The following is a 288358-nucleotide window of genomic DNA, read 5'->3' as shown; positions in this document are numbered from 1 at the left end:
ATCATGTTACCATGTGAGACTTTCCTAATGTTCAACATATACAAAGTAGATTAAAAACTTTCAAGGTGATATTAAAAATAAATAGAAGTTTGAAGAGAAGGACACAGGAGAATTCTATTGTTGACGTGACATTTAAAGTTCTAGGTAAATTTCCTTTGGCGTACCCTATGTGGTTACTGTATATGTTTTTGGTACACTGTATAGTGTATATATGTATACCTGATCTAGGAAAGGGAAAGAAAAACGAGGGTGTAAGATATCACAAGAAATGTATTCACTGCCTTATTATGTAACTGTACCCCTTTTGCACAACACCTTGTCAATAAAATTTAATTAATAAAAAAATAGAAGTTTGAGTGTTTTCTTTCCTCACTAAAATGGATTTTCTTGTGACAAGTCACTGATTTCTGCTGAACCCTGGACACATTTGTTATGGGAGTAGATTGCACTGAGGAAATACTTGATTTTATCAGAGGTTTTTGTGGACAGTTGTCTCCTTTGTAAAAGGAAAGCTATTAGGGAACAGAGATTGCATATATATATATATATGTATATGTATATATATTGCTAGATGTCACCCAACCCTGCAGCTTTAAACAAAATAGCTGCTCAGTAATGTCTTGCCAAGTGGACCATGAACACATACATGCATGAATAAATTCATGATTTCTTCCAGTAATCCACTGATGAGTATTTTAAAAGAAATTAGTTTAGTTGGGCATGACTCATTTTGGGCGATCCCAGGCTAGCTGCTATAGACCACTGTTTTTCTCCAAAGTGGTCATAAACTCTCTGTTTAATAATAATCCATTCTAAAATTCGTACAGGAAATTGGCTGTGTAAAATCTGCCCCCAAAGTGGGCCATCTACTTGTCTTCAGTTTTCCTCTTCAATTTGTCATGACTTAACCTTCACCACATGTCCAAGGTCATTCAATATCAGGCATGATGTGACTGTGTACTATAAGACTTGAGCTAATTCAACATTTGTCACCTAGTGGCTGATTGAGAACAGGGGATCAGGCCAGTGGAGTATTTTATATCTGAAACTATTTTTTCCAGTACTTTAGAACCCAGGGCTTCACCCATACTAGAGGTAAGCACTCATCACTAAGCCATACAGCCAGCCTTAGTCTCTAAAGTTTTTTTTTTGTTGGTGTGTGTGTGTGTGTGTGTGTGTGTGTGTGCATGTACATGCAAGTACACATGTGTTTGTGTGTGTTCATATTGGGCTTGAACTGGGGGTTACACACTGTCCTTTAGCTTTTTTGTTCAAGTCTGGTGCTCTACCACTTGAGCCATGCCCCCACTTTAACTTTTTGCTAGCTAACTGGATATAAAAGTCTCTTGGATTTATCTTCCTGGGCTGGCTTAGAACTGAGCTCCTTGGACCTTAGCCCCCTGGGTAGCTAGGATTACAGGCATGAGCACTAGCATCCGAGTTAATCTCTTAACTTTTTTCACAGTCAGTCCTCAAACTTTTTTTTGGCAGTTTGTGAGGCTTGAACTCAGGGCCTAGGCACTGTCCTTGAGCATGTTTGCTCGAGGCTAGCATCCAATCACTTTGAGCCATAGCTCCACTTCTGGTTTTGAGTAGTTAATTGGAGCTAAAAGTCTCAGCAGGACTTTTCTGCCTGGGCTGGCTTCAAACTGATCCTCAGATCTCAGCCTCCTGAGTAGCTAGGACTACAGGCATCAGGCCCTGGCGCCTGGCCCTATCAAACATTTTTGAGTGCATATCTTCAATGCATAAATATTTCTTTATTTACAAACTATGTACAAGTACTACTGTGCCAATTCTTACACATATTATATACAAAGAAAGGGTGATATTTTCCCAATCTACATAAATAGAATTCTGTATGAATGCCTTCTTCTTGCACCTGGCTCTCTCCTGGGGTAAACAGACCCCACTTGGAAAGCCCAGGCCTAGCACTTAAAATGTTCCTCACTTAGGGAAAGTTGCTGAGCACACTGAGCCGATCTGGCCTACACATAAAACAGGAAAGCTAACACCTACAGTTCAGTCTGCTCTGAGAATCAAATGAAGTAACATGTGTAAACGTGTATGTTAGTGCACAGAGCTGGTGCCCAACAAATGCGTGTCTCACATATAGTGTGTGATCTTTTTACTTAGAAGGCCATGTATACAAGAAGCTGTTCTGATCTCATTAAGAGCCTCCATGTTGATATATAGAAGGGTTTTTCTCCTAGCTGTAGCTGAAGATATAATTACTTGGAAATGATGAAAGGGAAAATCTAGGGTGAGAGAAGCAGTTGGTGGAGATAAGAAAAGGAGTAGGAGTTAATGAGCAGCTGAAGAAAACCAGCACCCAACTTAGACGAGAAACAAGTATATTTACTCAACTTTCTTGCCCTCTCGTGTATCTCCTGTAAGACAATTTTTACATTAAAGATGATGTTTTTTACAACATAGTTGTAAGTATTTTTAAATGTTTTATGTGATGTTTAAGATGTAGGGAAAAGGTAAAGAAAAACACAGCAAATGTATCCACCACTCAGCTCAAGAACATAACACTGAATGACAGGAAAGGAAAAAAGGCTAGAATGTAGGAATGGACCAGTTAAAGGAATGAGTGAGGATGAATGTGCTCCGTGTAGTTTGTATGTATGGAAATGGAACAATGAAACCTGTTGAGGTTATTTTAAGCAGGGGGAATGGGATAGGTGAAGAGTAATTGAAGTGAGGTCGATCAGAATACAATGAAAGAACGCATGTGTGGAAATGTTGCAATGAACCCCTCCTCTGTACAACTAATGTATGCTAATTAATAAATTTAGTCACAAAACAATACTAGGAACACCAGTCAATAACTTCCTGCTTCCTCTATCACCTCTTTGAACCTATTACTCATTTGAAATTTGTCACCCACATACTTCTGTATATTTCATACCATACATAGAAATCCCTAAGTAGCATATAGTATTATTTCAAGTGTTTATAAACAAAAATTTGCTCTGATAGTACTTTGGTTCATTAACTCTCTTTTACAACACACATATAAAGTGCTTACCTCCTATGTTCTTTATGCCAGGATTAATGATTATATCAGGGAAAATCTCTTCCTCTCCAACTGGAAAAATGTCAGCACAAAGCCCAGGAAAAATGATTCCTTCCAAGAGTTCTTCCCACTTTCACTTTCTGACTCCTCCAGAAAACCCACTGTTGTTCTGTCATCAGGAAGAGACCAATGAGGGACACTGAGACTCAAGGAAGGGGAGGCATTATTTCACATGGGAAGATGTATCATGAGTCTCGTGCTGTCCCCACAAAGAAGCAGGTCTTGACTCCTACATCTTCTGTACTCTTGACATTCTAGTTAGCAAAGTTTGGAATAGTGTGTGATTCTCTCCAGTCTATTGAGGGAGTTTGGCTACAGAAGCATGTGCTTAAGGAGACTCAGAGACCCTTCCAGTCCTGCCCGAGTTTGCAGTCAGGATGAGGATGGTAGGTTGGCTGCAGACACCTGCTTATGTGGCTCTGAGGCATGGGCTCCATTACTAGTTCTTGCTGTGAGAGTCCATTCCAAAGTGAAGACTGCCCAGGCCTCCCTTTGCACCTCCCACACATAGATCTGCATCTTGCGAAGTACCCAAGAAGTGTCACCAAATGGCACATCAGGGGCTCCTGAACGCATAGGGCCTCCTCAGGAGGGAAGCACCCCAGGCATTAGCATGGCTAGTTCCAGAAGGATATAGGAACCCTGGTCATACTTGGCTCAAAATCAGTGTTAAGGCTTCTGCTCACTTGATGAGTACACAACCACAGTTCCAAGCTGTACACCATTCTAGATTACTGCACAGGTGCTAGCTGCAAAGATCAAGTCCACCCTGCTCGTATCCTATGGATTAGGCAAATAAAAGTACTTCTGTATGTATGAAAAATTGATATCCTATTAATATTTCATTGCAACTGCCGGTCAGTTGCAAGGCCTTTCCAGCTTCCTTTCCCCGTTGGATTGGCCTTTGGGTCCCACTTTTGCTATAATCATTCATGCCAAGAAGCCCTGTGCTCTGGTACCATGGAACATATAGAAGAGCACAGACAACCCAGTGATTCGCCCAGATGTCAGGCTCGTAGCTACCTCAGAACAGCATCCATTTGGTTGGCTGAGCTTCCCAAAGGACACAAGTCAGAAGTTCAGCCCTAGACATAACCTGACTCTCTTTTCTACAGCTGGAGATTTGAATCAAAACATATTAATTATACAGCTTAATGAGATCTACTGTGGCATGCACACATCCATTGTCCATCCTTCTACCCTTTGTCCTCATCTTCCCCAAGGAATCCTTCCTGGTTATGGGTAGAGGTTTAGCAGTGGATCTGCTCACATCACACAGGTCCTGCCCACTAGGAACTATACAGCAGCACTCAGTAATCTTCAAAATCCCAACCAAACAGGCTGGGGACTTGGGACTTGTTGGCACCTGTTAAAGGGATGTGCAAGCCTCCAGATGGAAAGGACATTTCTTGCCTCCAGGTCATTTCCTGCTTCCTCTCTGACAACTACTAGATTCTTCTTCCGTCCCTTTCTGCCATGCAGTTGCCCTATTGTTCCTAGAAAAGCCTTCTCTACTCCCTCCATGTTTTAATTGCTCATATCCATAGAGGCCAAAGTTCTGGTTCCCTTGAGTCTGAGTTCCTCACTGAAGGACCTTGGAGCTGGTGCGCTTCCTGTCCACACTGCCTGGCTAGTGGCTGCTGTGCAAAACTCGAAGGTGGTCTGAGTGTCCACACTGCCTGGCTAGTGGCTGCTGTGCAAAACTCGAAGGTGGTCTGAGTGTCCACACTGCTCATCTCCCTCACTGTCACAGCCCCAACCTCTCTACATGCAGCCTTCCCCAGCCACACAGTCCTCCTGGTTGCGGCTCTGCTGAATGTCCCCAGTTACACCCACTGTCCTACATGGCTCATCAATACCTACACATGGCTTCCTCTGGGTGACCTGTGTGGTTCACCAGTACCTACACACGGCCCCCTCTGAATGACTTGTGTGGTTCAAGAATGCCTATGCAGGGCCCACTCTAAATCACCTGCATGGTTCAACAGTACCCACATACAGCACCCTCTGAATCAGTGTACAAAGATCAAACCATTTCTTTGTAAATAGAAAATACTACAAAGTAGAAAAGAAGAAACTAAAAATCACCCAACAGGTCTCCGTCACTGGATTAACATTGACATTTTGATATATTCTCTTCATTCTCTGTCTCTTTTCTTTGCATATGAATACCACATGTAGTTTTCAAAATTAGGATGATCCTGCATATGAGATTTTGTATCTCTCATTCCCCTCCCCCAGGCATGGCCGTAGAATAATATTCTTGTTCTTATCTTGGTTTCTTCATATGTGCCATCATTGTCAAAGCTCCTTCCCTTTACTATTGCCACCCATCTATATTCAAATCTCCCTTTATCTTTAATTCTCTGCCCCACAAAGCTAATCATTCTATTCTGTATTAATTTTGTTCCTATCAATACATTCAGCCTTTGTTACAAAGATCACTTAATTTATTCTTTGACATACTGCCGATAAAAACTGGTCTTGTGTTCCTGTTGATAACCTAAGTCCTAAACATCAGCAGTTCTGTCTCCATATGGCAGGTGCTTGGTAAATCTGGGCTGATTTTCAGGTTGCTTTATACTCTTTGATTCTAGTCCTCCCTCAGCTCTGTTGTTTCTAGGCAAAAGGGGAACATCTCAACTTCACAAAACATGGGTCTCAATACCAGCCCCATGGTGGCAGCATTTGGTAACATTTAGCATAGAAAATTATGGGCCTCAGTCTTACAGTTTTTAACTCAGTTATTCCTTTTGGTGGTGGGAATGAGTTCTGTTCTGCATTCAAGCGTGGTTCTCTGAGGCACTGATGTAGGGGTGGCAGAATCCTGGGCTTTTCTAGGCTTGGATTTAGTGAGATTGGAAAAGGTATACTAGGGCCTGAATGAAGAAAAATGCTCCTAACATACTAACTTCACAACTTCAAAATTAAAAATGGCCTTTAAGAGAAAAGTTAGGTTAGACAGGATGATAAATTAGTGACACTTCATTTCTAACATTAAATGGAAAGCAGTTTTTTCTGACATCATTACAGAAGCACAGTTCTTTCCATTTCCAAACTCAAACACACATGCACACACACACACATATGCACCATGTGCATGCACACACACACATGCTACCCTGACTGAGCAATAAATCACACACACACACACACACACACACACACACACACACACACACACACACCTTTTTTGCAAAAGGCTGGGAGTGTGGCTCAAGGGATGGCCTGGCATGCAAAAAATCCTAAGTTCAAACCCCAGTATCGCCTCCCTACCTAAAAATGACTTACTATTGTAAAGCCCTTGACTGATCAAGCTGTCAGACCTCAATCTTCTTTTAATGTGCAGCATTGCTTTACATTAACTTCTGCTTCAATAAAATCCAGTTTTAGCCAAAAATGAGAACAGATTTTTAAAAACAATAGATTAGATGTATAACTAGCAAAGATCTTCACCTATTCTGTTGGCTATCTTTTTAGCTTAGTGACAATTTCCTTCACTGTGCAGAAGCTTTTTAGCTTAATGTAGTCCCATTTGTCAATTCTTTTTCTTTTTTTGCCAAGTCCCTGGAGTTCTACTCAGGAATTTCCTGCCTATGCCAATAAGTTTTAGAATTTTCCCTATTCCTTCTTGTAGTATTTTAAGATGCCAGTTTTTACATTAAGGTCTTTGGCGCATCTTGTATTGAAATTGGTACGGGGTGAGAGACGGGTTCAATTTCAGTCTTCTGCATATGGAGGTCCAGTTCTCTTAGTACTATTTGTTGAAGAGGCTCTCCTTCCTCCAATGTATATTTTGGGTTTCTTCACCAAATATTAGTTGTCTGTAAGTTCATGGTTCATTTATGGTCTTCTAGTCTGTTCCATTGGCTTTTGGATCTGTTTTTGTGCCCAAATAAAGCTGTTTTTGTTATTATGGCCTTATGGCCTTATAGTATGACTTAAAGTCTGGTATTGTGATAACTCCAGCATACATATGTGTGTATATATACCACATATATATATATATATATATATATATATATATATACATATACACACTCAGAGTTTGTTCAGTTGCTCTCTTTGTGCTTCCGTATGACTTTTAATATTATCTTTTCTATCCCTCTGAAAAATGACTAACATTGGGATATTGATGTGGTATCGCATTAAACTTGTACCTTGCCTTTGGAAGTTTGGGCTTTTTTCTGTCTTGGGGCTTAAACTCAGGACCTAGGTGCTGTCTCTGAGTTTTTTTGCTCAAGGCTAGCACTCCTCCACTTTGAGCCACAGTGTCACTGCTGGTTTTCTGGTGGTTAATTGGAGATAAGAGTCTTGCAGACTCTCTTGCCTGGGCTAGCTTCAAACTGTGATCCTCAGATCTCAGCCTCCTGAGTAGCTAGGAAGTATGGCCATTTCCATGTTATTGATTTTACTAACCCAAGCACATAGGAGATCTTTCTGTCCTCTCATGTATTTTTAATATTTTTTCTTCAAAGTTTTATAGTTTTCATTACAAAATTCCTTTATCTCCTAGGTAAAGTTTAGGTTTAGTCTTAGGTGTTTTGGGTAGCTATTGTGAATCCAATACATCAGACAAAGGTCTAATAATAGCGACCTCACAAAACTAAAACCCCAAAGAATCAATAAGCCAATTCATAAATGAACAAAGAAGCTAAATAGATGCTTCTCAGGTGAAGTTCAAATGGTCAATAAATACAGGAAGAAATGTCTGACATCCCTTACCAGAAAGGAAATGCAAATCCAAACAATAGTGAGATCCCATCTCACTCTAGTCTTAATGGCCATCATGAGGAACATGACCAACAAAAAAATGCTGATGAAGAGGCAGGGGGAAGGGACCCTAATTTGCTGTGGTTGGGAATACAAAGTAGTGCAATCACTGTGGTAATCAGGGAGATTCCTCAAACTAGCTTATGACCCAGCAATACCACTTGGGCATTTATTCAAAAGATTGTAAATCAGTATTAAATAAAGGCATCTGCATATCCATGTTCACTGCTACACTGTTCACTGTAAGTAACTATTTCTTTTTCTTTTTCTTTTTCTTTTTCTTTTTTGCCAGTCCTGGGCCTTGGACTCAGGGTCTGAGCACTGTCTCTGGCTTCTCTTTGCTCAAGGCTAGCACTCTGCCACTTGAGCCACCACAGCGTCACTTCCGGCCATTTTCTATATATGTAGTGTTGGGGAATAGAACCCAGGGCTTCATGTATATGAGTCAAGCACTCTTGCCACTAGGCCATATTCCCGGCCCTGTAAGTAACTATTAGGGAAATTGCTCAGATGTCCAAATGTGCTACAACAGATAAATGGATCAAATATGTGTGTGTTTGTGTATATACACAAACATATGCATATACATACATATTTGTATACACACACATATATCCATTAGGAAGAATGGAATTGTGACATTTGCAGGGAGATGGATGAACAAATAGTACTAAGTGAAGTAATCCAGGCCCATAAAGACAATGGGGAACATGTTTTCTCTCCTATGTAGATCTTGTCCCCCAAATATAATCTTTCATGTAAACACAACAGGATCATATACATATCTACACAATCAAGCTGACTAAGGAATAAGATATGTGGAGTGAAACACCATACTATAAACACTTGAACAATTAATAACAGGAGTGGAGGAATGGACAAGGGAATATTGACCTTATACAGTCATAATACTCAATGTATGTATATGACAAAGGAAGTGGGGTGCGTGATGTGCCTGGTGAGGGAAGAGAAGGGGAAAGGAGAGAAGGATGAAGGAGTGACTCTGATTGAGATGCACTGGACACATATTGACAGGTTAAAATGTAAACCCCTTGTATAACCATTTGGAGATAAAAGTTTAAAAAATCACAGATTACAATCATTGTTAACTATCAACCCTCCATTACCTTATGTTTGATGTTCAAGTTCATATTAAAGGCCATGTGCCAGAGGATAAGAAGGAAACAGGATGTGGAATGCTACCCCAAGTCCCTCCTATGCTCCCACCATTTCTTCCTGGAAGCCCCCACCTGCTTAGATATTTAGTTGTGTGATTCTGGCAAATCACTTCCTGTCTGTGGTCTAACATCTCAGGGCCCAGCATCCTGGGACATCTCCTTCACTGTTCATACCTTTGTCACATGCCTGAGAAGTGTGATGATGGGAAGACAGATTCCATCTGTGGTTTTCAGTCTTTACTTCCACCCAGCCCTTTGGTTCCATGGGAGCTGGAAGACTTCCCACAGGAAGCTTTTCTTCCTTGGAAGTACCCTGGTCATCACCAGAGAGAGATCTGCTCTTCTGACTGCAAGCACCATTGTTCCCCCCCACTCTCACCCCCACCCCTACCCCACCATAGTGCTTCAACTCAAGCCTGGGCATCCTTGAAACAGCAGCACCAAAATGTACCTGGCTATAACTGTTAAGTGACAGTTCTAGTTCACACTGCAATGACAGGCCTCAGCAGGGTGCACTTGGAACAAAATAGGCATTGTCCTTCCTATGTCTTTTTTTTTTTTTAAAGCTTTTTTTCTTTGTCATAGTGTGGTACAGAGGGGTTACAGATTCATATGTAAGGCAGTGAGTACATTTCTTGTTCAACTTGTTACCTCCTCCCTCATTTTCCCCCTCACCTTCACCCTCCCCCTTCCCCTCTCCCCCCAAGAGTTGTGCAGTTGGAAGGAGCCTCTTTTCCCTTCCTGAAGATTGTCCTAGAAAGGTCCTTGGAATGGCTGGGGAGGGCACCGGCAGATACTGCAGTGGTGTTGGGCAGAGTGCAGCCAGTAGGCTGAGCATCTGACAATTCCAATAATGGCCAGCAAGGAAGGGCTCCAGCAAGGTCAGTGCCAGCACCCCATCTTCCCATCTCTGGTCCTAAGATGAAGCCCCTCTGCCATCTGTCCATACCAGAGTATGTGCTTGGAACCTTCTGGGCCAAGTGGACTCCACCAACCTCAGACCGGGGTGTGACTCACTTGAAAAATGTCAACCTAACTAGCTCACTTGGGGAGTCATTGTGAGATGCCCTGCACACTAACGACCCCTCTGTCGCTCCTCCCCACCTCCTGCGCATTAAAGCCCTTCCAAGCAAGTGCCAAGACCTGTGATTGGTTTTTAGAAGCTTCCTCCACAGGAATACCTCAATTCTGTATTTCCTAGGGAAAAAATGTGGTTTCTTCCTGTGGCTTGATGATCTTAGCTTGATTGTTGGAACAAAATCCAAGATTTGGTCTTGAGAGGTACTGGAAAACGCTGCCACTCTGTTCACAGGAGCAGAAACTGGGGCTCCAGAGGCTGTGCCTGCAGTCCTTAGCTCCCTGGACTTTCTGCATCTGACCCCCTGTAAGATCCACATTCTTGGAACTGTGCAGCACAGTGATGTTCTCTGTATTAAGTTTACCAGGGGAAACTGGTTGCTTAAAAGACTCTTAATGCTCCCTCACCACCCTTAAACCTGAGCTGACTTAGCAGGGTATTTTGTTACTTTGGATTGTTGTAGTACTGGGGATGAAATCCAGGCCTTGTGCATGCTGGTCAAACATTCTACCATCCCAGATCTAGGATGCCTAACATCTCTATTTCATAAGTAAGAGTCTCCTATCTTTATGTCAGTATTCCCCTGATAATATCAATGAAACTATCTAGCATGTTGTGCTTGGCACCCGGGGAGCACTAAATAACTATTTGCTGAATCTAATTGGAGTCTACGGGGATCCAATTGGAAGCCTTTACTCAGCTCTGTCTGCCTCTCTCTGTGAGAGACACATCATTGTTCCTTCAACACAAGGAGATGGTCAAACTGGGACAGGCCAATGTGTCACATACCAGGCTTCAAGATCAGTTCCACTGGACCAAACAAGGATAGACTCTTTGCTCTTCAAAATATACTAATGTCTATGACACACACAAGCCACTAGACAAGCATGCAGTTCACTCTGGGGTCATCTGTCCCTGAGGAGGCTTATTAAAATAGGAAACTATTTTTAAGCAAAATCATCAATCAAAAGTATTCTCCATTCTGGTATGGCTGCTTTCCACAGATAATAAAATTCCATCAATTTGCTCCAAAGAAAAAGTGACCTACATAACAATGACAGCATGAATAACAATTAATCCTCATTGAAATGTTCAAAAGCTAGAACTGCACAGAAGCCAAGATTCTAGGGAGTGTCAGCTCCTGCTATCTTGATGGTAAGCCTGGAAGAGATGAAAGAAGAGCTGTCTCCCTAGGACTTTCAGGGACCAGTCTCAGATCCCAAAAGACAGGTTCAAATGGAAGGTAGATGGAGCTGAACAAGAAAAAGCAAACAGAAACCACACAGACAATTGGTTCTGTGTCTTTCTGTATGCACAGTTCTCAGAAGAATTCTATAGATGGATTGAAGAATTGTTCAGACAACACCATCATGCCAAGTAAACACACCAGGGTGTGACTACAGCCCTGCCCTAACCCTTGGAGATGAAGTCAACCCAGACTATGCCCACGTGGTCACTTTGTCTTTGCAGTTCTTGGTGTGCTCCAGGTGTCCACAAGAGAATGAGAGTGTAACAAATGGTAAAGGGACTTGGACAATATAGGCCAAAACACCAGAGAAATGAGCCCAGATTTTGGCCTGGACCTGACAGGAGCCACTTTAGAACTCTCAACTTGTCATTTGACTTTGCATCTTTATTTTCCCATCTGTGAAACCAAAAGGCAATCAGCACTGAGATGTTGCCACTTGTCAGGATGGCTGTGGGTGCCCACCAGCTCCCTGAGAGAAGCAAGGTCAATAGTTTCTAGTAACACTAAGATTCCTGGTGTGGGTCACAGAAATCTAATGCCTCCATCATTATTTACCCAAGATAAATGAAAGCCTATGTTGGCACAACAACCTGAATATGAATGTTTAGAGAAGCTTTATTGGTAATCACCCCCAAGCTGAACTTAACCCAGATCCCAGTCCATGGGCCGTGAGTCAGCTGTGGCCCCTCCACACACTTACTGTGATTCAGGCGTAAGCCAGGTCCAGGCAGCTGAGGATGAACCCTAGATGCTATGGAGAAACAGCCAGATGTAAAGACCATGCACTCTTTGGGGCCATGCAGGAGACTCAAGGGACTCAGTACAAATCTGTGTGGTTATAGATGGTCAGGGGAGGACTGGACTCCAAAGAGAGAATTTGAAGCTGATGGACCTGTTCGCTATCTTGGTGGAGGTAGTGGTACTTGGCTCTATGCACTTCCCAAAATCCTGAACAAAAAGGAAAATGAGTTAAAAAAATAAATGTTTAGAAAATCAGCCACAGTTAGGAGCTCGTAACTCATACACATAATCCTAGATACTCAGCTCCCTGGACCTCCGACCTCAGGACACTCTGCTGTCCCTCTAGCTGGATCCTATAAGGCTACAACAGACATCAGGCTGGAACATGTCACCTTACCAGCACAGAGGGGGAAAAAGCCACAAATATTAACAACCAACTCTCCCTATCTCACCTATCTCCTCGCCATTCTCCTACCATCAAGCTGGCCAAGGCACCCAAGAACGTAAAGCCAGGAAAAGTGACTTGGTACCATGACCCAGTTTCCCTATGCCCCACACCTGAATGAATGCCTGCCTCTTCTTGATGCAACAACATCAAGAATGCCCACCCTTTCTACTCTCCTAAGCTGCCAAGCAAGCACAGAATGCCTGTTCAATTTGCATTTCAGATAAAGCACAAATAATGATCTGGCCATACATTTCTCCCATGCAATATCTGCTTGTCTTTTTATTTGCTGAATCCAGCAGTCCTGCCTCTCATTCACAGGGGAGTGGCCTCACCTGTTGCCACATCAGAAGGTAATCAGTCATACCTGCACGGAGCCACACACCCATATTGTCTGTTTTGTGGCCCATTCCTTGGAGGTTAAAGAATTAGGATTATTAGAAAACTTCTCTGGAACATAGGATAGGGACCAAAGAAGGGGCATAAAAGTCCAGCTACATCCTGTCTCAGGATGCAGCTGAACAGGAGACAGCTTGCTAGCATGTGTGAAGCCCTAGGATCTATAGCCAACATTGCAAAAGAGAAAAGAGGCAAGAAGGGAAAGCAAAGAATGCCATGAAAAGTTTCTCTCCTGTGAGAAGCTAGACCTTCAAGGCTGCTGGGCCTGGAGTAGATGGGAAAAGCTACATCAGCCTAAGAATGTCTCATGAGTATGCTGGAGGGCAGGCAGCTCTGAGACCATTCTGAGTTTCCCCCGAGGATGCTCTAGACCCTCTCACAAGGGCATTGGAGTACTCCTATGCAGTCCTCACATGGACTCTGCCAGCTCGCAGGATTCTGGGGCTTCCCTCGCTACTCCCAAGCAAATCTCCATGGTTGTTACTGACTCTGGAGCTCTGTGGTTACAGCAGGTGCTGAGGGTGGTCCACCCATGAGGCCTTCACAGTGCATTTCCTTTCTGGTACTTTTTATTTCACCACTAACAAAGAGGAAATCTGTCTGGAATCTGTACTCAAAGCTTCAGCACATGCCAAGCAGCTGTTCTTCATCTGCAAGGTGAACTGCACAGAGTCAAATGGAAGTCTCAGGGATTTCTCTGAGATTTGCTACAAGGATGTGGGAAGGGAATGATGGCTGCCTAAGACTGGCTCATCTCCCTTTCCTGTGTTGAGAGGTTAGATGAGAGTCTGCCAAAGGGCAGCATGTGCATGCCTACACACGTATGTGTGTGTGTGTGTGTGTGTGTGTGTGTGTGTGTGTTTCTCATCTAGTCTCATCCATTCATGACATTCACAAACACAAACTGAGACCTCTGAGTTCCAGGTACTGGGTTATGTGGGTTACAAAGATAAATACCACAGTGCCCTGGCACCAGCGGACATGGGCTGGGGCAGCTGCCGCAGCACAGACCAGACAATATGAGCAGGTTCCAAGGTCCTGCAGGGAAAGGACTGGAGCATTGGACTGGGTGCCTGAAGGAGTTGTTGTGGTCTGAATCTTGAAAGTCCCCCAAGTACCCATATGTTGAAGACTTGGTCCCCACACCATAGCACTATTGGCAGGTGGTGGAGTCTAGTGGGAGGCCATCAGGTCATTGAAGGTAATTCCTTTGAAGAGGATAGCAGGACTCCAGCCATTTCCTCTTCCTCTTTTTTTGATTTTTTTTTTTTTTTTTTTTTGGCCAGTCCTGGGCCTTGGACTCAGGGACTGAACACTGTCCCTGGCTTCTTTTTGCTCAAGGCTAGCACTCTGCCACTTGAGTCACAGTGCCACTTCTGGCCATTTTCTGTATATGTGGTGCTGGGGAATTGAACCCAGGGCCTCATGTATACGAGGCAAGCGCTCTTGCCTCTAGGCCTTATCCCCAGCCCCTCCTCTTCCTCTTTTTAAAATTCCTGTTAGGGGAACAGGCCTGAAGACCAATGGAACAGAATTGAAGACCTAGAATTGAACCCACAGAACTACACCTACTTAATCTTTGATAAAGGAGCTAAAACAATAGTATGGAAGAAAGATAGCCTCTTTAACAAGTGGTGCTGGCAAAACTGGCTCAACACATGCAACAAACTAAAACTAGATCCTTATATATCACCCTGCACCAAAATAAATTCCAAATGGATTAAAGACCTTGAAATCAAAACAGGCACCCTGAAAACACTAAAGGAAGGAGTAGGAGAAACACTTGGGCTCCTTGGCACAGGACAGAACTTCCTTAACAAAGACCCTGAAAGGCAACAAATCAAAGAAAGGTTGGACAAATGGGACTGCATCAAACTGCAGAGCTTCTGCACGGCAAAGGACATAGCACTCAAGATAAACAGAAAGCCCACAGACTGGGAGAAGATCTTTACCGGACATTCAACAGACAAAGGCCTCATCTTTAAAATATATGCAGAACTAAAAAAATTACCTTCTTCCAAAACAAAACCGCAAAGAACCAATAGCCCCCTCATCAAGTGGGCTAAAGACTTACAAAGAAACTTCTCTGATGAGGAAATGAGAATGGCCAATAGACATATGAAAAAATGCTCTACTTCACTGGCCATAAAGGAAATGCAAATCAAAACAACATTGAGATTACATCTCACCCCAGCAAGAATGTCATATATCAAGAAAACTAATAATAACAATTGTTGGAGGGGATGTGGCCAAAAGGGAACCTTACTTCATTGTTGGTGGGAATGTAAACTGGTTCAGCCACTCTGGCAAGCAGTGTGGAGATTCCTCAGAAGGCTAAATATAGAACTCCCCTATGACCCAGCAGCCCCACTGTTGGGTATCTATCCAAAAGCCCACAAACAAAATCACAGTAATGCCACCAGCACAACAATGTTCATTGCAGCACAATTTGTCATAGCGAGAATCTGGAACCAACCCAGATGCCCCTCCATAGATGAATGGATCAGGAAAATGTGGTACATATACACAATGGAATTTTATGCCTCTATCAGAAAGAATGACATTGTTCCATTTGTACGGAAATGGAAGGACTTGGAAAAAGTTATACTAAGTGAAGTGAGCCAGACCCAAAGAAACATGGACTCTATGGCCTCCCTTATTGGAAATAATTAGTACAGGTTTAGGCAAGTCATAGCAGAGCATCACAAGGCCCAATAGCTATACCCTTATGAACACATAAGATGATGCTAAGTGAAATGAACTCCATGTTATGGAAACAATTGATATATCACAGTTGTAACTACTTTCAACGTCCTATGTGTATGTGTAGTTTCTATTATTGATGATGTTCTTGTATCACCTTCCTATGGTTGTACCTACACTATCTCTGTAATCTTATCTGAGTATATTGGAAACCATGTTTACTGGTATTGGAAATAGGAAATTCAAAGGGAATACCAAATTTGAGAGACACAGGGTAAAAAAGAGAAATAACTACAAAAGCAATACTTGCAAAACTGTTTGGTGTAAGTGAACTGAACACCTGGGGGGGGAGGGAAAGGGGGGGAGGGAGGGGGGCATGAGGGACAAGGTAACAAACAGTACAAGAAATGTATCCAATGCCCAACGTATGAAACTGTAACCTCTCTGTACATCAGTTTGATAATAAAAATTTGAGAAAAAAAAATTCCTGTTAGGATGTACTGCTAAAAGCAACAGGGCTGCCCCATCAAAGACTGATGCCTCCAAAACTGTGAGCCTAATAAACCCTTGGTCTTTATAAACTGATTATAGCAGGCATTTGTTACAGCAAAGGAAAGCTAACTAGCAAAAGTCTTAAAGGATGGGCCAGGAGGAGACTGAAGAGGACAATGCTCCAGGCAGGGGACTCAGCAAGGGCAGGAACAGAGGCCAAAACAGGCTGTGGGGAAGGACTCTGGTGTGGTGTGTGAATCCAAATGGAGAATAGCAGGAGGTAGGAGTGGAAGTCCCAATGGTTTGTAGTGAAAAGCCAGGGCTCACCCAGCCTGGGCAGCGCTGGGGCGGAATTACAGCAGAGTCCCACCACCCATGATGCCCACATAGAGGCTACTCCTGTAGCTCAGCAGACTGTGGCCAGTTGGGAGGCCTTCAGGGCTAGGGTGCCCGGGCTTGGGCCAGGCCATGGCAGCAGCACGGAAAGGAGAGAAGCATTCAGGGGGCAACACCCAACAGAATGTGGGAGGTGAAGCAGAGGCAGCAGAACAACTCCAAGTCTCTGGATGGATTCAATGACTTTCCAGGTTTTTGGCATCGGGCTACTGGGAGGATGGGGCAATTGCTGCGTCACTGGTGTCAAGGAAGATATCATTATGCTTCATTTTTGCAAACTCCCCCTGGGGTCAGACCACAGGTTCCAAACCTATCATGTAAGCTGTAGAAATTTCAGATGCTTTGGGGTCTGCAGCCATTCAGCCTCCTCCAACATTTCAACTGGCTGTGGCTCAACCAAGGCTGCAGAAAGGCAGAAGCAAGTTAACAGGCTAGTGGTTACCATGGTGATATCCTGGAAGGCATAAGAGAAGTCAGGGGAAGTCTGGTAGAAGCAACAGGGCACCTAGCCCTTCTGGAATCTAGATCCCTTATCTGTTTGTCCAATGGTGGACCTACAAAAGAGCCACCATCCTCCAAGGGCCTGCTGAGGAGGAAAATCAGCAAGTACAGCTCAGTGACGCCGTCTACTGTTCTCTTCAGGAACTACATACCCAATCCACTTGTCAGCAGCACCTAGAGGCCAGGATTCCCACCCAGGGCACTGCTGATGGTCAATGAACAAGTCCACTGGGGCTCAGAACGGCTTCCCTGCTCTCAACATCTGAATTGATGGCAATGGAAAGAGGTCAGAGCCACTACAAGGGCTAAAAGGCTGGAGCTGGAAAGCAATGGGTATCTCAGAGATGGAGGGCTCCATAGTTACCACTGGGACTTTCTGCATCCTTAGGCAGGAGGTCAAGCCCATGCTGGGCACTCACTTTTATCATGAGAGCCTTGGCAGAAAAGATTCAGGAGCAGTACAAAGATCAGCAGACTCAGCCTACAGACCAAATCCAGCTGCCAGCTGTTTGTAGAACTCCCACTAAGAATGGGGTGTTAGTCAGCTTTCCATTTCTGTAACAACATACCTAAGACCATCATTCTTAAAACAGGAAAGGTTTATTTGGCTTCGGCTGGGTCTGTTTCTTTGGGCCCGTGACGAGGCAGCACACGGTGAGGAGCAAAGCTGTTCAGTTCTTGGTAGCTGGGAAACAGAAAGGAAAAGGGCTAGGTCCAATATCTTCAAGGGCACCTTCAAGTGACCTACTTCCTCCACCCTAGCGCCCCCCCCCCGCCCCGCCTTTTTAAAGGCTCTACCACCTCTCAAGAGCACCATGGATTGGGAACCACATTTTTCAATAATGAACCTTGGGAGACATCTAGGGTCCAAACTAGAACACATAGTTTTTACTTTATTTGGTTAAAAATAAAATCTGAAAGAAGAAGAAATGCTTGTGACTGAGACCACATGGTCAGCTAGGTTTGAAATACTGACTGGCCTTTCACAGAAATTTCTGATGCCAGAGAACAGCCAAGGCCCACCCGCCCAAAACTTAGTTCTAGGGTTCAGACCTGCCACTGCCATTGGTGAACATTCATCCAGCCAGAGGGGCCCTCGCTTTTGGCACAGGAATCCTGATGTGCCCCAAGAGCATCATGGGTTCACTGTGGAAGGATGAGGGTGGAGAGTAGCTGGGACTTTTTGTTTTGTTTTGTGTTGTTTTGTTTTGTTTTGTTTTGCCAGTCCTGGGGCATGGACTCAGGGCCTGAGCACTGTCCCTGGCTTCTTTTTGCTCAAGGCTAGCACTCTACCACTTGAGTCACAGTGCCACTTCTGGCTTTTTTCTATATAATGTGGTGCTGAGGAATCAAACCCATGGCTTCATGCATGCTAGGCAAGCACTCTACCACTAAGCCACATTCCCAGCCCAGGAGCTGGGATTCTGAGGTCAGATAGGCAGATCTGCCAGCTCCATTCTGCCCCACCCACCCCAGCAGTGCACGGGGCTGGCCCAGGACTTCAGCTGAAGATCCCCCAGGCCCAGGACGACTCACACAGATTATCAAAGTGACCTCCTTTCCTGCTACCATCCCTTCTCAGCAACTAAAAACTGCTGACAGCTCAGGAGTTTTGTTTTTTGATTTTTGTGAGCAACTGAATTTTGTTTTTTGGTTTTTTTTTTTTTTAAAGAAGAAGTCCTCAGCCCTTGCACTTTCTGAGTAGAAAGGAAGATGTTTGTAACATAAACAAGGAAAGGGTTCCATCCTTCAAGCATTTCTAGCCCCAACTCCTGTCTACAGTATCAGGTAGCATGTGACTAGAGAACCAGAGCTCCTAATGGTGCAGTGACCATGTACACACATTCTCAAGGCCAGAAGCTGGCTCCAGCTTTGCCCAAGATGGTGCTGGATGGGGGACAGAGGGTGTGCTGAGAAACATGGGACCCTAGACAAGATTCTATTGGTCAGTGCTCTGGTTTTTAAGGGGTGAGCAACCAGCTGTGCTGAAGAGGAAAAGACGTGGGGACCGAGCAGAGTGAGGGCCTGCAATTGTGGCTGGCAGCTCAGTCATATGCAAGGACAACATGCATTGCTGGCATATTATACGACAGATACATATCCACTTGTAGGCAATCCCTGATCAATGTTCATTTCCTCCTTGCTCCCTAGATTCCTAAAGGGGAGACAATCCCCGCCCAGACCCTTCCTCCCAGTGTGGACCAAAGGCATGGATGAGACAAGTCATCATTTGAAATGAAAATAACTCTTCCTATCTATCACCTCACATTTGTTAGGATGTGCAGTAGCAAATAAACATCCCAAAGATAAATGTGCTGTTGAGTTTGTACAGTATTTGTGGATGTGAAATGGCACAGCTGCTGTTGAAATAATACAAAGGTTCTCTAAAACATAAGAAATGGAACTTCCATATGGTCAGTCCATCCCACTTCTGGATATGAATCCAAAGGAAAGCAAATTAGAATTCCCAAGAGAATCTGCACTATGTTAATTGTACTCATATTCATCACCCACAGTAGCCAAGACACAGAAACAAACCATCCATTGTCAAATGAATGGATAAATTGTGGCACATATGTAAACAACCTTAAAATTCAACCTTAAAAAACCACTGTGACTTCATATATGAAGTCAATGACAACACTCAGAAAAAAAATAGTGACAGAAGGGCAAAGACTGCAGGTTTCTATTTATTTGAGTGCATAATTATCCTGACTTCTGTTGTTATAGCAAAGTACCTGAGGCTGGATGCTTTATAAAAGAAAAGATTTATTTGGAGAAGCTGCCTCTTTGCTTCATCTTGTAATAAAGCTCCATGGCAGATGGTATCATAATGGTTGGGGTAAGGGTGGAAGATGTCACATGGCAAGAGAGTGCCCAAGAGGGGTTCAAGGACCTTGGCTTGCTTGTTTTATAACCAGTCACCCGAAAAACTCAGTGACTCTGGAAGACCAGCATGAATCCCTTCAGAATCTGATTCCTCAATGGCCTAATCAACTTACACTATGCCTGCCTCTCAAAATTCCCACTATGTCTCAATAACACAAAATTGAGGACCAAGCATCTAGCATTAAATGTTTGGGGAACACACTCAAACCATTTGAACACTTCCCCAAACCACACAGTCAAAGTCATAGCAGCAGAGACTTGAACGGAGGTTGTCTGGGAGAGGGGGAAGGGGGAAGTGCTGCTCAGTGGGCACAGAGTCTCTATCATGCAACATGAATTTGTTCCCCAATGCTGCTGTACAGCATGGTGCCTATAGTAAAAAAAAAATTCTGCAATGCACTCCTGAAGAGTTAAGAGGATAGAATTTAGGCTAAGTATCCTTATCACCAAAATCACAAACAAGCAAGAACAGTGAGGTTCAAGGAAACTTGGAGAAGATGAATAGACTTATTGCCCTGACTGTGGCAATAGCATCAGAGACACAGGCAAGTGTCCAAACTCAAAGTGGAAAACTTAGTTCTGATGGGAACCTCAGCTGGAGCTGGCACCATGAGGAGCAGGACCCCACAGCTGTCTGTGTTTGTTTTACTGAGGGTCCTGGGGCTGTGGCCACCAGTGCTGGAGAAAGTATGAGTACTAGTATAGCCTCTTTGTAGCTCAGGCCTTTCTGTGAGTAGATGCCAATGTCTACACACTGATTAGAAACTAGACAACACTGTACTCATCACAACTAGGATACCTGGAAGCCAGAGCAGGACATGGGGGGCCATGGCTCCATGGCCTGCCAGAGAGGAGAGGGGACAAGTGCCTCTCGCCTAGCACTGTGGTTTTCAGTTGAGCTGGGCTGTCAACCCACATTTCCCCTTCATGAGCCAGAAAAGGGGTGATTGCCTGCTTCATGTGATCTGATCATAGTGAGTTTTGTATAAGTTCTCGTGGAATATCCAGATGTGGTACAGCTACCTGAAGAGCTACATGGGTAGTTAAAGACACATTTGGGGACACTGAGGCTATACATGGGAAGGAAGATGCAGGGTAAGAGCCTGTTGTCTTCTCTGAAGTTAAAATTTCAGAAGGCATCTATCATTTGAGTAAAATAACAGCACTTTCTTGTGTGTGTATTGTGCTAGTACTAAGGCTTAAACTCAGCTCTTCTAGATTTTTGATGGTTAATTAGAAATAAGTCTCACAAATTTTCCTGGTCAGGATGGCTTCAAACCATGATCCTCGGATCTTAACTTCCTAAGTAAATAGTATTACAGAGGTGAGCCACAGGCTCCCAACCTGAGCATGGGTTTAAATGAGCTCCAGCCCCATGTCCAACACAGAGCAAGCCCACAGTGGCTGGTGCAGCCCATGCAGCCAGAGGAGATCAGAAGTCTTCTTGCTGTGTGCAAGGCAATCATTGGGGTTCCTGAGACACTATGATGATGAGACTCTAGAAAAACACCATGAGAAACACAATCAGACATCAATGTGTCCCCAAACCCCAGAGCACCAGTAAGTAGATCTGTACAAATTCCAGGATGTGATTTTAGAACAATTTTACAGCAGTTTTTAAATTATGTGGCCTTTTAGCCCAAGATATGATGCAGGCTAGAAATCAGAGCAATAAATCAGAAAGGGTTTGTGTAAATCTCTTGTCACTAAACTATACATTAATTATCTAGGGAAGCCAAGGAGGTTAGAACTTCCCCTTGTCTTAAAAAAATGGCATATAACTGTAAAATTTATGGGGATCGGTGTGATAATTGGCCTTTTTAGGTTAAAAGGCAAATGCTGGACCTGACCTGACAAATGTTGGTACCTCTGCAGGAATGTTCATAGATCCTGGAGTCTGTCCTGGTTCATTTGCCTTGTTCATTTTGGATGGCCCAAACAGGGGAACTGTGGACACAGAGGTAAATCCAGGTCAAAAAATAGATGGGCAGGTACGAAGGCTCCTATCTGCCTTGCCAGGACAAACAAGTAGAGATGAATCCTCTCCCACCTCCATCACCACGGCCCCCACTCCAGGTACCCAGGCACCACACGTACACAGATGCCACACACAGGACATGGAGCCAGAGGCTCTGAGCCTCACCTTTACTGAGGTCATGTTTGTAATATGGCCTTGGGCATGCCACTGAGTCTTCTGAACTTGGTTTCCAAGTTATAGACACAGACCTGTCTCCAAAGAGATGTGAGAATGAATAAACCTGGATGTAGGTAAGAACTTTGTGAAGTGCAGTCAGTTTTTGAAAGGTGCTTTTGTTTTTAATTAAGACGAGCAGCTCTGCTTTGGACTGTGTAAGATGCTGTTTCTTGGTCCATCAACAGGAGGTGAGGTGCAGGAGATGAATAAAACCTGCTCCCTGGGGTGAGCTTTCTGGCCCTCATGGGCATCTAGGGCCAGAGACAACATCTGCAGCCACCTTAGAGTCACAGGGAGGGCAAAAGGTCTCTTTGCCCATGTTCACCTTGAAAACTGTCCTCCATCTTGCAAAGCAGCGGAGAAACCTATCTTATCAAAGATGAGCAATTCCAAACTGGTCTCCTGGTGGCTTCTTTCTGTCTTCCCTTCTTCACTCCTTTCTCTGTCTTCAGGAGCCTCCAGGCTGGACTCCTAGTCCCTAGAAGGCTGTGGAACAGCTGTACTATTTGCCTCAGGAGGAGGGCCTGGGACTTGGGAGTCTGAGCTGTGAGTCACTCCCTTCCGGCTTTTTCACCCACTGTTAGTAGGGACAGAAGAAATTATTAACTCCAGGAAACAAGCTAATTTGCATAGATGAACATAAATTATGGCTTCCAACAAAATTTTCTGACAGTGAGTAAAGGCAAAAGAAAACGTGTCTTTCTGTTCCTCTCCATCTGTTTTTCTTCTTCCCCTCCCACTATTTTCTTAAACACTCCAAAACGATTTTAAGCTTCCACAAAAAAAGTGTATGTTGGTGCATACATTATCCAAAGATGCACAGAATGTTTGGATATCGGGGTTACCCGAAGCCCTGCTTTCTTCCACTTCCCTCCGCCCCACCTTCTTTCCAAATTTATTTCCATCCTTTTCTCTGCAAAGTGGAAGACTTCAGAAGATACTCATTGTCTATCACCCACAGAACTGGAGGATTCTTGAGTTAAAGCAGCACAGCCCTCAGTGGGACAGGAAAATCCATGAGGGCAGAGGCCCTTTGTGTCAGCACTGTGTCTTAGGGTCTATGACTGGATAGACCAAAACCACTTCACAAGGACAAAAGACAAATAGGCTGGGCTTCCTGCTCCTGCCCCCTAGAGACCTTTCCCAGGAACACGTTGACCCAGCTGCTTAAAACCAACTTTTATGCCCCAGAAGACCCTTTCAAGCAGTGATCAGGCACAAAAGGGAGCACCAGAAGAACCAGCCTGGAGCCAGCACAGAGATCTGCCAGGCCCACACGGGCTGTGGCACTTGCAGCAGAGAGTCACCTGTCCCCATCTGAGCTGCTCCTGAAGGCAGGCAGCTCGGACGGCTCACAGGGCTGGCAACCATCCCAGAACAGAGGCCAAGGGCAAATCACTTCTTAATTACTGCTTACAGTGCGAGATTTTGTGTAGGCCTGGACAGTGGCCAGTCCCCCCAAACACAATGAGTCTCTTATCAGCCTGCAGCGAATTGATCCTGAAAATTGATCCTCGTCTGATCCATGGATTTTGTATGTAACTGGAGAAGTGGGAGTGACTGTCTCTAGCCACAGGCTCCTCTCTCACTGACGATAACTGAAGATGCCTGAAACTCTCTTTGCATGTTCTTCTCTCCACCTCACCACTCACCTCAGATGTTCAATGTTCAAGCCAAGCCCTCCTGATGAGGGGTCCTACCCTCATGGCCCACTCAGCCTGCCCTACCATATGACCAAGAAGCCAAGGGCAACCAGCTCCACCATTGCCTCCCACAGCCCTCTGCAGTAACACTGAAGCTTCGTGATCCATCTCCCACTGGGTTTTCACACACAAGTTTGTGAGGCCAGCAAGAAAGCCAAATCACGTGATCTTCCCACCAGACAGGAAAGAAACCGAGATTTAGAGAACAGAACCAAGAGAGAAAAACAAAACATCAGGGTAATTAATACACCTAGGATTATGCAACCAAGGATTCCCTACATCCCAGTGGCTTGGCTACAGGAGCTCATGCCCTGCTGACATCACAGTATCATGCAAACCAGCTGGCTTTATCGGTAGCTGTACTACAGGTGGACTCTTGGGATGGCACTGTTATCTGTGATGTTTCCCTACAGAGGCAAATGAGGAGAGTGGTGCAGATGGATTGACAGCCATGCCAGAAGCAAACACATCACTCACTCCACTCTGACAGGGTTCATTGGCCAGAACTAGTCACTTGATTGCTACCTGTAAGGAAGGCTGGGAAATCTGTTGTTTTTGTGTGACTAGGAGGTGGAAAAGCACATCTCTGAATCCAGCTACTACTGCACATGGAGCAATGGTGTTGACAGTTCTTTTTTTTTTTTTTTCGCCAGTCCTGGGCCTTGGACTCAGGGCCTGAGCACCATCCCTGGCTTCTTCCCGCTCAAGGCTAGCACTCTGCCACTTGAGCCACAGCGCCCCTTCTGGCCGTTTTCTGTATATGTGGTGCTGGGGAATCGAACCTAGGGCCTCGTGTATCCGAGGCAGGCACTCTCGCCACTAGGCTATATCCCCAGCCCTGTTGACAGTTCTTGATGTAGCTTCTTCATGTGTCAAGCTCTGTGCTAGAAGGGATCTCAGCATCTTCTCATTCAGTCCCCACAGTGGCTCATTAGGGTGATTCATTTTCCTTTTCCCTATGAGAATGTTCAGAGAATCTAGTGTTCTGCTTCTAAGTCCCTACTCTGCAAGAAGAGTGTATCTTCTTGTGTAAAATTCAAGTATTAGCCAGGCACCAGAGGCTCGTATCTATAATCTTAGTTACTCAGAAAACCTGAAGGATCATGGTTTGAAGTGGAAAAGTCCAAAAGACTGCTTCTCCAAATAACCAACAAAAAGCCAGGCTGGAGGCATGGCTTAAGTGGCAGATCTCCAACCATGAACAAGCAAGCCAAGGGAAGAGTAAAAAGCTCTGAGGCCCCAAGTTCAAGTCCCAATGTGTGTGTGTGTGTGTGTGTGTGTGTGTGTGTGTGTGTGTGTGTGTGTGTGAAGACAATAATCCCTTTTAACCATCCTGCATCTTATTCCTACCCCCCAATCTCCTCAACTCAGCATTCTCAATCTAATCAATATTTGCATATTTTTTGGAATTTTTTAAGACAGGGATTCCTTTACTATATGGTATAGGCTGACCTGGGCTTCTTTAATCTTCCTGCCTCAGCCTCCCCAGTGCTGAGATTACAGAAGTCCCCCACCATACCTGTTTTCTATGGATCTATTTGAACAACATATTTTACTCAAAGTGATCACCCAGTTGATTTACATTTTCTTTTAAAAAAATAGAACTAGCTGGGTGCTAGAGGCTCACACCTATAATCCTAGCTACTCAGGAAGCTGACATCTGAGGATTGTGGTTTGAAGCTAGCCCAAGCAGGAAAGTCCCCGTGTGAGACTCATCTCCAATTAACCACTCAGAAACCAAAGTGGTACTATGGCTCAAAGTGGTAGAGCACTAGTCTTGAGCAAAAGAGCTCAAGGACAGTGCCCAGGCCCTGAGTTCAAGCCCCATGACTAACAAAAAAAATAATAGAATTACATGATACATTGCACGTGCATATGTCTAACACAAACCTCCTTTTACAAAAACATGTAGTGTTTTTTCTACCAGATTACATAGCTCCACCACTTTGTTGGAATAGGTATATCCTCTAGAAGGTCTTGGCTAAAATGCAAATCCTTCACAAGGATATAATTGTAGCCATTCACACCTCATCTCAACACCATTTGTCACAGTAGAGCTGGACTCAGGAGAGACCGGGTACTAGGCAAGGTCATGGCTCCAACTTCCCAGAAGGCACTGCTGGGCCCACTGCCTGATCTGGAGACACTCTCAGCTGTGCCTTGAGACTGTCAAGACTCTCATCAAATCACTTGGGATGTGAGGAGCTGAGGGGACAAATGGACACTGAAAGTGGGTCTAGGTGATACCAACTTGAAGACAGTTTGAATACAGTGGCCCTTAAGGTCATCTCACATAATCTTTACACATCCATTTCTACCTTGCAGAAAGCCTGGAATTTCTCTCTCCAATTCACAGCTGGATACAGGAAGCAGAGGGCACGCAGCTGAGCTACAGAGCCTACGCTGTGCCTCCTGTGGGAGCCTACCTTCACAGGCCAGGGGATGGGGGTGGAAGATATACATCTTTGTTTCTTGTATCTCAAGCTTCTATGAAAGCGATCTGTTCCCTGAATCATCAGTAGTTTCAGAGAAGGTGAAGGCAGGGTCCCAACCATGACCATGACCCACAGAGGACCCAACACTTCACACATGAAAGGAACTCAACACACAGACAAGGCCAGGAGGAGCTTTTCATCATTTCAACAGTCTAACACTTTACTATTCTACCTGCAGCACAATGACTTTCTAAGTGATGTCTTCAGCTCCTTTATCAGTACATGTCAATCACAATGTTCTCTCTTATACCCTCCTTTACTCTTACTCTTTCTCTACATGCGGAAACTTGAGAAACTATTTAATAATCACTTTCATCTTTGCTATTTCTGAGTGTTTGTGCCTGGCTGGGCACAATGCCAGTCTCACCACAGGAATTCCTATGTTCCTTCATGCCATCCTAGCCAGTAGCTCTCCATATCCTCCCAGGACCCCCTGGTTGCTCACACTTGGGGTGCTCCCCACTCTGCAACCGCTGGGTCAAGCATACTGAGGGGAAACCACTCAACCCTCAATGCAGTTCTCTCTCTGGGGTCAGTACAGACATTCCACTTGCAGATAAAGGGGCTGAAGTTCACAGACCCTGGGATTGTGTAGTTGATTCTCAGTACTTATTGAAACAGGGAAGTGGTTGGGGGGTGATTAATGAAAACTCTACTTTTATATGCTTCACACTTTCGTAAGAAAAAATTGTGTATGTGTTGGGTGGGGGGAGTACTTGAGACTGAACTCAGATCCTTGCTTGCTAAGCAACTGTTCTATCATTTGAACCATACCCCAGTCAGTTTCTCTTAGCTTGCTTTATACATAGTCTGAGGTTAACTTTGCCTTAGCTGGTCTTAGACCACAATCCTCCTATCTCTAAATCCTGAGTAGCTGTGATGACAGGTTATTTGCCACCATGTCCTACCTAGAGCTGGGCATGGTGGTATATGCCTATAATCTCAGCACTCAGAACACTGTCAGTTTGGTCAGTGTCATTCTGGGCTACATAGTGAGATACTGTCTCAAAAACTTTTTTAATCTCTAAGCAAGAAAATTGGATCTACCTACTAGAATATCCTGAGAACCCAGTCTATAGTGGTGTTGAATAAATAATCATAGAGTGAAAAACAAATGAATAAAGAGACTAAACATTTAAAAAATGCCTGAAGTCTCTCAGGCACTGGCTAGCTGCGCTGTGAGCCAAACCTGTATGTACTTCTTCCAAAATCCACTCGCACATCTCACTGGGGAAACTACTGGCCACCACAGAGGAAGGAAGACTGACTGAGACTTCATTGCACTTTGGAAAAGAAATCCCTTTGCAGTGATCTTCACTGCATCCTGTCGCTCAAAACTCACCCCAGCACCAGAGCTAGCAGCTCACATGACCTCTGTCAGAAAGATGCCTTTTGTTCAATTTGAGTGCTTAATGATCAATGTGGGAGCTGCAGAGGTCACAGTAAAAACAAATCAATAAAATTTAGATCAATATTAATAGCTCTGAATGGTCAAGAGCTAACTCAGCTGCCTCTTCCTCTGTCTCTTCCTCTGTCTTCTTTCCTCACCAGACTTCCAAGAACAACGGCGCAGAGGCAGACCATAGATCTATCATGCAGAGCAGGGCATGGGAGCCAAAAAACCCCACTTCCAGCCCACACCAGATCTGACCTCTGGATGTGGACCCAAGGTTCTGCTGAGGTGAAAGCAACACAAAGTCTGCCCCAGCCAGGCACAGAAAGTGCTAGGTTATGTGGACTCCCTGCTCCCTGCTGCTCAGGGCCACTCCTCCACCTCTGCAGCCCTGAAGCCCTGTGACTACTCCATTTCTCCACACAGCCGGTTCTCAGGGAGCTGTGGCTGCAACCCACTCAAGGTCCCTTTCTGTCAATTAACTATTCTTCCTCTTTGCAACTCCAACCATCTCAGAGCTGAGGGAACTGAGGCGTTATGACTAAATGTAGTATATCAACCTTACATGGTTAATAGGTTCTTGCAGCCAGTTACAAATGATGGGTCTGGAGTGTACCCCCAAAGGCCTAGGTGTTGAAGGCATCACCTTCTGGTGCTTTGGGGAGATGGTGGGTCCTTTAAGAGGTGGAGCCTAGTAGGAGGAAATTAGGTCATTTAGGTGCATATCCTTGAAGAGGATGTTGGGATTTCTGCCCTTTCTCCAGGTTCCTTTCTTCCAAAGCAGACAATGGATCAGCAAGAGGGTTGGGTGCCCTAAGATTCTGCCCATACAATTGCTTGGGGAGAAACACAGTGATGGGAACTAGCATGAAAACTGAACAGCAATTGAGATGGCCTGGTGTCAACCCTTGCTGCTCTTGCGCTGACATGATCACTGTTATGATCAAGGTGCCCTCTGTACAACTCCTGGGAAGGAACATCACGGGCTGTGGAAGGTAAGCAGGACACAAAAGGGGTAGGAGTGGGGGTGAGGAGAGGAAGAGAATGGGACAAGTCATGGGCTAATATGGTCTGACCAGGGGGCTCTGTGCTAGAGTCCCTTGCTGACTGTGGACCCCCTTGACTGAGTAGCTGCTACTTGCTGGGCAGTCTTCTTCCATCCCTCATGCTTCTTTCAAAGAAGTCATTCTTAGCCTTATCAGAGCTGAAAGCTCCCTGTGGCTGATAACTTCTCTAAGAAGACACAGCTGGCAGGAGTTGATTACAAAAACTGTGGCCCCAGGCTAACCAAAAGCAGAGATTTACCCCATTCTGTAGCTCTTCCATGAAATACACATAGAAACACACACATATATATACATATACATGTATGTGTGTATATGTACAGGTATGCATAATAATGTATGTGGATATAGACAGATATACATATAGATATAGATATGTCGGTATGCTAGTGCTGGGGCTTGAACTGGTGGACTAGGCACTCTCTCAGCTTTTTTTGCTCAAGGCTGGTGCTCTATCACTTGAGCTACAGCTTCACTTCTGGCTTTTTAGTGGTTAACTGAACATTAGAGTCTCACAGACTTCTCTGTCTGTACTGGCTTCAAACGATGATCCTCATATCTCTGCTTCCCAAGTAGCTAGGATTAAAGATGTGAGCCAGCAGTACTCAAATTAAGAAGGCTGTTCTAACTCTTTCCTCATGTGCCCTAGCTTTTGGAAATGTTCTCTTTCTGTGCCAACTTTCAGTGGGGCCAAATTCTTCTTTCTTCTGATCCCTCTGTATCTCTTTCCGTGGTAGTTCCTGCTTTAAGCAGACTCAACACATGAAAATCTATCCCCAAAAAGTTTTAAAATGCAAAACAAGTGAGAGAAGAAATTATTCACGCACCCAGAAGCATCTGTGTCTTTACAACTATGGGATTCCCTAGTGTATTCAAGAATGAGACTCAATTTCCAAAATTTCACTTGACGCTCAACTTTTCAGGAACATGACTATTGTCAATTTATGAGAACCAAACCACTCTCTTTCCTGGCTTTTCTCCTGATACCAACATGCCAAAGAGTCAGAGTTGCTGAAAAATGAGTTACTCTACAAAAATGTTCTGGCAACTTTGCTTACAATGTCTTTTTAGCACACAATTCAAATAAACTTTCAAAATTTATGCATTGTAAAAGCAAAATAATGAGAGAGAAATAGCAAGCTCAAAAATACTTTGACAAGATGCATGGGATTTATTTTAGACTTTTCTTTTTTCTGGGGTCTGAATACTTTTTTTTCTGGATACATTTTCAACTTGAAATGTTATTATTGATTTTGCTCTAGACTTTATTGGTGTAGCACCTTCTTTTTGAATAGGTGAAACTTTATTTTAGTTATTCAGGTCCCCTAAAACTTTAGTTTGAGAATTTATGTGCCTATTAAACTTTGAAGGAGTTATATATTACACACTATAAATTTCACATACAGATTTTATGACAAATTTGAAAGTAAATAGAAAGCATTACTATCTTAAGAGCATGTGCACTCAATAAAATATTATAAATATATTTATGTTGGTGTCTCACTTTTTAAAAAATAAACCAAACTTAGTTTGATTTTTGATCTCTTAAAGACAACACCAAAATAAACTTCTCTGTCTTCTCCATGTTCTACCCCCTTACACCCCAGTCTCCCCACCAAGCGCATTGAAAACCAGGCTAATATCTAATTGCTAAGTGAAGGAGGACTACTTTGATTCACGTAGGCTTGCTGTACAGTATGACTACTTCTCCAAAAAGGACAGAAATGTTTTCTCCTTATCAAGCCAATATAACATTCACCCAGTTAATACCAGATTAAACACTTGACCATTACAGCTTGGAATCTTGCCGATGAGTTAAAAAGCAAAACCACATTTTTCTGCAGATGACTCCCAGCTGGCTGGTGCAAGGGCTCTGAGCACTGTCCAGAGAAAGAAGATATTTTTCATGCAAACGTCCACATGAAACAGGAAGGCTGGGAAGGTGGCAAGAAGGAGCTTTGTTTACATAATTACCTGCCTTAGCTACAAATCTAGATTAAAACTGCAATCTTCTGACACCCATCGGGCTCAGCTTCAGCCTCAATTCCACTGAGCCAACCATGGAGCTAAATAATTCAAACGAAACCATCTCTATTATTTAATTGTCTGGACATTCAGAGAGGATATTTTATAAGAAATAAAGATATGAAGAATTTTTTAAAAATAAAGATGAAGGACCCAAGAGAAAGTGAGGGACTGTTGATGGCCAGAAGGAAAATGAATTAGTAGTTGGTGGTTTTTGATGTTTACTGATGAGTTAGTGGAAGAACTAAGAACAAAAGGAACAATGTTACCAATATAACAAAGGTTGGCAAGGGTAAATGCCTGGTGATACTTCAGGAGCAAACTGAGGGCAGTTCACCAGCTGATCTTAAATGGGAACTGTCTGAACAGCAACCTGGCCTCTCAGTGTTTAGTTACAACTATCAGTGTGATGATGGAAGAGTTTCATATCCTCTGTGCTTTGTTTGGTCATAAGCCTAAACAATAGATGATGTATAGTGGGAGTAAGAAAAAGCGAATACAAACAGCTGAACCAACCAAGGTTTCTTTTTGGGGTTTTCCTTTGTTTTAGGTCCAAGACTGGGATTCAGTCTCTGACACTTGTGCTCATTGGCTGATACTCTACCAACTGAGCCATACCTCCAACCCCACCAACCAAAGTGTTTGAAGTAAGAGACACTGAGACCCAGTTGAAGAATTGGTTATGTGAGAAACTTGGATTTTTCCACTAGTGGGAACTTCTGTGTTTCTAAAGTACTTCTGTGTGTTAACCTTGAGAGTACAGGCCAGACATAAATGCTTCAAAAGCCTTAGCACTTAGTTTGTTTCCTATAGTAAAGAAAAATTCATTTGTGTTAAATTTGAACAAAGAGGAAATCACCTTTATAGACATAAAACTTTGTAAAGTATTTCCTTGTATTTGCAATTGTTAAGTGTACTACTTTGGCCCAGGAACGTTTTGCAGTCTTGTGGTTAGTTTCTATAACTTATGATTCAGAATTCATTATTTATAAACATCATAGGAAAGCGGGTATTAGATTATGATAGACAATAGTTGCCTTATTTTGACAAATATTGGATATTAGCGGCTAATGAATGAAAATACTGCATTATCACTTGTCAAATCATTGAAGTTCATTTGGGGTTGAAGACAAGAGCAACCCAATGTTGAGCTATGAATTATAATTTAAAAGTCTAATTTGCATTACAAGTACATTTCTTATCAACTCCCATACTTCTTTTGGTTTCCTTTATTTAATTAAAAAATTGTCCTCAGGGGCTGGGGATATGGCCTAGTGGCAAGAGTGCTTGCCTCGTATACATGATTCCCCAGCACCACATATACAGAAAATGGCCAGAAGTGGTGCTGTGGCTCAAGTGGCAGAGTGCTAGCCTTGAGCAAGAAGAAGCCAGGGACAGTGCTCAGGCCCTGAGTCCAAGCCCCAGGACTGGCCAAAAAAAAAAAAAATAATAATTGTCCTCAATCACTCCTCTGGAAGATCTGACAGTTAGATTTCATAAATTATGACTATTGGGTGTTCTTATAGAAAACAACATCTTAGTCTTAGAAATTGGAAGGTTGTAATAATCAAGGACCTCATTACTGACTATGTCATTTCTAGATAGTTTTGAATCTAGGTTAATAACAGCTTTTTTATAAAGCTCTACCTAAAATCTTGTGAACAGTGATTATTTTAAATATGTTAAAACTGTATCTTTGATTTGTTAGTTTTAAAGTTAGTTCAAGACTTTTACACTGCCAGTATTCTAGATTTGGTAAAAAATTAATGCTTTTTTAAAGTACTCATTAAGATATTTTTTCATATGTGTATCTGAAATTTGTAATAAAATCAATTTATTTTTAAAAATTCAACTAGCTACTTGCATTGGAGAATATATGGTAAATGAGAATTATAATTTTAAGTATATTTGTGATTCATTTTGTGTCATATATAAGAATTACTTATCATAAACCTTTAGCTACAACTTAATACTATAATGATTGGCTAATGAGATGATAGTCATGTTAGATGATGGCATTCTTGGCAGAAGGCAAGAATTCTAACACATTTGCTAATGTTACACTTTAAAAACAAATGCTGAATATTAATTTGCTAGCAGGTCTAAAAACTCTAACTGAACTTGTAATTTATTGTAGTAAGAAAATCATAATCATTTCAAAACTAGCAAAGGTATTATATGTTGGCATATTTTCTATTCATGTGTTCTTTGCATTTGATTTTTGAAGTCTCTGTACCAATTTTAATAAAGAGGAAATGGTAGTGGGAGTTTTTACAATACTGAATAGGACATTTTTTGTTCCCAGGACTGTCTTTGTTAATCTGGAAGTCAGAAAACAATTGCAAATTAAAAGATGAGCAAGTGCTATACTAGGTATTTGTTTTGGTTAATGAATGGAAATGTTCCTTGATTCTAATTTTGAGAGAGAGAGAAAGTATTTCACCTAGAATGTTTAGGAATTCTGAAGCAGGTAATTTAGTATTGGAGAATTTTATTTTTATAATTCTGTAGAAATGTAAATAAACATTACTGAGTGAAGGAAATGACATTTGTTTCACACCAAGAAGAGAAACTAGCCAAGTGCTAGCGGGTCATGCCTGTACTTCTAACTACCAGAAGCATGAGGTCTGAGGATCATAGTGTTGGGATCCGGCCCTTAGACTTGGTGAGGACTTGACGCCCTTCCCCCCAAGATCTTAGGGGAATGCAGAAGCAGGCTACTCTCTCTGGGTCAGAAACCAGAGAAACTGGCTTTGCACCCAGCCCCCCAACTCTCTAGCCAGCCCAGGCGTCTCCCAGACTAGCCAGCCCGGCGCCTACCTATCCCGCCCAGGCTGGGCGCTTTCGAGTGATGTTAGGTCAAGGGGATCAGGTGACACCTTTCAGCCTATCGGCATCCTGGCCAATCCCCTTCTCTAGGAATCATCCCCCCCGGTACCTTCGTCTTAATAAAGTTAGTTGGTTCTTGAAGCTGACTCCGAGACTTGCATATGTCTGACTTTGTCTATTGGTAAGGAGGCGGGCATGCTTTCTCGAATGGGCCACGCGCGCATTAGGACGGTACTGGCTCCCCCGCTCCACTCTAGCTTTACCTGCGGGCCGGGTGACTAGGGGAGAGGGTGTGAAAGGGAGTATAAAGAAGAGTAGCTGAGCCTTGTTCCCTACGCCGGGAGAGGCTACTGAGCCCGACATCAGAGCTTAAAGTCAGCCAGAGAAGGAAACTCTGTGAGACTCTTATCTCCAACTAATCACTAAAACAAGTGGTAGAGTACTAGCCTTGAGCAAAGAAGTTCAGGAATGGCACCCAGGCCCTGAATTCAAGCCCCAGTACTGGCACTAAAAAGAGAGGGGGGTGAGAGGGAGACAGTGAAGCTAGTGCTACAAGATTTTATATTTTTAATGAAGTTCCTTGTCCTTTCTTGTGTGTTTTAGTTGCTATTATTTAGTTGAGAAGTCCAGCATGTGATCAGACTAAGATGAGGAGTCATTCACAGAACTTTTTATTTCCTTGTTTTCTACCAGGAGCTCTTGTTTAAGAGAAGTGAGTTTCCTTTACCCACTCCCCTCACCTTGCTTTCTTAGCTGGCTCTCCACTACTCGAACCATGTCTCCAGTCCATTATTTTGCTGGTTACTTTGAAGATGGAACCTTGGAAGACTTTCTAGATGTCAAGCTCCTAAGCGGCTAGGATTACAAGCATTGAGCCACCAGCACCTGGCTGGTATCCTAATTTTGAAAGCTATCTAACACCTAAGTATATTGTCTAACTGCTACTCAAGTTAACGTACAAGAGTCAGATTGAGGTATATTATATACCTGCGGGGAAATGTTACAACACACCCTAGGCACCAACAATATATGCTAATAAAAACCTGTAAGAACTAAAAAAAAAAAAAGATCAGGGAGAAGCTTTGTTTTTTAGTTTGCCTGGCTCTTTATCAATTACATGTGTTTTGCAAGACAATAGGATCAGATGATCAGTAGAACATTCTTTTTTAAATTTTCTGTCCTGTAGAGAGATTTACAAATCTCACACTCAAAATTCATATAGGTTTCCCTTTCACTAAAATTTGCATTGTTCTTTTAAAGTGTATTTCCTATTTAGTCTCTTCCTCTGCCTTTCTATAAATAGTAACTAAAGATTGCATCATTTCACTTTTTACATTCCACAACTTTCTGATACAACTATTTCCATTTAGCTGTAAATCTTTTTTTTTTTTTTTATTGTCAAGGTGAAGTACAGAGGGGTTACAGTTACATATGTTAGGTACTAAGTACATTTCTTGTTCAACTTGTTACCCCCTCCCTCATTTTTCTTCCACCTTCCCTTTTCCCCAATCCCCCACCCCAAGTTATACAGTTAGTTTGCAACATATTGTCTTGTAAGTAATTGCTGTTGCATTGGTTTGTCGTTTACCCTTTATCTCACCATTTTAATGTTCCCCTTCCCTTCCCTAATTCAGACAGACATATATAAAATATTCAGGGTGCCAGAATCAAATACAGTGACAACAGAGGATAAATCATAGGGAAGATGGACAGAAGAAAAAAGAAATAATTTCACATAGTACATTAAAAACAACATCAATGATAAACCACTTGTTTCCATGTTTTGGAGATCATTTCTCTTATCATTTCTTCTGTGATCATATGTACATAGCTATTGAGCTATTGTGATAATCTGCTAGGACTATTCTAGACATATATTAATTATTACAAACAAGGAAAACCATAGAATTTATGTTTCTTTGGGTCTGGCTCATTTCACTTGGTATATTTTTTTCCTTCCATTTTCTTATGAATGGGGCAGTGTCATTCTTTTTAATAGCAGCAGAGAATTCCATTGTGTGTATATACCACAGTTTCTTGATCCATTCATCTACTGAAGGGCATCTGGATTGGTTCCATAGTTTAGCTATGGTAAATAATGCTGCTATGAACATAGTTGTGCTGGTAACTTTAGTATGGCCTTGTTTGTGATCCTTTGGGTAAATGTCTAGAAGTGGGATTACTGAGTCATAGGGGAGCTCTCACTGCTTTTCAGAGTGGTTGGACAAATTTACACTCCCACCAGCAGTGTAGTAGGGTTCCCGTTTGGCCACATTCTCGCTAGCATCTGTTGTTATTAGTTTTCTTGAAGATGTACATTCTTACTGGGGTGAGGTGGAATATCAATGTTGTTTTGATTTACATTTATTTTTAGGTTTAGCCTTAAATCTTAATCCTTTGGGGAAGTTATTTTTCCCTGAGAATTTCCTTTGTGGTCATTGTAGCCTGTATTAGTTTTGAAATTGTTGGCACTGGATAAATTCTAATGTCAAAATTGAATCAAGTAGAAATTACAGTATATATTTACTATGAGTTTTGTGGCAACATAAAGGACTTATGAAGATAACTATTCTCAAATTACTATGCTGAAATTCCAAAACATCTGAGTTTTGAATAATAATCACTTCATTCCCGTACTGAATCAATTACATAAGGAAAAAGGTTGACTGGTTAGTTTTGCTTGACTTTAAAAATAAGTGTTAGAACTGTCAATTTCTAAAAGTTTACTAAATATCCAGTGCAGTTAAACATACTCTTGTTTAAAAGTAGTTTTTTGCTAGTTTTTTTTTTAAATTGTCATAGGCAGCCAGGTGCCAGTGACTCACACCTATAATCCTAGCTATTCAAGATGCTGAGATATAATGATAAAGGTTTAAAGCCAGCCTTTGCAGTAAAGTGTGAAAGTCTTATCTCCAACTAAGCACCAAAAATCTAGAAGTGGAGCTGTGGTTCAAGTAGTAGAGATCCAGCCTTGAGTAAAAAAAAATTTGCCAAGGAAGAATGTCCTGGTCATGAGTTAAAATTATCCTTACTAAATGATCTGTGTGCTTAACATCTGTTAGCACTTTCCCTCCCTTTTTATCACCTATTTTCAGGAGTCAAAATTAGCCATAAACTGTATCCTGATCTGTCACTTGAAGGTTCCAGCTTTAAGGCTATATTGCCAAATTAAATTTGGCTCTTTTTCCTCTACCCATATAAATACTAAGAAAGGTGTACTTTAGAAAAGGTTTGTGCTGGGCTGGGGATATAGCCTAGTGGCAAGAGTGCCTGCCTCAGATACACGAGGCCCTAGGTTCGATTCCCCAGCACCACATATGCAGAAAACGGCCAGAAGCGGTGCTGTGGCTCAAGTGGCAGAGTGCTAGCCTTGAGCGGGAAGAAGCCAGGGACAGTGCTCAGGCCCTGAGTCCAAGGCCCAGGACTGGCCAAAAAAAAAAAAAAAAAAGAAAAGGTTTGTGCTACTTTTAGAACTCAAGCAATATCATTAATCCATATGTGGTCTAGTGATGAATAGATATTATTATGTGAGATTAAATGCCAATAGGTGGTAGAAGCAGGGAGTAACATGTGTTCTATGACATGTTCTTAGTATGTCATATTCTTTGTTCTGTGGATTGATAGCACTGGAATCTACAGTTTGAGCCTTTCCAGTTCATAAAAAGAGTTATTTTAAATATTTCTGGACAAATCATATTTTATATTTCTGGAAGAATACAAACAATATTAGAGATCACTTGAAATCAACTTGAAATGGTTTCAAGTTGATTTTTCTTTACAAACTTGTTTCCTCAGGGTATTTGATTGACAAGGCAAATCAGTGATCATATTTTTGTAATGCTTGAAATAACAACATTAAGTTTGTGATCGAAACTGTATTTTCTTGCTTTTGGAATATAATTCATACACATATAATTACTTGAATATTATTTGAGATCAATAACATACCAGGGCAATTCCCACTGATTTAGATGGTCCAATATAATCTCAGACAGCAGATTTGAAACATTAATGGTTTGTGTGTGCCCACACACACATGCATGCACAAGTAGATATTGGGGCTTGAACTCAAGACCTAGGTGCTGTCTTTTACCTATTCCTCTCAAGGCTGGAAGTCTACCACTGCTCCACTTTACGTTTTTTGGTGGTTAACTGGAGATGAGAGTCTCACAATCTTTCCTGTCTGAGCTGGCTTCAAACCATGGCCCTTAGACCTCAGTGTCCTGAGTAAAATAGGCATGAGCTAGGCTTGTCTTGTGAATTTTACCAGTTTTCTGTCATTATTTCACAGAAACAACAACTGGCACAACTTTTTAAGCTGTGGTTTTAGTCTCTGCTAGGTTATAATGTTTTGGACAGTCCTTTGTTAAACATAGTGTTTGTACTGGTTTAAATAAAATATTAATATAAAAAAGAACAAATACTCTAATTGAGAAGTTTTTCTGCTTTTATAAAGTGCCTTTACTTGGGTGCTTTACAACATCAGCCCGCTAGATCAGAAATAACGGTGATGAAAGAATATAAGGGGCATCTTCCAGTGTTTGCTCTCCTGAGGATGACCTTTAAGAGATTTATACATTGAAATGCCAAAAATCAGCATCATGTGTGAGCACTTAAAAATGCATGGCCCTCCTCAAGACTCAACACTCAAAATTCACAGGTATCAAGATTCACAGGTGATCTGGGTTCACCAAAACATTGAAGAACACTGCTGGCTCTAGAACCTAAAACAAAGAGTCTGTGTCTCATTCATCTCCGTATTCTACAGTATCAGCCAGATAGCTAACTGATACTTAGGACATGTTAGCTACACAGATAAGGAAGGGTGGGTGGATAGACAGACAGACAGACTGACTGAGGGACAGGTAGACTAATAGATGATTGATAGATTGAGTATATGAATGAGACCCATTGAGAACCACCTAAAATCCAGGTCACGGCTATTCTCACTCACTTTTCACTGTTATTGGAAAGCCCACTGAAATCTTCTCTCTAAGAATGTGCTCCAGTTGAGGCAGACCTATCACCAGCCATAGCACAGCAGTCCATTCTCTTTCCTTGGTCAATACCTGAGACTACTGGGTCAAGTGTGTTTCACAGGCCAATTCAATTAAAGAACCCATTTTACATATAGAGAACCCAGTGGGGTCAGCTGTGATGTGTTTGTTTCTCAACTACTTTGGAAATGAAATCATTCTGAGGAAATAAGCCAAGAAGGCCTTTACCTGCCCAAAGTAACCGTGTCTATTATTACCAACATGAACATAACAGCATTTTGGATTATCTAGATGTGAGGCCTGTGCTCCGTCCATGTTCATCAATATGGACCCTGCTACTTGTCTCCCATGGCATCAACAGGACAAAAGATGCATCACCTGAAAGGAAGGACTTTGTATAGAAACTGATCTTTCCAAATGGAAAATTCCACAGTTCTGGCTCCCATAGCATCACTCCATAACATCACCCATGATACCATGAGCCTGAATACTACAGCTCCCACAGATTTAGAACCCAGACATTCTGAATCTACAATAACCAAATGGCAATGGGAGGTCTAACTCCTCAGTCCTTGAAATTCCAACACCAATGAGCTAGAACAAAGCTTCCATCAGAAGTCCACTGATGCCGTCGGCTTTAGAACCTTTTCTCCACCTCTCAGTTGGAAGCCCTAAGTGTTTTGACTCATAGACACCTTTGAGAAAGAAAAAATAATCTGTGGCTCCCTGTCTCCCAGGAAAAAGGCACATCCACACGTTTTTGGCTTTCAATTTGAAGGGAACATATTCAGAGCTATTCATGGAGTCTCTGGGGTCCAGAAATTCTAGGTTAATAATCGCTAATTGAAATTCAAGCTGTGAGCCTTTTCTCTGGTCCTGTAAGCATTTTGTCTAACATTAGTGTCAATAACAGTTGTTTTAAAATTTTCTGTCTATATATAGAAATTAAAGAAGAGAGCACTCAGGAGGCAAAGGCAGAGTCATACTGGGCTACATCGTGAGCTCAAGGCCAGCCTGAACTACATGGAAGGCAGCCAACCAGCCAGCTAGCTGGGTGCTGGTGGCTCATGCCTGTAATCCTAGCTACTCAGGAGGCTGAGATCTGAGGCCGCAGTTCAAAGCCAGCTCAGGCAGGAAAGTCCATGAGACTCATATCTTCAATTAACCACCAGAAAACCAGAAGTGGCACTGTGGCTCAAGTGGTAGAGTGCTATCCTTAAGCTGAAGAGCTCAGGGACAGCACCCAGGCCCAGAGTTCAAGCCCCATGACCAACAGAAAAAAAGAGAGACAGATAGACAAAAAGAAAAGAAAGAGAAAGGAAGGAAAGAGAAAAAGAGAGAGAGGGAGAGAGAGAGGAAGGGAGGGAAGGAGGGAGGGAAAGAAAAAGAAACAGGAGTAGGGTGATGAAAAGGAAGAAAGGAAGGAAGGAAGGAAATAAAGTATAAAGGGGACTCACTATGCAAAATGTAAGCTATATAGATTGCAGTTGAGAAGAACCTGCATTTATGAGTCCTAGTCTGGTGCACTTTCCAAAGTCATCTAATCTCTTCTGAGACTGCTTTTCACCTCAACATACTATCTAATAAAGTCTTCAGATAACACATGACAAGGTACCAATATGCATTTTGGTCAGGTGCTTGATAAATGTCATTTCACTGTGCCTTTTTGAAGCCCCTTCAAAAAGCCTCCTTCCTGAAAGACTTGGAGTCCATCTTTAAGACATCCTTTTGCAAGAAGCCACTAATAGGCTTTATCAGAAATCCACACTGGCCCAAGTCATGAGTAAAGGAGCATGTGGTTCATACCACTCTTCACGTTTAAGACACCAGGGAAGCACCAAAGGCCATGCCTCAGGAGAAATGATACTAATACCAGAAGAGCCATTCAGACAGTGCCTTGCAGCTGGTGGGTATCTGGGCGCCTAATGACTAAAAGCCTGGGTTGCAATGTCAGGCACCAGGTCTGAGTTCCATTCCTTCTACTTACCATTTACAAAATACTATCACACACACACACACACACACACACACACACACACACACACACACACAACTTCTTTATCTGGAAGGAGAAAAATACCAATAATAGAACCTACCTCCTATGTGGCTGTGTAGATTGAATGGTCTACTTATCTAAAAACCTTAGTACAGAATGGGGTTCAGACCTTCAGACTTTCAGGCCCTTCTGCTCCAGAGAGGCCTCAAGAAGGGGAGGGTCACACACAGTGGTAATGGGAAGAATTCTGCATAGGGAAAAGAAGGGAGGGTCTAGTATCAGCTTTGACCATCATAGTGGAACTGCTAGGAGAGCAAGCCCTAAAAACTCAGGACACTGAATCATGATCAGATGATTGGATTGTGGGGTTCTCAGTCTGAAAAGGAGACCTGAGAGGTCTGACATGGGTTCTCTGAAGTCCCATAGTGAAGCATAAGAACCCAGAACTGAGCAGGAGCTGGCGTACAGTGGAAAGAGCAGCCCCTTGGGCTGGCAAGTGGGAGAACAAGGAGTCCAACAGCATCTTTAGGAATCTTCCTGGGGTTTAACCCTCTGACAAGAGTAGAGTTTCTTAAATCCATATTGCTCTAATGGCTCCTTTTTCTGACAGTTACAGACAGTGTGATCAATAAACACTTATTGATTCATTGATTTCTTCCTTGGCTAATGTTGCCAGGAATGAAACTATTTAAACAATGGCTGAGTATAGGGTTATGAACTACCCATCTCCCCACCTCTAAGGGACTGAAGCTTTAGCAGTCCATGCAGTGAGTGACTAGGTGATCTACGGTGACTGGGACAACAAAAGGTGGCTTGAATGATGACCCTGGCTGCAATCAACCAGGAGGATCGATGCACCTGCTTAATTCTCTAGAAAATCACCAGTCTTCAATTGTCCTCTGCCACCATGGGTTGGCTCTCCAAGGGGAGAATAAGGAAGTAGAGTGTGCCAAAGAGAAGGATGCAGAGCAAGGACATCTACCTCCCAAGCCCTGCCATCAGCAAATAAGATGAGATGAACTGCAGACTGAACCTGCTCAAACATTTATGATATGAAAGAGGGAGGGAACTGGGATGGGTGTGGAGCACAAGCCTATATTCTAGATGGGCACTTTAAAATTCTGTTAAATCTCCAATCCCCGAGGAGCCTGACCATTAAAATCTTGTCTTTGCAGGCCAAGAATAGATCAAGATTTATGCTTAGCCCTGGACAATCTTCTGTCTAGATGCTGTCTTGAGTAAGTGGTGCGATCTTGCTCTTCTGGCACAGACCAGTTTATGAGGCTAGAGTTCACAGGCAAAAGCACCTTAATCTATAAAAAAGGGGCAAATCAGCACTGCCCAGAACATTGGGTGGTGAAAGAAATCCACCACACTTCCCTAGAAAACATATGAAGAACACACCACCACAAGACAGTTGGTAGTCCCAGCACGGCTAGTGGCAGAAAGCTCTGGCCAAGAGTCACAAGCAGATTATGTAACCTGTCTGAACCTGAGGTTCCTTGTCTGAAAACCGAGGGCCCTAAGAAACACCAGCTCGTATGGCTGCTGTGAGGACCAACATGGGAACTTAGAATAGAGATGCACTCCATAGAAAGACTGCTTTTAAAGCCAGGATCCCCCAAACCTGGGGAGAGTACAAGGTGAAGGATTCACAACGAAACATTCTCCAATGAGAGTCCTCTCAGGGTGGCTGAGGAGCAGACATGAAGCTGTGAGAGTCTAAGCAGGGTACCTCTGGAGTACCTCTCCCAGTTGCCTAGCACATTGCCCAAGAGCAAGGAGACGACTTCCAAAACCAGTCTTCACAGCTGCCTATGGGTGACTGTGCAGGGCAGTTCAAACATCTTCAAGCAATCTGAGAGACAGGATGTCACTGCTGTCAGAAAGCCCCTCTGCTACTTGGCCATCCTCAGAAATGTGGCAAGGTGTCCTGAAGCTATGGCTTTTCAGAAAACCTACAGGAACCAGAGCCTTGGAACAAATGAAAAGGAAGAGGTAATTGGAATGGTCTGTGCTTGGAAAGATCAGACAGACACATCCAGCAAGGAGAACAGCACAGGTCATGATAGGACCCCCTTGTAATGCAGCTGCTACAGACAAGCATTTTAAGCCTGTCATAATCCTAGACAGCAGAATTTCCAAAAGTATGATCTGTCCTATGATGTCCTCCATTATGAAAGAATTGCCTTGAGCATTTGGGAATGGTGCACAATACAGTCCCTGTTTCACACTTAGAATGCTCAGAGAATAGCACCCAAGGGATCATATGAGAGGTTTTGTCTGCACCTGTGCAAGAAGCCGTGGCTGGCTTTTTGGTGGCAGCTCATGAACCACACGGTCATACCCCATTGGAGCTCTGCTATAAAACCACTAGCTCTGGCCTGGGAATCACCTCCTGGCTGCTTATTCAGCTCCATTTTTCCTCACTGCCAAACACAGACCAATCTCCAGCCTGTATATGCAGACTCACTCGCAGGACAGCAGCCCAGGACTCGGAGGAGAGGAATCAAAAGCCATCTCTCGGCCTCTTCCTGGACTGTGGTTTTGCCAGTTAAATCTTACAATCTCGAATTTACTTTATTAGCTTGCCCTCTTATAAAATGTACTTGAGCTAGGCACCAGTGGGTCATTCCTGTAATTCTAGCTACTGAGGAGATTAGAGGATTGGTTTCAAAGCCAGCCCAGGCAGAGTGTTTGTGAAGCTTTCATCTCCAGTTAGCCACCAAAACTGTAAGGATAGTGCAGGACCTGACTTCAAACCCTAGTATCACCACACACACAGAGACACACACAGTACTCAACAGTATAGTTCTTATAGCACTTGCCTGGCTATATAAGGAATCTTGAGTTCCATTCCCAGCATGGAAAAAAAAAGAGAGAGAGAGAGAAGCAAGGAAAGAAAAAAGATAAGAAAGCACATTCGGATGTTTTCAGAATAGAGTAAAATTAAACATGGTGGTGTATGCCAGAGCATACATGAGTTTGAGGGCAGTCTGGGTAGCAGAATGAGAGCCTGACTTAAGAAAAATAGTAGTATATGAGATATTCCATGCCCAACACTTCTTCTTGGCTATATTCCAGCCCCACCACCTCCTTTCAACCCACATGCCCCTCGGCACCAAAGGCAGCCTTGGTCAATTACCCAATTAACACCAGGCCCTGCTCAGATGTGTTGTCTAGGTGACTTGAAGCTTGACCAAAATTGTGGTGAAGATGACAAAATGTCATAAATCTCTAAGCCAGGCACTGGTGACTCATGACTACTGAGATGGTTTGAAGCCAGCACAGACAGAAAAGAGAGTCCAGAAGACTCTCTTATCTCAAATTAACCAGCAAAAAACCAGAGGTGGAGCTGTGGCTCAAATGGCAGAGCTCCAGCCTTGAGTGAAAAGGCCCAATAAGAGTGGGAGATTCAATTAAGAAAAGGGAAGGGGTGAGTCGGGGGATGAAAATGTTGAAGATGACACTGATCAAAATTCAGCATATTCATAAACTGCTTTGTTATATGGCACTGCCTTTGCATTACTTAAATATAATATTTTTTAAGTTTAAAGAGACATCAAGCATTCCAATCCCAGTCCAGGTGTGCGTGCATGCACGTATGCTTGCACACGCACGCACACACACAGACACACACACAGAAATAATAATGTCATTAATCTTGTCCTGCTTCTTTTTAATCTCCCTCCCAGGCTTTGGCCTGTAGAAACTTCATTTCTGCCTAAGGACTAAACGAAACTAAGCATATATACTTATGAATTATTTGCTGTGGTCTGTGTGAATTCAGCACTGACCTCACCAGCTAGGTGAGCTAGCAGAAGTTTCTGAGCTTTGATTTCCTTATCTGGTAAACTAAATCAGCCGCAGTGAAGAATATGGAGCTTCAGGAAGGCTAAGAGCAGGCAGCCCCAAGCAGTGGTCTCTGTGCTGAGAGTAAAAAGGAGGCTCAACACGGAATTGGAGGTTTACTCTCAAAAGACTGGAGCAGAGATAAGGTGCAGCTACGAAGGAAAGGTTGAACCCCATCTCTTAAAGAATGGAAATAGGGTCAAGGCGTGGCTCAGTGCTTGAGTCCTGACTAGCTGGTGCAAAGCCCTGGGCTCTGTATTAAGCCTTGCAAATACATGTCTTATGCACTGATTTTGAAAGCCAAAAACCTGGGGGAAAAATTTGTGGCTTTTTCAAGTAAAAATGTCTTAAAACCAGGAAGGGAAAACAATAATGGAAAATGAGAAAGAAGAACAGAGAGGAAAAACTGAATAAGAGATGGGATAGAAGGGGGAAAAAAAATCACCACATACCCCCCCCCCACACGTACACACACAGTCATATCAAACTATAAATGTCACTCATTATAAGTCACTCCATTTGTATTATAGAAAAATTAGAAATTAGATGTAAACCGAAGATAATTTCAAAACTTGGTACGACTTGGTTTCTGTCCTGCTAGGTGTTTGGAGGACCAAATGCTGTTTGTGAACAAAATGAAATAATACAATATACACTGCTTGGTAACTTCTTTTTTTTTTCCTGCAAATTGCTGTACTAGATACCACTGACATTGTCTGCTCTGATGGTGTTCTTGTTACTAGGTGAACCTTATCTGGATGGATGGCGACATTGTTAATCCATTCGTCCAATGGAACAACAAAGGCCTAGAAAACAAAATGTAAGAGATTGTGGACCAGGGCCTAGAACGCCCTGCCCCCTTCCTGAAACAGCAAATATTCTCTCATCTGGCTGTTCTTATGAGCTGTGGGACTCAGCAAGCTCTGAGGATCATTTCTATTCATCCTTATTACATAACATGAGGTGCTGAGAACACGTCTGCTTTGTGTTAAATGCTTTCTTACAATTCAAGGGTACCATTTCCTCCAAAAAGCCACTTCTTGCCAAATGGAATATTATTTTTCCCATTGGATTATATATGAAGGAAACCTATTATAAGGCTTCTTTATTTAAATGCCTGGGACACTTTTCAATGGCCATCTGGGACCACAGATAATGTTTCCTGAAGCAACAGTTGGCATGGAAAGCTGGGGCGTGTCCCCCTGGAGCTGCATCAGCCCTGCTTGAAGAAAGCACAGCCCCCTCTCCACTGAACGCCAGTATCCTTTACCCCTTCATACAATAGAGTGGGATTTACTGTCTGCTAACTGTGCTCAGCTTCACTGTAAACAAAAAATCCACAAGCACTTCTGCCACAGTAATTACATCATAAATGAAATAAATAGAAGAATCTGAGGGGAATTAAGCCCTATCAAGAGATTAGCACAATAGAGGATGCAGACGGGGAAAAGATGAAGAGCCCATCACTAGCATCTTATAGCCCAAGCAACTTGGCTTCTTCTCCCCAGGATAGAAAAGTAGAAGGCTTGGAGGAATGACTGCCTGATAGTAAGATGGCAGGAAGGAAATATGCAGCCACAACTGCAATCCCACACCCTGGGACCCCTTTTAGGAGCCTCGTTGCTCCCAGAACCGAGTATAGCAGCCCCCTTTTCCTGCTGAACTCAGGGTGCTTGGTCTGGGAGTCTCCACCTGTAAGTGCTTTAGGCTGGGTTTCCCTCCCCTGAGACTTCTGGCCTGAGTGCTTTGGATCAACGGGCTTGCCTAGCTCAATTCCTCCAGTTAGTGAGTTTGAATTCCTGAGCATGAACACCTAAGCAACAATTAACTGGGGCAAACTTTCTGTTTGACTTTTGGCAACAAACAAAGCAAGTAAATACAATGCTAGTGAGAGTTAGCAGGTTGGACTTCCAAACTTGTGGCATGAAAACTTTGGCTAAGAGCCCTGTAGAATTTTACTTTTAAAGGAATATCATTGCATGTTGTAAAAAAGCCACTAAAGAAGTTACAATAAAGCCCATGTTTTCAAAAGTTCTGTTAGCTCTACATATCATGCTGTCTCTAACAGCTAAAGCTGACGGGTCTCCTTGAAATGACTATTTGGCTGGGGTCAGCACACAGTTGAACTGCTCCTCCTTGTTTTGGTTTTGGTTTTGGTGTGGGTCCTAGGGCTTGAACTCAGGGCCTGGGCACTATCCCTGAGGATTTTTTTCTCAAGAAAAGTGCTCTATCACTTGAGCCACTTCTAGCTTTTTTTAGGCGGGGGGTAGTTAATTGGAGATAAGAGTCTCATGGACTTTCTTGCCCCGGCTGGTTTTGAACCATGATCATCAGATTTCAGATTCCTAAATAGCTAGGATTGCAGGTGTGAACCACTGGTGCCCAACTACTCTTTTTTGTTGTTTTTTAAATTATATATATATATTTTTTTTGGCCAGTCCTGGGCCTTGGACTCAGGGCCTGAGCACTGTCCCTGGCTTCTTCCAGCTCAAGGCTAGCACTCTGCCACTTGAGCCACAGCGCCGCTTCTGGCCATTTTCTGTATATGTGGTGCTGGGGAATCGAACCTAGGGCCTCATGTATCCGAGGCAGGCACTCTTGCCACTAGGCTATATCCCCAGCCCTATATTATTTATTATTTTAAAGTAGTTGTTCAAAGGGGTTACCATTCAACACATCAGTTTATAGCACAATGCATCTTGGTTGATGTCACCCCCATTATCATTCTCCCCATCCCTCCCAAACCCTTCTCTCGTTTTCTCAGTTTTCCTAGTTTCATAGGACACAAATTGACGGTTACGACTGCATTCTCCCCTACTTCCGCTCTTTGTTCATCTCCCCTTGCATTGGCCCTTCCCCCACATCTCCAGGGCCAGCTTCCTGGCATTTTCCCAGGTCCTCACAAGAGCTTCACAAATCCCACATGAGCAGATAGAGAAGCGAAGGCAGGCGTCCCTGCAGTGCAGGCCCAGGGCAAGCAGTGACTCCTATTCGGTGTTAGGTGGGCACTGTGGCTTCCTCACAATCCCTGTTCCAGCTGCCATGCACACTCACAAGTCCATGTCTGCATCCCAGCTCTTCTTGCCAAATTCTTGCACCCCACTGGCTCCCACAGCAGATAAGCTGTGGCCTCCAGGAAGAAAGCACCCATTCTCCCTCCTCAGCCAGCCTGGCCAGACCCCAGAGTGAGCCGGAGTCCTGACTCTCCCCCACACCAGGTGAAGACCAAAAAGCTCATATATTAACCTCTCCTAACTCCGCTCAGGCTGGATTATGTTCTCATTTGTGTGTGTGTGTGTGTGTGTGTGTGTGTGTGTGTGTGTGTGTGTGTGTGTGTGCATGTGCTAGTACTGTGGTTTGAACTTAGGGCCTCAAGCTCTTGCTGGCTCTCTTCCTCATTGCTGGGGCCTTCCACTTCGGCCAAAGCTCTATTCCAGCAATTTTCCTGATTAACTGAGATGGAGTCTCATATACTTTTCTGTCCAATATAACTTCAAGCTTTGATCTGCCAGGTCTCAACCTTCTAAGTAGCTAGTATTGTGGACATGAACCAGAAATTTGGCTGCACTGGTTATTTACAAAGTATGGTTTTCTTTATGATGAGATCCACCTGGCATCCTCCTAATTGTGCTTCCCCATGTCACTGGGGGAGATGTCGGGTGCACACTACTGTACCCAGCCATTGTGCTTCCCTCATAGCTGGGATAAGAGGTGCACTCCACTGAGGCCAGCCAATGGTTTGGTCTCTCAAACTACCCCCACACTTCAAACCACAGTCCCCCCACCCCATTCTCTACCTCCCAGGTAGCTAGGATTACAGGCTTGAACCACCAAACTCAGCTTGCCATAGTTTGTTTGTTGTTTGTTTGGTTTGGTTTAAGAAATTACCTTTGGGTAGAAGTGAACAGCTGGTACCCCATCCTGACAGAACACAGTGCACCGAGTTGATCTGGTTGTTGCCTGCAAGGCCCCAAGTTCAATCCCCAATACTAAAACAAAAGAAAAAAACTGTGGTAAGCCAGACATAGTAGCTCACACCTGTCATCTCAACCCCTCAGGAGGCAGAAATTGGGAGGATTTGGGTTCAAGGATAGCTGTGGTAAAATTTTCACAAGACTTCATCTTGAGTAATAAAAAGGTGGGTGTGGTGGTGCACACATGTCATCCCAGCTATGTGGAAAACTTAAATAAGAGGTTTAAGGTTCAGGCTGGCCTCAGCATAAGTCCATGGTATAAATTCAGTATCTTATTAGAAAAAAATAAGTAAGAACAAAGGAAGGTCTATAGGTATGGCTCAAATGCAAGGCCCTGAGGTCAAATTCCAGTACCACAGAAGAAAAAGCTCTATGTCAAAATACAAATAATTTCCTTGGATAACCATTTATAATTATAAATGTCAGTGACAAGTACAATCACAGTGTCATACAACGGTCACCCCAACTAGCTACAGGGTGCTATCTTATAAAACTACCCGAGAGGAGGGGGACATGAGGGACAAGGTAACAAACAGTACAAGAAATGTATCCAATGCCCAACGTATGAAACTGTAACCTCTCTGTACATCAGTTTGATAATAAAAATTTGAGAAAAAAAATAAAAAAATAAAAATGTACATGAAAGTCAGCATCATTTGATAAACTTTTAAATTTCACTTTAGTCATGTATAATGCATCAACAACACACCTAAAATTTTATATCAGGCTGATGTAACTCTAACCCCTCTGTAATTACCTTTATAATAACAATAAAAAATTAAAAATAAAAAACCAAAAGAAGAAGAAAAAAAAAACTACCCGAGAAGACAATTCCACATGGCTCCTTCCCATCCAGCTTATCATCACAAACATCATGTGAAGATTTTGGGAACATTATACAAGATGATGAGCTTGTTTCACTGAGCATAATATTGCTCAGACCTTTCATGTGGTGGTACGTATCAAGCTTTCATTTTTACGGCCTAGTAATGTTTGTGTGTGTGTGTGTGCATGCACGCGTGTGTGTGTGTGTGTGTGTGTGAACAATGCTGTATGACTCCTTGAGAGTATATACCAGAAGTGAAGCTGTAACATAATGTGGTAATTCTAGTTTTTCATAGAATTGTTCTACCCAATGTACTTCCTATCACTCTGACCAGTTGGTTCTGAGCAAGGGAAAGGAAAGAACCCAACACTGGAAGTGGACAAGGTACAAGTGGCTAGAGCTATGTTGAGAAGACCTGTAAAAAGAACTTCCAGAACAGGATCTCAGGGAGTGCAAGCAGGGGTGAGGACCCCCATTCTCCAAGCTTTCTACCTCAGCCTTGTAATGGGCCGTTCCAGTTCTGAAGGGTGGATGTTGCTAAGCATGGAGAAGTCTGGCAAAAGGAGAAGACTCTTTTTGGTAAGCCTTCTGAGAGCCAAGCAGAAGATACCTGTGTCCTGCTTCTCATGTGACAGCATGGATAAAAATCTCTTCAAATGCCATAAATCGTCTTGAAACAGCAATTGAATAAAACCTCTCGGAAGAGGAACTCAGAATGTGGAAGCGCTGAATTTCTCTAAGCCCCTGCTCCTCTTGGGGGTAAAGGGGGGACCAGCAGCTTCCCACACATGGCCTTCTCCTCCCGATCTTTGCCATGCTGTTTTGTGGAGCACTCCCCCACCACACAGCCACCCATCTACACTGGAGTCTCTGTACTGGAGAACTCTGCTCCAGTGTCGCCTCCCTCTCCACGGAGAAGCTTCCTGGCCCCAGGCTGGCCCCAACCTCCTCTGTGCTCCTCCTCCACTTTGTGCTTCTCCCCTGCAATGAGCTTCTTTCTCATCTCTGTATCCCCCACACCTAACACAGGACTGCACACAGAGTCAAAGCTCTAAATATTTTTGGATATGTAGACAACATTTCCAAAGCAAGTTTTGCTGACAACAGTATTAGGACTGTTTCTCAACCTCAGCAACTACTGCCCTCTGGGGCAGGATAAATCTTTGTTGGAAGTGTTGGCCAGCAAATGTCAGGGTGGGTAGCAGAGTGCCTGCCCTCTCACGAGATGGCAGGAGTACCTTTCCTTCCTGCACAACACCTTAAATGTTTCTAGGCTTGGCCAAATGTCCCTGGCTTGGGCCAGGGGACACAATCTCAGCTCTGTGCCAGCGCACCAGGGTTTGTCCTCTTAGACCTTCTAAAACAGCTAGGCCCAAATACAGAGTCCAGACAATATGTATGAGATCTCATCAGAAATATTCACAACACTTATCATCTTATGAATGATTCATAACTTTATATATCTTGTGAATAATTAAGAAATGTGCCTGGGAACCTCTTCCAACAGATCATCTGGTAGGAATCTTAAGTCATTTGCCATAAAATATTGACCTGGTCTGATTCATTATTTACAAAGCTCACTAAAGCTCCACATAAGGAAATTCTGCAACAAAACTGCTCAAAATCTTTTTTCAGGGACTTAGAAATCTTGGTGACCTGGGAAACAGTCTCTACAACAAAAGTTGACTGCTGTAGTCTCACTCTGAATGCCCCCTTAAAGGTCCATGTGTTAAAAGCTTGGTGGGGCTATTGGGAGGTGATGAGATCTTCAGGGAAGGGGCTCAAGTGGGAGGGCTTTCAGGTACTGGGGGCAACTGGGCACCAGTGGCTCATCACCCTATAATCCTAGCTACTCAGGAGTTTGAGGACTGAGGAATAAGGTTCAAAGCCAACTGAAGAAGAAAAGTATGGGAGACTCTTATGTTCAATTAGCCACCCCCCAAAAAAAGCTGGAAGAGGAGCTTCCGCTTAAGTGGTAGCGCATTAGCCTTGAGCAAAATAGCTCAGAGACAGTGCACAGGCCCTGAGTTCAAGATCCAGGACCAACATACACACACACACACACACACACACACACACACACACACACAGCCTACACAATTTCTAAGTTAATGGAGTCATGCCCACGAAGGAACAGTGCAAGCCACCCTTCCCTGTTCTCTTTTTCTCCCTGGCCATGAAGGGAATGGTTTTGCTCCATCCTCAGCCTCACCACGCTCAGCCTCACTATGGGTCTGAAGCAACAGGACCAACCATGGTCTGGAAGCTCGAATGCTATGGGCCAAGATAAACTATCTCTTTTTAAGTTAATTGTCTCTAGTATTTTTTTTCCAGTCCTGGGGCATGGGACTCAGGGCCTGAGCACTGTCCCTGAACTTTTTCTCAAGGCTAGCAACTCTACCACTTGAGCCACAGTACCATTTTCAGCCTTTTCTGTTTATGTGGTGCTGAGGAATCGAACCCAGGGCTTCATGCATGCTGGGCAAGCACTCTGCTGCTAAGCCACATTCTCAGCCCCTCTAGCATTTTATTGTAGTGATGGAAAAGCTGCCTGTGAACTTCATACAGGAGAATTTTTACCCAAGGCCCACTTAACAAAAGCGAAAGGTGTGATAAGGGTGAGGCTCTAAGAAGAGACAAAGAACAGGATTTAGCCCCCAGTAAACTAGGTCCCAATTAGAAGTAGGGATGGGAATGGGGGACATATCTGGATCAAACTCATTTCCTGTCCCTTGAGAGATTAACCACCATGAGAAGAACAAAGTACGTACCCAGGCATGACCCATAAAGAGCCACTCACTACAGGACTCAGGCTATGAGTGTGTCTGTGCTACTCCAGAGTGGGAGGTATCAGAAAAATAGTTGTGCTGGGTGCAGATGACTCATGCCTGTAACCCTAGCTCCGCAGAAGGCTGAGATCTGAATGAAGATCATGGTTGAAGCCACCGGACAGGAAAATCTGAGACTTTTATCTTCAATGAACCACCAAAACAGCTAGACCTGCGGTCTCTACCAAATTACACAGGTGACATTTGGGATGTGAGGGGAAAGGATAAATGGCTGGACTAGCATTTTTGTTTTTAAAAAAAAATCCAGATATTTTAATAGGCCCACTCTTTTAAATGCAAATCTACCCTACCTCTTTGGAATACAAGGCAGAGTCACCTTCTCCAGTGTCCATTCATATTTATTCATTCAAACCATATGTCCTAGGCTTCAATCATGACTCATGCCCTGTGCTGTGTATGAGAAATACAAATATCACTTCCATCCTAAAAAATCCCTTGTGTCTGAAGCCCTGGGAAGCAGAATTCTGAACCCTACAGTATCGGGGAGCCTCTGGCTAACCCTAGTCCCATGGAGCACAAAAGGGGCTGTAAAAAATATATATATCAGGTACTAGGCAGAGACACATAGCCCTGGACAAGACCACAACTCAGAGAACTACTTTTTGAGGTGACAGACAGATGAAGGTTCTAGAGAACGTAAGTGAAATCAACTCTGAGCCAACCCAGGGGTGAACTGGAATAGGCTAGTGGGGGAGTGGGCCTCGTGTTCGCATTGGTTGGGTACCTCAGGCCTCATCATTAGCAGCCGAGCTCAAGTTCCTGCAGTCTCTCACCCTGTTGATGACACTGCCCAAGACACCTGTGTTCTGCAGCTTGGTGGTGCTCAGGAGGGAGGCATAGCTGAGGGAGAGAACTTGGCACCTCTGCTTAATACAAGTTCCTTCCAGAATCAAGGACAAGCTGCTTCCACAGTCCTCCTGCCAGGTCACACGGCTCACCTGTCACCTCTCATCCTTTCCTCTCACACAAGCTGGCCTCTCTGTAGGCTCTATGTCCTTCCCTCTCTGAATGCACTCTCCCATAACAGATAGAGCCCTGTTCCAAGGGCCTTGACCATCACCCTCTCCCCAGAAGCTGCAGTAGAGACCACAGAGAGCTTTATAGCTCGGAGTCCTTTAGGAGGGTGTCTTCTTTTACAGCAGTATTAGAAGCTCTGGAAGGGCAGAGCAGCTGACAGGCCCTTCTGACTGACTTCCCTACAGGACATCAGTAGGCACCTTCATAAGTCCCTACTGATTTTACCTGCTCATCCTCCCCTCATTTCAATATCAGCCATGTTTAAGATGGCATGCAGCAGAGCAGAAACACAGGGAACTTCCCTGTGAATCAACTGGGGTCCACTAACTGTGTAGTGTAATCTTTCCCACTTCTTCTGGGCCTTGATTTTTCCCTCTCTAAAACGGGGACATAATGCCCAGCATCAATGCTCCTTTAAGAATTAAATGAGCTGTGAACGTGCCTGGCACACACTAGAGGATTCCTTTCCCCACCCCTTCCCTTGCTCACATCACTGAAATACTGACAGCCCCAGCAGCAGGGGTGTGGAGTAGGGTTCCGGGAAAGTGGCTGCCTGGGCCTCAGGGAAGCCCCTCTCAGAGAATCATGCCAGCCCTGAGAGCCCTGGAAGCCCAAGGCCGCTCCCAAGGCCACTCAGGATTTCTGGGTAACATCATCCACTGCTTTGGATCACACATCTGCCACAAGCCTATACCCACTGTCATGGGTTTAGCTGAGTCCTTCTAAAACTTCACATTAAAGGCCTAACACCAGAACTCAAAAATCTAACCTTATTTACAGAGGTAAAAATGAAGTAATTAAGGTGACCTCATTGGCCTGACCCAATATGACTGGCATCCTCCCACCATATGCCAAGGGTAGCTTTCCATGCCAGATAGCACTCCTTAGCAAAGGTTTATTCTGGCTCCTGTCTTCAAGAATTTCAGTGTATGGTCACTTGGCCCCATCACTCTGATCTTTGGGAAGGAAGCACATCCCCACAGGAGTAGAGTGGAGGAAGCTGCTTACCTCACAACAACCAGGAAACCAAATGAGACAGAGGAAGGGGATCCACTTGAGGGACATGCCTCCCCTAGGCCCCACCTCTTCAAAGTTCCTCCCCAGAGCACCACAAGCTGGTGACAGAGCTTCGAGCTTGTAGGCCTGTGGGGAACATTCACGATCCAAACCATCATATTGTGTGAAGATGTAGGCAGAGACCAACAAACCAAAGAAGCAACCCTCCAAAGCCAGAAAAAGGCCTGAAGCAGATGCCCTCCCAATCCTCCAAATAACCAAGCCTGCCAACACCTTTCCTCAGGCTTCTACCTCCTCACTAAGACCATGTATTTCTGTTGGTCAAGCCACCCAGCTGGTGGTACTTTGTACAGTAGTCCTAACAAGCTCTCTCTCTCCCTCTCTCTGACACACACACACACACACACACACACACACACACCTTATAAGTCTCCATAGAAACTGGGTCCTTTTAAAACAGGTAAAATCCCACCAGATACTGGTAGCTACCATGAAGCAAAGAGCAAGGGCTACTGGTGTTGGAGCTGAGGATCCTAGCTTGGCAGGAGAGGCCTATGGGCTAAGAGAAGGGAGGGTGCAGACGAGATGTTCTCACTGCAGACAGGACCTCCGTAGCAATAATAAGCTGCTATCATTTCTCTCAGTCTACCCACCTGAGAGGCTTTAATATTTCAGAAACACAAGTACCCAGCCCTACCCAAGCTGATTACTTCCCCCAAAGCCAAGTTGAAAGATGGCTTCAAGTAAAACTCTTGGCAGTTGCTCAAGGGTGACAGCTCCCTGAAAACAGAGTTCCAACACAGCCACAAAGCACAGCAGCACCATGACTGTGAGGCCCAAACTCCGTGAGCCCAGCTGGCCTCCTCTGCAGCCTGCTTCCTTGGATCTGCTTTGACTTGCCCATCCTGCCAGGCACTGGACCCAGGACTTGATGTGCAATCGCCCATCAATCCTCCCATGCTGCAGAGAAAAAGTATCTCAGGTTACAAAGGTTCCAGAAGCAGCCAGGTGGAATGGCCTGAAGCCAAGATGCTCACCTAGCTCTTATTCCCCAACCCAAGCCTTTCCCTACTAAATAAGCCATTTTTCTGGAAGGTTGTTCCAGGTGAAGGTGACATGAGAGCAAAGGCCCAGTGCCAGAGAAAAGAGCCACAAGGGTACAAAAAGGGCCAGAACACTTGGGATGAGCTCCAGTAGGGGGAAACTCACTTTTCAATTCTCAGCCTGCACTGCAAAGGGACCCTAAAGTTACAAAAAGCAATCCACATAGCTTGAGAAAGGCTTACAGACATCTAGAAGGTGAGAATCTTCCCTGATATTTTCCAGTCATGTCCATGGTGACAAATGCAGAGATGTGTGGTGGAAACACAATACTAAATTCTCAAGCCTTTTCAATGGAAAAGAAACCTCATGCACAAACCCACTGCTGAGGGAGGGAGAAGAGAAGAAAGGAAGGAGAGAAGGAGATGGAGGGAGGGGAAGGAGGGAAGAAAGCAAAAAGAAAGGGAAGGAAGGAGGGAGGGAGAAAAAAGGTAGCACCAGCTATGGAGGGCCTTTGTTTCTTCTGTCAGCCCAGCTACTAACGCCCTATCTCCACTGTCATCCCTTTTCTGTAAAAAGTCACTTTCTTGAACATGTGCTGGGTGCCTTGTCCGAGGAATGATTTCTGAGGTCACAGTCGCTCTTCAGGACATGTCCTTTCTCCAGGCCTCATTTTCCTCATTTGCAGGATGAAAACAGTAATAGCAATCTTGGGTCTGAGCACTGACCATGAATCAGGCTCAATAAATTCTTATCACTGAACCCCCATAACAACCCTTATAAGATAGGAGTTACCAATTATATCCTCCTTTTACAAACCAGAAATTGACTTAAATGTGGTCTGAGTGCACCTTTCAGGTTCATGCATTAAAACTGAATTCCTATTGTGGGGTTTTGAGAGGACATGAACTTATCTAACTAAGGCTTAGAGATTATTTGGATTAAAGAATGAAACTTTCATTGATGAATCCTGTTGGCTTTATAAGAAGAAGGAAACCCCTCTCTACATTACCTTTACAATAAAATTTATGTAAAAAAGGAAAGACCAGAAGAGATGCTAAGCTCCTCAACCTTGACCCTCCAAAACTGATCTAAATAAATATCTTTCCTTTATAACTCACCCAGCCTATGCGTCTGCAGTGTTTTTTTCTGTTGATATCAATATCCAGTATTCTATTATTGGAAAACCAACCTAGGATCTGGATTTGAATCCAAGGTAGCTCTACTTCAAAATCCAAGCTGGAATCACAATGCTATCATGAGGGTTAAATTAAATTAAATAGCACAAAGAGGGCCCTTTGTAAAAATGTCCAGTCAAAGTTGACTGGTCTATCTAGGGATCAAGATGGAGTCCTATCACACTGGACAGTGCCAAAGTAGAGCTCTGTGCTTGGCTCACATCAAAGCCAGAGAGTGCTGGGCTGCTAATGCCCCAGATGCTGCAACCATCTCTTCCTTGAGTATTGGTCTTTCTTGGAAATCTGGCCACAATCACAATGTCTCTGTCTCATAGGCTGAACCAAGAGGAGGCTAAAGAGTTTGCTGGATGTTTTACTTACTTCAGGAGCCAAAGCGCTCCATCAAGGTACCCCAACATCCCCCCCTGGTATGCATGAGCACACAGAGGCTGCTCTTGCTTAGATCTTGGAAAACAATAAGAAATGGGGCTGGGCAACTACACTAGGGTGGACTAGGCATGGGATTGCTCTATGCCATGTGATTGTCAGGGGACACCCTCATTAGATCTCACTGGACTACACTGGTCCCCAGAGGACCCCATTCTCCTACAGGGAAAAGCTCAATGACACCTCTGAAGCATGATAAGAACTGGAAATGTGTCCTTTTAGATCTTTTCCTTTCTGACATCACACTGCATTTGTACCAAACATTTAATTTTGAAAAGTTTCACCAGGCTGGGGAACAAGACAACAAGCTGAGAGCTAGATAGGAGTTTCCAAAGCTCAAGAGCTCACCTTGGCATATACACCTAGGTCAGGATCACTCACCCACCAGCTCCAAGGCAGACCTACTTACTTGTCTGAGTTTCTCAGGGTCTGTTGGGGGGGGGGCATGAGGGATGGCAAAGCCCCTTGTTTCAAGGTGACAATCAGAAGAGCACACAAAGATCTAATGGCCCTGACTGAGCAGCCTCTACCACAACTGTTCAACTCTTCAACATGGACAAAGAAAATGTTTACAACTGACAATGAAATGCTTCTTTCTATAACTAATGACAGCTAACAAAATAACTGGAAAAGGAGAAAAGTTTACAACTGAGAATCCTGCTTTCTTGGTTCTGCTCACCTCCTCTTGCTCTGTTTTTCTTCATTATCATCCACTTTCAATGACTATCTGATTTTAAACTTCCCATTAAAGTCAGAAAAAATGCTCTGTGTCCATTCCAAGTAGGGCTGATCCTCCCTTGGGCTAATCCTCCAGACATTTCATCTTAAACCCATGTTACTCCAGCTGCAGGACTCTCAGGAGAGCCTGGGCCAGGGCTGCTGCTGGGCCCAGAGAGAACAGACCTGCTTCCTGTCCAGTTTTGGAGTTGGGATACAGGAGACAGATACAGAAGCTCTGAGACATTTCTGCCCCTCCATAGCAACTCAAAAGACTCTGTAGCCCCTTGACACAGTATGGACCAACCTAGGTCCCAGCTCAGAGGCTGACAGCATCAGTTATCTCACCTAAAAATCTAGAGTAGGAAAGAGGGATTGCTGCACACAAGTGAAGACAGGAATCCTATCATGGGCCTTCAGATGTTCCTGAGAGAGCTACCACTGGCCTTTACTGACTGAGATGGTGAAAATGCAGGACCAACAGAGTAAGAGGTGAAAGCCAAGTGATTTAGTCAGTGATAAGTGGTGGAACCTGCATTTGACCCCATGTCAAACCAATTCTAAAATCCTGAGCCAACTCTAGAATCCTCATTCCTCTCAGTGGTCCACCCATCAGCAATGTCAAGTCTCTGTAGACAGACACACACGAGCGCATACTAAGTTGAAGATCAGTCACTTTGCCTGTTGTACCAAGTGTTCAAGGATGGAAGGTAGAGTGAATTTAAGTTACCTGACCTCTATTCCAAAGCAATTTAGACCTGGGCCACATACAGGATGCAGAAAGCCTCCTGTGGTTCCAAGAACACCCTATTTTGGGGGATAACTGTCACATCACACATCCTCATCATTTTTTTCTGGAAAGATAGGGATATTTCCTTTATTGTTGCTGTTTCTCAGATGAAGAGTAGCTGAGGACCAGCCTAAAGGCACAAGGACACCTTGTGTGCCCAAGCACACACATCCAAGCTTAACCCTTAACTCCTAGCAGGTTGGACCTGTTGGTTGACTGGACCAATCAAGGCAACATCCCCCATCCTCTCCTTATGTCACATCTCCTGCCCAAATATAGAAACTGATTTATTTCTCCAAAGCTTGGAGTAGCTGATCCCTTTCCTCTAGCTCTGCTCTAGTTGGAGGATGGCTAGCAAGAGTTTGATCTTGACTGATGAAGGTGAGTCAGGTCCTGTGCTAGCCACAGGGACAAACTGTCTCTCATGTGAACCCCACTGGTTGTCCCTGTTCTCTCATAGAGAGCCTCCAATACCTCTGCACCGTGGACCTTGCCCCTGGCCCAAGCCTCACTCAGTAAAGGAAACATAGGAAAGAGCTGACATTAATCATGTACCTGGGGAAGGGGCATTAAACCCAGCTCTTAAGCCTTACAGCCACATGGAGAGGACAGGAGTAACTGACTACCCATTTTATAGGAAAGAAAACTGGAGGTCCAGCCTTGGAGGCTGGTACAGCCAGTACAAGGATACAGGGCTCAGGCTCCAGCTGAAGTCTACTCTAAAACCCATTCACCAAGTACCATCCCATAGAGACAGTCCTACAGCCAGGCTTAGCAATATAATTTATGTGCTAAATGAAAATAAAGGGATGCTTATTTAAAAATAATTAATATTGGCACCAGTGGCTCATGCCTGTATTCCTAGCTACTTGAGAAACTGAGAACTGAGGGTTGTCAGACAGGAAAATTTGTGATGCTCTTATCTCCAATTAACCACCATAAAAAAAGCTAGAGTAGAGGTATGGCTCAAATTGTAGAGCTCCACCCTTGAACAATGAAAGCTAAGGAATAGCACTCAAGCCCTGAGTTCAAGCCCCAGAATTGGCATGCGCATGTGTGCACACACACAGAGGTAATTTCAACATAGTGATTGTGCAACACAAAATCTAGCATGGGGCCCTTTTGAGGGTGGGGACCTGGTATATCTGCACAGTTGGCATCTATGAAGCCAGCCTTACCTACTCTCAAAGAAAAAAAAGAGGAAACACAGGGACTGTGGTTTAAAACACATCACCAGTAGAATGGGAGCACAGAGAAGCCAGAGGTATTCCTACAGCCAGCAGTACATCCCAAGAGCTGAGGCCTAAAGAACACAGCCTCTGGGGGCAGGAGATGGGGTGAGGTGGGTGGGGCAGGCATGTGGGGCCAGAGGCACCACACCACAGCAGTGAGGGCTTACTGTCATTCACTAAGCCTGCAGAGAGCCTTTGGGTTTCTGAAGAACATTGACATTCTCCAGCAATTAAGTCAAATTAACATAATTCAAACAAAACCTCTAATTTTAGCTATGTGTAACAATTCCCCCTCAACAGAACAGACATCCCTGCCTCATTCCAGGAGCTCAATGCCAAAGAGAGACGGGAAGGAAACCAAGCCATTCCGACACAGGCCTTCTACCTAGGCAGGCACCAGATTGTTTCTATTTTCACTCAGAAGATGGCTCCTGGATGGCTTCTAGTCATCAGCAGATAAGTAGGCAGCTGATCCAGCTCCTCACAGATCTTACCACTATAAGTGGCTGCAAAGCCTAGTGGCCACAGCACCCCTAGGACCAGGCAAAGGATCCCAAATATGATGCTCGTGCATTGAGCTGGTCTGATGGCCTCAATCTTTCTGCCTGTGAGGTAAGAGGAACAATACCTAGCCTATGAGCTAAAAGAAGTGTGTGTGTGTGTGTGTGTGTGTGTGTGTGTGTGTGTGTGTGTGTATTCATGTGTGTGTTGCTCCTGTGGCTTAAATTCAGGGCCTGGTCCCTGTCCCTTAGCTTTTTCACCCAAAGCTAATGCTCTACCACTTAAGCCACAACTACACTTCCAGCTTTTGGGTAGGTAATTGGAGATAAGAGGCATGAACTTTCCTGCCCAGGCTGGCTTTTAACAGCAATCTTCAGCTGTCTGCCTCCTGAGTAGTTAGGATTACACCACCATGTAGCCACCAGCATGTAGCAAAGGGTTACTGAAGGACCAAAACAGTTGATGAAGGCAGGTGTGCTGGCTCACATCTATAAGCCAAGCACTCCGTAGAGTGGGACGAGAGGATTGGGAGTTGGAGGTCAGCTTAGGCTACAGAAGAAGACATTGACTTAAAAGAAAAAAGACTAAAAAGGTATTCGTGATTATCATTCTGCTTGTATGAGCTCAATGCAAATTGCCCATTGAACAAGCAATTGTTCAATCATTGTTCAATCAACCAACAGACTCCTGACTGCAGAGATACCCAGACAGTGTCCCTGTGCCTTACAAGAAAAACAAACTGAAGTCCAGAGGTTGGCAAACAGGGCACAAGGGCCTGACCCAGCCTACTGCCTGTTTTTAAATGGCTCATGACATGTGCATTAAAAAAACTATTTTTATTATAAAGGTGATATATAGAGGGGTTATAGTTACATAAGTTAGGTAAAGAGTACATTTCTTTTTGGACAATGTCACCCATTCCCTCTCTCTCCCGGTTTTACCCTCCCATTCACCTAAAGTTTTATAGTTCATTTTCAACATAGTGTCCAGTGAGTATCATTGCTCCATTTGCTCGCCCTCTGGACAGACTAGTAATGCTCATAAAATTCAAAAGAAAGAGCCATTTTTGTGTGATAGGGACAAGGAAAGCTTCTTAGAAGCTTTTTCTGGAGTATGTGCTCAGTTCGGCCTTAGGGAAGTCATTGCTGCTGCCCTGTGTGAAGACAAGCTTGCATGTAGACTGCCAAGCCCTTCCGCGGCTGTGTCCTGCACTATTGCATGTGCTGTGGCCAGATGTGGAGCAGAAGCTGTGTTCACAGCAGGTCACAGCAGCCAGGGCCAAGACACTAAACACATCTAAGCTGTGCACAGCAGCAAAGAGCAGGAATTGGGGTGCTGGGATGAACCTCAGTTTGGAACAACCCCTCCAGGGCATGCTTCCTTCCACCAGGCCTCAGAGAGGGCTTATTCTTCAGTACCCGCACCAGAGCTCCTTGGAAACTCCCTTATTTGCAGAGGTGTTGAGTGGGTCCTAAATAATTCAGGCCCTGCACCAGCAGTGCAGATGGGCACAGCCCTCTGCAGTACTGCGCTCGCTGTCTTTACGCAATGGGCGTGCTTCTAAGCACAGCCAGAGAACAAAGTCCCTCTCCTTCCCTGTTCCTCTTTCCACGATGCAAAGAATATGCTGTAAGACCTCAGATTTCTCACCAGAGTGTATGAGTGGGCCCCAGAGACCTGGTTCCAGGGCTTGCTTAGCCACTAAAAATAGCTGTGTGACCTGCACAAGCCATTTTCTTTTTTCACACAGCAGTTTCTTCATGACAGGAATGAAGTGTAGGATCTCCAAGGTTTCTTCTGAGACGCCATGTCTGACCTGTAGTTCCAGCTGCTCCTCAGGCTGAGGCAGGAGGATTGCTTGAGCCCAGGAATTGGAGCCCAGCCTGGGCAACATAGCAAGAAAGACCCCATCACACAAAAATAAAAGCCAATAAGTGTGTGTGTGTGTGTGTGTGTATGTGTGTGTGTGTGTGTGTGTGTGTGTGTGTACATGCACGCACTGGCACACTGGTACTGAACTCAGGGCCTTGTTCTCTTATATGGCCTTTTCCACTCAAGGCTGGCACTACTTGAGTCACACCTCCATGTCCAGATTTTTCCTGGTTAATTGGAGATATGAGTCTCAAAGACCTAACTGCTCAGGCTAGCTTTGAACCATGATCCTAAGATCTCAGCCTCCTGAGTAAGTAGGAGTACAAGTGTAAGCCATCAGCATCTGGCCAATAATTTTTTTAAGCTACCTGTCATCCAGTCTAGTGGGATGAAAGAGTCACAGAGAGGTGAAGTATTTTTCTCATGGTCACTCAGTTATTATCTGAGAGGTAGTTAGGACCTAATGTTTAGTTCCTAATGTTCCCATTTTAAACCACTGAGCTCTCCCTCTCCCACCCCTCTCTCCTATCTGTAGCTATGTCTATCTGTATCCATATCTACAGTGTGGGTTCTTTTTGGAGTAATACTTGTCTTCTCTCCCCAAAGTAGTTTGGAAGCTGATGTAAGTGGCAATGGTATTTTATCTCTCAGTCAAAGGAACGAGAACAATCAAGCTCTAGATTCTGTATTTTTTTAATGTTCTTTATGTTTAACCCCTCGACCTTCCCATTCCCCTCGTGCACACTCCATCCAGTACTCACAACAGTGCTGGAAGCAGTGGTTGTTCTCCAACTCTGGCTGACCTTAGGGCAGGCAGGCTCTTCACCTCCTGAGGTGAGGTAGATACTCACCTGGAACGGCTGTCTCCACACACTGGCCCAAGCCTGGAGGCCAAGCAGACCCAAGGGGCTAGTGAGCTTGTCATGACTTTCCTATTCTGGAGGGAGCAAATGCTGAAGCCAGCTGGGTCTGGCTGTTTTCCTGCTGGAAGCTGGATACAGTTGGTAGACGAGGAAAACAGAATTCCAATTTACAACACCCTACATATGCTACTGCCTGCTTGTTACAAAGCAGACTGGAGAGAGACCGTCCAAGATCTCCCCCAAGCTTTGTGTTCACTCAGGCTATGAAATGCACTTGGCCTTCCCGAGCCATCCTCTCCCTGGCCTGCCTAGAGGGTTGCTGAGGGTCACTAGAGTGAAGTCACAAAAGGCATGTAAGGACCATGGAATTCTGGGATCTCAGTTCCTGCTCAGGGTATGCCTCTGTAGCTCTAGGGCTCCTAGAACCCAGGCATTCAGAGCTGGTCTCCTGGAGATGTAGCCATGGAGAGGAGACAGCCTTCACTTTCCTGGGACTATTCTCTCCCACCCCTGCCCCATAGCCACTGGAGAAAACATGAAAGGTTTTCAGCATCTAGGCTTCCAAAAAATCAGGAAGCAATGCACTGAAGGGCAGACACTGAAATCCACAAAAAACTTCAGAACTAAGCATGGTGGCACATACCCCAAATTCTAGCACTCAGGAGGCAAAGGTGGCAGGATTGGGTTCAAGACCAGCCTAAACCACACAGCAAAACTCTGTCTCGAAAGAACAATGGGAAGGGTACTCAGTGATAGAAAGCTTGCACTTGCCTAGCATGTGTAAGGCCCTGAGTTGATCCCCAGCAAAGGAAAAAAAAATTTTTTAAAGAAAAGCAAAACAATCCTGAAAATGCTGGTTGAAACTGAGTAAGTAAAGCAGTTGGAATTTTGCCACACACACAAATAAAGATCAAATTCACCTCTGCTATTATTTGGATATAGAAATGTCCCCCAAAGGCCTATATGTTAAAGACTGCATCTCCAGGGGGGACATGGTGGAACCTTTAGGAAGTGGGCCTGGTGGGAAGCCCGTAGGCCATTAGTAACATGACCATAAGGAGGACTTGGGGGGCCCTAGCCCATTCAGTTGATTCTGCTTCCTGGCACATGAGGTGAGTGGTGTGCTCTGCTGTACACTCCCCATCACTGCCATCTGCTACCCTCGTCAAAGGCCCTAAAAGCAATGACTTTGCCTCGTCATAGACTCAAACCTCCAAAGCCAGGAGACAAAGAAATCCTTTTCTTTTGCTAAGTTAATTATCTCAGGTGTTTCATTATAGTAACACAAGGTTTGACTAACACAGCTTCTAAAAGTTAAGCATGTAAAAATCCAGGCAGTCAGCTGGGGGCTGGGGGCTCATGCCTGTAATCCTAGCTACCCAGGAGGCTAAGATCTGAGGATCCCGGTTCAAAGCCAACCAGGGCAGGAAAGTCTGAGACGTTTATCTCCAATTAACCACCAGAAACCCGAAAGTGTTGTTATGGTTCAAAGTGGTAAAGCACTAGCCTTGAGTTGAAGAGGTCAGGGACAGCACCCAGACCCAGAGTTCAAGCTCCACAACCTAAAAAAAAAAAAAAAATCTAGGGCATCTGGCAAAACGAATCACCTACCGTATAGAATGGCTGAGCTGCTGAGGAAAACAGATAGCTAGGGCCTCTTCCCTACCCCCCCATCCCCCCAGCAAAGTCAGAGCTGCCTGTGCTCTTTCAGGCTCCATAGGAAAAGGCTTCCTAAGCTTGTGACCTTGAAAGCAACTCAGTGATGGGTGGTGTGTGGCAGACCAGTCACCTTGCATTGCGAATCGCAGTCACACTCCTCCCTATGCTTTCCATCCTCCCAGAGGTCACTCATACAAACCCCAAAGCAAGAAGCACCTCGCCTCCTTAAAATGAGGCACACGGTCATGGGGTTCTGATTACACAGGCTCAGCCTTCAAAGACATACACCCAAGGCAGGTGGTGGTGAGACACAACCTCAAAAACAAAGTCAAAAGGGACTGGGGGTATAGCTCAAGATGTTCAAACCCTGAGCTCAAGTTCCAATAGTGGTAGGAAATAAAAGGCCTGGGAACCTTCCTGCAGCCACCATAGAGCAGCAGAATTGGAAGAAACCCTAGTGACCATCTCACTCAGACTCCTTCAGGGCAAGAATGATGGCCAGACTCAGGGGAGCTGCTTTGAGAGGAAGCTGGATCTTACAAGATGGCAAAGAGGATGCTGAGGTAGAAAGGAAGCAGCATGGATGAAGTGCCAGGCAAGAAAGCATAGAAAACATGATAACAGTGCCCCGGTAGCAGGCAGCTTGTACGTATTTCTCAAGGAAGGCTCTGATGTTACCCTTAAGGGAACTTGCCCATTTTGTGTTTTTAAGAGTGGTTCTCAAGCTGAGTGCAGGTGCTCACATCTGTAATCCTAGCTACTCAGGAGGCTGGGCCTTGAGGATCGTGGCCCTAAGTCAGCTCAGGGTGAAAGTCTGGGAGACTCTTATCTTCAAGTAACCCCAAAAAAGCCAAATCAGAGTTGTGACTCAAGTAGTAGAGCAACAACCTTGAGTAGAAACACCTAGTGAGAGCAAGAAGCCCTGAGTTCAAGTTCTAATACCACCCCCTTCCCACAAAGTGGCTCTGATAGGAAGGCCAAGAGCAGGGAAGGCCTCTAAAGAGGCTAACCTCCGTGACACAGAAGCAGGGTAGAGAACGGCGTTTCCACAGCAACACCCTTCCCAATTCTTCCTGAAGAATCTAGTGATGGGATGGCTATTAGCCTAGTAGAGAACTGTAAAGACTGTTTTTCCCAGCCACCCCTATAAAGCCCTGTGAAGGGGAAACACTGATATCTAGGTGTGATGTGCTACATTTCGGAGATGGGGCTATGGCTAAGTGGTGAAGCACCTGCCCAGCATGCATGAGGTACTGGGTTCCATCCCCAGCACTGTACAAAACTAAGTGCTAAAGTTCAATCACACTGCATATAGCTCAGATGCCCTTTAATGCAGATCTGCTCAAGCATAACATAAAAGGCTATGTGACATGTATGATGAGCAAGAAGACAATGCTTTTTGTTTTTAAGGACAAACTTACTTTGGTTTTCTCTGCTTAAAGCAGTTCAATGCACTCACTCAGGAATTCTGCAATACCATCATGGTTCCCATCACAGTGCCAACCATCAGTAACAGCATCATGTACTCGGCTACTCTCAGCTAGAGGAGAGTCACTGGCTGAGTCCATCATGTCTGTCCCTGTCAGGGCACTGAAGGCTAAACAAGCTCAGGATCAGCACTGTTCCCTGCCCTGCACCATGTGATCCATTGGGTACTCTCTCACGTGCAGAACATTATCAGTTGTAGAAACCAGCACAGCTTTTTTTTTTCTAAACAATTACTTATTTATTGTCAAAGTGACGTAGAGAGGGGATACAGTTTCACACATAAGGCAGTGGGTACATTTCTTGTACAATTTGTTACCTCCTCCCTCATTCCCCGCTCCCTCTTTTCCTCTCCCCCCCCCTCCATGAGTTGTTCAGTTGGTTTATACCAAATGGTTTTGTAAGCATTGCTTTTGGAGTCATTTTTTTTTATCCTTTGTCTCTCAATTTTGATATTCCCTTTCCCTTCCCTAGTTCTAATACCAGTACATACAGAATCTAGGGTACTCAGATGAGATACAGTGATAGCACAGGGACAACCACAGGAAGGGGTACAAGAGGATCATCAACAACAACAACAAAAAAGCTACGGTTTCACATAGCATGTTGAAAGTAATTACAACAGTGATATAACACTCATTTCCATAACATGGAGTTCATTTCACTTAGCATCATCTTATGTGTTCATAAGGGCATAGGTATTGGGCTCTTGTGATCCTCTGCTGTGACTTGCCTAAACCTGTGCTAATTATTCCCTATGAGGGAGACCATAGAGTCCATGTTTCTTTGGGTCTGGCTCACTTCACTTAGTATAATTTTTTCCAAGTCCTTCCATGTCCTTATGAATGGGACAATGTCATTCTTTCTGATAGAGGCATAAAATTCCATTGTGTATATGTACCACATTTTCCCGATCCATTCGTCTACTGAGGGACATCTGGGTTGGTTCCATATTTTAGCAATGACAAATTGTGCTCTGATGAACATTGTTAGCACAGCTCTTTAATAGCACCAAAATGGAAAAACCCACCATCTCTGTAAAGTCAATACCACCTCACAGACATTTCAGTTTCTCTGAGGTGGTTGTTTCTAATTCTTCTCTTCAATTCAGGTTGCTGATCGAGTTTATATTCCTTAATCATTTAAGAAACTGGCATCAGTACTAGATGAAGACTCCCAACTTCGGCATTGACCTTGGTGGTCCATGTCTCAAAAAGAACTTGCTGTATTTAAATTATGTGAAAGATGAGAATTTAGCCAAGTGAGATCAGACTTGTACCTCTTAAGTGTTATTTAGGGTTAACAAAGAAAACTTCAGTTACATTTTTAAAATCTTTATTTAGAGTTCAGGCATTTTCCCTGCCCCCACCTGTTCCCAGGTGTTCACAGCCTGTTGATGCTTGACTCTTGAATTTTTTTGGGGTGGTCACTCTGGGGCAGGAGATGGGTGAGAGTAGGAACTAAGGCACTAGACCTAGAATTTATTGAGTGTTTACTACAGACCAAGTATTTTACACATAGTACGTCATTCATTCCTCCCAAGCCCTACATGGCTTCCTGGCAGGTGGTATTCTCTTTGCCTTACACATGGGCAAAATGAATCTTAGAAAATAAGTAAGAAATTTGTCCAAAGTTACCTGGCTTCATCTTATAGCACTTCTTCTCATGACAGTCAAAATGAGCTCTGGCCGGGCGCTGGTGGCTCATGCCTGCCATCCTCAGTAGCGATCCTGCTACTCAGGAAGCTGACATCTGAGGATCACAGTTCAAAGCCAGGAAAGTCCATGAGACTCTTATCCAATAAACTACTCATAAAAGGCCAGAAGTGACACTGTGGCTCAAGTGGCAGAGGACTAGCCTTGAACAAAAGTAGCTTAGGGCCAGCACCCAGGCTGAATTCAAGCCCTGGGACTGGCACACACACAAAACGTGACCTGTAGATATACATTGAAGGTCTTCTGATTTTCTGATTACCTGGCCTTGAACATACTGGAATAGCATGGGCATTGAACTCTTACCTTGTTTCAGACTTGAATGCAGTGCTTAAACTGAGTTCTGATGGTGCAATAGGTATTAGTGCTTGAGGCTAAAGGCTCAGCATGCAGTGAAGTCTACACGCAATCCAAAGACATGAGGATGCTCAGAGCTTTGTCAACCCCAGCACATAGGGAGGAGAGAGGTAAAGTGGGAAAGGCAGCCATGGTGTGAGCTGGGAAGACTGGGAAGTCTAATAAGCCCAAACTCAGTCTAAGGACAATTAGGAAGGCATAGAAAGATTTGAAGGAGGGAATGTCAAGAACTGATTTACAGGAAGATGAGCTGAAATGTTTACCTACCTCTTCTTGAGCTGCATTATGCTAAATAAAATTCCTCTCTCTGTTCTTTCCACTACCCCTGTGTAATTGGCTCATTGTATTGGCCAAGACAGTCTCTTGGGACTCTCAGAGCTGAGTCTTTGCCCTAAACTCCAGAAATAAGATGACCAAGATCTCCAGAGAAAACTAAAATTATACAAAAGGAGACATCATCACAGACATACCAACGGGCTAGGCAGAGAATGATGTGACATTGTCACATTTGTGCCAACACTGGACACTGAGACAACCAAAATTACTTTATAATTCTATTGGACACCTGAACAGTATATAATTGTTTGTGTAACTGTGTGCATAATTGTGTGTATAATTGAAGTGAACAGTGGGGTGGTGAAAGAAAGCTATATCTTCTTCCTCCATAAGGATATTTCAATAGGTAATACCCAACATAGAAAATTCCAGAAGGAGCAATAAGTAGATTGAGCAATAGAGTTAAATGTCCAAATAAGTGTTTGGCCAGGGGAGAGGGCAATAAGGAGGCAGGATGGGAGAAAGACTGTTATTTTTCACCACCAGGATTGTAAAATTGTCTCTTAACTTTTTATGCATGTATATCTTAGGCTAAATAAAATTAGGAGGGAAAAGGGAATCAGGACAACAAAAAACTTGTCATGACCTCTGGGTCATGCAAATAGTATACTGAGAGCAAGGTACCGTGGTGTACACTTCTAATCCCAGTTGCTGGGAAACCTAAAGGCAGGGGCGGGGGGAGGATCAGGAGAGCTCATGAGCTCATGACACGCTAGACGACATAGTAGAACCATTCCTTGACCTTCCCAAATATATTATCCTGGTATTAAAAATAAAAAGATACGATTTGCATTTTTGGCCGCAGAATGGGGCATTAGGCCCAACACCCATTTTCAAGTTGGTTTACAACAAATGGCTTCACATGCCAAGACCCAACTGCCCTGACTCTCTGGGACCACAGTCCAGCTCCACTCTGAGCCAGGACATTCTGTTTACCTACTTGGCTCTCGTGGACACCACCTTGGACTTTGTGTTTGGGATGTGATGTCATCTATAAACCCCAGCTTTCTTCTCCAGAAGACTGAACTCTGATAAGCAGAACATCTTCTGTTGTTTCTTACTGTGTATCAATAATTTAATTGTTTAAGTTTTAACAAACATTATATGATTGTGGAAAAGAACTGAAAAGGAAATGTAATCCCCTAGAAACACATACATCAAAGACAACCTCTGTAGCTATGGAGCATGGCGGTGAGCCTGGAATGCCAGCACTGGAGGCTGAAATAGAAGGATCACAAGATCAAGGCCAGCCAGGGATACATGGCAAGACACCCCCCCCCCCCACACACACACAAAGCAACTAGCAAGCAAACAAACAAAAAATACCAGGAACATTTTGTGTACGGTATTTTCCTATTTAATTACATGTCACCTTGCCCCTCTGACCCTCAGTTGTTTTTTTTTCTGAGCAATTCAGATAAAGCTAGGTGTCATAATGCACACCTTTAGTTCCAGCTACTCGAGAGACTGAGCAGGAGGATCACTTGGGCCCACCAGTTCAAGGCCAGCCTGGGCCATATAATGAGACTGTCTCTTTAAAAAGTTGTCAGTGAATGAATAGCATGTCATCAAATGGGTGATGATATCAAAGCCCTTCTTTAAAAGTAAGTTAGTCCTACTCCCTCGAGTCCCGCTCAGGCCAGCTCTCACTTGCTCTCCCACAGGTCTGAACACCTACTAGTCAGTCTCAATTCTTGTGACGCCTGTCGATTTTGTCTTGTGCCTGTGTAATATTTAAGCCTGTCTGCACTCCAGAGTCTTGCTGGAGAGGGCAGAACTGAACCAACTGCTATCTCCTTCGACTCCAAGGCTAGCAGCTCCCCACCCCAGGTGTGGAAGCATATCTCCATAGCTCTTTCCCTAATCAGCTGAGAGCCCCCTAAAAGGGCTCATAATTTTCTTGCCAAGCTGTTGTTCCTTCTCCAGCACAAAGTAACCACTGAACACCAAGTCCCAAGCCAGCTCCATTTACATGGAGACACACGTGCACACACGTGCATGCCACAGGCTTACATAGAGAAATGCATATGCAACTATGCTCACATAGGTCCAAGGAAACTCCAGCATCATCCTGGATACCACCACCAGCCTTTGTATGCAAACAGGCCGATTCTACCACCCAGTGGTTCTCCACTTTGTCCTTGGCTCTCCCTCTAGTATCCCTGCCCACCTGGGCCCTGGCCAGCATGAGTATCAGTGTTTCCTACACCTTGATCACCACGGGCCTCCAGCTTCCTTGCTTCCCCATTGAACAAGGCATAGTCTTTCCACCTCAGACTTCCCCTTCATCTCTAAACCACCACTTCCTTCAGCCTACTCTCCTGCTCTGAGCGCAAAACTGACAGATCCCAACCTAGCTTTCTTTAAAAAAAAAAAAAAAAAAGTGCTAGTACTGGGGCTTGAACTCATGGCTTAGGCTCTGTCCCTTATCTTTTTTTATTCAAGGCTAGTATCCATCCTACTATCTTTTTACTGGTTAATAGGAGATAAGAATCTCATGGACTTTCCTTCCCAGTCTGGCTTCAAACCAAGATCTTCATATCTCAGCTTCCTGAGTAGCTAGGGTTACAGACATGAGCCATGGGCTCTCGGCTTCTAATCTGGCTTCCTACCACAGGCTACTCCTTGAGCTCAGTATCCTGTTACCCCCTCCATGGAGCCCCTTTTACATCCTAGAAGCTACCCTCATAGAGATCAGGAAGCCTCACAGGCCCAAGACCAGGCCTGTGTGACCAGGCTCACTCCTTTTGTTATCCAGACAGCCCACTAATCTTAAGTCATCACTCTAACTTCCCATTTCTTTGGGTGAACTGGATATGGAATAAAAAGCAGATACCATTGTCCTGCTTGCTCTCCTTTTCTATATCCCAGAGTTGCAGCTGCCCTTAGTTTAGCCACAGTTCACCAACTCATTATTGCAAGCCTCTCAGAACACATAACCCAATCTGGTCTACAGAGACTTCGCTTGAAGAGACTGCTGGTCCCAATCATCTGCACCCCATCCACCCCATCCCCAGAGGCAGGTGCACAGGGGGAGATGGGCAGCCCTATAGGTAACTCTTCTTCCTCCCTCCCTCCTTCCTGTCCTCCCCTCCCCCCACACACAGTGGTTCTGATATAAGCAAATGGATAGGCTGCTGAGACCATGTTTCTCTCAACTCTTTCCTGCACCTCTCCTTGCAGATCCGAGGCTGCCCCTTCCTGCTCACTATTAATGAAAAGCCAGGGCTATTGCAAGTCCATGTTCCAGTGCCTCCACTCCTCCACTAGCAAAGCTTCCTCATTCATCCCTGCCTCTCCTACTGGGGCCTCTTTGCTCATTGGCTATATTCCTCGGCTTGGGCACTTGCAAATGATCCAGACTACTTGCCTGCTTACAGGTAGGCAAAGAAGCCATGGGAATTCAAGAGCTTCCCTACCACAGCTGGGCTCTGCTCAAATCTATCTGTCCCCAATACACTAATACATGGCCTGACTCCTAGGCATTTGAGTCACCAAGGAGCTTAAGGCAATGCCCATCTTAAGGAATGACTCAAAGCTATGCATCCAATGTAGAAGCAAATGTGTTAGAGATCAGGAAAAATAGATCAGGGCAGAATGGTGTCACTCTGTGTTTACAGGTGCACATTAATAAATATAATTATTTGGAAAAATGTGGATTATGTAATAGAAAGAGACCCCTCTGACACAGAGAGTTAGGGGAAAATAAGCATTTTGCGAGACAGACTTATCAGAAGGAAAGCAGGTAATACCTAGGACTCAGTCTCCCTCCATTCTTCGTGGAGTCTTACAGAAAGCCAGGCACCCAGTCTCTGCAGTTGCCAAACAGGCTGTCTTGAAACATGTGGAAAAGCCCAAAGACACCCAATTACCCCTGCCCAAAGAGGCAGCTCATCTGTGCTGTGCTCTCACTTGGCCTTTTTCCACTCAAGTCTGGCACTCTACTACTTAAGCCACAGCACCACTTCTGGCTTTTTGCTGGTTAGTTGGAAATAAGAGTCTTATGAACTTTCCTGCTTGGGTTGGCTTCAAACAGCAATCCTCAGATCTCAGCCTCCTGAGCAGCTAGGATTACAGGTGTGAGCTACAGTGCTAATCTTCTCTGCAGTTTGGGCTCTCCTCTCAGTGCTCAGCATAGCTCTGAGCATCTTAAGAGTTATGATCAGTTCCTAGGAAGACCACCTCACATAGAGTCTGAGCATAGGCTTTAGGTCAGACCAGGGTGGGTTTGAGCCCAGCACTGGGATCAGCAAACAACTGAAGGAAACAGCAAGAATATGGAGTACTTGTGGGACACCATAGGCTTCTAAATGCAAAGTCTCCGTTGGTAAGCATAGAGGGCTGCCATTCAGCTCTCAAATGGATGAGAAGGCAACTCTAAGCGTCGATCACCTTGACTAGAAGACATCCTCTTTAGGAATAAGCATCCAGTCACGTTGGAAGCAAATGAAGAAAGAAGGAAATTGGTTAGCCATGAACTCTGCTTTGCTTTCACTTTAGTATCAGTAACGCAGTGTTCCTTTCTTGGAGAATAGGTTGAGCTTTGTGCTCCTAAAAGCCACAGTATCCCTATGAAAATTAAACTCACAATACCACATTCCATTCACTCAACGATATCCCATACCTATGGACATACAGTGACAAAGTTCTCAGAAAAATTAAGCTACACCATCTATCACTTGAACCACAACTTTACTTTCAGCTTTTTGTTGGCCAATTGGAGATTTGGGAGTCTGACAAACATTCCTGCCCAGACTGACTGGGAAACATGATCTTCAGATCTCCACCTAGGATTACAGGTGTGAGCCATGGGCACCTGACAGAACTTTTTGTTGTTGTTACCTGTTTGATATACAACTACAAATGCCATGCCAGACATTAACAAAGCTTGAAAATATCCAAACATCTCAACGTGATAGTCTGGATTTTTGTAATCTGCTATAATAAATCCTGTCAAATAGGAACTTCATCATTTTTTTCCTGAAAAATGAAGTGAAGATACGATTTAAAGCATCCTTTTCTTATTTGCCAATACTGAAATAATAATGTGCTAGTCTTCCCAGATGAGCACTGAGATTTCACACTACCAATGCAAGGCTGGGCATGAGTTTGAACATGCAATTTATCAGAAAGAATAAGTAACATACATTGTGCCAGGCAGGGCAGGTTTCCATCATTATAACGAACACCTGAGGTGATCAGCTTGTAAAAAAGGAAAGGTTCATTTGGGCTCAGTTTTGAAAGTTCTCAAACAATCTGTGACTGTTCAAAACTGATACTTTTGTCAGGTGCTAACGGCTCATGCCTGTAAATGCTAGCTACTCAGGAGGCTGAGATCTGAGGATCATGGCTTGACGCCAACCTGGGCAGGAAAGTCTCTAACAAACAACTCCGAAAAAAGTCAGAAGTGACACTGTGGCTCAAATGGTAGCGCACAAAGCCTGAGATCTGAGGAATCTCACTTTGAAGCCAGACCAGGTAGGAAAGTTTGTGAGACTCTCATCTCTAATTAACCACCAAAAAAAGCCAAAAGTGGGGCCGTGGCTCAAGTGGTAAAGCACCAGCCTTGAGCAGAAAGACTAATGGATAGTTCCCCCAGACCCTGAGTTCACATCCCAGTATTGGTACTAAAAAAGAAAAAGAAAATTAATCTCTTATATTGAGACCACAAAAGCAGAACTAGTGAGCAGGCAGCCTTTGCTGGGGGGCCTGGGCCTGGATAATGGTCCTCTTCTCAGCGAGGTCACTCACTCTGAGTTCCGAATTTCAGCTGCTGCCCCTCCTGTTTTGAGGGATACCTGGGAAGATCCAATGTCAGCAAACCATATAGTACTGGATATAACCGGTGTAGCATCACTACCCTCAAAACCTGGTCTAGCTTTTGGTTAGGAAGTGACAGGAGCTCCTAGGAAACACCTCCTCCCCCACCCGCAACCACCTCTGCCGCCTGGATGGAGGCTCTGGTGTAGTAATGGACAGAAACCAGCTCATCTTTCAGCCACTGCCAGAGCCACCCAGACCTGGAGAACAGAGCCTGCTTTCATTTATTAGGCTCCCCAGGTACTAAAATTAGAAGAAACGTCAAAGCAGGGTTACCCACATTGTGGTATATTTTAAAGGCTTACAACTAATAAATTAACACTTTCAATAATTCACACACAGTGCAACATAATTATGTAACTCAAGGGCTAGAAGCTTTATAAACAAATATCAATAATATACTAGTGAGGTATATGATTTAGCAACAGACCCCAGGTTTAGAGATATGGTGAACATCACTCTATCAATCCTGCCATTTAGCTCTTGGCCTGAATTTATAAAAATAATTGGAGAAAAGGAGTCTGAATTTGAGGCGCTGGCAAATGGAGGTCATGGGTCAACACGACTCCTGCTTCACTTCTTGCCTCAGCCTATCCATTCCCCACTTCCCATCCTTTGAACCACCAAACCTCCTGGACATAACTACCCCCGGCTCAGGCAGACTCTCCCCAATCTCCTCTGCACTTGCAATCACTAGATTGACCAGGCTCCACTGCAGTTCACACGCAGGGCCTCCTCAGGCGGCGAAGGAGAAGGGATGAGGGCTCTGTAGTGCCTGCTGCATGGCTCAGAGAGGCTGGCCGAACTGCCTACACAGCCAGGTGCTCTCTGCCTGAACCTTTTCACACTTCCTGCACCTTTCCTCTAGTCCCCTCCTTACAAAGCCTGGGCTCCTTGGAGCCCTGTGCAAACGCTGTGGTTCCAAACTGCTCAACCCACTTGACAGGGCAGCAGAGACCCTGCGAGGAGATTAACTGCCTGCCCGGTGGTAGATATTTCCACTGCCTGTTTGCACCTTGATACTGCTTTGCAAATGACTGGGGGTGAAAGCACTGTCTGAGTCCCTTCAGAAGCCCCCAAGAGCCACTCAGAGAACATAGTTTTCACTGCATCAGGAAGATATATCTGGACAAGCATAGATATCACATTAGTTCACTTATACAACTATTCATCCCACAAATATCCACTGCTCACCCCTTGCATGTCAAGCACTAAGCTGGGCACTGGGCACACAGTCAGGCACAGAATGTGAAATGATCTTCCCTTCATATTAGAGGATTTGTGCCTTATTCTGTCAACCTGTTTCATCCTCTGACAGAATGAGGCACAAGGACACAACTCTATCCCAGTGTATACACAAGTAGTCGCCTTAGTATCTTGTAAGTATGGCTGGGATGCTAGTCCTCTTCTGACTACATCTGTCTTCCGCTCTTGTACCCACTGCTTCGTCCCTAAATTCCACCCCTTCTCCATCTTCGGCCTCACTTTCCCTACAAACCTTCCTACCCTCCTCTCCTCTGAACCTTTAGCTCTGGATAAACATAAAAAATACACAGACTCTCATGCCCTAGGCTTTCTTAGCCTAGAAAGCTTCATTCCTAACATAAATGCTAGCTCTACACATGCCTTGCCTTTTGCTTCTTTCCACTGACACTTTAGAAGCAAGGGGACATCTCAAAAATGCTGTGATTTATTAAAACACACACACACACACACACACACACACACACACACACAAGCTTCAGCTACAAACAGCAAGTCCTGATACAGACATGTACTACCCAAAGAGAAAGCTGAATGAAGCCAAGGAAGCAGGTGATTTCCGAGCTTGGGTTCAGCCCAATCTCCTGTGTTGAGGTTTCTATCTGTGTCAGTGCGTCACAACATCAGCCTCCTCCGTCCCCCCTACAGCACCCCTTAGCAAGCACCTTCCCACACATCACCACCAACTGTAAATACTGCAACCTCCCTTACAGTTACAACCACAGTTCTTTCTACAAATGAGAGGGTGCCATCCTGCTCAGCCAGTTCTGGTGATGCAGGTTATCCATGGGCTAAGCACCTTGCCTTCTAGTAAACTCAGAGGGCCCCTGGCTCAGCCACATAGTCACATGAATTGTCAGGTCCCTGAATAAAAATGGAAGTTTTGCCCATAGGAAGTTCTTCCTTCGTGCTGGTAGAAAACCAGGAGACGGATTCCACAGCTACCCTGTTGTCTGTATGCTCAACTGCAATGATCTCAGTTGCTTGACTTCCATGCACTCTGCCTCTAACAATTACTTCAATGGTGAAAATGGGTCTTAGACTTCACCTTAGATGAACCATCAAGTTAGCACCCAGACCTCAGCTTTCCCAGTTCTGCATTTTTCTAAATGGCCCTTTGGAGCGAGGAAGGTGCAGCTCAGAGAGCTAGCAAAGCATGTCCAAGGCTGGGGGTTCAATCCTAGCACTTGAAATAAATAAAGTGCTCCTTTCTGCATTGCCCTTCTTTCTTCACCTTTCTTTTAGGGCTTCCTTCTTCTTGCAATTTTATATCATGCTATACATTCTAACTATTACATGACATGGCTGTCAAAACCATCCTAATGAATCAGAGAACTCACATCATTATGAAACACCAACAAAGCATACCTACACCATACCCATCATATATCCCATTCAAAGACTAGGTCCTAAGAGATTACATCGTGGTTAGCACTGTGGGTTTAGACTTCCTATGCTCAATTACAACACTCAGGATACTGCGTAAAATCATGAAAATCTGTATGGAAGATTTCTGAGCGCTTACTGACGCAGTATGCTGTGACCAGCTAGTAAAAAAAAACAAAACACAATTTGACAGTAGGTAACTATATTACCATCTAGCATTTTTAAGTGAATAAAGTTTAACAAGAACATACAGATAAAGAGCAGCGACATACAAAGAATATTAAAAGTGCTATTTTTATATGTTTGTATTATAAGCTGTCAGAATTCAGAGTTACATGACAGGACATTGCACAGAATTTTAGAAAGGAATCAAGGAAGAGAAGAGAGGAGAGTTTCATTTTGACAGTTGCTCAAAAAATTATCTGTACTATCAGAATCATCAAGGAGGAAGTTGGGGAGCAAAATGAAGCATTAAAAACATGCACTACATTTCAGAGAGAACTGCCTTGCTCTAAACACAAGTTCAGTAGTGGAACTAGAGAGCGCTCCTTCTCCACGAGAAGTTTACATTGCTGCCAAGAAAGTGGGTAAGCACCCATCACCATAGCCAGACTTCCCTCCCTGACCAAGAACGGCGGAGGCTGGAATTTCATACTCCAGCAGGCAACCTGGTGAGATTCTCCCTCTAAGTAGTACCAGCCCAAACTCTGATTCATGTGGGTTTGAGGAAGGTCTATCTTCAGTCTTGCTCAAGGAGTGGTGCCCTGGTGAAACTACTATTTACACACACAAAAGCAATCAAGAGAGATGAGGGCTGGGCTGGGAATGCAGCTTAAGGATAGGGGGTTCAACTGCTATGCACGAAGCCCTGGGTTCCTACCAGCACTAGGAAAGAGGAGACCAAGGCTTCTGTGTTTTGAGTGGGTATAAGTCTCAAACATGGATTGCTTCAGTGATGATCCTGGAGCAACTCTACCTCCAGGGTCCCATGTCTAGGAAAAGGCTAGATGTCATGGTCTTGAGACCTGTCAGTGAATCAACTGAAACCCACAGTGCCTCATTTTTAGAATGAGATCATATGGGAGGGAGTGGGACACGTTCCTTCTCAATTAAGGACAGTGCCTCTGCCCTGGAAGCCCCTGGTCCAGCTCCCAGGCCGAGAGACTGACAGGCAGGAGCCCACAGCAACTTCTTCAGGTTAAAATGGCTCTCTGCCGCTGGAGTGTAGCTTTACCTTCTACTGCCAGAATTCCTTCCACGCACCTCCAGCCTGCCACGCTGAGCCCTTCGGCTTGGAGCCATGGTGTCTCGAACCAGGCAGCGTTTCTAGTTCAAGTGGGTCTAGACACACTGTCTGCCTCAGGAGCAGGAAGACCCCAGACTCGGAAGGAAAGGAAGGGCTGAGACAGCAGCAGCTGCTCCGGGGGGCCTTGGGTCACTGGGGGCCAAATGCGTCCTACGCCCTGCCCTGACACCAGAAAGGCTACCTGGAGCCCTTGTCCGCCTAGGCCTTTGGGCCAAGCCAGAAAGGCCGGGCACCTGCTTCCAGAGGCATGTCCCTTCTCGGCCATCAGGGGCTCCTCTGAGTGACCCCAACATCAGATAGATGCTGTCCAGTGCCCGGGGCTGGGCGCCTTCCTTCCCGCGCCGCCGGCCAGCAGCGGCCGGCGAAGGGCGGAGAAGGGCAGGAGCCCCCGGGAACGGTTCTGGGGTCGCAGAGGAGCGGCCGGGCAGAGCCGCCCGGGAACCCCGACACGTCGCGGAGCCCGCTCCGGGGACGCTCGCGACCCCCAGCCGCGATGGTCTCCGAGAGAGGCCGCCAAAGTTGTCCTGATGCGCGGCCCGGGCTTCGGCTCCGCGCCCCGCGCTCCGCCCGCCGGCCCGGCCCGCAACGCCCCTCACCTTCTTCTTTCGGTCCCGGGAGCGGTTCCGCCGTTTCCTGTTGGATTCCTCCTTCTCCTTCTGCTCCTGGAGGGCCTGCGCCTCGATGTCTTTGATTTTCTTCAGCTGCTTGGCCGCCTGAGCCATGGCGGGTGGCGGCGCCCGGGTCCCCGCCTCCCGGACCCCTCACTCGGGGCGCCCCGGGTGGCGGCGACAGCCTCGGGAGGAGGGCGGGCGGGCAGGCTCGCCCCTCTGCAGAGGGGCCCCGCCGCGGGGAGGATGCTGCGGGCGGGCGGCGGCGCGGCGCGCGGCGGGCGAGGCGAGCCCCCCGTGGCGGCGGCGCCCTGGCCCCCGGATGGCGCCCCCCGCCGCGGCCCGAGCTCGCCAGCGGTGCCCCGGACGGGCTCTGGCACGGCCCGCCGGCTCCTGGCTCCGGCGCCCCTCCTGCGGCGGCGGCGGCGCGCGCGGGCGGGGGCGGGGAGGCGGCCCGTACTGCGGCGAGCGGCGGGCGGCCGGGAGGGGCGGGCTCGGGCCGCTCTCGCAGGAGGGCGCGGGGGCCGCTCGCCGCCCGGGCCCGGCCGGCGCGGCCAGACCGGGATGCTCGGCGCTCGGCGGCTGCACCGCGCGCGCCCGACTGCGGAGCAGGGCCCGGCCGGGCTGCTCCCCACTGCGGTGCTGCCGCCGTCGGGTCGCGGGAACAAAGCCGGCCGCGCTACTCCGCGCTGCGCGGGCGCCGCGGTGGCCCCGGGCTGCGGGCAGCGTCTCCGCGCCGGGGGGCGAGGGCAGGCTGCGGCGCGCGGCGCGCCCCGGCCCAGGCCATCTTGCGGATTCGCCAGGCTGCCGGCGGCCGCCGAAGCGCCACCCTCGCCGCGCCCCGAGCCCGGCCGGGCTCCGCCGCCGATCCCCGGCCGCGGCCCGCCGAGGGCGTGCGCTTCCCGGGCCGCTCGCGCACAGTCTGATTCGCCTCCATCGAACCCCGTGGCCCTTTCACTTGCGTATTCACCAGTTACAGGCAGAAAAGGTGTCCAGCGTTCAGGGCGCGTCTGCCTTTCCCTCTGACGGCCGTGGAGGTGGGTCTCGGCTTCGGGGACCCCCACCCCGTTTCCCGCGCTGACGCGCCCTCCCCCTCCGCGCTCCTGCTCCGGCCGGGTCGGCAGCGCGGGTCTCGCGGCCCGGAGGCGAAGGGGACGCGGCTGCAGCCCAGCCCACCACCCTCACCTGGAGCCGTCGCCTCGGTGGGCTTGCAGCCGCGTCCCCCCGCCCCCACCGGATGCGGGCTTTCCTTCGCTAGGGAGAGGGTTTGGGGAAACAATTTATAACACTTGGGGCGTTATTATGAACGGCCCGCTTCCTTCTGTGCGCCCCCAACTGAGGGCTCGGGGTGGACATTGAAGTGGTCATGGATGGCACTCCGGTCACACCGTGGGGGGAGCGCTTGAGGCTGTGCGCTGCCCTCCGCTCGCCCTCCCTCCACTCACACCCCGTACTGTGCAAACTCGGGGCGCAGCGGCACCCAACTGCCCGGCGGGGGCCTCCCTCGGCACCCCTCCCCCGCCATCACCTGACAGCCATGCCCCTGGCGGCCAGGAGCTGACCAGGGAGGGAGGTGCTGCCGAACCTCCGAACCGCCGCCTGAGAGCTGTCTTCTCCCAGGGCCGACCCCGCTCTTCTGTAGCTCTGCGCCTGAGTCACAAACACCAGCCCCATGTGCAATCTCAATGTTAAAGTAGCCACAATTTTTAAAATGTAAAGAAACCGGCAAGACTAATTTTGTAGTTATATTTTAACTCAGTACTTCTGAAATCGTATCATTTGACCGTGCAACTGATATAATGTGTTCCTAAGCCCTCAGAATTGGCTGCATTTTACACTTGCAGAATATGTAATTTTACACAGTCACATTTTAATTACTCAACAGTCAGCCACTCTACCGGACAGCCAGCCTCTAAGCTGTGCCCCCAGGCCGGCTCACCCATGACCCTGGCTGTAGTTGGCCTGCCCACAATGCACACACAGGCCCAGTACTTTATCCCCAGCACAGACCTCTTCTCTGAGCAGCCCAGTCTAGCTAACTCCAACATGTGCATAAGATCTTGATTGGTCTCTACTGCCCCAAGAGCCATAGATGGACACTGCTTTCCTTATCACACCATCTGCACCTGCCTTCTGTCACCCTTGCCCCAAGAATATGTCTACACTACTATGAGGTGTCGGGTTGACTGTCTCCCCCACTAGACTCCAAGCAGCAGGAGGGGGGGCGGGGGATGGACAGTATGGGGTTTTATGGATCCTTGCAATGTCAGCACCTCGGACAGCGCCTGGCACACAGTCTCTGGAAAAGGGAAACTCTTAGAAATAGGTTATTTCTTAAAGTACTCTTTGTAGTTATTTCTTTTTTCGTTGTTTTATCCCCTGTTGTCATTGTTTTTATGTATGTACCCCTTGTCTTGTATATATGTTTATCTGATTTGGGGGATAGGAAGGGGAATCACAGAAATGGTGAGGTAAAGGACAAAGGATCAACCAATGCAACAGTGATACAAAAAACTATGTTGGAAATAAACTTTACAACTGGGGGGGCTGGGAGAGGAGTAAGGGGTAGCAGCAGAAAACAAAGGAGAGGGTAACAATGTTCGACAAGAATACTCATTCCTTTTTACTTAGGAAACTGTAGACCCTCTGTACATCATTTTTACAATAAAATTTTAAAAAGAAATCAAGTCTACTATGTACTGACTTAGGGAATAAGAATAAAAATGACTTCACCTCCACTCCATCGAGCAGTGGCACTGTGACATCACAGCTAGTAAGTAGAGGGCCGGAATGTGAAGCGTGGCAGTATATTTGCAGTGTCCACACTCTTTGTCCACTTCCACACTCTTTGTCCACTTTGGGAAAGCACTGCACTTCCTGATCTACAATCAAGGATGCTGGTAATATCTTCTTTCCAGGGACTGTCCAGAGAACCAGGAGATGGAATGCACATGGTACGCTTTGCTGAAATAATGCCCTAGTTTCTCGGAGTGAGGGGAGCAGAGGCTGCAAAAGCTGAGCGCAGGCCCTTTCAGCTCCAAGATACTCATGTTTCCTGTTCATGTGAATCCTCACAGGATCCTTTTGAAAAATCAGTCAGAGACCGTCAGAGAAAACCATTAGGGATTGAGGTTCTGACTCATTGCCCCTCTGATCACCACTGAGGGGGGCAGCCAGGGTCCTCAATCCTCAGAAATCCTAATGAGCCAAGATGGAAGTGCTGCCATGCCCAGGGTCTCCTTGTAAGGTACCTCTCTGGAATATGATTAAACATTAGGAAGACTTCCAGCTGAGGCAAAGAATGGGAATGTTCTGACTGTTCTGAAGCTATTTGGTCCAACAGACTGTTCTAGATTCTAGAGGGATTTTCCAGGAGATGGTTAGCATGCTCCTGAGTTCCGATAGAAATAAGGAACCAGACACTAGCATGAAGGCCGCGACAGATGCTTCCTTGCTTCTGATGGGAATGTAACACAATCCTCTTCACAACACCCTTGCAGTAGAGCATCTTCACCCTTTACAGGCCTGGGCACTGCTAACTGGTCACCATGCATTTATTTCTCAAAAGAGAAGCATCCTGCTCTAGGTGAGGTGATGTATACTTGTAATCCAGAAGGAGGAGACAGGAGAATCTAGAGCTCAAGGGCAGCTTGAGTTATGTAATGAGACCATATCCTAACATCTCCTTCCCCCTAAGAAAGCATTCATTATGGTTAGGATGGGAGATGTCCCTTGCCCAGTGTCCCTTGAATAACAAATGCCCTATGAGAGGGCTTTTGGAAGTGTTTGAATCTTGAAGGCTCTAACTTCACAAATGGACTGATTCACTGAGTTCAAAATCTGAATAGACAGAGTGGTGGGGTCTGGTTGAAAAAAAGTGGGTCACTGGGGGTCTTTGAAGGCCATGTCTTTTCTTGGGCCCTTCCTGTTACTCCTCTTGGCTTCTTGGTTGCTGTAGGTGAGTTGCCTCCTCATCCACATACTCTTGCAGCTGTTAGGCCTCAGGCATCGAGCAAGGATCCAGCCAACCTCAGTCTGAAACTGTAAACCCAAATAAATCTTTCCTTTAAATTGTTTCTGAGGTATTTGTCACAGTGACACAAGTCTAATATGGCCACTTTTGCCATGAGGAGGCTGAGGCTGAGTGTATTTAAGGGAATTTTATGAGATCATACTCCAACAAGTCAGTCTGTCTTTGACCCCAGCTGACTTGCACAAAACCTGACCTAAGACTATCAGGTGACCGGTTTGGCCACTAACCTACCTAGATCTTCCAAAGTGTAGAAGTCATTGTGATTCCCTGAATTGGATAATAAAATAATATCAACAGGTGGGCAACCAAAGGTCCAATCCATTCCTCTGGAGTTGTAGACTCAACATGGCTTCAAGACTGGAAAGACAGTCCCACTGTGGTCACTTGAGACCCTCCTACCACCACAGTCATGTCTCTCAATAGGACTGTGAGGTATTCACAATGGGTTATTCACTCAGGGTCTTCCTGCCATTCCTGAGCCACAGTGTCCCACAAACACTCACAACACTTGTTTCAAACTCCAGGGTGAGAATGGCCACTCACCAGATGTTCAAGGAGTTTCCAGAAAGTGGATCTCAATTCTAGCACCAGAGGAGAGGAGCCCTTCTGCTTCATTCTCCATGGGAATCTTATTACTCTCATGATTTCTGTGTTTCAGCGGTATCTTTTCGTTCAGCTGGCTAACATAGCAAAGGGAAATCCATTTTATGTTTTTGCATTCTTCCTTACAATTTCCAACCGAGTCCAACCCCATTCTGTAAGTATGTAGATTATGCAACTCAAGCAACTTATGTTTTCAAAAGAAACATTATTAATAATTAATAAAGTTTCCCAAGATAAAAGCTGCCTCCTGAACTAAATATAAATAGCTCAAATATTCTGAATGTAACAACACTCCACTGAGCATATTTAGCCTCAATAACAACCCCACCAGGCAGCCACCATTATCACCACCCCTTTACAGATGGGGAAACCAAGGCACAGAGAAAATGAGTAACATGTTCAAGATCAATAGCCAGTCATTGTACCTGGCATTGAAACTGGGGTAGTCTTTAGAGTCTATGCTCTTGCTGATATGCCAAAATGAGCATCCTAAATTGAGGTTGAGCTTGGTGGGTCTCTCCTATCCTTGAGACTGTACTTCTAATCCCTTTTAAGAAAGAATGAGATAGAAAATACTTATCACCCTTGAGCCCTTTAAGTAGAGGCTGTGGCCCACTAACTTTGGGACTTGTATTAGTCTGTTCTATGTTGCTATAAGAACATAAATGAAGCTGAGTACTTAAAAAGAAAAGAAGTTTAGCCAAGTGTGATGATACACACCTATAATCCATGTACTTAGGAGGCCAAGGCAAGAGGATCAAAAATTTAAACCAAGCTTGGGCTGCATAGTAAAACTGTCTAAAAAAAGAAAATCCGAAGATCTAGTGGCTCCATCAGTCAGCCTCTGGTTGTATCACCAAGGGCAACATAGGGGGAGTAAGTACCAGAGGGAAATCTCACATCAAGATGGGAAGCCCACGAGCCAGAGGGGCTGGGCTTGTCCTTTCTAGTGTTAGGAGAATCAGAGCTCACTAATCTGCATGTAACTGGGGTTTGAACTCAGAGTCTCATGCTGATAAGCAGAAGCTCTACCATTTGAGCCCCATCATTGCCCCTCCCCACTTTTTGCCAGTTCTGACACTTGGATTCTGGGCCTAGGCACTGTCCCTGAGCTCCTTTTGCTCAAGGGTAGCACTCTACCACTTGAGCTTCAGCACTACTTTCAGATTTCTGGTGGTTAATTGGAGATTATAGTCTCAGTGACTTTCTTAAAACCGCGATCCTCAGATCTCAGCCTACTGAGTAGCTAAGATTACAGGTATGAGCCACCAATACCCAGCATCCCTACCCTTTTTACTTTGGTAACAATTCATATAGGGTCTCACTTCTTTTTGTTAACCAGATCAGCCTCAAACTTCTATCTTCTTATCTCCATCTCCTCTCTATCACCTCTTAATGCCTCCACAGTGGAGGCTGTTATAGTTTCAATATGATGATTCTTACAAGCTCATGTGTTAAATATTTGGACCTCAGGTAGTTGTACTATTTGGAGAGGCTCTATGGAAATTTCATAGGTAGGGCATAGATGGAGGAAGTAGTTTGCTGGGGACATATCCCCAGAGGCAGTATATCTTGTCTTGGAACCTCCCTGTCTCACTCTGCTTCCTGTCTACCATGGGGCACTCATCTCTACATGTTCCTGTAATCAGACAACCTTTCTCCCTATGAGCCCCAAATCAGCCAAGCCAAAGATAGTGGATTGGAACTTCTGAAAGCTGAGGCAAAATAAATAATTCCATCCTTGAAATTGGTTTCGGGAGTTACTTTATCACATCAATGAGAAGTCTAACACAGGGACCAGACTTCCAACGAGAACCTTTGGGTACCAATCCATTGTCAAATCATATCTTGACCATCATGATAAGGTTGCTTATCCAGTGCCACTTCCTGAAGGGGTTCAACTCAAGTCTGAGGCAGCATAGGTATAGAAAGCAGAGTGTGAAGCCAAATGGAAAACTCATGATTAAAGACACAAGGAATGACCTTTCCATCTCCCACAGAGAGGGGCTTTCTGGCTCTTGCTTTCCCAAGCTAGATGATACAGAACACTATCTTCCTGAATTGTGCACATCAGACATGCTGTGTACACTAATGCAGCACAGACATCCCACAAGCTGTGGCCTGTGTAATATTTGAATGTTTAAGAAGAGCTTTTACTCTCCCTGTGCTTATTCAAAATACTATCAGGAATTCATAGCAAAGGTGAATACTGAGCTCAAGAATTTCCTATTACCTGACCTGGGTTTACTTAGAAAGGCACTATATCATTTTAATGATTGTATTCTCCAGGGTAAAATCTGAAGAGATCAAAAAACATATAAGCCAAAGTGTTCAGAGAGAACAGAAAAATGGAGATATTTTTTACACCCCAAGAGTTCTGGAATAAAATTCATCTATTTTCTCACCTTGAGCTGGGCCTCAGAGGCTGTGGGAAATCTGGTTTGCTGCTCTTCTACTGTAATTCCAACTCATGTTCTACCTCCATTTCTGCTGAGCTTGACCATGATATTGCCCTCTATTTGTAGAAGAAATGGCAACTACTTCCCAGCCTCTCATTCCACCTCACCCACTTTACCAAAGATGTCCTCCTTTGTCCCTTTAGTTTATCCTTGGTCCATATGCAATCTTACCTCCTTTGAAAATAAGACACTCAGTGCTGAAGTGGAGCTCAGTGGCAAGACCCTTGTCTAATGAAGCAAGGTCTTGTATTCCATCAGCAGCACACAATAATAGTGATAATAATATAAAAATAACAATAATATATTATTATTATCACTATTATTATTATTATTGTAGCTCAATGCAAAAGTGTTTACCTAGCTTGAGAAAGGCCCAAGTTTCCACCTCCAACCCAGGAAAGGAAGAAAGAAAGAAAGAGAGAGAGAGACAGAGAGAGAGGGGGGGGAAGGAAGGAAGGAAGGAAGGAAGGAAGGAAGGAAGGAAGGAAGGAAGGAAGGAAGGAAGGAAGGAAGGAAGGAAGAAAGGAAGAAAGGAAGGAAAGAAGGACAGCCCTGATCACCTCATCACCATTCACTCCCATCCCTCAACCTCTAATTCTCTACAAGCCACAAATGACCTTATGACCATTCTCTCCCTTCAGAAAGAGTGATCAAGATTTCCTCACTTCATCCTTGGCGCAGGACGGAACTTCCTTAACAAAGACCCAGAAAGGCTACAAATCAAAGAAAGGTTGGACAAATGGGACTGCATCAAACTGCAGAGCTTCTGCACGGCAAAGGACATAGCTCACAAGATAAACAGAAAGCCTACAGACTGGGAGAAGAACTTTACCAGCCACTCAACGGACAAAGGCCACATATCTAAAATGTATGCAGAACTAAAAGAATTACCTTCCTCCAAAACAAAACCGCAAAGAACCAATAGCCCCCTCATCAAGACTTACAAAGATGTGGCTCAAGTGGCAGAGTGCTAGCCTTGAGCAAAAAGAAGCCAGGGACAGTGCTCAGGCCCTGAGTTCAAGGCTCAGGACTGGCCAAAAAAAAAAAAAAGACTTACAAAGAGACTTCTCTGATGAGGAAATGAGAATGGCCAAGAGACATATGAAAAAGTGCTCTACATCACTGGCCATAAAAGAAATGCAAATCAAAACAACATTGAGCGTATGAAACTGTAACCTCTCTGTACATCAGTTTTATAATAAAAACTTTAAAAAAAACAACATTAAGATTCCATCTCACCCCAGTAAGAATGTCCTATATCAAGAAAACTAACAATAACAATTGTTGGAGGGGATGTGGCCAAAAGGGAACCCTACTTCATTGTTGGTGGGAATGTAAACTGGTTCAGCCACTCTGGCAAGCAGTGTGGAGATTCCTCAGAAGGCTAAATATAGAACTCCCCTATGACCCAGCAGCCCCACTTTTGGGTATCTATCCAAAAGAACACAAACAAAATCACAGTAAAGCCACCAGCAGAACAATGTTCATCGCAGCGCAATTTGTCATAGCAAGAATCTGGAACCAACCCAGATGCCCCTCAGTAGACGAATGGATCAGGAAAATGTGGTACATATACACAATGGAATTTTATGCCTCTATCAGAAAGAATGACATTGCCCCATTTGTAAGGAAATGGAAGGACTTGGAAAAAGTTATACTAAGTGAAGTGAGCCAGACCCAAAGAAACATGGACTCTATGGTCTCCCTTATTGGGAATAATTAGTTCAGGTTTAGGCAAGTCATAGCAGAGGATCACAAGCGCCCAATAGCTATACCCTTATGAACACATAAGATGATGCTAAGTGAAATGAACTCCATGTTATGGAAACGATTGTTACTTCACAGTTGTAACTACTTTCAACATCCCATGTGTATCTGTAGCTTCTATTATTGATGATGTTCTTGTATCACCTTCCTGTGGTTGTATCTACACTATCTCTGTAATCTTATTTGAGTATATTGGAAACCATGTATACTGGTATTAGAACTAGGAAATTGAAAGGGAATATCAAAATTGAGAGACACAGGGTAAAAAAAGAAAAACAACTACAAAATCAATACTTGCACAAGGCTGGATTCACTTTGATCTAAGAGAACTGAACACCTCATGGGGGGAAGGGAAAGGGGGAAGAGGGGGTATGAGGGACGAGGTAACAAACAGTACAAGTAATGTATCCGATGCCTAACGTATGAAACTGTAACCTCTCTGTACATCAGTTTGATAATAAAAATTTGAAAAAAAATAAAGTTAGAATGTTTGAAAAAAAAAAGATTTCCTCACTTCAGTAATCCTGTCACCATTGCACAAAACCTACAGACACTTTTCTATCGTGATTGAACTCCCCTGGAGCACTGAACCTGGCTTCAGACCTCCTGCTTTCTTCTTGGTCTCATCTTTCTTGAGGTTTTGGGGAAAATCAAGAATAGACACTTCCATTCTGGACCTTTCTTCAGCTTATTCCTTCTCCCTCACTCTTGCCTACAACCAGCACACTTTGCTGAGGGACAAAGCTCCAGCTTTGTCTCCTAAACCAGAGTCATAGGGCTGCCCAGCTCTTAACTTTTGCCCCCTTCCCCATGGCTACCTGGATTGAAGTCTTCCTTCAAAAACAGTCTCCAAACTGTTCATGCAGTCAGGTCACCCACGTGTCCTCTTATATGTAGGTTTTTGACTCAATAGGAAGGGAGTGATGGGTAGATGGATGGATGGTAACAGCCCATATTCCCTGCCCATACCAACACACAATTTACTTCATTTAACTTAAATTTTAATTTTATTTAATAAATGTTGAGCACAAAATCTAAGGCCTCAAACATGCTAAGTATGAGCTCTAACACTGAGTGACACCCCTATCCCCTACCCATACATGATTTAAATTTGCCCACAATTAGGTGACATCACCACCTAGCTCTTTCTAACCTCTTCCCTGTCAGTGCCCCTCCCCAAAGGTTGACACCTGTCGCCTTACTTACACCTAAGCTTAGTATAACTGAATGCACACACAACACACTGTTTAATGTAATACTTCCTTTATTGTGTCCACGAGATTTCTCCATGTGGTTGCATAGATCAGCATGTCTTTTCCATCATGAGAATGAATATGTGACTTATTTTCCCATTCTCGGGTTCATAGACACGCACACTGTTTCCATTTGAGGTTGTTATGAATCCAGCCCTCATTTAGATTGAGCTGGTATCAGATACTTACGCAAGAGTTATGCCAATTTACACGCCCAGCAGCAATGTAAAAGAATCCCATTCTTCATCATCAGCACTCAGTATTGTCACTGATTTAGTTTAGACTTCCTGGTGGGTGAGCATTGCGACCCTATCAGAGTTTTGCTTTGGACTTTCCTAATAAATAAAGAAGTTAAACACCTTTTTATATACTTATTGATCACTTTAATACTCCCTTTTCATGAACTGTGTTTGCTTATATTTTCATTATTGAAGCTGAGAAAGTACTGTGTACTGGTGGCTCTTGCATATAATCCTAGCTATTCGGGAGACTGACATCTAAGGATCAAGGTTTGAAGTCAGTCCAAGCAGGCAAATCCATGAGACTCTTACCTTCAATTGACCAGCAAAAACCTGGAAGTGGTGGTGTGGCCCTGTGGTAGAGCACCAGCCTTGAGCACAAAAGGCAAGTAAGAGTGTGAGGATGTGGGCTGGGAATATGGCCTAGTGGGCAAGAGTGCTTGCCCCATATACATGAATCCATGGGTTCAATTCCTCAGCACCATATATATAGAAAAGGCCAGAAGAGGTGCTGTGGCTCAAGTGGCAGGGTGCTAGCCTTGAGCAAAAAGAAGCTAGGGACAGTGCTCAGGCCCTGAGTCCAAGCGCCAGGACTGGCAAAAAAAAAAAAAAAAAAAAAAAAGAGTGTGAGGATGTGAGTTCAAGCCCCAATACCAGTACCTAAAAAATATAGGAAAAATCAAGGCTCTTCCTATTCTTATGCACCACTCACACAATTGACAAAATACTTCACCTCTGGCTACCAACCAGACTTCTGGCAGACATCACCAGGATGTCTTGTATTTCAATTCAGTTCTGACGTTGTATCCATCTGGGGAATGGGTTATTCTTCTCCAATTATAAAGAATTAAAACACAAGAATACAAGTTTAGATTTTAGCAAGGAGGAGTCCCAGGCCATTTACTTCTCAGTATCTGGCAGGTCAGTATAACCTCCTGATCAGAGCTGCAGTAGGCCACCTTAGCCTCCCGTTCAAGGCTAAACAGTCTGAAGGCACTGTTTTAAAGAACAAAATGCCAAAAGACAGGGTGTATGATTTATTGCAAGAATCAAGCAAGCTGGAAATGAAAGAACAGACTTATCTAAAGAGAAAGGGTCCCAGAGCCATAAGACCCATGATGTCTTGCTGGGTTTTTCTTTATATCTTTTTAAAAATAACCCTCCCCTCCTCATATCTCTATCATAATTATGTCTTTCCCATATCGGTGGTGTAATGTGAGCATCTACATTGCATTTCCAACTTCCAAGCATGTTTGTTGGAAGCCTCAGACCATAGACAGGCTGACTCCATGGGACACACACACACACACACACACATGCACACGCCAACCCTGACACTCTTGTCTTTCCCCATGCTGCTCATACAGTTCTAAGTCTCTCCCAACACTTCTGCTTGGAGTTAGCATTGGACACCACAGGTGAAGTCCCTTAGATTTGCCTTTCTCCTGAAGTCCCAAGCTGTGACCTGTGCTTTTAACCAGTTGTCCATGAAGTAGGGGTTCCCACACTGTCTCTCTTAGGTTTGATTAATTTGCTACAGCCACTCTAAGGAGTCAGGGGAACATATGACTTCTCTTTGTGCATTTTGTAAAGGATGCCAGTGGAGTGATACCCAGGGTGGAACAGGCACACTGGATACAGCTTCCCCATCTTCCAGGTACCTTCATATGCCCCACCCTCTGGAAGCTCTTGGAACTGTCCTGGGATTTATAGAAGCTTCATTATGTAAGGATGATTGATGGCATTGTTGGCACAACAACCTTTAACCCTTCGCCCCTCTCTGGAGGTAGGGGTGCAGCTGAATAGTTAGCTAGTCTAAACACATGGCTGGTCGCTAAGCAGCCCACCCTCGCTGGTGAAGCTGCTCAGGAGCCTCACTCCCACTCCAGTCAATGGACTATAACAAAGGACACTCCCAAGGTCAGGAACTCTGACAGGAGGGGTCGCTTTCCTAGGATTCCACAGTGGGGGTTCACTATGCACGTCCCAGAAATCCCTTCTCACTCACCCCACTGGGCTCCCTTTTAGGAGTGCCAACATGGCTAGAGACACCCTCCCCCCAGTCACACTTGCCTTAATCACATGTCCTCTAAATTTCTGTCCTGGATCCTGGCCTTCTCTGTCCCCTTGTCTGCCCTGCTGCTGTCCTTCCTTGGGCCTCAGAAGTGTCACTGCCTCCCCCAGTGCAGTGCCTTGTTTTGGAGTTCATGGACAGGAACAGATGCCAGCATGGTCTCACCAGTAGGGACCAAGAGTTCAAGGTCAGGGTATGGGCTAGGTGGCTTATGCAGGGGGTTGGGAAAAGATGTGTTCTGAGCCTTGCCTGTTGCCTCCCATAGCTCAGGTATCCCTGTCTCCACATATTCTGCCTCCATGTAGGTCTGTAAATTTCCCTTTTATAGAAGGACAGTACCTGCTGGATAGAGCCCTTGTTAATTATCACGGCTTAATGTAACCATCAGCAATAACTCTTTTTTCTCAGATGATATATCTATAGATTATTATCTATAGGTTATACACAATTCCAAGCTCATATTTGCAGGTAAGGACAAAGGGACTCTGATAACAACATCTTTGGGGTCAATTAATTCAAACCCACAACATTTACTTTCTGCCTTTATTATAAATATCTTACTGGAAGGAATGACTCACACCTGTAATCTTAGTTACTCAGAAGCCTGAGATCTAAGGATCGTGGTTGGAAGCCAACCCAGGAAGACAACTCTACTCCAACTAACCGGCCAAAAGCTAGAAGTGAATATGGGGTCAGCTTCATCCTTGAATGGGAAAAACTAAGTTGAACAAGAGGCTCTAGTTCAAATCCCAATACTTGCACATGTATGTGCATTCTCTGTCTCTGTCTCTGTCTCTCTCTCTCACACACACACACACATCTACACACACACATGCACAAGCAATCTCTAGCAGTCTTTTCATATCACCGGTCAAATGAGGCAGAGGACCCTCAGGTGGCTCCTGAAGCTCCCAAAGGCTGACCTTTCCTGGCTTCTCCTAGGAGAGGGTGCACTGTCCCCAAACTGTGCAGTTACATTCTAGCAGAAGTTGTCTACCTGCTGTGCCATTAGGGAACCTGCAGAAAGTGCCTTCTCTCCTGCTCTGAGGGAATTTGTTTGTCATCTGCACTTCAGCTATCTATAGCAAAAGTCACCACCCTCTGTTGACCATTCCGTTCAGCTCTAGAGCCACACTGGGGCCCGCACTGGCCCACAGATGGTTTTTAGGACCGCCTGTGGGCCATGTATACATACTGCCTGGCTCTCTGCACTCATATGCACATCACACACCGCATGGTCACAAGGAATGATTAAGGGACCAGTGCCAGTGTCACCTGGGTAAGGTTGCTCTTAATAGCCTTTCCTATGTACTTTGTCTAAAATGTCACCTTCTATAGCCCCCACATTTCAACCACCTTCTCTGATCTTTGCCTCTATCGTCATGTGATGTCAACCATGACATTTCCCAACTAGCCTGTGAGCCCAGGGACAGGGCCTTGTCTACATACCTTGTCATTTCAGAGCCACAAGCAGACCCTGGCATCCATCAGGCTTTATGTTAATGCCATACAATCAACATAAATGATTCACTTATATTGACTTAGTGAATGAAAGCCACAACTGTTTTTGTGGGGTCTCTAGAGCATCCTATTATTGGTACTTGGTAGTATTTTTCTTTGTTTATTTTGATGAAGTATTTTTTAATGAGATTTGAAAATGTGCCCATCATGAAAAGCATTTCCACCGCCCCCCAGTGTCTGGTTTTTGCTCATTTGTTAGCAGACTCTTTTCTCCCTGATGCCTTCTCTTTCCTCCCAAGTATAGAAAGCCCTTCTGTTTCTTAACCTTCTTTTGCACCAGAAGCCATGTAATTTTTGCTCTCCTACTTAACTGTTTGGTATTTTAGGACATATTCGGAGAAACACAAATTCTTCCAAGGAGTTTTCTTTAAGAAGACTTTATGGATAAAAGGTTGAAAAGACCAAAAACATCAGCAAAAGGAAGACTAAAAGGGGAAGGGGGATTGTTTTATAGAAATGTTTTATTTTAATTTAATTTTTAAGGATTCAGATCCTAATGAATGTGAGACCAAAGAGGGCTTGAGCTTCTATGGAGGGTGTGAGGTACAATGAATAACACATCACAATGGGTGTAAGATACTAATGGGAGTTCAAGTTCACAGTGGGTGTAAGGTCCCAATTGGAATGAGGTTGCAATAATAGTGAGGTATTGGTTGGGATGTGAAGTAATAATAGTTGTTATCTCACAATGAGTGTGAGGTTCCAATATGTGTGAGGTCACAACAGGTATGAGGTCATAATAGTGTTTGAAGTCGCATGATTGTGGAGTCACTGTGCATGTGAGGTCCTTATTGATGAGAGGTCATAATATGTGTGAGGGGGATGTGAGATCAGAGTATGTAGAAGTTCCTAAGGAATCTGGAGCCAAAATGGGGGTGTAGTCCTAATGGATGTGAGGACACAATGGGTACAGAACCATAATGGATGAAGTGTCTATTGAACCTGAAGTAATAATGAATATGGAGTAAATAGGTGAAAGTTTCTACTAAGTGTGAGATTACAATGGACATGTGGTGATAATAGATATGAAGTCCTAATGAAAGTGTGGGATTACAGTGTGAGTGAGATCACAGTGGGATGGAGGTCCCATTGAGTGTCAGGTTTCTCAAGAGGGATGAGTTCATAATGAGTAGTAGATCACAATGGATATAGGGTCTCAATGGGTGTGAGGTAACAATGCATCTCCTATATACATATAGTCCTCAAAGAATTTAGTCATAAAGGAAGGATGTGATGCAGTGGGTTTGTGGTTCTAAAGATTGTTGTGAGGTCGCAATGTGCAGTAGGTTACAATGGTTGTGAGGTGACAATGTGTATAAGATCCTAACGGGCATTTAATCTAATGGTTTTGAGGTGCAAAGGGTATATGCTCTTAATGGGTTAAGAGGTATGAGGTCACAATACATGTGAAATCATAAAGGGCATAAATTCACAATGGATATGAAGTCCTAATGAAGGTAAGATCACAAAGTATTGAGTTCAAAATGAGTGTAATGTCACTTAGAGTATTGGTTCTAATGGATGTGTGGTTACCTTGGTGTGAGGCCAAGATAGGCAGGGGTTCCCAATACATAAGAAGTTATACTGGTGTAGGTCAACTGGTCTGAGTTCCTAAAATATATGTTAGGTCAAAATGGTCATTAGATCAAAGTGGATGTTAAGTTTTCACATCCATTATTACTGCATGCTCATTAGACCTCTTATCCATTACCATTATCATTTCATACTCATTTTGTCCTCACACCATTAGGATTGCACCTCCATTTTGGCCTCAGGTTTATTAGGATCTCACACTTACTCTGATCTCACATCTCCCACTCAGGCCTCACATACATTGTGACCTAACATATGGACATCATATGCACAGTAACCTCATAGTCATGTGACCTCAAACACTACTATGAACTCATACCCATTATGACCTCACACATTGAAACCTCAAACCCACTGTGAGATCACATCTATTATTACCTCATACCCCAATCAATACCCCATATTCACTGAGACCTTATTCTAATTGGGACCTTACACACACCACTGTGAACTCACCATAGGATGTTACATCCATTGATAATGTCATACTCATTTTACCTCATATCTTCCATAGAAATTCAAGCCCATTTGCTCTCATATTCAGGAGGATCTCATACCCATTGTGATGTCACACCCATTAGAACACTAAACCCATTCTGACTCATGCCCCTTGGGACATTACTCCCAATAGAGCTCACGCCCACTGTGACCTCACACATCCCCTTCTGGACCTCATGTCCTTTATCATCTTGCATCTCTATTAGGACTTTGAATCCATTGTGATTTCACACCCATTAGGACCTCAAGCCCATCATTAATTTATACCCATTATGAACCCATGTCCACTACGATCAAATGCCCATGGTGAACTCACAGTTCCTATTAGCTCCTCACACTTATGACCTCCTGTTCATAACAACCTCACACCTCTTTTGTGACCCAACACACATATTGACTTCACACCAATCATTAGCTCACATTCCCGTTATGACTTCATGCCCATAGTGACCTCACTTTCCCATTATAACCTCACATCAGCAGTAATGTCATATCCCTGTTGTGACCCCATGCCCATTGTGCCTTCACATTGCCATTGTGATCTCCAGTCCCCATTGTGATTTCATGTAGTGAGCTCACACCCTTATTTTGCCCTCACATCCCCATTGTGACTTAAGTTCCCATTATAACCTCAAACCTATTGTGCCCTCATATTGCTATGGTGACTTTACACCCTCATTCTGACTTTATACCCACTGTGACCTCAAATTCCCATTGTACCTTCAGATCCCCATTTTGAACTCACATTCTCATTGGGACTTCCTGCCAAGTGTGCCCTCATGTTATCATTGTGTGTGCACATCTCCATTGTAACCTTATGCCCCTTTGGCCCCAGGCCTATTATGCCATTTTGATCTCACATCTCACTGGGACCTCACATCCCTATTCTATGTTCATGCTCAAGACTTCACACCCTCAAGATTTCCTCCCCATTGTAATGTCCTCTCAGTTATAAATACACATTTGTTAGTGCCTCAGACCATTGTGAACTCAATCCTATGTGGATTAACAACAGTTAGGACCTCCCAACCTTTTCTTCCTCATACCTATTCTGGTCTTGCAGTGTACAGAAACTCATGATCATTATGTGACCTAATGCCAATTGTGACTTTGCAACCAGTAAGATGCAATGTACAGAAACTCATGATCATTATGACCTAATGCCAATTGTGACTTTGCAACCAGTAAGATGTTCCACCCATTGTGAGTGACCTCACACCAATTAAAGACATTACACATTTATCTCAAACTCATAATCATTAAGATATCTAATGATTTGGACTCACTCCCCAATTAAGTCCTGAAACCCTAATGGCCTTATATTTGTTGTGAGCTCACACTCACATGATGATCTCATTTTGAAGTTAAGTCTATTATGTCCTTACCCATTGTGATTGCATGCTCACTGTTACCTCACACCCACACCTTATGACCTCAAACCCATTGCGACCACGTACACAATAGAATCTCACATCCATTGCAACCCCACACCCACCTCTCATCCACTGTGAGCCCATACCTATCTTGACTTCACACCATGGTGAATTAATATCTATTAGGACCCACACTTACTGTGATGACACATTCTTGAACTCAATCTCATTGTAATCTTACCCTCATTAGGACTTCATTATGATTTCATGCCCATTGTTATATTACTACACATTTTATGATTTTATGATTTGACATGTATTGTGACCTTATAGTCATTAGGAGCCCCCCACCCCACCCCACACAACCCATTTGGACTCTACACCCTTAGGACTTCACAAGCATTATGACTAAATGCCCCTTAGGATCTTATAAACATTGCAACCTCATACCCATTATGACCTACTCCCATTGTTAGCACACACAACTCATTAGAGCAACATTCTCATTGTACCCACACCCATTATGACAAAGTGCCCCTGAGGGTCCTATATACATTGTAAATAAACACCCACATCAGTTATGATCTACTGCCCATTGTGACCTAAGCCCCATGGAGAACTTACCTGCCTTGTGACCTAATACATATTTTGACCCCAAACACAAAGTAAACACACACTCAATAGGACCTCAATCCCATTGTGACCTCACCCATACTATAATCTCACACTCTCATTAGGACTTCATATCCATTATCACTACAAGTTCGCTGTGACATCATACTCATTCAAAATTTACACCCATTACCTCACGTCATTATTACCTCATGCTCATTAGACCTCTCACTCGTACTCATTTTGTCCTCACACCCATTAGGATTGCAACCCCATTTTGGCCTTGAGTTTATTAGGATCTCATACCCAATCTGGCCTCACTCAGGCCTCACACACATTGTGACCTAACATCATATGGACCTCATATGCACAGTGACCTCACAGTCCTGTGACCTTAAACACTACTGTGACCTCATACCCATTGTGACCTCACACACATTGGAACCTCAAAGCCATTGTGAAATCACAACTATTATTATCTCACACCCCAATCAATATGTCACACTCACTGTAACCTCATTCCAATTAGGACCTTATACCTACTGTGAACTCATACCATCATCAATATCTTTACCCACTGTGATGTCATACTCATTGTTTATCTCACACCCTCCATAGACTCTCAAGCCCATCAGGATCACACACCCATTGCTACATCATGCGTATTAGGACATCAAACCCTTCCTGCATCCATTGCAATCTTACATCTCGATTGTGATCCTAAATCCATTGTGAACTCACATCCACGATAGCCTTAAGCCCATTGTGAATTTATACCCATTAGGAACTCATGCCCAGTAGGATCTCAGACTGATAGTGACTGCACAGATTCCATTAGATCCTCATAACAATTGTGACCTCTTGCCCATAGTCACCTCAGATCCTCATTGTGACCTAACACCCCTATGCCAATAGTAATAATCACATCCCACTTGTGACTCCATGACTATAGTGACTTCATGACAATAGTGATCTCACATCCCCATTGTAGCCTCATGCCCATTGTGACTTCATGCTGGTAGTGACCTTATACTCTTTGAACTCACATCTTCACTGGGACCTCATGCCTACTGTGCCCTCACATCATCATTGTGATCTCATTTTTTCATGGATAACTCATGTCCATTGTATCTTAATTGGAATAATGTTACAGTGTATGTGAGGTATTGATTGGGGTGTGAAATAATAATAGTTGTGATCTCACAATGGGTCTGAGGTTCCAATGTGCATGAGGTCACAATGGGTATGAGGTCATAATAGTGTTTGAGGTCATATGATTCTGAGGTCACTGTGCATGTAAGGTCCTTATTGATATAAGGTCATAGTGTGTGTGAGGTTCTAATGGGGGATGTGAGATCAGAGTGGGTATGAGGTCCCAATGTACCTAAGGTCAAAATGGGGGGCAGGCCTAACGGATGTGAGGGCACAATGGATATGAGATAGTGATGAGTGAGAGGTCTAATGAGCACAAGGCAATAATGGATTTGAGGTGAATATTAGATATGAAGTCCTAATGAATGTATGAGATTACAATATGAGTGAGGTCACAATGGGATTGAGGTCCTATAGAGTGTGATGTTACTGTATGTTTGGGGTCACAGTATGTATAGAGTTGCAATACATGTAAGTTCTCAGTGAGGATGGGTTCAAAGGGGCAGTAGGTCACAATGGATATGAGGTTTCAGTGGACGTGTGGTCACAATGTATATAGAATCCAATGAGGCATTTAGTCATAATGGGTGTGCAGTGAAATGGGTATGTGGTTCTAATGAGTGGTGTGAGATCACAATGCATGTGAGGTCATAATATGTAAAAGGTTATAAGCAGCCATTAGTCATAGTGGTTATAAAATGCAAAGAGTATGTGTTCCTAATGGGTTTTGTGGTCCTAATTGGTAAGAGGTCACAATACATGTGCTAAAATAGAGATTCATGTAACAATGGGGATGAAGTAACAATGGATGTGAAGTCCTGATGAGTATAAGATCACAATGGGATTAATTTCATGTGTGATGTCACAGTGAGTATAGGTTCTAATGGATGTGAGATCACCATGGTGTGAGATCAAGATAGGCATGGGCTCACAAAGGATATGAGTTTATACAAATTTAGGCATATTAACATGAATCCTAAAAAGTATGTGGGGTCACAACAAGCATGAGGTCAAAGTGGGTATGAAGTACTAGGGGATATAAGGTCACAATTGTTATGAGGTCCTAATAAGTATGTGGTCACAATTAGTTTGAGATCACAAGATGTGAGTCTGAAGTTGCAATGGGCATGGGATCCCAATGGCTAAGGTCATAATAAACTCTGATTCAAAATGATTTTGAGATCATAATGGGATTGTGAGCTTATAGAAGACATAAGGTCACCAGGATTTGAGGTCCTAACTTGGGGAGTGAATTCATATAGCTATGAGGACATAAATAAGTAAGATATCTAAATGAGTGTGAGGTTGAAATAAATGTGATATCTTAATGGGTGTGAGGTTAGAGTACATGTGGATTCACAATGAGTGGGGCATCCTATTGTTTGGGAAAAGATTGTTGGTCATGTATTTCTATAGGATGTGAGATGTGAATAGGTATGAGGAAGAAGCATTTAGAAGGTCCTAGTTGTTATGAGTTCACAATAGATTGAAGTTACAATTGATGTGAGGCCCAAATGCATATGTAGTTATAAGTGGTAGGAAATAATCATGGAGATGAGGCCCTGGTGGGTATGAAGTCACAGTTGATCTTAGATTACAGTGTGGAGGTAAGCTCACGATGAGCATGAGCCTTGAATAGGGATATAAGATCTTAACAGGGATGTGAGGTTCCAGTGAGTATTTGAGGGCATAATGGGGGTCTAAGGTCATAATAGGGCTATGAAATCACAATGGCAATGTGAGGACACAAAGAGTATGGGGCATGAGATCATAATGTAGATCAATGTGAGATCTCAATGATGACGTGACACCACAAATAGTCCTGATGTCCCAATGAGGATGTGAATTCACAGTGAAGATGTGAGTGTACAATAAGGATATGAGGTCACAATGGCATGAGGTCACAATGAGGTTGCAAGGTCAAAATCACAATGTGAGGGCACAATGGGATTGTGAGGGCACAATGGAAATGTGAGGTCACAATAAGTATTTTGGGCAAAATGTGGATGTTAGGCCACAATGAATCTGTGACACATGGGGTCACAACTGCCATGAGGTCACAATGAAGGTGTGAAGACACAAAAGTCACAATGAACCAATGAGGATGTGCGGGTACAATAGGAATGTGAGTCACTATGGACATGAGTTCTCAATGAGGATATGGGATGCAGTCCTGATGGGTGGGAGGACACAATTGTTATGAAATCATAATGGGTGAGAAGCCTAATGAGCATGACATAATAATGGGTGTGAGGTAATAGATGTGGGTTTCAAATTGGTGTGAGGTCACCATGAACATATATTGAAAATGGATACAAAGTCCTAATGAGTACGTGAGATTACAATGTGGCTGAGGTCCTAATGGGATTCAGGCCTATTGAATGTGAAGTTACTATGTGTTTGGGGTCACAATGTGTCTAAGCACCAGCCCAGAAACTATGCAAACATGTAGTCACGTAGAAGAAAGAAAACATTTTAATGTCAGCCGAAGCTGACAGGCTAGCTCTCCCAGGGTAGAGAGTAGCAGCCTGCTCTCAGACAGGGGTGTAGTTATCAAGGAGGCTGAAGGCAGAAGGGGCTGGGAGCAGGAAATCTTCTGTAGTCATAGCTGGGCACTGGAGATATCAGACAACCAGGGCAGGACATTCTATAGGTTATTTATAGCCAGGGAAAACATCCTATATCTGCCACATAGCCAGATAGCCAGATATAGCTGGACACTATAAATGGCCATGGGCCTGGGAATGGGCATCCTGACTGTGTTGCTGTCGATGCAGTTGGGGCTGGGGATACGTGCATTTTGGATGGGACTGGGCAACTGTGAAAACATTCTATATCTGGCACATAGCTGGGACAAGACCTTTTGTATCTGGACACTAAAAATAGCTGAGGGACTGGGATAGAGCGTCCTGACATGTTGTTGATGCTGTTGGGGCGGGGAGTACATACAGTTTGGTGAGAATGGGCAACTGCGTCCAGACCTGGTTTGTGGGTGACCCAAGATGAGGACTGCCAATATAAAATGGGGGTGAATATGCTAACAATGTGCACTAGATAGCAATCTAAGTGAGTTTTCTATGTGGGCAGTAGATTGAAATGAATGTGAAATGTCAAGGGAGTGTGTGGTCTCAATATCTATAGGATCCAAAGGGGCATTTAGTCATAATAGGTTTCATGAAGTGCAAGGGGTATGTGGTTTTATTGAGTGGTGTTAGGTCACAATGTTCAGTAAATCACAATGCATGTGAGATCACAATGTGTTTTCAATCTTTAAAAAATATATTTTATTATCTTTAAGTGGTTGTATATTGGAGTTGCCATTCAACAAAGCAGTTTATGACTACAGTGCATTACACCCCTTTCACTGTTCTCACCCACCTCTCCCAACACACCCCTCACCTTATTTTCTTAACATTTGTGGGATATACATTGCATTTTACTCCATTCTCACCCCCTTCTCCCTTCTTCTCTTCATTCACCTACCCATCTTCTTAACCCCACACCAAACCTTCTCAAGTACTTATTTACCACTGCCTATTTTGTTGAGCTATGATTTTGCCTTTCTAAGAAATTACACTGTTTGAGTTCTCCCCTAAATCTATCATATTCCACTTCATACATTTATGTACACTTACTACCCAAGGAATTCTCTTACATATTTATAAACCAATTCTAGCTCTACATATGAAAGAAAGCATGCAAACTCTGTCTTTCTAGGCCTTACTTGCTCACTTAACATAATTTTTTCAAGCCCTTCCATTTCTTTGTGAATGATGCACTATCATCCTTTCTATTGAATGAGTCAAATTCCATTGTGTATAAATACCACATTTTCTTGATACATTCATCTACCCAGGGATATCTGGACTAACTCCATACTTTGGCTATAGTGAGTAGTGCTGCAATAAACATGGTTGTGCTGGTGGCTTCATTGTCTCTTTATTTGTAATCTTTTTGTTAAATGCCCAGGAGTGGAATTGCTGGATCAGAGGGCATTTGTATGGTTAATTGTATGGTAGTTGTATGGGTAGTTTTATGTTATATTTAGGAACCTTCATACTGCTTTCTGAAGTGGTTGAACAAGTTTATATTCCCACCAATATTGTATTAGGGTTCCCTTTTGCCCATGTCCATGCTGGCATTTGTTATTGTTTGTATTCTTACTTGTAGCCATTTTAACTGGAGTGAGGTAGAATCCCAGTGTTGTTTTTATCGGCATTTCCTTTCTGGCTGGAGATGTTAAATATTTCTTCATGTGTCTATTGGCCATTCTTAATGCTTCTTCTGAGAAGTCTCATTTAACTCATTAGCCCATTTGTTAGTTGGGTTGTTGATTCTTTCAGGGTTTAGATTTTTAAGCTCTCTCTATTTTCTGAATATTAGCCCATTGTCTGATATATAGCTGGAAAAAATCTTTTCCATTCTGTAGGCTGTCATTTTAGCTTGATAGCTACATCCCTTGCCATGAAGAAGCTCTTTAGTTCGATGTAATTCCATTGATTCAAGTCTTTCTTTGATTTGCAGTGCTCCTGGTTCTTAATTTCCTGTGCCATGGAGTCCTAATGTTTCTTCTGTTCCTTCCTGTAATGTTTTTGGTCCATTTTAATTGATACTGGTGCAAAGTTTCTGCATGTGAATAACCAGTTTCCCCAGTAGACTGTCTTTCTTCAAGTCTATGTTTTTTGCTCCCTTATCAAATATTAGACAATCTGTGGGTTTATTTCTGTGTCTTTCATTCTTTTCCATTTTCCTCTGGCCTACTTTTGTAACTGCCAATCTATTTTCATTACTACAGCTTTGTAGTAGAGTTTGAAGTTTGGTATTGTTATACTTTTAGTGCTACTTGTTGTGCTCAGGATTGCTTTTGTGCCTTGGGGCTTTTGTGCTCCCACATGAATTTTGGAATCACTTTCTTTAACTCAGTGGAGAATATTGTTAGGGTTCTGATTGACATTGCAGTGAATTTGTAAATTGCTTTGGACAGTATTATCATTTTCAATCCAGGAGCATGGAAGTTCTTTCTACTTTCATTTATTTATTTATTTATTTGCCAGTCCTGGGGCTTGAACTCAGGGCCTGAGCACTGTCCCTGGTTTCTTTTTGCTCAAGGCTAGCACTTTGCCACTTGAGCCACAGTGCCACTTCTGGCTGTTTTCTATATATGTGGTGTTGAGGAATTGAACTCAGGGCTTCATGTATACGAAGCAAGCACTCTTGCCAGTAGGCCACATTCCCAGCCCCAGATCCTTTTAGCCCTTTTAGATTTCATTATAGAGTTCCTTAATATCCTTGGTAAAGTTAATTCGTAGAATTTTTTAGGCTATTGTAAATGAAGTTGTTTTTTTGATTTCAGCCTCAATCTTCTCACTATCAGCATACAGAAAAGCTACTGATGTTTGTGGACTGGTTTTATACCTTGTTACTTTGCCAAAGTTTTTAATCAGCTCTAGTAGCTTGGGGAATAGTCCAGAGGATTCTTTAAATATAGGATCATCTCAACTGCAAATAGGGATAGTTTTGCTTCTCTCCCTATTTGAATCTTCTTTATACCTTTCTCTCGTCTTATTGCTCTTGCTAGGAATTGCAGAACTATGTTGAAGAGGGGTAGAGAAAGTGAACATCCTTGTCTTGTTCCTGATTTTTTTTCACCATTAAGTATAATGTCGGCTGGATAGTCACCATAAACCACTTTAATATGTTGAGGAATAATCTTTACATTCCTAGCTTCTCTCCAGAGCTTGTATCATAAAAGGATGTTGTCAAAAGCTTTGTGTAGTCAAAAGCTTTTTCTGCATCTATTGAGATGGTAGTGTGGTTCTTCTCTTTACTTATATTGATGTGTTGTATATATTGAGCCCACTTTGCAACCCTGGGATAAATCCTGTCTGATGTGAAGTCACTATTGGCATGAGGTCATAATGAAGATTTGAAGTGACAAAATCAACATGAGATCCTAATTGTGTATGAGTTTGTAATGGGTTTTAAATCATAGTGACTGTGATATCCTCATAGGTGTGCAGCCACAAGATGTGTGAATATTTATGGTTGTGAGGTCACAGTGAACATGAGGTCCTAATGATTGTTAAGTCCTAATGGGTGTGAAGTCACAGTGGATATAAAGTTCTACTGGATATGAGATCACCATGGGCAGGAGTTTACAATTGGTGTGATGTCATGATGGGGTGAGGTCCTTATAGCTGTAAAGGACTACTGGGCTTGAAGTGTGGTGGGTGTGAAATTGTAATGGTGTGAGGTCACAGTTGAAATGAGCTTACAAAGTGTGTGAGTTCATGGTTGTAAGGAAACAGTGGGAGTGGAAATGCAGTGGATATAAGGTCTGATGGGGAATGAGGTCACAACTGTATGAAGCCATATGTGAATTATGTCTTCCTAATAAGTGTGATTCCATGAGGTCATATTGGGTGTCATGTCACAATGATATGAGATTGCAATGGGCTTTAGGACAGAATGAGAGAGAAAGAGAGAGATCCTAATGGGAGTGTGCACACACAAAGGGTATTATGCCACAGTGGGCATGAGGTCCTAATTAAGGTGTGAGATCATGTTAAGTGTCAGGTCAGAATGGGTTTGAGATTCTAATGTGTGTGAGATCACAATGAGTATGAGGACCTAAAGAGTGTGTGATCACAGTGTTTGTGAAATCTGAAATGGGACAGTAAGATCATAATGGGCATAAAGTTCTAATCTGTTATAATCTGTGTGAGGTCCCAGTGAGGGTGAGAGTTTACATGAGTGTGAGGACTCAATTAGCATGAGGTCTCAATGGATTTGTGGTTTTAACATAAGTGTGAGTTCACAGTGACTATAAGGTCACAATGGGTGTGTGGTGCTAATTGTGGTTGAGGTCATGATGGGCTTAGGTACTAATAGGTATAAGTCACAGAGGACATGAAGTCCTAATAACTATGAGAACACTATAGGAGTGAGATCATTATGAGCATCAAGTAGTCACAGTGGATTTAAGGTTACAATGGGTATACCATTCTAATGTTTGTGACATGAGATCCTAATGGATGGGAGACCCTAATGGTAGGAGATCCTAGAAGGTGTGAGTTCACAATGCATGTAAAACTTTAATCAGTATGAGATCACAATGAGTATGAGATCACAGTGAATGTGAGGTATAAATGAGGTTATATAATAGGCATGAAGCTATTCTGGTCACGAAGTCAGAGGAGGTAACAAGTGCTAAGGGATGTGATATCACAATGGAAAGTGAGCTCTTAATTTATATGAGGTCACAATGAATGTAAACTCCTAAAGGGGAATGTGAGGTCAAGGCTGGTGTAAGGTCACAGTGGGCTTGAGATCCTAATAACAATGCACAATCACAAAGGATGTGAAGTCACACTATATATGAATCACATGGGTATGAATGTGAGGCCACAGAGAATTTGGGTCATAATGGGTATGAGGGTTTAATGGAAGTTAAATCACTATGGGGTTGAGAACCTAATAGATATGAGCATGAGATCACTATTAACATGAGTGTTAGGTCACAATGGGTGTGAAGTCCCAGCAGGTGTAATTTTTACAAGTAACAATGAACATGAGGTCTCAATAGTTGTGAAGTCAAAAGGGTTTTGAAATCATAATGTTTGTTAAATCACAATGGGTATAAAGTCATAATGGATGTGAAGTCACAGCACTTATATGATCTAATTGGTGAGGTATTAATAAGTGTGAGTCCACTAATGTGTGAAGTAATAACAAACAGGAGGTCAACTGATATGAGGTTAAAATGGATGTAAAATCCTCGTGGGGGTGGCAGGACACAGTAGATGGAAGGCCACAAATGTTATGGCAAAACTGGAGTTGAAATCCTCAGTGAAGTATGAGGTCACAATGAGTTTGCTGTCATAATGGATGTGAGGTCATAGTGGGTATGAGGTCCTAATTTGGACATGTGATATTAATGGATGAGCTCACGAAGGTAAGAGGTCACACAAATGAGGTTCTAATGAATGTGAGGTCATAATGGGTATGTGTGTTCACAAAGGTTGTGAGACTACAATGTGCATCAGTAACTAATGGGAGTATAAAATCAAAATTGGTCACTAAATCACAAAATTGGTCATAAAAAGTGAGGTCACAATGGGTGTTTGTTGCTAAATGGTGTAATGTTGAAATTGGTATGAGGCCATTATGGGTATAAGATTCTAATTGCATAAAATCACAACGGATGTGAGATCCTAATTATAGGTCACAATAAATATGAAGTTACAATGGGTGAGAGTTGCTTTGGTTTTGAGGTCACAACATGTGTGAGGTCCTATGTGGATACAATGGCACAAGGGTGTAAAATCTAAATTGAAATGAAGTAACAATGTGTGTGAGATTCTATGAGGTCACTGTGGATACAAGATATGGAATAGGAGATATAAAATCATAATGGGCACAAGGACATGAGGTTGCAATGCTTATAAGACCCTAATGGTCATGGAACCTAATGGGTGTGAGATTCCAAAATGTGTCAGGCCATGGTCACTTTGTGGAGCCAGTGAGAATGAGGTCAATGGATATGAGTAGTTAATGTATGGTGTTAGGTCACAATTGGCTTATGGTCCTATGTGCATGAGGTCAGAGTGGTTGTGAAGTCCTAATGAGTATGAAAGTACAATGGGTTTGAGGTCACAGTAAGTGAAAGGTCACAGTTGGTGTTAGGTCCAGTAATGTCAGGTCCTATGGGTGTGAGATCACAGTGGGCATGTCCCAAAGGTCTTAATGAATGTGACGGTGTGAGGTCACATTATGTGAGAGATCACAATGGGCATGAGTTTCTTATGAGTGTGAGGTCACAATGGGTGAGGCCACAATAGTTGTGAAGTGTCAAATAAAGGATGCAAGACCCTAATAGATGTGAACTACTAATGGATGTGAGGTTACAATGCTTATTCCTTATAACCATGAGTTTCTAAAGGGTATGAGGTCCCATGGGGTAAATAAAGTCACAATAGGTATGTGGATGCAATGAGCAATTGATAAGTGATGTGATGTCACAACAGGCATGAGGTCACATAAACTGGGGTGAGGTTGCGATAAGTGTGAGTTCACATACAGTGTGAAGCCATATTGTATATGTGTACCTAATGGGGCTAGAGTGAGGTCACAGTGGGCTTGAGGTCATAATGAGTATCAACTCCTAATCATGTAACATCACAACAGGTTTGAGTTGAAATGAATGTGAATTTCCAGTGTGTTCTAGGGCCTCATGATCATGAGGTCACAATGGACTTTGGCTCCTTTAGAAAGTGTGAAGTCACAAGATTGTGACTTCCCACTAGATGTGAAGTTGCAGTGGATGTGAGGTCACAATGGCATGTGAGATTACAAGGGGCGTGACAGTCAAACTGGGATGGGAAATCACAAAGCATGTGGTCACAATGGATGTAAGGTCCTAATGAGTTGTGGTGGACTGGTGGATGTGAGGACCTAAGGGGTTCTTAAGTCACAATGGGTGTGAGGTCCTAATGAGAATGTGAGGACCAAATGAGAATAAGGTCAAAAAGAGGATGAGGTCAGAATGAGGTTGAAATCCTATTTGGGGTATGAGGGAGTATTTGGGGTATGATGGGTGTAAGGTCATAATAGGTTTGAAGTCCTAATCTGTGTGTGGTCATAATGGAAGTCCTAATGGATGTAAAGTCAAAATAGGTTTAAGTTTTGAATTGGTACAAAGGTAACAATGATTTTTATGTTTTATTTTTGTTAGTCATGGGGCTTGAACTCAGGGCTAGAGGGCGCTAGAAAGGTTTGAGGTCTTAAGAAGTGTGATATCACAATGGGTAGTTCACACCAACCATGAGATCCTAATAAGTGGGTGCTCACAATCGGCATGTGGTCATGATTGGCATGTGGTGCTGATGAGGTGAGAGGTGTTCATGGGTTTGAGGTACCAATGAATGTGAGTTCTTATTAGGGAATGTGAGACCACCTTGAGTGTAACTCAAGATGTTCATAAGATCCCAAATGAGTGTTGTGACAATGGGTCTAAGGTCTTAAAGTGTTACAGGGTATGAGATCATGGTTGGGGGTAAGGTCACAAAGGGGTGTGCATGCTCCCAATATGCATAAGGTCACTGTACATATGAGGTCCAAATGGGCAATATGCATGAAGTCACAATGAGATTGAAGGCACAATGACTGTGAGGTCACAATTGGTGTGGGGTCATAATAGCATGAGTGAAAATGTGCATAAGGTTCTAATGGGGTATGAGGGTACAATGAATATGAATATTGAATGTGAGGTCACAGTATGATTGAAGGCACAATGAGTGTGAGGTCACAACTGGTGTGAGAGCCTAATGTATGTGAGGTCAAAATGGATATGAGCTCATAAATGTTATAAGATTTTCATGGATGAGAGGTCCTAATGAGGAATGTGAGGTTACAGTGGGTAGGAGGTCATTGGACTTGAGAGCCTAATGGAAGTTTCACGACCACAATGGCATGAGGTCACAATGGTGTGAGCTTCTAATGGGGGTACTAGAAAAAAATGAATGTGAGGTCCAGAGAAATGTTTAAGGTCAAACTGTTAATGGGCATGAGTTATTCATGATGTTGAGATCCAAATAAATGAGAGATCACAACTGATCACAATCCTTATTGAGGTGAGATCACAGTGGGCATGAGATCAGAATGGTCACAGGTCCTAATGGAGTTGGGTTCATACTGGGAATGGAATAATAATGGGTGTGAGATTACAATGGGTGTGAAGTTTTAGTGGGGTAAGTTCGCCACTGATGTGAAGCACTAGTTGGCTTCAGGTCAAATAGTGTGTAGCCCTAATGGATGAGAGATCATAATGTTATAAAGTCACAATGTATATGAAGTGTAATGTATGTGAGATCATAATGGGTGTGAGTTCACAATGAGAATGTGGTCATATTGTGTGTAATGTCACAGTGAATGTGAAGTCACAATGATGTGAGGCTACAGGTGAATGAGGTCATAATATATGTGAATTCATAATACAGGAGAGGTCCTAAGAGAACCCGAGGTTACAGAAGGTTTAGATCTTAGATGATATGATGTTCGGTCACAGAGGGTTTATAGTGGGTGTGAGGATATAGTGTGTGTGAGGTCACAATGGGTATAAGGTCCAAATCTTGATTATGACACACTGGGTATGAGGATACAATGGGCATGAGATCCTACTGATTGTGTAAGATCCTAATATTTGTAAGGTCTAATGAGTATGAGATCACAATGAATATGAGGTCAAAAGTTGTATAAGGTTCTTATTGGTGTGTGTCTTCACACACAGGGGTGTGAGGATCTAATAAATGTACAGTGAATATGATGTCACAATAGTTGTGAGGTCACAATGGCTGTCAGGTCCTAATGGTGTGTGTTAATTCACAGTGAGAATAAGATCCTAATAAGCCTGAGGTCAGTGGGGTTGTAGTACTAATGGATATGGGATCATAATGACTGAGATCAAAGAGGTTTAGCTGCTACTGGGTGTGAAGTCACATGGGTATGAAGTCACAATGAGTGTTAGATCCTAATGAGCATGTGATCCTAATGGGTATGAAATAAAACATGTGCATGATCCTGATTATCGGGGTTTTTAGCCTCCCGTGCTCTCCTGTCCTGCGGGAGAGATGGGAAAACATGCCCCACCCAGACGAGCCAAGAAGAGGAAAGGGCAGACAGACTGCCCACACCCAGGCCCCCTTTCGTTGGAAGACAAACAGACAGTCCAGGAGCCAAGTCAGTGCTAAGACTCACCTTAATGATGGAAAGGAGCTGCTCTTAAACGGGTCAGAGAGTGGCGGAAGGGGAGGGGTATGTGCACCTATGTAGGGGCTGTGAAGGGACACCTGAGCTGTCTGTCAAGGGTGGAGAGCAGAGGGACCAACCTTAAGAGGCGGCCTAATTCTACGTCACAGCCCACAGGACAGCCTCTGGATTCGTGACCTACACGTGGTCCCAAGGCTGGGAGGCGGGGCCAGCTAGAACCGCCTTTCAGGTTCAGCAGAACCCGGAAGGCAGGCAGGGCTATCCACAGGGCCCCAGGGCTGGGAAAACAGGCAGGGCCAGCTAATTGCCTCCTAATGATGCAAGGCGTGCCCCACATCTCCCCCTTTTGTTTTTAATTAGCAGGAGAGCATGCCTGTCTTAGGTTGTCCCCCTCTGAGGATATTACCCATCATTGGCTACCACTCTAGCTCTTCAGGCAAACCTACCTGCAGGGCTGCCAGCCCAGTGGAAGAACTCAGGGCGGTGGGGAGAGGAATTGGCACTCAAGAGGAGGCCCTGTTATTTTTGCCTCATGCCTGTACACCCCGGTAGGCTGCACATTCTGGTAGGGGCCATGACCAACCTCATAGGGTTCCCAAATGGCTAACAGCAGCATGATGCTGCCAGACCACTGTTAACTGGACAGCTCTGGCTCATTGCTTAAGAAATAGGGGAAGCCTATTTACCCTAGCAAGGGTCAAGTGTAAACACAGAGGCAAATGTAAACACAGGGCAAATGTAAACACAAGGCAAATGTAAACACAAGGATCATGGGGGGGTCTCTCCCACAAGGGGGAGAGGGTAAGGAAGCCACCCATTTGGCTCAGTCTAGGGAAAATTGGAGTTCAGTTTGTTTCGGCGCTGCTCAGGATAACGCAGGCAGCATTCTCCTTCTCTGGCGGTGAGGTAGAAGCAGGCAGGGTCCTCCTCTCTGGCGGTGAGCAGGTCCAAACCCTGGCAGTTCTGGAGGTCCACAGCAGCCAAGATGCTAGCAACTTAATGCAAGTCATTAGTAAACAGTTTATTGTAAACATGAAGCAAGGTGCCAAGACCCTCAATGCCTATTTTCCCCCAACGGGAACCCCTAAGCTCAGCAACAGGGGAAAGGCAAAAGGGAGACAACAGTGCAGACTCCATTCCAGTTCTTTGGCAAAGCTGTAGGTGGTATTGCCACAGTGAAACATTGTGCCATAAAAGACACTGAGGTAGAGTCCAAGAAGCAAGCAGGGCCGGGCACTGGAAGGAAAGGAGGCTAGCTGTCTTCGTTGTTGTCCACCGCTGATACACGCAGGCAGGTTTCCCTTATTTACAGGGAGGAGCAGGAAGAAATCCACTATGGTCCTTTTTTCCTAGAGTTAAAGAGGAGAAGGCATACCTCAAGAGAAGGTGCTCTTGGGTAGTTATTCTGGTGAACAGTATTTTAGGTCTCTAGCAGGTATCCAGATTGGGCTTGGTTCCCCAATTGGAGAAACACATCCGAAGCCGCTTCCCACGCTAATAAGCGGGTCAGGACCTCGCCATGATCCAGTAAGGGGTCCTTCCATCAGACTTCCACCTTTAAATAAGGGGCCTGGTTTGACCAATGCCTCTGAAAAGCTGTCAGAGGTTGGTCTTTGGACAAATTTAAAATCTTTAATGTAAGCATGGCTGTCCTGAACTGGTCACGGGGGCTGCTCCCCTCCTTTTGTTTTAATAATTGGTCCTTTAGGATCTTGTTATGCCTCTCGATTATGGCTTGACCCCTTGGATTGTATGGTATTCCAGTGGTGTGTTTAATATTCCATATTTGAAAAAAATTTCTGTAATGGTTTGCTTATAAAGCAAGGCCCATTGTCTGTCTTTACCTGTAAGGGTATCTCCAGGATGGCAAAACATTGTAAGAAATGGCTCTCAGCATGCCGGGCCCTTTCACCTGAGTGGGAAGTTACCCAATAGGCGTGTGAGTGGGTGTCTATGGACATAAATATATATTTTAATTTTCCAAAGGGAGCATAGTGGGTTACATCAGTTTGCCAGATAACATTAGGCTTAAGGCCTCTGGGGTTAACTCCAGGAGATTGCAGAGGTGGGACCTGCAGAAATGGCATACATGATCTGCGTGTCCTTATGATCTTTTTTTAAGTCCTTTATAGGGACCAGGGGGAATCTTTGATGTAACCCTCTCCAGTTTAAAAGAGTATGCTCATGGAGTCCTTGAGCCATTTGAAAATGTTGAGGCTGTGCAGTGGCTGTAGCTATAATAGCCCCATTGGTAGCCAACTGATCAGCCATCTGGTTACCTCGTGCCAGATTCCCAGGTAGTTCTTGGTGTTCTCGGAGGTGCTGCAAAAAGATAGGCTCAGCCCATTCCTTTAGTAAAGACCGGACTTAGATCATTAAGGGAGTAATTGGATTTTTATCTAGTTTAATGTATGAGGACACTAGGGTTGGTAACAAATTAACTACATGCAAACTGTCAGAGAATAGGTTCATCGGCTGTTGGACATGGGTTAGTGCCAGGGCAACTGCATACAGCTCCTTAATCTGTGCAGACCCTGTAACTGGCTCAAAATAGTGGGTGCCCTCTTCTCTATTGGCAGGGGAGGAGGTGGAGTATACCACCGTGGCAGACCCCGCTTTTCCTCCATTAGTAAAAACATTTACAGCTTTAATAAGAGGTTTGGTAGAAAAAAGTGGGGGGGGGGGAGGGAGTCCACTATAACCTAGAAAATGAGGTCACCCATCTTGAAGTGCCATAATGGCAGTCCAACTTCCCCATGAAACCCTTTAAGGCACTAGACACCTGGTTATGGTTTCTTTTAACCCACTCAAAATCTGACAGCCGGTAGGGAATAACTAGCACATCAGGATCCCTCCCATAATGTCTCAGGGAAATATGCCTGCCCTTAATTACCAGGTCAGCTAGCTGGTCCAGCTGGGAGTAAACCCTGGGAGCCCCTCCTACCGATGCATGCACCCATTGGAGAGGCTCACCTGACTGAGTAATAGTGGTTGAGGAAAGCTCTGAGCCTGGAAGGATCCAAAGACAAAGGGGGCATTCGGGCCTATAACAAGCCAATTGTGCCATATTTAGGGCTGTCTGAATTTTTTGAAATATTACTTGATGTGATGGAGTTATAGTAATAACATCAGTGGGGGCTTTATCCTTTAAAGGGTCAAAAATCGGAAGCAGATCTTCTGTAGGCAGGTGAAGCCAAGGCCTTAACCAATTAATCTCACCTAACAGTTTTTGTAACTCCACCAATGTATAGGATGACTGGAAGGATAATTGAGGCTTAAGGGGGCAAACAGAGTCTAGCCTAAGCTCGGCCCCCAAAATCTTAAAGGGAGGTAAAGTCTGAACCTTGTCATCGGATATGTGCAATCCTCCCCTTTGTAGGAGTGTCTGAAGTTTCTTATAGGTGGCGCCCAACACTTGGGCATCTGCCGCCCCAATAATGATGTCATCCATATAAATGTATAAAATAATATCTGACTGGCCCTGAAGGGGTTGTAAGACTTGCAACACATAATGCTGACAGAAGGACAGACTGTTAGCCATGCCCTGAGGTAGTACCACCCACTCATATCTTTGGTCTGGCCCCTGGTAGTTAACCGAGGGGATAGAGAAGGCAAACTTCTCACGGTCCTGTGGGTTAGGAGGAATGGAAAAAAAGCAATCCTTGATGTCTATTACAATAAGAGTCAGATCCCGAGGAATGGAGGGGATCCACGGCAGCCCTTGCAAAGGGGTGCCTGCGGAAATCATCTGCTCATTAACTTTTCTCAGGTCCTGTAACATTCTCCATTACCTGTAGCCTTTTGTATAACAAATACAGGATTGTTCCAAGGACTTAACGAGGGTCTAATATGTCCTAGGGTCAATTGTTCTGATACTATTTCTCTTAATTTTTCTAGTTTGTTTAGGGGGAGTGGCCACTGTCCCACCCAAACCGGGGGGCCCAGGAGCCATCAAATGGCAGGGATGGTAGGAACAGTGACCCCTAGGATTGGGGGTGAGGCCTCAAAAGGGGAACGGGAATCTTCTGCCTCTTGGCCTCAAAAGGAGGAACGTCCTGATAGTTGCTAAAGTTACCTGACAGGCCACCATCTGTGGTGATAAAGGCCTCAGCTTCCCCCAAAATATCCTTTCCCAGTAGATTAGCTATTAAGCTGGACGCCACCAGGGGGAGTACTTCTCCCTGCCTACCATCTACATCCTTCCAGGCAAGCCAGTCCCTGGTTACTTCAGACCTAGCATCTCCTCCCACCCCCAACAACTGAGGCCCAGGGATCACCCTCCATTGTGGGGGAACCTCCTCTTTTATTAATATTGTCCAGTCTGCTCCGGTGCCAATCAAGCATCGGAAACTTTTCCCTGATATAAAGATGTCTATTTTTGGCCTAACTCCTGGGACTATTGGGACTGTCCAGTGGACCCCAGCCAGGTCACCGGACTGGTCGCCTTCTTTGGGTGACGGCGCTGGAGGGCGCCTCGCTACCAGTTTAAAGGCTTCCTCTCAATGTCAAATTTGGACCTACACTCCCTTTGCCAATGAAGTCCCTTCCTGCACCGGGGGCAGGGTGTTTTAGGTTGCCTCTTAGCCTGGCCTGAGGGGTGTCCTTGTGAGGCACCAGGTTTTACTTGGCCTGTAGGACACTCCCTCTTAAAGTGGCCCTGTTGGCCACACCCAAAACAGACCCCCTTGTGTGCTCCGCAGCAGGTGGCATGGGTGCATGAAGCCATCTGGGCCTGTAAGGCTGCAGCCAGCACTGTGACTGGTGGGCCTGACTACCAACTTCCTTGGTGGCAACTATCCACCCTTCCATAGATCTATCCTTCATCCCTGCACAGGCTAGTTTATGGTCTGTGGTCATTCCCTCCCAAACCAACATCTTAACAAACTGGTCCCTCAAGGGCCCAGGAGGGAACTTCCTTTGGAGGCTCTTTTCTACCCTGTAAAGGTGGCAAGGTCCTCCATAGCTCTTTGGGTAATTCCTGTTATCAGGGGCTCCGAGGGGCCCTCTAACCTTTTCCACGCTGCCAGTCCCAGGGCCAGCACCTGTTCTTTTTTTTAAAATTAATTTATTTTTTTATTAATTGAACATAAATTTTTTTACAAGGTGTTGTGCAAAGAGGGTGCAGTTACATAGTAGGGCAGTGTGCACATTTCTTGTGATATCTTACAACCTGTTTTCCCATCCCTTGTCTAGGTCAGGTAGACACATATGCAATATACAATGTATCAAGAACATACACAGTGTTCACAGACTTGGTCTCTACTGTCTCTCCGTCTCCCTTTGTTAACAGTCATATATCAGGGAGATCATGCCCCTTTGTTTTCTGTGTTCTAGGTTTGTCTCACTCAACATTATTTCTTCGAGTTCTGACTATTTCCCTGCGAATAACAATATTTCACCATTCCTAATCGCTATGTAGTATTCAATTGTGTATAAGTACCATATTTTTTGGATCCATTCGTCTGTGGAGGGGCATCTGGGTTGTTTCCATATTTTGGCTATTGTGAATTGTGCCACGATAAACATGGGAGTACAAATGTCTTTTTGTTATCTTGGGTTTTGCTGTTTAGGATAGATGCCTAGGAGTGGTATGACTGGGTCATAGGGTAGGTCTATATTGAACTTATTGAGAAACCTCCATACTGTTCTCCAAAGTGGTTGTACTAATTTGCACTCCCACCAACAGTGGAGAAGGGTTCCTCTTTCCCCACAGCCCCTCCAGCATTTGTTGTTTCCTGGGTTCAGAGTATAGGTCATTCTAACTGGGGTGAGGTGGTATCTCAGGGTTGTTTTTATTTGCATTTCCTTTACTAGCAGGGATGTTGAGCATTTCCTCATGTGTTTCTTTGCCATTTTTATATCTTCTCTTGTGAAGTCTCTCTTTAGCTCTTTTGCCCATTTCCTCATAGGTTTATTGGGCTTGGAGGGGCTTAGTTTTTTGAGTTCTCTGTAGATGACAGATATCAGGCCTTTGTCTGTTGCTGTGCTGGTAAATATCCTTTCCCATATCGTTGGCTGTCTTTCTATTTTGGTGGCTATGGCCTTAGCTGTGCAGAAACTTTTTAATTTGTAGTAGTCCCATTTGTTGAGTCTTTCCCCTATTTGTTGTGCCCCTGGGACTCTATTCAGGAAGTTCCTTCCTGTGCCTATAAGTTCTAGTGTCTTTCCTACTCTGTCCTTCAGTAGTTTCAAGGATTCAGGTCTGATGTTGAGGTCCTTGATCCATTTTGAGTTGATCTTGGTGCATGGTGATAGGCTTGGGTCTCCTTTGAGTTTTCTGCATATGGCTGCCCAGTTCTCCCAGCACCAGTAGCTGAAGAGGCTATGTTTATTCCATTGTATGTCTTTAGCTCCTTTGTCGAATATCAGTTGGCTGTAAGAGTGCGGTTTTATTTCTGGGTCTTCAATTCTAATCCACTGGTCTTCCGATCTGTTTTTATACCAATACCATGCTGTTTTTGTTATGATGGCCTTGTAGTAGAGCTTGAAGTCTGGTATTGTGATACCTCCTGCACTATTTTTTTTGCCTAGAATTGCTTTGGCTATTCTAGGTTTTTTGCTGTTCCATATGAATTTATGGATTGGTTTCTCTATTTCAGTGAAAAATGTGGCTGGGATTTTGATAGGTATTGCATTGAATTTGTATAACAATTTGGGCAATATGGCCATTTTCACTATATTGATTCTGCCTACCCATGAGCATGGGAGGTCTTTCCATCTCCTTGTGTCTTCTTTGATTTCCCTTATTAGATTTTTGTAGTTTTCATTGAATAGGTCCATCACGTCCTTGGTTAAGTTGATCCCTAGGTACTTTTTTTTGGCTACTGTAAATGGAATTGTTTCCATAATTTCCTTTTCTGTTTGTCTATTGCTGGTGTACAGAAAAGCTGCTGACATTTGTGGATTGATTTTGTATCCTGCTACTTTGCCAAATTGGTTTATTAGGTGTAGGAGTTTGGGTACTGAGTTTTTTGGGTCCTTCAGATATAAGATCATGTCGTCTGCGAATAGGGATAACTTGATTTCTTCCTTGCCTATGTGGATCCCTTTGATGTCCTCCTCTTGCCTTATTGCTATGGCTAGGGATTCCAGCACTATGTTGAACAGAAGTGGGGAGAGTGGGCATCCTTGTCTTGTTCCTGAGTTTAGGGGGAATGATTTAAGTTTCTCTCCATTTAATATGATATTAGCAGTTGGTCTGTTGTGTATGGCTTTTTTTTGTTTTGTTTTGAGGAATGTTCCATCTATTCCTGTTCTCTCCAAAGCTTTTAATAGGTATGGATGTTGTATTTTGTCAAAGGCTTTTTGGGCATGGACTGAGATAACAATGTAATTCTTAATTTTAGATCTGTTTATGTGGTGAATTACGTTGATCGATTTATGGATGTTGAACCATCCATGTGACTGAGGGATGAAGCCTACTTGGTCATGATGTATGATTTTCTTCATCAGTTTCTGGATCCTGTTAGCTAATATTTTATTGAGGAGCTTTGCGTCTGTGTTCATTAGTGATATTGGTCTGTAGTTCTCTTTTTTTGTTGGGTCTTTGCCTGGTTTGGGAATGAGTATGATATTGGCTTCGTAGAATGAGTTTGGGATTTTTCCCTCTGTTTCTATTTCGCGGAAGAGTTTGAGGAGTGTTGTTATTAGCTCCTCGCTAAAGGTTTTGTAGAATTCGTTGGTGAATCCATCTGGGCCTGGGCTTTTCTTAGTAGGGAGGTTCTTGATTACCTCCTGTATCTCACCGTAAGTTATTGGTTTATTTAGTTGATTTATTTCTTCTTGGTTCAGTTTGGGCAGTTTGTACTTCTCTAAGAATTGATCCATTTCTGTAAAATTATTGTTTTTTGCTGAGTAGAGGTTTTGGAAATAGCTCCTTATGATTGTTTGAATATCGTGTGTACTTGTTGTAATTTTTCCGGTGGAGTCCCTGATTTTACGTATATGAGACTCTTCTCTTCTTTTTTTTTGTAAGTCTTGCAAGGGGTCTGTCAATTTTGTTTATTTTCTCAAAGAACCAGCTTTTAGTCTTATTTATTTGTTGAATGGTCTTTCTATTTTCAATCAGATTTATCTCTTCTTTAATCTTTGTGATCTCTCCCCTCCTAGTCATTTTAGATTCTGTCATTTCTTGTTTCTCCAGTTGTTTTAGTTTCATCGTGAGGGTATTCACCTGCTCTGCTTCCATTCTTTTAATGTGGGCCCGCACCTGTTCTTGATAGGAGGCAGGGATAGCAGCCTTTTGGAGGCCTGTAGAGAATTGGTCATTGGACCCTGACAACATTCCAAAGGTTATGGGGACTGGGGGATCAGCAGCTTGGTTTCTCTCGGCCTGAGCATGGCACTCGTCATTAAAAAAAAAGCACACCATTTTAGGTACAGTGGTCCAGGAAGTACGGCCTTAGTTAAACTTTTCCAATCCTGGGTGGTGTACTGTTGATGAGCCAGACCTTGGAGGATGGTTTCAGCCCAGGATGAGTTAGGTCCATCCTCGGAAACTGCCTTTTTATGTTCTTTAAGATCCTGGGCTTCCCAGGGGTACCACCAGGCCAGCCTATTGCTTCCTGGGTTAGCATTCACTGGGAAGGCCATGCATGGTAAGCGTGAGCCGGGGCCATGATAGGGCTACTCATCGGGCTCTCCCAGGCTCCCACAGGGTGCTGGGGAGCCTCCAGCGGGGGAGGGGTACGGCAGAGGCCATCCTCCACCTTGCCCATCTGCCATGTGTTCTGGGGCAGGGGCGCTTGGCTCGGGACCTGGGGGATTTGGCCCAGGCTCCTCCCTTCCCTCCTGGGCAGTGGGAGGGCTGTCTCTCCCCCTCCATGATGTTCCTTGCAGATGCTTCCCCAGCTGAGTTGCTCTCCCTTAAGGGGCCTGGGGAGAGGCAAGTCCTAAGGGCAGAGAGGATTGAGTAGAGTCCAGGAGGGAGCTCCTCTCCCAAGCTAACTTCCCTCCATCTCACCATTTGTTCTACTCCATCCCAAGTAACTAGGCTGAAAAGGTTGGTGGACACCACCCAGGGTGCAGCGTGCTTAAACACTTCCCAGACCCTCCTGGCCTGGAAGTCCGAGACCTCCAAACCTACGTTTTGGAGCATGAAGGTCAACGCTTTGAGCGCTTGATCATCATGCTGAGTTTTGAGCCTGCCCCATCTTTTCGGGGGTACCCTCACCTTGGAACTTGATTGGCTTGGCCCACCGATAGTTTCACCTCCTACGTCCTCCTTGCCCCACATTGGGTGCCAGTTATCAGGGTTTTTAGCCTTCCGTGCTCTCCTGTCCTGTGGGAGAGATGGGAAAACACGCCCCACCAGGACGAACCAAGAAAAGGAAAGGGCAGACAGACTGCCCACACCCAGCCCCCCTTTCGTCGGAGGACAAACAGTCCGGGAGCCAACTCAGTGCTAAGACTCACTTTAATGATGGAAAGGAGCTGCTCTTAAACGGGTCAGAGAGCGGCAGAAGGGGAGGGGTACGTGCACCTATGTAGAGGCTGTGAAGGGATGCCTGAGCTGTCTGTCAAGGGTGGAGAGCCGAGGGACCAACCCTAAGAGGCGGCCTAAATCTATGTCACAGCCCACAGGACCGCCTCCGGATTCACGACCAGGCACCATCTTGGCTACACGTGGTCCCAAGGCTGGGAGGCGGGGCCAGCTAGAACCGCCTTTCCGGTTCCCTAGAACCTGGAAGGCAGGTGGGGCTATCCATGGGGCCCCAGGGATGGGAAAACAGGAGGGGCCAGCTAATTGCCTCTTAATAATGCAAGGTGTGCCCCACACCTGATGAGAAGTATGAAGCCAAAATGGATGTCAGTACCTAATGGGTTTGAGATTAGAGTGGGTATTAGTCCTAAAGAATGTGAGGTCCTAAAGGGTGTGAGGTCACAATACATAGGTATCTTAGGTCATAATGGGCATAAAGTTGCAGTGGGTGTGTGGTCGCAACAGGCTTGTGGTCATAACTGGTTTGAAGTCACAATGTGTGTGACAGTGTAACAGTGGGTATAATGTCATACATGCTGTCATAATGGGCATTAGGCACTGGTGGGTGTTGGTCAATAGGCATGAGGTCCTATCAGGTATTTGAGGTCCCAATGGGCATGAGGTCAAAATGGGTGTGAATTTCTAATGGGCATGAGGTCACAATGGGTGTGAGCTTCTAATGTGCATGTGGACCCAATGGGTTTGTGGTCCCGATGGGTATTAGGTCCTAATAGGGATATGGTATACGGTCACAACTGGCATGAATCTTAATAGGTAATATCATGTGGGTGTCAGTTCCAAATGAGAGTATTGGTATGACATCCTAATGAGTGAGTCTCTAATGTGTGTGAAGTCACAATGAGTGTGACGTCACAATGGGTGATAGGTATTCATAGATGTGAAGCCACATTGGGCTCTAGGTCACTATGTATATGATATCCTGAGGGGTGGGAGGTCCTAATACGGATGAAGTCACACTGAATGTGGGGTCACCATGGGAATGAAGCCTGAATGTGGAATGTAGTCAAAATGGGCATGAAACCACATGGGCATGAAGACACAATGGATGTGAGATCCTATGATTATGAGGTCATCGTGGGTGCGAGGTCATAATGGATAGAAGGTAGAAATAGGTGTGAGGTCACAGTGAGTGTGATGTCACAAAGTCTGTTTCATAATAGGTGTATGCCTAATGGATATGTAGTTCACAATGGGAAAGATGACAAAATAGGTGTGAAATTCTGAGAGTGCAAGACCCAATGATAGTAAGGTCCTCTTGGTTGTAGTGTCACAATGGGTTTGTGGTCACAATGAGCATGAGGTCGAAATGGATGTGATACCCTAATGGGAAATGAGGTCAAAATATGCATGAGGTCACAATGATCACAACAGGGTCCTAGTTGGAGCTATGTAGTCACAATGTTCATGAGGTCATAATGCATCTCAGGCTCCAGACTGACAGGTTTAGTAACCTATCAAGTATGCCCATCATCTGTGGGGAGGGACTTCACCTTCCCCCACCATGAAAACATGATGCCAGATCTTAAATAGACATGCTCAAGTACCAGCAGAACTTTTCCATCTAGGGAATAGGCCCCAACCTTCCATATAGGGTATACTTAGAGCCCACTCAGATGTGGGTGAGTCAAGCCATTTAGGAAGTTAAGGCAGAATCAGAGCATTCGCGACATGCAAAGCTTTCCTAAGGCTATGACATCTGCACATCTCTGAAGCAGAGGCCTCCTAGCTCACCTTGAGCTGGGCACCTGCATTCAATGAATTGCCTCTCTCACCTCTAGGCTTTTCATCACTGGGTGGAGAATTCCCTCCACCCAGCCATAGGCACTAGGGTGGCTGCAAGAAGTGACTTAGACTCAGCCTCCCTACCTCATTAGGACGTTCTGACAAATGTGAGGTCACAGTGGGTATGAGTTCAGAATGCATTGAGATCCTAATCATTGTGATGTTACAGTGAATACGTGTCTAATGGGTGTGAGGGTACAAAGAATGTGAGGACATAGTGATTTTGAGTTCACAGTAGGCCAAGGTCCTAACTGATAGGAGGTCACAATTGATGTGAAGCCAAATGGCAATGAAGTTATAATGAGTGTGAGGTCACAATGGGTGTGAGTACATAAAAGAGCTATGAAATCATAGTTGGTGTTAGTTTATAATGAACATGTCACAATGAGAAATGGTAACCAGTCGTGATGAGGTCACATTAGGTATAGTAATTGTGAAGTTCTAATGAGAGTGTGCAGTCACAATGGCTGTGAGGTACACACTGAGATCTCAAAGGGTGTGAGCCACAGTGTCTGCAGTGCCCATGTTCCTGAGGTCCTAATGGCTGTGAGGTAGCAATGGGTGTGAGGTCACAATGGGCATGAGCTTCTAATAGGGGTGTAAAGCTACTGCATTAAGGACTGTGAGATTACTATGCTTGTAAAAACCTAATGGGTATGAAGTCATAATGCATATGAGGGTCTAGTAAATGTTAAGACACAGATTACAGTGGGTGTGAGATCAAAATGAGCATGAGTACAAAATGAGTATGAAGTACTGATAGGAGTATAAGCTCAGAGGGGAGTGGTCACAATAAGTGAGAGGTCACAATGGGTACTAGGGCCTGATGGTGTAAGGTGCAATGACTATGGGGTCTAATGTCTGTGAATTCTCAAAGGGTGTGTGAAGTCACAATGGGGGAGGTTACATTGGTCATGAGTCACAGAGGAATGAACCCATAATGGGCATGAAGTCACAATGAATGAGTTTCTAATGAGTGTGAGATCCCAATGAATTTTGAGGCCTTAATGGTAGTGGCGAATGTCATAGTGGGCAAGGTCCTAATGGTGTCAGAACATGTTTGGCAAGAGGATATAATGGTCATGAAAACAGGTGTGAGATTTGAATAGGCAGAGATCCTGACAGTTGTGATATCACAAAAGGTATGAGGATACAATAAGTGTGAATTTCTAACTGGTGTGAGGTCAAAAGACTATGAAGACCTACCGAATGTTGTCATAATGGATGTGAGTTCGCAAAGAGTATAAACTCCTCTATTGTAGGTGAGGTACAATAAACATGAGGTCCTAATAAGTTTTAAAAGGTGTGATGTTACAGTGGGCATGAGGTCCTAATGGACATGAAGTCACAGTGAGTGTAGAGTCATAATGGGGGCATGAGTTCCTAATTGGGTGTTTGTGGTGACAGTATTTGGGAGATCCTAAGGGGTGTGAGATGTTGATGGTCATGAGTTCACAAATGAATGTGACATCATAATCAGTGTGGAGTTCTCATTAGTGTGAGATTATGGTGTGTAGTCCTAATTGGTGTGACAGTGCAGTGTGGTTGAGAATATAATGGGCTTCAGGGTGTAGTGGATGTGAGTTCACAATGGGTATGAGATCATGGTTGGGGGTAAGGTCACAAAGGGCTGTGCATGCTCCCGATATGCATGAGGTCACTGTACATATGAGGTCCAAATGGGTAATATGCATGAAGTCACAGTGGATATGAGATCACAACGAGTGTGAGTTCCTATTTTAGTCCACAGTGGGCCTATGTTATTCATTGAGGGTGTGTATGAGGTGTGACATGACATTGTAATGAAGGCACATTGAATGTGAGGTCCTATACAGAGTAGGAAAAAATGATAATGGGGGTGTGATATCAATGGCTGTGAGATTACAAGGGGTATGAGGTTCTAACCAGTGTGAGGTAACATGGGCCTGAGGTATTAATAGGGGTTGTGAGGTCCTAATGTGTGTTAGGCTACAATGAGTGTTAGGTCATAATATGTGTGAGGTCACAATATTTATGAGGTCCTAATTGGCAAAGGTACTAGCAAGTGTTAGTTCTCAGTGGGCATGAGGTCCTAACAGATAAGAAGTTACAATTGGTGTGTGGTCACAACGAGTGTGAGGTTCTAATTTGTGTGAAGTCATAATGAGAGTGAGTTCACAAATTGCACAAGATTACAATGAACTTAATGAAGTCACATTAGATGTGACGTCACATTAGGCATGAAATCCTAAGACATATAAACCCATAATTGGTGTGAAGACACTATGGAAAGGAGGTCCTAATGGTTGTGAGGTCACAATGGTATGACTCCTAATGAGCATGAAGTTATAGTAGATGTTATGTCTCAGGGGACTGAGGTAACAGTGAGTATGAGATTCTAAGGAGCATGATGTCATAGTAGATATGAGGTCCTAAGAGAAGTGTGAGATCACTGTATAAATAATGAATGAGAGTTCACAGTGAGATTGAATTCACAATGAGCGTGAGGTCACTATTGGTGTGGGGTCAAAATGAGCATGAGCGAAAATGGGTGTAGGGTTCTAATGGGGTATGAGGGTACAATGAATATGAATACTGAATGTGAGGTCATAGTGAGATTGAAGGCACAATGAGTGTGAGGTCACAACTGGCGTGAGAGCTGAGTGTATGTGAGGTCAAAATGGATATGAGCTCATAAATGTCATAAGATTTTCATGGATGAGAGGTCCTAATGAGGAATGTGAGGTTACAGTGGGTAGGAGGTCATTGGACTTGAGAGCCTAATGGAAGTTTCACGATTACAATGGGCATGAGGTCACAATGGTGTGAGCTTCTAATGGGGGTACTAGATCAAAATGAATGTGAAGTCCAGAGAAATGTTTAAGGTCAAACTATAATGGGCATGAGTTATTAATGATGTTGAGGTCCAAATAAATGAGAGATCACAACTGATGACAATTCTTATTCAGGTGAGATCACAGTGGGCATGAGATCAGAATGGTCACAGGTCCTAATGGAGTTGGGTTCATACTGGGAATGGAATAAAAATGTGTGTGATATTACAATCTGTGTGAAGTTTTTGTGAGGTAAGTTCACTACTGGTGTGAAGTACTAGTTGCCTGAGGTCAAATAGTGTGTAGCCCTAATGGATGAGAGATCATAAATGTTATCAAGTCACAATGTACATGAGGTGTAATGTATGTGAGATCATAATGGGTGTGAGCTCACAATGGGAATGTGGTCATATTGTGTGTAATGTCACAGTGAATGTGGAGTCACAATGATGTGAGGTTACAGGTGAATGAGGTCATAATAGATGTGACTTTATAATGCAGGTGAGGTCCTAAGAGAACCTGAGGTTACAGAGGGCTTAGATCTTAGATGATGTGATGTTAAGTCACAGAAGGTATATAGTGGGTGTGAGGATATAGTGGGTGTGAGGTCACAGTGGGTATGAGGTCCAAATCTGCATGATGACACACTGGGTATGAGGATACAATGGGCATGAGATCCTACTGATTGTGTAAGATCCTAATATTTGTAAGGTCTAATGAGTATGAGATCACAATGAATATGAGGTCATGCGGCGGGCGGCAACCCCGTCCAGCGAGGAAAGGCGACCACCACACGAGGATCCTTCCCAATCACATTTTATTGAGGAGCCGCTTGGTTGAGGGAGAGCTGAAGCGAGGGGCACCAAAAGGCCAAAACCGCCTGCTTATATACCGTTGGGTGAGCATGGGTCGCTCCCTGATTGGTCTGTGACTGGTTGCTACTAGCAGCTGCCACGGGATTGGCTGGGACTAGAACTCACTTGCGCATGCGCAGGGTTCAGGCCAGTAAGTCCGTTAGGCTTTGCCGTTATTTACCAGTAAGGCTGCAAGGAAGTAGGAGCCATCTTGTAATGGCGTCGTTGCCGGCTTCCTGCAGTTCCCCCTTTTTGTTTTTGTGCAGGTAAGAGTAGAGGTCTGATCTCTGTGTGCTATTTTGGAACATTGTACTGGCTTTCCCATGAGTGTTATCCATTCATCGGACGCCAGACCCGTCCGATACCTTTTTTCCAGAGGTGGGGTCTAGGGTATCTACCCACGTGCAATCAGACTTGCTCTTCTTGGGGCCTGTTACCCCAGGACTCCCAAGTGCGGTGCTATTGCCCGGCATCCTGCTCTGCTCAAATGCACGCCTATCCCTAGTGCAAGTGAAGCTACCAGCTTCCTGGGGTGCAAAGGCCGTGCAATTGAGGGCTTAGTCCCTTTTTAGGGCTGAAAGCCAAATCTGGGGGGAAGCTCCATACTCCAAGGCGGCTAATGCCTGTGAAATTACAACCTTGTCCCTTCGTGTTTGGGTTCGCAGGTGACAGACCAACCAGAGGCAGACCATACTGCCCCCTAGGCATAGTAGTACTGGCCATGCCTTAGTCACAGCCCATAGTGTCATTTCTTTTGCTGCCATCGGGGCTGCAGTCAGCACTGTTGCAAGTAGCAGGGGGATCAGTTGTACCACAGGGCAAGTGGATGGCGTCTTCATCTTGCGGGTCTTTATTTTCGCAATGGGTTTCTTCTGTCGTTTCCACAGGCCTGGTCAATCTCGTTGGCACCCAGTGAGGCACTTCTTGGCCCTGAGGAAAAACACAAACAGCTCCCCTGGATCTCGTTATCACCAGATCCGGTCCATACCATTTGTTATTCAAAACCTCTTTCCACATGACCATATCCTTTCTGACAGTGAAAGCCTTTCCCTGGGGGTCGCTGTCTCAGCTATTCCCCCTTTTTGTTTTTCCAGTAATTAATCAGAAAATGGTTCATTGGGCGCCTGAATCACTTTTGTAAGGTTGCCAGCCACCTCTCCTTTGTTTGGCAAGGCCCACCAAGCCTTGTAAAATATCTCATTTACCTGGCGGTAGACTTCAAAGGGGTAGGTGGTCTGTTCCACTGCATAAGCTCCCTGTCCTAGAAGCATGTCCACCGACCATTCGGCTCTCCCTTCTTGGAGATTCTTTCTGAATTGTATTTGTGCCTTGTCCTGAACAATGGACCTAAAGTCAAGGAACTGCCCATGACTGAGACATGTGCGCGCAATCTCAAACCAATCCGTGGGCGTCATGGCATTAACCGTGAGTCGCCGCAATAAAGCAGTGGTATAACTGGCTGTAACTCCATATGTGCGCACTGACTCCATTAGATCCCTTAGTTGTTTATAAGAGACTGGCTCATAGGTCCTTTTATCTGTTATTGGGTTCTCAAAGACTGGAAAAGCCGTGGCCAACCTAGACCACGTACTTCTCTTTATGAAGTTGCTCCGCCCGGACACCGCATAAGGCGGGGGGGGGCAGAGGGTGTTTTTTGCCTGGGGGCCTTGGCCCCAAGGGGGTAACCAGGTCCGTATCTGTCCTTTTCGTACCTAGCAGCGGCTTCCTCCAAGCCCTCTTCATCTTCTGGGCTCAGCTCGCTACCCGAGGTATGGCCACTCTCGGCCTCGCTCTCTAATTCACTGCCCTCTATACTAAGAGCTGAGAAGGAGTTATCAATCTTAAATTCCTCCAAAGAAGGATACAACGGGGCAACTGGTTCTTGTCCTTGTCCCTTTTGAGTTTGTCCCCGCCGCCTGCGCGGTCGAGGATTTTCCGGAGGGCTGCAGTCCCTCCTCCAGACCCTTATGGGGTCTCCCTTTTCTTTCTTATTTTTATTTTTATTTTCCTTAGGCCTAACCACTTCCCCCTTTACTGATGAGGATTCCGAAAGACTATCCTGGTGCTTACTAAGGGCCCTTTGACCTTCCTTTATATCTGTGGAGTGTCCATCTTCCAGGCATGAGCGTACCATGCGCCATAAGGGCATCACAGCGCAAACAGAGCAAGCACACACCAGCCACCAGCACTCACAGCGGAAGGATAATAAGAAGCACCAGACAGGAACGGCAGTCCACATACCTGAGGGAAGTTACCTCCTCATGTGTTGGGTTCTGGATCCTCTTCGACCCCTCGCCCGGTTCCCGGGTTTCGGCACCAGTTGCGGCGGGCGGCAACCCCGTCCAGCGAGGAAAGGCGACCACCACACGAGGATCCTTCCCAATCACATTTTATTGAGGAGCCGCTTGGTTGAGGGAGAGCTGAAGCGAGGGGCACCAAAAGGCCAAAACCGCCTGCTTATATACCGTTGGGTGAGCATGGGTCGCTCCCTGATTGGTCTGTGACTGGTTGCTACTAGCAGCTGCCACGGGATTGGCTGGGACTAGAACTCACTTGCGCATGCGCAGGGTTCAGGCCAGTAAGTCCGTTAGGCTTTGCCGTTATTTACCAGTAAGGCTGCAAGGAAGTAGGAGCCATCTTGTAATGGCGTCGTTGCCGGCTTCCTGCAAGGTCAAAAGTTGTATAAGATTCTAATTGGTGTGTGTCTTCACATAAGGGTGTGAGGATCTAATAAATGTACAGTGAATATGATGTCACAATAGTTGTGAGGTCACAATGGCTGTCAGGTCCTAATGGTGTGTGTGAATTCACAGTGAGAATAAGATCCTAATAAGCCTGAGGTCAGTGGGGTTGTAGTCGCAATGGATATGAGATCACAATGAGTGAGATCAAAGAGGCTTAGTTGCTACTGGGTGTGAAGTCACATGGGTATGAAGTCACAATGAGTGTTAGGTCCTAATGAGCACATGATCCTAAGGGGTATGAAGTAAAAAATGTGTATGTTCCTGATGAGAAGTACGAAGCCACAATGGATGTCAGGTCCTAATGGGTTTGAGATCAGAGTGGGCATTAGTCCTAATGAGTGTAAGGTACTAAAGGGTGTGAGGTCACAATAAGCAGGTATCTTAGGTCATAATGGGCATAAGGTTGCAGTGTGTGTGTGGTCCCAACAGGCTTGTGGTCATAACTGGTTTGAAGTGACAATGTGTGTGACAGTGTAACAGTGGGTATAATGTCATACATGCTGTCATAATGGGCATTAGGCCCTGGTGGGTGTAGGTCAATAGGCATGAGGTCCTATCAGGTATTTGAGGTCCCAATGGGCATGAGGTCAAAATGGGTGTGAATTTCTAATAGGCATGAGTTCACAATGGTTGTGAGTTTGTAATTTGCATGTGGACCCAGTGGGTTTGTGGTCCTAATGGGTATTAGCATGGTGGAATGGTCCCTGAGCTGGTGGGGGCTTAAATACAGTCAGGTCACAGTTGTGAGGACACAAAAGGTATGAGGATACAATAAGTGTGAATTGGTGTGGGGTCAAAAGATTATGAAGACCTAATGAGTGTTGTCATAATATATGTGAGTTTGCAAAGAGTATAAACTCCTCATTTGTATGGGAGGTACAATAAACATGAGGTCCTAATAAGTTTTAAAAGTTTTGATGTTATAGTGGGCATGAGGTCCTAATGGACATGATGTCACAGTGAGTGTAGAGTCATAATGGGGGCATGAGTTCCTAATAGGGTGTTTGTGGTGACAGTATTTGGGAGGTCCTAATGGGTGTGAGATGTTGATGGTCATGAGTTTGCAAATGAATGTGACATCATAATCAGTGTGGAGTTCTAATTAGTGTGAGATTACAGTGTGTAGTCGTAATTGGTGTGACAGTGCAATGTGGTTGAGAATATAATGGGCTCCAGGGTGTAGTGGATGTGAGTTCACAATGGGGATGAGGTCACAAAAGGTGTGAAGTCTTAATGGGATGATTGGGTTCACAATTCGTGTGAACTCCTAATGGGTTTGAGGTTATAATGAGGTTTAGTTTCTAATGCATGTGAGGTCACAGTCCTAATGTGTGTTAAGTCAATGGATGCAAAGTCCTAATGGGTGTGAAGTTACAATGGGTAAAAATCACAATTGGTATGAGTGCATAAATTAGGTGTAGAGCCACAATGAGTGTGAATTCACAATGTATGTGAGGTCCTAATAGAGATGTAGTCCCAAAAGTTGTGAGGTTCAGCAAGTGTATGATCCTAATATGGAGTGTGAGGTCACAATGTATGTGAGGTCCTAACAGATTTTAGATTACAAATGGGCATTAGGGCCTAGTGACTGTGAATTCCCAATGGATATGAGGTTATAATGAGTGTGAGTTTCTAATGGTATGATGCCACAATGGTGTCATATCACACTAAGAGTGTAGATTTTTAATAGGCATTAGGTCACAAAGGATCTAGATAAATGGAAATGAGATATTAGTGGATACGTAGTTCACAATAAACATGCGGTCAAGATGAGTATGAGATCCTAGTGACAGTGTGAGGACACAATGGTTGTGAGGTCACAATGGGAGTGAGGTCCTCACATGAATATGAAGTCACAATCACAATGATTTTTAGTTCATAATAATGAACATCAAATCCTAGTCAATGTGAGTACACAATGACACTGGGGTCACATTGGCATCAAGTTCCTTATACGAGGTACAAGGTCACAATGGATAGGTGGTCCCAATAAATGTTAGGTCATAATAAGTTTGAGGTCACAATGGATACGAGGTTCTGATGTTTGTGAGATTACAATGATTGTGAAGTCCTAATGGTGTTAGGTCACCCTGGGTATGATATCCTAATTGAGGTGAGTGAGACCATAGTTTATGTGAAGTCACAATTTGTGTGAGGACCCCCAGAGCTCCTAATGAGGACGTAAAGTCACAATTGGTGTGAGGTCACAAATGGGCAAGAAGTCTTAATCCATGCGAAATCACAATAGGCCCCAGGGGTCATAAAAGTACGGGTATAATGTCCTAATGGGTATGTGGGATCACATTGGATGTGAGATCACAATGGTATGAAGTCCTAATGAGTATATGAGTCCAATGGCAGTGTGAGGTCCTATAGTATAATAGCACAATGCACGTAAGGTAACAATAGATAAGAGGTCACAATACGTGTAAGGTCACATGGATGTGAAGTCACAATGGGCAATATGTCCTATCCTGTGTGAAAGCACAGTGGGCATGAGTTGCAGTGGGCATGAGTTGCAGTGGGCATGAGGTCCTACTGTGCATGTAGGGCCACAATAGGTGTGAAACCACAATGGGTATGAGGTCTAATTAGCATAAGGTCATAGTATGAGTGAGGTTCATGTGTGTGAAGTTCTAGTGGGTGTTGATCACAACTGGTGTGAGATCCTAATGAGTGTAAGCTCACAATGAGGGTGATATCACAATGTTGTGAAGCCACAGTGGGAATGAAGTTCCACTAAGTTTGAGGTCATGGTGGGTATATGATCAAATGCATATGAGATCACAATGTTGTAATGTGCATGAAGTCACCTTGAACTGAGGTTCTACTGTGTATGAGGTTACAATGGGCTGAGGGTGTAACTGGCATGAGATTGCAATGGGTATATGATCACAATTGCCATGAGGTCCTAATGGTTGTGAGGTCCCATTGTGGAGGTACGGTCATAGTTCAATGATGATGTGAAGTTAATGGGTGTGAGGTCTTAATGAGCGATGTGAGGCTACAGTGGCATCATTGGGCATAAAATACTAATGGATATGAGGTCACAGATGTGATGTCACAATGGGTATAAAGTCCTAATTTGGGTATGAGCTCATAAGGGGATGTCAATTTCTAATGGGTATGAAGTCATCATAGGCATGAGGTCCTAATGAGTCACAATGAATTGGGATACGGGGTCTCAATGGGCATGAAATCCTAATCAGTTCAGTCATGTTGGATATGAGGTCACATGGGAATCAATTCCCAATAGAGATATGAGGCTTCATTTGCTATGTGAGTCCATAGGTTAAGGTCACAATAGGTGTTAGATCACAATAGGATTTTGTCCCATTTGGAGTGTGAGATCAAAATAGGTGTGACATCAAAAATAGGCTTTGGGCTTTCATGTGTATGAGTTCCCAGTGGGTATGAGTCCTATTGAGTGTGAGGTCCCAATGGGTGTGAGATGCTAATGGTTATGAGGTCACAGTAGCTATGAGGCTACTACTAATGATTGTGTGGACACAATAGATTTATAGCCATATAATTTAAATCCCTGGTGTATGTATGAGGTCACAATGAAGTTCTAATGAGAGAGAGGTTCCAGTGGATATGAAGTAACAATTAGTGTGTGGTCCTAATTGGTGTGAAATTACAATGGACATGAAGTTCAAATTGAAGGTGTGAGGTCACAATGAGTGTGAGTTCTAAATGGAAGATATAAGCTAATAACAGGTGTGAGTTCACAGTGGGAAAAAGGTCCTAGTGTGTATGTGGTGATTACAGAGGGCATGAATTCACAAAGAGCATGAAGTCCTATGGCTGTGATGTGCTACTGGGTGTGAGGTCACAAAGGATATGAGAACATAATGGTAATATGTGGGGCACACCTGGAAATCAAGTAGCTGGCCCCGCCTGTTTCTCAGTCTTGGGGCCACGTGTAGTTAAGATGGCGGCACCTAACAACAACGCGCAGCTGCTACAGTGTCTGGTTATAACCCGGAGGTGGTTCTGTGGGCTGTGACACCCTAGCTCTTCCGCCCTTGATGGACAGCTCATGCCTCCCCTTCCTGCCAATCTTAGACCTGATTGGCTCCTGTGTCTTATATTAGTGGCACGTACTTCCCCAATAAACGAGATCTTGCGCCGACTTGTCTCCCAGGCCGGCTGATTGTCCTCCGGTGAGGGAGGGCTGGGTGCCCGCGGCCTGCTGACCCTTTCCTTTCTTGACTCGTCTGGTCGGGGCATACCTTTCCCCATCTCTCCCGCAGGTTGGGGGAGCGTGGGGGGCTAAAGACCCCGACAGTAATAGAAAGCCTACTGGATGTGAGGTGACAGTAGGCATGAATTCACAATTGGTATGAGGTCATAGAGAACGTGATGTTCTAATGGGTATGTAATTTCCTGAGTGTAAGGTAAAATGTGTGAGAGGTCCTAGTGAGTGTGTGGTCCTAATGGATTAAACACATAGGTATGTGAGTTTCTACTGGGTTTGAGATCACAATGGAACAAGGTCACAACAGGGTAAGATCACAATGGGTATTTGAGGTCATGATGGAAATGAAATCAATGAATGTGAGATTGTAATGAGGATGTGAGGTCACAATAGTTGTGAGCTCACAATCAAAATGAGGTACTATTGGGTACAAAGTAACATTGGTTTTTATGTCATAATAGATGTGAGTTCCCAGTGGGTTTTAGGTCACAGCGAGTGTGATTATCTTAATAGGTGTGAAGTCCCAATGGGCATAAAGCCACAATGGGTGTAAGATACTCATGGTTGTAAGGTCATCATGTTCATGAGGTCCTAATGGTTGTAAAGTCCTAATGGGTGTGAGGTCACAGTGGATGTGAATTCCTATTGGATATGAGATCACAATGTACTTGAGTTCAAAGTGGGTGGGAAGTCACAATGGATATGATGTTACAATGGGGGGGGGGTCAGGTCAAAATGTATAGGACATGAGATTATATCTGTTATTTTGATTCATATTTCTCCAATTACCAGTGATGTATGACACTTTTTATATACCATGTACTCATTGAGCTCAACCTCTCTCTCTCTCGCTGTCTCTCTCATAACCAAGTCACACCCTGGTCATTTTCCTTTTAGTTTCTTTTTCAGATAGGGTCTTTTGGAAAGCAAGAACCTTGAACTGCAATTCTCATGTTTGTCACCACTCCCTAGAGTCTTCTTAACTTTTTCTCAGGCTGGCCTTGAACCATGTCTTGGCCTTGCTTGTAGCTAAGATTACAGTTGGGAAACATTGTGCCCAACTTGCTAGTATTAGTACCATTAGTATTATCTTTATTTGGAGAAATGATTATTTCTACCTCTGGATATTGTGAATAATACTGCTATGACCATAACTGTACAAATGTCTCCTTAAAGTAAAATTTACTGAGGCATAATCTATATAGGTAAAATTTACCTATGTTTCTGTGTAGAAAGCCTTCGCCCCTCACAGCCTGTCCCACTTCCAGACCTAGGCAACCACTCATTTGCTTTTGTCAGTGAATATTAGCTTTGCCTTTTGAAAAGCTTCACATGTAAATGTAAAGATACTGAAAATACTATTTCAAATGTGGCTGTTCCTGAGATTCATTCACTCATGTGTCCATGGCAGAGCAACGTCACATTGGATGACGTTCCATGTGGACTCTGCTCTCCACAGTTGTCCCAGGATTGGTCATTTGTGATCAAACTGCTACTTTTCAATGGGTAGCACATCCCATATTTTAGAACAAGTAGGGGTGCCTTGCCTAAAAAAATAGTATTTACTGTATAATTGTGTGAAGGTTTTATGGACAAAGCTGTATTTCTGTCACACCGTGGCAGTGCCTTCTGCTTTAATATTTAACAGCTTGTTATTTAAATATTGGAGATAATGGCTGGCTTCAAAATGTAGTTATTAATAAACTTAACTTCATGTGCAAAAAAAATAAGTCTCTTGGTCTTTGTATCTACCATTTCTCTTGGCTAAATACTGACAAGCAGTCATTTGGTGAATATAGTAAGTTTAGGTTTAGTTCTGTGTGTGTGTGTGTGTGTGTGTGTGCGCGCGCGCACGCGCATGTATGCACATGTGTGTGCATGCATGTGCACATGCACTCACAAGTATTGGGGTTTTAACTAGGTGCCTGGGTGCCATCCCTTAGCCTTTTGTTTTTGGCTCAAGGCCGACATCCTACCACTTGAGCCATAGCTTCATTTCTGGATTTAGGCTGGATAATTGGAGATAAGAGCTTCAGCCTTTCCTGCCTAGGCTGGCATCCAACTGTGACCCACAGACTTCAGAGTAGCTAGGATTACAGGCATGAGACACTGGCACTCAGCTTAGGTTGAACTTTTTAAGAAACTGCCAAAATGTTTTACAGAGTAGTTGTACTATTTTAAATTCCTCAGCAATATATATGCACATTCAAATTGTTCCACAAGGGACACAATTCAATTCTAGCACTGAAAAATTCCACACACAAAATAAATTAAAATACAGGTCAAGGTGCTAGTTAGTGGCTTATGCCTAAAGTCCTGGGAACTTGTGAGGTAGACATTAGAAGGATCTTAAAGACCAGCTAAGGTAAAAAGTTTGCAAGACCCCATCTCAACCAATAAAAGCTGGGCATGGTGTGGCACACCCAGCTATGCAAGTAGCTTAAATAGGAGGATCATGGTCTAGACATGAACACAAGGCCTTATTTGAAAGAAAAAGAAATACTAAAGCAAGAAAGGCTGGAAGAGTGGCTCAAGTACTGTATACTGCTTGAGCCATGTCACACTGAATACTAACAGAGGTATCCATTGTATACACATTCATCTTGTTCTATGTGGATTTTTTCGCTTTTGTATATGTTTTATCTTCACAATTAAAAAGGCTGAAGAAAGAGCTATAGGAACAAAGTCCTTCCTATCCTTTGGTTATTTTTCCAGACTTTGTAGGGTACCTGAAACTGCAGGAAAATACGATAGAAAGGACAAAACCCACACACCGGGGACAGAGAAGAATGACAAAAGACAAATATAACCTGAGCTCAAGTAACAGAATCTAACAAAGATATGTGGCTGTGGTAGTTTGGGACTGTTTTGCTTTTCTTTTGAACGTATTTTTGCTAGTAATAGAGTTTGTACTCTACCACTTGAACTACATCTCCAGCCATTTTTACTGATTTTTTAAAAGTTTTTTTCTTATTTACGTTATTGTTGTTTGAGAGGTGATACACATTGGGATTACTTTTAAACATGTTCAAGTAACAAGGCCATTTCCTTTTGTATAGTGTCATTGCTTCCCTCATTCTCTCCCATCTCTTCTCTCCCATCTCAATCCACAAGTTGAATATCTAGAATTCTGTATCATTTGTCATCTCCTAGTGCATTTTTTTTTTTTGCCAGTCCTGGGCCTTGGACTCAGGGCCTGAGCACTGTCCCTGGTTTCTTTTTGCTCAAGGCTAGCACTCTGCCACTTGAGCCACAGCACCACTTCTGGCCATTTTCTATATATGTGGTGCTGGGGAATCGAACCCAGGGCAGGTGCTCTTGCCACTAGGCCATATTCCCAGCCCCTCCTAGTGCATTTTAGATCTAACTTCCACATAGCAGGGAGAACATGCTCCATTTGTCTCTCTGAGCTTAGCTTACTTCACTTAATATGATTTACTCTAGTCCCATCCATTTCCCTGCAAATGACATTATTTCATTCTTTCTAATGGCTGTGTAAAATTACACTGTATATTTGTACCACGTTGTTTAGATCCACTCATCTATTATAGGGCATCTGGGCTATTTCCCTATCTTGGCTATTGTGAACAGTGCAGCAATGAACATGGATGTGTGCAGGTGTCTTTATCATATCTTGGCTCATGATGTTCAAGGTAGATGCCTAGGAGTGGTATGGCTGGGTCAGAGGGAAGGTCTATGTTTAGTTTTTTGAGGAACCTCCTGACGGTTTTCCAGCGTGGCTGTACTAGTTTACATTCTCAACCACAGTGCAGTAGGATTCCTTTTCCGGATCAGCCCCACCAACATTTGTCATTGTCAGAATTCAAAATATTGGCCTGTCTACCTGGGGTAAGATGGTACCTCATGGTTGTTTTGATTCGCATTTCCTTTATGGCCAGAGATGATGAGCATTTCCTCATGTGTTTCTTTGCCATTTTTACCTCTTCTTCTGAGAAGTCTCCCCTTAGCTCCCTTGTCTATTTAGTGATTGGTTTATTAAGTTTGGGAGGGTTTAGTTTCTTGAGCTTCTTGTATATATTGGATATTAGGTCTTTGTCTGATGTATTGCTGGTAAAGATTTTTTTTATATTGGTTGGCTGTCTTTCTAGGTTAGTAGCTATGTCCTTAGCTGTACAGAAACTTTTTATTTCAATGTAGTCCCACTTGTTGAGTTTCTCTCCTATCTTTTGTGACACTAGGACTCTATTCAGGTAGTTCTTGCCTGTATCTCTGAGTTCTAATGTCTCTCCTACTTTCTCTTGCAATAGTTTCAGAGTTCTGGGTCTGACGTTGAGGTCTTTGATCCATTTTGAATTGATGCTGTACTCTGTTATTTTTGAGACAAGGTTTCACTTTTTACCCAGGCTTACCTGAATCATAATCCTATTTTTAACTTCCCACTGCCACAGCTGGGATGATGGGTGCATGCCACTACATCCATTATTCCATTGAGATGAGGATTTTTTTTTTTTTGCCAGTCCTGGGCCTTGGACTCAGGGCCTGAGCACTGTCCCTGGCTTCCTTTTGCTCAAGGCTAGCACTCTGCTACTTGAGCCACAGCGCCACTTCTGGCCATTTTCTATATATGTGGTGCTGGGGACTCGAACTCAGGGCTTCATGTATACGAGGCAAGCACTCTTGCCACTAGACCATTTTCCCAGCCCCTGAGATGAGGATTTTGCAAATTTATTTTGCTCTGACTGGCCCCCAAGTCACTGACCATCCCCCCCTTATCTCTGACTCCCACATAGCTGGGATAACAAGCACATACCACTATGCCCAGTGTCTCAAGAACATTTTTCCCAGGCTAATCTTAAAACATGATCCTCTCCATCTCTGCCTCCTTGAGTAGCTAGGATTACACTGTACTTTCTTTTCTTCTTCTTTTTTTCTTTACTGAAGATTGAACTAGAGGCCTCACATTTGCTAAGCAGGTAATCTACCTGCAGGTAGAGCCTGGAACCACACCTGTAGCCCTTTTATGCGTTGGTTATTTTCAAGGCAAAAATAGTCACTTATTTCCAGGCCAGCATGAATTGCAATCCTATTTGCATTTTCCAATGTCATGAGCGTGCATCAAACTAACTTTTATACCTTGGATAGTCTTGAGCTATGATCTTCCACCATCTCTGCCTCCTAGATAGCTGAGATTTCAGGGCTGAGCCACTACGCTCAACTCTCACTATACTTCTAATACAATTATTTCCTTGCCTCTAAAGTTTTTCCTTGCAATAGTTTCTGATTCAGCTTTCAGATTTATACCTTCCAACCAACACATTGAGGATGTCAAGACTTTCAGTCAATTCCACTTTGATCAAAGGTTTTTGATATTATGTAATTGCAAGGTATTTGCCTATAGGAAAGCCTTTCTCTTGCTAACATAACTTTTCATTGTGTTGGAAGAATTGTGCTCAAATTCAGCCACTGTGATATCATTAACTATAACTGCCTTATTAACTTTACTTGAAAAAAAATTGAATGAGTTTTATTAACTGTCATAAATCAATCAATTGATGAAGACTTGCTTGTGTATGAGGCTGAGCCTCAGTCCTTAAAAATAAATTGTTGTTGTTATTTTGCCAGTCCTGGGACTTGAACTCAGGACCTGGGTACTAGCCTTGATCTGCTTCTGCTTAAGGCTAGCACTCTACCACTTGAGCCACAGCTTCTGGCTTTTTCTGTTTATGTGGTACGGAGGAATTGAACCCAGGCCTTCACGCTTGCTAGGCAAGCACTCTAACACTAAGCTACATTCCCAGCCTGCGGGCTAGATTCACCTCCCCTGGTGCGGGGATGCTAAGCTTACTCCCTTATCAGTGCTCCCCTTTTCACCCTCTCCCCTGGGCACCCGACCCGCAGGCAGCCAAGGTGGAGCGAAGGGACACGGGCAAGCCTAAAGTGCACGCGGCCGAACGAGATCCCCTTTTCCTCCCTCCTTACCCACCAAGGAAGCCAGGCGCACACGGATCTCGGAGACGCTTCAGAGAGCAATCCGGTTTATTCGCGAGGGGCTCACAGTAATATAGTAGTGATGACAAGGATTGAGCATGAGCTGGCGATAGGCTGGCGAGCTTGTCCGTCCAAGAGCAGCTCCCAAGGACCTCCCTCATGGGCTAACGTCACTTCCCATAGTACCACCCTCTGGGCAAAGCCAGCGAAAAGGGAGCACATGTGCTTGCTGGCGCAAGGTGGGGGATGGTCTCAAAACTATCCCTTCTGGTTCCAGACCCAGAAGAAGATAGGTGTGGCTCACTTCCACACTGCCCCAGGGCTGGGGGAAGGGTGGCGTCTCAGGAGCACTGTCATTGCCCTTCCCCCCTTAAGGCCAAGATGAATCCCCAACATCTGCCCCTTTTATTTTTTTTCCTTTCTTTGAACAGCAGGAGGTGCCTTACTTGAGGGCGCGCCATGTCTTAGGTTGCCCGCCATGGGGGGTCTTACCCATCCTAGGCTAACGCACTAGCACTTCAGGACAACTTGCCTGTCGGGCCGGCCAGCCCGATGAGAGGACTCGGGGAGAGTGGGATTGGCACTTGAAAGAAAGCCCTGTTAATTTTTTCTCATGCCAGCAGACCTCAGTGAGCAGCGGGTCCTAATGGGCGTGTGACCAACCTCATGGGGTTCCTAAATGGCTAAAGGCCAAAGGCCACTTGTTGTCTGGACAGCTCTGGCTTTTCGCTCACAATATAAGAGACCAATTTGTCTAGCACAGGGCAATGCAAACATAATTCATATGGAAGCATCAAGCAGACATGAGCATAAGCAATCGTAACACAAGGAAAATGCAACATGAGCAACTGTAACACATGAGCAATTATAACACAGGCACCAAGCAATGGAGGGTCTCTTATCTGGCTCAGTCTATAGGAGATAGAGGAGTCCTGGTCCATTTCGGTGTCACTCAAGGTAGTGCAGATGGCTCTCCCTTTCCTCGATGGTGAGGTAGAGGCAGGTTCAGGTCCTGGCGATTTGGCAGCCAGGGTGCTGGCAACTTAACGATTGAAGTTAGTAAACACTTTATAGGAAACATTGCAGCAAGGTACCAATCCCTTGTTTATTGTAAACATTTATCATAAAAAATTAAGGTGTCCAAACTCTTTAGCTCCTATTTCCCTCCAATGGGGGCCCCTAAGATAAGCAGCAAAGGGGAGGGCAAAGGAAAAAACAACAGTGTGCAAAATTTCCCTTTAGTTCTTGTGCAATGCTGTGGGCCACGCTGCCACAGCAAACATTATGCCAAAAGGTGCCCGGCAAGGTCCAGGGAAGAAACAGGGCCAACACTGGGTCCATCGCTGGTACAGGCAGGCGTTCCCATTTCTCCATGGAAAAATCCACCATGGTCTTTGTTTTCCTGAAGAGAAAACAAGGAGAGACATCCCTCAAGGGCAGGTGCCCTTGGGTGGTCATTTAGATGAACAATATTTTAAGTATCTAGCTGGTATCCAGATTGGATTTGGTTCCCCAGTTGGGAAAACGCATGAGAAGCCGACAGAGGTTGGTCCTTAGAGAAATTTAAAATATTCAGTGTTAACATCGCTGTCCTCAGCTGGTCATGGGGCTTCCCCCCCTTTTTGTTTTAATAATTGATACTTCAGGGTCTTATTATGCCTCTCAATTATGGCCTGACCCTTTGGGTTATTTGGTATTCCAGTGGTATGTTTAATATTCCACGTTTGGAAAAAGGCCTGTAAAGGCTTGCTGATGAAACAAGGTCCATTATCTGTCTTTACCTGTAAGGGGAGACCTAGGATAGCAAAACATTGTAGAAAGTGGCCCTCAGCATGCCATGCTCTTCCCCCCGAATGTGCCATGGCCCAGCACGCATGTGAATGAGTATCTGTGGACATAAATATATATTTCAACCTTCCAAAAGGAGTGTAGTGGGTTACATCAGTTGGCCAGATAACATTAGGTTTTAGGCCTCTGGGGTTGACCCCCAGAGATTGCAGAGGAGGGACTTGCAGAAAGGGCATACATGACTTGCAAGTCCTAATAATCTTTTTTAAGTCTTTTATAGGAATTGAAGGAAATCTCTGATGCAACCCTCTCCAGTTTAAGTGTGTACGCCCATGGAGTCCTTGGGCCATTTGTACAATAACCATTGCTGCAATAGTCCCATTAGTGGCCAGCTGGTCGGCTATATGATTACCTTGTGTCAGGTCCCCAGGCAGTCTTTGGTGTCCACGAAGGTGCTGTAAGAATATAGGCTCAGCCCGCTCTTTTAACAGAGACCTGACTTGGAGCATCAGAGGAGTGATTGGGTTTTCATCTAATTTAATATATGAGGACACCAGGTTTGGTAGCAAATTAACCACATACAAACTGTCAGAAAACAGGTTCATCGGCTGATTGACATGGGTCAGTGCCAGGGCAACTGCATACAGTTCCTTAAACTGTTCAGATCCAGTAACTGCCTCAAAGTAATGGGTGTTTCCTTTCCCATTGGCAGGGGGGGAGGCGGAGCATACCACCACGGCAGACCCCGCTCTTCCCCATCTATAAAAACATTGGCAGCCTTGACAAGAGGCCTGGTAGAGAAAAGTACAGGAGGGGTCCATTGTAGCCTGGAAAATGAGGTCACCCACCTCGAGGTACCATAATGGCAATCTACCTTTCCCATAAAACCCTCCAGGGCACTGGACACCCATTCATTATTCCTTCTGACCCATTCAAAATCTGACAGCCGGTAGGAAATGGTTAGCACATCGGGATCTCGCCCATAATGTCTCAGGGAAGTATCCCTGCCCTTGATTATCAAGTCAGCTAGCTGGTCTAGCTGGGAATAAACCCTGGGAGCTCCTCCCACTGATGCGTGCACCCATTGGAGAGGCTCACCTGACTGGGTAATAGTGGCTGAGGAAAGCTCAGACCTGGGGAGGATCCAAAGGCAAAGTGGGCACTCAGGCTTACAGCCGGCCAACCGTGCCATATTTAGGACCATTTGTATTTTCTGAAAGGCTGTTTGAAGTGATGGAGTTATTGTAATAACATCAGTGGGCGCTTTGCCCTTTAAGGACTCATGGAGTGGAAGCAGCTCCTCTGTAGGCAGGTGAAGCCAGGGTCTTAACCAGTTAATCTCTCCTAACAGTCTTTGCATCTCCACCAGAGTATAAGATGACTGGAAGGATAACTGGGGTTTAAGGGGGCACACAGAGTCTAGTTTAAGTTCTGCCCCCAAGATCTTAAATGGGTATACTTTCTGAATCTTGTCACTGGCTATAAGCAGTCCTCCTCCTTGTAGGAGTGTTTGTAGCTTGCTATAGGCAGCGTCTAGCACTTGGGCATCAGCTGCCCCAATAATGATATCATCCATATAGACATATAAAATAATATCTGACTGGTTCTGAAGAGGTTGGAGAACTTGTGACACATAATGTTGGCAGAAGGCAAGACTATTAACCATGCCCTGAGGTAAGACTACCCACTCATACCTCTGGTCTGGCCCCGGTAGTTAACCGAGGGCACAGAGAAAGCAAACTTCTCACAGTGCTGAGGGTCAAGGGGAATGGAAAAGAAACAGTTCTTGATGTCTATTACAATAAGAGTCAGATCCTGAGGAATGGAGGGGATCCATGGCAGCCCCCGTAAAGGGGTGCCTGCGGGGATTATCCACTCATTAATTTTTCTTAGGTCTTGTACCATCCTCCATTTACCTGAGGCCTTTTCCTTGTTCTCTCTGCCTGTGAGCTATAGTTTAACACAGAGAGAAAACGCTGCAGGAAAGGCTGCAGGGCCACAGCAGGGGGCGGGCTGCAGGCAGACTGCTAACTCCGCCCAGCTGTGCAAAGTCAACAGAGGTGTGCCGGTCTCTGAGCCCCTGCCCAGTCTCCAGGAATTTGGCACTCACACCAGGGGCGGGAAGGAGATCATCCCAACTCAGCAAGCACTGATAACAAAAATCTAAGATCCTGTCTCTTTTTCCAACAGCCACACAAACCAATCCAGTAGGTTTGGGGCCGGCTTTGGGGGTGGAGAGAACGCGCAAAGCTCCGCGCCCCGGGACGCTGCAGCGCTCAGCACCGCCCACAGCCGCCGGGCCCCGTGTATCGCCAGCCCAAAAATTTTCGCTCTAGGCCACTCGGCGCCACCGCCGCACTCGGTGGGCCCAGAAGCAGAAACCTCTGAGCCCACCATGTCCCAAACATTGCCGGGGCCACGATCTCCCACGGTGCCCACCACCACCTTGGGTCCCACGTTCCTGGAGCCCAGTGCGCGGTGCGTGCAGCCGCTTACAAGTCAGGACTTTAAAGGTCCCGGGCAGTCTTTTGGATAGATACCCAAAAGTGGGGCTGCTGGGTCATAGGGGAGTTCTATATTGAGCCTTCTGAGGAATCTCCATACTGCTTGCCAGAGTGGCTGAACCAGTTTACATTCCCACCAACAATGAAGTAGGGTTCCCTTTTGGCCACATCCCCTCCAACATTTGTTATTGTTAGTTTTCTTGATATAGGACATTCTTACTGGGGTGAGATGGGATCTCAATGATTTGCATTGCTTTTATGGCCAGTGATGTAGAGCATTTTTTCATATTTCTCTTGGCCATTCTCATTTCCTCATCAGAGAAGTCTCTTTGTAAGTCTTTAGCCCACTTGCTGAGGGGGCTATTGGTTCTTTGCGGTTTTGTTTTGGAGGAAGGTAATTTTTTTTAGTTCTGCATATATTTTAGAGATGAGGCCTTTGTCCGTTGAATGGCCAGTAAAGATCTTCTCCCAGTCTGTGGGCTTTCTGGTTATCTTGCGAGCTATGTCCTTTGCCGTGCAGAAGCTCTGAAATTTGATGCAGTCCCATTTTTCAACCTTTCTTTGATTTGTAGCCTTTCTGGGTCATTGTTAAGGAAGTTCTGTCCTGCACCAAGGAGCCCAAGTGTTTCTCCTACTCCTTCCTTTAGTGTTTTCAGGGTGTCTGTTTTGATTTTGAGGTCTTTAATCCATTTTGAATTGATTTTGGCACAGGGTGATATATAAGGATCTAGTTTTTGTTTGTTGCATGTGTTGAGCCAGTTTTGCCAGCACCATTTGTTAAAGAGGCTATCTTTCTTCCAAACTATTGTTTTAGCTCCCTACCAGCACAACAATGTTCATCGCAGCACAATTTGTCATAGCTAGAATCTGGAACCAACCCAGATGCCCCTCAGTAGACGATGGATTAGGAAAATGTGGTACATATACATAATGGAATTTTATGCCTCTATCAGAAAGAATGACATTGCCCCATTTGTAAGGAAATGGAAGGACTTGGAAAAAAATTATACTAAGTGAAGTGAGCCAGACCCAAAGAAACATGGACTCTATGGTCTCCCTTAGTGGGAATAATTAGTACAGGTTTAGGCAAGTCATAGCAGAGGATCACAAGAGCCCAATAGCTATACCCTTATGAACACATAAGATGATGCTAAGTGAAATGAACTCCATGTTATGGAAACAATTGTTATATCACAGTTGTAACTACTTTCAATGTCCCATGTGTATCTGTAGCTTCTATTATTGATGATGTTCTTGTATCACCTTCCTGTGGTTGTACCTACACTATATCTGTAATCTTATCTGAGTATATTGGAAACCATGTATACTGGTATTAGAACTAGGAAATTGAAAGGGAATACCAAAATTGAGAGTCACAGGGTAAAAAAAGACAAACAACTACAAAAGCAATACTTGCAAAACTGTTTGGTGTAAGTGAACTGAACACCTCATGGGGGGAAAGGGAAAGGGGGTGGCAGGAGGGGGGTATGAGGGGCAAGGTAACAAAGAGTACAAGAAATGTATCCAATGCCTAACGTATGAAACTGTAACCTCTCTGTAAATCAGTTTGATAATAAAAATTTGAAAAAAAAAAAAAAAAAGTCCACGGTGGGGGGGTGGGGGGCCGGACCAGACTGCTGCCGCCGCCCTGCCTGGCATGTGCAAAGCTGCGCACCCCCCAGGGCTCGCGTTCACACCCATCCCTGCGTTTTGGAGGATGAACCTCAGTATTTTAAGAGGCGAATTATTCCACCTGTTTTGACTCTGTCCCATCTTCTTTGCTGACCTGATGGGAGAACCACGTGTCCTGGAGACTCTGCTCCAATTCTCTTAGGGCTTTCCGGTAGCTGCCAAACTCGCTCCCATGGGCTCTGGGCCCCACATTGGGCGCCAATTGCCGGGCTACATTCACCTCCCTTGGTGTGGAGATGCTAAGCTTACTCCCTTATCAGTGCTCCCCTTTTCACCCTCTCCCCTGGGCGCCCGACCCACGGGTGGCCAAGGTGGAGTGAAGGGACACAGGCAAGCCTAAAGTGCACGCGGCCAAACGAGATCCTCTTTTCCTCCCTCCTTACCCACCAAGGAAGCCAGGCGCACACGGATCTCGGAGACGCTTCGGAGAGCAATCCGGTTTATTCGCGAGGGGCTCACAGTAATATAGTAGTGATGACAAGGATTGAGCATGAGCTGGCGATAGGCTGGCGAGCTTGTCCGTCCAAGAGCAGCTCCCAAGGACCTCCCTCATGGGCTAACGTCACTTCCCATAGTACCACCCTCTGGGCAAAGCCAGCGAAAAGGGAGCACATGTGCTCGCTGGCGCAAGGTGGGGATGGTCTCAAAGCTATCCCTTCTGGTTCCAGACCCAGAAGGAGATAGGTGTGGCTCACTTCCACACTGCCCCAGGGCTGGGGGAAGGGCGGCGTCTCGGGAGTGCTGTCATCACCCTTTCCCCCTCAAGGCCAAGATGAATCCCCAACACCAGCCCCAAAATAAGTTTTATGTATAAATATGTTACTTACCTGAGACTCTAAACTGATGATACAAATTTAAAGGTTTTGTAGGGAATTGTCAGAGGTAAGATTCTGGGTCTCAAAGACCTTTTAAGAACAACTAATGCAAGAGGTGATCTAAATGATCTGTGCTTTCCAACATTAAGCAGTTGTCAATTTTCAACGCACATAGTAGAAATCACAATTAACTACACCAGCCTCGTAGTTTCACTGTAGCATATGCACTTAGCATAGGATTTGCTCAGTTCATCCTGCTTGTTGAACTTGCCCGATAGTGCATGTAAAACATAAAGTTGAGATTAACACATTGTCCCAAAATTTCTGGGAATTTTTTTCTTCCAAAACTGGCATAAATATGGCTTCAGATGTGTCTATTTAGTTAAAAGTGTTAGAACATTTTTTCCACTACAATGTGTACTTCACACTCAGATAGTTTATTCATATTAGCCACATGAAAGCTGTTCTCTAAGATGACCTATGATTAGTTGTTTTTCTTGTTTATTATTTTTTTTATCTCAAAACTCAGCCAGGTGCTAGTGGCTCATACTTATAATCCTACTCAGGAGGCTGAAGTCTGAGGATTATGGTTCAAAGCCAGCCAAGGCAGGAAAGTTAGGGAGACTCTCATCTCATACTACTCAGAAAAGTCCAGAAGTGGCACTGTGGCGCCAGTGGTCTTAAGCAAAAAGAAACTTAGGGGCAGTGTTCAAGATCCAGGACAGATATTGTCTAATATTGACATTACATTTAAAGCCATAGACGAATTTTCTTGAGCTTGGCCACATGGCTACTGTATATGTTCTTGATACATTGTATATTGTATATATGTCTACATGACCTAGAGAAGGGAAAGAAAAACAGGGCATAAGATATCACAAGAAATGTACACACTGCCCTACTATGTAACTGTACCCTTTTTGCACAACACTTTGTCAAAAAAATTTTGTGTTCAATTAATAAATAAATTAAATTTTAAAAAAAGATCCAGGACAGACACACACACACAAAAAAAAAATCTCAAAACTCAGATACTGGGAAATAGAAACTCTTACAACACTGTTCATAGGAACAGTGAATTAGCACATCCACCTTGAAAAACAAATAAGAACCGATGGTAACACTACTGGCTATATATTCAAAGGATATATGATCATTGTATTAGAGATGGCCACTACTATGTTAGTGCAGCTATAGTCATCATACCAAGAGATGAATTAAGTCTTTGCCAGCTGATAAATAAGAAATGTATATGTACAATGGAATGCTATTCAGTCACAAACAAGGACATCTGTCATTTGCAACATGGGTATAACCAGAGATGATTATGTCGAGTGAAAGAAGCCAGGCCAAGAAAGGCAAGCAGCACATAATATTATTCATAAGTGCAGTCAAAAAAGTTGGTCTTCACAGAGGTTGAGAGTAGAACAGTGGATATCAGAGGTTGGAAAAGGAAAGGAAAGAGAAAGATGGAAAAGAGTATACAGATTTCAAACTCAAGGACATGTGAAATAATATCCTTTTCTAAGAATTGGTTTTGTTAATAAGGAATTTTTACTTTTTTCTCAGAACATAGTACCTAAGAACACATACATGTATAAGTTTAAATTCCATGAATATTTGGTATTATTTTCCCCATATGAGAAGTATGTGTAAACATCTTCCATTATATGCAGAGGTGTGTTTAAGTGCCAAACATTCTATTAACACTGTGCTGATTTGGATTCTAATAAATCATGAATGACTTAAAAAAGTCACACACAGAAAGATCTCTAAACCCATCGCTCATAATACCACTGTGCCTTCTCTATTTCAGGTAAACATTAGAGCTGACATCTCTTTGAGGCTTTGAGTACTCTGCAATATTTAGGCTCCTTATTAATACAGCAAAGACCTTCCATTAAGTTCAATTTGTAGCTGTAATTCTGGGAAAATAAGTAACAATTGCCTTTGTTGCATTATGTAACCATATCAATGTATATAACAAACTCAACCTGCCCCTGAACAGACATTTATTAACAAACCCACTGGGTTTTGCTCCAGGAGGTATCAGCTTTTACTTGGATAACCTTGTTTAAGAATTCAAAACATCTGCCAATATTAAAAGTGTTACTACGTGGTTTCCAGAAATGTTTTGAGGAAGTTTTTAGAAAACTACCAAGAAAAAAAATTATGTGAAAATAAAATTTCTTGAAGTCAAAAAAAATTTTTTCTTGATGTCAAACCACAAGGGTAGAGCTCTTTTTTCTCCATTTGTTGTTTTTTTTTTTTAAACAGTCTTGCATACTTTCTTCCGTGAATAAAGGCAGTTGCTATTTAATTTTTGCTTCTCTTTTTCACTATTCCCTTAAATTATCATCACTGACCCACACATTGTACATCATGAAAAGACTAGGGGAAGAAATATGGCAGTTTCAACTCTAGAGGAAGCAATATGATAAAGTCACCACTCACTGCCCATCTAGAGCTTAGAAAATCTGAAATTAATAATCCTCACTAATAAACAAGACTTTGCCATCCACAAAGAGGTGGGGACCACATAAGATACCTATATTTTCAAACAACATGCTTCCTGATGTTTCAGTTCCTGGGTAAATGGCAATAAGTTCTGGTACTGGTAGACCAGGATCCCTCAGCAAAATGGACACTCATCAAATGTAATGTTTTCTCTGCCTCCTGAATAGTGAAAAGGCCAAGAGAAAAATAACAAAGAATAGATTTGAGGATCAGTTAGAAGCCAGCTCTGTCAGACAAATCCTTGCCCTCAAAACGCTTATCTCCAATTAACCAGCAAAAACCCTGAAGTGGCTCAACTGGCAGAGCACCAGCCCCAAGTGAATAAGGTGAGCAAGGGCTCAAGGCCCTGCTGGCCTGCCCCAGAGGTATAATTCATCAGCCAGGTGCTGATACTTTCAAGCCTCTAATCCTTGCTACTTGGGAAGCAGAGATGGGGTATTGAGGCTTAACCCTGGCTGGGCATAAAGGTTCCTGAAACTCCATCTCAACCAATGGCTAGGCACAGTAGTGTGTACCTGTCATCTCCCACCATAGGAGGACACAAAGAATGAAGGCAGTATAAGCCTGCCTGGAAATAAAGCAGAATTCTGTCTTGAAAACAACCAACACAAAAAGGATATTGGATCTGGCTGGGAAGGTGGTTTAGTGGTAGCATGCTTGCCTAGCATGCATGAGGCCCTGGGTTCAATTCTTCAGTATCACACACAGAAAAAGTCGAAAGTGCCTCTGTGGCTCAAGTGGTAGAGTGCTAGCCTTGAGGAAAAGCTCAGGGACAGTGCCCAGACCCTGAGTCCGAGCACCAGGACTGACAAAAAAATAAAGGATGTTGGACGTATTGCTCAAGTGGTAGAAGGCTTGCCTTTCAATGATAAGGCTGAGTTTCAATCCTAGTGGTGTTGTCAGAAAACCAGTATCTATTCCTGTGGGACATTCCAGGGCATGTTACTTCAGAAAGAGGCAACTAGCTGGCCCCACCTGTTTCCCAGCCCCAGAGTCATGTGTGGCTATTACGCTGGAACCCAAAAAGGCAGTTCTAGCTGGCCCCGCCTCCCAGCCTTGGGACCAGGTGTGGCTAAGATGGCGCCTGATGGTGAACCTGGAGGTGATCCTGTGGGCTGTGACGGAAAATTAGGCCGCCTCTTAAGATTGGTCCCCGGCCTTTCCACCCTTGACTGACAGCTCAGGCCTCCCCTCACAATCCCTAGATAGGTGCACGTACACCCCTCCCCTTCCTGCCGATCTTTGACCTGATTGGCTCCTATGCCTTATTTAATAGTAGGGTCTACCTCAATAAAAGAGACCTTGCACTGACTCGGCTCCCAGACGCGTCTGATTGTCCTCCGGTAAGGGAGGGCTGGGTGCGGGCGGTCTGTCGACCCTTTCCTTTCTTGGCTCATCTGGTTGGGGCATGCTTCCCTGTTATGCCCAAGTTGCGAAATGACCATCAAGAAGACCACCGAACACCAGACATTCCAAAATGCAAAAGCAAGGCTTTATTCAAGCGAGCCGCGACCCGGGCCTCGTCCTACCCACCAACACAGTGGAGGTTAGGAGGAAGCCCTGAGCTGCGATTTCACAGAGCTTATAAAGGCAAAAAAGTTACAGCTATCAGGTGTCCAAGCAAGATTAGGATACGGGTACAAATCTGATTGGCTCAGGGCTCGAGGCATTCCAGGGGCAGTTAGAGTTAAGCATTCCCAGGTGGTTAGAGTTAAGCAGGGAGTTTCCTGACCAGCTGGGCCCTAATAAGCTTGTCCTGCTAACCAGGATAATTGGTGGCCTGGGTTTGCTCACATGGCCTGCTTATCTCAGGTTCACGTGGTAAAGTGGGGCCTATCTTCAAAATGGCTTTAGTCTAGCTCTTCATCCCCATCTCTCCCACAGGTCAGGAGAGCATGGGGGACTAAAAACCCCGACATATTCCTTTGTCAAATCTTTGTAGAAACAATGGAATTGTACTTGTAGGAAGTAGAGCTGACTCCATCTTTACTAGGGAAATGGTACAAAATGTTGAGGGGAGTAGAGCTGACTCCATCTTGATTAGGGAAACATGGTAGGAAATGTTGGGGGAAGTAGAGCTGACTCCATCTTGATTAGGGAAACATGGTAGGAAATGTTGGGGGGAGTAGAGCTGACTCCATCTTGATTAAGAAAACATGGTAACAATTGTTAAAATGAAGTAAAATATTAGGTCAACCTGACCACAAAATTCTGCTTCTGTAAATGGCTTGCTTAACTCATTTGTTGCTTTCTCTACCTCCTGTGTCAACCCCCTACACCTGTGCTATGCTTTTACCTTTATAAACCCCAGATCGAGGACTGTTGGGGGTCACAGTTTCAGCTCCCAAGTCTGTGCTATGTCCCTGGCCAGTCAGTTCACTTTTTGCTTCCCCAATAAATCCATCTTTTTGCTCGAGACTGTCTGAGTGGTGTACTCTTAGAGGGATGTGGAAACTCCTCTCTTGAACCCTGTAACATTTCTGGTGCATTGGCCAGGAAAAGTCCTTAACCACCTTCCTTTTGAGGGGGAAGATGCTCTGGTGAAGAAAAGAAACCTCTGGAGGAAGACATGGAATAAGTGGCATTCATTGAGGAACCTCTCTGTCTGTACCTTTTCTTGATTCTGCTTTTGTTTGCTATTCTTTTTCTGACTCAAGGACCCACCTGTCCAGCAACTCCTAGATGTTCTCTTCACCACTGAAGAGAAAAGCCAGATTCTCCAGGAAGCCAAGAAGCTGGTCCCAGGACACAGCAGGCCATCAGAAGACCCCCTTGAGTTAGAGGAAGCCCTCCCCTCCCAGAATCCAGACTGGAACCCGGATTCGCCAGCAGGTAGGGAGCAGCTAAAGGTTTATCGCCAGGCTCTTCTGGGAGGTCTCTGGTCTGCTGGAAAGTGCCCAATCAGTTTTTCTAAGGTAGGGGAAGTTAAACAGGCAACGGATGAGTCCCCAGAAGCCTTTTTAAAAAGGCTTCCTGATGCTTACTGTACTTATACTCCTATAGATCCAGAACTAAGGAAAAAAGAAAAGCAATTAATGTAGCATTTGTGGGGCAGGCAACTCCAGACATTAGAAAGAAGATTCAGAAAATTAAGGGGTTTGAAGGAAAGAATGTCGGAGTTAGTGGAGATTGCATCCGGAGTTTTTGACAACAGAGACAGGTTAGGAGTTTGGCTAAGATTTTTGTTTGCTCTCACGAAGAATAGAGAAGGAAGGGGGGCTTTAAGCCCTGTGAGAGGAGGCCAGAGGAGGAAAGAGGAAGTAGCAGAAAAGGAACGCGGAGGTTAGAGTGGAAGTTAGAGAAGGCTCAGTGTGCCTATTGTAAGGAGAGAGGGCATAGGAAAGAAAAATGCCCAAAGAAAAGGGAAGCCAAAGTACTGGCCTGGATGATTGACAGAGTTGGGGCTCTCCCCTCCCCAAACCCAGGATAATTCTAAAAGTGGAGGGAAAACCAGTCAAATTCTTAGTGGACACCAGAGCACAAATGTCAGTCTTAAAGCAGGCCTTAGGGCTGATGGCCAAAGAGAAAAATGGGAAGTACAAGGGGCCACAGGATCTAAAACTTATCGATGGACTACAAATCAGACAGTGGACTTGGGCAGAGAAACTGTGACCCATTCCTTTTTAGTAATGCCCCAGTGTCCATACCCCCTGTTAGGGAGAGACTTATTACACAAACTGGGAGCACAAATCAAGATAGAGGTAGCGCAGATTAAAGTTGAGTCCCCTGCAGGAGGACCAGACCCTAAAGCTATCACTGCCAATAGCCCAGGAATATGTTCTGCACCAGACCTGTGGGGCACTGGCTGCTGCTTTAGGTGGTGGTCATAATAGGCCCACCTCTTCTCCAGCCCTGGGGCCGCGTGGCTGTTAGCTCCACCTGCAACCTCCGGGTCTGGAACCGGAAAGGCCGGCTCTAACCAGCCCCGCCTCCCACCTCGGACCACGTGCGTGCTAAGATGGCTGCGGGGGAGGAACCCAGAGGCGGTCCTGGGGGACGTGACGACCGCCCATAGAAGAAGTCCCATGACGTCACCTGTGAAGGACAGCCTGATCAGCCTATCGCCATGTCTAGCTAGCCACTCCAAATCCCTCCCCTTCCTGCTCATCATCACTGCTATATAAACCCCACCCAGAAATTAAAGCCTTTGGATGTTCCCGTGACGACTCCCCAAAATCGCTTGTGTGTCCTGAGTCCTGATTTGAACATAAGGGGGCTGGGGTTGGTGTTTTTCACGGCTTGTGCATTTTCTCGGTTTCTACCCCACAGGGGCACGCCCTCACGTCTTTCCCGTGGGTAAGGAGAAGTGCACTGGGCCGAGAGCCCTGACATAGACCAATGAAAACAGTCACCCTCTCAAACTCCTCCAGGAGCTCCAGGAGAGATTTCCCCAAGTGTTGGCAGAAACCACCCCCCAGGCCTAGCTGTCCACCAGAGTCCAGTGTAGGTCTAGCTGAGGGCTTCTGCTGAAGCCGTTAGAGACAGTACCCCATGGCCTCAGAAGCAAGAGAGGGGATCAGGGTCCATATCAACTGCCCCCAACAAGCAGAGATACTGGTCCCGTGCCAGTCACCTTGGAATTCACCACTTCTCCCCGTGACGAAGGCAGAAAGGGATGATTACAGGCCAGTAAAAGATTTAAGAGAAGTAAACAAGAGGGTTAAAGACATTCACCCAACTGTACCTAACCCATATACACTGCTCAGCATGCTTGACCCCAAGAAACAGGTTTATACAGTCCTAGACCTTCTTCAGCATCCTGCTGGTGAAGGCCAGTCAGCCCCTGCTTGCCTTCGAGTGGGCAGATCTGGAGAATGGATATCAAGGACAACTGTCCTAGACACAGCTGCCTCAAGGGTTCAAGAACTCCCCCACCATCTTTGACGAGGCACTGCACATGGACTTCCATGAGTACTGACTCTCCTTCCCCCAGGTTTCCTTGTTATGATATGTGGATGATTTGTGGATAGCTGCAGAAACAGAGGAGATCTGCTTGCGGGAGACTGAAGGGCTCCTCAAAGCACTTCAGGAACTCAGCTACCGGTCTCAATGAAGAAGGCCCAGCTGTGCACCAAGAGCCACATATCTTGGGTACGACCTCGAAGGGGGACTCTGGACCTTGTCAAGCTCTGGGAAACAAGCAATCATGCAAATCCCCACTCCCAAGACTAAGAGACAAGTAAGGGAATTCTTAGGAACTGCGGGATATTGTAGGCTCTGGATTTGGGAGTTTGCTGAAGTAGCATGGCCCTTATATGAGATTACCAAAGGGCCAGGAGAAAAGATTAGATGGACTGAAGAAGAGGAAAAGGCATTCTAGACCCTTAAAAAGCAGCTAGTCTCAGCACCAGCCCTGGCCATTCTGGATATCCACAAGCCTTTGCACTTGTTCATGGATGAAAAGGCTGGGGTAGGAAAAGGCGTGCTAACTCAGAAGCTAGGCCCCTGGTATTGCCCAGTGGCCTACTTACCTAAGAAATTAGATCCAGTTGTGTCAGGATGGCCTGCTTGCCTCGGAGTAATGGCAGCAACAACTCAGCTAGTCAAAGACTCTAACAAGCTAACATTGGGGCAGGACCTACTGGTAAGCCCCCCATGTGGTTGAGAACTTGTTGCGAAGACCCCCAGACCAGTGGATGTCCAACACCAGGCTAACACAGTACCAAGCCCTGTTGCTCAACCAGCCTAAAGTGACTTTCCGAGCTTCCATAGCCCTCAACCCTGCCACCCTGCTGCCAGACACTGATCAGACGGTGCTGCATGATTGTGCCAAGGTTGTGACCCACGTCCACAGCATTCAACCAGACCTCATGGACATCCCGCTAGCTGATGTGGAAAAGACCATGTTCACCAACAGAAGCAGCTCTGTGAAGGACAGAGTTAGGCTAGCGGGAGTGGTGGTTGTGGAACGGGACCAAGTCATCTGGGCCGAGCTGTTACCAGTGAGCATCTCGGCACAAAAGGCTGAGCTTATTGTCCTAACCCAAACTTTGACGCTGGGAAAGGACAAGAAGGTCAACATCTATATGGACAGCAGGTATGCATTCGCCACTGTACATGTACATGGGCCATTTACAAGGAATAAGGGCTGCTGACAGCAGAAAGAAAAACCATCAAAAACAAAGAACAGATATTAAGCCTATTCAGGCCATATGGTTGCCAAGCAGTTGCTGTAATGCACTGCTGGGGACATCAGAAGGGAACCTCAGAGGAAGCAAAGGAGAACTGGAGAGCTGATGAAGCCGCATGGGAAGTGGCTGCAGGAGATAGGAACCCCCAAAACTATGAGAGAGCACTCGGCTTTATCTTCCGCCCGCAGATGGTGAAGGCATGCTCTCGTTGGGCTGTGTTTAGCCAAGGAGAGTGAACTACTTAAATCTCCCGCCCCTGCCCCTTCTCACGTGTCGGTGATCGGTGCAGAGAAAGGAAGACTCCAGGGAGGCAGTCTGGGGTTTTGAACTGAACTCCTCGCCCAAGGGGTGGGGGGAAGGTTTTTATTACAGTGGGGAAGGTGGGAAGGCAGGCTTTGCTAATTGGCTGAGCCGGGCTGTCTTGGCCAGAGTGGCATCTTGGGACTCCCCCCACGGGCTGACGTCACGCCCCAATAGGACCGCCCCTGGGCACCAGCGGCACCATCTTGAAGGCATCCATGTGGACCCGAGATCAAGACGGGAGGCGGGCCAAGCCAGAACTACTCTTTCCGGTTCCGGACCCGGAAGGCGTAGGAGTGGCTTCCGGCCATTCGGTCCCAGGGCGGGAGGAAGGGAGGTCGATCGGGGACCGCCCCTCTACATATCCAGCCAACATCCCCACACCCCCCTACCATTCACCCTTCTGCGGATATGCTGTACACCATACTTTAAGGGCATCACACCTTATGCAATATTGTTCAGGAGACCTCCTCCTTTATGCCCTAAGCTTGGTTCTGAAGCAATAGCTGAATTGTCTAACCAACATTTGCTACAGTCCTTGAAGGCCCTGCAGAAAGTTCAAAAGGAATTTTACTCCCAGATCAGAGCCGCTCACGAGGAGCTGCCCAAGGATGCCCCAGCCTTACACCCTTTTGTGCCAGGACAGGTGGTGTGGGTACAGCAACATAAGATTGAGTCCTTGGAGCCCCGCTGGAAAGGCCCCTACACCATAGTTCTGACCACTCCTACTGCTGTCAAGGTAGACAGCCTAAAGACCTGGATCCATGCTTCCTATACCAAAGCAGCTAACCTGACCAAGGAGGACAAGTGAAAGGCGGTGCAATCTGGAGATAACCCACTAAAATGGACATTTGTAAAACATTTAGACTGATAATGTTCTTGTGGCTTGGATGCAGAGTGGTGGGAGGGGAGGGAGGCAAAGACTCACCCCACCAGACTGAGAAATACAGGTGGGAGATTGGGAGAGGAGGACTGGAGCTCTATGGTATAATTTGATTTATAGGCTGTTTGCACTGTCATCAAGCTATCTGGTTTAGCAAAAGGCATTGGAACTTGAAATTTGCTTCCCTCCACTGTTACAGTTTGGGACTAAACATTAGAAATTTGGATACTAATGTTTGATTATCAATGTTAAAGAACTGCTTGGGTTTCTCATTCAGACATCAATAGGAAAAGACAGGAAAAACCTGGGGCAGGCCTGTGAGCCTATCCTCAGGAGTGAGGGGTGATCTTGCAAAGATGCAGTTTAGCCAGTCCACACATGGTGGGACAGGTCCTAGTGAGGAGTCCACGAATAGTGGGACAGGCCCTGGGGGAGGAGTCCATGGTGGGACAGGCCCAGGGGGAGTCCACACATGGTGTGACAGGCCATAGGGGGAGTCCATGCGTGGTGGAAGAGGATAAGCTGGTACAAAAGCAGCTCATCAAGCTCTAAGGAGTGGGATGGGTGAGTATATGCTCATTCTATACGACAGGCCAATGAAGGCCTTTCTTCGTCCTGTCTCTTTTGTTTTCAGATTAACACTGGAAACCTGATGGTAAAATGATTTGATTTGTATTTCTAAAACTGCCCCCTTAGGATGGATTAAAATTGGAAAAGTCTTAAGAAGAGGATTAAAAAGGTTTATTTGTATGATGTAACTTGCTTTCTGTGCTATTTTGCAATTTGGATGCATTGAAAAAGTGAAGATGCTAAGTCTAGATTCTTGTTTTTGTAATTCTTGCATTAAGGAAGAATTGTTATTTGAGTTCAAAGGTCTTCTAGGCAGTAATTCAGACTGAAGAAAAAAATGGCTCTTTTAAAACAGGCAGCCTGAGGGAATGGGCAGTCCCTGGTGCCTCTAGGCTTCAGAGTTCTTTAAATGCCAATGAAAGGCAAAGTGAAAAAGTACTGCTACCAAAATGATTCCGGTTTGCCTGAGAGACATCTGGAGGAAACTACATCTTCACCCTGAACACCGTGGTAAAAGCAGATGGGACTCCATCACACGTAGCTGATTCCTGCTGGAAGGCTGCTTTGGATCCACTGAAACTTAAGATTTTGGGGGGACATTCTTTCTGTGGTAACCTACCCACTCCTCTGAGTTGACTGGATTTGACTCACTGTATTAAGAAAATTGGATAAAGCATGAGTGGCAGGCTAGAGAGTCACTCCCAGGTGATGACTAGGGTAGGAGGTGTGTCCAGGTGTATTAGGGTGTCCAGATGTAATAGGGTGTGACCTCAGACAAGGGAGGGAGGTAACTGCCTCCAGATGTGCCAGCTACCTAGGTAACTGGATGGAGATTTAAACAGGAGAGAGCACCTGCTTGGAGCCCTCCTGGGGGTGGACCTCACAGATAGCACTGGCTAACCATAGGCACTTAAGAGACACAGGAAGCTGGATTGGCCCATTTGTTAATAATGCATTGTCATTTGTACAAAGAATTGGGGCCATAAAACTGATGGTCCTATGCATCCAGTACATACCCCTCAATGTTAATAGGTCAAGGATTTGACTAGGCTGAAAAGGAGGGATGTTGTAGGAGGTAGAGCTGACTCAATCTTGACTAGGGAAACATGGTAGGAAATGTTGGGGGTAGAGCTAACTCTGACTCCATTTTGACTAGGGAAACACGGTAACAATTGCTAAAATGAAGTAAAATATTAGGTCAACCTGACCCCAAAGTTCTGCTTCTGTAAATGGCTTGCTTGTTTGCTTGCTCTACCCCCTGCATCAAGCCCCTTGAGACTCAGAACATGCGCTATAGAAAACGTCAAGTATGCTTCTTAAGTTGCTCAGCGAGAAAGGGCCACTAAAGGGAAGTGGCCATTAGCTCTGTGTCACCTGTCCACTACAGGAAACTAAGGCCACAGTCCCAAAGCTAAGTCTCAATTTTGATTCTGCCTCACATTCAAAATTCTAAATAATGAGGCAAGCACAATAACTCAGAAATCTACACACACACACACACATACACAGTCAACAATGCCCAGGACCTTGATTCTGACAGAAGCACTCAATGACTGCCCCTAAAAAATGCCAAGTAATATTATGAGTCTAATAAATTTCTCTCATTTATTCAAAATGTAGGAGCTACATGTTACTGCAACTTCATTTCTTTTTTTTGGGAAGGTGACTTATAACCCCTCTGCAAGGTTTTCAAGTGTTGATTTCCCTACAAAATCCAGTCCGGTTCCATGTTATCTTTAGAAAAAATAACCTTTGGTTGGCATTTAAACATGTACATGAGTAAGTGCTATAATTTCAAAGCAAAGGCCAAGAACTAACATTAGCTATGAAGAGGAATGTGAACAAGGCCGATATTTACAAGACAATGTGTGTGGAAAAACTGTAGAGTTTGAAAAGGAGAAAAATTCCACATGCAAGACAGGCATCCAAAATGGCTCAACATAATTTATTTTTTTATGTTAAAATGTACAGAGTTCTTTTGAAAGTACTTGCTAGAAAGGGGGGAAGATATTACATACAAGGAGAGGAAGGGAGGCCAACTGGCCAGGAGCGCATGACATGGAGCAGTACAAAGGCATCTAGGCACCCCTTCCCCTAGCTTACAGGTCACCAGGAACAAAGTACAAAGAGGTTACAAAACAGGAAAAGCAAATAGAAACAGACAGGAATAGACTTAGCTTCATTTGTACATGCGGCTTTTAGAGGCATCTGGAGCTCTATTCACACACTCTAGAGATCTCTTTAAAGAGAATTTTCATCTTTCTTAAAATAGTTTTTAATATTCTACAACAAAGATAAAAAATTTTAAAGATGGAATGAAATGAAAAAGCTTTTATTTTAAAAGGCATCAAAGTCACTAACAGTGAGTTTTTAAATTTTTTTAGAAGATTACCCAAGTTATCTTGCTAAAAATACATTTTTTAAAACAGAAGTGAAAAAATGACAGGTACCAATATTACTGTTGGATAATTTCTTTTATAATATAGAAAAGAACATATTTTTCTACAATAGGTCTACAGTCACAAAGAGGCTGTGGAAAAGGGAGCTGCCCAATTGAAATTTAAAAAAAAACAAAAAAAAAAAACAAAAACAAAAAAAACACAACCGCAAACCAACAGAAACAAATTCAAGGCCCTCATTTCAACAGCTTCTCCTTCTGCCTTGCCCCACCCTCCTCCCAGTAGACCTCCCTCCCCTCCCCACCCCTCCCCACCCCATCCCTTCCAGGAAGCATGACACAGCTGAAGATGTAGGGAGAGGGCAGCACAGTGCACTTTCTACAGAGATGACTGGGAATTGGAATAGTATATACAGAGAAACCGGGTCCTACACAGCCTTGCACATGCTCATAGTTGACAGCGGTAAGGTGTGGAATTCTGCCTTTTTCTATCTAACACACTTAATTGAAAAAGTCAATTAAAGTGTATAAAAAAACCAACAAACCTGTGCATTTGAAAAAATTTAATGCCTAATTAGTACTTTAAAAATTTATTTATATAAAATGTACAAACAAAGGAGAGAATTTATGCTTACAGGTATTTCTTTAAGCAGTATTTCCCCCTTTTGGATATTTGACTGCACATACCAAGTGGTATAATAGTTTCCATCTTCTAATGATGGAATATATATAATATATATATATTATATATATATATTTTACCTATCCCTGGAGCAAGTAATAAGAAGAGAATGGGCGAACTGGTTGCACAAGAGGAAAGAGAATGGACTGGGAACAAAGTAAGAAGCTGCTGAAGCCGTGCTGTCCAGATGTGCCCTATGCTGGTGGTAGGTCTCTCCCTCTTCTCATTAGCCACTGTCAGGAGAGGGGCTGGTGCACTCTGATTCACAGGGGATCAAAAAAAAAAACAAATGAAAACTAGAGGTATGGATCATTTAAGTAGCTATAAACTCACAAGAGTCTCATTTTGGATACACATTCTGCACCATCTCTGCAACATAAAATCAAGTGTCAAAAGATTTGTCAGATGTTTTTCAAACCACTGAAAGGTACAGTAATCCACCAACACTGTATGAACTCATGTGAGAGGCAAATCATTGGGGACTGCTCTTTTCAGATGTATCAGAGTCAAAGGCTCAAGAATCAAGACCCTTAGTTAGCATTTCAAAGTACATACTAAAAACAAGAGGCCAGGTGGAATATGCAAGTTATATGGCTGACTCACCAGGTGGTAAAAAACAAGAGGCTATTTCCTCTTTTTTATTAAGTGACCATATTTATGCCTCCAAAGGCGAGACTGCGATTGCATCCTCTGAGATTCTGCTGTTAAGTGAGACTTACAGTATTTTTGCGTCTCTGAGTGCTGAGTGGGAATATTATAAAAAGAATTATATTACACTTGATTCCAGAAAAACAAAGATTTCAACAAAGTTTGTCTATAAAGAAACATTCTTGGGGAAAGGTTTCAAGAGGTGTGTACAGGGAGAGGAGATCTTAAAAGGCGAAGCATTTTCTTGCCTCACTTGATTAATAAAAGTAGTAACAGTAAGTTTAAGGAGCTTGGGTTGCTCTCCATGTCGCCCGTCTGAGTCTCCCCTAAGTGCCTCCTGCTGGAATGAAGTAGGGACTGGGTTTGGAGGAAATGGTCTAGTTGACCCTTGAGATGTATATATAACATTTAAAAATGACGACAGTGGGAGCTGCAAACAGTGAGGGGAAACATACATTTTAAAATAAAGACAATTCACTTGTACACAAAGTCTGTCCATGTGGTGTGTAAAGAAAGTAAGGCTCTTTTTAATTATGAAAGGATTTGTGCATGTTTCCCCATCCCCAAATCCATTTTCAGATGAGTTCTACTGTAAAATGTTCAAGATTGTGAAGAAAACCAAAACCCAGAACAAAACTGAACCCAATAAAAGAGGTCAGGTTTTCTAAAAAATGAAAGAAACCAAAGAAAAGTTCCTCCTAAGTCTACAGCAATATTTTAACTGGAAAAAGGTCCATTTTTTTCTCTGGTTTGTCAGTATAAAAAGTTCCTTTATTATATATATTTAAGTTTTTCACTGCAAGTCCACTTGCTCATCTTCTCATGTAAGGTCCATTGAGCGGCTGCTTGGGCACACCCGCAGCATTCATGTAGCTGTGATGGGAGGGGCCGGTGTACATCATGTTTCCATGAGGGTTGGGCTGCATAGGCTGCTGGGTGTAGGCCTGGCTCCCCATCATGCCCATCTGCATCTGCATAGGATACTGTGCTGTCTGGTTCATGTAGGCAGGGTTACTATGGTAACTGCTGTTCATCATGGGCTGTGTCATTCGATAGCTGTTCATGGCATTCAAGGTGTTCATATTCATGGAATTGACATTATAAGCAGGAGTTGGCATTAAGTTAACCCCCATGTTCATGCCCCGCTGAACAGCCAATGCACGAGGACCAGCCTGCATGGCAACTGCTGGTGGGCTGCGGCCATACAGCTGCTGCTGATGTGCAGCCGCAGAGGGCAGTGGTGCGGACTTGGAGCGGATGGAAATGTGCCCCTTGACTGGCATCTGCCCTTGCAACCTCTGGGTGTGGGGAATGCCGATGTTGGTGGCAGACATGTTACACTGAAGCAGAGGTGAGGTGAGGTTCATGGTAGTGGATGCCAAGTTGGGAGGCGGTGTCATTGTGGCTTGTGCTTGAGGGGTCCCAGCTAAGGGATGAGATGGAGCTAGCTGAGCCAGTCCTGTATTAGACAAAGAAACACTGGTTGCATAGGAAGTCACAGCAGGAGAATGGCTATAAGGCATGGCATGAGGGTCCATAATGGTGTTGGTCAGCTGCTGCAACTTGGCTAAACTGAAAGTGGCTGATGGTTGAGAGTAGCTGCCAGCACCAAAGTCCCCTGGAATCCTCTCGTAGATACTTATGTTCCCTGTGCTCCCAGATTCTGGGATCTCCATGATCATAGGCGCTGGAGTAAAGCTGTTATTCATGCTACACTGTGACAGTGGGGGCTGCTGCTGGGGTGGGGGCTGAGGCTGCTGGGGCTGAGGGGGCTGGGGCTGGGGCGGCTGGGGCTGGGGCGGAGGAGGCTGCGGTGCTGGCTGCTGCTGCTGCGGCGGCTGTGGCTGTGGCTGAGGCTGCTGTGGCGGCGGCTGTGGCGGCGGCGGCGGCTGCTGGTTACTGGGAGGCCTCTCCACCACACAGCTCTGAGGTGACTTGATATTGCAGTTGGAAGCAGGCTGGACAGGGTTCTGCTGCATCATGCTGCAGCTGCTGCCCATGTTAGCCATTTGCTGAGTGACAACACAACTATTCTGGGTGAGGCTACTGGAGGATGACAATGCACCATAGGAGCAGCTGCTCTGAGAGGAGTTATTCCCACAGATGCTGCCACCCATCGTGGAATCGTAGCTGCTTGGGTTCTCATAGTTCTCTGTGGTGCTCTCAATGCTGCCCAGATCACTGAAGCCACTGTCCACTACCTGCTGAGAGTGGTCTGATACAGAAGGCACATCCATCATGGGGCTGGTCTCCATGTTCTGCATAGAGGGTGCGGACAGTGATCCTTGTTCCGGGCTGATCTGTGTGTAGCCACTCTCCAGGGCAGGCACATTAGGGCTGCTGACCGAGCGGACTGACTGGCTTGGATGAGACGGAACTGAGGATATTGGGCTATTATGTTCTGAAGCATGACAGTCTTCAACCATTGATATCTGAGGGTCATCATCAGCCTGTGTGTAACTCTGCAGTGTCTGACAAGCTGCAAGAGTCTCTTCACAGTCCTGGTAGGCCCCTTCATGCTCATTGCTTTCCTCTTGGGTCAAAGATTGCACTGCTTGTACAGTTTCCAGATCCAGCTCACTGTGAGGAATCTCTTCTTCCTCTTTTAATTCTATTAATTCTTCCTTAGTGTTTGAATCTTCTTCATGGTCATCCTCGGACCCTGGTATATGCTCAGATACCACGGATGTCTCATGAGAAGGCTGTTCCTCCTCAGAATCTGGTTCTGTTTCATCTTTATCCTTTATATTCTCCCTACTGTTCTGAATGTCACTATCTAAAAAAGACTCCTGGCCACCAGGCTCCTCTTTGACATCTTCTCGTACAGGCTGTTCCTCTGGCTCCTTTTTCTTTGCAGATTCCAAATGGCCATCATCTTCATCATCTGCATCATGGTCTTCATTCTGGTTTGGCTCTATGGTCACTTCATCTTCTTCCTCTTGTTCCTGTTCTTCCAGCTCCTGTGGCTCTTCCTCTGACTGCCTCTGTTCTTCCAAGATTGGAGGTTTCTCTTCCTCCTCCTCTACCTCAGCATCTTTCATTTCAGCCTCGGGGCTGTTGCTGCTGCCCACTGGGGAAGCTGCTCTAACTTCACTGCTAGTTGTATCCTCTTCCTCTCCCTCTTCAACCTCCTCTGCTTCTTCATGCAGCTCCTCTTCCTTCCTTTCTTCTGACAAAGGCAAATCCTCTTTTGACTCAACAGTTTCTTCATTCTCTTGAGTTTTAGATTTACGTCCAGCCTTAGGAATGGGAGCAAGGGGCTCAACAATGCATTCTTGCAAAGAAACAGCTGTGATTTCCCGATTCAACTTAAATCCTGGTTTTCGTCCAGGTCTTTTCTTCCAGTGGACTGGTTTGCGGCTTTTGCCTTTGGGCCATCCCTTTTTCTTTTTCATCGGTGTGGAAGTATCTGCCTCCAGTGAAGAATTGTTCACGTCACATTTTCGCAAGAGAGATACTGGCTTTAGGATAGGAGTGTCTATAGAGGAGAGATTTAAAAAATAAAGATAGATTACAAGATTTTATATTTCTCATATTTTTGAGACCACCATGCACAACAGGAAATACTTTCTTTTTTTTTTTTTTCTAGCCTGGGGCTTAGACTCAGGGCCTGATGTCCCTGCTTTCTTTTTGATCAAGGCTCTTTTTGCTCTACCACTTGAACCATAGCACCACTTCTGGCTTTTTCTGGTGCCAAGGAATCGAAGCCAGGGCTCCATGCATGCCAGGCAAGCACTCTACCGCTAAGTCACATTCCCAGTCCTCAAGAAATATTTTTTATTCATCATCACTTTTACTATTATTTTCATTTTAACAGTAAGAATCTAAAGAACAAAAGTAATTAATAGTATCTTCTAAAGCCACATAACTAGAAAATCAGTGGAAGAATCCTATCAACATTATGCTGCTACCCACTAGTTAAACCAGTTCCAGAGTATGGAAAGTTACTCTCCAAGCTTTAAAAAGATACAAATACCTAGTAAGTAACTTTTATCACATTGTCTTTATAGCATAATTGTATAAGTTACAAATCAGGTGGGGTTTTTTTTCTCCCCCATTTTCTCAAATTCATTGCTTCAGGTAGTATTTAGGAGCCAGTGTAAACAACTGTTCTTTTTTTTTTTTTTTTTGCCAGTCCTGGGCCTTGGACTCAGGGCCTGAGCACTGTCCCTGGCTTCTTTTTGCTCAAGGCTAGCACTCTGCCACTTGAGCCACAGCGCCACTTCTGGCCATTTTCTGTATATGTGGTGCTGGGGAATTGAACCCAGGGCCTCATGTATACGAGGCAAGCACTCTTGCCACTAGGCCATCTCCCCAGCCCCTAAACAACTGTTCTTTAAAAACATTTTCCCCCAAAACTCAGATTTGAACTTGTATTATATTTGAACTTTGTCTTGTATTTGCTAGGCAGGTACTCTATCACTTAAGCCACATTCTCAGCTCACAATGGTTTGATAAATGTTGTGTTTATATGCAAAGCATTTAGTCCTAGATAAATAAGAAATTTACTTAGTCCTAAACAAAAAAAGAAAAGTTAAAGCACCACTAATACTTATTCGAAATTTAATACTAGCATTATTTTTTCTAAATAAAGATAAAATATACACAAAACTCATTTTAACAATTTTTAATTATATAGCTCAGTGGCATTAAATATATCCTAAATCTCCATTAATTTTTAAGAGCTAAAAACACCAAGAAAAGAACAGGATATGGCAAGGAGAGTTAAAAAGGTACTAAAAGCACTTGTGTACTTGAAAGTATACAAGGCAATGGCTATATCAGAGAAAACTCCCCAAGGAGGCAGAATTTAAACATTACTAATGTAGTGAACAGTGATTCAAGATAACATAAAGTGGGGCTGGGGATATAGCCTAGTGGCAAGAGTGCCTGCCTCGGATACACGAGGCCCTAGGTTCGATTCCCCAGCACCACATATACAGAAAACGGCCAGAAGCGGCGCTGTGGTTCAAGTGGCAGAGTGCTAGCCTTGAGCGGGAAGAAGCCAGGGACAGTGCTCAGGCCCTGAGTCCAAGGCCCAGGACTGGCAAAAAAAAAACAACAAAAAAAAAACAAGATAACATAAAGTGCCAAGTTACATAGTAAATTTCCAGTTTCTGACAACTCAAATTTTATCATAAATAAAATTCTTGAGAATCATTTACAATAAAGCAAAGAATATAGTCATCTTATTGAATTGCATTAAAAGTATGTTATAACTGGGTGCTGGTGGCTCATACCTATAATCCTAGTTGCTCAGGAGGCTGAAATATAAGGATCATGGTTTGAAGTCATCTTGGACATAAAAACCTGAGACACTCTCAAGTAATGAACACAAAGCTGGAAGTTGGAGCTGTGGCTCAAAGTGGTAGAGTGCCACCAATCTTGAGCAGAAAGCTAAGGGAAAGTGCCCTGGCTGTGAGTAGAAGCCACAGTGTCCGTATACATAAAAAAGATAGTACTTGTTATACAAAAAATTAACAATAAAGAGAATAGCTGGGTGTGACAGCACACACCTCTAATCTCAACACACAAGAAGCTGAGGCAGGAGAATCACAAGTTCAGGGCAGCCTAGGAGACATAGTAAAATCCTGTCCCAAAAAAATGAATTTAAAAATGATTTAAAGTAGAATAAAGGACCTGAAGTGTGGCTCAAGTGCTAGAGCATTTGCCTAGTAAGTGCAAGGCCCTGAGTTCAAACTCAGTCCAAACAAAGTAAATAAATAAAAGTAAAATAAAGAGCTGGGCGTGGTCATTCATGCCTGTAATCTAGCTACAATGGGAGGAAGAGAGAGAAGGCTCATGCATGATCTGAGGCCATCCCTACACAAAAAGCTAAAACCTTATTTCACAAAAAATAATTAAAGCCAGGAGTTGGCTCAAGTGGTAGAGTGCTTACCTAGCAAGCCCTCAGTTCAAACACTAGATTTGCTATTAAAAGAAAAAAGAAAAAAAGTAGAATGAAAAACTTAATTAAAGCAAAAAGAAAAAAAGCTAACAGTTTATATAGCAATGGTGGGCAGTAAGATTTCTTCAAATTCACCCAGCTAAGTAAATAAATTTTGTTTGGCCTTATGCAGTAGCTCATGGGAGGGAATCGAGGTTCAAGAGCATCTTAGGCAACAATAAGTTCATGAGACTCCATCTCAACCAGTGGCTGGGTACACTGGTGCCTATCTGTCATCCCAGTTATAGGGCAAGTACAATGGTTAGTTCAGTGGTGAGTACCTGTCAACTCTAGTGACATGAAGAAGCACAAATAGGAGGAGTGCAGCCCAAGATGACCAGACACAAAGCAAGACTCTACCTCAAAATTAACTAATATACCAACAGGCTAAAGGAGTGATTCATGCAGTAGAATGGTACAGGTGCAAAGCCCTTAGTTAGTCCCCAGTAACATAAACACACACAAAAAAAAGAACAACAAAAAACCCACACACATTGGTTTGTGCTCATACAAGGGAAACACACTAGATATAGATGGCATGACACACTGGCAAAAACTTAAAGATTAGGTAGAATACTAAAACCTGGTTTTATCAAGTCCTACTTTCTGTGTTTCTGAAAAGTAATATAAACAAAGTTTTTTGTTTTTTGCCAAAAAAAAACTCAGGACCTGGGCACTGTCCCTGAGCTTTTGTTACTACTTGATCCACAGAGCCACTTCTGGCTTTTTCTGTTTATGTGGTACTGAGGAATCGAACCCAGGGCTTCATTGATGCTAGGCAAGCATGCTAGGCATGCTAGGTAAGCCACATTCCTAGCCCTAAATAAAATTATTTTAAAAAGTAAATAATTAAACTGGGTACCGGTGATTCACACTTGTAATCCTAGCTGTACAAAAGAATGACATATGGAGAATAGCAATTTGAGGGTATTCTGGGAAAAGTTCAGACCCCAGTACCTCAAAACAAAACAACAACAACAACAAAAAAAAACAAAACAAACAAAAAACAGCAGAGTTTTAGATACATCATATGTCTATTTTGAGTTAATGATACTATTACAAATGTACTACTAGTAGCTAGGTATGATGACCCACAGCTGTAATCCCTAGCACTCAGGAAGCTGAAGTAGAATTACAAGACTGAGGACAGCTTGGACTACAGAGTGACATTTTGTTTCAGAAAATAAAAACAAAATACTGGGCCTTGGTGGCTCACTCCTATAATCCTAGCCACCCAGAAAACTGAGATATGAGGATCAAAGTTTGAGGGCTGCCTGGGCAGAAAAAAAATCTGAGATTCTTTATCTCCAACTAACCAGTGATGAAGTGCCAATGAGCAAAAAGGGCAAGACCCTGATTTCAAGACCTAGAATTGGTATCAAAGCAACACAAACCAATCCCTCACCCCCAAAAAGAAAACTAATAACAGAAGGAAAGTACTGTATACTAGGTGAGGAAAGGTTCCTGAACACATCTGAAACAAGTCCCAATCCATATGAAATTTGTGTTATTTTTAAAGAGGTATCTTCTTAGGATTTATTCATTTAAAATATTTGCTTAAGCTAAAAGCAATAATGAGCAAAACAGTTCAGAGTGTTCACATTATAAGAAACATCTTTGCAATGCTAAGTCCAGGTGACTAACTAAAAAAGCCAAGAAAGGATTAGACAAAAATGGAGTTAAAGGAATAATTAAATGCAAAAAGAACACAGATACACTTGATATGACTTTTAGGGCTTGTCAAGCCTTTTTCTTACTTTAGCAGTCATGTTCCTTTCCAATCTTTTATTAAGAACATGCCGCTACCACTGTTCTGGATTTAAAGAAATTAAAACTGCAATAATTAGCTGGCTGCCGGTGGCTCATATCTGTAATCCTAGCTACTCAAGGAGGCTAAGATCTGAGGATCATGACTCGAAGCTAGCTCAGGTAAGAAATCTGTGAGACTCTCATCTCAAGTAAACCACAGGGAAAGGCGGGAATGGAGCTGTGGCTGAAGTGGTAGAGCACTAGCCTTGCACACAAAAGTTCAGGGACAGCACGTAGGCCATGACTTCAAATCCCAGGACTGGCAAAAAACAAAATAAGAAAAAAACTCTTGTAATAATTAACAGTTCTATAAAACATACCATCAGCGTCATCAGATTCTTCTTCTTCCTCTTCCTCTTTAGATTTCCTCTTAGAAGAGGAGTGGCACCTGAGAACATCCTGTGAGGACAAGCGATGGAAGTATCCTCTATGATAGAGTTCATTCTCATCCTCTTCCTCTTCCTCCTCCTCCTCAATCTCAAATGTGGGTTCTAATCTTGGCATTGGTCTCTCAGAGTCGGAGTCTTCAAAAGGTTCATCTAACACCTCTGTGGTCTCAGAAATAGTTTCTGTGACTACACTGCTATTGTGATGTTTGCGCTTTCGGACTCTCCTTCTTCGGTGAAGAATTGGTTTCTATTTAATTTAAAAAAAAACAAATATTTATTTATAGCAATGAACACCATCTTCTCTACTAATAATATGAAAAACATTTTAAAAGCTAATGGAATTAACATATATAAAATGAGGATGCTGTTTGTGAAAAACATTGTGAATATCATTTTAATAGTATTAAGGGCACACAGACTTTGGCTAAATGAATACAACTTTGTTAAAGAACAGGCAAGTGCATCCAAAGTACAGATATCATAATGACCTAATATTAGTTAAATTTTCCACTGAGTTACTTTCATACAAAAATTTCCAGGTACTGGCCCCTGAACTTCTCTTTTTGTCTTATACACCACTATGAAAGTTACCACATCAGTAAAGTTGTAGGCTATTTTCAGGAACTAGACACAAAAAATTATATTGAAGTGAAGAATTACAGAGTTGAGATTTTTATTTGGTGTTAATGATGCATTTTCAAAGTAAAATCTGTTAGTGAAATTCATACACTTTTGTACTAGGTTTACTTAATATTTTAAATCACACAAATTATATCTCCAAGTAATAGAGATGATAGCCATAAAAATATTTAATAGAATGTTCTCATTTACTAATGGAAAGAAATAGTAAGGACTTGCTCAAAATCATTTATCTAGTCTGTATAGAAACCACTGTAAAATAGTCTCTTGAGCCCCAATCAAATGAATATTTTTTCACACAAAGAAACAGTATATCTGTTTTACCTTATAAATATGCAATATAAGCCCTACTGTAGTAAAGATATATTCATAACTGTGCAATGAAAAGTAGTTAGCCGATCCTCAGTATTTTTTCCTGCTTTGAATCTACTAGTTCTAATTGAGAATACAATTTTCACAATAGATTAAAAATAGTCCTGCTCCTTGGAGAAATGACTGATTCTAGGATTGAGAGAGGAAATATAAAAAACAGACCTGAAGCAACTAATAGTGCCAGAAAGTACAAAAGCACTCAAAACAAACAAAAAAAACTCACAATGATGAGACCATGTGATAAGAGAGAGGACTAATCTCAAAGATCTCTAGCAAACATACAAGGCAATAGTACTGATTTACATACTGAAGTATCAAGTAAATATCGAATAAAGTCCATATTGAAACAAATGAACATCAGAATAATCAATAGGTGGGGCAGAATGGACAAATCTCCAGAGCAAATAATGTATGCAAGATAATATGTTCTTAAGCTCACTACCCATACACACCCAAAGTGTGGGCTGGGCATTTTTAGTGTTTTTTTTTTTTTTTTGGCCAGTCGTGGGCCTTGGACTCAGGGCCTGAGCACTGTCCCTGGCTTCTTTCCGCTCAAGGCTAGCACTCTGCCACTTGAGCCACAGCGCCGCTTCTGGCCGTTTTCTGTATATGTGGTGCTGGGGAATCGAACCTAGGGCCTCGTGTATCCGAGGCAGGCACTCTTGCCACTAGGCTATATCGGGCTGGGCATTTTTTTTCTAGTACAGTGTGGAGGAGAAACCTGACAAACACTGTGGTAACATCAACAATGAAAAGTCATACCGACAGTAAACACCTTTATAACTTATCATATACACTGACAGATATTCTTTAAATGTGATGAGAATGACTTCATACTTCTAAGGTCTTCCTTTAAAAACCACATGACTCGTTTCAAATATCATGAAAGGTATTATACAAAATACCTGACCAGCTGTCCTTACTGGTCAAGGTCATCTAAAAAGACAGAAAGAGAGAAGAGAGAGGCGAGAAAGGGGGAAGAGAGGGAGAGAGACGGAGGGGGAGAGGGAGAAAGAGGAAGGAAGGAAGGAAGGAAGGAAGGAAGGAAGGAAGGAAGGAAGGAAGGAAGGAAGGAAGGAAGGAAGGAAGGAAGGAAGGAAGGGAGAGAGAAAAAGAAAGAGGAAGGAAGGGAAAAAGAAACAAAGAAATGGGAAGAAAGAGAAAAGAGAAAGAAAGAGTGAGAAAGACAGCAAGAAAGAGAAAAAAGAGAGAAAAGAGAAAGCAAGCAAGAGAAAGAATGAGAGAAAAATATAAAGAAAAAAGAGAGGGAGGAAAGGAAAGGGAAAGGGAAAGGGGAGGGGAGGGGAGCGGAGGGGAGGGGAGGGGAGGGGAGGGGAGGGGAGGGGAGGGGAGGGGAGGGGAGGGGAGGGGAGGGGAGGGGAGGGGAGGGGAGGGGAGGGGAGGGGAGGGGAGGGGAGGGGAGGGAGGGAGGGAGGGAAGGGAAGGGAAGGGAAGGGAAGGGAAGGGAAGGGAAGGGAAGGGAAGGGAAGGGAAGGGAAGGGAAGGGGGAAGGGAAGGGAAGGGAAGGGAAGGGAAGGGAAGGGAAGGGAAGGGAAGAACTTTCCATTCTATCTTCACCTTCTGAGAAGCTGGGATTTACTATTCCTGCTCAAATGATTTTTCTTTTTTCCTTTTCTTTTTTGAAGGAAGGGTGAGGTTAGAGGGCCTGCTAAGAAAATAAATAATTTCATTACTCTGGCAGAAAGCTATTACTACTCATTGCCATGAAGAGGATCATCAGGGAACTGACATAATTTAGTCCACTTGACTTGTACCAATGCCAAAAGTTTACTCCATAGCCTGTGATGTGTTTGGCATAAGCAGTCCACTTACCAGTGGTTTTACTTTCTATGGTTCAGTTACCCAGTCAGCCATAGTCCAAAAATATTACATGGAAAAAGACAGCAAAAAGTATTTTATAAGCTCTAAATTATGTGTTTTTCTAAGCAGTATGATTAAATTCCATGCCATCCTGCCCCTTCCTGACCTGGCCTTTCTCTGGTATATCCATATTCCTCCAACCTGAGCAGCCATGGTTATCAGATAGATTGTCACAGTACTGCAGTGCTGTGTTCAAATAAGCCTTGTTTTAATTTCAGAATAGCCCAGAGAGCGAGAGTAGTGATGTTGGTGATTGATACACGCCAAAGAAAAGCTATAAGTGAAAAGCGAGAGACGATATTCACTTAACTTTTATTATACTATATTCTAATATCAGTTAATCAGTTATTATTGTTAATCTCTTACTGGGCCTGATTTGAACACCAAACCAGAAAGCTAAAAAGAGTTGTCTGCCCTTAAATAAAACCTGTGGCACCTAAGTGAACTTCCATGAACCAAAGACATTATCTACACATTTCAAGTGTTCCTTAGGAAGATCACAAACTACACTGTATTCAGATTTAAAGTTTGAAAAATAAAGTTAGAAAAATTTCTGCTTTAATCTTTAAAAACTGTAGGACAGAACAACAGTGTACAGTAAGTTGAAGCTAGAGGACAACACATATAGAAGCACATTACCTTCCGCTTCAAGGTGGGTTTTGTAAGAATTGGTGGTGAGTTTGACCGAGGACTTTCTGGCTCCTCCTCCTCCTCACTGCTCTCACTAAAGCCCCTAAGGACAGCCCTGTCTCCATCACTATAGCAACGAGACAGTCTATCATTTGCTTCTGGCAATCTGCACCTAAGAACCTTCGGACTTTTCTTTAGCTGTTCTCGCCATAGCTCAGCACCCTCACTTAATCTTCTTTTGGGAAGATCTGGCTTCCCATCCAGGCTTGGCTGTTCCTGAGAGGTTGTCAACTGTTCACTTTCAGTGTATTGTTCTTGGGAAGTTTCCAATTTTTCCTCACATTCTCTATAGTGTTCCTGAGGAGCTGATGGAGTCTCTTCCAAGAGCAGTCTAGAGTCTTTATCACCAAAGTGTTCTTGGGCCTTTCTGTTTTTCCTCCCACAGCGGCCCCTCCGAGATGGTTGACTATTCGCAGGAAGACTATCACGGGGAAGGACCTGCTTATTCAAGCGTGTGGAACTGGCTGGAGGTATAACTTCTGGCTTCTTTTCACTTTCTACTGAAGAATAAGAGTCTTGTTCTTTGTTCTCCCGAGACATAGACTTTCCCACCTGATTTGGGAAAATAAAACAAACTGGTTAAGTTTTCAATCCTGTATACTTATATCTACCTCTTCTGCCATTTCCATGACATACAAAGAAACCAAAATTAGGCATGGTGGTGATAGCTTATAATCCAATACCCAGGAGGCTGACTGTGTGTTCAATGTACGCATAAATGTGTTTAACCAATGAAGGATTGATGATGGCCTATACTATATAGTTTTCAATATTTTTCTTCATGTGATTGTGTACATTGAAAATTTCAGTGTTCTACATTTTAAGGAAAATGTACCTTCATTTCATGTTTGCAAAATGTACTTGATTCAATGCAGACTCCTCAATTACTATACAACTTAAAAATCAACTGTTTATATGCATTCTGGTAAGTAATTGGCCATAATTAATACACTAGAAGAAATCTCATGGTCTCCTAACGGCCTAGCACTTAAAAATACACTGGTAAGTAAATGAGCCACAGTGTTCCTGCAATTTCTACCTCTGAAATGAAACTGTCATCAAAAACAGAGACTACTGCTGGGCTGGAGGTGTGTAGCAAGTAGTAGAGTGCCAAGCAAACAAGCAAGCCAGCCAACGAAGTGGGAGGTCCAAGAGTTCAAACTCCAGGACTGGCAAAAATGAAACAAACAAAAAATTAGAGACTACTCATGCACCACACCCTTACACTGGTCTCTACTTCTCTTTCCTGGTGCTGGGGCTCTTCACTGTCTCCTTCATCCACCTCCTCTTCTTCCTCCTCTGAGACAACAGAGTTGGAGACTATAACAGGAGTCCAACGCAAACATTCGGGATCTACATCCACAGGTCGCAAATTCAGTTGAAGTTTGGCCATGTGATCCTGGATAAGTTTTTCCCGGCGTATAATCACAAATCTACAACCAGAGAAAAGTTTATAGCAATCAAAAATGTACAAGATGTACATAAAAATGAATATGGTCATATAACTGATAAAAAAAAACCCTTGAGATGACAATGAAAAATGCTTTGGAATAATGAAATATAGAAAAAGGCCACCTCAAAGTGCTAACAAGTATGAGTTACTAACTCGAACTTTCCATATGTGCAATTTCTTCTTCTCTGAGTTCCCTTTCCTATTATCCATTTATTGATCTCAAATGTCTCCCTTTTTCTGTAGCTTTTTTCTAGTCATTTTATTTAAGGGTACAGTCTGTCCTTCATTTTAATATATATATGTTTTACTTGGTGTCATTTATGTGGATAATCATGGATATATTTTAATGATACTGTTGCTAGAGGTATTTTTTTTAAATAAAAAGTTACTAGAAGAAATGTATTTAGTGGTTTAGGTCCAGAAATTAGAAAGAAAACTAGAAAAATAGTCTATAGATAATTATTAAATACCATAGAAACAAAATTGATATAACTCAGAACTACCAAGTATACCACTTTACATTAATTACTGTTTTTTCATCAATAATCTGGCTATCTGGTCCCAAAAGTTCCATTCAATTTCTTTTCTTTTTTTGGCCAGTCCTGGGGCTTGAACTCAGGACCTGGGCACTGTCTCTGGATTCTTTTCGCTCAATGCTAGCACTCAGCCAACTTGAGCCACAGTGCCAAATTTAACCTAGGGCTTCATGTACAGGAGGGAAGCACTCTTGCCACTAGGCCATATTCCAGTCCCCCAATTTCTTTTCAAAGGGATGTAAAACTCACTGGTCACTACGGAAGTCCAGCATTCGTAGGTGATGGAGTGTGGAAGTAATGTCTTGAGGGCAGATGCCAGTCAACTTGCTTAGCTTCTTAATGCTGATTTGCTTGTCATTTTGGTGATAAAGGCACTCCAATATTACACTTTTCCAATAAGCCATGTAGGAAAGACGACCTAGATCTGATAATGGTTTCTCAGGAGATCCTGCTTGGCCTTCACGTTTTGATAACAAATAACCTAAAGAAATTCCCAAATGTGTCAAAAACTCTAAAACAGTTTGATTCACCAAAATAGTAATAACTTTTGCTATAACCAATCCAAGTATTATAATAGCAATTTCAAAGGTAAATACCTTTAAAAATAGAAAACTACTTTAAAACAATGTAGATTATATAGTAACTTATAAATGCTGTGCTTTATCCTAATTACCTTAAGTTAATAGTTCTTGGTCTACAGTCCAGTTAATGAAAACCAGGACTTCTATCAACAACTTACATTAATAAGATTAAAGCTAAAATGGCTTTAATATCTACATAAAATAGGAGAAAATCATCTTTGCATATTTTATTTGGACCACTAGAGGGCCACTGCTGTATCTAAATTGAGAAATACAAAAGAATGTCATAGTTCCAGCATAATCCTAAGGTTTCTTCTATGAAGAATAAATTTCTTACTTCAAACACTCCTTACAACTGCCTATCAGTTTTGCCAAGCAAGACTGTCAGGAAGAAGGTGTCAACTTAGACACCTTCAAGGAAGGGACACACGTGGGTGCATAAAGAATGAGAGAAAGAATTTAAAATGGGCATGGCAGGAGAAATTAGCTTTTGTCTCATTAAAGAACATTTAAAATGAGCCTAAAATGGCTATCTACGCCTGGCACTGGGCACATGCCTGTAATCCTAGCTATTCAGGATGCCAAGATCTGAGGATTGAGGTTTGAAGCCAGCGTGGGCAGAAAGTCTATGAGACTCTTATCTCCAATTAATCAAAGAAAAAGCTGGAAGTAGAACTATGACTCAAGTGGTAGAGAGCTAGCCTTAAGCAAAAGAAGCTTAAGGACAGCACCAAGGCCCAGGGTTTAAGCCCCAGAATTGGCAAAAGAAGAAATTTTTAAAAGGCTATCTGGAAAAGTAAAACAAGTACTGTAATCCTACAGATGGTTGTTTATACAGCTCAAAAAATCACTATAAATAAAGTTTCCCTAACTTTACGTAATAGTACTTAACATAGTAATTATGAGTCTTATTTCAAATAATATATTAATACCAAAGGAAATATCCAGTTCTGCCCCATACTATTATCTATAACGGCCAAGAAGATAACTAGTAGTGCATACCTTTCATAAAACTGGTCAGGAATATAGTTAAAAACCAGTTAAAGAAGCTTAAGTGATTCAGATGAGAACTAACTTCTCATTTATATCTATATCTGTATAGACACAGAATATCTATAGAATATATCTATACCTACAGAATATTTATCTCTATATATCTATATCTATCTCTCTAGACAGATGTATGTATATAGAGATATAGATAGATGTAGATACACATATATTCTTTTAACTAGCATTTTATAGCAATATCTAGGGGAAATATTCCCTCAAACCACTATTTTATAATCATAAAAACAATTATAAATGCACACTTAACTTTGTAAGCAAGGTTATCAATGTATAAAACAGTGCAAGTTGCACATAAAATGGGAGGAGAAAACGTTTTGTCTTTAGTGAACTCTGCTTTTTAAAACTCAGAATAAGTTGTACTGTCACTAAGCAGGACCCAAAACTAAAACACAAGCATGCAGTTGCATATGCACATGCACACACACACACACACACACATTACATTAATAAGGAAATGAAAACTGAACAGGTTCTATATTTTTATACTAGTACTAATTTGGTTTATATTGTCAGTATTGCTGTGAATTAGTTACTACTGCATAAAACTAAATTCCACTGTGAATAATCACACAAAATTGCATTCAGTACTAGATATTTAAAAATACTTTGTCCCAACCAAAAGAAAAAGGACTGTGGCTTTAAGGGTCACACAAAATGACAAGTGATACTAAGAGCTAGTGAATCGTCTATAAATCTTTAAATATATACATCCAGAAGGTTCACAGGAAGAGACCATGAGAAGCTATGTTAATATAATCCTTACTAAAATCGATGAGGAACCTGCCGTAGCCCTTACGCTGGTACTGAGGAAGAATCATTATACAGGAAACGTTGTATTTCTGTTGGCAGTGCTTTTCCTGGTAGAAAAAGAACAGAATTTAAGTTTTAAAACAACCTGGCAAAACTGAACAGCAATGCTAATTATTAACAAACAAAGACTAACAACTCAAACCACAAAGCAACATCTCAGGAGAGTAAAAATAAAATGATGCTACCCAACACCACCTGCAACTTAAAAACATGTCAATGTCTAAAATCAGCAGAGGATTCTGAGCCCACCTAATCTGCAATGTTACAGTAAAGTAAAGAACCAGAAACAAGAGGAGTCATCAGCTTTTAAAAAGCTTCCTTAACTTCCTGCTTTGGTACAACACAGAACAATCCCTTCTATTAGTCATACCTAGGCTTTATGCAAAATAGTTCTGGCAAATAAGTCTGAGAGAGTATCACCAATTAACCAGCAAAGCCATTAAAAGTATGGCTTGACTAGTAAAATGCCAACTGAGAATAAAAGAGCCAAGCAAGAGCACAAGGCCCTGACTTCAGGAGTTCAAGTACCAGTGTCAGTATGTGCGTACACCCGTCCCCCACTCGCCCTGCCCCCAAACACCCCTTACTTCTACAAATTAGTCAATATATTTAAAATCAGCTTTACTTAGTGAAATAGTCCTTAAAGAAGTCTTACAAAACTACCCCTTCCCACTAAACTTTTTTTTTTCGTTTTTGCCAGTCCTGGGGCTTGGACTCAGGGCCTGAGCACTGTTCCTGGCTTCTTTTTGCTTATGGCTAGCACTCTACCTCTTCAGCCACAGCGCCACTTTCTGCCTTTTGTTTATGTGGTGCTGAGGAATCGAACCGAGGGCTTTGTGCATGCTAGGCAAGCACTCTACCACTAAGCCACATTCCCAGCCCCCAACTTTTTATATTCAGATTTTACCTTGGGATTGGCTTGAATAAAAGTACATCTTTTAAGTAGTATGACTAGGAAGCGCTTTTTCTTCAAGAGTAGAAAATTAAGAAAAAGAAAATAACCTTTAATAAAAATAGTCTCATTCTTATTCTATGCCTAAAATTCAAATTAAGATCAGAAAATTTAAGCTAAGAAAGAACTGAGAGAGGTAATGACTGTGTTTATCTTACAAGTTCTATCCATTATCACCATGGGAATAGAAGTCATTTTAAAACTTTTCCTCCTGAGTATTACCAGCATTGTGTGTTCCTAGGAGAATATTGTCTGTTGTATGTTACTAGGCACCTCTAGCAATTGGTAAGTTTCTGAATGTACCTACAATTTCCTTTCCCCAAAAGCTACAAATGACACTGTGAAAGTGCTGTATCATATAGTCTCCTAATAAGAACTAACAAAGATAGTTTCATACAAATTTAACATTTCAGATTTAAATTTAAACATTTAGGTTACAGTGACTGATGCTTATTACCCTAGCTATTAAGGAGGCTAAGATCGGAGGACTGTGGTTTAAAGCCAGACCAGGCAGAAAAGCACAATTAACTAGCAAAAAGCTGAAACTAGAGATGTGGTTCAAGTGGTAGAGTGGTGGCCTTGAGGAAAAAAAAACAACCAAGAATGCTAGACTTTGAACTCAAACCCCAATACCTGCACAGTAAGTAAATAAATGAATAAATAATACTTACTTTAGAAAAGTAGCCAACAAGGTGGCAGCCCTTGACATCATTCTGTGTTAATACATAAAAAAGAAATGGCTCCACGTCATAATAGAGTGTTTTGTGGTCAAGAAACAACTTTGCCAAGAGACACAGGTTTTGACAATAAATGGTACTCACATTCCCATCAACCTGGGGAAGAAGAAGAAGAAGCAATCAGAAAAATGCCCTTTTAATTCTAGAATAATATATATCAGCCGCTGCAAGAATCCCTGGCCACCTCTAAGAGGACTTGTGAGTGACCCCAGTACAGGAGAACCTTAAAACTGTGGTATAATGGTACTTGCTACTTTAAGACAACTAAATATATACAACTGTACCTCAATAGGCAGGAATAAATGGTGGTGAAGATCTACTTTTAAAATAGCATTTTTCTGTAAGAATAAGATTAAACGCAGCTTATTTTAAAAAGTAATTGAACCAAAGATTTAAGTGTAACCTCTTCTAAAGTACACTGCTAGATAAAACAGTATGCAACACCTCTACTAGCCGCCTAAAGCAGTACCATCTGGCTTGTTACATTCAGGTACCCCAAGTGAAGCTACTTGAGACAGCACTAACTATTGTCACTTAGAAGTGCCAAGCAGCTTCCTAGGTAAGAACCTGGCAAAGAAGCCTGGGACTGAGATCGGGAGCACCATATTGTCATTCCTGGGTTCTTGAGTTGCTGCAGCCTACATTCTTAAGAAAATCCCAGCAGATGACCATGTTACCTCCCAAGATTATATCTGGTATACTAAGTAAACTCTTCAGCAATCTAAGTAACTTAATGTAACTTCTGTTATCATATGCATAAATATATGCTTAAGAAGCAACTGGCTTTTTAGTATTGTGAAATGTATCATACAAAACACTCAGTGTCTGGACAATCTAAATTCTATCACTGTATTAATTAACAGGACTTAGTGTATATTAAGTACTCAATATTTGACACTCAAACCTTCAGCACTGAGGATCAAGCAATTAAAGATCACTATTAGGAGCCAAACAAAATCATAGGCATGTTATATCATTAAGATTTACTACTATTAGAAGCTAGATGGTGGTGGATCACGCCATATGTATGGCTATTCAGAAGGTTGAGATCTAGAGGACTGTTGTGAGGCCAGCCAGACAGAAAAGTTCACCAGATTCCATGTATAAGCAAGTCAGCAAATACCAGAGCTAGGAGTGGTGGCTCAAGTGGTACAGCATCAGCCTTGTAAGCTCAAGGACATAAAGTCAAATAGAGGAAGGAAGGGAGGGAGGGAGGGAGGGAGGGAGGGAGGGAGGAAGGAAGGAAGGAAGGAAGGAAGGAAGGAAGGAAGGAAGGAAGGAAGGAAGGAAGGAAGGAAGGGAACATTTACTAACACAAATGAATATAACATTATAAAAGATATCCCTCTTAAATAAGAGAAATGCTTTCTAAAAGCCCTATTATATACAGTCTAAGACATACTTTTATGACCTTAACCTATATAAAAGCAGATGGCATTTTATCGAATGGAATACTTTTTCCCTCTTACTGGCACATAAAATACATTGCAAGTGATGCTGCAGATTCAATGACATACAGAGTAGTTTATTGTGAGGTAAAGCTTGTGAACTTGGTACCATTTGGTTGTCTGCCTTCAGCTAGCTGAATTATCTGACTCAGTAATGAGTGAACAATAATAAACATTTCCCCCCCAAATCAACACTACAAATGGCACTTGTTTTTTAAATTGTCAGAAGAACAAACATGTGACTTACCTCAAAGACAGAAATATTATTTTTTCGATATATCTCATTTGCAGGAGGATGAAACCAACCACATTTCTTCATGTGCTGCTGTAGAATAGTTCTACTTTTCATGTATTTTAGACAGAACTCACAAAGATACAATTTAGGTAGCCTGTAAATAATAATTAAAACGGAGCTTTACATTTTACATATCTTCAAATTTCATGACTCTATTTTACTTATTACCACCCACATGTTAAAAAAAAAAGGTGTGGGTGATTCATATCTATAATCCTCGGTTACTTAGGAGGTTAAGATGAGAAGGAATCATGGTTCCATGTCAACCCTAGAACCCTTCTCAACCACTGGGTGAAGAATCCTAATGCCTGTCATCCAAGCTACGAGGAAGGATTGGGAGGATCATGATGACAGGCTAGCCAGGGCAAAAGTATTTATTAAAAATGCATCTCAACTTGAAGAAGTTGGGTGTGCAGCAATGCTCCTGTCATCCCAGCCATACTAGGAAACATAAAATAAGAAGATCCTAGTCCAGGGAGAGGCCCAGGGAGGAACTAAGACCCTTTCTCAAAACAAAACAAAATGAACAAATAAACAAAGAACAAAACAGTGCAGCTGTTGCTCATAGCTCATAACTATAGTCCTAGCTACTCAGAAAGGTGAGATGTGAGAATCAAGGTAGGAAGGCAGCCTGGACAGGAAAGTCTGTAAGACTCTTATCTCCAACTAAGCAACAAAAAACGCTAGAAGTAGAGCTGTGGCTTAAGTGGTAGAGCAATAACTTTGAGCAAAAAAGCTCAAGGACAGTACCCAGGCCCTGAGTTCAAGCCCCAGTACCATCAAGGAGGAAAGGGAACACATAGTCAAGAAGGGGCTTGACCAATGGCTCAAGGGTATATACCTAGCCTAGCAAGTGTGAGGCTTTGAGGTCAAACCTAAGTTTAACCAGTCCTCCCCCCTTCCCCCAAAAGAAGCAAGACAATTTATCACTATCTCCATTAATCAAAGAAAGAGGAGGAGGGAGGGGGAGGGGGAGGAGCACAGGAAGAGAAGAGGGGAGGTGGAAAAAGGAAAAGTAGGGAGGACAAGAACTGAAACACAAACTAATTTATATAGCAGCACATCAACTTTGCCCACAAAAAGGCAAAGATGAGAAATTAAGGCAAATCAGTGCTCTTCCTATGAAGCTAAGAATTTTTTGTCTTTTGAAGTCGTTTAACTGACAGACATGAAAATCTCAGATTTTTTTCTCCTTTGAGAATCTGAAGTAGAATAAAGCTTGCTTCTGAACATACAAATAGAAAAAGATTTTGCTGAGCTACAGGTTCTTCTACCTTCCTTTGTTTTGTTGTCTGTTATCTTTGTATTCATCTATTCGAATAAAGAAATAAAGGTTTCCTGAATACTTACCTCATGGCAGGCGTTATACTGGAGCAAAAGGTGTATGTAGTACAGAGTAAACTGCACATATAGTACATATTATAAAAACAGTAATTTGTAAATGATTTAAGTTTGAAATTGCAACACTAAATATGTTTCGTCAAGTTAGGACAAACTACATTCTCTCTCTCTCTCTCTCTCTCTCTCTCTCTCTCTCTCTCTCTCTCTCTCTCTCTCTCTCTCTCTTCCTTTTCAACAGTACTAGAGTTTGAACTCAGAGCTTCTTGCTTGCTTGGCAGGTGCTCCACCATTTGAGTCATGCCTCTAGTCCTACTTTTTGTTGGTTATTTTTGGAGATGGAGTCTCAAAGACTTTTCTGCCCAGGCTAGCTTTGAACTGCAATCCTCCAGATCTTGAGTGGCTAGGATGACATGCATAAAACACAGGCTCCAGCCCTCCTTTCTATCCCCAAAGTTCTAGCTCTCTACCTGGCTAAAACGGGGGGTGGGGGGGGGGGGGAATCACTGTAGGAAGTGACTGAAGTTTTGTAAGCTAAAATAAATGCTCAAATTATTCTTTCAAATGTTGTAATTTCAGTTTTTAAATTGCATTTACTCAATACCCTTATGATTGTAGTAGTACTTTAATAGATCTTTCTTATCCTTTTTATAAGGAATTTCGTTAAAAAAATAAGTAAATGATTAGATCAGTTCACAATTAAAACTGTTAGCTTTTACATCTAAGACCCTAAGACTAAAAAAAGCTTTCTGCTACAAAATAAAACCCAAGTACCCTCAGCACAAAATTGGCTTCATTATATCTAGCCTGTATCCAGAACTGCTATGCCTAGATAAACTAAGATCTGACATCATCATTCATACTACATATAAAACACTACTAAATAGTAAAGTAACAAAACACAATGCAAATAAATTACTGTATCTTGCTTCATTATTTAGTACTAACATGGAAGGAAAATTTAAAACCTCAATAGTTTAGCTGCTATTAGTTAAGACAGTTATGCTTAAAAAGATTAACCTCGAATTAAAGAAAATACTTGTCAAGTAGGTTACTATACATAAAAAAAAGCTTGATTTATTAAAGTAGGAGGATCATAACCATTTTCACATGTTAGAAGTAGTTTGGGAAGTATAATTACAAGTTACCTGAAAATACCTAGTATTCTACTAAAGCCTTTCCTGGAGCATAATATGGAACAGTAGTACTGTATGAACCAAAATCACTAAAAAATCACTGTATAAAAATCATTCCAAAATAATGAGTGAAACAGTGTTGACACCATGAAGTGCAGGTGCAGGAGTAAAGACCACAGGAAAGAAGTATGTCCTGTGCTACTATGCTTGTTTCCCTGGCCTACCTCAAACCCAAGTATTCAGACAGAAACAGCAGTGAGACAAGTTTTTTTTTCCTTCTTTACCACCAGATCTACAAATTTCAAAATGGAATGACCTCAACTATAACTACCATCATCTAATGTGGTCACCAAATTAACGAAGGTCACTACCAAGTTTTCTTCTTGAATATCCTGAATACTTTTGAATGATTTTTAACCTTAAAGGTGAAAGGGGGCCTGGGAATATGGCTTAGTGGTAGTGTTTGCCTAGCAAGCATGAAGCCCTGAGTTCGATTCCTCAGCACCACATGAACAGAAAAGGCTGGAAGTGGAGCTGTGGCTCAAGTGGCAGAGTGCTAGCCTTGAGCAAAAAAGAAGCCAGGGACAATGCTCAGGCCCTGAGTTCAAGCCCCAAAACTGGCAAAGAAGGAGAAGAGGAGGAAGAGGAGGAGGAAGAGGAGGAGGGGGAGGAGGGGGAGGAGGAGAGGGAGTAGGAGGGGGAGTAGGAGGGGGAGGAGGAGGGGGAGGAGGGGGAGGAGGAGGGGGAGGAGGAGGAGGAGGAGGAGGAGGAGGAGGAGGAGGAGGAGGAGGAGGAGGAGGAGGAGGAGGAGGAGGAGGAGGAGGAGGAGAAGGAGAAGGAGAAGGAGAAGGAGAAGGAGAAGAAGAAGAAGAAGAAGAAGAAGAAGAAGAAGAAGAAGAAGAAGAAGAAGAAGAAGAAGAAGAAGAAGAAGAAGAAGAAGAAGAAGAGAGAAAGGTGAAAGGTTGGCAGCTACATCCTAACTTTCTATTTACTTGCATTAAATTCTCAATAGGCCATTTTTAACTGCTACAATATGAAAGCTGAAGTCATATAGTAACTGGTAGAGTGCCTGCCAAGCAAGCACAAAGCCCTGAGTTCAAACCCCAATATCACCAATCAACCAATCACACTATGAAGATATGGCGATAACATTATCTGAGTACAATTTTTCATTGGGGACAAAATGTTGCAAGTGAATAATTCCTCAACTTTAAGTTTGAGAAACATATGTTTAGAAAAAAGCAGCGATGAACCACCTAAGCTTTACAAATTATTGTGAAGATAAGCACTAACTTTAAGATCATCCAGTCCATTTAGTTTAGGTCTCATATCAGAGATGTGAAAATAAAATACAAATTTTGTCCATTTAAATCATTTCAAAATGCCTATACACGACCAAATACAATATTATGAATGTATGCCATTACCTTTGAGTAGCAAGGTGTAGAGCACTTTGTCCATTTAAAAACAAAACAAAAATTTTGATTAACATTATATGAAAAATATAAAAGAAAGCATTATAGTGTGCTTTATTCCAATAGATTTCTTGATGAAAATATTTTAAAAGCCTCTGACTAATCCAACCAAACCCAAGGGAATAACATTGTTAATTTCAAGGGAATCACTTGAATAAATTAGAAAAACAAAACCTTTTAGTAAAATGCATGAACAGCTGCAGTTTTCTCATGAAAGAAAAAGAGAGAAAGGAAAGGAGAGAAGGAGGGAGGGAGGGAGGGAGGGAGGGAGGGAGGGAGGGAGGGAAATGAAGGAAGGAAGATAATACCACATAGAACATAGATACCATGAGATGAAATGCAGATATGGAAATTCTCTATCTATCTATCTATCTATCCATCCATCCGTCTGTCTCTCTCTCTGTCTCTCCCCTTACCTACCTATCTCCCTAGAGAATTCTACTGGCTCTGCTACTGGTGCATTGTTTGTTTCAGACAGTCTCTTGCACAACCCAAACTAGCCTAGAACTATTATTTAGCTCAGATTTGGTACTCTTTTTCCTGGCAGCACCTCCTTGAGTCTTAGCTTTGCTCAGATCCAACATAGGTGGACCTTCTACTCTTGAAGCTTAAAGTTTAACAGTATGCTAACACCCCAGCAGGTGAAACAGGGATGGGCAGCAGCTGTGTATAATTACTTTATTTCTAAGAATGGTACAAATTTTTTTTTCCTTAGTTCTTATAGTATTTCTGACTTCTGCAATACCACCCAGGAGAGTAGCAGTCAATGTGGCCTTTATAATACAATCAACTTGTAGTAAAATTAACAAAAATTATACCAAATATTAATTAAGTAGAAGATTAAAGCATGAGCCATGTTATACACACTTCTGTGAACTAAATGTTCAAAGATTATGGTGATGTGATATAAGAAGAGGGCTTAATTCCTAGGTCTGTCACTTGTAAATATTATTGTCTATGGTATATCTGTTGAACCCTGGCCTATAAAATGAAATCAAAAATATTCTCCTCATAAAATTATTCCAGCGATAGTCCAGTCCCAAGTCCAATGAATGGTAATTATACCTAATATTAGTTATGGTTATTCTATTCAGCCATTTTACTCTATAATTTAATAGGCAATATTACTAAGGATTGTTTGGTTTCTTCTGTAGTAACTGGAATTATATGAAAATCTAATCTAGTAACAATTTTAGTAACAACTATGCATCAGATGAAGGCAGGAAGAGAATCAAAAGGTAGAAGAAACTTTCTGAACTGGTAGGTGCTAATCTGCCTCATCAAAACCTCAATGAGGGCTGGGAATGTGGCTTAAACGATTCAATTCCTTAGCATCAGATACACAGAAAAGGCTGGAAGTGGCACTGTGGCTCAAGTGGTAAAGTGCTACTAGCATTGAGCAAAAAGAAGCCAGGGTCAGTACTCAGGCCCTGAGTTCGAGCAGCCCAAAACAAAAAAACCTCTCAATTATTTAATAGTCAAGTTTTTTTTGTTTTTTTAATTATGAAGGAAAGGTCTAAGCAGCTAGAGTAGAGAGTATTCCCACAAGGACACAAGGACAAATTGTCTTCCTAGCAGCACATCTAAGTTATGTTTCTAATGGTGAACCAAATAGGGCTCTCTGTGAACTCACCTTTGGCCATATGTGAATACCATGTAACTTTTAAAGAAAATTTTATAGTAAAAGTTGTTTATATTCTTCAATGTCTGAGACTTAATCAAATTGCTACAAATGAAATAGCATTACTGCCTTTTTGCCTTTTTTTGGACAGTCTAGGGGCTTGAATTCAGGGCCTGGGCACTATCCCTGAGCTTTTTTGCTCAAGGTTAGTGCTCTACCACTTTGACCCACAGCTCCAATTCTGGTTTGGGGGTGGTTAACTGGAGATAAAGAGTCTAATAGAATTTCTTGCCCAGCCTGGCTTTGAGTCGCAATCCTCAGATCTTAGTCTCCAGAGTAGCTAAAATTACAGACATGAGCCACCAGTGCCCGGGGGTCATTGCTTTTTGAAAAATAAATGTATATATAAAATTATACACAAAAGATTTTTCCTCTTTTACAAGACAACATGTAGTAAACCATCTGTACAACTCGGTGGGGGGGGGCTGAGGAGGAGGGGGATAGGAGAAAAATGAGGGAGGAGGTAACAAGTTTGACAAGAAGTGTACTTACTACACCTTAAGTATGTAACTGTAACCCCTCTGTACATCGCCTTGACAATAAAAATTAAAAGAAAAAAAAGGACGAGAAATAAAAAAAATAAAAAGGTTTTTTCCAGTTGTGATTCCCCCACCGCCACGCCGCCATGCCCTCTTTTTTCTTTACTCTAACTGCCCTGCTTTGGAATTAGATTTTCTTTTTTAAATACCAGTCCTGGGGCTTGAATTCAGGGACTGGGCATTGTCAGAACTCTACCACTTAAGCCACAGCAATACTTCTATCTTTTTGATGGTTAATTGTAAATAAGAGTCTCGTAAGCTTTCCGGCCCAGCCTAGCTTTGAACCTTGATCCCCAAATCTCAGTTTCCTAAGTAACTAAGATTACAGACACACGCCACTAGCACCCAGCAAGGATTTAAGTGTTTTAAACCTTTAATCTAAGAAATCTAGTACAAAATTTTATGTAAACATCACCAAAATTAAGGATAGAGGTTTATTATTTGGAAAATGAAAGATATCTAAACATTTTGCTCAAGTTTAAAAGAACTCAGCAGGGCTAGGAATATGGCCTAGTGATAGAGTGCTTGCCTCATATACATGAAGCCCGGCATTCAATTCCTCAGCACCACATATATAGAAAATGCCAGAAGTGGTGCTTTGGCTCAAGCTAGCCTTGAGCAAAAAGAAGCCAAGGACACTGCTCAAGCTCTGACTTCAAGCCCCAGGACTGGCAAAAAACAAAAACAAAAACACACTCAGAAGTACACCTACCATACTCATTAAAGATATTAAAAAATGAGTGTTTAAGAAAAAGTCTGTAATTATTAAAGATATTATTAAATTACTGAATATTTTCTGAGAGAAACCTCAGGACAACAATAGAAAAGGAAAGATATAGTAAATGTTCGAAATCTTGCCTTAGGAAGTTGACTGTAAATTTCTTATACTGTTGCTGTTTTCTAATATGATTCCCAATTATTATTATTTTTTTGGTTATTTACTTTCTGCTAGCAAAAGTCTAGGTAATCTAAGCAACAAGTTCAATGATCCTTTCAGTGTCTTAAAAGACATAGTTCATGATTCCATTCTCTTGCCATGTTTTGAAACGTGCTAAGTTTAGCTATTTCCATTCTTTCCTGGAGAAGAGACAAGATGCTTGTGATTTTAAACCATCTCCATCATAATTCCAGGTACAGTAGATAGCTTGATAAACAAATTTTCTTCTCTATATTGAGCACTCTGGAATGTGGACAATAAAGGAGCTTCCTTTATACTTACTCCCATATAGCTAGGTTTACAAGTGAGTCTCACCACACCTACCTATTTTTCTGATATGGTCCCACTAATTTTTTTTTTTGCCTAAACTGGCCTCAAATATCCACCCTCTTAAGTCCAACTCTCATGTAGCTAGAATTATAAGTATGCGATCACGGCAAGCCAACATATTTCTTCTTGATTATTCAAAATCATCGCTATCTAAAATTTCTGAGGAATCAACTAAACACTAACAGTATTCTAGGCAGTTGAAGAATTTGTTTTTTAACATGCATATATACATACATGCACATGTATTATGTACAATTTTATAAGACTTGTTTATAATTATCTTCCTTTAACTCCATGGTATAGAGTACTGCTTTAGATAATAGTCAGTCAGTTTAGGGCTAACTGATACGTGTTTCACAAGCCTGTGTTTCGTGAAGGGTTTTTGTTTTGTTGGGTATTTTTGCCTCTTTTTTCGCGGGGGGGGGGGGGGGGCGGGGGGAAGGTTTAACTGTCACTTCTTCACTGAGCTCAGGGTCTATTCTACCATTCTTACTCCTATTTTTCTTCTGCTATACCCCTGGAAACCACATCAGCAAGTTATATGGAAAGATAAAATAAAAAGATGCCTTCAGTGGAAGGCCTTTTAACAACTATACTGCTCTATTACTAGTTTCTTGGGAATAACTTACATTACAGTATTCTGTACATTATAAGCACTAATTTTTACTAATTAATGTGACTGCTAGACTTTGCTACAATAAACTAGTGTTTAACTTTTTAAAAATCTCATCTTATTTCTTTTAATTCCATCCCTAAAGGGAAAATACAACTCATGTTGTTGGGTATTTACCATTTTCTATGTGATATCCATGCTTTACCTCACTTAATGTTCATGGTAACAGGTATTATTAGTAACAATGTTTTACAAATAAGGTAACTGAAGCATAGGGTAGTTGAGTGACTTCTAACATTATGTCACTTATATATGTCAGAGGGGAGTCATGGAACCAATTTGGCTCTGCTACATAGAGTACCTCATCCGAAAAACTAAAGAATGACCAATTTTTATCTCCAGAAACCAAGTTTTTATACATGATATTATGCTATACTCATTTGTCTAAATATTCTTGGGAAAACACAGTATCCACTGCATTTTTAAATTATAAAAATTGAGATCAAAAGCTGTGCAAGTGAAACTTTATATGTGATTTTCTTTTTTTAATTTAATGTGAAGAGTAAAGGCAAATTTGTCATAAAGTGTTCCCTTCTCATTCTGACCAAGTGAAAGATTTTTAATTTTAAACCACAGCGTTTGCAGAGGTTACAGGAGAGAAAATGTAAAGCCAGGTGGAATTAAGAGGCCTTAAGGACATTAAAAGCTCTTAGCTTCCTCAAATGTGAAAAGATAAGCTGCTAAATATCTCCAGGTCCCTTCTAGTTCTAGAGTCCTAAGATGCTGAGAGCAGAAGGCAAAGGGTCTCTCCAAACATACCTTGAGTATTCTTGAGGATATGGGGAGGAGTACCAGGTGTGAATCTCATACTTCCCAAACTCAATGACAGAGGGACAGCGAACTTGTGGGTCAGGGGGACCAGTCACTCCAACTTTCTGTGTAGTTAAGAAACATTACAAAAGTTAGCTAAATTAAATATACTGGCATAACAAAAAAGAATATCTGAATCTAGATATTATCTTTCCTCAAGATTCCATAAGAACAACAATAAAAAAATGTCAGGACCAAGCTAACAAATTTATTTCAAAATTAATTATATTATTCTTCCCCAAATAAGGAATAAAATGGTAATGGATCTGTTAGAACAATGCAGTTGGTGTCACTGTACTTTATACATTTAGTAACACTGACAATTATTGGAAAGTCACACTTTCCCCAAACTAAACTTACTCTTACTGATTTTTAAAAAAATTCTGTCATTTAAAAATATTAGATAAAGGATATTTTTAATGGGGATGATGTTGCTTATTTACCTCAGCTAACAGCAGTGGAAATGACCTACTGAACATGAAAGTACATAGAGAAAAGAATACTTTCCTGATTTAGGAGACTTAATAAATCCTTAAAAATAATATAGAAAGATTATGATAAACGAACCTATCAAGAAAGTCTTCCTTTCATAGTATATTAATTTAGTAGAGTGGAGATTTAACCAAGAAAAAAATACTTTGCCATACATAGGCTACATTCTTCTATCTTCTGTTTATAAACAAAAAGTATCCATGTCCCCCTTACTCCTAACAATAATTCTTGGTTAAACCAATAATAGAGTGATTTTTAAAGTCTTTATAACTTTTTCTACTTCCATACCAGCAATTTGAATATAAGCCACTGCTGAAGACAATGAAGGTTTTAAAGCCTTAAGTTCAAAGGCAATTGGCTGGGCTTGGAATATGGCCTGCTTGCCTTGTATATAAGAAGCCCTGGGTTCAATTCCTCAGCACCACATATATGGAAAAAGCCAGAAGTAGCACTGTGGTGCAAGTGGCAGAGTACTAGCCTTGAGCAAAAAGAAGACAGGGACAGTACTCAGGCCCTGAGTTCAAGCTCCATGACTGGCAAAAAAAAAAAAACAAAACAAAGGCTTTGTTTTGTACGCAACTCATATATATGTGTATTTATCATGGAGGTTTTATAAATACTAACTTATTTAAGATGAAAGCAGAGCTAGAATTTAGCTTTATCAAATATAAGACTTAATCACTTTAAGAAAACCCAATTACTTCTTCAAAAGAATAATCATGTACTAGCATAGTAGTTTAAGTGGGGAGGTGCCCAAAACAAAGCTCTGGGTACAAACCAAAGGGGAGGGAGGGAGGGAGGGAGGGAGGGAGGGAGGGAGGGAGGGGCAGGGGAAGAACCATCAAAATGATCCTTCAGTATTATGTCTTAGAAATCACTCAGAGATTACCAAATTTCCCTCCTGGAGCTCATAGACACATGTACATTACTAAGATTTTTTATTTACTAGTTCTATATAAATTCTTTGATAAGAAAAAGCTTCTTCATTACAATTCATTTGAGAACTCTCCTGGGCCTAGCTAACTATTCCCTTTGCATAAAAGGTCAAGGGATTTAGCTTAGGTTTCATTCTGGAATACTGCCAGGTGAGATCTCGAGATCTTTTTCAGACACCTCAAAACAAAAGACAAGCATATTGTACTAAGTACTGGGACTCCTCCAAATGCAAAAACAATACAGAAACACACAAAATGAGATTAAAATAGGATTTACTACATTCCTAAAAACAAAAACAGAACTTTGTAAAAGAGAATAGAGTATGCTATTTCATAAAGCAAGACTTTTCTATTTTCACAGCTCAAAAACAGTAATACAGAAAAATAGTGGAATAACCAAACACCAGAAGCCAAATCTACCTTCCTAAGACACAGATCAAAGAGGAGGTACAAAGCTGAACCAGGCACCTGCTGTGGCGCTGCCTGCTGGGTGAGAGCCTTCCCATCAGCTGCCCGCTGCTCTTCCAGGCGGATGTCTGACGTAAAAGTGGACATCCAGTTCCAATATAATTGTTTGCACATCACCGCAACTGAGTCTGTACAGAGCTAGATGTGTGGCAGATCACCTCTACCCACACCCACCTTTCACCTCTGAGCTGCACAACACTGCACATGCGCTCATGTGTGTATGTTTTCCGCCACTCCCAACTCCCTTGTGCAGCCTCCAGAGCAAAGGTGTTTCCACTCCGTTACAAAGCACTTACAAAGTGAACAGGCTCTACATAGGAAGGAAGCAACTGCACACCTACATTATCCACCCAAATCTGGACCCAAATCAAACGATACAGTCAACTTTGTGAAGATAATTAAATTTTTCAACTAGAATATCCATCAAGTCTGTAATTTTCCACAATGGCAAGTCTAAAATAATTAAGAATACAAAATATATATATTTTAACTCTTAAAGCAAGTTCTTCACTTCATGAACTTTTTCCTGTTTGAACATGCCAAATTCTTTAAGATGTCATATATTTCAAGTCTGAACCCTTTAATCTATAATCACTAAGGGGAGGATTAAATGTACTAGTAATTTGGCTTAAATCAAAAGAAAGCTTTATGCTTATTTCTAATAATAAAACTTTTATTACTAGCAAGTTTATTTTTTAATGTCAGTTCTAGGGCTTGAACTTGGGGCCTGGGTGCTGTCCCTTAGCTTTTTCACTTAAAGTTAGTGCTCTAGCACTTGAGCCACAGCTCAACTTTTAGCTTTTTGGTGATTAACTGGAGATAAAGAGTCTCAGGACTTTCTGCCAGAGCTGGTTTCAAATTTCGACGCTCAGATCTCAGCCTTCTGAGTAACTAGGATTACAGCAGTTTTCTTTTTTTAAGTCTATTACTCTTTAATCAAAACAGCTTCCATTAAATGGCATATCTAGTTCTAATTTCTAATATATAAAAGACATTCCTGAAGCTCCCCCTAATCTGGCAAAAATACCCAAAATACAATTTATGCAAATGCAACTTCACTTTCCATCCCCCAAGGAGGAATGGTATATTGAGATGAGAGTAGAGGGTGAGATGCCCTCTTACTAGTACGAGACAGAAATGTGGGGAGAAGAGATGCCATACTGGCATTTAAACATTTTCCCTAGAAAGATCATAGTAAGTAATCCTTTCAATTAAGGGTTAAAAATAATCTTATGAAAAAGGTGTAAGAATAAATTCATGTGCTCCAATATATGAACAGAAGGGAGAGAGAAAAATCAGCAGTCATGAGCAGTTACTGTGCCAGTCTCTCAGCTTTCTATGGTTGTCTCATTTAATCCCCAAAATCCTTTCCTCAAAATTGGGAACTCATGACCAATTTACAGATAAAAATTTGAGAATCCAGGAGGATAGTGGGCCAAATACCAGATAAGAACAGAATTACAGATAGCCCTCAACTAATTAATTTTGTTTTGTTTTGTTTTTTAAAGTCAGACCCTATTTTTCCTAAGCAGCTGGGCTGTGGCTCAGACCTTTTGCATGCAAAAGTTCCCAGAACCCAAACAAAAGAAAATAGTCTGGCACTGGTGGCCCATGCCTGAAGATCAAGGTCCTGCCAGTATGGGCAGTTAAATCTGTGAAACTCCTGTCTCCAATTAACTACCAAAAGGACAGAAGTGGAGGCGCAGCTTAAGTGGTAGACTGCCAGCCTTGAGTAAAAAAGAAGAGGGACAGTGAGTGCCCAGGCCCTGAGTTCAAGAACCAATACTGGCACACACAAAAAAAAAAGAAAGAAAGGAGGAAGGGGGAGGAAGGGAGGGAGGGAAAAATCAAAAGAATGCAAAAATGAAACTACATTCTAAAATCTCTAGAATAAAATGTTTTAGATTTTTTTTGTTTTAGAGAAATATTATAGCACAGACATGTACTAAATTGGTAGCCCAATAGGATTTGGAATAGCACTCCATAATTAGACACATTAATATTTCTTTTAGCAAAATATACTGTAGGTCACATTAACTAGTATGTAAGAACATAAGCAGCTGCATGTCAGTTTAAATGTTTTGACAACAACGAAGCTCAGGTAAATCTGTTTACGTAAAAATTCATTTGCTTTATCTAATGAGTGAGTAACTTGTTTTACTGTACTCCAAAGAAGATATACAGATGTGGATAAGCACATGAAAAGACACTTAACATCACTAGTAAAATGCAAATGAAATCACAATAAAACAGGAAGGTGGTTGTCATTTCAAAAAATAGCAAATGTTAGTAAGAATGTGGAGATATTAGGAGCCTTAGCTCATTGCCCATTGGGAATGTAAAATAGTGAAGAAATACTGGCAGTTCCACAACAAACTACACACAGAGCTCTACCAGCAATACTATGCATAATAGCCAAAAGGTACTATCCATTAGCAAATAAACAAGATGTGGCATATGCATACAATGAAATATTTTTAACATGAAAGGGGAAGGTATGTATGCTAAAATAAAAACCATGGAGACATATATTAAGTGAAATAAGCTACACACCAAAACACAAACTCATATATATATATATATATTCCTAGAATAGTTAGGAACCTAGAATACTTAGAAAATAAAATGGTGGTTGCCAAGGTATGTAATATTCATCAATACTGTTGGGTACAGGGGATCAATTTTGCAAAATAAAATGAGGAGGTCCTGGAGATCAATGCTGGTAATAAGTACACCCCAATATACTTACTGGCATTAAAAATATTATTTTTAAATGGCTGACAGATAAACTATGTTACATATACTTTACCACAATGATTTTTAAAGTTTTGAATTTAATAATACAAAATATTGTGTACAAATTATATATAACTGCATACAAAATATTATGTATAAATATTCTTTGTATTTCAGCATTGCAGGTAAATGCTGTGGCCCATCTAAAGAGTGATACCCAACTAAGCCACAAAAGTTCAAGGAAGTATAAATACTACCCATCTCACTTTTTCTAAGCCTTTCGGTTAGATGCTAAGGCAGCTCCTTTGCTAGTTATTGTACCATTAAATACCAATAAACAATGCTTTCACAGGACCTATAATCCAGTGATCCTATCAGCTTTCTTTCTCCTCATTCCCTCTTATCTCTTTATCCATCTTAGATTCTAAGGTCTTTCACTGTAATGCCCATCTTGGCATACATTCTTAACTTCTTTGCTCTCTCAACTAAACAAAAAAATTTCAAACTCTATTCTCCACATAATCTGTCAGCTTCAATTTTGAACATGGCTTGAGAAAAACAGAATTATGCTAACTTGCCATTCCCATTGCCACAGAAATATGTTATTCTTCCCATATAAGAAGTATGCTTCTTTTGCTATCACATCTCTATCCAAACACATCCTATCTTTCTATGCTCTTACTGTAAAACAGCATCTTAAAAGTACCATATACCATTATTAAAACCAATGTCTCCTATTCTTTCTAGAACTTACTCCAATTATCTCTTTACCCTCCCTTACCACCATGAAACTGACTCTCACACACACCTCTATGTTGCTAAATCTGATCACCAACTTGCAATCTTCTACTTTGAGACTTATCTGTTGATTTTAACAGCTCATCCATCCTTCCTTCTGGAAACATTTCCTCCATGTCATTCTTAAAAATTAATTCTTCAATGTCAGAAAACATTAAAATTAGCATGGAAATATGTGCTCTTTGGAGATAATGAGAAAAGCATTTTAAAAGGGCTGCCATATCCCAAATATTACTTTTTGCTATTAAGCTTTTTTAGTTTGTTTTTGTCAGTCATGTGGTTTGAACTCAGGACCTATGCAATGTCCCCTGAGCTCTTCAGCTCAAGGATAGCACTCTACCACTTGAGCCACAATGCCACTTCCAGTTTTGTGGTGGTTAATTAGCAATAAAAGTCTCATGGACTTTCCTGCCCGGGCTGGCTTTGAACCATGATCCTCAGATCTCAGCCTCCTGAATAGCTAGGATTATAGGAGTGAGCCACTGGTGCCCAGCTGCTTATAAGCTTTAAAAATAATTTATTCTCTGGGGGCTGAGGATATGGCCTAGTGGCAAGAGTGCTTGCCTCGTATACCTGAGGCCCTGGGTTCAATTCCCCAGCACCACATATACAGAAAACGGCCAGAAGTGGCGCTGTGGCTCAAGTGGCAGAGTGCTAGCCTTGAGCAAAAAGAAGCCAGGGACAGTGCTCAGGCCCTGAGTCCAAGGCCCAGGACTGGCCAAAATAATAATAATAATAATAATAATAATAATAATAATAATAATAATAATTTATTCTCTGTACTATCCAAAGCAATCTATAGATTTGAATACAACCTAGGGAATGAGTAACATTCATACTACCATTCTTCAATATAACTAGTGCTGGGCCGGGTGCAGGTAATCCTAGCTAGCCCCATAACTCAACCCCCACCCCACCCCCCACACACACATACACACAAAATGGTGCTGGGCAGGAAAAAAAAGATACCCAAACACACAAAATAAAATTAGAATTCTCTCTCTCTCTCTCACACACACACACATACACACACGCGTGCGCACAACTAAAACAGGTCAAAATGCATCAAAACAAGTATACAAGCTGAAACTACACAACTCTTCAAAGAAAACACAGGTGTGACACTTTATGACATTACTATGGGTCAAGGGATTATGAACCAGAGCCCAGAAACAAAGGAAGCTAAAGCAAAAGCAGACAGGTAGGGTTATATTAAATTAAGAATTTTCTGAACTGCAAAGGAAACAAAAGTTTGGACAACCTACATGGGATGGGAATGGGAATGGGAATGGGAAAAACACTTCTGAACTATTAAAAAAATTATTTCTGAGCTATTCATCCAAGGAAGACTATGCAGACTATAAGGAAGTAAAAAAAAAAACATACAAAAAAAAACCCCAATGCCAAATAATCCAATTTGAAAATGGGAAAATGTTTCAGGTGTGGTGGGACATGCCTATATTGTCAGCAGCACTCAGGAGACGAAGAAGGAACATCTTGAGATTGAGGTAAGTCTGGGTTACAGAATCCTGTCTCAAAACATAGAAAGGAAAGAAGGGGAGGATAAATAAAGGCAAAAAGTGTTGATGTGTATATTAGCACAATCACTGTGGAAAATATTATAGAGGTTCCTCAAAAAAAAAGATGAATGAAAAATATGAAGCCTAGTATGGTAGTGCTTGCCTGTAACCACAGCTACTTGAGACAAGAGGACAGCAGTTTAAGGCCAATGGAGGCAGTCAGTTAATAGAACCGTATTTCAACAACAACAAAAGCCACAGATAACTCTGATGCCAGCTACTGGGATTGCAGAGATAGAAAGGCTGCTATCTGAAACTGGCTCCAGAAAAAAAACAAACCATGAGATCTTATCAATAAATAAACTAGAATAAAAAGGCTAGAAGCATGGCTAAGTACTTGCCTATCATGAGTAAGTCTTGAGTTCAAACCCAGTTATGACAAAAAAAAAATGGAGAACAGCATTATGACTTAACAGTCCCTAAATAAATCAGGATATTGAAAAGACTTTTGCTTCTGTGTTTACTGCAGAACTATTCAAATACTGAAGAAGATGTAGAAGCAACCAAGGCCTATCAATGGATGAGTGAATAGAGAAAATGGGTATGTATTTACAAAATGAAGTATTATTCAGCCATGCAAATAATGAAATCCTTTCATTTTGTGCCTAAGTGGCTAAACCTGGAGGATGTTATTTAAGACAAGTAAGTGAAATGCAGAAAGATAAATACTGAATATTGTGATTCATAATGTGAAAGCTAAATGAAAGAATCTTAAAGAAGCAGAGTAGAATGATGGTGAAGAGAGGTTGGAAGGGTGAGAGGGACAGAGCATGAAAGGTTAAATTACCAGACATTCTAATGTTCTGTAACTCAGTAGGGTGACTATAGTTAACAATAATTTATTATGCATTACTAAATAGCTAAAAGAGAGGTGTTTAAATGTTCCCAGCACAAAGAAGTAGTAAATATGTGAGATGAGATTTCCAATTATCCTGATTTGCTCAACAATGATTTTTAAAGGAAGTGATTTTTAAAATTTGCAAGATTCCCGCCACCACCCACCCCCACCCCCCCCCCCCCCCCCCCCCGCCCAAGTGCAGAAGAGAAAACTTTATTTGGCTGAACTGCAGGCCTGCTGCTAAATCCAAGGCAGGAAAGACAGTAAAATTTGGAAGATTTTATATCATTTCCTCCAGGCTTATTGGGATCTTAATTGAAATAAAATTGTAGAATAACAACATATATTAATTTTAGTTCCCTTTTTCTTTTCAGAAGTGGCTTTAAAATTATTTATTGTTATTACAGAGGTGATTTACATGAGTCAAGTAATAAGTACATTTCCTTTCATCTGTTCCCTCAGTCTCTCCCAGTCCTCCCTCCCATCTCCACCCACAAGTTGTATAGTTCACTTTCTTCAATGTCCAGTGTGCTCCACTGCTATACTTTTTTACCCTTTTGCCTAGAGTTCCATGCCCTCCCCCAACCCTCCCAATGATATACACATGAATACACCACATATAAGGTAGAGAGAATCAGCAGAAAAAAGGGGGGAAATGTCTTGTTTCCATATCTAATGTGTTCATTTTAGTAGGTGTATTATTTTATATAAATATGAAGAGGCTTTAGGCATTGCACCTTTGTGATTCTCTCCTAAGACTATCCTCTTTTGGTTTCACTGTATCTAGAGTTCTGTATCATTTGTCATCTGCTAGTGCATTTTAGATCTAACTTCTGCATAGCAGGGAGAACATGCTCCATTTGTCTCTTTGAGCTTAGCTTACTTCACTTAATATAATTTACTCTAGTCCCATCCATTTCCCTGCAAATGACATTATTTCATTCTTTCTAATGGCTGTGTAAAATTACACTGTATATTTGTACCACGTTGTTTAGATCCACTCATCTATTATAGGGCATCTGGGCTATTTCCCTATCTTGGCTATTGTGAACAGTGCAGCAATGAACATGGATGTGTGCAGGTGTCTTTATCATATCTTGGCTCATGATGTTCAAGGTAGATGCCTAGGAGTGGTATGGCTGGGTCAGAGGGAAGGTCTATGTTTAGTTTTTTGAGGAACCTCCTGACGGTTTTCCAGAGTGGCTGTACTAGTTTACATTCTCAACCACAGTGCAGTAGGATTCCTTTTCCGGATCAGCCCCACCAACATTTGTCATTGTCAGAATTCAAAATATTGGCCTATCTACCCGGGGTAAGATGGTACCTCATGGTTGTTTTGATTTGCATTTCCTTTATGGCCAGGGAGGATGAGCATTTCCTCATGTGTTTCTTTGCTATTCTTACCTCTTCTGAGAAGTCTCCCCTTAGCTCCTTTGTCTATTTAGTGATTGGTTTATTAAGTTTGGGAGGGGTTAGTTTTTTGAACTTCTTATACAAGAAGTTCAATATTGAATAATATTGGATATTGGGCCTTTGTCTGATGCATTGATGGTAAAGATTTTTTTCATAGTTGGTTGGCTGTCTTTCTAGTTTAGTAACTATGTCCTTAGCTATACAGAAACTTTTTATTTTAATGTAGTCTCACTTGTCTCTAGTCAGGGACTTTTGCCTGTATCTCTGAGGTCTAATGTCTCTCCCACTCTCTCTTGCAGTAGTTTCAGAGTTCTGGGTCTGACGTTGAGGTCTTTCATCCACTTTGAGTTGATATTAGTGTATAGTGACAAACAGGGATCCATTTTCAGTTTTCTGCATATGGCTGCCCAGTTTTCCTAACACCAATAGTTGAAGAGTGTGTTTTCTCCACTGTATAACTTTGGCCCTTTGGCAATTACCAGATGATTCTAAGTGTATGGGTCTTCTAATCTGTCCCATTGATCTAATGGTCTACCGTTGTGCCATTACCAAGCTGTTTTTGTCATTATGATTCTGTAGTAGAGTTTGAAGTCTGGTATTATGATACCACCCTCATTGCCTTTTGGCCTAGAATTGCTTTGGCTCTTCTACTTGTTTTATATGAATTTTTTGATTGTTTTCTCTATGTCAGGAAAGAACGTCATTGGAATTACATTGAATCTGTGTACCATTTTTGGCAGTATGGCCATTTTAACAATATTGATTATACCTATCCATGAACATGGAAGATTTTTCCATTTCCTGGTGTCTTATTTGATTTCTTCAGATTTTTATAGTTTTCACTATAAAGATCTTTTAATCTTTTGTTAGGTTAATTCCTAGGGTTTTGTTTTCTTTGAGGCTACTGCAAGTGGAGTTGTTTTCATGATTTCCCTTTCTGCTACAGAAAGGCTACTGATTGTTTGGGTTAATTTTGTGTCCTGCTACTTTGAGTGGCTCTTTCTTGTAAAAGTTTTAATGTGTAGCCTATGACAGAACAAATGAAATGATTCTACTTCTTGTATTTCCTGTAATTTTTTTAAATTTCAAAATAGTGGCTTTGAAAAATAATATATTAAATATTTCAATAATTCTTAATGTTCAACCAAGGTTAATTATTCAAGTAATTGTTACTAGCAAATACTGGATTTGTTCTTTATGAGTGAGTTTCCTATTAGGTGTAATTTCTAAATGAACTCCAAATATTTAAATTTCAACTATAGTACCTACAAAATCGTTTTCCTTGTTGGTAGGAAAAACAGATCCTGGGGCTGGGAATATGGCCTAGTGGCATGAGTGCTTTCCTCATATACATGAAGCCCTGAGTTCAATTCCCCAGCACCACATAGAAAATGGCCAGAGGTGGCGCTGTGGTTCAAGTGGTAGAGTGCTAGCCTTGAGCAAAAAGAAGGCAGGGACAGTGCTCAGGCCCTGAGTCCAAGGAATGGCAAAAAAAAAAAAAAAAAAAGGAAAAACAGATCTTGAGACATTAAGAAATTACCCAAAGTAAAAGCTAGTAAATGATAGAGCAAAACTTTAAACCATGTCTACATGACTCATAGCGAAGAATCTGTTAAATCATAGTATGATAAAACACTGAGGATTTATACCGCGGTTTTTATCTTTTTATTGTGTGCTTTATTTATAAATTTTTCAAAAGAATTTAATGATAAACACAGTCTATTCACCAATGAAGTCTTTTAATCCAAAATCTTTATTTTTTAACATAACTGGGATCCCTAGCATTAGCCTCATAATTATTCTTCTTCTTATTTTATTTATTTATTTTTTTGTCCGTCTGGGGATTGAACTCTGGCTGGGCCTGGGCGCTGTCCCTGAGCTCTTCAGCTCAAGGCTAGTGCTCTACCATTTGAGCCACAGTGCCACTTCCGGTTTTCTGGTGGTTAACTGGAGATAAGAGTCTCACAGCCTTTCCTGCCTGGGCTGGCTTTGAACCCGATCCTCAGATCTCAGCCTCCTGAGTAGCTAGGATTACAGGCGTGAGCCACCAGCAAGCACCTGGCATAATTCTTAACTTCAAGGTAAAAGAGAAGTCAACTAGAATTACACAGTGAATTAATTGGGGAAAGAGAAAAGATAAACGAATGTAATTTAGAAGAGCCTTTATGACTACTGTCCCTTTTCAATTTCATCTCGTCATTCTCTCTCTTTTTTATCCTAAACCACTCTGATTCCTATAATTCGACACACTTTCCATATCTCCAAATTTCTGTTCATGTCTGTTCCTTCTGAATACATGAAATATTTTTATCTTTCATCCTAAAAAAATACACCATATCCTTTAAAACCTTTAATGAACACTCCTCTAACCTCTCCAGACAACAGCAGATGCTTATTTCCCTATTCTCTAACAACACTCCATAAATGAACTTCCCACATTAACGAGAGAAAAAATTCTGTCATTCACTTTTAGAACATTAATAGGTTCTTTATATATTTATATTGTATCATGTGTCACAAATGATTAAGACTGAAGCAATTAGCAAATATTCTAAATTAATACAGGTGTTTTATTACTTACAAGAACCTTATTTCTTGGTCACATCCCAAGTTGTACATCATACAGTAAGAAAATAAACTAGGGCATTTAACATCGGCAATCAAAGTACTTTATCTGCAAAACCAAGATTTGAAAGGAATACCATAACCAGAAGAACTACATAAACAATACACATGAACTAGATAAGTTGCTATTGTAATTTTATTAACAATTGTTTCATTAATGAGTATTACTTGATTGTCCAATTTTAATATCCAACTTTACCTGCAGTGCTTGTTCCTGGATGTCACGAAATAATTCCATATCTTTCTCAGTCATGATTTCTTGGCTCCCAAAAAGCCGCTCCTCACTTTCTTGTTTGCCATCCCAACCATCCTGATTGTCTGCACATAAAGAAAGGGCTCACATGTTATCTGGACTACCCTAACAAAAGAACTTTCAATTTGAAGACCTTAATATTGTACATATAATCAAGAAGAGGATAGTACTAAACTGACTCAGAAACATATTACTCATTGCTGAATCTTTAAATACTATATCTGCCTTTTAGTGAAAACAGATTTGTCTTAAAGCTTCCAAAAAGTTTATCATAACCCAGTTAAAATGTCATTTAAAGATTACATTTTAATAGGCAGAGCAAGAAAAAGGCCTAAAGAGTATAAAATTTGTCTTGAAAATTTGTATAAATGTAATGTGTCCACCAACTTTCAAATAATTTTCAAACTTGCTACTTTTACTAGTCTCTGGAAGTGCTAATTGTCTTCACATCCTGGGTAACCTGTTAAATCACAATCTGCAAAAACCTGAGGACCATAAATGATAATCCTTTAGGGAAATATTAAAAATTCTGATAATCATCCATTAAATGATATTCTTCCTCAACTGAGCAAAAGCGTCAGTGAAGACAGCCAGGTGCCCAGTAGCTTATACTTACAATCCTAGCTAGTTAGGAGGCTAAGATCTTAGGATTGAGGTTCAAAGCCAGCCCAGACAGACAAATCTGCAAGATTTTTATCTCCAATAAACTAGAAGAAAGCTGATACTGGAAGTATGTCTTAAATGGAAGCGTGTCAGCTATGAGCAGAAAAGCTGCATGAAAATGTGAGGTTTTTATGTTCAAGCCCTAGTACGGGGGGGGGGGGGGGAGGAACTAGTGAAGGGAGTATTTGGAGATTGTGTAGATTTATTCTTTGCATTTAAACATGACACAGCTAGTGGCCTCATTTCCTCTTTACATAAGTATAGCTAAAAACACTAATTAATGACAGTTCTTTTCAAATCAACTACACATATGGATTGTTACTCACTTAGGACAAAAAGCAAAAGGACAAACTCAATGTTAACAAATATTCTCACAGTGGAGAATTTTTGAAAAAACCAAATGTATAATCTAAAGGTACTATGTAAGTTGAATGCCCCCTAGTGCATGAGCCAGATGAATGCAGGGCCAGATCTAGAACTACAGTGGTAGTGATGATGCACCAATTGTTTCTTAAAATCTACATTTCGTACAGAAAATGATGTCTGTAAAAGCTAACACACCAATAACTAAAGTTCAATGTTAAGATTCACATACACTTTATATATCTGCTCAAATAATTTTCATTTTTTAAATTTTCTAGCACATTTTTTAGTAATCCATCTCAAGTGAAAATGTCATTCGTTAAGGATTGCTTTGACAACCTTTTAAACCCAACCTAAATAGAGTACACTTCTTGAAAACAGAAATTAAAATGTCTTAGGTGCTTATGCAGTAATTACTTGATTGCCATTCTAGTGAAAAATCAGTAATGTAGAGAAAGGGGAACCTGAGGGTGAGCCTATTCTCTCCTGAACCCTACCAATGAATTATTTATGTAAGCAGGAATGAAGAAGCCATGAACACATCACCTACCAATGAGATATTCAACAGAAGAAATCCAAGTTAAATTCTTCTGCAGCATGTTAGTGTAACTTTGGTCTTTGTGAGCCAAGAGTTCATTTTCATTCTACTTTCCTCAGAACCCTGTGTTTCCTTAACAAGGTTAGATTCTCTAAATTCATGGTTTCGTAGAGAGGCTATTTTAAGCTTTAATTATCTGGAAATCTAATCAAATTCCTCTGACTTAACTGTCTACCACACTATCATATGGCACAAATGTTTTCTACTGTGAAAACTAGCTAATTCCGCCTCATAAAAAGTTCACACCTAGAGTCCTCTATTGTTCTCTTTAATACATGAAAACCTACAAATGTATCTGCCAAAATCTCAAGTACAGTGACCTCATTATATCTGCATACACTGTGGTCTTTTTCTGTGCTTATATTAACAGCTGTTTAGTTACCTCTACTCTTTCCAAGTTCCTTCCCAGAATAAAATAAGCATTGTGATCCTCATTATATAACTTAAATAGAAATTTATAATATAAAGAGTTATCTTTGCTTTAAGGTTATATATCAAGTTTTTGTGGGTAGATGTTGTGTGCTCCTACAAAAAAAAAAAAATCAGTATCATTTTGCCTAAAAGTTTCAACTGGTTCACTCTTCAACTTTGGCAATTCCTGTCACAGTATCATATAAATACATATATTTTTAATGCATTCTTTTAGTTGTTCTTGATGGTGGTAGTACTGGTGTATGAGTTCAGGGCCTTGTGTTTTCCAGGCAGGGACTCTACCCCTTGAGTTCCATCTTGTATTCCAAAACCAATTTTTGTTTCATTTTGAGACAAGACTTCACTGTGTAGCCCAGACTAGCCTTGAACTTGTGATCCTCCTGCCTGTTTCCTAAGTACTTGGGATTATAGGTATGCTTCATGCTTGGCCATAATCTTTTATAATGAAATAGAAAACCTACTCTAGATACTAGTGCTATTCCAAATACACTTTTGGAATACTTTGTGTGTCTAAGTTTCTTTCATTCAAACTTTTACCTGTGGGCCAATCTGAAGTGCTTGATTTTCTGCTGCCCTTTTTCTTGATTCTGTATTGCTCAGAGTAGTCTACTACTTCCCCTCGAGCTTTCCGCCCATCAGGGGAAGGGGTGAAGAACTTGGTAAGGCCATCAATGAGCCCTTTGGTTTTCTTGTTAAACTTCAAGGGAACACTGCTACCTCTGCTGAAATCCAAGCCATCTATTCGCTCTAAATATCCTTCTTCTGATGATGATGCTGATTGGCTAGAAAGAGTGATTTTACGTTTGCGCCCCCTTCCAGGGCCAGTTCGGACTTTGCTGAAGGGACTTTTTGATCTAAAGAGTGGGGGGGAAAAAGGAAAAATAACCATTTTTTAAAAAAGAATTAGAAGATTTCTATGTAACATATGACATATTTAGAAAATAACCCATAATTTTATTTTTCAAGTATATATGGAGAAAGTTCTATAAACTATAAATGAAAAGTAGTATATTACTAGAAACATCTATTATAGAAAGCCCATCATGAGAGAAGCACTAAATCAGAAGTTAAAAGAGATGTCTAAGACACAATTCTGTCACTTACAGTAAAAGGGTACATCCCAGACAAATCACATTCTAACTCCCAATGTCTTCATCTATCAGATGAGATGTACTAGCCAACAACTACTATTCTTTCAGATATATTCCTTTAATACTACAATCTTTGCATCAACTTAGTCGTACTTTTACACTAAATACAAAGATGGGTTACTCTCTGAAAACCAGAAATCGAAAGATTTATAGGAAAACAAAAGCTTGATTTAAGATTAAAAATAGAACACTAGTTCTGTTACTTCCGGCTGCTAATGGTCATTCATTTCAGTTCTATCACTTTCAAGACAGCATAGGAAAAAAAAAGTATAGAAAAGGAAGGTAAATTTTCAGAGAATAAAAGGATGTTTACAAACTTGAAAATATTTTATGTATCATGTATAGTGAATTACCAGAACTTTTAAAAGTCAACTACTGAATCTTGCCCCACTAGTTTCCAATCACAGCAAAGTTTCCTAGTCTAAAATAACTTCTCATTTCTACTAATAAAGAAAAAAAACAAAACACATTACTTTATACCTAGAGAACACAAAAATGGGACTTATTTATCACTTTAACATAAAGAATTTATCCAATGATTTAAAGACCTAACAGATATTTACAACTGAAACTAGATCAGGAAGGAAACCTGCAAAAGCTAGTTACAAATTTTTCTTTGCTGTCTCTACATGCAAAGCACTGGTTAAGAGCCAGAATTTGGTGCCAGACTATTGGGTTTAATGCCAGTTCAACACTTAGCTGTATCACCCTCTACATGTTAATTTTCCTATGCCTTAGCATCCTCTTTTGCAAACAGAAGTAACAACAGTACCTACAATTCATTGGGTTTGGGAGAGAACTAAATAACTTAGCACACATAAAGCACTAAACAGTGCCTGGCACTTCAGTAAGGGCTCAGGTTAGCTATTATCATGATGTACAAGTGCCAGTTATAACAATGAATTCTGTTTCATAAAGAAAACAAGTGAATCCTACACTATAGAGAAAGCCCTATCCTTTTCTCCCCTCACCTTGCCACAAGTACAACTTACACCGTGTTTTGTTTCTTTAACCTGTTTTTTGGCCGTCCTATTGGATTAGCATAGCGTCGTTTTATCTGTGCTGCTTTCTTTTGTAGAAGTTTTCGTCCTTTTTTCCTAGGTCGACATATTTGACATATCCACATGCCTATAAAAAATAAAATTCCACACATATGTATGACATACATAAACATACTCAAGTAATTTAGATAACCTAACTCAACTACTTAACCTCCTTATGAAAACCCAATAGAAGGCATCCCAAAAACACATACACAGAAGAGCACAAAATTCTATAAAGAGCTGGGATTCACATATATTCATAAAGCTTGCAAATGGAAAGAATGTGTTGATTTTTAATTTTTTTTTAATTTGCTCTACAATCCAGACATAAGATATTGGTTCCCAGGGGCTGGGGATATGGCCTACTGGCAAGAGTGCCTGCCTCATATACATGAGGCCCTGGGTTCGATTCCCCAGCACCACATATACAGAAAATGGCCAGAAGTGGCGCTGTGGCTGAAGTGGCGGAGTGCTAGCCTTGAGCAAAAAGAAGCCAGGGACAGTGCTCAGGCCCAGAGTCCAAGCCCCAGGACTGGCCAAAAAAAAAAAAGATATTGGTGCCTAATTAGTAGCCTACAACAAAAAGGAACCAGGCTTCTTAGGGTAATAGTTGACTCTAGAACAGGACAAGGAAGATCCAAAGCAACCTGCAGGTTTTATAGAATAATAAAGAATAAAGTAATGCACATAAACTGTTATCACTGATAGCACATCAAAAGAACACAGGTGCCAACTTGAAGGAGTTTCTAATTGCCAAATCTGGAACAATTTTGGTTAAAAAAACAAACAAACAAAATGGAACAACAGGTGATAATCCATAGAATAAAATTAATCCAAGAGTCCATAATGAGTTAAATATTCAGATAATAAGAAAGCGATAGTCCATCTTTAGAGCAGAACTTCGATTACTCACTGTTTAAGGAATGATGCATTTTTCAGGCATCACATTAATAATTAGTATAGGCAAGAATGATTAATAGATTTTAGGGAGCAAAAGGAAAAAACTGTAAGGTATCTGTTAAGAGTTTTTTTTTTAACCATAAGCAAAATTACTACTGGTAATAAGATATCTCTTATGATAAACTGAGAAGGGCATTATGTCCTTTAGTAGCACTGTTAAAATTTGAAACCTTGATCTAAGAAAACTTGAGAAGGCAATGTAGAAACCTAAATTGAGGAGCCTTCTTTGAAATATCTGACTGGCAATCTTTACAAGTGTTAAGATCAAGAAAAAAAATCTGAAGTCACAGACTGAACAAGACTAAGATATTAGGACAGCTAAATGTAATATGAAAACTTGGATTGGATCCTCAATCAGAACTTGTAAAGTCCATAGATTTAATCATATCATATAAGATCAGATCTACATTAATTTCCTGGTTTTAGTATGATGTTGTAGTATGACAACATTAGGAGAAGCCAGGTAAAGGATATAGTAAGATTAGTCTATACCTTTTTTTCCTGTCACTTTTCTGTAAGTCTGAAAATGGAATTATAAAGTTTCCTGTTCTGTTATAAAACTTTTTGTGTAGAATTTAAATGCACAGAAGAGAAGCCGTGAAATATCTTCTGTGTCTTAAAGGATTCTCACAAGGCCTTTTGTTCAAACTTTAAATAAATGCAAGGGGTAAGGAAAACAAGTTATTCTTTTTAAAAATTTAGTGTCAAAGTGATGTACAGAGGGATTACAGTTTCATATGTAAGGCAGTGAGTACATTTCTTATCAAACTTGTTACCTCCTCCCTCATTTTTCTCCCTCCTTTCCCCCTCCCCAATTCCCTCCCATGAGTTGTACAGTTGGATTATGGCATATAGTTTTTTAAGTACTGTTGTTGCATTGGTTCACCTTTTACCCTTTGTCTCTCTGTTCTAATGTTCTCCTTCCCTTCCCTAGTTCCAATAAACATATATACAATACCCAGGGTACTGAAATCAGTAACAGTGATATCAAGGGTTAAAACCCTGGGGAAGAAAGACAAAGAAAGTGGCATAATTTCAGATGGTACACTGAAAATAACAATGACAATGGTAAACCACTTATTTCCATACCTTGGAGTTTCACTTAGGACCATCTTATGTGTTCATATGTACATAGCTATTGAGCTATTGTGATCTTCTGCTAGGACTATCCTAAACGTGTGCTAACTATCATCAATGAGGAAAAACAAGAGTCTATGTTTCTTTGGGTCTGGCTCACTTCACTTAGTATAATTTTTTCCAAGTCCTTCCATTTCCTTACGAATGGGGCAGTATCATTCTTTCTTACAGAGGCATAGAATTCCATGAACCACATTTTCTTGATCCATTCAACTACTGAAGGGCATCTGGGTTGGTTCTATATTTTAGTGATGGTAAATAGTGTGGCGATGAACATAGTTGTGCTGGTGGCTATAGTGTGGTCTTGCTTGTAATCTTTTGGGTAGACACCCAAAAGCGGGGCTACTGGGTCATAGGGGAGTTCTATATTTAGCCTTCTGAGGAGCCTCCATACTGCTTTCCAAAGTGGTTGAACAAGTTTACACTCCCAACAACAGTGCAGTAGGGTTCCCTTTTGGCCACATCCCCTCCAGCATCTGTTATTACTTTTCTTGATAATGGACATTCTTATTGGGGTGAGAAGGAATCTCAAAGTTGTTTTGATTTGCATTTCTTTCATGGCCAGTGATGTTGAGCACTTCTTCATGTGCCTCTTGGCCATTCTCATTTCTTCTTCAGAGAAGTCTCTTTTTAGGTCTTTAGACCATTTATTAAGGGAGCAGTTGTTCCTTTGAGGATTTGTTTTGGGGGAACTTAATTTTTTGAGTTCTAAGTATGTTTTAGATACGAGACCCTTGTCTGTTGTATGGCCGGTGAAGATCTTCTCTCAACTTGTGGGTTTTCTATTTATCTTGCAAGCTATGTCCTTTGCTGTACAGAAGCTCTGCAGTTTGATGCAATCCCATGTGTCCAACCTTTCTTTGATTTGTTGTGTTTCTGGGCCTTTATTAAGAAAGTTTCAACCTGTGCCAAGGAGTCCAAGTGTTTCTCCTATTCCTTCCTGCAATGCTTTCGGAGTATCTGCTTGTACCTGGATGTCTTTCATCCATTTGGAATTGATTCTGGTGCAGGGTGATATATAAGGATCTAGCTTTAGTTTGTTACAGGTGTTTAACCAATTTTGCCAGCACCATTTGTTGAAGATGCTGTCTTTCTTCCATCCTAGCTCCTTTATCAAAGACTAGGTAGCCACAGGTCTGTGGGTTCATTTCTGGATCTTCAGTTCTATTCCATTGGTCCTTGGGCCTATTGTTGTGCTGATACCAAGCTGTTTTTATTACTAAAGCTTTGTAATAGAGTTTGAAGTTTGGTATTGATATTCCTCTAGCACTGTTCTTCCTGCTTAGAACTGTTTTTGCTATTCTGGGTCTTTTATTGTTCCATATGAATTGTTGGATTGCTTCCTCTATTTAACTTAAGAATAATGTTGGAATATTGATGGGTATGGTGTTGAATTTGTAGACAGCCTCTGGCAGTACTGCCACTTTCATGATGTTAATCCTCTCAATCCAGGAGCATGGGAGGGTTTTCCATTTCCTTAGTTCTGCTTTAATTTACTTTTTCAGGTTTTTAAAGTTTTTACCCTAGAGGTCTTTCACTTCTTTAGCTAAGGTTATTCCTAAGTATTTTATGTTTTTTGAGGCTACTGCAAAAGGAGTTGCTTTCCTGATTTCAGCTTCACTCTCTGCATTGTTGGCATACAGAAAAGCCACTGATTACAAATTATTCTTATAAATTTAAGATTATTCAAAAGGTAATAAATCAACAAGATGGCACAGAGTAATTCAAGTAAGATCCTAAACCAGATAACTTGGCTTAGGGTTGAGTCATTTTCCATTATCAAGAAAATTTTCTTGCCAGGACACTCTTGGCTCCCATCTGTAATGCTAGCTACTCAGGAGCTACTGAGATCTGAGGATGGTGGTTTGAAGCCATGGAAAGGGTAGAAACTCCATGGAGAGTCTTATCTCCAAGTAACCACCAAAAAGCCCAAGGTAGAGCTGTAGCTCAAGTGGAAGAGTGTCATCCTTAGCAAAAACGCTAAGGAAAAGAGCCCAGGCCCTGAGTTCCAGCCCCAGTACTGGCACCAAAAAGGCGGGGGGAGAGGCAGAGGAGGAGGGGGAGGAGGAGGAGGAGGAGGAAGAGGGGGGGAGGGGGGTAGAAGGAAGAAGATGTTATCAAATATCCTATACACATTTTACTTAAGAAATTTGTAAATCACAAAATCAGAGTTCAAATGGACAAAATAGTGGCACTACATATTTCCTTTAAAAAACTATAATCATGATAAGTTCCTTGAGCTGCTAAATCACCGTTTTATATATTTATATATATATGTGGTATGTGTACATATATATACATATATATTAGTCTTCTCACAATAGAGATACCTGCATATTTATTTTATAACAACACTATTCTTAACAGCCAAACTACGGAACCAGCTTAGTGTCAACTAACTGATGAGTGGATAAAGAAAATGTAGACTTTCTATATCTTTCTATCCCTATCCACATAAATTGGAGTGCTTTTCAGTCATAGGAAGAATGAAATTATGGTATCTGTAGGAAAATGGGTGAACTGAAAATCATCATGTTAAGTGAAATATGCCAGATTGAGAAACATAAATATTCTATGCTCTTACTCATAAATAAACTCTAGATCAATTTTTCAAAAATGATAAAAATGTAAAACAGGAGGACTGTTTGGAGAAGGAACTAGTGGTGGGGAAGAGGGAGAGTAAAAGGAGGAAGGTAAATATGATCTAAGTACTTCATATGTATGAAAACAGAATGATTAAAGATGTTAAAACTTTTTTAATGGGCTGGGGATATGGCCTAGTGGCAAGAGTGCCTGCCTCATATACATGCCAGCACCATATATACAGAAAATGGCCAGAAGTGGCGCTGTGGTTCAAGTGGCAGAGTGCTAGCCTTGAGCAAAAAAGAAGCCAGGGACAGTGCTCAGGCCCTGAGTCCAAGCCCCAGGACTGGCAAAAAAAAAAAAAAAAAAAAACTTTTTTAAAGGGGGTGGTGATAAGAAAGAGTAATGGGGGTAGATCAAAGTGCATTACAATACATGTACTTCAATCAAAATCATTCCTGCTATTATGCATGCAATATCGTAATAAATCCCCTTTGTACAATTTAAAATTTATAAATTTATATTTTTTTAAAGATGATATTTCATGCAAGTCTAACCAGAAGTCAATTATATCCTATGTAATACTTTCCAAGGAACAAGAATCAAAAGGTATTTAGATTATTGTTCACAACTTAACTTTGTTAGAAAAATTATTCCACCCTCAAAAGTACTGAGCAATGACATAATCAACATGACTTAATACAACTGAATTTCTTCCTTAAAAAAAAGAAATATTTTGGGTTTGGAGGCATGGCTCAGTTGGTAGAGTACAAGCCAATGAGCAAAGTGTCAGGTACTGAGTTTGAGTCCCAATGGGGTGGGGGTGGGGGGCACGAGTTTCAAGAGATAACATACAGCAAGTGTTTTGGGCCTCTAGCCCAATTATCAAAACAGAGGAGAATAAGCCAGGCACCAGTGGTTCACCCCTTTAATTCTAGCTATTCAGGAGGCTGAGATCTAAGGATCTCCGTTCAAACACACCCCCAGCAGGAAAGTTTGTGAAACCCTTATGTCCAACTAACCACCAAAAAGCTGGAAGTGCAAGTGTGGCTCAAGTGGTAGAGTGCTAGCCTTAAGTGTAAACGGTAAGAACAGCACTTAAGCCCTTGCACACACACACATACACACACACACACACACACACACACACACACACACACACAGGAGGGGAGAGGGGGAAAGAAACGGGGAAAAGGAAGAGAGATTATACTATATAGAGAGGGGGGAGAATAATAAATCCATAAAGATATGTAACTGTCAATTGGCTGAAACAAAAGACTTTACCTACTTTTTGTATGGTGGGTGCCAGTCCTGAGGCTTGAATTCAGGGCTTGGGTACTGTCTTAGAGCTTCTGTGCTCAAAGCTAGCTAGTGCTCTACCACTTGAGCCACACTTCCACTTCAGGCTTTTGGTGTTTAGTTGGAGATAATGAGTCTTATGTACTTTTCTACCCAAGCTGGTTTCAAACAGCAATCCTAAGATATCAGCCTCCTGAGTAGCTAGCGTTACTGATATGAGCCAGGATCTGGTTGCCTCTACTTTTAAAATGGCAAGTCTCACCGGGTGCCAGTGGCTCACGCTTATAATCCTAGCTACTCAGGAGGCTGAGGTCTCAGAATTGTGGTTAGAATCCAACCATTAGAAAACTAGAAGTGGAGCTGTGGCTCAAAGTGGCAGAGCACTAGCTTTGAATTAAAAAGCTCAGGGACAGCACCCAGGCCCTGAGTTAAGCCCCTCAACCAACAAAAAAATAAATAAAAATAAAATAAAATGTTATCTCTTCCTACTTATACAACTCAATATAGGCTGAGTTATTCTCTTTGCAGTAGAGAAAACACACTTTTACTAGCATATCCATTGATTTCTCCATTTTATTTCAGGAAGTGTTTCTCACCTTTTGGCATCCGTGTGAGTGGTGGATCACAACACTCCATGTGAAAACCTCGATCGCATGAATCGCAAAAGAGCATGTTATCCTTTAAAAACAAAAAGGAAAGAGAAAGGTGATTCTGCATAACCTTAAGAAACAGAAATAAGACAGGATTATAACTTCATGAAAATGGGGAAGACCAAAGAAAACAGATGAGTTGCTATTCTAAAGCTTTCTTTAATCTATATTAAGGAAACAGTCTGAATTACCAAAAAGGTTTGCTCTATTCAGTCTCTGATAAAGAGCTAACTAATTTCATTACTTTCCGGGGTACCTCCAGCCAAGAAAAAGTTAATCTTGATCTGACATTTAAAAAAAAAAAAGGCATAGAACAGTTTTTAATTAGGAAGTACACATTCCTAACTGAATGTCTCCTATGTTGCTCAAAAAAGGGGGGAGGGGGAACTTTCCTTAAAGTAACTTAAAGTCTCTCTGAAAATGCATAATTAGGATTCTTTATAATTACCTAAACAGATATCCTAAGTCTTAAGCAAGTTTCCTAAGCTTATGCATAATGTATTCTAAATTCTACTAAATTCTATTTTTCAGTAGAAAATAGCCAGCCACACTGGGTGGAGATGTTGATTTTACCTTCTACTTCTGTATGAAATATCCACATGGGAAGGCAAAATACTCACTGCATTTTTGCCTTGATCTCGACAGGAGCTGCATGTTTTACACTCGATACACTGCCACCGTAATGCCTTCACTCTAACCGTTAATTCTGGGGAAAACTTTAAACAGGATGGATGACCTTATAAAAAGGGAAAAGATTCATGAATTAAATAATAAAAATTACTGTATAATTGTACTAAGGAAATTATGTAGACCACAACAAATATCTTACATGTAAATCCTGAATGAAAGCCTGCTGTATATCATCAGTACTTGGCCTAGAATTCAGTTTATTAGTGCTACAAATTTAGACATTTCCCCCAATTTGATTACAAAAAGTTCATACAGTTCAAACTTAGGCCTGCATTATGTTTGTATATATGCTGTTTTGAATAGCAAATATGCCTGGAAGAACACACAAACAGCTATTTATTTATATTGGTAACATCGTAGAAAAATGGAGTTGCAAATATTTTGAAGAATTTTATGTTTCATCTTATATCCTTTTCTGTGCTCTTTTTAATGGAGACACATTACTTTTATAATTTAAAAAAAAACTTGTAATTTCAAAGTTATGTGCTCATGATTTTAAAGCACTGAAGTTGAAACTACAACCAAAAGTAGTGTTTCTACTTGGATCAGAATTAACAGTAATTTTAAAAAACCAACCTGATTCTTCCTCCATTAGTTAATATAAGTTGGTAGCAGTTAGATGCTCAAATTCAGAGTAGCTATTTTACTCTCAAGGCAGAAAAGATTTGTTTCATCTCCAATAATTGTATTTGTCATTTGTGAGAGAAAGCTTGATTACAATATCTTTTCTCCTTTCTTTTCTAGTCACCAGGACTTTCCTCTTGTATGAAGTATTAAGTTTGTCATCAAAATATTAACACTGAAGAGCAACTGGAGAGGAAGTTAAAGTCCTCTGTCCATAGTCTTATCACCCTAGAAAAATAGCAATTTTCATGTTCTCTTTTTCCTTTTTATTTTTTATGCTAGCCCTGGGGCTTGAACTCAAAGCCTAGGTGCTGTTTCCTCAGCTGTTTTGCTCAAGGCTAGTGCTCTACTACTTGAGGCCAGCTCCACTTCTAGCTTTTTTGGTGGGTAAATGGAGATAAGAGTCAAACGACATTTATTTATGTCTGGATTATCCTCAGATCTCAGCTTCCTAAGTAGCTAGGATTACACGTGAGAGCTACCAGCACCTAGCCCTTTTTCCTTTTTAAGCTTGCTGAAAGCCCTTATTTGGTTGGAATTCTAGAATGTGTAGTTTTTATTTTGCTTTCATTATTTTGAGTAAAGTTTACACTTATATTCCTCAAATCTATTGACTGATAAATGATATACCCTTCCACAACCCTCTCCTATTGCTAAATACTTTGACTAAAGAGAGAACACTAAAATGACTTGTCACAGTCATTGATTCTTTCTTTTAAACTAACTCCTCTTAAAAATAGAGAATCCTGAAAATAATGGCTGAATGCAAACATGAGGTCCTGAGCTTAAACCTCAGGGAGGAAGGAAGGGAAAGAGAGTCTGGTGAGTGCAATGGGCATTTTATATGATAGGTTACAGGGTATAAGAATGGTGAGTACAATAAACATTTTTAGTGTCACAGGCTGAAGGTGCATAGCCAAACAATTTCTAAATGTGATGATACAATATCCATTATCACCAGCAAAGAACGAATGCCTTACATTTCATCACTCTAGGTTTGAATTGTGATATGTTCAATGAGTCATTTTCTTATACAAACTGGCTGTTTATAGGCTATATTCTGGATTTTAGGCTTGGAAATGGGATCATGTTCTTTACACCTACAGATCATTTGGCCCTTTGCCAAATTTAATGAAATTATTTTCTCAAAACTATTGAGGCTTCTGATCAATAGGCAACAAAATGAACTTGGCAGCAAGGTAGGTGAACCATCACTGAAGCTCCAGGTGACTGAAATTTTTTTTTAAATTGAAACACCAGTTAAAATTTTAACGACTTCATAAAATGGCAAGTCAAAATTGCTCGGATAAGCGAAATTTTCCAAATTTTCAAATCTCCAACCCACAGAAAAGAGTAAAACTGAAACAAAGGAAAAAAATTAAAAGGGTGCTGGAAGGGGGAAGAGGGGGAGGAGGAGGGGGAGGAGGGGGGGGGAGGAGGAGGAGGAGGAGGAGGAGGAGGAGGAGGAGGGGGGGGGGGGAGGAGGAGGAGGAGGAGGGGGGGGGGAGGAGGAGGAGGAGGAGGAGGAGGAGGAGGAGGAGGAGGAGGAGGAGGAGGAGGGGGGGGGGGAGGAGGAGGAGGAGGAGGAGGAGGAGGAGGAGGAGGAGGAGGAGGAGGAGGAGGGGGGGGGGGAGGAGGGGGGGGAGGAGGAGGAGGAGGAGGAGGAGGAGGAGGAGGAGGAGGAGGAGGAGGAGGAGGAGGAGGGGGGGGGGGAGGAGGAGGGGGGGGAGGAGGAGGAGGAGGAGGAGGAGGAGGAGGAGGAGGAGGAGGAGGAGGAGGAGGAGGAGGAGGAGGAGGAGGAGGAATCACTTCCAAGCTACTAAATTTTAGAGTAATTTATTTCTGTAGTACTAGATAACTGCTACTTATTTCTTTAGGGGGGAGGGGTAACTAGGATTTGAACTTGGCCTTCAACCAGCAATGCCCTTTTTTCATTTGCTTGTTTTGTTATTTGTTTGTGAGTCTCTACTTTTTGCCCTTCCTGGTCTTGGACCATTGTTCTTCTACCTCCACCTTTTGAGTAGCTGAGAAAACAGGCAGGTACCACCATCCCCAGAGGTTTTTGAGCTATAATCTGGCTGACTTTTGCCCAGTTTCACCTCCCAAGTATATTCAGTTTCTTTAAAATTTACCTCATTGGTTAATAGTCTTAAAATTGTGTCCTTCCCTAGAGCTTAAAGACTCTATTTCATTCCCACCTCAACTAGATCAGATTCTTTTTTTATTTTTATATATTTGGGCTCCTATAAAAATTTATTTGCAAGGTTTTACATAACTAATATATGTTGGAATATATATCACTGCAATATGTAGCATGCTGCTATATTTTTATCCTGTCTTCTTTGTGGATTTTAAAGCCAAATTTTCATTTGTCTTGTAATACCATGCTGGACATGGCCACCTAGCTAGCACCTAAGATCTATTCTCACCTTAGAAGCCCCTATGCATAAAAACTGAAGAGCATAAAATAAACTTGCTGGACAAGTTTCCAGATAGCTTCTAGATATGAACTGAGTTCTATCGGGAATATTTGAAAGACAGAGATGAAATGAAGATCATCTTCATTCCAGTATTATTTTCTAATGGTAAGTCATGGAAACAACAAGATCTACTCTTTCATTTCTGTCCAGTAGGAAATGATGATGCCCACAATAAGCACCTCAATACCTAGCTACAGAACTCAACAGTTCAGAGGCAGTGATATCATGTCCACTCATTCTTTTGTTTGTTTGTTTATGCATGCCAGTTCTGGGGCTTGAACTCAGGGCCTGGGCACAGTCCCTGAGGCTCTCTGTGCTCAAAGCTAAGCTAGTGTTCTACCACTTGAGGCACAATGCCACTTCTGGCTTTTTCTGTTTATGTGGTACTGAAGAATGGAACCCTGGGCTTTATGCATGCTAGGCAAGCACTCTACCACTAAGCCACATTCCCAGCATGTCCACTCATTCTTTAGGAGTCCTTATCTTCAAATCCCACCTCAGAGGAAGGCTGGTGAATATACTTTAGATAATTTTCTTAAAATTAAAGAAAGTGTTAAGATATTAAGCTTCTAGAATACAGGACTTTGCCCTCTATCTCCTTTTATTTCAATAGCACACTGGCTCAGACTTCAATAAGAACACATAAACTTAACTGGAAAAAAATTTATCAACAATAAATAAGTACTGTCAATGGCTTAGGTTCTATGACAGTTTTGATGTATGATATAAACTGTGTTTCTGACCACAAAAATGAAAAGCTCAACTTAGGGTTTCCCTCTTCAGCCCTCCGGACAATTTCACAAGTACCTAATTCCCTTCCCCTTGAAGTATCTAATGTAGCTTCTGTTTTCTGAACCAATCTTGGATTGTCAGTTTATAAAAATAGTGAAAATTAAGCCAAGAAGGACAATGAATGACAGCTTACTAAAGCCTTCCTATAAGTTCCAAAGACAAATTAGGAGACTCTGCAAAGCCTTTCCTAAAGCCCAGAAGTTTATACACATATTGAACTACAGAGTTAACACTGTGCCCCAATGTAACAGAAGAAAGTTTCCATCCAAAATAATAAATCTGAACCAGGTGCTAGTGGCTCATGCCTATAATCCTTACTACTTAAAAGGCTGAGATCCTAGATCCTAGGATCATGGTTCAAAGCCAGCCAGGGCAGGAAAAGTCCATGAGACTCTTAAATAAACTACTCAGAAAAAGCCAGAAGTGGTGCTGTGGCTCAAGTAGTAGAGGGAAAGCCTTGAGCACAAGAGGTTCAGGGACAGTGCCCAGGCCCTAAGTTCAAGCCCCTGGCCAATAAAATTAATTAATTAATCAAGCAAGCAAGCAGTTATCATCCTAATTCTTTTTTGCACTTAGCTTAAGGAATGGATCAACAAAGACAAGGTAGTGGTTATTAAAGAACCGAAGAAAAACTTTTAATTGACTAGTACAATTTATATTTAACAATGAAATAGAGATCAACAGGGAAAAATAAGTTCACAGAAAGTTTATTTTACAAAGAGCTGATTTAAATTAACTGTATTACTGTCATAAGGATTCAGTATGCAAACTCAGTTAAACACATTCTCCTGCCTTGACAAATATGTTGAGAGGAAATGGGGGTCACATACCACTGTTGCCACAGTCTGCACAGGAGATGAGTTCCTCTGGCTTCTTTTCCCGGTTTTGTTCTTTTGTACCAAGACAGAAACTACAGATGGGGATTGGTTCAGCAACCGGCTGTTAAAAAATTAAAAAATAAAATAAAATTCATTCCAGTACTAGCACTTTAAAACATTACAACTAAAGTTTCATACTGTTATCAGAAGTTCACATAACTTTTGGACAACTGTACCACTCTCCTAAAATTCCTACTAGGTAATTCAGTTTTTACCAAGTCTGTTTTCTAATTGATTTTTTTTTTAAGATCACATCCCAATCCCATTCACTTAGAAACTAAGTGACAAAGTATATCTTAAACACAAACAAATCCTTCACCTAAAATCCAGTCAACTGAATCAAGTGAAAGAAGACATGTATCAGCCCTCACCAGGTATGTGCTTTAGAAGAAAAGCAGTAAGATGTATACAAATAAATTATTTGTAATGTTAAGGCAGAAAACAAGTATATATACTCCATATCACTGGGAGAGATAAATTCCCCATGGTTTGGAGGAGGGGAATGCATCACATATCAAGTACCAGAACTCAGTTGTGGGATTTTAGTGAGCTAGTCCAAGGACAACAGTGTTAGAAGCAAATTTAAATTTAAGTATCTGTGTTTCCTCTACAAAACTGCTTCCCCCTAACAACTGACAGAGAGAAAGGCAATACAGGTAATATAAAATGTAAATAGGATAAACTTAAATGTGAAGTCTGGTAAGGCCACTGTTTAAACGTCTATGTTAGAGAGGAAAACAGGAATGAAAAAATAAATGTTGGATCACTTTGTGAAGAACTGCCTCTGATGCCTCAAAGAAAGTGGACTTTAAAATTCAACAAAACACAGACATTTAATATTTTCAACTATTTTTGTCTATGTTTTTTTTGTTTATGTGGTGCTGAGGAATCAAACTCAGGGCTTCATGCATGCTAGACAAGCATTCTACCACTAAGCCACATTCCCAGCCCCTATTTTCAACTTTTATCTAGTAATCACACTTGAATAGTAAGTAAATTAAAATTTTTAATTAAAAGGAGGACTTTTTCTTCAGGCAAAAAAGAAGTTACTGATGTGGTAGATAATCACCTGTATTTGAGCAACATAACTAGCAATACCAAACACAAATGGGAAGAGGCTAAGATTGGCCAAACAACTCAACAGTGATGGCAGCAGTCTGGTGAGGACCTGGACTAAACCAGAGGACAGTAAACAGAATAAACAGCAATAGACCTAAGAACCACCTAGATGTGAAAGTAATGGACAACGAAGACTCAGGGTAAATGAAAAATGTGATCAACTATGTTAAGAGAAAGGAGATTATACACTTTACAAGTATTTAGTTGTGTAATCTCAACCTTTTTTTTCCTTCTTCAGTGCTAGGGATGGAACCCAGGGTTTTAAGCACACTCAACTATTTTTACTAGGCCTTATGTAGGACAGCAACAGAAAGCCCTTGAAATGCTTTTGGTTTGCTGAGAACCGATAACAAATTACAGTAAAAGGTTATAAGTACCAACATAGAGGTAGAACAATGAAAGCAGACTAGGAAATAATCAACTGAAGGATAAGGTGTCAGAAAGTAATTTCACAGAATTACCAACGATTTTATCTCTTCTAGGAGTACTTAACATGAAACTCACCGAATGAAGATTTCCAAAAAGTAGAAGGTACAGAACTTGATTTAGAAGAGGAAGAATGAGCTTAACTTGGAATGTACTGAGCTTACTAAAATGCTAACGGAACATGGAACATCCACACATCAATGCCTATGAACATTATGATATAGGAATCTGAAGTCCACAGAAAGACTGGTCTGAAGATAAATATCTATAAGCCATACAAATATATAATACATACACAATGACATTAAAAGCCATCAGAGTTGATGACTCTTCCCATGAAGAATGTGAAGAACAAAGACAGCTTAGATCACAACATGAAATGGCTGGTAGAGGAAATGCTTTTCTAAAGAGGAAATGGTTTAGTGACAGTTGGGTAGAATAACAACAAAATGTCCAACATAGAAAATAATTAAAGTGTCTAATTCAAACAAGCAGTGTTCACCCAGAGATTAAATGAGAAACCTTTCAATTACTTATTCTGGCTGCAGTAGTAAAAGCAGAGAAGTCTTCATAAAGGAGTGAACACTTGAAAGAAACCCTAATGAAGACCTAGAAAGAAGGTAGAAGCTAGGTCATAATATCTGAGCTTTATCCTGTGGCTTCTAAGATACCACTAGAAGATTTATTTTTATTATACGTTTTTCTTTTTCTTTTTTTGCAGTACTGAAGTTTGAACTCAAGGCCTTTTAAATAGGATTGTGTTTTTGTCTGAAATCCAACTCAGAACACAATCCTGATAAAAAGACAAATGACTCCAAAAGCAATACTTACAAAATAATTTGGTGTAAACCAACTGAACAACTCATAGGGGGAGAGGGGAATGGTGAGGGGGAGGGGGGAAATGAGGGAGGAGGTAACAAATTGTACAAGAAATGTACCCACTGCCTTACATATGAAACTGTAACCCCTCTGTACATCACTTTGACAATAAATAAGTAATTATTAAAAAAAAAAAAAGAACACAATCCTGAACACACAGCTTCTCAAGTAGCTGAGATGACAGGAACACTCCATCATGTGTAGCTTACTGATTGAGATGAGGTCTTACTGACTTTTCACTTGGGCTAACCTCTAACCAAAATTCTCCTGATCTCTGCCTTCTAAGTAGCTGGGATTACAGTCATGAGTCACTGTGCCTAGTTTACAATCTGGAACTTTAAACATGTGCCTTCACTGGAATATTACTCAGCCACAGAGAAAAAGGAAATTCTATCATATGCTGTAACATGCATGAAGCTGGAAGAAACAACATTATATGAAATTAATCAAACACAGAAAGACAAATACTGTATTTTTTCACTCAAATGTGGAAGCTAAGTCAAATAAAGGCACTGATCAAAGAATACTGAAATTGTATAGAAATCATTTTCAGTAGTAAATAGAAAATGCATCTATAAGGTCTATTTTCTTTGACATTACAGACCAATATTTTTTAAAAGACAGTTTTCTCAGCTACCAAAACAAAACTGAATCAGAGAAATACTACTACTACTCATAATAATACTATCATGACATTTTTAACTAAGTGATCATTTCAGCTTAATTTTTTAAAGTGAAATTTGGAGCCCAGTATAGTAGTACATGACTATAACCCAAGCAAGCTATTTGCAGGAGGATGGCTAGTTTGAAATCAGGCAAAATTAGTTAAGATCACATTTCTCTTTGTGAGCGTGCGCGCGCGCACACACACACACACACACACACTTAAAAGAAAGAAAAAAGTCAAAGGGACTAGCCTGTAGCTAATTAAGAGATCTGGTAAATTAAAAAGATTTAGAAATTAACAGGTATTACAAATTGAATATTTTCAAATATAAAATAAAGTTAAAAAGAAAAAGGGCTTTGAGGCATAGCTCAAGTAGGTAGGGAACCTGCCTATATCCAGGACTTGGAGTTCAATCTCTGGTACCAGAAAAAAATAAATGTGCAATTGGGGAAAAAAAATAATGTACTTTAGGAGTTGTTTTAGCTGATAAAAGTTATAAAAAATTTTAAATGTTAAATCATCTAGATTAAAACAATCTATAAAGATTTAGTAACACTGCTAATCAATACACAGTGTTTTTTGAATATGTGGAACTATTTGTCAAGAATATGAAAAAAACTAAAATTCTGTAATATTCTCATTCCCAATCTATTAATAACCATGAAGAAGCCACTGGAACAGGGCTTAAACCACATTAGGCCAGGTGCCAGTGGCTCATGCCTGTAATCCTAGCTACTCAGGGAGGCAAAGATCCGAGGATTGTGGTTCAAAGCTGACCAGGGTAGGAAAGTTTGTGATTATCTTCTCTTCAATAAACTACCATAAAGCCTCAAGTGGAGCTATGGCTCAAGTGGTAGAGTGTGAGCCTTGAGCAAAAATAAATAGATAAATAAATAAGCCTCAAGGACAGTGCCCAGGTCCTGAGTTCAAGCCTGGATATGTGAGCACAAACATGCATGCACAAACATACACATACACATACAACTATATTGGATCTCTAGCTGCTGATGGATCACATCTGTAATCCTAGCCACTCAGGAAGTTGAGATCTGAAAATTATAGTTCATAGCCAGCCAGGAAAAAAAAAATCCAAAAGACTCTTATCTCCAATTAGCCAGAAGTGGAGGTGTGGCTCAAGTGGTAGAGAACCAGCCTTGAGTAAAAAAGCTAAGAGATAGGACCCAGGTCCTGGGCCACAGTACTGGCACAAAAGCCAAAATACTGGCACAAAAGAAAAATATGTAAAGACAAATAATATGCCTATAACCACTATTCCCGGACTTATTCAAGCCTACTCCTTTTGTCTCATTGGTCCCACAATCTATATAAAGTAAACTCATTCTTACAGCTAATAAAACAAGAAAGATTGTGGCAGGTAACTTTACATACCATTAAACACCGGAACCAGGATAAACTGTTGAAAAGTAAACCAAAGCACATTATTCAGCTACCCTAAACTTTCTAGTCCCATAGCTTCCATCTCAGATGAAATGCCACATAAACTACAAGGTCCTATGTGACCTGGATATCCCATGTGACCTGGATATCCCCCAATATATACAAAATTACCTCTCCGGCCTCATCTCCTTTTATTCTCATCCTCCTAAATTCCACTCAAGCTTCTTTGCTTCTCTTTTCTGTAAATTATATATGCCATGGGCAGAGACTATGTAATTGCTTCTCTGTGTATAAAATGTTCTTTCCTAGATCCTTCTCAAAAGGGATTTCTCTGTATAACCAACTAACACATTTCAAAGCACTCTTCCCATCACAATCCCTCCATGATTTTGTTTTCCTTTTGCCCTTTTCACAACTTATTGTGTGTGTGTGTGTGTGTGTGTATTTACCCTCAACTAAATGCAAATGTTTTGAAAACTCTGATTTTTGTCTGTCTAGGATGTCATTTCTAGTACTGAGAGCAGTGCTTAGCACCTAACAAGCATTTGGTACATATTGTAAAATTGATTAAATTACCTTGCAGAACTAGAAATAATAAGAAAAAATCATGTACTGCATGGAAAGAATGATGAGTTGGGTATAAGCCTGATAAAAGTTATATGCACGTCAAAAATAATCACAGAAATACATAAATGCCACACTGGTTAACAAAAGCAATCTCTGTGACTCCACAGCCTCTGTAACTAAATAAGACTTCTTTCACAGCAAGCTACCTCCATTCAACTCAAAAGTAGGGGATACTTCAAAGAGTAACTCAGATTGCACTGTGTGTACATTGTCCAAAGTCACTTTAAGCACCATGTTATGATCCCCCAAAACATCACTAGATGGCAGCATTGAAGCAAACATACAGAAAATGTTTTGCTAAGGAGAGTATTTTGACTAGAGCTTTGGGAAATACAGTAACTTCAAAAATCAGAAACAGCAAAAATTCTGTTAATGACTTCTGTTCCACTTGTATGTTTTCTCTGTTCTTAAATACTAACAAGTCAAGAACTTACTGTAGCCAGGCACAGTTATACATGCCTGTAATTCCAGCAACCTGAGAGGCAAACTGGAAGGATCTCAGATCAAAGCTGGCCCAGGCAAAAAAGTTATCAAGATCTCATTTCAATCACTAAGTTTGTCATGACAGCTATGCAAGAGGCTGTAGATTAGAGTCTGAGGCTCTTGGGGAAAAAAGCTAAAGACCATACATGCAAAGTGTCAAAAGCAAAGAAGGGCTAGGGGCATGTCTCAAAGAGGTAGAACACAATGTACGGCCAGCATGAGGTACTGAGTTCAAACCTCAGTATTACAAAAAAACAAAGTGTATAAAATTACCTTCAGGTTATGTGTATAAAGTATATTATGACATATAAATGAACTTAGTATTTAGACTCCAGCCTTATTCCCAAGGTATCTTATTATGTATATGCAAATATTTCAAAATTTAAAAAAAAAAACTCTGAAGTATGAAAACACTTTTAGTCTTATGCATCTCAGATAAGAAAAACTCAATTTGTATGTGACATCTTTGGGCTTACCAAATTTCCTAAGTTTTAAGGTCACTGGAAATTACGAGAATTGATAGCCAATTAACTAATATTAATGGCCAATATTAAAAGAGTATGGAAGAGCCAAGCATAGAGGCATAGTGGCATGTGCCTGTAATCCCGACATTCTGGAAGCTGAGGCAGAAAGATCACAAGTTCAAAGGTAATATTTAGTTGGGGTCAGCTTGAACTACATGGCAAGATCCTGCCAATTAATTAGATAAAATAAGAGTATTAAACAAGTACATAATTCATATATTACCTGTAACAAACACTAAGCAACAAATATCTGTATTGTTTTTCCATAGCCATAAATACAAAGTATTAAGTCATATAACACAAATTTACATTCAACTATAATTACTGAGTCATTTTTAACATCAAATGGTATACTGCAAAATGAAATATATACTATGACTCCATTTCTGTGATATACCTAGAATAGGTATATCTAATGGATATAGAAAGTAATGGAAATACAAAGTAGAAGAAAGTTTATCAGATGCTAGATATGGTGGTAGGTCTGGTTGAGTTACTGTTTAATGAAAGGTAAATTATGTGTGAGATAAAATATTGGAAATGGATAATGGTTGGTTTACAATACTGTGAATACCTTTGGATTGTACATTTTAAATGATTGAAGTGATCATTTTATGTTAAAAATGCCATTCTAGGGCTGGGGATATAGCCTAGTGGCAAGAGTGCCTGCCTCGGATACATGAGGCCCTAGGTTCGATTCCCCAGCACCACATATACAGAAAACGGCCAGAAGCGGCGCTGTGGCTCAAGTGGCAGAGTGCTAGCCTTGAGCGGGAAGAAGCCAGGGACAGTGCTCAGGCCCTGAGTCCAAGGCCCAGGACTGGCCAAAAAAAAAAAAAAATGCCATTCTAAAAATATAGGACCAAATGGAATATTTCTCATATCTCACAAGCAGATGATTTCAGTAACAGGTCAACATTCATGAAGCAAAAAGCAATCATTTGTCCTCACCTTAAAGCTGCCATTTCTATATATTTTTGTAGGACGCCTTTACTGTATCTTGTATACACTAATATGCACTTGTATATACTAATAAACCCATGAGTGAAAAAGTCAATTTTTAATAATTAAATTTTATCTATTTAAATATTTGCCTTTTTTACTTTACCAACATGAATACTGGTTATCTCTTAATATCGTGGCATAAAAGTAACTCTCTTATTATGCCTTACCAATTCTCTTCCAAGATAAGCCTAAAAATCAAAATCAATCCATCAAGCACTGCTTAGTCTCAAACTGAAAACTCTTTATGACCACCATGTATCTAGCTTACTCTGTGTATGGACCACCATAAACTTCTCTTAAATATATCCTAAAGCTACAAACTACATCAATTCTTCTTTGAATCTTCTAGTGGTTCCAAAGTGTTTATTTATCCTGACCCTTCCTCTCCTACAATTACAATCAAGTAAATTTAACTTTCAATATCTGCCACTGAAGCACTTTATTATATATAATAACTACCCAAAAGGCAAAGAAGAATGTCTTAGAAGAGTGCGAAAGTACACTATTCTTAGGCAGGCTGGTGTGAAGAAGGAAACTAGTTCAACTGCTGAGTACTAGGAACTAGGAAAAATGCTAGATTTTCCAATTATCCAATGTACAAGACGTCTGGTAAATAGTACTATTTGGTGAGCACTGTTCTGCACTTATCAACATCAGAAAAATCAAAACAAAATCCACAAAAAATAACTTGATAGCTAATAAGTACTACTCATATCCACTTACACCACAAAAAAAAAAATCTGCAAGTACATGAGCCATTAGAGGGAATCTTTGCACAATTAATTATCTTTAGTATTATAAAGAAAATAAAGTATCAGGTATTCATGTTAAGAAATACTTTGTTGAAAAGATGAACATTCTGCCCTCTGTTTTAGTTTTATCAAATTCTCCATGCCTAACTCCATGGCCTTTTAAACTTCAGCTCCTCCTAAATGCTTTCTGACAGTTTAGAATTCCATTTTTTTATCTTTTTTAGAAAAACAGTCAAGATAGCCTGTTAAGCAGAAAACACCCTTGTATGTAAATAAGTACTTACTGAAATTTATAAAATACAGTGCTACAAAACTATGCTTAGCTCCAGATAGGTTTTTCAGCTACTTACTCAAAGCCTTTTATAGACTTTATAATCTGGAACTATACACTTTAAACTATTTAAATTCTTCAACATCCCATTTAAAGCACTCTATTACTGAATTCATTTTGTTATGATGAGTTTTTTCAATGACTTCTACAACTAGACAGAAAATAATACTGGCAAAAAAGTTAATAACATAGACAATTTCAATTAACAGTTTTACTGTAAATTTAGATTAGAAAACAATCCCTTGCTAAAATACTATAATTTGTTTTTTGAGGGGTGGTGTCAGTCATGGGGCTTGAACTCAGAACTCAGGGCCTGGGCACTAGCCTTGAGCCAGTGCTCCACTATGTTGAGCTACAATGACACTTCCAGTTTTCTGGTGGTTAATTGGAAATAAGATTCTCAGACTTTCTTACCTAGGCTGGCTTTGAACTGTGATCCTCATTTCTCAGCCTCCTGAGTAGCTAGAATTACAGGCATGAACCAAATTTCCTATTTTTAATCAGAAGGAACATTAAAAACAAAAATACATCTTTTTGCTGAACTTAAATTCAACACTAAGAAATTATAAAGGGTTATTTTCTTTTCCAATGATTAAGCATTATGTGAAAGCCCCACTTCCTGCTTAAAGATACTTCACTTTCCTCATTCATCTAAATTCAGTTTTTCCAAATTGTGATCACCTCCCCCTCTTCTTTCAACTTTAGTTCTTCATTTTATATGCTTCAAGATCTCACCTAACATCATATGCAACCTCCTACACGGACTGACCTCCTATAGTCTTTATTTCCTGTGATTTTTTCCTGCATACTGCTAACAGATTAATCCTCCTGAAATATTATTTATACACAGTAATTCACTGGGCTCAAAACTTACACAAGATAATCTATCATCAATTCCTACAAGCTCATTATTAAATTTCCTTCTCCAATACCAAACCACTTTACTCACTCTACTTTCCTGTACTTTCAATCTAGTTACTTGTCTTCAACAGTTATATTTAGGTTATTTCTCCAGATTATTTTACCCCTTCCTCAAAGGACATGATGTCCTTACCTGTTAGAATCAGCTGCAGTAACCCTTAAAAACAGATTCTGACACTTCTATTATCGCACTGGCAAGTTACTTAACCTCTTTGGTATAAACAGTTTCAATAATGTATTCTTGGGGTGGGGGGTGGGGGTGTCAATCCCCAGGCTTGAAACTCTGGGCCTTAGGCAGCTGTTACCTTTTTTGCTCAAAGCTAGCTCTTTACCACTTAAGCCATAGTCCACTTCCAGCTGTTTGGTAATTAATTGGAAATAAGTATCTCATCGACTTTCCTGCCCTGACTGGCTTCAAACGGTGATCTTCAGATCTCAGTCTCTTGAGCCACCAGCACCAGATTATAGGCAACTTTTAAATAATCTTAAGAGATTAAATAAGAAACAAATTAAGAAATATCCAACAAATACTGGTTTCCAGTTTATCCTCCAAAAGTTACTTTTGTTAAATGACTGCCAGTTCTTATCTCAGGGTAAATTTTTATTTTATTTTAACTCCCCAAAATAGGAATGATTGAAATTTGAAGTAATATAGACTAAAATATTCCTATAGGTGATATTTATACAACTTTTAAAATTCTTTTTGTACATACACACTTACCACACTGTGAAATACCACTAATTCACTAATGATGTGTGAGCACAACAACATTAGCAAAAGAATATTTTATATGCTAAAATATATGCTTTGGAGGTGGAAATCATGAGATTATGGTTCAAAAGGCCAGCCCAGGAAAGAACTTGACAAAACACCATCTCAACCAATGGCTGGGCACAGTGGCGCACACCTTTTAGCACAGCTATGCAGGAAGCACAAAGGACAGTCACAGTGGTATGTGCCCTTCATCCCAGGCAACATGTGGAAGCACAAGTGAGGAGAATAGTAACTCAACCTGCCCAGGCAGAAAGCAAGATGCTACTTGGAAAATAACCAATGGAAAAGGGTCGTGGAGGACTCAGTAGCTCAAATGGTAGTCTGTTTAAGCAAGCACAAGGCCCTAAACTCAATCCACAGTACCTCCCAAAGATAAAAAAAGAAAAAAAGCTTTCTCATTCATTACACTTTTAAATATTCTAGTTGTAAACATTTATTCCTGCCAAACTAAGGTTTAAATAACATCATTTTCTTTAAGACCTATCAAGAATAATAATTAATATATATCTGATAGAATAACCTGTTCTGCTAATATCAAGATCATGGTATTCCAAATTGAAAGAAACCTTCAAAAACCATCATATAATCTTCATTTTTACCAAAGCTGAAATCACTGTCAAGGGCATGACTTATGAGGTGGCATTCAAAACCAGGTAGATACAAGGGTCAACACAGTAACTCAGGCATACAATCTATATCTGAAATTATTCTTTAAGACAAGAAAAACAAAAATGAACAAGACCTGTGCTGGTAGTTCATGCCTGTAATCCTAACTATTCAAGAGGCTTTGAACCATGATCAAAGCTTTTCTGGGTAGGAAAGTCCATGAGACTCTTATCTCCAAGTAACTACCAATAAGTTGGAGGTGGAGCTGTGGTTCAAGTGGTAGAGTGTTAGACTTAAGCAAAAGAGCTCAGGGACAGTGCTCTAGACCTGAATTCAAATCCCAGGAACAGCACAAACACAACAAACAAACAAAAAAATCAAAAGAATGGACAAATACACAAATAGAAAACGTTAGGTTTCCATTTCTAGTAAATGGTGATATTCACGTGGCAAAATTTAACAAATATTTAAAGCTGAAATTGACCAGACACTCTCCTGCCTTCTTTAAAAAATAGTACTCTTGCCGGGTGCTGGTGGCTCACTCCTGTAATCCTAGCTACTCAGAAGGCTGAGACCTGAGGATCTTGGTTCAAAGTCAGCCCAGGCAGGAAAGTCTATGAAACTCTTATCTCCAATAAACCACCAGAAAACCCAAGTGATGCTGTGGCTCAAGTGATAAGAGCACTAGCCTTGAGCTGAAAAGCTTAGGGACAGAGCCCAAACCCAGAGTTCAAGCCCCAGGACCAACAGAAAGAAAAATAAAAGACTAGTACTCTTCATAGCAATAATAAAATCAATCCTTTACCCATTAACACTTGCAGAATATTTAGGGGTATACTATAACAGGTTCCTAAGTGTAACTAAAAAGAGTAGTAAGCCTTACTATTTTCCCATCTCACATTAGCATCTCTGTAACCAAGTACAGAAAAACTATTGGGGGTCGGGGGTAGGGGGAACAGGAGGGGAAAAATTGGGAGAAAACAAGGTAAGAGGTGACACTGTTCAAAAAGAAATGTACTCTTTAGGGCTGGGATGTAACTCAGTGGCAAAGTACTTGCCTTGCAAGTGCAATGTCTTGGGTTAGATCCCCAGTACCAAAAAAAGAAAAAGACCAAAAAAAAAAAATTCGTTGAAAAAAAAAGAAATATATTCTTTATCTGACTTATGTAACTGTAACACCCCTGTATATCACCTTTACAATACCAATAAAATAAATAACTTCTGCCTCTGAAACTAAGAGAGTATGCACGAGTCAAATGTAGGAGAGGGTTGGAACTTGGGGAAGGAGATGACTAATTCCTAGAAGTATAGAGGAGAGAGAGAGAGAGAGAGAGAGAGAGAGAGAGAGAGAGAGAGAGAGAGAGAGAGAGAGAGACTCAAAGACTTTCCTGCCCAGGATGGTTTCGAACAGAGACCCTCAGATCTCAGCCTCCTAAGTAGGATTAAACGCAAGCCCGGCCTAGCTGCCATTTTTGTAATATATGTACTATTGTAATCAAACACCCTTAATGCCTGCATCTTTAAGTTACTTTTTGAATTATTTGTTTGCTTATTTCTTTGGGTCTTTTGAGGGTACTTCATTCTCTATGTAGACCAGGCTGGTCTTGAACTTGCAATTCTCCTGCTTCAGCCTCTCAAGTGCTGGAGGCATATGCTACCATGCCTGGAAGTTTATATTTCTTGAACTAGGATTACTGGGTCAAAAGATGTATACATTTCTAAGAGGTTTGATACATACTGCCAGACTGGATTAGGCCATGCTATGAAACTTTGACTCCTGATTCCAAGCTCATCCTTCTGTTGTCTGTTTTATGCTGCTGGGCTCCGATTCTGCACTGTTCTTCTCCTCTGAAGGCTAGTTTTCCATTAAGCTCCATTATCAGGGAACACAAGAAGACTGGAAAGTAAAGATGACAAAAGAACAAATTTGTTCCTTTTGGCCTGTCTCCTATTCCTATCAGTGTTACCTTTTCTAGCTAGCAAAGCCAATCATGTGTGGTCTCAGTTTCCTTTCTGTTTTCTCAGGATTAGACTCCTAATATTCCTTCATAAAAACTATTAGCAGCAGGGCAATGCGTCTTCTTCAGATGAGAGAAAGGGATGAATTGAGTCCCAACTTCTCAAACCTTTGAAAAACCCAAACATTTCTTATCCTCTCAGCCAAAGTGGTAGTAGCTGCTTGAAATGCGTCTCTGTGTTATTTCAGTGCTCAGTTAAAAGAGGTTAGAAGAGAAGAAACCATGTATACAGGCAGAGAGAAAATGTCACGAGAAGATACAGCAAGAAAGCAGCAATGTGGCAAATAAGTAGAAAAGCCTCACCAGAAAACAAACCTTGCCAGCAGCATCATGTGACCATCTAGCATCCCAGAGAAAACAGATCTATGTTGTTTAAGTCACATAGACTATGGTACTGTTATGAGGCCCTATGAAGCAGAAAAACCTAATCATTGAACTCACCTCACATTAGTCTCATTTTTAATGTTAACTTCCACATACTATTATCAATATTATTTATCATGTGTAAAGACATTGAGTTATGTGCTAGAGAAACAGATATAATATAATAAAACTAGCTACCTGCTGCTAGGTCTAACAATCTAGCTGCAAAAATAGGACATAATCAAGAAAAGCGTATTGTTACACAGGACATGTTGGAGAACAATTAAATAAGAATACTATATTTAAAGGTGTCAAATGAAGCAACTCAAAATAATCCTTTCAACTGCAATAAGCCCAAAAGATTCAGAAGAAGAAGAAAAAGAGCATCTCACCTTATTTTTCTAAAAAAACTATATAAAGCTCTCATTAACAGGCAAACTTGTTTTTTTTTAGTCTTAGATTCAAGCTATGTCACCAAACTAGAAAGAAAGAAAAAGATAATTTTTAATCTCTAAAATCACAGGCATTCTATACTCAATACTCAATCTTATTAATAGTCTTCTGGGCATTTGTGCTCGTGGCATGCTCCAAAAGTATCAGTACTTCCACATATTACAAAAACCATACAGTAAGGGCAACCCTTTTGAGCCTCGCTAGCCTCTTTCAGTTAAACAATATATCTAAGGTTCATTTGTAGTAATGGCTATGTTCAATCTGTTCCCTTTGGTTGCTAGTAATGGTATAAAAGTTGTATGGATGGACAGCAGTTTCACTTATCCACTTCCTAGTTGAACATTTTGTTATCATGAGTAAAGCCACTATAAATATTTTTTAAAATCAGTACTTTATATTAAACTATCTTAAAAGTTCTTTGAGAAGATATCTCTCTTCCTAAAGATAAAAAAACATTTTTTTAAAACTTTTTGCCAGTCCTGGGGCTTGAACTCAGGGCCTGGGCAATGGGTTTCCTGAGCTTCTTTTGCTCAAGGCTAACACTCTACCACTTGAGCCACAGTACCACTTCTGGCTTTTCCTGCTTATGTGGTACTGAGGAATCGGACCTAGGATTTCATGCATGCTAAAGCAAGCCCTCTACCACCAAGCCACATTTCTAGCCCCCAAAAATATTCTTTGAAAAGCAACATAATTACAGGAAGCTATGAGCACTTTATCTTCTCTCTCTCTCTCTCTCTGTCTCTCTCTCTCACACACACACACACTCACACAGGCATACACTATGTCAATATTACATCAAATTAAACCAGAGGTAAGGGTATTTCATCTTCTATACTACTTCTGAAACAGTACAAATAAAGCCTTACGTGGTTAACAAGTTTGAAGCCTGAGGACAGTAGCTTTCAAAAGAAAAGACAGTAGGATAAGGGTAGAGAACACAGTGACGTAATGCTCAACAAGGAAAACCAGTAAGTGCAGGCTGTGCATGCATTCACGCCTGTGTGTGCATGCGCACACAAACATGCGCACATACGTGCACGCATGCGCGCGCACACACACACACACACACACACACACAAGAGAAGCAAGGTGGAAGCAACTCGCTTGGTTTCCAGCTCCAAGTTTTTGGCAAACATTCAATTCCTTCTGCTGTCTTCCTAGCCAGAGCATTTATCTGTGTAATGTCGCCTGATCTAGGGAGGGAATGAGGTTGAAAGGAGGGGCATGCGAAGCAAAAAACTCTTTCACAGGCTTCCAGCCCCTCTTTACATGCTGTTAAGTATACAAAGATGTCTAGAAAGCCAATGTGTTGTACCAATTGAAATACTGCCAGCAAAAGTGTGCGCTCTCCCTCCCCCACTGTGCTTTGTGTGTGCAAGCATGTGCGTGCACACATGTACCACATACACACATGCACATATTCTACCCAAAGAACAAGTGCAGCAAAAAGAAAAGGCTATAACTAAAGCCTTGATCATAAAAAGACGCCCTTCCAAAATTATTTAGTCCTATAAGGAAATAACTTCTGTAAAAACACCTTACTTGGTCTGCAAGGCCAACATACAAGCACATACTACCATAGAAACAAGCTAATAATGTTTCTAAGTACCAAGAGTATCCGATCAAATAACATTTACCTAATAGAAATCTACCACTTTTCTAAGGACTATGGGGGAACAAAATATGTATTTTTTTAAGAAACAGTTCAGAGCCAGGCACAACGGCTCAAGCCTGTAATCCTACCTACTTAGGAGTCTGAGATTGTCAGAGTGTGGTTTGATGCCAACCTGGCCAAAATATATATATGTTTTCAAGATTCTGGACCAATGATTGGGTATGGAGATATGTGTCTGTTATTCTGGAAACATGAGTACAAAAAAGAAGGATCCAGTTCAGGCCAGCCTTTGCATAAAGAAAGACCTATCTCAAAAAATAACCAACACAAAAAGAGCTGGTAAAATAGCTCAGTGTTAGAATACCTGCCTAGCAAAGAGGACCTCAATTCCAATACTGCCAGACCCTGAAAAAAATAAAGCTAGACAGTGTCTAACACTAAAATCCTAGGCTATGGGCTAGCTACTTAATTTGAAGCCAGGTGGGGTAGAAAAGTCAAAAAAAAACTTTATATCCAAAATAATCAACAAAAAGCAGAGCAAGAGGCATGAATCAAGTAGGAGAGTGTCAACCTTCTAGAAAGCAAGAGCCCTGAGTTCATATATCAGTGCTGCTGAAAATATAAAGTACAGTTTTGTCTACCTAGAAAAGTTTGCTGCTCTGACATTTCTGTTGCATTCACAACAATAGCACTAATGAAATCAAACGTGTAATTGTATTCTCAAATTAAGAAATGAAAATTCATAACTCATATACAGTCAGGTTTATTAGTTTCCTATAAATGAATGTCAACCCCATTATACATTGTTACTATTACCAAATATAATACAGAAAAAATAGGAAAATAACCTTAAAAAGCAGCCAATTTACTCTTACTCAAATTACTCAACTTATTCTAATTTATTCTACAATTTATTTATTTGTAAAATAAAAATACATGACATAATTATTTTAAAACTTTCTTTTAGTTCTTAAATATACCACAGGGTTTCCTCTTTTCAAAGAGCCAAAACAACTAGTTAAACCTAATCGTAATGAATAATCACAAGAGTAATCATAAAAAAATAGAAAATAATAAAAGCTAATGACTGGTATAGAATAGTTAGAATTTAAGTGTGTGGACCAAGTTCTATGAGACACCAAACTGTGTTTTCAGGATTTGGAATCTAAAAGGAGGTGAAACTAAGAAAGTTCAAAAACAGCAAAATTTCTCCTGAGATTGTTTATTTGGATTTGAATTGTTAACTTTATAACCCAAATCAATTAACCAAACTCCACAGTCAGTACTGCATCCTCATTTTATTGATAAGAACAAGATATTAAGCATTGAAAACATGTGTATATTTGGTACTATTTAATCCCCAAACATCTCCTCAGTCTAGTATGACTGATTTATACAGAGTCAGGCAGACTAATAAAAAAGTATACAATACTATAAGCATGCTGAGTTATCTACACATTGAGTTACAAAACTCCCCTATTTAGGATCATCTAAAGTCTGGATTTACAACTCAAAAATCCTAAAGCCCAGTAACCAGAAACAAAACCCTGTCCTCAGGTAATATTTTAATACTGTTCTTCGTTTTGCTTTTTTGCCAGTCCTGGGGCTTGAACTCAGGGCCTGAGAGCACTGTCCCTGGCTTTTTGCTCAAGACTACCACTCTACCACTTAAGCCACAGTGCCACATCTGGCTTTTTCCATATATGTGGTGCTGAGGAATTGAACCCAGGGTTTCATTTATACAAGGCAAGCACTCTACCACTAGGCCATATTCCCAGCCCATTAATACTGTTCTTAAGATAGTACTGTGAAGGAAGAATTCTGAGATAATGAAAATGTCCCAATATAGTAATCCACTACATGCAGGTTAGTGGGTATCTAAACTGTAGTAGTGGGCTGGGAATATGGCCTAGTGGTAAGAGTACTTGCCTTGTATACATGAAGCCCTGGGTTCAATTCCTCAGTACCACATATATAGAAAAAGCCAGAAGTGGTGCGTTGGCTCAAGTGGTAGAGTGCTAGCCTTGAGCAAAAAGAAGCCAGGGACAGTGCTCAAGGCCTGAGTTCAAGCCCAGGACTGGCAAAAAAAAAAGGTAAAATGTAGCTAGTTTCTAGTCTTAATTTGTTTTAACTTTACTGTAAAACTAAATGTCTACATGAGGCTAATGGCAACTGCATCAGCACAGGTCCAGAAAAGTCTATAGGGATGGAAGTATTAAAACTGTAATTTTAGCCAGACACAGTGGCTCAATCCTATAATCCTAGCTACTTGGGAGACAAAGCTGGGGGACAGCCCTGGCATACAAGTGCATGAATCTCCATCTCAACCAATGGCTAATCATAGAGGCACATTCCTATTATGCAGCTACTAGGGAACCACAATAGTTCATGTCTGTCATCCCTGACATCGCAAGGAAGCACAAGTAAGAAGATCATAGCCCAAATTGGCCTGGGAATAAAGCAGAACCCTACAAAAATAATTAATATGGAAAGGGACTAGAAGCATGATTCAAGTGATAGAATACTTACTTGTCTGGCAAACAAAAGGCCTTGAGTTCAGTAGGTAGAAAAGGCACTATGATTTTTAAGAAGAATAAAGCAATATAAAAGATGAAGTCTACGTTTTTTTTTTACTATGACATATGATATTTTAATTGCTTATTTTAGTGGTTTAAGACAGGTCTCACTATGTAGCCCAAGCAGTCTTGAATTCAAGATCCTCCATTATGACCAGATCAACAGGCAAGTTCTCATATAAGATCTACAGTATATAACTCAATGGACAGCACACATGCAAAGCTGGCTTTTAAGCCAGGAGCCTCCCATTATATTGCATCCTTCACCTTTTAATATAGTGCCTTTTATGTAATCAGTTACTGAAAACCCATTAATGAGAACACTACATATAATCACTTCAAAACTGAGAGAATCAGTCAGTTGGTTATACTGGGTCTCTTGTTTATAAAATGAAGGTAACAGAAGATAGGCTGTTTGACTTAAAAAAGGAACTGTAAAGTAATTTGAGAATTAAACCTAGAAAGGCCTTCTGGTTACTACACATAAGACTAAAGCTTTTTAAATATTATTCTTAGTGCTGTTATTTCAGAAAATCTCACAATAACTATATTCCCACTGAGCAGCCACATACACTGTGCTAGTATAGACGGGGAATAGAGAATAACAACAACATCTACATGAGTAAATAAAACAACAGGAAAAGGTGACCTACTTGTGGAGAAGGAGGGCTAAACTGACTAACATATGTGTGTCTGCATGATTTTTATACCCTTTACAAAGTTTTAATGTGCTTTTCTAAGTTTTTCTACAAAGTATTCAATATTAATATCATTTGTCAAAAAATACAGGACTTGAATTAACTTTCATAACTCCAGTTAATTTAAATTCCATGTACTCAATATCTCATTAAAGAAAAACAACAACAACAACAACAATTTTCCTGGGTGATAAGCTTATCTTCAGAACCAGGCTTTTTACATACTTACTGCCTTACCAATTAATCTTAATTTAGGTATTCCCATTAACAACTCCCTTATTTGAACATAAAAATAGGGACAAAATTCTTCGGCATGTACTTATTTCTAAAATTTTTGCTTCATCCTAGTTTACTCAAGCCTAAAAAACTAATCCTAAACTAGGTGCTCATACTTGGCAGGAAGATATTGGGGTACTACAGTTAAACTACAGTTAAAGACTCTATCTCAACCAATGGCTGGGTGCAGTAGTATGTACTTGCCATCCCAATGACACAGGAGAAAAAAATACACAACTAGGAAGATCACAGGGCTGATAGAGTAGCTCAAGAGGTAGAGTGCCTGCCTCACAAGTGCAAGGTCCTGAATTCAAAACTCCAATTACCACACCCCCCCCACACACACACAAAGCTTAATCTTAAAGCTTCATCTTTTCAACCTACTCTCAAAATGTGTACTACTCAAAATGTGTACTATTATTACCTATGAATCGGCAAGCACATGTAAACCTACCTGGGAGAAACCTTTCAACACTAGTGCAAAAATATACATAACCAGCCAGTCATCAGTGGCTCACAACTATATTCCTAGCAAATCATGAGGCTGAGATCTGAGGATTGTGATTCAAAGCCAGCCTGGGCAGGAAAGTCCACAAGACTCTTATCTCCAATTAACCAACAAAAAGCCAGAAGTAGATCTGTGGCTCAAGTGGTAGGGCACTAAACTTTGAGCAAAAATGCTCGAGGATTGCACCTAGGCCCTGAGTTCCTCAGTACTGGCACACAAACCCTCCAAAAAATTTTCATAACCAATTAAGATTAGGTCAGAAGCTTAGAGCATTAAGTCCATGTACCTACCAAGTGAGCAACTATATATCAAAGCATGCTGGGCTGGGAATGTGGCTTGGTGGTAGAGTGCTTGCCTGGCATGCATGAAGCCCTGGGTTCAATTCTTCAGTACCACATAAACAGAAAAAAACAGAAATGGTACTGTGGCTCAAATACTTGAGTGCCAGCCTGGAGCAAATGAAGCTCAGGGTCAGTACCCAGATCCTGAGTTCAAGCCCCAAGACTGGCACAAAGCAGTACTAAAGCACGGTACTAGTCAAGTGTGGAAAAGCAAAAAAAGAATGGGGTTCATAGTCAATGGTTTCAACCTGACCCATATAAGGCAACTAGAATTATTAAATTATGGCGTAAATATAAAAATCTTGGCTTGCCTCAAAAAGATTCAACAAAGCCCAGAATTTGGGCTGGCTTCCTCTTCCCAATCCCAAACACTCAATCTCAAAAGCACCTTCTTCTACAATACCTCTGTTCATCACCTTTACAAAAGGTACTACCTGGCAGTACACTGAGCTCCATAGAGACAGCGCAGGGGCAAGTGAGAGCTGGACGGACACCGAGCGACTCTGTGCCTCACAGAGGAAAAACTAAACATGGGCAAAGGAGATCCTAAGAAGCTGAGAGGCAAAATGTCATCATATGAATTCTTTGTGCAAACTTGCCGGGAGGAGCACAAGAAGAAGTACCCTGATGCCGCCGTCAACTTCTCAGAGTTTTCTAAGAAGTGCTCAGAGAGGTGGAAGACTATGTCTGCTAAAGAGAAAGGTAAATTTGAAGACATGGCCAAGGCGGACAAGGCTCGTTATGAAAGAGAAATGAAAACCTACATCCCCCCTAAAGGGGAAACAAAAAAGAAGTTCAAGGATCCCAATGCACCCAAGAGGCCTCCTTCGGCCTTGTTATTGTGTTCTGAGTATCACCCTAAAATCAAAGGGGAACACCCCGGGCTGTCTATTGGTGATGTTGCAAAAAAACTGGGAGAGATGTGGAACAACAATGCTGCAGAAATGCCTTATGAAAAGAAGGCTGCTAAGCTGAAGGAAAAATATGAAAAGGATATTGCTGCCTACTGAGCTAAAGGAAAACCTGATGCAGCCAAAAAGGGGGTTATGAAGGCTGAAAAGAGCAAGAAAAAGAAGGAAGAGGAAGATGATGAGGAAGATGAAGAGGATGAGGAAGAAGAGGAAGACGAAGAGGATGAAGATGAAGAGGATGATGATGAATAAGTTGGTTCTAGCGCAGTTTTTTTCTTGTCTATAAAGCATTTAACCCCCCTGTACACAACTCACTCCTTTTAAAGAAAAAGAAATTGACATGTAAGACTGTGTAAGATTTGTTTTTAAACTGTACAGTGTCTCTTTTTGTATAGTTAACACACTACCGAATGTGTCTTTAGATAGCCCTGACGTGGTGGTATTTCAATAGCCACTAACCTTGCCTGGTACAGTATGGGGGTTGTAAATTGGCATGGAAATTTAAAGCAGGTTCTTGTTGGCGCACAGCACAAATTAGTTATATATGGGGACGGTAGTTTCTTCATCTTCAGTTGTCTGATGCAGCTTATACGAAATAATTGTTGTTCTGCTAACTGAATACCACTCTGTAATTGCAAAAAAAAAAAAGTTGCAGCTGTTTTGTTGACATTCAGAATGCTTCTAAGTAAATACAATTTTTTTTAAAAAGTTACTACCTTACTATATATACGATAGTCTGGATTTATACCTGCTGTCTTAGCTATTCCTTTCATATCAGAGGTGACCTGATTTGCAAGGCAAATTATATGATATCCCTAACCTTCAGAAACTTAGCAATCATTGCCAGCCAGTTTTATAAACCATTTGTGGTCTACAATGTGTCCAATCATTCTTGACATCAGATTTGTCTTGACCTTAAATTTCTCATATCTGGTTAAGAAAACAGTAAATAAGCAGGAAGGTCAAAGGGCAACTGTTAGAAAGGAACAAATGCAAGAAGGGTAAACGCAATAGAGCAACATAAAAATGAATGCCACAGCTAATGCTTGCACACTATGTCACTCAGTCTATTCCATCTGGCTAAAATGCTATAGAAAAGTACACTACACTTCACTGGCTACTGTGTTAAGTTAGGATTAAAAATTATTATTATTAGTTTCCATTTATGCCTCTTCTTGGATATAATTTCCTTTCAAAGACAATATGAATGAGTATAGTAATCAATACTAGAATTGATACATTTTCAAAAAACAAAAAGAGTACTATGTGAGACACCATCACATCAGTTAACTACTGTGTTTCTATCAACCTGTACCCTAAAAGGGCACTACTCCAGATTAGGCCAATGGTAAAAATTCATTCATTCAAACCCACTTACATACTTAACCATATGCCCTATACTGACTGTTTAAGGAACAGGGATACAGTAGTAAATAAGATAATGTTCCTAAATTCATTTAGTTTATTTATAATCTAACAAGAAAAAGATAAGAAGTAAAGTACTGGATAATACTCAGTTGTAGTAAGTAGCTTGTAGAGCAAGCAGGGAGCTTGAAATGAGATAAGAGTTAAGGGGGAGTAAAGAGGTAACATTTAAGCAGAGACCTAATGTAGTCTTGCAAAGGCTAGAGCAGTAAAATGCCACATATACAAAGGTCTCAAGAAGAGAAATAGCTTGTGTTGTTACAAAATAATGACCAAAGGTGATAATACGGATAGGAGTGAAAGGGACATTTTTTTCTATAGTATAGGGTTTAGAATTAAGACCTTGTACTTGCTACACGAATGCTCTATAACTTGAGCCATATCTTAACCCCTTTTGCTTTAGTTATTTTTCAAGTAGGGCCTCACATTTTTTCAAACTGACCTGAACTGTGATCCTCCCATTTATGTGCCCCAAGTAGCTATGGTGACCATGCCAGTATATTGGCTGAGATAGGGCCTCCATAACTTTTGCCTGAGCTGGAATTGAACCTGAATCTTTCCAACCTCCGCCTCCTAAGCAGCTGGGATAACAGGTGTATGCCACTCCCACCCCAGAAAATGACCTTTAAAAAAAAGAAAAAGAAAAAAATCCAGGAGGAACCAAGGTAGACTCCTGACTTTGATAAAGGGGTGATTTATTCAAACTGTATTTTTTTTTAAGAGAGTCTGTTTTGTTAACATTGATTTTGAATTAAGATCAGCCAGAGTGACTACCCTAGGGATCTGCATGTCTCTATGTCAAACCAAAAAAAGTCCATTCCCAGGGATTTTCTGAGCTAAATTTGCAAAGATTCATTTCCCTCTCTAGAGTTGTTAACACAGATCACCAACTGCCATCTCCAACTACAAACCCTATCATATGAAAACATTTGTCTGAGTCAGGAGTCAATATAATCAATTTAGAGCGAGCAAATAAATGAGAATCCAGGTGATTCATTCAGCAGTCCCTTTACCTGGAATTCCACTTTCTTATGTTTCAATGTTTCTTAATCAACTATAGTCCAAGAATATTAAATGAAAAAATGTAAAGTAAGTTTTAAATGTTTTACAGTACACTATAATGACTGCTCTAATTATTAATGTTAATCTCATGTTGTACCTAATTTATAAATTAAAAAACGATACAGCATTGCCCAAGATTTCAGGCATCCACGGGGATTTTGAAAGGAAGAGGGCAGATAGAACTGTGGTAGTCTAATCCTAAAATCAGTGTTCCATCTTCACCACTTCTTACAGGTTGATCATATGCACTAACAAATCACTGCTCTTATTCAAGCTTTTCAGACCTACCACAATTCACTACATGGCAATTCAAATTTTATTTCCTTTACTGAACAAATGTATCAAAAGCCAGATATATTAAACTCTTATACATCACATTGTAAAACAAAACTGAAACAAGCTTGTAGCAAAGAAATGTGAGACATGTCAAAGATTACAAAAATAAAGATCTTCTTAATTCCTTCGGATCCAAGGACAGCTTCTTTTAGGGGAGGAAGTGAAAGAAATTTTAAACAAACAAGATAAACAAAGACAAAAGAAATTAATATAAAAATAAGCAAAATGGGCTGTGAATATATTGGCCTAGTGGTAAAGTGCTCACCTTGTATAGACGAAGCCCTAGGTTCAATTTCTCAGCACCACATATATAGAAAAAGCCAGAAGTGGTGCTGTGGCTCAAGTGGTAGAGTGCTAGCCTTGAGCAAAAAGAAGCCAGGGACAGTGCTCAAGCCCTGAGTTCAAGCCCCAGGGCTGGCAAAAAAACAAAACAAAATAAAAATAAGCAAAATATTTGACCAGACACTTTTCTAAAGAAGATAGAAACACATGAAAAGATGTTCCACACAATTAATCATTAAGGAAATTAAAATTACAATGAAATATTGTTATTACATACCTATTAGAAGGGTCTTGGGGGAGGGGAGGCCAGAGGAGAGGGGAAAACCTGGGAGAGAGCAAGGGTTGACACTGTCCCAAAAGAAATGTAACTGTAACCCCTCTGTACATCACCATTATAATAACAATTAAAAATAAAGGGTCTTTTTCTTTCTTTTTTTAGTAGTATCAGAATTTGAATTCCAAGCTTTGCTTTCAATAAGCAAGTGCTTTACCACTTGAGGTCTCTGGTAGCTTTCTGCCCAGATTCAGAGTTGGCCTTGAACTTGTAACTTGCCAGACGATCTCTACCTCACTCACAGGATTACAAGTATATGCCCCCATATCCAGCTCTTTTAGAATTACTTGATATAATAACACAGATGGAGTATCACATGTCTAAAATGCTTCCGACCAGAAGTGTTTGAGGTCTCTGGTAGCTTTTTGCCCAGATTCAGAGTTGGCCTTGAACTTGTAACTTGCCAGCCGATCTCTACCTCACTCACAGGATTACAAGTATATGCCCCCATATCCAGCTCTTTTAGAATTACTTGATATAATAACACAGATGGAGTATCACATGTCCAAAATGCTTCCAACCAGAAGTGTTTTAGAGTTCAAGGTATTTAGGATTTGAGAATACCTACCTATATATAATCAAATACCTTTGGGATGAGACTCCATCTATAAGCAATCTTCATCTAAAGCTAATTTTTACCGTGCCTACATCATGATTCCAACCTCTACCAAGAACTCAGGGGCAGAATTCTCTACTATGTCATCATGTTAGTATACAAAATATTTCAGATTTGGGGAGAATTTCAGATTTGGGATTTTTTTTTATTGGATTCAACCTATAGATAGTATAAAGGGAATGCAAAGCAAATTAAACTTTTGTTACATCACCACCAACAGTGCAAACCATGCATCCATTATAGAAACAATTTAGTGCTTTCACACAAAACTTTAATGTGCCTTAAACATATAACTCAGTAATATTTGTCCCTAGGTATTTATTCCAGTAAAATGAAAGCCTATTTGAATAAGATCAATAATGGTTCAAAAGATATCAGGTCCTAATCCATGGAAGCCATAAATGAGAGTTCATTTGGAAAAGAGGTTCTTTTGAGATATGACCAAATGTTGAGCCTGAGAGATTATCCTAAACAGACGGGACTTACTTACATTTTAAGTATCCTTCGAGAGAGAGACAGACATTGCACACATGTACACACAGTATAATATGCAGACTCAGGTAGTGATTTGAGTTATGCTGGCCACAGGCCAAAGAATGCCAGAACCACAAGGAGCTAGAAAAACCTGCAGTGGTAGTGTGCCCTGCCAACACCTTGATTTTGATCTAGTAATTCTGCTTTCAGACTTCTACCTCTTGAGTAGTAAGAGAACAAACTGCAGTTTGAATATTTTTTATAGCAGTCAGGGGAAACCAACAAATTATGTTCACCCAAAAACTTGGACATGCATGCAAATTCATGAATTCAAATACTGTTCAAGGGAGAAATAAACTGTGGTACATCCTTATAACAAACTACTACTCAACAATAAAAAGGAACAACCTATTGACAGTCACAACAGCATGAATGAATTACAAATACATCATGTTACATAATAGAAACTAAACTTAGAAGGCTAAATATGATTGCATTTGTATGACAGTCTGGAAAAATACATAAGGAGGATAAAAAGCTCAGTGGTTTGTCAGATTTGGGGTGGGAGGAGATAAAGAGCCTAAGGGAAGGTTTTTGGAATGCATATTGGAGCTTTTGTGTATCTTGATTATGGCAGCAAAAACCCAATCCTACACATTTGTCAAAATTGATCAGTCTAGACACAGAAAATAATGTTACTATATGTACCCATAAATAATCAAATTAGTATATCCATTATAGAGGAAAGTGGTTCTGACATTTTCTAATTTTAAATATGTTCATGCATCCATGTACTACATATAACTTCTTTATTCATAATGAACATTTCCCTACTACACATGATTTTTTTACATCTTCCCCCAAAGTGTTAGTTCTTCCATAACTTTCAAAACTGACTTATTCAATAGATATTTGTATATAAACAGAGGGTGGGAGAAAGGTTTTGAAAAGCAAATGGCATCCCTAATCTTTCTGTTTTATCTTTCCACTTCCTTTAAGAGAGGGCCTTGCTACATATCCCAGGTTGGCCTGAGATTTGCAATCCGTCTGCCTCTACCTCTCAGCCTCTACAACAGGCCTCAGTCTCTTTAATACACTTGCCTCCATATAATTCATGATAAATGATATTCTGAGCAATTTAATAATCTTCCAATATTTCATCAACATACACAGAAAAGAAGACTAACATATAATACGACATTCATTCACATAAGTGTTCCTTCTCTTCTCTCAATTGTTCTTTCATATCCCCTACAAACTCAAGTCATTAGCAACTAAAACACAGAACACAACCAAAAATTTCTTCCAACTTTTTTCAACACAGGGAAGTGTCTTTCTACCATGGAAGCAATTAAGAAGTATCTTAAGTCAAGGTTTCTTTCTATAGAGAGTCAGAAAGTAAATATTTTATACATTGCATACCACAGAAGTATCTCAAAGTCAGTTTCTGTAGAGTCAGAAAGTATTTTAAACTTTGCAGACCACTTAAGATTAGTATTACTCAGAGCATATTCTTTGTTTTGGTCTTTTGTAACTCTTTAAAAACATGAAGCTCGGGCTGGGGATATAGCCTAGTGGCAAGAGTGCCTGCCTCGGATACATGAGGCCCTAGGATCGATTCCCCAGCACCACATATACAGAAAACGGCCAGAAGCGGCGCTGTGGCTCAAATGGCAGAGTGCTAGCCTTGAGCGGGAAGAAGCCAGGGACAGTGCTCAGGCCCTGAGTCCAAGGCCCAGGACTGGCCAAAAAAAAAAAACCATGAAGCTCACTTAATGACCACATGAAAACAGGCCTTTGGAGGATTTGGTCTACCAATTGGCTCTCCCTGACCCCTGTTCCCAATTCATCATTTTAAGGATATTTGAATTGAGAAAAGGCACCGTGACAGCTGACAAAGGAATTTAGAGGTAAGCTCCCTTATGGTCATTACCATTTGGAAACTAAGCATCTATGTTACTGAGTATATCTAGTATATTCACTGAATATAGTCAATGGTTTTTCTATTCACTTTCCTATTCAATCACTCCTCAGTATCATATTTTTCTACAGAGCTATCTTCCAAACCAGAAATAAGTATCCATTAGAGCTAGACAAAAACAAAATCATCTTAAATTATACTTAATTATTATGCTGAGCCTCTTCTTTTATATCCAAATTTACTTCCCACTGGTACAGAAAAGATCTGAGGAGCATCTATTCACCTAGATTAATTTATATCATACTCAATACCTACTATGTATGGAACACATAAGAGGAAAAAGCAGGAATCTTTAAAAAGTCCTCTTAGCTAGGCGTAGTGGTGCACTTAGGAAGCAAAGGCAAGAAGATTGGAGCAACTCAAAAAAGAAAATAAGCCTGGTACCATGGGCTCACCTTGTAAACTTAGCTATTACTTCTGGAGGTAAGATAGGGGAAATGGCAAGTCAACATCAACCCAGACAAGAAAGTTAATGTAAGACCCCTCTTAAACTCATAGCTAGGACCAGTGGTCTCTTATCCTAAGCTACATGCAAGGCAGACATTGGGCATACCAGACAAGTCAGAACAGGAAGATGTCAGAGCATCTCCACAGAGGAAGCTGGATGCGGTGGAAGGAAGCTGGACATGGTGGTGTGCACCTCTGATACTAACATGCCTTGTTAGTCCAGAAAATCTAAAGGTAGGCACTTGCTGGGCTTTAAGAAGCAAGACCCTATCCTAAAAATAAACAGTGAAAGCAGGGCTGGAGATGTAGCACAGTACCTCAGTAGCCTAGAAGCATAACACTCTGAAATTAAACTCCAATGCCAACAATTTTTTATTATTTTTTAAGTCTCTTGAGAGTTACAGATTAGTGAGAAGAAACAGACAAAAATAAACATAATATGAAATACATTAGACAGTAATAAGTAATAGATGCAAAAAATAACACAAGAAATACCAATAAGGAGTTCAAGTATGACCAATGGGCCATTTTATACAGGATAGTCAGGGGAAAAAATGAGATAAACAAGTCAAGCAAAGTATTTACTTGGAGATCCCTAGAACTCTGCACATGTGTCCTTTTAATTCATGGAAGTCTCTCCTACAATGCTCTACTTTTGTCTATTGCATATATCTATCATATGTATAGCACTTAGCTTTTCTTTTTTCTGTCTGAACACACATATAGAAATGTGAGCTACATATTGTGAGTATTTTGCACACTGATATATCCAAGAGCTAATGACAATACACAGTAGGTACTCAAAGTATAATGACTATCTGCAGGAAAAGTTTTGCCACTATAAGAAAGAAGTAAATACAAAATTCAGAGGTAGCATCCAGCACCAGGACTCAGACCTGAAATCCTAGATACTCAGGAGGCTGCAAGCACAACAGTTATGGTTAAAGGGTAGCCCAGACAAAGAAGTTCATGAGACCCTACCTCAAAAGTAACCACCAAAAAAAGTAGGGATAGAAGCATATTCAAATGGTAGACAACCAGCCTAGCAAGCCCAAGGTCCTGAGTTACATGGGTAGGTGGGAGAGAGATGGATAGATATAAGCAAGCAAAGATAGGTAAGGGTAAAACAAAGAAAAACAGAGAAGCTGGAACAGGAAGTCACAGATATGGAAAATACACTCGGAATCTACCAAAGGGAAGTTCAAAACATGGCAGAGAAAGCCAAGAAATGTATAACCGATATCAACAAAGGGGAGGAATACCAGAACAGAGGGATGCAACACTAATTCAAAATAATTATTACAGAAATTTCCCCTACGTTAAAAGAGAAAATCTCACTCACATAACAGAAGCATATAGAACGCCTAGTAGACAAGATCCTAGAAGAAACACTTCTAGACACATCATTCTAAAAACATTAAACCTGAGTAGCAAAGAGCCAATTTTAAATGCAGCAAAATCAAAGGAGCTATACTACAATGGAAAGAAAATCAGAATCACTGCAGACCTCTCCACACAAATCCTCAATGCAAAAAGAGCCTGGAAAGGTTACTATCCAAGCCCTGAAAACAAACAACTGCCAGCCCAGACTGATATACCCAGCAAAGCTAGAATTTACATTCAACAAAGGAACCGAAACTTTCCATTAAAAATTAAATGAATATATGAACAAAAAGCGAGCTGTACAAAAAATATTAAGCGGAGGAGCACAACCCAAAGAAAACAGTCAAGATCAGGGAACCACATCAGGTAGAAATCACTAGGAGATCAATTTAGTATGCACAAGAAAAGGAAAGAAGCAAAATACAGGTAAGCAGGAAAATGGCAGGAAACACAACACCTCTCTCTATAATAACTATAAACATTAATGGACTCAATTCTTGAATCCAAAGAAAAAGAACTGCAGAGTGGATCAGAAAACAAGACCCATCCATTTGTTGTCTCCAAGAGACCCATCTCACAGCCAAAGATGAAAGCAAAATCCAAATGAAGGGATGGAAAAAGGTCTTCCATGCTAACGCACCCAGCAAGAGGGCAGTGGTTGCCATTTTCATTTCTAACAAATTAGCATTGTCATTAAAACCGGTTCAAAAATATAAAGGTCATTACACATTAATACAGGAAGCAATCCATGAAGAGGATATAACAGTCATCAACTTATATTCATCATATAATGGAGTACCTAAATACATTAAATACTCTCAGACTTACAGAACAAGCTAGACTCAAATACAAGAGTAGTGGGAGACTTTAATGCCCGACTCTCACCAAGAGACAGGTCAACAACACAGAGGATAAGCAAAGAAGCCTCAGAGCTAAATGACACCATATCCCAGATGGACTTAACAGACATCTACAGAGTTTTCTACATAACACATTCTTCTCATTAACCCATGGAACACACTCCAAAAACTATCATATTCACACAGAGAACTTAAGCAAATACAAGAAGATTGACAAAATCCCTTGTATTCTATCAGGCCACAGTGGAATCAAACTAGTTCTTAACAACCAAGCATACTGCAGAAATTACTCAAATACATGGGGCTGAACAGCACATTACTGAATAACAAACCTGGATCACAGAACAAATTAAAGAAGAAATTAGAGAGTTCCTACAATTCAATGAAAATGAAAATACATCACAAAGGAATCTCTGGAACACAGCAAAGCAGTGTTGAGGGGAAAGCTCATTGCCCTTAGCTCACACTTCAAAAACACAGAAGCAGCTTAAGTAAATAATTTCATGATGCAATTAAAACTGCTAGAAAGGGGGCTGGGGATATGGCCTAGTGGCGAGAGAGCTTGCCTCGCATACATGAGGCCCTGGGTTCGATTCCCCAGCACCACATATACAGAAAACGGCCAGAAGTGGCGCTGTGGCTCAAGTGGCAGAGTGCTAGCCTTGAGCAAAAAGAAGCCAGGGACAGTGCTCAGGCCCTGAGTCCAAGGCCCAGGACTGGCCCAAAAAAAAAAAACAAAAACAAAAAACTGCTAGAAAGGGTTGGGGATATGGCCTAGTGGCAAGAGTGCTTGCCTCGTGTACATGAGGCCCTGGGTTCAATTCCTCAGCACCACATATACAGAAAACGGCCAGAAGTGGCGCTGTGGCTCAAGTGGCAGAGTGCTAGCCTTGAGCAAAAAAGAAGCCAGGGACAGTGCTCAGGCCCTGAGTCTAAGCCCCAGGACTGGCAAAAAAAAAAAAAAAAAAAAAAAAACCGCTAGAAAGCAAGAAATAATTAAATCTAAAGCTACTACTACATGGACAGATATAACCAAGATTAGGGTGGAAATTAACCAGATCAAATTTTTAAAACTATACATAAAATTAATGAAGCAAAAAACTAGTTTTTTGAGAAAATTAGTAAAATTGACAGACCACTTGCAAGAGGAGACAAGGGGAGGAGGGGGAGGAGGAGGAGGAGGGAGGAGGGGGGGAGAAGGGAGGAGGAAGAGAGGGAGAAGGAAGAAACAGAGAAGACTCAAATCAATAAGATCAGGGATACCACAGCAAAAATTACAACAAACATCCAGGGCATCCAAGTGATCATAAAGAACTATTTGGAGAACCTATACTCACTAAAGAAAGAAAACCTAGCAGAAATGGACATATTTTAGAGAAATATAAAGTGCCCAAACTGAAGCAAGAAGACATAATTCAATTAAATAAACCAATAACATATAATGAGACAGAGGAAGCAATCAACAGTCTTCCAAAGTCCAGCCCAGATGGATTCACCATGGAATTCTATAAGACTTTTAAAGAAGAACTAATACACATACTCCTCAAGCTTTTCCATGATATAGAAACAGAGGGAACACTCCCAAACTCATTTTATGAAGCCAGTATCATACTCATCCCCAAACCAGGCACGGATCCAACAAAGAAAAACTACAGACCAATCTCTCTGATGGACACAGTTGCAAAGATCCTCAATAAACTATTAGCCAACAGAATCCAGAAACAAATTTTAAAAATCATACATTATGACCAAGGCTTCACACCACAGATGCAAGGCTGGTTTAACATATGTAAATTAATAAAGTAATTCGCCACATTAACAGAGTCAAGATCAAGAACCACATGGGGGCTGGGAATATGGCCTAGTGGCAAGAGTGCTTGCCTTCTACACAAGAAGCTCTTGGTTCGATTCCCCAGCACCACATATATGGAAGACGGCTAGAAGGGGCACTGTGGCTCAGGTGGCAGAGTGCTAGCCTTGAGCAGGAAGAAGCCAGGGACAGTGCTCAGGCCCTGAGTCCAAGGGCCAGGACTGGCCAAAAAAAAAAAAAAAAAAAAGAACCACATGGTTACAAGTGAGGCAGAAAAAATCTTTGACAAAATACAACATCCATTCATGTTAACAAACTCTGGAGAAAATAGGAATAGAAGAACATTCTTTAAAACTTGAGAAAGCAATAGCTAAATGGGGAAAAAACTAAAAACACTTTCCCTAAAATCAGGAACAAGACAAGGATGCCCACTTTCTCCGCTCCTTTTCAATATAGTTCTGGAATCCTAAGCCAGAGCAGTAAGGCAAGAAAAGGACATTAAAGGGATCCACATAGGGAAAGAAGAAATTATATTATCCCTATTCTCAGATGGCATAATCTTATACCTGAAGAACCCAAAAAACACCCCCAAACTCCTAGAACTAATAAACCACTTCAGCAAAGTAGCAGGATATAAAATTAACCCACAAAACTCAGTAGACTTTCTGTACGACAAACAGTAAAGGAAACCATGAAAACAATCCCATTTGCAATAGCCTCAAAAAGAATTATCCAGGAATTAACCTAACCAAAGATATAAAGGATCTATTTAGTGAAAACTATAAAAAAAAAAAAATCTAGAGAGAAATCAAAGAGGACACCAGGTAATGGGAAGACCTTCCATTCCATGCTCATGGATAGGTAGAATCAATATTGTGAAAATAGCCATACTAAATGACATATAAATTCAACGCAATCCTCATCAAAATCCCAATGACATTCTTCACTGAAATACAGAAAACAATCCAAAAATTCATAAATTCACAACAAAAGACCTAGAATGGCCAAAACAATTCTAGGCAAAAGAGGCAACACAGGCAGTATCACAATACCAGATTTCAAGCTCTCTAACACAGCTATGATAACAAAAACAGCTTGGTATTGGCACAAAAATAGACCCAAAGATCAGTGGAATAAATTAGAAGACCTAGAAATAAAACCAAATACTTGCAGTCAGCTGATATTCAACAAAGGAGCCAAAGACATACAATGGAAAAAAACATAACCTCTTCAACTATAGGTAGTGGGAAAAATGGGCAGCCACATGCAGAAAACTCAAAGTGGACCCAATCCTGTCACCATGCACTAACATCAACTCAAAATGGACTAAAGACCTTAACATCAGACCCAAAACTCTGAAATTACTGCAGGAAAGAGGAGAGATACTGAACTTACAGGTACAGGCAAGAACTTCCTAAACAAAGTCCCAGGAGCACAACAGATTGGAGAGAGACTGGACAAATGGGACTACATTATAGTAAGAAGTTTCTGCAGTTAAAGATGTAGCTACTAAACTAGAAAGACGGCCAACCAAATGGGAAAGGATATTTACCAGCAAGGCAACAAAGGCCTAATATCCATCATATACAGGTAACTCAAGAAACTAATCTCTCCCAAAACTAATAAACCAATCACTAAATGAGCAAGGGAGCTAAAGAGAGACTTCTCAGAGGAAGAAATAAAAATGGCAAAAAAGCACATGAGGAAATGTTCATCATCCCTGGCCACAAAGGAAATGAAAATAAAAACAACCCTGAGATACTACCTTACCCTAGTCAGAATGGCCTATAGAATTCAGACAACAACAAATACTGACAGGGATGCAGAGAAAGAGGAACCCTACTGCACCGCTGGTGGGAATGTAAACTAGTACAACCACTCTGGAAAGCAGTCTGGAGGTTCTCAAAAAACACAGACATACCCTACGACCCAGCCATACCACTCCTTGGCATTTATCCTGTACAACAGGAACGAGGATATGACAACAACACCTGCACCTCCATGTTCACTGCTGCACTGTTCACAATAGCCTAGATATGGAAACAACCCAGATGCCCCACTACAGATGAATGGATCCAAAAAATGTGGTACCTATATACAATGGAATTTTACATAGCCATTAGAAAGGATAAAATAATGGCATTCGCAGGGTGGAACTAGAATAAAGCATGTTGAGTGAGACAAGCCTGATATGAGGGTGTTAAGATTTATAACGTGATGAGAGATGACAAAGTAAACAGGACTCAGGATATCAATACACAGTGAGACAAAAAAAAAAAAAAAAAAAAAAGTCTTGGGAGAAAAGCACCAAATAGACCCAGGCATCTCTTCATAGGTACATAAAATAATATACAGACTGAAAAGAACCCCAAAAATAAGTAAACAAAGGACCCCTTCTTATTTGTCTTATCATTTTTAGATGACTCTATATTCTCTACCGCACATATGGTGTATACATGTGCACATCTGAGGGAAGCTGGGAAGGTGGCACAGAATGAGTGGCAAAGTGGGTGAAAAAATACAGCAGAAGGGCCCAACAGCTGTAATGGACATCGATGAAAGTGAACTAAGCAGCTCAAGGGTGGTGAAGGGTAGGGGAAAATGAGAGAAAAAGAGGGATACTAAGCAAAAGGAAAGAAATGTACATATCACACAATCTGGAAGAGATTGTTTTATTGTTAATGTTTATAGATTTCATAAGCTTAGTAGATTAGAATGATGATGTCCATCATTGGGAAGGTAAAACTGTGTATTGTGAAATTTATGTACTTAATTTCAATAAAGAAAAAGTTAAGAAGAGAGTTCCCAAAAGAAGAGGTAAGAATGGCAAAGAAACATGAGGAAATGCTCATCATCCCTGGCCATAAAGGAATTGCAAATCAAAACAACTATGAAATACTATCTTACCCCAGTTAGATTGGCAAACATTTTGAATTCCAACAACAGCCAATGTTGGTGGGGATGTGGGGGGAAAAGGAACACTACTGCACTGCTGGTGGGAATGTAAACTAGTAATCACTCTGGAAAGCAGTCTGGTGGTTTCTCAAAAAACTAAACACATAAGACTTTCCCTATGACCCAGCCACACCATTCCTAGGCATATACCCTGAGCATCATAAACCAAGGACACCTGCACATCCATGTTCATTGTTGCACTATTCACAATAGCCAAGATAGGGAAACAACCCAAATGCCCCACAATAGATGAGTGGATCCCAAAATGTGGTACCTATATACAATGGAATTTTTATATGGCCATAAGAAATGATAAAAATAATGTCATTTGCAGGGAAATGGGTGGACCTAGAACAAATCATATTAAGTGAAGTTAGCCAAGCTCAGAGAGACAAACGACATATGTTCTCCGATGTACAGAAGTTAGATCCAAAACACAATGGGACATGACACAACACACAAAATTCTAGATACTCATAGAGACCAAAAAGAGGACAGTCTTAGGAGAAAATCACAAAGGTGCAATACCCAAGTACTTCTTCATATGCACATAAAATAATACACACACTGAAACAAACTCCAAAGATATGGAAACAAAGGACTTTTTTCTTAAATTGTTTTTTTTTCTGATAATTCCATATTCTTTACCTTATATACGGTGTATTCATGTGCACATCTGTGGGAAGGCAGTGGGAGGGCACAGAATAAGAGGAAAAAGGGTGAAAAAATGCAGCAGTGGAACACACTGGGCATTTATTTAAGTGATCTATGCAGGCTGGGAATATTCCCTAGTGGTAGAGTACTTGCCTCAAGTGAACTATGAACTCGAGACTGGATATGAGAAGGGGGGAATGGGAGAGAATGAGGGAACAGATGATACTATGTAAAAGGAAATGGACTTTTTAACTGACATGTGTAAAAGAATATCACCTCTAAAACAACAATAGAGTAAATCAGAAAAAAAAAAGATTAGGAGTTATGCTCTTTTAAGACACACACAAAAAGGAAAATGTCTCAATATAATATATGACATGATCAATGAGGTAATCACAGTAACACAAGGAGTAAGGAAAAGATGATAAACAGATTTTTTTTTGTGTGTCAGTACTGGGTTTTGAACTCAGAGCCTCCTATTCTTACTAGACTTTGTTTCTCACAGCTGGTGCTCTACCACATGGGCTGGCACTTTTTTTTTTCTGGTTAATGAGAGATGGGGGTCTCTTGAATTTGTCTGCCTGCGCTGGCTTAGAACCTTAATCTTCAGATCTCAGCCTCCTGTGTAGCTAACATTATAGGCATGAGCCACCAGCACTTAGTTACTAGGTATTTTTTTAAGGAAGAAATCCAAAGGTGGAAACAAAAGGTATTCTTTTTTTCTTATTCTTTGTTGTTTTTCTTAACTTTTCTTTTTGTCTTGTTTGCTCATGGGAGGTAAGGAGAAGTACAGAAATGAAGGAACAAAGGATGAACAATTGCAGCTGTGGTACTCACTAGACACTGTTAAAAATGTGGCGACATGACAGAAAAACTGAGAGTGTCGAAAGGTATGACCTATTCAAAAAGAAATGTACTATTTACATAACTGTAACCCTTCTGTACATCACCTTTATAATAACAATAAAAAAGAAACCCAATGGTCTTATACAATTAGCAAAAACAATCTCATATATAAAGGAGATGGGAACTGAAGCAGAAACTAGAGCAGTGAGTAAGCCAATAAATACTTCAGTACAAGTAGTTATTTGTTACAGGCCCAAGATTAGGTTAAATTAGACTATAAATTTAGGTTTAAATAGCTGAGAAATCACTGCTAATAATTCTTCACCTATTCTTCACCCTTAAGCTTCTAGAAACTATATATTAAATTGGATAACCATTTATGAAGTGAGATAGGAAAGCAGCGAAGAGAATAAATAATAGAGTAAGCTAAAATGTTAAGTGTTCTACCCATAGTATCCAGAGACATCAAAACTGAGTTATACCTGTCCAAAGGTCAGGACATCAATGTCCCTTCTGCACTAAAAAGAATTCTAAGCCCGGCACCCATGGCTCATACCTGTGATCCTAGCTACAACTCAGGAGGCTGAGATCCTAGAACTGTAGTTCAAAGCCAGCCCAGGCAGTAAATCTGTGAGACTGTTATCTCCAATTTACCACCAAAAAGCCAGAAATGAACTTGTGGCTCAAGTGGCAGAACACTAGCCTTGAACAAAAAAGCTCAGGGACAGCACTCAGGCCCTGAGCTCAAGCCCCAGGACCAGCACAAAACGAAACAAAAAAGAATCCTGATTCCCACACTGGCCATCTATGCTACCTACAGTGAGTGGGACTGAAGTCTACAGCCAATATGAATGGAAACTGGGAGGATGCAGTGAGGAAGCCCGGAGGACAGACAAATCAGAGGTATCCAAATAAATAACTTTCCTGATACTGTAGGAGCATTTAACAGCAAATCCCAAGTTGATTACATGTCACATATTCTTGCCTTAAATTCAGAACACAAATTAGTCTCACTTATAAAACAGCATATGCCTATAGACAGTAAGAAAATATAAAAGACAATGAAGATTCAACCTTCAAAGTGCTTACAAAATTTTAAATCTAGGGAGGTTTTTTTGCCAAATCACAATCTCTTGTACAATTTTAGAGGTACACTTCAACTCTTGTCATATGTATTCTTTCAGCAGAGATTTGGGTTGTTTAAAGGCTGAGCTAAGTAAATATGTCCTAGGGTCCTAGAGCATCTTGATTCAATCATATTTTTATTATCTTATTATTCCTTCCAATGCCACAAGCAATGGAGATGAACATCAAGTTACCTCTTCCAAGGCATATTTTTCTCTTGTCAGTGAAGAGTAGTATTATCTGTCCTGTAATATCCTACTCCAATTATTCAAAATGTCAAGTCTGCTGTTCACACAGGAATCTAAAATTAGCAAAGAAATTTCTTCAAGGATATAGAAAGACCCGAGAGATAGGATTCTCCAATTGAAAAAGACTAATTCTTTTTTCCTCTTAGAGTAACTCCCACAGATACTGTACTGCATATGCAGGCAAGTGCACAGACTTAATTCCCATTAAACTATGAAAAGGCTAAGTTTCAAAAGGACATTAGAGCCCCAGAAAAAGCAGAAGGGTGATGCTTCCTAAGCAAGTCTTAATGAAATTAATGGAAGACAGTGGTTGTATTTCCCTGGGCCTGAAAAACTCAAAGCAAAGTTACACAAGTATAAAGGTGAAAACTCCACGATCCTTTCAATACATTTATGTGAATTCTGCACAGGCATTGCTTGTTAAGCTTATTATGCCTTGAAATCCTCTGCTGAGTACACATTTGAAAACTAGGTACCAAGAAAGCAACATGACAAACACAGCATTCTTTTCCTTATTACTTAAAATTAGTATTAGAAGTGGAAAATATAAAAATTAAAAGCAAAGACCATTAGTCAAAGATTAAGTAAAGCTTGGCATGGTAGTACACATGTAATACGAGCAGTTGGTGGGCTAAATCACGAAGACAAGTTTGAGGGCAACCCAGGATACACAGTAGTTCCAGGCCAACCTGGAAAACAAAGTAAGACTTCGCCTCTTACAAAATGTCATAGAATTAGTATACCTAATGTACCATGAGAATATATTTCTTTATTTAAAAAAAAGGGGGGGGGCACATGCCCTTACCTCCACCCTCATTATTTACAGCATTCAGATGCTAAGGCAAACACCATCTAAATATTTTTTTAAAAATTTAAAACAGGGGCTGGGAATATGGCCTAGTGGCAAGAGCGCCTGCCTTATATACATGAAGCCCTGGGTTCGATTCCCCAGTACCACATATATAGAAAACGGCCGGAAGTGGCGCTGTGGCTCAAGTGGCAGAGTGCTAGCCTCGAGCCAAAAGAAACCAGGGACAGTGCTCAGGCCCTGAGTCCAAGGCCCAGGACTGGCAAAAATAAATAAATAAATAAATAAAAATTTTAAAGCAACACAGAAGAAATCTCAACAGCCATCTCACCAATGCAGAAAAGTGGTATTAGATAAATCAAGGGGGCTTAAAAGATAAGTGCAGGCTGGGCACTGGTGGCTCATGCCTATAATCTTAGCTACACATAGGCTGAGATCTTAGGATGGTGGTTCGTAACCAGCCCAGAAAGTCCATGGCATTCATACCTCCAATTAACCCCCTAACTGCCAGAAATGGAACTGTGACTCATCTGGTAGAATGCTAAATTTAAGCACAAAAGCTCAGAGACATCACCAGGTTCTACATTCAAGCCCCAGGACGGACGGATGGACACACGGAAACACACACACACACGCGCACGCGCGCGCGCGCGCGCACACGCGCGCGCGATATGTACAGCAGTCCTTCAGTATCAATATGGCATTAGTTGTAAGACCCCACAGATACCAAACTTCTTCAAGCATACTCAAAAGTCTCATATAAAATATATAGTATCTGCATTTAACCTGTATATGTCTAAATATACTTTAAATCATCTCTAAATTACTTTTAAAACCTAATATAATGCAAATGCTATGTAAATATGGTGTATTTGGGAAATAATGACTGAGAAAAATATGTACAGATTCAGTATATATGCAATTTTTAAAATATCTCAATATTGAGTTAATTAAATTAATCTTCCACAAGTGTTGAGGATTAGGACAGCTGAAGATATTTTTCTCTCTTTCAAAAAGAGAGAGAAAGAGAGTGTGTGGTGTGTGCACACATGCATTTAACAGGGTCTAAAACACTGATCCCAGACAGATATTTGCATAAAAACAGAAAGTCAAGAATTAGTGCTGACAAAGAACTACAATATGCTAAAGACTGCAAGAGCTATGAAGAGAACAAGTTGCAAAAAACTAAGAACCTGAACTTTGTCCAGATGGCAAATGAAATCTACTGGTCTTAAGAATTATTAAAAAAGAGAAGACAGGATATTTTCGAGATAATACTCAGAACAAAAGCATAGAGTAAGCACTGAAAGTCAAGACAGAATCAGCTAGATAATGTAAGCTCTGTAAGGATAGTCATGTCAATCCCTTTGGTGCTCTGCTAAATCCTTAGCACTTAAGACTATTCCTACCATCACTCAGCCCTTTACTGAGTGAAGGGAACCATCTTGAAAGACAACTACAGTGACTCAAGAAGAAATGAGAAGAGACTGAACTGGGGCAAAGAAGACAGATGTAGAAGGCATGATGACTAAATGTGCTAAATATCAGTAACTTCATATTTTTTGTACTACTAGGGTTCAGGACAAACCATCCTAAAACATGATAGGAGACTAGAATGTGTCACCCCAAATTAGAGTCCTCTGGCATATTTTGAAGTGGTTATTTTGAGAAACTGCAGGCACTGGAATAGCTCTGAAAAGCTGTCCTTTTGTAAAAGACATTTACATCTCTAATGGAAGTCTACATTAGTGAAATGTAGGCCTGAATTCCACATTCCAGATGACTGCCTTGAGATAACTGCCATTACTTAAGACTATCTGCACAAAAAGGATAGTCTTGGTTCATCTAAGAAAGCTCAAGGTCACCTCCACTCACCCACCACCCAGGTCTCCATCTTTTTTTTTTTTTTTTTGGAATGGCACAATTCTGTTTATTTCAGCCAAAGCCTTTAGTTATATACACCTTCTATATTTGTCACTGTAATGGGGTTCCCCCAAGGGAGGGGACCACAGTGTAATGGGGTCCAAGGGGGGGAACCCCCATCCCTCCAAGAGTCCACCACTCAGAGACAGTCTCAAGTAAAAAGATGGATTTATTGGGGAAGTAAAAAGCATACTGACTGGCCAGGGTCATGGCCCAGACGCGGGAGCTGGAACCGCAACCGTAAAAAGCAGGCTGGCTGGCCAGGGCTGCAGCCCAGACTCAGGAGCTGGGACCGCGCACCTCTCCATCCTTTTTTGTAATTCAGGATAAAGCATATACTTCAATCATCAAACCCTTGTCAAGTCTGAAATGTTGTGGGATTCTCCATGCAGTTACACTTAATTGAAATTTTTCTCCTTTTCACCCTTTAAACAGGAAACAGTTTATTTCGCAGATTAAACTATGAAATCTTCAAAAGAAAATATATCTACTCCTTAACAGGATTAGTAGTTTATCCATTCTAAGCTCTGTAAAAATAAATTAATTATTTTAAAATCCAACTTAACCTAGCGATGGTGGCTCTTGTCTATAATCTCAGCTACTAAGGAGGCTGATATTTGAGGATACAAGTTCAAAGTCAGCCAGTGCAGGAAAGTCCATGAGACTCTTATCTCCAATTAACAAACAAAAAGGCTGGAAGTGGAGCTGTGGTTCAAGTGGCAGAGAACTAACCTTGAAAAAAGCTCAGGAACAGTTCCCAAGCCCTGCATTCAAATCCCAAGACCAACAAAAATTAAATTTAAAAAAATCAATCCAACTTAATTTACTATAGACTACAAAATGTCATACAAAAAATTATTCCTAATGGTAATATAAATCAAAATTATTTAATTTACAGTCAGCACTATGAACACATGCCATCTCTAATGTGATCAAAATACTATTTGAGTCAGCATTTACCAAGTCTTCAAAACATGTTCAGCAAGCTAGTAAGTGCTTAAACTGAACACATGAATCCATCTTAAGAGATCTGGGGGAAAAAAATCCTAATCAAGGGGCAATGATGTTTGTTAACCAATGAACGTTACACAATTTCCTTTTCCACACATAAACACAACAGATAAATGTTTTTTAAGGGAAGTCACTTAATCTCTTCTCATGTTGAAAAATAAGGGTTTGAATGTAAAGAAGTCCATAAAGACTTTTATTTCTACAATTAAATATTTCGTTTTACTAATTTAAGATTGTCTCTGTACAAGAGACTTTACCTTTGTCTATATGCTATTTTGAAAACCTTTTACTTTATATGTCCAAGACAACTTAAGATTCTATGTACGTACCAGCAATGTTTGTTCCCAATTTCCTTCAGTATATGATGAAGTGCTGTAGGCAGGTGACAGAAAAAGAACATAAAATCTACCTGAGGGCTCACTATATAAGCCACTATCGTGCTAGGTCCTGTCTATTATAATATTTCTTATATCCCAAAACTGGGAAGAAATATTAACCTAGGAAAAACTGAGAGCATGCCAAAATTCACACAATGAGTTATGATGTAAAAACAGAAAGAATATTCAATCCAAATCCTTCCCCATACTAAAGATGGTAACTTCATTGAGAACTCAAGTACGTCCTCTGGTCCAGTAAGCACACATTTTTCATTATTGTCTAGAAAAGGCTTTATGCTTTTATATGCTTTGTATGCTGTATTACATACCTATGTTGAAATCCTTTAACTCCTGCATATTGTAGCTTTTCTACCACATAATAAAAGAGAAAAAATTACATGCAGCTTTTAAGGGTGCTAATTGAAATTCTAGAACAAATAACCCTTTTCTTTTGGGTAACCTGTAAAACAAATGGCAAGCACATGAATGATATATAATCAAGGGTAACACTACATATAAACAAATCATGTTTCACAATGACATATTTGAATATAAATAAAATCAGTGACCTTAATGTAGAAGTAATTCACCTTAACTTTTTAAGACATCCCTTACTTAATTTTAAATATCATACAACTAAGTATAAGACTGCTGGTTCCAGGGCAGAGATCTACAAACTATAGCAAACCAAATATAGCCCCCACAAGTTTTGTAAATCTCACTATAAAATACGCACAATCACTTACACATTGCCTATGGATGTTTTGTAAAGTATATCTAGGTAAGAGACTATATGGCTTGAAACATCTAAAATCTCTACTATCTGGTCCTTTATTTAAAATATAAAATAAAATAAAATTGTGCCAACAACTTGCCTGAATTTCAAATTCTTGAGCCTAGTTTTTACTTAGAGAATAATCTCATATATGGGGACACAGATGGCACATGAAATAGTAGTAGATGATTTGGAGCAATTCTGGGGACAGGGTTACAAATCATACATGCTATACCAAAGAATTAGGCTCAAGAGGATTTTAAGCAAAGAGTAACTTTAATTTTAGAAAGCTGGCAATAATAGCTAACATTTACACTTTCCCACTATTCTAAGAATATGTGACTATTTCAACGGAATTACAATTAAAAGAAAAACTTTTCTTCAGTCCACTAGTCACTTGTCAAGAGTTTAAATGCTATATATTCTCCCTTTGGCTCCTACAAAGAAAGGAAAGCAAAGATATAAAATATTCTTATCACTACAAAAAGTCCTATTAGCACTGATACAGTAAGCCTCCACAACTTTATAAAATAAGCATATTATTATTTCCATTTTATAGAAGGGTAAGTGTCAAAGAAAGATGAAGCAAATTGACTAACATCTTACTGCAGATACAAATCCACATGGTCAGAGCTTTGAGCCTGTATCTTTTCTTTTCTCTTGACACTGGACCCTCAATATTACCATATATATTTCAGATTGATCTTACATTTGCCATGTAATCAGGCTGGCCTCTAACCCATGATCCTTCTGCCTCAATCTCTCAAGTACTGGCATTAAAAAAGTAGGATACTGGTGAATGCATGCTAATCACTTTTAGTAAGTGCCTTCTGGGTAACAGTGTGGACTGGAGGGAGATGATACTGGAGGCAGAAAGGCAAATCAGTGAAGCTGCTGAAGAAAGTCAGAAGAGAAATGCTGAGAGGTTACTCTAAGAGAGTAGTAGCTGAAATGGAAATAAAACTTATTAACAGAAATGTTTAGAAGGCATAAGAAAAAAGACAGCGGATAGACTAGAACTAAATCGAAAAGACATACAATTTGGAAACCAATGCCAAGTTTTACTTCTTTCAACAATAAGAAGAGAGGGCAAGTGAGATTCCATCTGGGTCAATATGACCATGTGAAGTGACAGAGGAAAAAACCCCCTACACAGTGAGATAAACAAGTCCAAAGTTCAGAAGATAGATCAGGAATTAAGATAAAAAAATTAGTCATCAAAGCAAAGACATCTGTAGACAACTCACAAAATTGGAAATGGATGAAGAATAGAAATGTCCTAATATCTAGGTGAAAACATTTTTCTAAAACTTCATGATTCCTCTAATTTGGACCATTAATTTAAAAAAAGCTCTCTATCAAGAGTGTATAGCTTTTCTGAAACACTGAAATAAGCAGATTTTTATGTCTGTGGTTTACAAAACCACCAAAATTCTCTAGCCCAGGCTTCTTCTATATTTTCCATTAAGGAGGAAGTTCTAAGTACACTGTGTCACAGGCATTGTTATAGTACTAACAGTATAAAGCAGTACAACAGCATAATGAAACGTTCACAAAACCAAGAGAGGCATGAAATTTCCCGGATATATGTCTAGTTGCTGTGTAACTCTGGACAAGACACTTAAATCTTTGGCTCTCAATTTCCTCATTTGTGAAGAGTAGAACTCCTGTGATCCAAAATTAATAGCTCAAAATTCTACAAGACTACAAAAGATTCCACTTTTTTCCCCTAAGGATTTCTCTATACTTTGAAACAACTATGAAATATGCCTCAATACTAGAGCAAAATTCATTTTTCTTATTTTTCCCACTGCAGATAATTACAAACTATTTGACCCCAAACAACATCTCAACAGCTCTAAATGCTATATTACTGTAATCTGTGTTTAATTTCAGTCCTTTACAAAATAGTGCCATATTACAAATTACTTCTTCACCTGTTCTGTAATAAAGTTGAAAGCAATTCTTTGGCTGTGTAAGGTTTACAGAGTTACACACAGGGCTGATGAAAGCCATCTGTTGAGAACTATGACTTTCCTGTCAAAGGAAAAAAAAACAAAACCAGAAGGAACAAGGAACAGCCTTTATTTTTCCTGGGTACCGGCAGCTGAATGAGACCTAATCCTGCTCCAACTAGGACAAGCAGAAAGGTGAAGTTGCTAGTAATCGTAACTCATTTGCTAAGATCTTTTGTCAAATGACTCCACCCAAGTAGCCAACTGGTAAACAATGTTACCAGAATGGAGCTCCAAATTCCTATATATAAATATGTTTCCTTAAAATAGTTCAATGCAAGCTAGAAAAGTAGTTATTATTGTAATTTTAATACTCTCTGACTTAGTAGAGAAAAAAATTCAAATTCTACTTCAAACAGAACACTTGACACCCAAATTCAGTCTTCTCACATAGCTAAGAACCAAGTCAGTGTATAAATTTTTTCTGACCACCCCACACCACCCCCCCACCAGTGTGGAGGGGAGGAGAGGGAGTCAATGTGGAGCTTGAACTCAGGGCCTAGGTGCTGTCCCTGAACTCTTTTGCTCAAGGCTAGCACTCTACCACAGCTCCATGTCCAGGATTTTTGCTGGTTAATTGGAGATAAGGAGTCTCATGGACTTTCCTACCTGATCTGGCTTTGAACCACAATCCTCATATCTCAGCCTCCTAAGTACCTGGCAGTACAGGTATGAGCCACCAGTACCTAGCTCTCCTCAAAATTTTAAATTATCAGTCAAGTGAGACCTTTATCTCCAATTAATCAGCAAAAAGCCAGAAGTGGAGCTGTGGCTCAAGTGAGAGAGTACTAGCCAGGAGGGGGAGGAGGAGGTGGAGGAGGGGAGGAGGGGGGAGGGGGGAGGAGGGAGGGGGAAGGAGGGAGGAGGGAGGAGGGAGGAGGGAGGAGGGAGGAGGGAGGAGGAGGAGGAGGAGGAGGAGGAGGAGGAGGAGGAGGAGGAGGAGGAGGAGGAGGAGGAGGAGGAGGAGGAGGAGGAGGAGGAGGAAGGAAAAGAAAAATTATCTAAAAGATGTCCAAGAATCCCTTGGAACAATTAACAAAAATAACAAAATTAACAAAAATAAAGCTGAAACATGAGTGAATGGGAGTGAATGGAGGAGGGCCTAGATAAATGGAAAGAAGAATGGTGGGTCAATACAGTCCTAATACTCAATGTACATACATGAAAATGGAACTAGTAAACTTAATGCAACAGGTAGAGGAAGAGGTAGGCAGGGGCCAAATGATGGAAATGGTGACTTTTATTAAAAATACATTATATACATAAATGAACGCGTTCAATATTCAATTAAAACACTCTTGTACAACTATTTGTAGACAGCAAAATAAGTCAAAAAGATTCTTACAAAACCCTGCTTGGCCAGATTTCTTGAATAGCTACTATTATATGTTTGCTTTTACAGCATTCATGTAAGACTAATGAGAAAGAAAAGAACTAGTCAATATGTCCAAGATAAACTCAATAAAAGTAGGCAGCAAGGACAAGAGGATATTTTAATGGATATTGTATTTCTTTACATTCACTTCCTATTTGATTTGTAGTGAGATGCCATAATGAAAAGCTGTATTACTGAAGAATGAAAATTTGTATTATTAAACATTGAACAACTATTATATTGTAAAAATTTAACCATGTAGCTTTCTTTTGAAACTTTAACGACAAAGTATCAGAGTATTTATAATAGTTCCCAGTACGATCTTAACCCTTAAGAAATACTAGCTCCTAATATATTTCTGCAAGCAACTGTTGACATTCTCACTCTATAAATGAGGGCAAAGAAAAACAAGAGAGGCCAAGGTGGTTATATCCTCTACATATCTAATCTGAAGCAATCTGTGCAAAGTCATGCCTTGGTTAATTTCTCCTTATTTCATCATTTTTTCATTCACGAAATATTAGGAGGTGCTGGGGGAAGGGGGGCAACAGAGGACTCTGACACAGACTCTACCCCCAAGGAGCTTACTGTCTAATAGGATACCATTACACATACATGGTCAGAGATGTTTCAGTCAAGTAAATCTAATACTGTGTATAAAATGAACCGAAGTAAGAAGAGAAAAAAATGAAGCATAGAGGCTACTGAATCATGTAAGTAAAGAGGCAAGTTAGAAAGACAGAAGCAGAACAGGACATGGCTGGAGACTAGATACAAGGTCACAAAGCACAGAAGCAGATGACTCACTTCTAGTTAGTATGGGTCTCAACTGAGAGGCTAGGGAAAGACTGGTGTATATAAAGAAAAGTATTCTGCACAGAAACAAAATGCTTGATATATTTGCTACAGTCAGAAAGAAATGGCTAAATACTCAACCAGGAGTGAAGAACCACAAATCTGCCAGTGATTTCTTTTTTTCTTTTTTTTTTTCTTTTTTTTGGCACCAGTCCTGGCCTTGAACTCAGGGCCTTGAACACTGTTCCTGGCTTCTTTTTTTGCTTAAGGCTAGCTCTCTGCCACTTGAGCTACAGTGCCACCTCTGGCCATTTTCTATATATGTGGTGCTGGGGAATCGAACCCAGGGCTTCATGTATACGAGGCAAGCACTCTTGCCACTAGGCCATATTCCCAGCCCTAGAAGTGTAGGTCTTTTATTTTATTTTTTTGCCAGTCCTGGGGCTTGGACTCACAGCCTGAGCACTGTTCCTGGCTTCTTTTTGCTCAAGGCTAGCACTCTACCTCTTGAGCCACAGTGCCACTTCTGGCCTTTTCTATATGCTGGGGAATTGAACCTAGGGCTTCATGTATACGAGGCAAGCATTCTTGCCACTAGGCCATATTCCCAGCCCTGCCAGTGATTTCTTATCCCTGTTATCTGCCTCCAAAAACTTGACATCCAATCAACTGTTCATATCTATAATTTATTGGATACTAGACTACCTCCAGGCAGCTTCCCTCATAGGAATACAAATTAAAAACTACATTTATTCAAATCAGTTACCATTTAGCTCTTCTTAAAGTCATAGTATCTTTTGGTGATCCTTGACCTCCAGAAGCTTCCAGTCTAACAAGGTAGTAAAATAGATCTAATTCTAGGTTGAGGAACTGTAAGAGATGTAAAATGCCCTAGAAATGCATAAAGAGAGGCAGGAGCAAAGCTCAACAGGAGGAAAATGGGTGGAAGCAGCTGAGAATGCTCCCCACTTCTAAGCTAGACACCTCAATCCCCCAGAAAGACTTCTCATTCATGCTACAAATCTCTTTGGGAAAAAACAGCTTGTGGACTGATGTTGAAAATGGTAAACTGGGTGACAGAGATAGTGTGGGGTACAGATGCAAGTGTAGCTTTTGGGAAAGAGAAAGTAGGTGAAACCATGGAATTGGCATGAATAATGAGACATAACTAGAAGGGAATGTGAGGACTTCATACAATCATGGCCCTGACAGGAACATGAAATCCTGCATACCTAAGAGCCAACTGCACATAATGCTACAAGGTGGGAAGGATATCAAGAGATACAAAATACAAAATGATGGGCTGGGGATATAGCCTAGTGGCAAGAGTGCCTGCCTCGGATACACGAGGCCCTAGGTTCGATTCCCCAGCACCACATATACAGAAAACGGCCAGAAGCGGCGCTGTGGCTCAAGTGGCAGAGTGCTAGCCTTGAGCGGGAAGAAGCCAGGGACAGTGCTCAGGCCCTGAGTCCAAGGCCCAGGACTGGCCAAAAAAAAAAAAATACAAAATGATGATGAACTGGGGAGAAAATTACTGCTGAGTACCAGCAATTAAAACATTAGTATACCAACAGCATCCTGAAAGATACTAGGAAACCCATCCCTGAGGGCGCCCAAATTAATGTCCAACTTAGATGACAGGCGCTGATGGCCAGGCATCAAGGCAAGTTGTAAGAAAACAGAAAAAGCAGGGTGCTGGTAGCTCAGACCTGTCATACTAGCTACTCAGGAGGCTGAGATCTGAGGATCACAGTTCGAAGCCAGCTTGGGCAGGAAAGTCTGTGAGACTATGATTCAAGTGGTAGAGCACCAGTTTTGAGTGAAGAAGCTTAAGTGACAGTGCCCCGGCCCTCAATTTCTTTTTTTTTTTTTTTTGCCAGTACTGGGCCTTGAACTCAGGGCCTGAGCACTGTCCCTGGCTTCTTTTTGCTCAAGGCTAGCACTCGGCCACTTGAGCCACAGCGCCACTTCTGGCGTTTTCTATATATGTGGTGCTGGGGAATCAAACCTAGGGCTTCATGTATACGAGGCAAGCACTCTTGCCACTAGGGCATATTCCCAGCCCTTAAAGGTGTAGCCCAGGCTGGTCTCCTGCCTTATCCTCCTCGTTGATTACCGGCTTTTTTTTCCCCAGTACTGAACCTTGAGCTTATTAGTAGATACTCTATTATTTGAGCCATGACCCCATCAGTTTTGCTTTGGATATTTTTTAGTTTAGTTCTTCATGTTATACCTGAGACAACCTGACCTATAATCCCCTTATTTACACTTCTTGGATAGCTGGAATGACAGGTACACATATGTCTAGCTTTTATTGATCAAAAGGGGGGGTCTCTCAATTTTTTTTTGTCCAAGCTGATCTCAAACCACCATCCTCCTGATCTCCAACTCACAAGTAGCTAGGATTATAGAGTTACTAAGTCACCATACCCAGCTCATCAATGTAATTCAAAAAGTAGCCAAGAAAGAGTGAGTGCTAGTAATTAAATATATGATGACCAGCTAGGTAGGGCACATTAGCAGGAAGATATCATTAATAATGGGTATCCCAATCTTTAAAAGCTCTACTTTTCTTTCAGGACAGCAAACTACCCCAAATGACTGCACTCAGAGGCTAACAGGAGACCAAAATATTCCATATAGTTAATTACATTTCACATTTACCCAAAATCTTATTACAAATATTTATCTGCCTAAATTGTTTTAAAATGTCTAGGGGCTTTATTGCCATTGGTTGGTTAGGTTAGTCGAATGGTTGGTTTTTGTGATAGGGTCTCCATATGTAACCAAAGCTGGCCTTGCAACTATGATCCTATGTCTCAGTCTCCCAAGTGTTGAATTATAAGCATGCATCACTCCAGTAAGCTTCAAATGTCTTTCTTTTTTTTTTTTTTTTGGAGGGAGATACCAATCCTGGGCTTGAACTTAGGGCCTGAGTGCTGTCCCTGAGCTTTTGTTCTCAAGGCTAGAGGTGCTCTACCACTTAAGCCACAGCTCCCATTTCCAGCTTTTCAGTAGTTTACTGGAAATATAAGTCTCACAGACTTTCCTGCCAGAGCTGACTTTGAAACACAATCCCCAGATCTTAGCCTCCTGAGTAGTTAGGAATATAGGCATGAGCCACAGGAGCGCCCAACTAAAATTTATATGTTTAAAAGAACAATTCTGCTTAGACAAAGCCCATTCCTAATCACATTTTTTTTTTGTCAGTTATGAGGCTTGAACTCAGGGCCTAGGCACTGTCCCTGAGCTTTTCTGCTCAAGGCTTAACACTCTACTACTTTAAGCCACAACTCTACTTCCTGTTTTCTGGTGTTTAATTGGAGATAGGAGTCTCAAGACTTTCCTGCCCAGGCTGGTTTTGAACTGCAGACCTCAGATCTTAAGACTCCTGAATAGCTGGCATTACAGGTGTGAGCCACCAGTGTCTGGCCCTAACCACATTTATGATTAATGCACTTCAATGACTTGTTAGTGATAAATTTTTATGGAGTCATCAAAACACAGTATTAATGATAATTGCCATGTAGTATGTAAAAAACTGAAATCAATTCACTTCAAACTTGGTAACAACACAAAATCTGTTATCCATGTTACTGTACCACTATTTTTTGTAGTATTTTGCTTTTAGAAGATTTTTTGTTATTTTAAGTGAGCCATCATACCAAGCAGTCCACATATCCCTGAATATAATAGCATAGAAAACTACCAGTCATTGCCTTTCTCATAAAATACTGTTACCAGTAGATATGAGACTGAAATTTAAACCAATAAAATATAAATAAATTGAAATTACCAAACTTACATTCATAAATTATTTTATGTAAAACCACTATTCCAAGCATAAAACATGAAAGAATTTTATTATAAAGACCATTTCCAAACAGCTAAAATAAAAAATGTAATCATTCTTCATTCTCACTAACTTGAAAACATATCCCATCCTAAACAGTTACTTTACCTTAAAAATGTAAGTTAAGTTCCTACTAAAACTTATTTACTTCTATGAATGCAAAGTACAAATTCCAGTGACAACTCCCAGGCCCATGGGAATATGGTAGAGTGCTTGCCCTGTGTACACGAAGCCCTGGGTTCGATTCCTCAGCACCACATATATAGAAAAAGCCAGAAGTAGCACTGTAGCTCAAGTGGTAGAGTGCTAGCCTTGAGCAAAAAGAAGCCAGGGATAGTGCTCAGGCCCTGAGTTCAAGCCCCAGGACTGGTAAAAAACAAAACAAGCAAACTGCCAGGCACAGGATCAGTTAAAAAAAAAAAAAAAAGAAAGAAAGAAAAAACTCTGCTATAGTCATGCACCAATTCCCATGTCGGAACTTTAATGACAACTGAATTGAAAATTAGTAAGAACAGATATTATTCTTAAAAGGATAAAGCAGAATTACTCAAGTAATATTATAGCTTCATCCAAGAAACAGTTAGTTACTTCTCAAAGATTAATTGTTGTGAAAAATATGAGTGTCTGGGCTGGGAATGTGGCTTAGTGGTAGAGTACCTAGCATACATGAGGCCCTGGGTTCAATTCCTTGGTACCACATAAGCAAAAAAATAAATTTTTAAAAAATGAATAAAAATATAAGACCCCAAAACTGCCAAAAAATATGAACAAATTGAAAAACAGAAAAGAAAAATATGAATGTCTTACTAGTAGTACTTTATAAACTAAAAACAGTTTGCAAGAAATAAATTTCTTATCTCTATTCAGTCTGCCTTAATCCCCCACAGGACCTAACTTTAAATACACTATTTATAGTAGGCATTCAAATGTTTACTGAAAAAATAATGAATAAATGAAGTAAATAAATTATCTTACAGTAAGTAATATCTCCATTTCCAAAAAAAAAAATTATTAGCGGGAAATTTCTACATAAGCCAGGTATATATTATCTACTATACCCACATCCCACAATTCAAGAAAAGCAACATTTATCCTAAATGAAAATACTCTGCTAGAGCAGGGCACCAGTGGGTCATGCTTGTAATCCTAGCTATTCAGTAGGCTAAGATCTGAGGATCATGGTTCAAAGCCAGCCTGAGCAAAAACTTTCTTGAGACTGTTATCTACAATAAACTACTCAGAAAAAGCTGGAAGTGGTACTGTGGCTCAAGTGGTAGGGCACTAGCCTTGAGCACAAAGAGGCTCAGGGATAGCTCTCAGGCCCTGAGTTCAAGCCTTAGGACAGGTAAAAGAAAACAAACAATAACAAAAACACAAAAAAAAAAAACAACTCTGCTACAGCCATACAACCAATCCCCACACTAGTCATGAGAAAGCTTTAAAGACAACTGAGTTGAAAATTAGCAACAACAGATGTTAGATATTATTATTAAGAAATGAGATAAAAGGATAAAGCACGGTTCAACTATGGAGTACTTGCCTAGCAAGGGTGAGGCTCTGTGTTCAATCTATCAGAAAAAAAAAGAAAAAGGAAACAAAAGGTTCTGTAGATAGAACTTACTTTTTTAATGGACCTTAGATATACAAAACTACCTAATAACCTTTGGTTCTCATTAATATTTAATAACCTCTGGTTCTTATTAATGTCCCATTTTGAAATTTGTCCCACTATAGGAAAAAGAAAATAAGGGATATGAACATGAAAGGAGAAAAAAATACATCCTTTTACAATTAAGAATTAAGACATTCTATGAAGTTCTTAGCACTAAGAACATTCATAATCCTGTTCTTAAATGTAGTGACATTATAGCCTCTAAAATGTGTTCTCATGTAACTATTGCAAAGACTCTGGAGCTAGATTCTGGGTTCAAATCTAAGCTGTGCTAGGATATAATACATGATTGGGCAATGTACATCTTTTATGCCTCAGTTTCTTTATCCACAAAACATCAATATCTACCTTCATTACAAGTTCATAGCAATGTTAGTTACTGATCCACCCTAATCTGCAGTTTCAGTTATCTTTCCATCAATCAGGACCCAAAATTATTATAGGGATTTTACAGAATAAAAAATTCATAATTTTAAGTAACTTATTACATGTTATAATTGTTGCATTTTATTGTTAAATATTGTTCATCTCTTATACCTATTTATAAACCAAATTTAATCATAGGTATGAATATATAGGAAAAAACAATATATAAAGATGCACTTCCATTCATGATAGGATTCCTTCCCAGTTAGCCTATGGCAAGCATTATAAATTGAAAATGCCTTGTTAGGAAGTAGTGCTATGGCTCAAAGTGGTAGAGCACTGGCAAAAGAGCTCAGGGATAGTACCCAGGCCCTGAGGTCAAACCTCATGACCAACCCACCCTCTCCCCCCAAAAAGAAGAAAATGCCTTGTTAAAAATACTGAGGGTTGGGCTGGGAATATGGCCTAGTGGCAAAAGTGCCTGACTCCCTGGGTTCAATTTCCCAGCACCACATATATAGAAAATGGCCAGAAGTGGCGCTGTGACTCAAGAAGCAGAGTGCTATCCTTGAGCAAAGAGAAGCCAGGGACAGTGCTCAGGCCCTGAGTCCAAGGCCCAGGACTGGCAAAAAAAATAAAAATAAAAAAATACTGAGGGTTTGAAACTTGGCTCATGTGGTAGAGCACCTGCCTTGTGGGTTCTTCAGGTAATACAAAATTATTAATACACATAAATGTCCCACTGCCACTTCATGTTCCATACCAAATGGGATAGCTAGGCCCTAATAAAAATCCTCTTGTTCCCTACCTCTGCTCTAGAAAGTTTATCAGAGTAAATTTCTATGACTGTTTTCTAAAAAACACTTGAAGTAAGGTATTGAGACTGGTGATCTAAGTATTTTGAAGCACATTTTTCATATATGGCTTAGCGCTACGGGAGAATTCATTATTTTTCATAAAATATAAAATTAAAAATGCATTCAATATATTCTACCTACTTAGAATCACATCTCAGCAACACAGTGCACAGTAGAATATCAGTTGTTTCCCTCCCAATTTCTTGGAAGCTGGGGCTTAATACCTCTGCCCAACATCACAAGAGCCCAGGAAAAGATAAAAATTCAAAGTTCACCCTACTGTAGATAGCTTTTGTGACATTCACTGTACAAGTAGGAAAACTGTAAGTCAAACCATAAGTCAGGGATTATCTGTACAAGCCAACTGGCTAGCTGTTACCTAGGTTCAGAACAGCAAGCCAATCAATCCTGCACCAGTTGATTGGGTAGTTTCAAGGAAAGAAATGAATGTAATTAAAATAAAATTAGAAGTAGATATATAATCTGTTCAGCAAAGAAACAATTCTTCATTTTAGAGTTTATTGGATTATGGTTCTGAACTTGGGATTTTCACGTAGTAGGGGAAAGTCACTCTGGAAATGTGCTACTGAAAATAAGACTATTTAAAAATACTGAACAGATTTTGTCAATGCTAATTTCTTATAAATCAATTTCCCAATGAAATCAGAACACAGAGAAGTCTACTCAAATAAACTCAATCTTCCCAAATATACACTCCAAATTTAGTTACTTCAGTTCAACAACACTATATATTAGAGATACACAGCAAACAGGTATTTCTAACCAAAGCAAACCAGCATATCTCTACTGAATTAAATCTTTAAAAAAAAAAAACTCAGAGTGCTATGCAATGGCCTCAGCGAAGGTCCTTGGCTCAGCTGCAAAATAAATGGTCTTTACCAGCTTTCTTCTAAAAATAAAAGCTTAGAGTTCTAGAACTTGGGGAGTTACTCCATATTGCACTAAATTGACTTTTTCAAATACATACAACTGACTTTTTATGTATAGCTAATTGTGTGTGTGTGTGTGTGTGTGTGAGTGTGTGTATGCCAGAAATGAGGCTTGAAAGTTGGATCCCTACCACTTGAGCCAAACTTCCACTTCTGATTTTTTGCTGCTGAATTGGAGATAAGTCTCACAGACTTTTCTTCCCTGGCTGGCTTAGAACCTCCATCTCAAATCTCAGCCACCATAGTAAGACTAGTATTTTTTAATTAAAATATCTAGAGCTAGGCAAGGTATAGAAACAGCCCAGATGCCACTCAATGGATGAGTGGATCAAGAAAATGTGGTTTATATATACAATGCAAGTTTATTCATCCATCATTTACAAAGAAATGGGTAGACCTAGAAAAAAATTATGTTAAGTGAAGTAAGTTATGTTTTTTCTTATATATGGAAGCTGGAACTAATTTATAAATGTGCAAGTAAACACATACGGGGTTATATTCAAGTGTATATAGATGTGTGGGATTTGCAAGAATTCAAACTGTAATTTCTTAGAAAATAAAATCAATACCAAGAAAATGGCACTTGAAAGGTGTGTGGTTGGAAAGGGATAAACAAATGGGGGAGGGGGGAAATGCAGTCAATTCTCAATGCATACCCTATGAAATTTAAAAAACATTGAGGGGGGGATTGTGTTGAGAAGACAGAGAAAAATGATGAAAAGGTGACAACGCTCAAGATGCATTGTGTTTGTAAACTGATTTATTGAATGTTTACACCTGTAAGCCAAGCTACTCATGATGCTGAGATCTGCCTGAGGATCATGGTTCAAAGCTAGTCAGGGCAAAGTCTGTGAGACTTACCTACAATTAACCACAAAGCTGAAAGTGGTGCTGCAGATCAAGTGGTAGCATTACCCTTGAGCACAAAAGCTCAGGTATAGTATTCATGCCCAGGGTTCAAGCCTCAGGACCAGCAAAAAAAGAAAAGGAAAAGATAATAAAAATACTATTAAAAAAAAAAAAAAGGACAGGTGCCTATGGCTCACACCTTAATCCCAGCTACTCAAGAAACTCTTGAGATCTGGTTCAAGGTTCAATGTCAGCCCTACAGAGAAGTCCATGAGACTCTTTTCTCCAATTACTCACCAAAAAGTCTAGAGCACAAAAGCTCAGGGACAATACCCAGGCCCTGAGTCCTGAGACTTGTACATACATAAACACACACACACACACACACACACACACACACACACACACGAGACATAGCTCAGTGATATGCTTCATGTATTATGAAACAATAGGTTCAATTCCTAGAACCAAAAATAATCATTATCATCAGAATCATCTAATTCAAGCAAGGGAAGTTACTATAAAAGCAAACAGCCAAGTGTTCTAACAAGAACTTATATACTCAATTCACGGGTATGCCACTGAATTTAACTATAAATCATTTGCTGTTTCCATGAAGTTAGCCAATCACTAGGTAATAGTTGTAACAATCCAAGTATGTTTTTGGTTTTTGGGTTTTGGGTTTTTTTTGGCCAGTCCTGGGGCTTAGCCTGAGCACGGTCCCTGGCTTCTTTTTGCTCAAGGCTAGTACTCTGCCACTTGAGCCACAGCGCAACTTCTGGCCATTTTCTGCATATGTGGTGCTGGGGAATTGAACCCAGGGCCTCATGTACACGAGACAAGCACTCTTGCCACTGGGCCATATCCCCAGCCCCCCAAGTATGTTTTATTTGTAAAAATCCCAGTATCTTTTATTTAACTTCAGCCTTGACCCAATTATTTTTTAACACACTATTCATGGGCTGGGAATATGGCCTAGTGGCAAGAGTGCTTGCCTCACATACATGAAACCTTGGGTTCAATTCCCCAGTGCCACATATATAGAAAACAGCCAGAAGTGGCGCCATGGCTCAAGTGGCAGAGTGCTAGCCAGGGACAGTGCTCAGGCCCTGGGTCCAAGGCCCAGGACTGGCAAAAAAAAAAAAAAAAAAAGCAGCAGAATAACACACTCTTCAAAAATGCCCAATACTCAAGAAGTAGAGTGCTAGCCTTGAGCAAAAGGAAGCCAGGGACAGTGCTCAGGCCCTGAGTCCAAGCCCCAGGACTGGCAAAAAAAAAAAAAAAGCGCCCAATAATGAGTCATTTTATGAATGGAATTCACTATCAATTCATGAATCCATGAGAAATCAGTTTAAAGATAACACAGGCTGAGTACGCCTTATCCAAAATAGTTGAAGACCGTCTTCAGATTTCAGAGTTTAAAAAAAAAACCTCTGTATAGACTTTAGACGTTTAACATTCCTAGTTTGAAATATTTCCCAAGATCCAAAACTAGAAGATTCTAAAATGTTCATTTAAGCCGGGGACTGGTGGCTCATGCCTGTGTTCCTAGCTACTCAATAGGATCACAGTCCAGCCTGGGCAGGAAAGTCTCTGCGATTCCTATCTCTGATTAACCATCAGAAAACCCCAAGTGGAGCTGTGGCTCAAAGCCTTGAGCAAAAAGGGATCAGGAACAGATCACAGGCCCTAAAGTTCATGCCCCATAACCAACCAACCAAAAAAAAAAAAAAAAATTTAAGCTTCAGAGAATTAATCTGGGGCTCAAAAAGAGCCAAAGTTGGAAGCATTTCAGATTTTTCAGATTTATCCTTGTATTTCAAAGTTGACAGGAAAAATTGAAGCCTAAAACAAACTTCTAAAAATTTCACCAAAGAAAAGGTGTGCAACAATTTAAAGATATAACTTAAAGCACTACTACCACTCTCCAAAGAAAAATCAAAGCATTAGAAATAATTTTACAGGTAAAATATTATATCAACATTAAAAAATATTTCCTAACAAAATTCTCTTTATCCCTAACTACCTAAGGGACAAACTTTACTGTTAAAACTGTACAAGAAGACATAACACACGAGAAGGTACCACACAATATGAAATAAAACCTCCCAACTTTCCAAAACTTTTATATTACTAGGTAGTTATGCAGAGGTTATCTTGATCAATGTCACCACCCCTTCCATAGTTCTCCCTCATTTGTTCTCCTCCTGTCTTTACCCTCAAGTTCAACTTTTACATAATATATATTGAATATAATGGCTGCACTTGCTCACTCTTATTCTCCGCTCATGTGCCCTCTCCTTCAGTGCCCCTCTGCCACACCAATGTGTTTCCCCTTCCTGGTATTTGTTTTGTTAAACAGTTCGTTAATTTTTCAGGAGTTACATCACTGGACTTGTTCCCTAAGCGTACCATCATTCTGTCAGTTTACTTGTGTATATGCATAAATCCTGTATATTGTGTCATGCATGTTTGTATATCGGATATAGTTTCCACATGAGAGAAAACATGCAGTATTTGTCTGAGCCTGACTTACTTCACTTAATAAACGTTTTCTAAGTCCATCCACTTCCCTGCAAAAGATATGACATTAATCTTTCTGATAAATCCCACTGTATATATGTGCCACATTTTCTTAATCCACTCATCCACTGTAGGGAATCTGGACTGACTCCATAACTTAGCTATCATAGTGCAGCAAATGGGTGTGCAAATGTCTTGCTGTATTCCTGACTTGCAATATTCTGAGGTAGATGGCCCAAGAGTGATATCAACTAGATCATAGGATAAGTCTATTTTTAGTTCTTTGAAGATGTCCTGGCCCACTGAACTATAGAGGTCACAAATAATGTTTATGTTACAAGCTGATAGTTCAGCTTGTAAATTCTACCTACTTGGGAGGCTGAGATCTGAGGATCAAGACTCAAAGCTAGCTGAGGGGGAAAGAAAAAAAAAAGAAAGAAAAATCCATTGAGACCCTTAATCTCTCATTAATTAGCAAAAAGCCAAAGTGGAGGTGTAACTCAAATGATAGAATGTCTGCCTTGAGTAGTAAAAGCTAAGGGACAACACCTAGGCCCAGTTCAAGCCCCAATACTGGCATAAAAAATAAATTAAGTTTAGAGTTTCATCTTATTCAAAGTAACACATGATAGAAAGCTATAAAACAACAAGAAATAAAAATTGCTAAATTTGCTTAGTAACCTGCATTAGGTCATAAGAATTGGTCTCACTTCTGTCTAAAGATAATTTGAAAAAAAGAAAATTCTTAAGTAATCTACTTCTTTCAAATTCAAGTCCCCAGCATTTGGAAGCTCATCAACTTCTAATAATTAGGTACCCTAAAAATTTTAAATCAATTTTGTTTATTTGGGCTAGAGGTGGATCTGAAGCTTGAACTCAGGGCCTGGGCATTGACCCTGAGATTTTTGGCTCAAGGCTAGTACTCTACTACTATGCAGGCCACAGCTCCACTTCCAGCTTGTGTGTTTAACTGGAGATAAGAATCTCACAGACTTTCCAGCCCTGGTTGGCTTTGAACTGTGATCCGTGTAGTTAGAATTACAAGTGTGAGCCACTAGTACCCAGCAGAATTTTTAATTCTAAGCTAAATATGGTCTTGAGGATATAACAACATTCCATATCTTGAAGCTGATATGCTTCAGATATTTTAAAGTACCAGATTAACATTTATTAAGTTGTCATAGTTAGAACTCATCAATAAAAAATCAGAAGGAAGCACTTCACAAAAGTTCCTGAACACAACTTCTACATAACTTCCAGAAACATAAATTTGTACCATCCTATTCTCATCAGCTCTTCGAACACTGATGTATACCCATTTCTTACCTTATCCTTTTCATGTGGAAGCAGTGATACTGGAGGTAAACAGGAAAGAGACTCACAACTCTCTTTCCCATCAGCACTGGTTGCTTTAGTGTTGAGCCTATAAAGCGGTCCATCTTTAAGGAGTCTGCCGTGGCCAACGGCACGTTTGATAGCCAATCGTAACTGCTGGTGAAAGCCAGAGGTAGAACTGCCTCCAAATAATGCAGACACATCTTTCTGACCTTTCAAAAAGCGTTCAATGCTTTTTAAAGTTGAGCCACTGGACTCTGCCAAGCCATCAAATGCCCGTTTGATCAGTTTACTCCAATCCACATTTTGTTTATTATCCAATTTTCCATGGTTTCGAGGTTTAGGAAGTGCTATTCGCCCTGGATTATCAGGATCTTTATAGGAATTGAGTCCTTTATTTGAGACTTTTAAAATTGTTCCATCTTTAACACTCAATTCCAGTTGTTCTAAAACAGTTTTTCGATCTAAGCCATGGGATGAAGACACTGCATTACATATCCTTTCTTCTGAAGGACGCTGTTTCTGCTTCTTCACTTTTTTGATGGCCTCCAAAATCCACTCCGTATACAGCGGGTTAGCGAGTTTTACCATGGTGAAGGATTCTGTATATCCATAGAGTCGTTATCCCTTATCCTGATGCTGAGTAAGTTTCACACCATGGAAAACAAGATCCTCGGAGGCTAGTAACCAGTTCACCATAGCATACAAGTTTTCTGGCCTGAGTCAGTCCTCCTTTCACAAAACCGAATGCCTTTCCACTTCAAACCAACCGCTTATTTGAAATATCTTCAAACTTCCCAATAGCACTACACGAGACTCTTCATAGAAAAGTTGCAAGAATTCCATAAATCTCACTCACTACTTCAGAGCATAAGTTGTACATCTTATACCTGAAAAACAATTAAAACAATGTCAAATTTCTGTCAAGACATATCTTCAAATAAGATGTAAGTTGAAACATCCCTTTTAAAGTGTTTGTTGAGCAGTCCTCTTAAAGAGTTTTTAACACATTTCTATTAACATTCCAGAATCACATATTAAATCATTTAAAAAGAAAAGGGGAAGAGGGAGAGAAATGAGTATTTAGGATACAACGAGGAAACAAAATGGGATGTTTTATAAATGATCTTAAGCTACAACTAACCAGAAGGGTGCTGGCTATTCTGTCCTCGGAAATTTCTGCTCATCAGTCTATGAATTTCAACTCTTCCTCCACATCTTTCCCCAACAAACTATTCAGCATTTCAACAAGTATGAAGACTAGTAGAAAGAATCCTGCAATGAAAGTAAAAGTGAATACTTCATCTTTCAAAACTCCAGGGTGGAAAAACACTGAGAATATCATAATTACTTCACAGGTTAAGAGAACAGGAAACACAAGAATCACCAACAAAAATTCATAACTGAAGTACAATATTATTACTTTCGTTGAAATAAAAATTGAGAACAGCCCAGTGTGAAAGTGCTTTTTAAAATAATTCAATTTCATGCTAATTTTACCTAGCATACATACTGAGGGGAGAAACAACTACAAAATTTCTTACAAGCAATGTATAGATAAAGTAGAAAAGAATCATTGGGGTTAAATACACATACTACATATCAAGCGTATAATACAGAAAAAAATGTATAAACTATTTGTGGGACAAGAGAGAAATGAATTTGATAAAAAAGAATTCAAGCTGGCAGTCTCAAAGTGAACATTAATAATAAAACAAAGGCATATACAAACATTGCCTCTCTGGTTCAAGTTAAATTTTCTCAGAAAAAAATTGGTAAGCATGCATTCTTAATCACTGAAATAATGGATTGCGAACCTAAATTATTCCCTTGCCTCTAAAACTAAGTTTATTTTTAAGAACTTCTATTATTCGGTGGAGCATTTACATTAATTACAAGCAATGCTAGGGAAAAAACGACCCCTAGCAACTATTCCTTGACATTTTACACAAGAAAAAAAACCTAGTAGGTATTAGGAAAGGGATAATACTAGTACCTCTGGTAAGAAAGTAAAGACTAAAAACAAAACACTCAAAGCAAAGCCAAGATTTACTTTAAAATTAGCTGAGTAAAAAGAAACCTCCTGAGAAAACTGCGCTTCGCGTGGGTGAGGGTCTCTAGAGGATAGGAATCAAGAGTATCACAGGCATGGCGTAAAGTGATGGGAAGCTAGGGGTGTGGGAAGCTCCGTCCCGGGTGAGGACGCGGGGGTGCGTGCACGGTGACTGACAGCCCCTCGCTGGGTCTCCGGCTGGGACTCGCACCGGTGTCCCGGACTGCGGAAGGAAGGCGCCAGGGCTCGCCCGCAACCTCCCAGGAAGCACACCCGCAGCTGGGAGGCCCGGCCGGCCGGCCGGCTCCCCCGCCGGGCCTGCCCACCTCCGAACGCGTCTTCGCGCTCTCTTTTCAAAGCGCGAGAAACTTTCAGAACTCGGGACGCCACGAGCCCGCAGCTTGCCAATGGGCTGCTTCGCGGTTTCCATTTGGAAACAGAACCCGAGAGTAAGTTAACAATGAAATCACGTGGAGTTCCGAGCCCCGGCCACTCTGTCTCCAGCTCCCCCAAAACCCAAGCTCCTCGGGGCCGGCTGGCGGGAGGAGGGGAGGGGGGGACTCGCCGGCGGCCGAGGTGCTTGACAGGTGGGGCAGCCGCGGTCCGGAGCGGCCAAGGCTGACAGGCAGCCCGCCACCTCCCGACCCGGCGCCGGGGCTGACAGCCCGACAGACACAACACCACACGTGCTGCCTCTTCCGCACCACAACACCCACCAACCTGTCACCCCGCAGGCCCCGCTCAGGTCTCCCCGCCCCGAGCAGGCGCGGGAGAGTGCGCGCCGGGAGCGCGGAGAACCGGGCCGGGCGACCGGCGCAGGTGGGGCCGACGGTGGGCGCGCCCCCGAAGGAGAGCGGGCTCGCCGTTCAGCCAGCCCGAGGCTCCGCGGCCTGGCCGCTTGCCGCCCGCCACGGCGAGCTTCCAGAGCCCGGCTGGTCGGCAAGGGCGGGGGCGGCGGGCCGCGAGCGCCGGGCTGGAGGCGGCGCGGGCCCGAGGCGGGTGAGCCGGGCGCCGGCCGGGCGCGAGGGGGCGGCCGCGGCGCCCAAGCCCGAGGCCTGGCGCAGAACAGCGGGAGGCGGCGCAGGCCGCGGCGGGGCCTGCAGCCGCCCGCCGACCCTGCGGGACGGCGGAGCGAGCCCTGGAGCGCCTCGGCCTCGGGCTCGACGGCCGCGGACAGTCAGGGGTGTTTCCTCGGCTACTTACCGGGGGAGAAGAGAGCCGGGGGCCCGGGGCCCGGGGCTGGACCGCGGAGATGCCCCAAACTGACACGGCCGCCATCTTGGAGACAGTGAGCTCCAGCCGGGGGGAGGGGAGGCGAGGCGGCGGAACAGCCGCGGGGGGAGGGGAGCGTTGGGAGAGAACGGCTGCCTGGGGAGGGAGCGGGAACAGCCGGGGCGGGCGGCGAGGGGCGGAGGGGGGAGCTCCGGAGGAGGGCAGCCGAGAGCGGGAAGAGCCGAGCAAGCGCCGGGAAAGGCCGGAGGGCGGGGCGGCCTAGGAGGGAAGAGCGGGCCGGGGGTCACGTGGGGCCGGTACAAAAGGCCAAAGCCAAAGCGGGTGGCGGAGTGGCCGAGGCTGGAGGCCTTTCTCACGCGCGGAGGTCAGGCCGACGCCGGGCGCGGGCCGGAGGGGCGCCCCCGCCCCCAGGCACGCCGCTGAGGACCGCGGGCCGGCGCCTGGGTGGGGTGACTCGGGGCGGCGCGGAGATCTGGTCGCGAGACAGCTCGGAGCTCCCGGTGGCGCCGGTGTTTACGGTTCGCGGGGCCTCCCACCCCGGAGCCCCCTTGGCGAGCCCGGAGCCCGGGCGGCTTGGGCGGGCGGCGAGGCCGGAACTCGATGCCCGTGTCGGTCTGCCGCGGTCCCTCCCTCACCTCCCCGGCCGCCGTGGGAGCGGGCGGACCTCACTGGAGCCTCCGTGACGGAAAGCGCCTCGACCGGGACCGGGACGCGCCGCGACACCGGCGCCCACCCGGGAGAGGGGCCTCCGGGGCGCTCGGGCCATCCACGCCCGCTCACGGCCAGCCCGAGCCCGCCAGGCGCGCGTTTTTGTCTGGTCTCTCATCTTGAAACTGAGAGGTTGAGTCAACTCTCTTCTTCGTTCTGGAAAACAGCAACAAACGAAACCACCCAGTATGTGCTAAGCACTGTCCTCCCAACCCCCCCTTACCACCCACCCCCCCCCCCGGTCCAACGCCTGCTCCCCGACTTTGCTCTGTTGTGTGCCCCCATCCGGCCTCCACTCCTCCCCAACACACTCTTGTCTTGAAAAAGACCTCCCACTCCGCCGCGGCCTTAAACCTGATACTCACTTTTCTGAGCTTCTGTAGGATTGAGCACTTGCCTCCATTGATTTGGAGTTTACTATGCTGTTCTTACCCATATCTTTGATAAATATGTTCCCAGATAGATGTGCATGGTGCTTTTTGCCTCTCTAATGTCTAACAAAATATTGTACACTTCTAGTGAATGAACATTTTGTAAACCACTTGGAAAGTTGCCGCCTCACTTCACACCGCCTCAATCCAGAATTTCCCGATCTCTGTAGCCCATAACCATTCTAGTCCTTAGATGCTATGTTCTGTATGATATGGTAGGTTACCAATGTCATCCAATAAAAGGAACATTTAAAAAAAAAAAAAAGTTTAGACAGGTACTGTAATCCTAAAAACTTAGGAGGTGGAGATTGCATGGGTTTCCTTGGGCAAAAAGTTGACGAAAACCTCATCTGAACAGAAAAGAGGTGGTGTGTATCTGTCATCCCAGCTACAAAAGAGAAGCATAAATGGGTGGATCATGGTCCAGGTCCACTTGGGCAAAACATGAGAGGGTAAAAATAAGCAAAAGGAGCTGGTGGCTTGCCTTACGTAGGTAGATAACCTACTTGACAAGTGTAAAGCAATTGAGATTAAGAAAACAAACAAAAAACGGGGCTGGGAATATTGCCACTAGCAAGAGTGCTTGCCTCCCATACATGAAGGAAGCCCTGGGTTCGATTCCTCAGCACCACATATATAGAAAATGTCCAGAAGTGGCGCTGTGGCTCAAGTGGTAGAATGCTAGCCTTGAGCAAAAAGAAGCCAGGGACAGTGTTCAGGCCCCGAGTCCAAGCCCCAGGACTGCCAAAAAAAAAAAATAATAATAACAATAAATAACAAAAAACGAAGGAAGAAGGGGAAGAAGGATCAGTCAGCTAAATATTTTGATACTGATGACATGGTGTGAGGAGATACACGAAATCATCATGTGGACACAAGGTATTCTTGTGAATACAGGTAGGTATTCTATCAGAAAGGGTATCTTCTTTCCTAGATGAATCAGAAGGACCTAGTCTCAAGTAAAAAGGGGCTTACATATAATGAAAAGACTGGTGGAGGAGTGACAAAATTCCCAAAAGAATAAAGCAAATTTCTTATTTCCAAAGTGGACAGATAAAACATTTATCGAATGAAATACTCCTGTGACAGAATGAAATACCCTTGTGACAGTAGAGGCTGTAGTGTTCAAAAGAAAAATGATACAGAAGCAAATTGTGTTTGCTTTTGGGATAATTTGGATGAAAACTAGCCATGGGGATCCCGGAGGAAAGACCAAACAGGAGCTGAAGCACACAATAGCAAGAATTTAAAACAATTTGCAACATAAAAGCACACTGGAGCTTTCCAATAGCTTCTGTAGAGTCTTTGCATTTTCAAAACCAACTGGCACTTTCTGGAGGTCTTCCTAAATACTACAGGAAAAATAGATTGAAGTCCTCATCTTTTTGCAAATTAAAAGACAACTGCAACTCCAAAGCACAGTTTGTCTTAACTCCTTTCTTAGATTTTGTTTTGGTTTACTTGTAGCGGATTCAACCCTAGCATGGGCCACTAAAGATTACCTCCCCTTCCATATTTTACCCTAGAAATCTGTTTCTCAATTGTCCTCGATAATTATTTTAAGCAGTGCTTAGGTCAACCTAAAATTCCAAGACTGCTTTGTCCTGGTTTCAGAGAGCATGTTTTTACTCCATTTACACTTAATAAAATTACTGGCAAATTTAAATTTATGCCTGATATTTTGGCTCATCTATTTTATAACATATGTTCTTTCTTGTCTTCTTTTCTCTGTTCTGGGGCTTGAACTCAGGGCCTGACCACTGTTCCTGAGCTTCTTTTGCTCAAGGCTAGCACTCTACCACTCGAGCCACAGCACCATTTCCGGCCTTTTCTGTTTATTATGTGGCATTGAGGAATCAAACCCAGGGCTTCATGACTGCTAGGCAAGCACGACCACCTCCCCAGCCTCTTGCCTTCTTTTGAATTAAATCATTTTGATTACACTGTTAATTCTTTCTACCAGCTGAGATAGCCTTTTTATCAACTTCCCTGGGATTTCTGAGACTTTAGAAGTCTGTGAACTGACTCAGTCGGAACTATAAATTCTTGAAGAAGCACATCTATGTTAAAGATCCTGCAGACTGAGTAACTTTGGCTGACTGGACCATTGTGATTATGGAGTTTGAATATTGTTACTAGTCAATTACCTTAAATCTTGTACTTGACCTAACATTCTCCTAATAGATAAACTTGTTAGAGGTGTCACTAAGCTTAATAGACCCCTAGCCTCTACTAACCCTAAAGCTAAGAAAGTCTCACAGACTTTCCTGCCCTGGCAGGCTTTAAATCACGACCCTTGGATCTCAGCCTCCTGAGTTAGCACAGATTAGAGGTATGAGTCACAGCACACATTGAAAGTTTGATATCTTTTATCTATTTTTAATGTATCTCTTTTTCTTTCAGGACTTATTTCTTTAATTTAATTAATTTATTTGTTAGTGCTGTTCCTGGGGTTTGAACTTGGCCTGGGCTCTGGCCCTGAATATTTTTCCCTAGGCACTTGAGCCAGAGATCCAATTCCAGGTTGGTTTGTTTGGTTTTGTGTGTGTGTGTGAGTGTGTGTGTGTTTGATTGGAGATAAGTGTCTCATGGACTTTTATATCTGGCCTGGCTTTGAATTGCAATTCTTAGATCTTAGCCTCTTGATTAAGGATTACAGGTCTGAGCACCAGAAAAAAAATAATTTTTTGTAGCTTATTGCAAACCCAAAACATTTCCTGTCATCATCTCCTTTATTCTCTTTGAAAACACTGTTATACTTTCTATACTTATCAGCTCTTAAACCTATTATTGTCATCAGCTCTATTATTGAGTTCTTAATTTTGGGTCATCATATTTTTAAGTTGTAGAATTTTCAGATAATTTTTTTAATCTCAGTTGATTTGGTGAAATTCTAAATTTTTATGTATCTACCTTGACCTTAAATTTCCTGAACATATAAATCCTACTGATTTTAAAGCTTTTGCTGATCACTAAAAGAACTGGGTTTTCTGTGGGTCTGCTTCTATCATATATTCTTTATATTGCTCTCTGGATTTTTTTATTCTCCTTCCACAGCCCCTGACTTCTCGCTCCCCTGGTAATTATTAATGGTAAACCACACGTAGAGTTTGAAAGTTGTAGAGACCCTGGATAGGATTAAGTTCATCCAAAGAAAGGCTCACTCTTGTCATCTGCAAAGTAGTTATAGGGAAGACCAATCATCCAACTCAATTAGAGGTTATATAACCCAAGTTTGGGCTTTGGTAAGGTTTAGTTCACTCCTTTTTGCTATTTTGATTAACATAATCCTCCTGGGGCTCCAAATGAGAATTTGGTTTATTCCCTGGGATCCATTCATCCCAATGGATGCCACATTCTAATCTTGTTTCCTTAGAGCCACAAGATTGTCAAAATACTATTCCACTTTTCTTTTTTTTTTTCTCCTCAGCTTCTTAGCCTTCTCTCTGTGCATCTTCAGAATTAGGCAAATGAGCTGCAAACCAGTGACTCACACCTCTAACAGGAGGCTGAGGTCTGAGGATCCCAATTTGAAACCAGCCCAAGGTGACAAATCCAAGAACCTCTTACCTTCAATTAGCTGGAAGTAAAGGAGTGGCTCGAGTAATGGTGCCAGGATTGATTGAGAAAGTGTTGGGTTCGAGCTCCAGTATGACGCACGCACATGCACACTTGGCAAATGACTTAAGGGAAAATGGCCAAGTATTGGCCTCATTCATTCTACCCTTTTCTCCAGTTTTTTCTCTAAGTTTTGTCTCTTTCAACTCTGCCAAACTGACAAAAATCCCACTGGTGTCTTTGCCTTTAGAGCCTCTTTCTGTTACTCTGACCAGATCCTGGACAAATGCCCAGAATTTCCTGGAGGGAGAGTTACTGCTAAATACCATCTCACCCCTACATATAGTTTCTCCTCTGAGACAGCGTCTTTGCAAACTCCAGTTACCTCAGTAGCTCACTGATGCCTTCACATGCCTGTTTAATATACTAGCTGGCTGTCCTAATTGTTTTCAGCTGAATCCCTGGTTGACTTAAACACTCCTATCTTTCTCAGAACCATCAAAAGTTTCTTTTAAATGAAAAGGTCTGGCCTTCCTTCGAAATAAAAGAATGTCTGAACAAGGTTTGCCGCGGGTATCAAGATGTAGTTTCTAACAGCATCTGTGTTTCGGTATCATCTGAGCACTTTTAAAATGATCCCCGGAGCTGGGGATTTAGCTCAGTGGAAGAGTGCCTGCCTGGCAAGTGCAAGGCCCCAAGTTCGGCCCTCAGCTCTGGGAAAAGAAAAGAAAAAGATGATTCCAGGACTCCAAACCAGGCCTACTCCAACTGAACTTCTGAGAGTGGTTCTATATTAAAAAAAAAAAAAAAAAAGGAAAAACTAGCAAAGTAGATAATACAATGATTCTTAGATACCAAATAATAGATGTTAGGCAGTGAGTGACCATTAAGATAAGAAAAAGCAAATGATGGGGTCATGTGGTTGGTTTATCTACAGCCTTGAGATGATTTGTCAGCCTCTGACCAGGAAGCAAGGGAGCCCAGCAATCCGGTTGACTTTAAGAGGCAATATCAGCATTCAGGAAGGGTAAGGTAGCTAAGGGCAGCAAACTAGGAAAAGGGGAAGCTACATGTGCGTTGAATACCAGATAGATACAGAGGGTTGTCTTTATTCTTTGGATGTGTATTAATTTGCACATGTTTGAGAGGAAAAACAAACAAACAAATTGGAAACTAACTAGGGAAAAGAAACAGCAAAGAGAGACAGGTAGAACAATTCCCAAAGCTCCCACCTGCATGGAAAGAGCTTGTTTCCACCAGCCACAATAGAAAGACTTTTAATACTTTTGGTCTTAGTCCTCAGGAAAGTCTAGTCTTAGTACTGAAAAGGAATCTCCCTATGTTACAAGAGATGAGAGACATTTGAAGAAATAATGACTGAAATGGCATCAAATTTAATTTTAAAAAATACAGGAACACAAATTCAAGTTCAGTAAGCACCAAGCAGGAAGAAAAATTGTAATCACATCAGGCTCTGTGGTTTATGCAACTTCAGAATTTGGAAAATGAAACCAAACATGTGATTTACACCTGTAATCCACTCAGCAGGATTATAAATTTCAGGCCAGCCTGGGGTATATAGCAAGACACTGTCTCAATTAAAAAAAAAAAAAAGCTTGACAACCTAAAGAATAGTGTAGTAAAATCACTGAAAATCTATAGAAAAAATAAAACCATCAGGCAAAGAAAAGACATTATACATAAAGAAATGAAGACCAGTTACATTAGACTTCTTACTAGAATCTATGCAACCAAAAGAAAAAAAATCTTAAGATTATTGAATTTTTTAAAGTTAATCTAGAACTGTTTACTCAGCAGAAAATTTTAGAAATGAATTAGGAACCAGTGGCTCATGTCTAGCTACTTAGGAGGCTGAGATCTGAGGATGGCAGTTCCAAACCAGTCCCAGCAGGAAAGTCCGTGAGATTCTTTATTTCCAATTAGCCACCAAAAAGCCAGAAGTAAAGCTGTGCCTCAAGGGGTAGAGCACCATCCTTGAGTGAAAAAGCTGTAGGAAAGTGCCTAGGTCCTAAGTTCAAGTCCCAGTACAGGCACAAAAAAAAATCAGAAATGGTGGTAATTTAGACAAAAACTAAGTTTATCAGTGGTAGACCTGATGTAGCAGATACATGGAGCAACATTTCTTGAGAAACAGAGGCAGAAAATATTTGAGATGTGAATCAAGACCTAGATATTAAGAGCAAAAGAAATATTCAATTGTGAATAGCATGATTTTTAAACCTAAAATGATCTTTGTGTGCCAGTACTGGGGCTTGAACTCAGAGCCTATTTTTTGCTCTTTTGCTTAAGGCTAGCACTCTACCACTTTAGTCACAACTCCACTTCTGTAATTTTGTGGTTAATTGAAGATAAGAATCTCACAGACTTATCCTGCCTGGCTAACTTTGAACTATGATCTTCAGATGTTGGCCCCCTGAGTAGCTAGGATTATAAGCATGAGCCACCAGTGCCCAGATTATAAAATGATTTTTAAAACAATAACAATGTTTTGTGATATTTAAATTTATGTAGAAGTAAAATAGATTAGTTGATATATGTGGAAATAGAAGTAACTAGTGTACGTTTTTACACTTCTGTTAGTGATGTAATATTGTTTAAAGGTTAACTGTAGTACTTTTACGGTTTAAACTTTAAAGTTCAATATTTTAAATCCTAGACAACTATTGAAAGTAACAATAAAACTGAGGTAATGATAAATAGGCTAATAGTGGAAATAAAATAGAGTAACAAAAGCAACCCAGAAGAAAATAGGAAAAGAAGAAAAAATGGAGCAAAGAATGGCTGAGATCAATAGAAAAGTATAGCAAAATACACATTTAAACCCACATTGTTAATTACACTAAGTATAAATAATCTCAACATCCAATTAAAAAGAAGAGATGATCAGATTTGATATAAAAAGCAAGAAATAAATATACACAATTCCTACAAGGAATACATTTTTAAAAGATACATATTTTATGTCCAAAAGATAGGTAGATAGGTAGAGACACTAGAAGTAAGGAAATGGAAAATCAAACCAAGCAAACACCAATCAAAAGAATGAAGTGGGGGTTGGGAATATGGCCTAGTGGCAAGAGAGCTTGCCTCATATACATGAAGCCCTGGGTTCCATTCCTCAGCACCACATATATAGAAAAGGACAGAGGTGGCGCTGTGGCTCAAATGGTAGAGTGCTAGCCTTGAGCAGAAAGAAGCCAGGGACAGTGCTCAGGCCCTGAGTTCTAGGCCCAGGATTGGCAAAAAATAAAAAATTAAAAAATAATGAAATGGCTATATTATTGTCGAGAGACTGATTTCAAGGTGGGAAATTATACCAAAATAAAAACAGGTATTTTAGATTGATGAATAAGTCAGTTCATTCAGAGTACCTAATAATCCTAAACATTTATGGAACAATAGCAAATCATCCAAATGCTGGATTTAGAACTGAAAAATGAATAAACAAATTTCCAATTAAAATGGAAGAGCTCAACAATAATCTATGAATAATTGGTAAAAAAAAAAAGAGTAATGATATAGAATTCCTAAGCAACATTGTCAATCAGAATGAACTAATTATTGTAGGATATTGAATCCAACTGAAGCAGAATTTATGTTCTCTGCCTGTGCACACAAAATAGTCATCATGTTAAATTATGTTTACCTCTGAGTTAAGTATTACTTCTGACAAAAATGGAATTAAATTGGATATCAACTACAAAATTAAATAACTTCCAGAAATTAAATAGAAAAATCAGAAAATACTGGCAAATTAAGCAATGTATTAGAAGAAGTGATAAGGGGTAATAGAAATTATTCAATATAAATAAAAAGAAGCATCTAAAATTGTGGAACAGAGCCATACCAGTGCTTAGAAGAGAGCATTAAATGGTTACATTAGAATGAGAGCAAAGGGGATAGCTTAGTGGTAGAGTGCATGACCATCATATGTAAGAACCTATGTCCAGTCTCTAGCCCTTTTCCCAGATGGAGAATAAATGTCTCAAGTATCTGTTTTAAAATATTAGAAAAAATGAGCAAACAATCCACATAGTAAGTAGAAAGGAAAAAATATTAAAGAGCAGTAGCCAATAAGTGGGAGAGAGAAAAACAGAGAAGAAGCAATAAAATCAAAAGCTATTTTTTCAAAGGATTAATAAACCTGGTAAGGTTCTAAGAAGATTGAGCAGGATAACAAAGAGAGAAGATATAAATTAATGTTAAATATGAGGAATGAAAGAGAAGACATAAACAAGGACTTAAAGAGGAGACATAAACATATATTCTACATCAAGTTGAGCTTAATGGAACCCTCCTGTAGTCTCAGCTACTCAGAAGACTGAGGCAAGAGAATTGTTAGAATCCAGGTGTTAGATACCAATATAATATGAGATCCCTCAGAAACAAAAAAAAGATTAAAAAATAAAGCAAATAAGGCATGTTATGAACAACTTTATGCCGGTGTATTTTTGTTTGTTTGTTTTGCTTTGCTTTTTGCCAGTCCTGGGGCTTGAACTCAGGGCCTGGCTTCTTTTGGCTCAAGGCTAGCACTCTACCACTTGAGCCACAGTGCCACTTCAGTTTTTTCTATATATGTGGTGCTGAGGACTCCAACCCAGGGCTTCAAGCATATGAGGCAAGCACTTTACCACTAGGCCATATTCCCAGCCCCCAGTATTCTTTTTACCAATTATATTAAATGAAAGACAATCTACTGATGGACACATAGATTATTAGGAAAGTCTTACATGTGCTAAAGAAATAAAAATTAAAATCCTTCCATGTGATGGATGTGGTGGCAGGCACATCAGTACTTGGGAAGATTAGGATGAGGATGGAGAGCCTTCGGTCAGCCTAGATTATACAGGGAGACTACCTTAAAAATAAAATAAAAACCAAAGCATTTCACAAAGAAGTTCAGGATAAGGCAGTTTCACTAGTAAATTATACCAAATATTTAACTTAAAAAAAGTCGTACTCGGGCTGGGAATATGGCCTAGTGGCAAGAGCACTTGCCTCCTACACATGAAGCTCTCTGTTCGATTCCCCAGCACCACATATATGGAAAACGGCCAGGAGGGGCGCTGTGGCTCAGGTGGCAGAGTGCTAGCCTTGAGCAAAAAGAAGCCAGGGACAGTACTCAGGCCCTGAGTCCAAGGCCCAGGACTGGCCAAAAAAAAAAAAAAAAAAAAAGTCATACTCCGAGAGAATGCTTGCCTAGCATGCATAAAACCCTGGGTTTTCTTCCTCAGAGCCACATAAGCAGAAAAAGCCAGAAGTGGCGCTATGGCTCAAGTGGTAGAGTGCTGACCTTGAGCAAGAAGAAACCAGGAACAGTGCTCAGGCCCTGAGTTCAAGCCCCAGGACTGGCAAAAAAAAATAATAATAATAATAATACTCTACACAAATGTTCTAGAAAATTGAAAAGGAAGGGATATTTAACAACTTGTTTTTTTTTGGGTGGGGGGGAGAGACTGGTCATCTAAAAATGTACCCAAAAAAGCTAACACAAAATCCATCTACTTCTGATTTTTTTAAAGTGTTTCTGCAAATCAGGAATAGAAACAAACTTTCCCACACTGCTAAAGGTACCTCTAAAAACTAATTACTTCCCTCAACGTATGATCCTAGTGGAGATATTTCTTGCTACTGCTTTTATACATTTATACATTAGCCTTGTGGTCCAGTTCTAGTCAAAGCTATGGTCTGGATAGGATTAGTTCCCCAAAAGATTCATGCATGAAAAGCTTGATCACCAGTGTGGGGATGTTGAAAGGCAGTGGCTCTTTAATATGTCCAACCTAAAAGGCCTTTTAAAAGATGATTAGATCATAGGAGCTGCATCCTCATGGATGGATCAATGACACCTCACAGGACTGGGTCAAGTTTCATAGAACTGGACTATGTCCTGTGAGAATGGGTTGTTGGAAGTGAACCTGAGACCTTTCACATACACTGCTACCACTCACACATACTCCTCACATTTTGATACCTTCTGTCATGAGGCACTTCCCAGAATGGAGCATTTGCAAGTACTATGCGCTCTTGAACCTCTTTTCTTTATGTCAGCCAGTATACAGTATTTTGTTATAGCAACACAAAATGAACTAAGACAAAGAACAATAAGACAAAATATAAAGACACATAGACTGAAAGTAAAAACAAAAAGAAGGAGCTGGGTGCTGATGGCTCACCCATATAATCCTAGTTTCTCAGGACGCTGAAATATAAGAATTCCTGTTTGAAGCCAGCCCAAGCAGACAAACCTGAGAGACTCCTATCTCAACTACCAAAAAGCTAGAAGTGGAAGTGTGGA

The 288358-nt window shown here is 41.8% G+C and overlaps 1 protein-coding gene and 1 pseudogene across 3 annotated transcripts; one reads left to right on the top strand and one right to left on the bottom strand.

Moving 5' to 3' along the window:
* Positions 1–156642: 156642 nt before the first annotated feature.
* Positions 156643–277446, bottom strand: Kat6a (lysine acetyltransferase 6A). Of its 3 annotated transcripts, XM_048330434.1 has the most exons (18): positions 277313–277446; positions 275201–275331; positions 274048–274946; positions 215409–215517; positions 210613–210728; positions 209939–210020; positions 203313–203448; positions 201707–202023; positions 199060–199178; positions 186925–187040; positions 178009–178150; positions 176248–176409; positions 174578–174671; positions 172412–172643; positions 171399–171606; positions 170123–170725; positions 166523–166838; positions 156643–161924 (listed from the first exon to the last, which is right to left on the bottom strand). In XM_048330434.1, the coding sequence occupies exons 3-18, from the start codon at positions 274645–274647 to the stop codon at positions 159259–159261; spliced, it is 6018 nt and encodes a 2005-aa protein (XP_048186391.1). In that variant the 5' UTR covers positions 274648–274946; positions 275201–275331; positions 277313–277446; the 3' UTR covers positions 156643–159258. The 3 variants fall into 3 exon arrangements, with proteins under 3 accessions (XP_048186391.1, XP_048186392.1, XP_048186393.1); XM_048330435.1 differs by lacking the exon at positions 275201–275331 and having other exon boundaries at positions 277313–277431; XM_048330436.1 differs by lacking the exons at positions 210613–210728; positions 275201–275331; positions 277313–277446 and having other exon boundaries at positions 274048–274389.
* On the top strand, positions 235327–236056 carry LOC125339320 (annotated as a pseudogene).
* Positions 277447–288358: the final 10912 nt, after the last annotated feature.

Source organism: Perognathus longimembris, chromosome 21, assembly GCF_023159225.1.
Source record: "Perognathus longimembris pacificus isolate PPM17 chromosome 21, ASM2315922v1, whole genome shotgun sequence".
Lineage (NCBI taxonomy): Eukaryota > Metazoa > Chordata > Mammalia > Rodentia > Heteromyidae > Perognathus > Perognathus longimembris.
Note: the sequence above shows the minus strand (reverse complement) of the source record. Positions and strands in the feature narration are given on the sequence as shown.

Bases quoted from the DNA above. Each gene is read 5' to 3' on its own strand.
- Kat6a (XM_048330434.1), bottom strand. From the start codon at position 274,647: ATGGTAAAACTCGCTAACCCGCTGTATACGGAGTGGATTTTGGAGGCC. The intron at 174,672-176,247 runs GTAAGTATTATT...TTTTTCTACCAG, and splicing joins TTGTTGGCTACTTTTCTAAA to GAAAAGCACTGCCAACAGAA. The intron at 172,644-174,577 runs GTAAGGATTATA...GAATTTCTTTAG, and splicing joins CAGGTTCCTCATCGATTTTA to GTTATTTGTTATCAAAACGT.